General features: G+C 40.5%; 10 protein-coding genes and 1 non-coding gene across 18 annotated transcripts; 5 read left to right on the forward strand and 6 right to left on the reverse strand.

Annotated features, from left to right (window-relative positions):
- Positions 1-4,902: 4,902 nt before the first annotated feature.
- On the forward strand, positions 4,903-28,776 carry swt1 (SWT1 RNA endoribonuclease homolog). 2 transcript variants are annotated; one of them, XM_034530405.1, is made up of 19 exons: positions 4,903-5,042; positions 5,598-5,667; positions 5,914-5,987; positions 6,116-6,170; positions 9,521-9,588; positions 9,720-10,716; positions 10,934-11,063; positions 11,398-11,499; positions 12,134-12,325; positions 13,161-13,254; positions 13,704-13,939; positions 14,349-14,494; positions 14,754-14,892; positions 17,046-17,185; positions 17,545-17,675; positions 17,913-18,059; positions 21,523-21,589; positions 21,739-21,806; positions 27,353-28,776. In XM_034530405.1, the coding sequence occupies exons 1-19, from the start codon at positions 5,002-5,004 to the stop codon at positions 27,459-27,461; spliced, it is 3,006 nt and encodes a 1,001-aa protein (XP_034386296.1). In that variant the 5' UTR covers positions 4,903-5,001; the 3' UTR covers positions 27,462-28,776. The 2 variants fall into 2 exon arrangements, with proteins under 2 accessions (XP_034386296.1, XP_034386297.1); XM_034530406.1 differs by having other exon boundaries at positions 4,915-5,038; positions 27,353-28,774.
- A 1,194-nt stretch (positions 28,777-29,970) lies between these two features.
- On the reverse strand, positions 29,971-43,407 carry ivns1abpa (influenza virus NS1A binding protein a). The gene is made up of 15 exons (XM_034530641.1): positions 43,193-43,407; positions 38,760-39,050; positions 38,424-38,557; positions 37,350-37,519; positions 37,185-37,260; positions 36,899-37,072; positions 35,304-35,429; positions 33,687-33,797; positions 32,993-33,134; positions 32,587-32,811; positions 32,284-32,405; positions 31,895-32,021; positions 31,652-31,783; positions 31,291-31,464; positions 29,971-31,138 (listed from the first exon to the last, which is right to left on the reverse strand). Exons 3-15 carry the CDS (start codon positions 38,532-38,534, stop codon positions 30,876-30,878), a joined length of 1,953 nt encoding a protein of 650 aa, XP_034386532.1. The 5' UTR covers positions 38,535-38,557; positions 38,760-39,050; positions 43,193-43,407; the 3' UTR covers positions 29,971-30,875.
- A 17,808-nt stretch (positions 43,408-61,215) lies between these two features.
- Positions 61,216-135,493, forward strand: hmcn1 (hemicentin 1). The gene is given in 110 exon segments (XM_034530673.1): positions 61,216-61,471; positions 75,923-75,993; positions 77,863-78,021; positions 78,129-78,251; positions 79,278-79,449; positions 80,446-80,552; positions 84,588-84,708; positions 84,826-85,089; positions 85,575-85,719; positions 86,639-86,760; positions 89,354-89,436; positions 89,438-89,608; positions 89,610-89,625; positions 92,236-92,377; positions 92,475-92,602; positions 92,966-93,079; positions 93,263-93,421; positions 94,218-94,409; positions 94,486-94,581; positions 95,721-95,848; positions 95,944-96,088; positions 96,889-96,975; positions 96,978-96,998; positions 97,584-97,745; positions 98,472-98,628; positions 99,129-99,256; positions 99,615-99,866; positions 100,104-100,199; positions 100,385-100,579; positions 100,715-100,845; positions 101,685-101,832; positions 102,049-102,175; positions 102,270-102,424; positions 102,568-102,846; positions 103,321-103,602; positions 104,396-104,504; positions 104,594-104,763; positions 104,996-105,150; positions 105,692-105,815; positions 105,973-106,074; positions 106,752-106,928; positions 107,157-107,308; positions 107,478-107,601; positions 108,734-108,909; positions 109,148-109,244; positions 109,570-109,692; positions 109,838-109,993; positions 110,364-110,645; positions 110,771-110,938; positions 111,746-111,859; positions 112,075-112,161; positions 112,292-112,483; positions 112,591-112,764; positions 112,859-112,972; positions 113,225-113,370; positions 113,459-113,609; positions 113,914-114,111; positions 114,196-114,309; positions 114,417-114,604; positions 114,735-114,831; positions 115,016-115,177; positions 115,491-115,604; positions 115,691-115,893; positions 116,429-116,510; positions 116,619-116,750; positions 116,993-117,142; positions 117,353-117,512; positions 117,639-117,763; positions 117,878-118,061; positions 118,454-118,551; positions 118,652-118,930; positions 119,027-119,211; positions 119,555-119,636; positions 119,867-120,003; positions 120,088-120,229; positions 120,392-120,536; positions 120,750-120,877; positions 120,993-121,149; positions 121,389-121,510; positions 121,672-121,836; positions 122,138-122,245; positions 122,460-122,597; positions 122,674-122,808; positions 123,144-123,413; positions 123,892-124,082; positions 124,259-124,472; positions 124,626-124,760; positions 125,046-125,236; positions 125,386-125,467; positions 125,563-125,832; positions 125,968-126,138; positions 126,244-126,414; positions 127,047-127,217; positions 127,340-127,510; positions 127,707-127,877; positions 128,006-128,176; positions 128,266-128,412; positions 128,574-128,711; positions 128,857-128,978; positions 129,245-129,482; positions 129,699-129,761; positions 130,320-130,439; positions 130,529-130,663; positions 130,752-130,865; positions 130,996-131,121; positions 131,256-131,384; positions 132,529-132,897; positions 133,107-133,226; positions 133,327-133,453; positions 134,298-135,493. Coding segments are annotated over 110 exon segments (16,851 nt in total). The 3' UTR covers positions 134,665-135,493.
- On the reverse strand, positions 103,962-104,043 carry trnas-aga. The gene has a single exon. It is a non-coding gene; the product is annotated as a tRNA-Ser (tRNA).
- Positions 135,494-137,622: 2,129 nt separating the features above from the next.
- On the reverse strand, positions 137,623-142,046 carry arpc5b (actin related protein 2/3 complex, subunit 5B). Its single transcript, XM_034530885.1, has 4 exons — positions 141,745-142,046; positions 140,593-140,665; positions 140,265-140,441; positions 137,623-139,949 (listed from the first exon to the last, which is right to left on the reverse strand). Exons 1-4 carry the CDS (start codon positions 141,882-141,884, stop codon positions 139,887-139,889), a joined length of 453 nt encoding a protein of 150 aa, XP_034386776.1. The 5' UTR covers positions 141,885-142,046; the 3' UTR covers positions 137,623-139,886.
- A 5,922-nt stretch (positions 142,047-147,968) lies between these two features.
- pla2g4ab (phospholipase A2, group IVAb (cytosolic, calcium-dependent)) lies at positions 147,969-166,847 on the reverse strand. 3 transcript variants are annotated; one of them, XR_004609344.1, is made up of 20 exons: positions 166,714-166,847; positions 164,627-164,739; positions 162,580-162,661; positions 162,233-162,381; positions 161,986-162,099; positions 161,637-161,674; positions 160,921-161,065; positions 159,262-159,398; positions 158,636-158,858; positions 158,236-158,350; positions 156,385-156,522; positions 156,212-156,301; positions 155,076-155,141; positions 154,054-154,184; positions 153,684-153,795; positions 152,998-153,182; positions 152,705-152,894; positions 151,192-151,349; positions 149,361-150,596; positions 147,969-149,304 (listed from the first exon to the last, which is right to left on the reverse strand). XR_004609344.1 is itself a non-coding variant. In XM_034530080.1 (19 exons), exons 2-19 carry the CDS (start codon positions 164,642-164,644, stop codon positions 150,438-150,440), a joined length of 2,250 nt encoding a protein of 749 aa, XP_034385971.1. In that variant the 5' UTR covers positions 164,645-164,739; positions 166,714-166,847; the 3' UTR covers positions 147,969-150,437. The 3 variants fall into 3 exon arrangements, 1 of the variants encoding a protein (XP_034385971.1); XR_004609345.1 differs by having other exon boundaries at positions 147,969-149,192; positions 149,249-150,596; XM_034530080.1 differs by having other exon boundaries at positions 147,969-150,596.
- A 952-nt stretch (positions 166,848-167,799) lies between these two features.
- ptgs2b (prostaglandin-endoperoxide synthase 2b) lies at positions 167,800-172,618 on the forward strand. The gene is made up of 10 exons (XM_034530081.1): positions 167,800-168,004; positions 168,334-168,450; positions 168,541-168,684; positions 168,768-168,911; positions 169,186-169,367; positions 169,463-169,546; positions 169,635-169,881; positions 170,490-170,776; positions 170,867-171,014; positions 171,617-172,618. Exons 1-10 carry the CDS (start codon positions 167,806-167,808, stop codon positions 172,027-172,029), a joined length of 1,965 nt encoding a protein of 654 aa, XP_034385972.1. The 5' UTR covers positions 167,800-167,805; the 3' UTR covers positions 172,030-172,618.
- A 786-nt stretch (positions 172,619-173,404) lies between these two features.
- Positions 173,405-193,726, reverse strand: LOC117729219 (poly(U)-specific endoribonuclease-like). Its single transcript, XM_034530083.1, has 3 exons — positions 193,535-193,726; positions 176,359-176,448; positions 173,405-174,102 (listed from the first exon to the last, which is right to left on the reverse strand). The coding sequence occupies exons 1-3, from the start codon at positions 193,559-193,561 to the stop codon at positions 173,893-173,895; spliced, it is 327 nt and encodes a 108-aa protein (XP_034385974.1). The 5' UTR covers positions 193,562-193,726; the 3' UTR covers positions 173,405-173,892.
- pdcb (phosducin b) lies at positions 191,487-196,052 on the forward strand. Its single transcript, XM_034530082.1, has 4 exons — positions 191,487-191,591; positions 192,600-192,664; positions 193,546-193,694; positions 194,564-196,052. Exons 2-4 carry the CDS (start codon positions 192,619-192,621, stop codon positions 195,077-195,079), a joined length of 711 nt encoding a protein of 236 aa, XP_034385973.1. The 5' UTR covers positions 191,487-191,591; positions 192,600-192,618; the 3' UTR covers positions 195,080-196,052.
- A 5,763-nt stretch (positions 196,053-201,815) lies between these two features.
- Positions 201,816-222,970, forward strand: tprb (translocated promoter region b, nuclear basket protein). 2 transcript variants are annotated; one of them, XM_034530166.1, is made up of 51 exons: positions 201,816-201,972; positions 202,363-202,467; positions 202,552-202,625; positions 203,375-203,471; positions 203,579-203,682; positions 203,838-204,002; positions 204,223-204,315; positions 204,467-204,547; positions 204,870-204,957; positions 205,132-205,272; positions 205,369-205,472; positions 205,864-206,061; positions 206,291-206,398; positions 206,491-206,717; positions 206,968-207,131; positions 207,291-207,433; positions 208,145-208,293; positions 208,368-208,530; positions 208,694-208,828; positions 208,905-209,045; positions 209,269-209,437; positions 210,032-210,198; positions 210,414-210,566; positions 210,688-210,804; positions 211,851-212,054; positions 212,244-212,431; positions 212,571-212,718; positions 212,966-213,103; positions 213,349-213,480; positions 213,606-213,736; positions 213,863-214,073; positions 214,231-214,377; positions 214,630-214,828; positions 214,953-215,146; positions 215,623-215,696; positions 215,904-216,097; positions 216,306-216,590; positions 216,830-216,984; positions 217,074-217,154; positions 217,316-217,498; positions 217,619-217,765; positions 218,944-219,037; positions 219,664-219,815; positions 219,994-220,062; positions 220,158-220,249; positions 220,498-220,607; positions 220,750-220,848; positions 221,043-221,199; positions 221,553-221,674; positions 221,766-221,861; positions 222,725-222,970. In XM_034530166.1, exons 1-51 carry the CDS (start codon positions 201,822-201,824, stop codon positions 222,769-222,771), a joined length of 7,086 nt encoding a protein of 2,361 aa, XP_034386057.1. In that variant the 5' UTR covers positions 201,816-201,821; the 3' UTR covers positions 222,772-222,970. The 2 variants fall into 2 exon arrangements, with proteins under 2 accessions (XP_034386057.1, XP_034386058.1); XM_034530167.1 differs by having other exon boundaries at positions 201,818-201,972; positions 220,161-220,249.
- prg4b (proteoglycan 4b) lies at positions 222,603-229,839 on the reverse strand. Of its 4 annotated transcripts, none has more exons than XM_034530168.1 (13): positions 229,582-229,839; positions 229,395-229,465; positions 228,952-229,068; positions 228,594-228,716; positions 228,240-228,296; positions 227,266-227,574; positions 226,051-226,785; positions 225,477-225,563; positions 225,109-225,245; positions 224,759-224,915; positions 224,468-224,575; positions 223,980-224,105; positions 222,603-223,108 (listed from the first exon to the last, which is right to left on the reverse strand). In XM_034530168.1, the coding sequence occupies exons 2-13, from the start codon at positions 229,459-229,461 to the stop codon at positions 222,999-223,001; spliced, it is 2,133 nt and encodes a 710-aa protein (XP_034386059.1). In that variant the 5' UTR covers positions 229,462-229,465; positions 229,582-229,839; the 3' UTR covers positions 222,603-222,998. The 4 variants fall into 4 exon arrangements, with proteins under 4 accessions (XP_034386059.1, XP_034386062.1, XP_034386061.1 ...); XM_034530171.1 differs by having other exon boundaries at positions 228,952-229,065; positions 229,582-229,703; XM_034530172.1 differs by having other exon boundaries at positions 222,604-223,108; positions 227,392-227,574; positions 229,582-229,661.
- Positions 229,840-230,203: the final 364 nt, after the last annotated feature.

A 230,203-nucleotide genomic window follows, 5' to 3' on the forward strand; every position in this document is an offset into this window, starting at 1 on the left:
ATTCTTTTATTTTGCCATTGCAATCATTGGTGCTCATCAAGCAAGCCAGTAAACGTCACCACTCACTCACTCACTCTGTACCTGTGCACATTATACCAACATTATCCTCAGCCATCAAGCATCACTGTCCTCTTCATCATCATCATCATCATCATCATCATCCTCACAGGTGCATTATTCAACAGTGTAACAATGAATTTAAAGATGGCCAAGTTCTATTTAGCTGTTTCAGTTTAAAATCTTGGTATTGTTGGCTTACAGTCACACTTTGATGACTTGACCAATCACTTTTCATTTTTATGTTCCTCCTCTTTTTCATTGTCATCCTCACCTCCAACATAAAGTTGATTTTAATATTGTCATTATCATCATTATCAAGGTAATTGTCATTGCATCATTATTTTCATCCTCGCTACCTCACTTTTGCCTCCTCTTATTCAACATCATCCACACGATGATCAGTCCTACCATCTTTACTTCCGACATCAACATCATCATCATCACAAATAAACCAGATTCACATATATAAACTATCTACTCAATGAAATATAAGGAACACTTTGTTGAAAATCAAAAAGCTGCTATTAATAGATATAACATGAGGAGATGCAGTGCAGTAAAGCAGGAGAAGGCATGGCCTTCTCTATTCTGAACAACAGACTCCCCTTTAGTCTAGAATTCTCTCTGGGCTATGCTATATTAGAACAGACTAATTACAGAGCATTATGGCAGAGAGACCTGAAGCATGTGTTGAGGTAGGTGTCACAGAGCCAGTCAGTGTGTTAGTCACCACTTTTCAACAGCAACTGCAGAGCCAAGTGCAGGTTTATTAGATCCAGGGCCATTTATAAATATTTAGTGCGTACTGGCAGGACTGTACTTGGCCCCGCAGTTTTATTCAAAGCAAAACCCAAAGATCTGACAAAGAGCAACATCAAATCCTGACATCCAAGAATCCTGAACCAGACAATTGTTCTCTTTCTTGCTTGAAAAATAAAAGACAGTTAACTAGAGACCAACTTGCAACAAGTTCACACCAGCCACCACACACAATCTAGCCAGGGGCCTCAAGTGGGAGGCCCAATGGGCCCTTCCTCACTTCCTACCCTCCCACACCCTTCTTCAAACTCGGCCTTCATTTAATTAAGTGTTGACAAATTGCATATTTAAAGATATCACCAATATGTACTTATATACCAATGTACTGTATACACTTGTATATAATATGTATATCTCATCATAGGCTATGGCCTTATGTTCAACCAAATAGTGATATTTCCTCTGAGATTCTTTCATTTGAAGGACTTTTGCTTGAGATTGAGAAATCACGGGGAAAAAGCAACAATTTGGGAATTTTTTGGGGGTATTCTAACTTATTCCCATAATCATCCGGTGACCCCTTGTGACTGCTGACCTTAAAGGAACTATGCAGTCCTTAATTCAGGAAGCATGAAATCAATTATTGCACACACACCTATTCTTGCTCTCTCTCTCTCTTTCCCGCACTCACACTCACACACACATGCACACCATTATTTAAATGACCAAAATCATTATTTTATATTTTCATAAAACACCCTGTTCGGGTTTCTGAATAAACCAATAGCGGAGCAAAGACCCTCCCCAACACCCCAACACATACTCAAACATCACACCCTTTCATAGACACGCACGCACACACACACACACACACACACACACACACACACACACACACACACACACACACACACACTCCTTGTTGTCTCCGGGTTGTGATGTTATAGTTCTCTGCAGTGCTCAAACAGAACAGGCTCTGTAAACAGCTACTGTGGTGGTGGTGGTGGTGCAAATTGGAATAACTGATTTAATATATATATAATAATATAATATATATAATGTAGTGTGTGTTTGAGGTTCAACATGAATCAAGTAAATAGGAAAAAAAGGCACTCTATAGGAATGGATTACCTCAAACTGAAGAATATCCTGCTTAACCACCTGTAGCCAGTAAATAAAGCATATAATGAGAATTAGGTGGAGGCATAGTGGAACTGCTCAGACATCTCAATTTAACATTTTGTTTCTAATATGACCAGAAATTAGGTGCATATTGTCTTGAATTCTTAAAACTTGAAAATGACTTCCCAACGAAGTTGATTTAACTTTTTTAAGATAATTCCAGTTTTCTAGATGTGTTATTATGTTACAATGATATATTTTGCATGTTCACTACTTTAGATCTGGTTTTGACATATTCACCCTGAAATCTCTGACTGGTACGCTTGCCCTTTTCTGTTAAATCAGGGGAAAAAAGCAAACATTTTTGAATTTCTTTTTGTATTCTAACTTATTCCCATAATCATCCTGTGACCCCTTGTGACCCCTGACCTTAAAGGAACTATGCAGCCCTTAATTCAGGAAGCATGAAATCAATTATTGCACACACACCTATTCTTTCTCTGTATTTTCTTTCCCCCACTCACACTCTCACACACACATGCACACCATTATTTAAATGACCAAAATCATATTTTTGTATTTTCAAACCCTGCTCGGGTTTCTGAATAAACTAATAACGGAGCAAAGACCCTCCCCAACACCCCAACACATACTCAAACATCACACCCTTTCACACACAAACACACACATGCACGCACACACACACACACACACACACACACACACACACACACACACACACAAGCATTCTCCATCTGTCCAAATCTGTTCATTGATTAAAGCCAAATGATGTATTTCAATGTCATGGAAAGTGAGAGAGACACATAGGAATAAACAGCCAGAAAAACAGAAAGACAGAAGAACACAAATGTGCCAGAATCTCACCTCTTAATCAGTCTCAAAGATCTGTAAACTATTATTTTTCCACACTTGAGTTTCACCCTGATTTTATCAAATGTATACTGCTGGCCGTCAAGTTCTAGCTTGGCTTCACACCTCTTAATAAATGCCTGCTATCCTATTTTTTCAGCAATCTGTCTATATGTTGAAGTGAAGATGAGAATAAACAGAATTGGAAACTCAAGTTTATTTATCTTCATTAGTGAATATACTGACCTTGTTTTATTTATTCAACATATTTAATAATTTAATTTATATCATAGATACAAGCTGATAAAACCAGTTGGACGTTGTGCTTTCACACTGTATCTTACTCATGCCATTGTGTATAAAAACTGTTGTGGTAAAACATGTTTTAAACTTGTAACTATTACAATGCCGTACAGACTTTTTAAAAAAAGGATTTGGAGTAAAATCTCTCCAGACTGTGGTGTAGTTTTATTTCTCATATTTTAATGCTATAGCCTATTTGTGTGTATGAATAGTAAAACAATGTTTTCGCAAACTTGAATTTTTCTATAATAATATGTTACGGGATTTTTCACGACAGGTTCGTAAATCTATACAGGCGCCCGCATAATTTTTCCTGTGTTTTGGGAAGCTCAATGAGAACTCTGGAACTCAGGACTTATATAGTTTGTGTTGACAAAAGAATACCATGCATGTAGTTAAGGGATGTTTAAAAGTTGCAAAAGACAAGCAAAAAGAAAATGCATGAACATCTGCAAAAGATTTAACTGAATTTACCTGGACTTCAGATGGCGGGTTTTTAAAGGCCGATTATTGTGTTTTATGGAACAAAATCATCAAATGTGACTGTTAAGATCAACACCTTAATTAAAGTGAAGGCATTTGGTATTTGTCTACAAGAACATGATTGTGGAATCAAATAAACAGAACATACTTTTTGACAGTTAAATTCATAAAGAAATGTAGAATAAGGAGAGGGGGTTCTGTCTCCCCTTATTCACCAAGAATAACATAAGGACAGATTTCCATTTGTGAATTAGCTTTGCATCTTAACAAAGACGCTTAAATTTCATAACTTGGGTTAATAAGGGAAGCTCTACCAAATGTAACCCTGTGATGATGAAATCTTATGAACCGGTATGTTTGACATCAGACTTCTGGACCTTCATCACAACTCACCACATAAACACATCTTATCACAACTAAATCCAGAAGAATAAACAATCTGAACTACGAAACAGACAAGCTGTTTCCAATTTTCAAATATAATCGTTTATGTCACTGATCTAATCCAAACTGTGTCATCAACTGAATACCAATGCATTTAACTGTTTCTGCGCTATTCCTGTCCAAGATTATTGAAGTGGTCAGATATTCTTCCCTGCAGCTGGTAATACTCACTGTTCATCTGTTAGTCGTCTGACCTCCGTCTTCAACAGAACTGTTTCTCAAGCCATGGTCCAGGGACCCAAAGGTGGCTCATTGTGAATGCCAGTCACTGTGCATATCAAGAGCAAAGGAAGGCAGGGTTTCTGAATGGAGCTACAGTGTCACTATGTGGCATATGACAGCAATTGTTGTTTCAGTATTGGCTTCATAAAGGAACATACTGTATACATCCGAGGTTTCAGAGAGTTTTCTTAAACTTGGCATTGCATGATTGATAATGTTGAGGGTTAGCTTTTTGAAAACTCTATAGCATCAGAGGAATGTTGGTGATTGTTATCACACAGCACGCAGGTGCCTTTTAAACACTGGGAATTAGTTATTAGAGTTGATGTTTCAGGGACATTTTTAATTATGTAGTTTATATCAAACCAAATGCTCAGGAATTATCAGCCTCACGTGACTCAATGGGAACTGCAATAAATGAATGAATAATTAATTAATCTGTTGAATTCACGGGGCTGCAACAACCGTACATCTATCTGGTTGTAATGCTGTCAAAGATAACTAACAATAATACTAATACATCATTATGTATTATTATGTTATTAAGATAACCCGCTCAGCTGACGTACCGTATACTGCGGGTATCGTTAACTAGCAACGAGCCTGTATTTCTCACCAGATTTACACTCCAGTCCAGTCAGGGGAGGTAACGCAGCACCAGAAGAAGAAATAGTCGTAGAAGAAGAGGGATACGGAAGAGCAGCAGTTGTTAAAGGGAATTAGAGTCAGACGGGCTTTATGCCACTAAATCCGTGTACCAGAAGACAGTTTGCTTGTGGGTTCGTATTTATTTTTCATCAGTTCGTGTCATGTTAGACTCGCGTTAGTTAACGGTGACATTAGTTAGTTAGCTAGCTAGTTAGCTAACTATACGTTGACTTTAGCTGTCGGTTGTGTTTTGTGATTCGAACAGCCAGCTCTAAACTTCTACTATACTACTAGCTGTTCTGTAGTTTTACATTATATATGAGTCCAGTATACACTTCCCCACACTTAAGCTAGTACTGTTTCTGTCACTACACAGTGTTATTCATGTAACGCACTAGTTACGCAACTGGTTTGTGTTGATCTAACTGTAGTTGACTTCGCGAAGTCAAACGTCCGTATGACACGATATGCCGACAGACCATCTAGCTAACTAATTTCCCCTGTTATTAAGGGATATTTCCCTTTTATAATCGTAGTGCCTCATTAAAAGAAGTTTCATTCTTTATCTCTAGTTGTATTTACGTCGAGAGCCAATGAAGGTGCTTAGTTGAAAATCAACATGGAGTGTTGTGTATTGTGATGATGCATAGTCATTGAAGACCTGCTTTTCAAAATTACATTCATAGGAAAATGTCAAAAAACTCCAAAAAGAGAAAGCACATGGAGTCTTCATCCTCCAGTGAAGAAAATGAAAAGGTAAGAACGTATTCAGGAGTGTTTGGTTGCTCAGGGCTGTCTATCAACAGAGGATACACCATTACAGTTTCCCAAAGAAGAAATAGACATATATTGATTGTTTTGTCCAACCAAATAGTCCAAACTCCAAACAACCAACAAATATTGGGCATTTATGAATAAAACTAATTAAAAAAACTCAAAATTGTTTCAGAATAGTTTTGCGGTAAGCGAAAGAAATGTTATGTTTATTTCCTATGTTTTCAGTCATCCAAGGAACAAGATGTTCCTGAGAATAAAAAAAGGGGCAAGAGAAGGCAAGACATAAACAGTCCGAGGAGGTTAGATACAGTTTACTTGATGTTTAAAAACACATTATTGTTGATATTATGTCGTTGAATATCATTCACTTAATTAATATGTTTGTTTATTATCTCTGAATGTGATATTTATTCTGTTCTACATGTAGCTGTGCAGAAAAAACAGAAAAGTGTAAGAAGCCTTCAAGGGAAGAATATGAAAAGGTAAGAAGGTATTCAACAGTGTTGTGTTGCTTGTTGCCTGTCTATATGGATCAAATCCTCTGTCTTAATGCATGTTATTTTATGTCATGATATTGTCATGGCAAAAATATACCGTACCAGGTGTTAAGTCTTTTTAAGCTGAAATGACAAATATCAAAAAACAAAAATTATCTTTAAAGTATTTATTCTTGCAAGAAGAGGCTCAGTTGCTCAGAGCTACAACAATGATGTGTAAATTAGCGCTGAAGATTGAATATCACACAGCATTATAAAGACAGTTTACAAGGGTGGGGGCTGTTATTGGAATATTGTGCTTTGACATTTACAAACAAGGGAGTACTTATCAGTGTTGACACAAGACATATAGATACATACATGTATCCTGCAAAGAGGGCTTTGTCAGCGTCCATACAGCCTAACATGTAAGCATGAGTCCTTTATTGATCATAGGGAGAAGAGGATGTGCATTCTACTTAAAAACCTGCTGCATAGACCACGAGTCTCCCAATGCAGACCTTGATAGTTTTACTCAATAACAAACATTACCTACATAAGCATATAAGATGCTCATAAGAAAAAAACATTCCCATTACATTATCAATACATATTTTGATATAATATAACAATTGTTCATAGATAAAGTAACCAATCAGGAATGTCTCTTTTTGGCAAGTCTAGCTGATACCAGACAAATCAAAGTGTGTTGTAAAATTCATGCAAAAAAACCGAACTAAAGTAGACTAAAAGACTACAAACTGATATTACGGGGATAACTACTACAATGTAGATGTATGGCAACATCTCTAACTGTAGGCCATAGGTCACTAATCCGGACCCGGACCCGGACCGCCTGACATGGCGCTTTACCCGGCGACGCGACGCAATGCTTTTGCTGTCTTTACGGTAGTGGTTTAGTGAGCCAATTAAATCTATGCATTCTCGTGTGGTAAACATTACATCTCTCGACAGACAGCGCAGACAGATGAGAAAGTTAGAGACAAGTTACACATGAAAAGATGTTAGAAAGAAAAAGAAAGATAGCGATACATGTAGAAAAAAAATTGAGAGAAACAGACCACTGCGCCGGAGAAAGTTGAGAAAAAGTCGAGTGAGACAGCGAAAGGGAGCGAAACATAAGGAACAAATGGCGCTCTCCAAAAAAAGAAAAGTGGACACCGAAAATAGAGCATTTAATCCGGAATGGACAGGCTCATTTCTGTTCATACTTCCCACAGGGGTGTGTCTTATATGTTCAGAAACCGTGGCACTTAAAAGTGCCAATGTGAAACACCATTATGAGACAAAACATAAAAGTTTTGAACAAACATACCCACTCAAATCTGAAGTGAGATCACAGAAAATAAGTGGTCTCACAGCCCAACAAGAACAGTCCACCAGGATCCTGAGCCACACATTCACTGCCCAACAACATGGCCATGGGTGTCGTCGCTGAAACACTACTTGACGGAAAACTAAAACAAGAGCTTTGTGATAAGATAAAGCAAATACCCATGTCAGCATCATCTGCCACAAAGAGAAGTGAAATATTAAATCAGGATGTGCTAACCCAGCTAAATGAAGCCATGCAAAAGGCACCATGTGTATAGCTGTGGATGAGTCCACTGACATCTGTGACAATGCTCAGCTGTTAGTATTTTTCAACACAGACCAGAACGCATTCTGTGAAGATCTGTTAGGTGTCACTCCCCTTTAGACCAGTACAAGAGGAGAAGATATCTACCTGGCCTTTAAGGAGATGTTAACGAAGAGAGGAATAGAGCCAAAACAAGTGGTTTCAATAGCCACAGATGGAGCCCCTGCTATGATAGGGAGAGAGAAAGGAGCTGTAGCAAGACTGAAAGAGGACAATCCAGTGCTCATAGCTTACCATTGCATCATTTATCAATCTGCCAATGCTGATGATCTTTTGCTGCACAATAATGTGAGATGGCTCAGCAAAGGGAGGGTCTGAGCGCACCTTTGGTCCATCAGGAGGGAAGTAGCATCTTTTTTTGCAGAGCTAAGACATCAGAAGGCAACACCGTTTTCTCCCTTTTTAGAAGATGAGAAACATATGGATAATGTGGCCTTTTTGGTTGATATCACTTCACATCTGAATCAACTGAATTTGAGGCTACAGGGCAAGGACAATTCAATTTGTGAACTGATGACAGCTGTCCGCTCCTTTCAAAAGAAACTTGAGTTGTTCAATGAAGAACTGCAGGGAGACTATGCACACTTCCCAGCAGTGCAGGAACAGGTTCAGGGAGAGAGAGAGATGTGTCTTCTTTTGTTGACTTCATTGATAAGCTGATCGTAAACTTCAGGGGCTTCTCAAACGAAGTCACGCAGCACTTTAAATGGGTAAATCCTGGGCCTCTCCAGATGCAACTGGTTGATCTCCAAGCAGATGTGTCCCTGAAAGAGCAGTTTCTAAGAACTGACCCTTCCACTTTCTGGCTCCAAATGGTCCCTGAGACAATACATCTTAACCATGTTTGGCTCCACCTTCAACTGCGAGGCAGCTTTCTCCACAATGAACATCATCAAAAATAAATATCATTCGAGGCTCACCAATGAGCACCTCCACATGTGCATGAGAATGGCTTTGACTCCATTCAAGCCCAGGTTTAAAATCCTGACAGGACAAGCTAGAGCTCAATTCTCCCACTGAGCAAAAAAGTGGTGGAATGGGATATAAGAGTGATGCTCTAAAACTGTTAAATTGTTAAGATGTGTTGAGATTTATTATCTGTAAAATTGGTTGAGACTGTGAAACAGAAACGGGTAAAATTAAGCTTTTCCTCCCTTTAGTTTATTTTTCTGAAGTTAAGCACTTTATTTGAACATGCACAATTTTCACTTTGTATTTATTTTATTTTAAGATGCAGCATTCTGAAACTGCAAAGTTCACGAGAGAACATTATACTTATCTGCAGTCACACATATGTCCAGTTCTATATTACGTGATAATAAATATTGTTAAGTGTTTTAATCGTACTGAACTCATTTGATTTGACAGATATTGATTACATGCAGATGTTGATACAACTACAAGGCTATTTAAATATATATATATCACTAAATAGTTAGACATTATGATCTTTTGGACCTTTGCTTCAAGAAAATGTCTCTAACTCGACCTCTTTAAATTTGAGTTGAATACCCTTGCTGTAGGCAGTAAGACTGAAAGTAAAAAACAAGTTTCATTATCAATTAATCTGGAAATTATGTTTGCAATTAATCATTTTGTCTATGAATGCCAGAAGATACTTGTGAAAAATAGCCATCACAGTTTCCCAAAGAAGAAATAGAAATATATTGATTGTTTTGTCTGACCATGTTTTCAGTCATCCAAGGAACAAGATGTTACTGAGAATTACAAAAGTGGCAAGAGGAAGCAAGATGTAAAGAAGAGGTTAGATACAGTTTACTTGACGTTTAACAAAACATTAATGTTGACATTATGTCGTTGAATATCATTCACTTAATAAATATGTTTGTTTATTATTTCTGAAGGTAATATTTCTTCTGTTTGTCTACATGTAGCTGTTCAGCAAAACCAGAAAAGTGTGCTTTCTCTACCGTTAAAGATCCTTCCCAAAGCACCCGCCACATCAAAAATACTGTCTACAGACTATCAAGAACACAAGCAACAGACCTGAAACCTGTTTATAAGCAAGAAGAATGTACAAAAACAAAATTTGAAAGTTCAGATAAACATATTACTGTCAGGTGTAAGACTGTGAAAAAGGAAACTTCTAAACCCTCAAACAATGCAGGTACAGTTCCTCAGAGGACAGAGAAGACATTTAAAGGCAGCACAAAGAAAACAACTTCCCATAGGAGCACATCCAAATTTAAAAAACAGCGTATGAGTCCGAGTTTGGTTTCTGCTGAACAGAATGAACAGAGACAGAATGTACTGACGAGGAAGTGCAGAGCTGAAAATGAACGATGGACTTCCAAGAACAGAGAACCAAACAAGTCCTCCTCTGTCTCTCAAGATTCTTCATGGAAGAAGAAACGAGATCTGTTCAGCAAGATGTGCAAAAGGCATCGAGAAAATGAGGCCGAACGGAGCCTGTGTACAGAGGCAAAAACTCCCTCTGTCTCTACTACAGAGCATTCCTCCACTTCATCCAAGCAGACTACCTCAGTTAGTAGCTCAAATGTGGTGAAGAATGTCAGAACAATCCCAGGAAATGTCCCATTGATGTCATATATGACAGTCAAGTCATCATCTGTTCAGGAACAAATATGCCGCGGTGAATCACATATGCCTCTTCAGTTTCCACCAAGTCCAGTAGATAGCACCAGTGACAATAATAATGCTAGTTCTTCAAACGGAAATCTCAAACATGGGACTGAGCCTTCAGACTCGAGGCCCTCAAGAAGCAACGCCATGCAGCGACGTGTCCAACAAGCTCCCTGCTGTTTGGATGCTACACCTAGTTCTTCATCTGAAGGGCAAGATAAGAGGTCATTTTCGTCAAGCCAACTCCTAGTTCTGTCTCATACAGTCACTGAGCTGTGGCATGACCAGGTAATAAAAAAGTATTATTAATTTAATCTGAGTCAATGTTTGTTTTACATTTATTGCTTTCCATGACATTTTCTTCACACATAAATTGTTGTAATTAATTTTTTCAGCTAGTGTACTTGTAGTAAATGACTAGTGTAAATGACATCTGCATTATGTTGGTAAAATATTTAAAAATGGAAAGGGAGTGTTTCTTCTTCCAAAATGTATTTTTCTGTAGATGCAAGTGGTTGAAGAGCTTCATCTTGCTCGCTCTGAGAAGCGATTGGAGGTGAACATTCTGCAAATCTATGGGGAACTCACCTGTATGGACATAGACCCTCCAAAGGAGGGAGCTGCAGACGCACAATGTACGTTTTATTGTTAAATTGAGAGACGCTTGAAATTGAAACTCATCATAACTGTAAATATAAATTCTCTGTGGAATGTAGTCTCAAATGTTAATCCCATGTAAAACAGGAGGCCATCGAACAAAGTAATCACAAAATTCTGTCTAATGAAGAAAGAGAAATTCTGATCCGTAACCTACACAGGCACTAAACTTTGGCTGAAATTGTTACATCCATTTTAATTTAGTTTTATTTTGTTGTTAACTTTTGACAATCAAAACTATTCTTATATATATATATATATATATATATATATATATATATATATATATATATATGAACTTTCTTTTTACAGGTAAACAAGCTCCTCGGCAAGCGCTAATCCTTGTTTTGGACACCAACATTCTCATCAGTCACTTGGATTATGTGAAAAATATCAAATCTCATGGCCTTGGAGGTTAGAATGATTTTAATACTTGCATTTTCTTGTAGAATGATTTATGGTTATTAAATATGTTCAATAATGATGTAACATGCCATTATAGTTTTCACTCCCAAGTTTGTCCAGTTATGAGCCAAATGCTTGAAGTTCTTCTGCAGCAGTGGCTGAGTTATTATTGTACATCGATAGGAGATGTCCCCACCCTTCTAAACACATCCCCAGTTTAAAGGCGCAATACATGTTTAACTGTCCTTGGCCCTTTTTGTTTGATTTTGTATTTGCCCATATTCCTTGCACTTACATTTTCCAGATAATTGTAATTACTTTAATAGTACTTTAATAGTAAGCTAATTAATGTCAAGTCTTGATACAGTTATCTTAGCACACTTGAGGAGCAGGAAGGTAATCTAAGTATGCAAAGAAGAGACCAAGCATCTGCTCACAAAGAAATAATTTCATCACACAATCAATAGCTGAAAAGGACATTGTTTGTCCCCCGACAAACAATGTTCATTATCATACAAAAACATGCTCCAAGAAAGTATGATTTCCAATTTTTTATTTTTTTATTTGTAGTTATAATAATAAAATGCTCATGTTAATTTGGAAACATCAATAGTTGCTTTCTCCCCACTTCATGTTCTCTTAGCCGTGGGCTTCCCTATAGTCCTGATCCCCTGGGTGGTGCTTCAGGAGCTGGATTCCCTAAAGAGGGGGAGAGGCATGTCAGGTTCTGTGGGGCACCTGGCAGCTCCTGCCATATCGTATATTCACAACTCTTTGAAGAAGCCGGGAACTGACCTGTGGGGGCAGTCTATGCAGCAGGCTGTTGAGAGCAGCAGTGAGTACTTATTTAAGGAACATATGGGAATTCTCTGTGCATTGAAAGTAGTACAAATGTATTACAACCAAGTACGGAACCTAACAGTTAAGAGTGGTTATTGTCTCCATAAGCTGTCCATGAGCACATGTCACATTTCTAAAGGCAACTGTTGGGTGTTATCTTAGACAACAACATGATGGCTGAGCAGGTTAATATAAATGTCACCCTTGGTTACAAAAGAGCACACATATACAGGACAGAAATTGATGTCAAAGAAATTAGCACTTTTTACGAGTAAAAGCATCTTTTACATCAACAATCCTGTCCTCGTGGGTTTTTGGTCATTAACTTCTAAATTATTGTGAGCTTACATGATTTAATTTTGTGGAATTTTGGAAGTATGTTATTGAGCATGGTACAGTGTTTGAGGTGTGTATTGCAGCCTCTTAACCCATGAGTAACTTTTCTATTTTTTTCTAAATTACACACAGCTACAGAGCTGCCATGCGTTGCCTAACACTTACACAAATACTAGGTTAGATTAGATTAGATATACTTTATTCATCCCCGGGGGGAAATTTCTTAAGGTGGCACTATCACTAAGTTCAGCATTCACATATTGTGAGTCTCAAGGGCAGGTTTCACCCTGGCATGACCTAACCCACATCTTAGCTGTTTAGTATATTGATCAGACAATATATCAGTGGTGTAAGGTTCTCCTCAAAAAGAGGTGTGATAAAGGAAATTGTACTGAATTAAACATGTCTTTTTAACAAACTGTCATGTTTTTCTCTGTCACTCTTGTCTTTCCCCTCCACTTCCTTCCTCTCTTTTTGTATCTCCTTGTCACCAGATGGTCAGAATGCTGAGAATAATGATGACAGGGTGCTGCTGTGCTGCCTGCAATACCAGAGTCTGTACCCAGAGTGTGCTCTCATTCTATGCACGTGAGTTCCCCCTCCCCCTATGGCATATACTGCTGCTGCTGCAGAGTCTGTGTCCTCTGCAAATAATGCACATGAATGTGACTGACTGGGCCCAGCCAGATAGTTCCAGTTCATGAGAGAGAAGGCCAGACAGAATAATTGGGCAAGAATAGATGTGCTGAGCATGGAGAGTTTAGTCCAGGGATTCTTTTTAGCTTGCATAGTGGGCCATTGTATTGTTTTACCTTATTTTTCCTTTTGACCTACTTATCTGACTGCCACTATTTCCAAATGCTGTTACTGATCATTTTGCAGACATTCAATTATTTCAGATAAGTCAGATAATTCTGAATTGTATGCTAGCGACCAAACCTCGATTTACAAAAAGGTTCCTAATGTAGTTTGTGTTATCACTGCTATATAGACTTGCCAGATAAAAAAAAACATGTTGTCCTCTCTTTCCTCTCTAGTAATGATAAGAACCTATGCAGTAAGGCCCTCCTGAGTGGAGTGAATGCCCTCAGCAAGAATGATTTGGAAGAAGAGATTAGAAAGTCCAGACATGACTTTCATCCTCCACAAAACACGAGGAGTCTCGTGCTGCCCCACGTCAGCCCTCACCTGTCATCACCAATGCAGAGCAGGTGTTTTACACCAGCCCAGCCACACAGTCAAGAGAGAACCGGCCTTTCTGGAGAGGGGAAAGGTGAGCCAAGGATTAACGTGGACTTTTTTGCAAAACAAGGAAATGACTTGCCATTTTCCATCATGGTGTAATAGTTAACAGCACACACCATCCATGCCCTTGCCATTTCTTCACAGCCGTTCTAATTACCATGTTTTATTTTCCTCACATCTGTATTACGTGTTTGATTCAGGTGACATTTTAGCAGTTTTAACAAACAAAAAATACACGGACTGGACGGTGTATTTGTCGTGTAACAGCTGCCATATTTGTGCTGCCATACGCTCCTGCTTGCTCTCCTGCTGCAAATATATGCAGATCATCTTTTGTAGAACATAACCACTGCGTGTATTATGGGTATCTGTTTTGTATCCACGCATACACAGTATTTATGTATGTATGTATGTATGTATGTATGTTTGTAACACAGACAACAAGCTACTGAGCACAAGAGAGGATGAAGAAAAGACAAAAGTGAACCCCAGCCGTTCTGAACTATCGGACTGTCTGCGAGACGTGCTGTCCGATGTGTTAGAGGTGGAGATGAAGACCGTCTACGAAGAACTCTGGCTAGAGGTAAAATTGTGAATTGGAATTTCAATTTAGCTTTTAGACTATGTTCTAATTACTGTTTCTAAATTAACTAATATCCGGTATTCATGAAGGGATTAAAGGTGCATATTTGGTTTATTTTAGATCAGATTTATATGTTTTGGGTGGAAAATATAGGACAAATATTCTCTTGTGGGCTAGATAGGCCAGATTGACTGTCATTTTGAACATTGCAATATTTTTAATTTTGTCAATTGTCTTGTGATGTTTCTTCTGTTAACAGATCGTTTACCTAAAACCACCCTGGACTCTTCAAGATGTCTTGCATTGTTTGAAAAAGCACTGGATTGCTGTCTTTGGGCACGTTGTCCCACGGCGCCAGCTGCACACTGTTTTATTCCTCATCAAATTCTTCAACTCAGGTAAGTGTGTGGAAGAAGGGGGAAAGGCTGTTATGTATCTGAGTAGTTTTCAACAGTCTTCAAGTGAGCTTACATTTTTTAAATGTTTTTCTTTCTATCAACAACGAATATTTTTTTTTTTTTACCCCAGATAAAGATTTCCAGTATAATCTTGGGGTTTTGTCTTGAATCTTGTTGCAGCTATGACTGGCACCATCCTTAACTGAACAATTCACTATATATAATTAATAACCTCAAATGTTCAATAAAAACGAGTAAAGACATGATAAAACAAATAGATAATACATGCAACTAATTATAGAGGATCATCCGGTCAGGTAGATGTTTCTAAATGTTTGTTTCTGTAAACAATCTCGTCTGTTTTGGCTATAGTCCAAACACTTAAGCACATTACTAAGTAATGGGCCCAAACTTAATATGTAATTCAGTAAACAAATTAAAAATCTTCTCCACATTGTTCAGACAAATAAATCAAGCCTCTTTAGAAAGGAGTTTAGCTATGTTGCCATAAACTGGGATTACTAATATGGCTTACATTGTGTCAACTCACGTGTGTTGCTTTGTTGTATTTAGCCTCATCTCTGTTGCTGGTATTTGATTAGGCTTGATAATGCCATACACTGTCGATGAACACATTTCATGGCAGTTTTCTTAGAACATATTTTAATCTTCCTTTGAATGCAAACAATAGATTTAGGGGAAAAGACTAAATAAATGTGAGCTACTACATGAGATACAAGAGCATCAACTTTCACATCTGCTCCCAGAGGTATTGATATTCTTTGTGCCACTGTAATAGTTTGAATACTGCATTTGGGGTTGGGGTTAGTTTCCTTTTTATCTTTCTCCGGACAGGGGCAGTAAGATACTGAGTCATCCCTCAGATATAACACTTACTCCACTGAGGTGTGACGTGGTCTGTCCTGCATTGCGCTAGAACCCTACAGAACTACATACAGAATTAGGTAATCTGCTAAAACAGGACACTCAAATGTGTGTCAGAAAGATGCTCACTGGTTCACTGCAGCCCTGGACCTCATGACTCGATCTGATTACATTACGCTTACAGTTCTGTGTGCGTGTGTTGGTCACTCTGTCCACCTGTGTGGGGTTGGCTGCTATAACAATGGCACAGTTAATTGATAAGACAATGGCGTTTTAGAGGAGGAGGAGGAGGAGGAGGAGGTGAAAGTGAAAGTGAGGGTGAGGCTGCACAAGTGGAAAAGTACTGCATGCGATTTTCTAGTCTCCTTTAAGCAGACTATGAGTGTACATGTGGTCCGTTGTAGCTACATTTGTGAGGACAGACCTTTTACGGCCTCCCAAAAAGTGACAGGCTGAATTTCAAAGACATACAATGCAGGAATCGTTGCGTGCTATTTGTAAACACAACATTCAAAGATGGCCTTTCATCCCCCGGGCTCAACATCACCAGATTCACAGTCATTCGCCTCACTATTTTTTTTCAATGCTGTGTCCTCCATTTTCGTAGCGTCCTCTTGGATGCGTGCTTGCAAATGCGTGGGGGCTACACACTAAGTACACAAAGGCTGATGCCCAGAAACATCCCGAACGTAGCTGAATGCAAAGAAAAGAGAAAGTACAGACATAGGGCCGGAGCTCTGTAGAGACAGACACTGCCACACACTTCTAGTGGGTCATAAGTGATGATTAAGAGGGATTTCTGGTGTATGAGTCTATACATTGTTGCATAGTATACCTTAGATTTGCATCAGGTAAGATAGGTAAGGGCTAGAGAATGGTGGCACCTGTCATAGGGATGATGGATTTATGACAACACAGCTTGAAACTTGGGTTAGGATTATGGCTAGGTATGTGTATGTTATGTTTAAAGTCACAGTATGTCCCAAGGGTATGTACGTATATAAAACCATACAATGTAATTTCAAGTATTCAGTATCTCGAAAGTCTCAAAACAGACACATTAACACAAGTCTGTCACCATCTGGCTGTTTTGCTCTACATCTATATATTTATGACAGTTCTTCTCAAAAGGTTACAGACACAGGACATCCTCATCCCTTTTGCTTAGGTGGACCAAAACAGCTGTCAACTGAATGTATGTATACCTTCATATGCATCGATTGGCACGTGTCTGATGGCTCATATCTATTTATCATGTGTTTCCTCAGGGTTTACAGCAAACTATAGCACTACCTCAGCAGCCGTCCAACAAGCTAAGGAGCTTGTGAACGTTTTTAGGAAAAGTTCAAGACTCGTTCCCAGTGCCATCTCCATAATGGACAACATTTACAACAAGCTACAACTGCAGGTCAGCTCGGAGTAAATGTGATGTTGCATGCACTCGCAGCTCAAACTAATTTCACTTCTGTTCAAGAAGTGTAATCCTTTTCTAGAATACTGCACCCTCTGAATTGTGTTTTGCCGTGCGGTGGTTTGGAAGCACAGAAATACACAAAGATATTTTTGTTATACCCTGTTTCTGTTTATTGGGTTTATATCAAGATAGTTATTGGGAGAAATATATTCTCTATTAGATTTGAAAGGGTTGAGAATGATTACCAAAACAGTGATTACTCATACAGCAGAATGCATATTCATATTATACACCGTTTTTTATTTGACGCTGTTGGATTTTAAAGATGCAGCACTGTGTGTTTGTGTGTGTAGAGGGAAGCTCCTGCCTGTGATGTTGTCATGAATGATAATGATGAAGAGAAACAATCCACGTCTGCTCAGGTCTCTCACCAGGAAGTGTGGGCCCTGTTTGAGAACATGTGGTTGTATCTGTATCACAGAAGGTGGGTGTAACAGGGACTTGACTCCTGGGATGATTATCCTGTCGAGAACATTTGAGGATGATGTTTTTTTTTACAGATTGTCACAAAACAATTGCTTGATTTTTTTTTTTTTTTTTTTTTTAAAGGAAAATGAGGAGAACATTTCCAAGAGCAAAAACAACTCTTTGGAGGTTGTTTATTTTTATTTTTATTCCATTCCATGGGCCCCTAAGGTCATGTTTTCCTGTCATGTTTCAGCTCGGAAGTGTTCAAAGCTCTGGGCTTTGACCATCACACTATGCAGAGACCTCAGCTGGTGGGAGGTCCTCCGCCACCACAGGACGCCTTGGTCTGTTTGCACAAACTGTCCGCCATGGTCTCACAGCTGCTCCAAGCCTTCAGCAGGTATGTTAGCCCACTCATATCCCTGCTGTAAGTCTAAACATACCACCAGACAATCTGCTTCTTTACCTGTTCTATGTCAATTGTATATTCAGTCTAATGACTTTCGTTCAAAAGTCTATTCTGGGTTTTTCTATTAACAACGAATCACATGACAACTTGTATGTGTAAGGAGAGAATGAACCCACAAGTATCACCTGACTTTGCAGTTCCCCTCTACAGAGCTTTCTAGCACCTTTTAACTCATTGTTTTAGTTTCACAGTGTAAGCGTGGTTCAAAAGGGTAATACCATCTCACAGGACTGAGCCCTGCAAGGCCAAGCCACTTTTGATGAGACTAGTCAATAACATATGGGTTTGTTGTGATCCAAGGCGCTATCTATTACCGAGAAGCAGACATTCCCAGACACAAATTTCACCTTCTATGTGTTATTCTGAACTTGAGTAACCTGGCAAAAGCATAACATTATGACAATATATAAGCATTTATATTATCAACAGAAAAACTGCTGTTTTGTTTCACTCAGCATTCTCAGTGCTATTTTCAGCCAAAGAAGGCAGCTATTCTCGGCACGAAAGCTCTAAAAATTGATTACAAAGTTAGCAACTAGCTATTGATCAAATAGCAGCCAAACCACCACTTTGTTCCCTTGGCTTAGGAGATATTGGAGACCAAAAACAGAGCTAAAAAGATAGTTAATATTTAACTTAGATTTACTAGATGACCAGAAACATTATTCCAAATAAAAGAGTGTTGCTTGATGTGTAAATATAAACTATTTGCTCATAGGTTTTTCCTTTTTAACTTAAAAGGAAGTGTCTGTTATATCAGTGTTGTGTTCACAGTTAAATTTTTGCAAAATGGAAATAGTCTAATCTCCTCCTCCTACTTTCTGTACAGGTATGCCCTGTATACAAAGGTTTAACCTTTTCACCATAGCTATATACATTATGTAAAATCCTTGGTGTGTTTAAAGAGCCAGGGCTCTAAAGCATGAGAATAAATTGAAGTCTAGAAAGAAGATTCTGAGGAGGAATGTGTGTGGCACCTCTGAATACATCTCCTTTAACACCCTCCATAACGATTGTATCATGTTCGTTAAACCCTTAACCCTCCTCATTCACAGGGGGGTCTCACTTGTGTCTCAACAGCCAGTCCAACTTAGAAGCCCCTTTAAACTGTCCTTCACTTGTCCTTAACCAGCCTACTCTTTCCTGTGTCCTGGTTATATGTGTGTGTTGTATGCTCATAGCTCTCAGGCCCTATTCGGCATGTAATGTTAATCTGCTTGACCTTGTAGCTCTGCCTTATCACTTTTACCATGATGCAGTAGACAGCGCTACACTGTAGCACAGTTGGGTTTCTCACAGTGCCTTTGAAAAGAAAATTGCTAACTGTTATTCCTCAGACTGTTTCACTTCCTGTGGGCTTTCCTAGTGTAGACTTGGAGCTGCAGTGGCATCTAGAAAAATTGGCAACTGCTTGCATTTTACATCCTCCAGCTGTTAGACTGGTAATCACAAAGAGGCAAGAAGCTCAGTGAGTCTTTGCTTGAGTGCAATGAGACATTTCCACCATGAAGAATTGATGCCATTGCAAAATGACGTATCAGTTTTGTGCTCTTTGTGAGAGTTTGGTTGTGGCGGACCCAAGCGCAGACACAGGGAGGCAAGGTTGGGTGGAGGTAAATAGTTTATTGTAGAGAACCGGGAGAGCGTAGATGGGGTGGTGAGGTGGCGTGAGCGGAGGTGGCGTGAGCGGAAGTGCAGGTACGGGATTCCTGGGCACAGGGAACAGGGGTTAGCAGGAAATCACAAGTAACAAGCAAAGTACGTTTCTTAGTGAAGCCGAGAGTCGAGGTACCACTGTAAATGATGCAATAATCTGGCAACTGGAGAGAGGGAAGCCAGGGTGTTTTAACAGGGAGGACTTGATGATGTGATTGGAGACAGGTGCCGGAGATGACGTGCAGGTGTGGAGATGATTGCCAGTTGCCGGAAGCCACGCCAACGAGACACACACACACACACACACACACACACACACACACACACACACACACACACGCGTAACAGGGAACAAACAAGGAAAAGAGAGAAAGGGCAGAGCCGTGACACTCTTGTTCTGTCTTCTTTGATAATATCACCGTATTTCTCAAGCTGACATCAGTTGCTTGCAGTCACATCCTTGTTTTCCATTAAGTTGGTGATGATTCACATTACTGTCATGGCAGGTGCAAGAAGACATCCCATAATTCATAACTATGAGCTCCATTAATACAATATAACTGCTTTACAAAGATGGCTGAACTTTAATAAGTTTGTAACTCAAGTCTTAACAATAAACCTCTCCTATTTATTATTTGTACAGTTATACACACACACGCACATAAAACAACCCAACATCCCACAAGTATAAGGTCCAGTTTAGGAGTCAGTACATTATTTATTTCCCGGACAGGATTCACTTTGACATTTTGGTCTCTTTGAGGGCCGGGGGCGATAAACTCTTGTCAGCTAAAGGGTAAAGTTTCGATTGATTCCTGTTTTATCCAGATGTCACTCGGCACCTCCTACTCTCTACACTTTAGGTATCAGCTACTAGGGAGAAAACCTTTTCTTTGATTGGGAAATGCTCCAAAAATAAGCTTGAAAAAAAAGTAAAATTGACACATTTAACAAAGTTTTACTTTTGTCGTGTAAGTTGCCCATCAGCCAAAACGGATGATTTGAGATCATTGCGTCACTTCCCTTCTTACCTGCCAGACATTGCAGTTAAATGGCTGCGCCATTCTTACTTCTTACTTCTGCCATCCCAGTTTGTTCATGTTGACCATCAAACTCATGCTGCTATGTTTCCAGGCTCGCTTTATTTAGTGTGCACTCTGCTGTGGTTTGTTTACTTATCTCTCGGTTGTATGTGCTTCCCTCTGAATCTGTTTCACGTTGCTGCAAACAGGAAACATTGTATAGTGCAGAATCCGTACAACCAATTCAAAATGGTGATAACAATTTGGACAATAATGTTTTTAACTACAAGGGCGTTTAGATATTTGTCTCTGTAATGATGGGAGCAGTAAAGTAACATTATGCTGTGTAGCCAAATTAATTTGTTATATGTTTGAACAAAGCTATGACTCATTCCATACAGGCGCTTTCTCTTTTTTATCTCCCTCACACTCATTTTTCTGATTCTGTGGACACTAGATATGGATAATTTAGGTAAATGTTCTATTCCTCATTCTTCACTCCATTGCTGGCTGGCACTCTTCACTCTCTTTTTGTCTCCGTTTTGACTTGGTTTGTTTTTTCTCTATTTGTGCATTTCGGTTGGGTGCATGTTGATGGATTGATATAGGTAGAGAAAACAAGTGCTGTGTATTCATTTTGTTACATGTCACCTTTTCAAGCTTCAGCTGGAAAAAAGGTTGTCCCTATAATGTGTGTGTTTCTTTGTCCATCTCAGTGTCTTGTCATCAGCCCCTGGTTTAGAAGAAGGTCAGGCACTGCTCAGCATCATCCACTCTAATAAGGTTGGTACCATTTCACATGTTATTGGTATGAAATTAGATGGGTGCCATTTATTAAAGTAATTTGACCTTTTACCGCCGCAGTGGTCTGTCATGTTTAGCTCACCGTGGCCGGTTAATTTTTAACTCGGCTCATATGCATTGTGTTTCAGATTGTTGATATGGATTCCAGATTGACAGCCAAAGACCTTCTTGATTGTTTCTCACGACAAGACTACAGGTAGGGCGCGCACAAACGCACACACACACACGAAAATAAGAAGGATTACTGATTATATACTGTTGAAACAGCAGATGTCTGTCTGGTAAATCAGATGACTCAATACTTCTAACTCTAACTCTCACCCTCAGCCCTGCCCTTCTGTTTTTATGGGCCTCTAACTCAACCTACAAGTTTTAAAGTTGTTCTTCTAGAGAATGAATTATCTTTTCTTAGGAATCGATGTGCACACCTTAGTTGTGTTTGTCAGAGATGAAAGATTCCATCTTCTAGTCCAGTGATTTAACTTTAGTTTCAACTGATTATTTCAAAAGAACAGACATTATTTCTTTCTGTTCATTAGTGCCCTTTGTGTGTCATTGTTGTTCTTTGCTCTCTTTGTCTCTGGCCTTCAAGGACATGTTTGATTTTATTTTGATTTGTAAAGAAGATCCACACCCCTTTATTTGACATGTTTGACACAGTTTGATGATGTATGTTCTTGGCAATGACATTCTTCTGACCCGAATGAGACCGTTTGATTCAAAATCAAAATGTCTCAAGTTCCCCTGAACTCTTGAGCTCTTTGTTGAAGCATGCCCGGGCATGTATGTGTTGTTAATCCAGCATCAGAGGCATTACTTTGTCATAATAGCCCTCCTCAAAGATATCTCCAGCAGAGCTCTGACAATAACGGTGGACATGTCAACAACTCAAAACAATTGCACCACTTGTTCGGGCCCGAGCACCGACATCGGGCCAGCAAAGGCCCTATTGAAACTTTATTATTATTATGCAATTTTATTGGCTTTTTGGGGGCTTTATCTTGCTCCCCAAAATTGACATGCATATCAGGACTGGTGCCATTTTTTATATTTTAGGAGTCTAGCATTATAGAAATGTCTCTACAGCGCCCCCTATAGTGTGTTTTGGCCACACCCATTGGTCACAATGACCAATTGACTTGAACTTTGACACACGTGTCCGGTTGTGTCTACTCTACAGAGTATTAAGCTTCGGCTACTTAGTTACTTAATTACTAGTATCTGATTGACATGACATTTACATGATGTTGTCTACACTTGTAGAGCAATATAAAGCACCACACGTGGTGGACTGTTTGCAAAGCATAATTTCCAGCGTCACTTCATGCAGGAAAAAAAAACGTCTAACTGATGGCCGCTTTGGCCGACGGTCACAGACATTCTCGGCCACGTGAGCCGGCGTCCAGCCTGTACCCCCGACGTGGGCTATGGTGCGAAGGCCGGTACACCGCTGCAAGTGATATATTATAGCTCTTGATGTCTTGAAAGATGATTTCTTGAAAGATGATTAAATTAGTACTTTTACATTAGATGTCATTTAGCTGACGTTTTTATCCAAAGTGACTTACAATAAGTGCATTAAACCATGAGCACAAACTTAGAACAACAAGAATCGAGAAAGTACAATTTCTTCAATAAAGTTAAACTACAAAGTTCTATCAGTAAGAGACGTTTAAGTGCTACTAAAGTGCTACTACGGCGCTACCTTCCCTATTCAAGGTATGGTCGAAAAAGTGATGTCAATGGGGAGCTTGTTCCACCAATGAGGAGCCAGCACAGCAAACAGTCGTGATTTTGTTGAGTGTTTAGCTCGAAGTGAAGGAGCTACAAGCCGATTGGCAGAAGCCGAATGAAGTGAACGAGCTGGGGTGAACGGTTTGACCATGTCCTGGATGTAGACCGGACCCGACCTGTTCGCAGTACGATACACTAGTACCAATGTTTTGAAGCGGATGCGGGCGGCCACCGGTAACCAGTGAAGGTCGCGGAGGAGCGGAGTAGTGTGGGTAAATTTCGGGAGGTTAAAGACCAGTCGAGCTGCTGCATTCTGGATGAGCTGTAGAGGTCGAATGGCATTAGCAGGAAGACCTGCCAAGAGGGAGTTGCAATAGTCTAGCCGTGAGATGACCAGAGCCTGGACCAGAACCTGTGCCGCCTTCTGAGTGAGAAGAGGTCGGATTCTCCTGATGTTGTACAGCATGTACCTACAGGAGCGTGTTATTGCGGTAATGTTGGCAGTCAGGGAGAGTTGACAAGTGTCACACCGAGGTTCCTGGCAGTCGGAGTCAGAGCCAACACTGAGTTGTTGAAGGTAATAGTCAGGTCGTGGGTGAGAGAGCCTTTTCCTGGAAGGAGGAGAAGTTCAGGCTTGTCCGGGTTAATTTTCAGGTGGTGTGCAGACATCCACTGAGAGATGTCAGTCAAACAGGCAGAGATTCGTGCTGCTACCTGTGTTTCAGATTGGGGAAACGAGAGGTCAAGGTGTAGTCAAGGTGGTTGCCAGCTTTGTGAGTAGGAGGGGAAGGACTGAGCGAGAGAGCAAAGGAGGACAGTAAGAGTAACAGGTCACATGACTTCTCTGTCTTGATGTTAAAGTCTCCCAGAAGGATGAGCGGGGGGGCGTGTGGTGGTTGTTGATATTGATAATGATTATTGTATAATTGTAACTTAACCAAAGCAAGTATGATAGTGACATGAAACCAAAGGTTTATCAGTATAAAAGATGACATCTGCTACGTCACTCTGTGGAGGAGCTTTAAGGCACCAGCCACCAGCTTGTGTTACGGCGGGGCGCCACTGAGAGCTACAGTTAAGCTGAATGTGTGGTGATTGTAAATATTTTATTTGGTACACTCACTGTAAAGTGATGTTGGCCTTTACTTAGTGAACGCATTATCCGTAGTGTTAAATATTTGATTTCGGTGCTCAGTGCGGCGGTATGACGTCATCAGTTATATAAAGCCTGGGGGGCCTCAACAGCAGATAAGATTTTAGAAATCCATCCATCCATCCATCCATTTTCAATACCGCTTATCCTCATTAGGGTCGCGGGGGCGCTGGAGCCTATCCCAGCTGACATAGGGCGAAGGCAGGGGATTTTAGAAATGTCAGATTTTAAATAACAGTTTTGCTTTTCTTACCATTCTCGATAACAAACGCCTGTTGGCTTTAAGAAAAAAACACAAATCAAAAGGTAACCTCTATACATATTTATAGACCACACACACTAGTTATTTCGCAATCGGTAAAGAACAAGTACACTTAAAGATTCTTAATCAGAGTCTTTTCTAATTTATGTGCAGTTAGCATACATGAGCAACTTGCTACATGCATGCTGCATGCAGGAGAACCTTATTGTGCTTAGCCAGGAGTGTGTGGAACACTCCTAAATGATTTGCATTACGGTTGGGAAAGGCATGCATGAACATGTGTGTTTAGGAAGCCTTTTTCTGAAGGCCATGTCGATTTTAGTAGGAGAGTGGCTGGGAGTTGAACAAAACAAAACATATTTGCTGTTCACCGTTTGCTAGAATATCATTAAGTCCGAGACCATTTGATTATGTGCATCATTTCATGTCTTTCCACTGTGTTGTATATCACCAGCTCCTCATCCATGGCGACCAACCCTTTCAGCATTATCTTATATTAAATATGTTCCACATACGTTTTATGTAACTTAGTCAAACAGAATGACCAGGGGCAAACACCAACTGCTGTTTCATAAACTAACCAACCTATAGAGAAATACACATAGTTTATTTGAAGAAAGCCTAAAGCCTTACATAAATTACTTTTTTATTCAAAAGCTACACTGAAGAGAAACTGCGTCGTGTTTGATTAAACAGATTAGAAAAAAACATTATAGCCATGTTAGAAATGCTGGAGAAGACATATATAAGTAATAATTGCATATGATTCCATATTATTACTGAACTTTAACACTATTTCATCACTTCTAATTGGACTGGACCAAGTCTTTGCAAGTCTTTTTAGGTCAAACATGTTATAAGCAAGCGCAGTGCCACCTTGTTATCATTAACTGTCATTCCTTCATAAGCCTTTCTAAGGTCAATGTTTTGCTTTCAAATGGAAAGCCGTCTTTTAAAAAAGCCGTGGCTTCTCCATGTGATCAAAATGTGCAAAAAGATTTCAACACAAAAGCCACCACAGCATAATTTGGTTAATGTGAAAGACGGAAAACACTGTTAATAACATTATGAAGAGAGAATCTCAAAGCATGAGCAATGAGTCCAACCAAATAACCCGGAGCAGCATAACAGGATTGGCTTAAGGAGAACAGTAATCAGTCAAATCTCCACATATCATGTGGTTCTAAAATAATTTATTGTTATATATAAGTTATTGTCTCCTGGGGATATCCATTAATGACTCATCAAACACATACAGGTTGGTATGTAATGCACAGGAGCGACTGAGCTCAGAGATCCTTCCTGCGAGAGCTCGATGCTCTTCATTTGTAGTTCTGACAAAGTCAACACGTTGACTGGAAGCCTCTGTCCGTGGAGCATGCTGGTCTGTAAAAGCAGATCATTTGTGATGGACCAACACATTCTGGGTCCACAAAAAGTCTGTTACACAACCTGCGATTTCCACAGGTTATGAAAACACACAGCTGCACTATTGTATGAAGAAAGGGAGGGTGATTGATGGATGTAGGGGGAAAATAGGGGCCGGGCCGTCAGCAGGCGTTACACACTGTTTTTTCTTTCCTCCTCTCTGCTCTGGAGTTACATAACGTTCCAATGGAAACAAAGCAGAGGAGGAAACAAACAAGCAACAAGCTCCTTCAGTGTCTCCGCTGCTAGGCAGCTGTTGCCAAGACTCTCGCAGCCAATGTGTAGACGTGTTTGTGCTCACACGGACGACCATGTATGTGTTCTGTCTGTGCGTGTGTAACGGCTTGGATGTGCGTGGCGTTGGAACCAGGCATTTGTTTCACTCCGCTGGAGGAAAGTGTTCCTGAATGGCTGCCGTTGAGACCCAGAAGCTGCACACAGAAGCTCTTTTGTCTGTTCTGAGAAAGTTGACGCATCAAAATGTCTGTGTGGAGTCATCCAGCTTCATCCAGATCGTACGCAGTGAAGTTGTTCAATTATTCAATGGACAGTTCAATGTGATGTTAAAAAAAACGTTTAGTTGTGTACACAAATGTAAATAACAAAGAATTGACTTAACCAACAAGCTTTTGCTTTTACTAAAACCCACTTCACCCCTTTGACTAAAAACCTTTTAATACAAACGTACGAAAATACAAAAGCGTGCACCGCATTTCTTGATACCTGAACATTGGTGCTTAACAAAACCTTTCCCTGGCTTAGCTTGTGACTCTTGTGTTATACAGCCAGAAATGTACAGATCATTTGCCCCATAGATGACAACATCTAGTCAGGATTCAGCAGGAAGAAGAAACACTGTTTTCAGGACCACACAAACCCCAGACACAGAGCATGGAGCATTGTTTTAATATCTGTGAATTAATAAGCAACACTCAAGGTTAAAGTTGAGTTGAGTTCATCTGCTTTATCATGATTGTGTGTCACTCGATTAAGATTCAAATACTGGTGCTTCAAATCAACCACAGCAGAAGACAAACACAGAGTTCCATCTCTGGCTTTGTGTTCATGTTGGACACGAGATGGTCTTCAAGGCCCGCCATGGGTCAAGCACACCACACGTGTAGCTCCTGTCTTTTGTCTCATGAATCTCTGCTTGTGTTCCCAGGGAGAAGCTGATGAATGGAGGGAACCAGTTAACAGGGCTTAAAGAGCTACTGGACCGTTGTATTGGGACCGCCGGTCAACCCCTCACCTTTCCCACCTCACCGCCCTGATTGGATCAGAACCTGGGAGTCTGCAGCCAAACAAATGCGCAGAATAAACTGATATTTACTTGAATTATGGACTGTTATTTTCTACTTCTACTACTTGTACTGTGCCGCTGGTGACTGGAACTGTTTACCTTTTTTTTTTAATTATTGTATAAAAACACACATTGTTGTTCTGCTTGCCTGAATGAATGGATGTCTTTGGATGTCCTCCATCATTGTGAGGGGCAATTCATTTGTCAAACTGCATCAATTACTGCTTTTCAATGTCCTCCAATCATATCCTGCCAAATCACAGTTGAGCAGTGATTTCTCATGTTTCACCCTTCATCATATTTCAGTTCATTAAGTCTTTAAAAAAAAATATTGTTTTATCTTGTAAAAAGTTATTAGGTAAATTATTTGTGGCTTTTATTATTTAAAGAGTATTTGAAACATAGTGTGTTACATAGTGTGCAAATGTTGTGTACATGTTGTGTAATATGTGTGAGATTTACATTTTTGGACCATATGAATGTGTGATGATGCAACAATGACTGAAGTTCTAGGTTTACCCCTCGGCCCACTGTTCCCATTATTTATGATTGTTCAACTTCAGCATAAGCTTCGGTTCACTGGGCTCAAAGGAATAATATTTAGGTTGCTTTCACACTGAGAGGTAGAGGAGAAGAAGGATACCAGTCCATTAAATATTACGGTGGAGCTAGAAGATGATTAGCTCTTTTGTTTTTAAACCAAAGTGTAAGCATAACTTTGGTTTTACGGTGCCGGGCAAGTTATTGTTCTAAGCTCACTGTCTCATATTTAGCTCACAGACATTAAAGAAAAAGTAAAAGTAAATAAGCGTATTTTCTAAAACGTTGAACTATTCTTTCGCAGCCCAATGGGACATTATCCAAAAACATGGAAGTTCCTGGTGAATTTTCTGTTTAATCAAATACAATAGTCACAAACAATACTTTAGACGTTATACTACTAACTGCAAGTGTAGCAAAATTATTTAAAAAATCAAAAAAATCCCAAGAAAGACCATACTTGTAGCTTCTTCTTTTCAAACTCATAACTTTTGAAAGCCAACAGATTGTTTCGACTGTCCCAACATTCCTAGTGAAGCAGAAGCTGAAACCAAATGGTTATGTTTGAGGTTGTCACTCATAATCATAAATGATCAGGAACACGGCTTAACAGACTATAATGAAAACCAGGGAGTTTTCAGATTTTGCTAGTTTTGATGATATTGCAATGTAAATAATTACATAACACAAAATATATTTTGAATAAATGAGTTAAATGTTTATAACAAATTAAATGTTTATAACTATTTTAGCCTTGTGTGTGTGTGTGTGGTGGTGGGGGGGGATTAAAGCGTAGGTGACGCCAGCTGACGGGCTGCGATGACACACACAGGCTAAAGCATCAGACGTCACGCAGGTGGAGGGAGAACGGGGCCGAGCTTACCTTCATGTACAGCACTAAATGGGACGCTACGCAGACACAAACATGTTGTTTTAGTTGTGTGCATTGAATTTTCAACGTACTTCATTTTTAAATCGCTTGTTTATTCTCATTGAGTTAAAGGGACCCTTTATCTCATCAGATACTGTATTATCACATGCCTGGCTCATGCAATATAGTATTTCCTCTTGGAGTCTAAATTTGGTTTCCGGTGATGGTTGTAATGTTGAAAAAAGAGAGATCAAAAAGTTTGTTTATAATCTATTTTAATGCTTAGTTGCTTTTACATTTCTACAATAGTACTTGATTCAGTCTGGTTTATATAAATCCAAAACCAAGAGGAAGTCAGGAAAACTTGTTGCCAATTACAAGTGAAAGATAGAAGGGTGTCAGGACATTGGCCTCCATCGTGGTTCGCCTCGCCACCTCCAAGAGGACAGACTCATCACAGTCCAAGTGTTTAGTCCCCGCTTCCTGCAGCTCACGGCCGTCTGCTGCGACTGTCAGGCGTGTCAGCAGATTATCGGAGGTAAACTTGTGAATGAGTGCAGTGATTTCATAGACCGTCTGAGGTCATGCACACGCAGTTGGGCCCCTCAACTCTCCCACAGCCCAGAGTGGCTGTCGTCGGCCCTTCCTGCTGAGCTCCGTTAGCCAGCTTAGTATAATCGCTCCTAAAAGACACTAGAGGAGCAGGAAAAGCACTTGGCTTAGTGTGGTCGTCCCTGAGGAAAATGGTGGCACTGAAAGCTTAGACAGTAATTACTTGACAGATCATGGGGAGACGAGGTGGCAGTAAAAGCTAAATTTAGGGTCAGCAAGTCAGCTGTTGGAAACTTAGTCAAGGCCTGAAGCATCAGCTGTTGATCTAGGACTTTAAAAATGCTGACGCCCTATAATACAATCCCAACCAGACATATCTTCAATATCAACTTCCAGTGCCCTCCATCAGTCCTTGCAAATGATACAAACATAGATATTAACAGTGTAAAATAAAATGGCTAAGTTGCTGTTGCCACCATCACTTAATGACATTTAGAAAGTAGGCTGCAGACAAAAATCAGATTTAAATGATTTATTAATTAAGAAATGTTACAAATGTGATCATTTCTTGTTCTAGCATTCCTTCCAGATGAATCTGCCAATGCCTGACACTTGAAACATGAGAAAAAAAAAGAAAAAAGAATCTTCAGTAAACTGCATCTCTACTTACATCAATTAGTTAAATCACATTAACAAAAGGTTGGTTAGCAGAAGCATGGTTGTGCGTATGTGGTGTGTGCACAAAAACTATACTAAAACTGGCACTGGTTAGATTCATTGACTTTAAGCTGTCTGCTACTACTTGTATAGTATCAGTAAATCAGCAGTGTATAAAAAATATAAAAAAGGCCATTTAAGATTCAATAAGCAATCCAGCTTGTTTAAAATGACACAAACAGCCATGAGGTGTTTATCAACTTGCACTCTGAGTAAGGCTTCAAACCACTGACCTTTAAATATGTGACCAAAATTACATTTCAACAACAGAAATATTCTTAAATAAAACGTTTTTAACTTTCAAAAGTTAATTGTCACCACTCCACTTTCCAAGTAACAATAACTGCTAGCTCATCTGAAAAACCTCAGAGACAAACGGTTCAAGTCTAAGAGAAAGGAAAAGCACTAAATGTGTATTAAATGTTGGCATATGACAAAAATGAGGAAGAAACAAAATATATACAGCACAAAAAAAACATTGTATGCAATATGCAACGGCTTCATGTTGTTTTGGGTAACAACCCCCCTCCCACCAAATATAAGCCAGTCTTCACTGAAGACCAATCATCCCAACAAACCCCACCACCACATATCCGCACACACACACACAGAACGTCACGAAACACGATTACGTCACTAAGCCTGTTAGTTTGGAAATAGGTGAAGCACCGTGAAACTCCTTCTCCCCCCCGCCCCCCTCCCCCTTCAGTCGGAGAGTGGCGACAGGGCTTCGGTGCAGTCGTTCCACTCGTCCGTCTCGGGGCTGTACACCTCCACTGTGTTGAGGAACTCGTTTCCATCGAAGCCGCCCACGGCGTAGATGGCTTCTCCCAGCATGGCCACACCTGCATTGCTGCGGGAAGAGGTCATGCTACCCAGCATCCTCCACTCGTTGCGGGCGGGGTCGTACACTTCCACACAGCGGAGCGCGTGGGAGCCGTCGAAGCCGCCAACAACAAACAGTTTGCCTTGACAGAGGGAGAGACACAAGTATCAGCACAAAGCCAAAGACTGAATCATCCAAAATTGAATTGCTAACAGTTTGGTCTTGGACAATGTCGCACTAAAGAAGCTGCCAGCTGATTACGCCGTTCACCCCCATTTGCGGTGGTGAGCTTACCTTCATGTACAGCAACGGCGGCCCCCCTGCGAGCCACATTCATGGGGGCTATCAGGGTCCAGGTGTTGTTCTCAGGGTTGTAGCGTTCAACAGTGTTCAGGCAGTTCCACGACTCCGCCCCCCCAATCACGTACATGAAGCCATCCAATTCACACACTGCTGCCTGGTGCCTCCCTGAAAATAAATGTACTTGATGAATACAACTTTCAAATTTCCCCTCACGCTGCAAATATCACGAGTACGAGCTGTTCCGATTAATTTTCTTCTTTTTTTCTGCAATAATCTAACTTTCCAGAGAGAATAATATGTTTTACGCATCAGGCGGAAGGTTTCGAGTGTATGCAAGACTGTAGACACGTACTGATGTTAAGGGAGGCACAGTTGAACCAGGTTTTCATCACAGGGTCAAAAGCATCACAGTTCTTCAAGCCCTTCTGACCGCAGGGGTCCGACCCGCCCACAACGTAGAGTTTGTTGTTCAATGAGCAGACACCTTTAGACAGAGGATAGAAATGAGCTAACAAGGGAAAATAGCCTGAAGTCAATAAGAGAGGCTATTTTATTTAAGTGTTGTCCTTTAGACATCCTTGCAGGAGAGACTCGCCTGCATTGCAGCGGTTTGTCCTCAGTTCTGGCACTTGAGCCCATTCAGCAGCATGTGGATCGTACGTCTCCCCGCAGCTCAGCTCGTCAGAATGTCCATTTGACCCTCCAATCACGTACAGCTGACCCTGTGAGGTGTAAAGGAACTACTCATTAGATGACGATATATAAACATGGCACTTTGGTTGCCTTATATACTTGAAAGTACACAACATTAAGTTGACAGAAACTCAACTACTTGGAAAAGGTGGCGGAAAGTCTGCAAGTATTTGCACAAGACAATTGAAACTTGTTTAAACATTGGATAAGTGCACTCCTAGGATAATATTCAAAATGTCACTTCATTATCGAGTCAATAAATCTGAGTGTATTATGAATACTAAACTGTACCATGAGTACGGCCATCTGAAATCGAGCCCTTGGAGTCCGCATTGGAGCGATGAAGGTCCAGCGGTCCTCTTTGGGGTCATAACACTCCACCGTCCTCAGACACTCTTCTCTGTTGTAGCCTCCTGCGGGGAGATCAAGGTTACCGCTGAGCTCTGTGGTCGGACGTTTTACCCTACACTTTGTTTTTATATGCATAATCTCCAAATTATGCTAAAAGAGAAGCATGTATCTTCCCATGTACCCAAACCTCCACTTGTACACACACAATATAAAACTCCACTTTCAACCATGCTAAGTGCCAACCTGCTGCGATGAGTCTTCCGTTCAGGGCTGCGGTGCCCAGACCAGAGCGAGCATAATGCATGGGGGAGAGCAGCTGCTCCTCCAGTCTCTCGGGCTGGGCCTCGAAGCTGAGGCTCTTCATCAGGCAGGGGGTGGCAGAGGGAGAGGTCTGGGGGCTGCTGCGACCGTGCAAGAAGATCACACACAACACACCATCCAGCACAGCCAGACACAGGTAGTTGTTGTCTAGAAGTAAGATTAGATATTGTTTGAGCCACTGGGAAAAAAAATAGTCTTCAGTTGAAGCTCAGAATTCAGCAGACTTTAATCTCACATCGTGCAGCAGCTTATTTTAATATATTTTGAAGAAAGAAAGTGTTGCCGATTGTACTGTGAAAAATCACATGTAGTTCATGCGCACACTTACTTGTGGTCTTCTCAGAGGCGATGTACTTCCACTCTCTCCTGCCGGGCAGTTTTGGGGCATTTGCTGCTTGGTTGGAGGGCGACAGGCTTCCAGATGAGCTGCAGCTGATCTGCCGCTGGGTGCTCTCCCGTACGGGTTTCTTCTGCAAGAGCACAGTGCAGCTACAGAAGCCAAGCTTGCACCACAGGCCCACCAGTGGCCACAACACCAGGTAATCATACCCCAAACTACGCTTTGATCCAGCTCTTCTAATGTAGACGTTTGTACTGAACATGAATTGAAATCTTACGCCATCTGAAGCCAACAACTCCACACTGCAAACAGTCTCAGACCACAACTACAATCAGAGCTAACAGCACACAGTTCAGGCACAAATCAAAATAGAGGCCAAAAAGCTGAGACAGCCATTACTGCCCACCCCCAACTGGTTGAGATTAGTTAGAACATAAAAGTGTGGTTTTGATATATGCTCAACCACAGAGCCTGGCTAGACATCATAGCTCATTTCTTGCTCATCTGACATTAGTCTTTACATTGTTGCTTAACTGTGGTATCAAATGAGCCATATCTACTTCTTTCCAGACACAACTGTGTAGTATGTTGATGCATGGCCAGGTACAAGCTGTACAATAAAGCCAAGCAAAGTATAGTAGAGACTTCATTACAGTGAAGCCAGGCACAAGCTGTTGAGTACCTGCACAAACTGAAGGTGGTCCTCCTCGCCACCAAACACCTCACTGTGCCCATCAATCACCAGCCCTCCATCCACCAGCTTATGGTCAGGTGAGTAGTACAGCGTTTGCACCTGAAAGACAAACAGCAACAACACACCCATGTGGCTGTCTCCATGGCAACACACTGAGAACCTCAGCATAAGGGGGACAGGAGGGAAGGAGGGAGGCGGAGGAAGAGGAGGCAGTGCTGTGAAGAGGAAGAGGGGGAAGGGACGATGGTCTGGATCTTCAGTCGCTTGGATGGAAAGCTTCCTTTAAAAAGACACACTGCCACTGCATAGAGTGGGTTAAGTGTTGGAGCTCAAGAAGGAATCTGACTGCCTTTCCTTAATTTGCATCTAAAAAAAGAGGGAGCTGGTGAAGAATGAAAGGCTGCATCTGGAAAGATCTTCAGTGAAGAATGACGAACAGGAAGAGGGGCTGTATGTGGCCCTCTTTCCACCTCTGCTGCTTGGAAACCAGTCTTCTAGCTGAACAAGGTGGTCATTGTGATGGCAGCCACAAAGGGAAGTCAGATCCAGCAGTCTATTGACATTCTAGCATCCATTAAGCTAATCTTAATCATTGCCCATTAATAAGAGCAAACCACATATGTTCCGTTGACGCCACAACAAATTATAATGAGGATATGTGTTGAAGTCACTCAGTCACCCATCAGAAGGGCCCCAATTTAGAAATTAAGGGGGAGGGGGGGAAGCAAAAGGAACCAATAATTGAAGTGAAGGTGGAATACAATATTGGTGCTGGGCATATTACTATGCTTATGTGCAATGCCGTTTTCTGCCCAATGCCTAATTTGAGTGGTTATTGAATATGGTGGGTAAGTAGAAGAATATATCTTTATGTGCAGCAAAGGGGCCTTTAATTAGAGGTTATTAATGCTTAAGGTTCTTGAGCAATGTATTCTGGTAAATGCAGAAATGGGATGCATCTGTAGATATGTGGCATGGACAGATGGGAGCACAGTGTTGCTTGGCTGCAAAGAGAGGCTGCTGAGAGGCAGAAGTGCTCCTCTCCGCCCTCTCTTTTCTCTGACTCATTACCCTGGTGGCTCAGTCCTGGCTCTTCAGTCTGGTCTCCTGCTGCTGCTAATAAACCTACAGGAGAGATAAATCAACGGGGAGGAGTGTCTGTTAGTGCTGGAGCAACAAACACGAACCTGTTCAGATAGTAAAGTGGCAGTGAGACAGCTGAATCAAGGGTCACACCTTTGAGAACCTGTGTTTTGTGTTTCAGAGGAGAAGAGCACTGCAATACTCAAATGGGGTTGAATGTAAACCAACCACATACCCAAAAGAGAACAGTAGAAGCAAAAAACAAGAGCAGACAGCAGCTCTTTTCGGCTCACCTCTAACTTGTAGTATGGTTCAGGGGTACAGAGATTCTTACTGCAAAAACCTCAACAAATCAGAGGAAAAAAAGAACAATCCTGACATAGCAGCATGACAATGGCATGCCATTTCTACTTCAGCCCCCTTAATGACTTCTTAACGTCAAAAGCAGGAGTCAGGGGTGATTGGAAGGGGCAGGATAGGAAAGGAGAAAAGTCCGTTTCGACTGCACGCCGTAGTACTGACCTCCTCCATCAGTCTTTCCAGTTGGTCTCCATTCTCCCAAAGGCTACGCTGCACCCAGTTGAGCACCTTCGAGTAGAGCTTCCCATTGCTGGGCAGGGTCAGGTTGTCTTCTAGCATTACTTCTAACTGTGAACACACATAGGAGTCGAAACACGAGTTAGATGTACACACCGTAGGAATAACCGAGCTAAACACTAAACAAAGTCACGACTGTTTGCTGTGCTGGCTCCTCATTGGTGGAACGAGCTCCCCATTGACATCAGGACAGCAGAAAGTCTCTACATCTTCCGTCGCAAACTAAAAACACATCTTTTTCGACTATACCTTGAATAGGGAAGGTAGCGCCGTAGTAGCACTTTAGTAGCACTTAAACGTCTCTTACTGATAGCACTTTGTAGTTTAACGTTATTGAAGAAATTGTACTTGCTTGATTCTTGTTGTTCTGAGTTTGGACTCATGGTTTAATGCACTTATTGTAAGTCGCTTTGGATAAAAGCATCAGCTAAATGACATGTAATGTAATAAAGTGAACTGAAGAAATTGGTATCGTGACCCTTGTTGACTGAAAAACTTGATCTTACTGGCTGATTAATTTACCTTCGAATGAAGTTCTCAAATTCATTGTGACTCAAATAAGAGATCAGCTATTAGCTAATGGGTCAAATAGCTGCAAGTCATAATTTTTTTTCAAAAACACGTCAAGTTTGTTGTTCGCTTGAGAACTAAACTATACGGCTGTATTTACGCCAAACTACTGCACAGTGATTAACTTATTTTGCTCCCTCATGACCCAGTTGTACAGATCTGGATTGGCCATTTAAGCATGACGTCGGGTTGCGTTTCTCCAAAAGTTGATTGTTTAATCTATTACTGCTGGCTGCTGCTTTTTTCCCCCCTCCAGCACTCACTGCCGCAGACGCATTGTGTCAACAGTTAATGGGCTGTGTCGATAACAAGCTCTGATATCTTCAAAAAGCTCATCAAAAAGCCCCAAAGTATTACATTTACAATAACAGAACTAGAAGCTAATGCTCACATTTGAGAAGCTGCAAGTAGCCAAAGTTTGGTATTTAATAGATACAGTATTTATTTGTCAAATAAATAGTTGCTGACCAAGCAATTAACTAATAATTTCAGCAATACTCCCAGCGTATTTGTATTCAACATTTTACCAAAGAGCCACCTCATAAAGTACCTAGTGCTGTCCTCATGTTGAACATAAACCTATGCACTGCAAACCGCAGCCGCTTGGCCTTACGTAAACGTTGTAAACCCCGTGCTCTACTCTATTCTATTCTCAGCAGGCTTTAGCAGTAGGTAAATATATAAGGAGGCACACCTTCATAAAACATGTATTGATAATCTCATGTCAAACTCAGAAAGGTAAAAGCAAACCGTAATCCAGTGTGTGTTGTTCAACTCAAGACCACCAATGCTGGTTAGTTTTTATAAAGGAGCCTAGGGGGGCTAGAATAGACAACGTGCACCTTGTGATGGCATGTAGCTTCATGACCAGAGTTATGTCTATAACATACTTTAGTACCACCAGTAGTTAAAATACTTTTAAATCATGACATATGTGCAAGTTCAAATACCTTGAGACGGGGAAGTTTGAGGAAGTCCTCCTGTTCCGACACTTCCAGTAGATGGTCCTGGATGAAGGCGTCCACCTTGGCCAAAACTCTGGCATCTCCCATAGAGCTGGCAAAGTTACGAAAAGAGATGGCGCTCTCGGAATCCGTTTTAGACAGCAGGTAGTCGCCACAAATCTGAGTGCAACAGTAAAAAAAAAAAATCTTTGTAATCTGGGAAAAATCATATGTAGCCAAAATGGTAACATTGGAGGAATAAATATGAAAAAGACGACGAGTAAAAACACACCTGTTTGACTCGCTCCATCTTGAACCTTTTGGCTGCAGAGTAAACTTCCTTGACCAGTTCCTTATCTGCCTTTAACCTGTGTTACACACAGAAGACAAAATAACTAAAATTAAAATGTTTGTTTTTGTTGTTATAAGATAAGCAAAAAGCCAAAATGCTACTCACTGGGCAGTATAGGCATAATTGAGCAAGACCTCCACAGCCTCTGGGTTCAAGTCCTCAAAGGTGACATGTGAGACTCCGTGGGGCTCAATGTCACTATTAAAGATCTCAAACAGGTAGGGACTGCAGCAAGCCAGTACAGCACGGTGAGCCATCAGCTCATGACCACACACCTGGACAAATGGAGAGAAAAAACAAGTGTGTCCATGGGTTTGGTAAATATGCTAAACACAATATTCAGAGTTCAAGCTTTAATGGAAACTTGAGACATAAACCCAATATTGACAGAGAATGTTTGTAATAAAAAGCGACATGATCAATAGTTCCAAATCAATGCCATTTGATTCTCTTGTGACTCAATGGCTATATCTAAATGTTGATTTGTGATCGTCTCCTTTCTCAGAGGTCTGCATTATACCAATGATGGGAACAGGTTATCCCACTTGAGATATGAGCGCAACAGAAACATAACAGGAAACAATTAAGTCAATACTGACGCTTTTCCTTGTTCCAAGTGTGGCATGACCTGTGGTTGCGTAACACTTTCTAGTTGTCCATCATTTTGACCAACATGGATGTTAAAGTACGTCATGATCCATTATTACCTCTCATTTTTATTTTTTAAATTATAAGCTAAAAGGTGTATTTATAAAAAATAAAAAGGTAAAGTTTGTAATTCAATACTCTGTCAAATCCAATGTACATTAATATACAGAACAACCTTATAGATCATGTATTTATAAGTGAATGGAGAGAAAAGCCAGACCCAGTCAATTATACTATCTTTTCTAAACCATGTAGAATTCATATAGCCATACAGGTTATGCATATTTCAGAGTGACTCTGATAACATGTGCGAGTGCATTCTGACTGGGTCAGTGGTTAGCAGGTCTTTCAATCAGAGGATCGGCGGTTCGATCCCCGGCTCTGCTAGCCCATGTCGATGTGTCCTTGAGCATAACACTTAACCCCGAATTGCTCCCCGTAGCTGTGACTACGGTGTATGATTGTAAGTCGCTTTGGACAAAAGAGTCAGCTAAATGAAATGTAATGAGTGCGTGTTTGTTTTGACCATACCTGAAGTCTAACGTCGCAGAACTGACCACTCTTTCTCAGAGCGTTCATTTTGGCCACAGTGGAATCCAGGAAACTCTCATCCTCAAAGATCAAATAACCATTTGGAATCATCTTGGTAAATTTTGATGGTATGCCTGCAGAGAAAAAGGTAAAACAATTTTATTTTTAAGAATGTTTGGAAGTAAAGCAATAACACCCAGCATGCTGGTCTCCTGAACTCTGTCCAATATTCTAATAGCAGGCTTTATTAATTCATGACCAAAAGGGATGAGGATTAGGTGCCTGTAATGTCCATTGTGTATTATAATCAGTTTTATGCATTAGTCATGGCCTTACCTAATACAGAATAATGCAAATCCAGGGAAGCACCACTGCTGAAAGTGGAACCGAAGGTAGGCAAGAGGCAAAGTAGACTGAGATCACAGTGGAACTCAAGACTTCTTCACCAGAGGAGAGGGATGGTAAGTTGTTAGAAGAAATGCCAGTTGACTAAACGGGCGTGAGCAGAAGGGAGAGGGGGAGCAGCCGCACGGACAAACTATCAGGCTTGAAGCGACTGTAATCAAGTCCTTGGGATCCCGTTGGCTATAGAGTTGTACTTATTCTGTGTTGGTCATACATTATAACCTAGAAGAAAAGGAGAAAAGGGACATTATTATTATTATTATTATAATAAAGTGGAGAGAGGACCTATTCGGGCATTTATCAGTTCCATGTGATAAATCTAGGCAACCTTGAAAACTAGCTGGCCGTTAAACACAGCCCCCTCCCTTCTCCTCTTCACAAGTCATTTTTACAAACATGAGGTAGAGTAAACAATGTATACATATTCTCCACATGCATACACCATTCAAGAATACATTTTTTGAGTCAGGATACATTGGTCACCTTATCTGATCACACTATCCTCATCAAATTCAGTAAGAAACTGGAATTCAGCATCTTATCCCAATATGCTGTAAACCAAAAGGCATACAGAAATGTTAGCTAAGACCATTGCCTCCTCTTACAACACCCTCCATTTAGCACTTTAAAATCTCCACACCTGCTGATGCGTCCCACCAGGCAGAGCAAGAAAGTTTAATCCGTCTCACGCTTTGAGCTCCGTGTCCACTCTCTGAACACAAGGCCACCCCACCTCTATCTTATGCAACACACCCCTTTGACTGGCTCCTTCCTATAGGAATCCCGTCATTCAAGCAATGACCTGAGGAAAAAGCAGGAGGGGACCACTTGTGACAAGTTTCCACAGTCAGTCAATTGGTTAGATACAGTGATCTGCTGCTTTGAATTGTGGTTGGCCATCATAGTTCTCCTTATACCAAATAACCCAGGCCCCACCCACCTGCATGTCATCACGATACCAAATGGGGAGAGGTCTGGACAGACCACAGCAGCTGCCATAGTCTGAAATTGTATCCAGACTCCATGTGACAGTGTTGCATTTTCTAACTTGCATGCCATTCAAAAAAAAGTGATTGACTCAACTGCTGTAATAATAATGTACTTGTGACTCTAGCTGCCGTCAGTGGCACATTCAGTACCCTCCTGTTAATCATTGTGCAAGATTCATTTTCCAGTGTCCTCTTGTTAAGTGTGCAGAACTTTCAACATTGGTACTTATCAATGAAGCCTTAAAGCTCTGTAACAGATAAAAGTAGGCCTCTACTTCTCAAGGAAGCATGCAACCCTTGGATAATGCTCTCGTCAGGCCAATCACAAAAATATAAAAACATCAACTTAATTTTACAGTTATTTTTGAACTGTTTGGGATGTAGTTGCATTGTGCACAATCCCTGGGTAGAACGTAGCTTCTTCTAGAATGAAGCCGACAATGTAAAAGACAGCCAGTCTGACATTGGTGCAGACGAACAGTCTGCTGCTGTATAACCATCTTATACACAGTCAAGATGGTTTGAAGGAAAGGTATAACACATTCTGTATAAGCACTATACATTACATGCATGTACTATTGCTGAGCGACAAAATATAAAAATACTGAAATCCATCGACCTACTTATCTCAAGACCAGTGTTAATTTGAAAATCCTAACTCAAGTATCACAAGGAAATGAGGAGTTGCATTTAGATCAGATTAGTTAGCACCAGACTACATTTAACGTTGTTTCCCCCTTTATCCTTTTGACAACACTTACACAACGAGTCAAGGGGACCAAAAGGAGGACATGTACGAGGGATATATTTTAATTTTTCTTAAAAGAAAGGAACTGTGAAACTAGAGACCATTTGTGATGGGATCACACCAGCCGCAACACCAAAATTTGACACCATCATGTTAAAAAAAATCTGTCAGAAGACAGACAGACATGTAAACATCTGTCAAAGTATTCAATCAACTGCTACTGTCAAATCACTGAACATTTCTACCGGCTACTTCTGAAATCTATGCAACGGTGAACACATCAGCCATGCACTGTCACAGCTTGTAATTCATTGCTTTTCTCTGAAGTACCGTGCACTATTTTACAGTCGCTGTCAGATGACATGTATTTGAGAGTATTCCAACTAGAAATATGCTAATCGTAAGCAGTGTGAATGTTAAACACACATTGAACAAAAGTACAGCCTGTACTGCACTACTGTGTGAGAAAGGTGGATGTGTAAAACTACCACGCTAAGACTTCTGGAAAGTGTGACAGATTTTTATGGGTAAATGCTCAAGCACGATGGCAAATGCGAGAATACAGTCTTTTGTAATGTACTGAACAGCATGAAACGCTGTAACTCACCCTATGTGCGTGTGTGCAGGGTACACTGACCCAGTTTTGAGTAGTTATGCAATATCTGGCAGAAGGCTTCTTGCGAAGGCTCAAAAGCTCAACTCCTCCACATGTTTGGTTCCACCATGCTCGCTTGTTGCCCCTCGCATTTCTCCCCCCCCAACACTTAACTCAACACTCTGCCAGACAAGCCGCACCCTCAGGTCTCTGGATAATTCATTATTACACAGTTCACACCTTAAATGGAAAATCTTCTGTAGACTGATAACACAATCTTATGCCGTGGCCAGCCCTACTCTGGTAACCAGCAAATGGCACATTTTGGAACCGACTACATGAACACTGCTATGTTAATAAGCATGTACATGACGTCTATATGTTACATTGTTGCCTTCTAAAAAGGCACCAAAGAGAACAAGTGAATTTGTTCACAACTTAGTCACAGAAGGTATCCCTGAATGTAGTTTCTTTACATTTAACCATCTGATCAGTCAGTCACATAAGTGCAGGCCTGACACTGAACAATCAATCCTTGTTCGACCTCCCTCCAGTGGTGAGGAGAGGCATTGCTGGATATGTGACCTAGTCCAACTGTGTGGAAATGTACAGCTTAAATTTAACACATCTCGAAAGGGAATCTATTAAGGGTTTGACAATAAAAATTAAGGATGCAGTTAACACTGGATCGGTCCTGTGTCTGTAGAATGCCAACATTGATGAAGCACGAGCAGAACTGAGAAACTAACAATAATAACTTAAACGCAACATGATTGTAAAGACAGTAAAAATGAGGAAGATGTCAAATGTATTTTTCTAGAAATCAGAAAACAACCACATTCAAATATGTGAGAAGCTCATTTCGATACCAATAAAAAGGAAGTATAAAAGAAGAATATCCTTGTTTCATTAATTACCTATTGGATCAGCCTAAAGAGCATGCCAAACGTTGCTTCACCCTTTATATAAAAGCACTACGTCATTTGTAAATCACCCACGTGGTTGCCAGCTTCAGAACCAGATTAAAAGCACAGTAGGTCAAATACTAGCATGACATGAGGCATCCTGGTGCCGGGAGACGCTGAACACTAACGCACTTTAGGAAATGTAAAAACGTTACAGCCGATAGAGCTCAACGAAACGATGGCGCATCATGTCAAGCCTGGTCACAGCCCATATGTGTCACAACATGGTACTAAACGGGAGGGTGAGTAAAGGACAGCGTGTACCCTCGCTACGTTAGCCACCTCCAAATGGGAAAGTCTTACAATTGGCCACCCAGCAACTCGTGTGTGTGTGTCCATTCGCTGCAAAGCAATGTCATTCACAGGCCTCCTCCTCTGGTGGTGGACCAGGGCCACGTCTGGCGAGGAGCCACAACGCATACAGCTAGTCTGTGCATACATCCCGCCACCAGAAACTGGGTCAGGAACGAGACAACTCACGTCCCCCGACAATCTGATTAACTAGACTTGTACACGGATTACAAACGCAGATATGCTCCGGCTTTCAAGCGAGGAAACGCCAACATTAGCCCCCCCCCCGCCCCAGTTTAAGCCCAGCAGCATGCACCCCGACGATAGATGGAGAGGTCTGGCACGCACGGAAGCTAATGCATGTTAGCCTTCTACGTTAGCGAGACGACCTGCTACTGGGATGGGAAGCCATGCCCGTGGTTGGGTTTATTGAATTGGTGCTCGGCGAATTTATGTGGCCGTTTATCCGGAGTACGCGGTCCACGGTTAACTTCAAGCACGTAGCTCGTGTTAGCTGACAATATCAGTCAAATAAAACGGGGTTGCGATGTGTTCCGCGCCAGTACTATTACAATAGGTATTTTCACCAGTTTACACTCATTTTGAGAAAAAAAGAAAAAAAAAAAATATATATATATATATATATATATATATATATGTATATATATATACATATATATATACATATATATATATAAATTATAAATAATAGCGGGGTTTTTTTATATACAATTCACGTCGACTGTAAAAAATGTAACAACAGTAAAATGTCTTACCTGAGGCGTTTGACAGCAAACGATATTAGACATATTTAATGCGAATTCAGAGTTGGTTTGGTTCGAGTTAAAGCAAAGACGCAACGCGACTCCCGGCTCGGCTCGTGAGCTAGTGGTCGATGTCTGATCTCTGTAGGAGAAGCACGTCCACTTGCAGTCTAGTCTGGACTCGCTCTGACAGAATGGCGGGTTGGTGACAAGAAAGCGCGCTCCCGACAGAAAATGTGCGACCGCCGAGCCACCGATGACGTGCACAACGGTGGGCGGTCCTACGACGCCCACTTGTACTGTGAAAGTGATGAAATCCAGGGTGCAATGTATTAGTGGCTCATAGGCAATTTATGGTTTTTAAAAAATCACTTTTTAGCACTTTCCAAGTATAACAGTTAATCAGCCTTCTAATTATGAGGATATAGTTGGCCTCTCAGTAGCCTCCACTACTGTAAGAGATGTAATCCTTTACATACAAGTATTTATATGGATACAACATTGTACAAATATGTCATAATTTAGTTGAAGTATGTCCCCTGTGACTTTTAATCTAGTCTACAGTGTATTACTGGATTATTTTTACTGACGCATATAAAGTGTATGTTATCAGCATTGTATTGCTCTTGGTAAAGATGGATCTGATTTTACGTTGTAATACATTGTTGGGTCATGTAAACCACAACAATGCACCATATTGTATTATGCACATTTAGTGTGTAAACATGTGTAGCAATAGTTTGTAGCCATGCTTGTCATATAATTCAACATTTAAGTAGATGTACCAAACAAATGGATGTAATTTAGCTCAGTTCCCCAAAATTGTACTTGAGAACTAACTGTACTTCAGTAAATGTACTTTGTTACATTATAAAAAGAAGATTTAAATGAAATAAATTAGAAAATGATGATGCACAGGGCGGAAAGAAGAAGTAAATGAAGATGGATGATATGAGCAATATTTTATGACATGTGCCTTAAACTTGTATTTGAGAACAGTAGATTTCTTGACTAGTTGGATATTCAATAATGAATGTTCAGTAATGAATATCCAACTTTGATCTCAAGAGTGAGTCGTCTCTTTTACATTTGGTGTCTCCTGTCTTTTGAAAGCACGAGGCATTCAATTTACCCAGCCCCTTTTCCATATTTACTTACATTTTGTCATATTCTCCTCTACATACGTCTGCGGGTCATGACCGCACAGCTATACATAGGTCTAATGATGTCTATGAAGAAGGGACATCCATGCTCAACTACCCTCCACTACTGCACGTTCACAGCATCTAGAGAAGGAAGGACCCATTCACCTCATGACTGAGTGGAGCTTAGTAGTACCTCAGTACATCAGTAATTAGATTAGAGGATAAGGATCGCTTCAATACCAATGTGTCAGCCAGCTTTTGTATCTACGTGGGGAATGTGTGGGCACATGTCTCTAATTGTTTGCATGTGAAGTTGTTGGTGAAAGCCTGGCACCAAGCGTAACTGGGGACAGAAACACAGGAGCATTTAGCCGGAGCCTTAAAAGCACACTGACCATTGTGTTGAAAACCAGTGTTAACAACCAAAGCCAGAGGTCCATTCAGCGCAGATTAGTTTCATCAACACAACATAATCTCCTCAGAACAGCTCTTGTGCTGTAATTATTACCACGACACGTTGTGCTTCCATCCATGTCGGGGTGACATTCCTGAAATGGATGGAGGTGAAATAACTTATTGCTTGCTCATGGGAAACAAAATTGAATGGCTGGTTTCCAAGGATGAAGACCTGCATCATATTTAACCCCTATTTCTTTTTGGGATGCTGTGTCTCTGTGGGCCTGGATTTCAGAGGCAGAGCCAGGTCATACACAAAGGATGTTTTCAACAAAACAAATTGAAGTATGATACAGTGCATGCCATCATTGATGCATCCCTATGCAACTTCCACGTGATTGCCAAACATGAGCATGTAAAAAATGTAAAACTGAAGCTGGAATAATATTCATGGCTTGAAATTAATTACAGAGCGCAAACCTTAAAATAAAGACAGTTTCCTTCATCTCAAGGTGTCTTTCATTCACTAATCATTTTAAGTTTTGTCTTTGCAAAAGCTCCTTTGTCTGACGTCAGCATTCTGACTGCAAAGGTGAATGAAGACCTCTGGCAAGCAGTCAGTCCATCTCCTCAGCACAGCGGCTGAAGTCTCAGACAGGGAAGTGGTGATTACAGCTGATGGAGTGCAGCCAACCAACAGCAGCCCGACTTGTTTTTTTCAAGTAGGAATTGGATTGGGACCAAAAAGTGGGAAAAAAGTTTGCCTTTCCATTCTGAGATATCATCCTAAAACAATCTAGCCTCCAGGTTTTAAGTTGCATCTTCCTCTTCTGCCTGTCTCTACCAATGTGTTTCACTGTAAACATATTATTTGTAGCACAGCTGTTGCCTTATAGTTAACATTTGTACTCCCCATAATCTGTTCAGACATGTGTAAAATCAAGAGATATCATAAGAAAGGTAATCATCTTAGCTTTGCTGAAGGGTTTTATCGCTGAGTTATTATCAAGTATTGAATCACCAACAACAACAACAACTATGTGTGTGTGTGTGTGTGTGTGTGTGTGTGTGTGTGTGTGTGTGTGTGTGTGTGTGTGTGTGTGTGTGTGTGTGATTCCAACACAAAGGATCGAGCCCCCTGTAAACTCTGGCGTCCCCCTCATTCTTTCACTCTACACAGATTTGTACAGTGAGGCTGCACAAATGTGTTCTGACAAGGACACTATGAATATTTTAGGTATCCGTGCCAGCAGTAACACATGGCTCTGCCCTGTGGACGGTGTTGATGTAAGCAGGAAGTCTTGTGAAGAATTTAGAGTGAGACTGCAGTGTTGAAAACCCTGCTTACATATCATTTGAAAGGAAATACCATAACTGTTTTCTTTGCTTTTCTGAAACAAGGACCATCTTTGTCTAAACTCTCCACACAAAAAACAAAATATCTCACATCTCTTCCAGCAAACACATTGAAAACTATATTAACCCTTTTCAAATTGTATTTTCATTTGTAGCATCTCCAAAGAAGTCAACTCCATCTGACCTCAAGGACTTCCGACCAGTTGCCCTCACATCCCATGTGATGGAGGTGCTGGAGAGGCTGGTCTTGGCCCACCTTCGACTGCAGGTGATTTTGTGGAGCGGGCCGGTAGAAATCACCTGCTTCTGAACGTGGCCAAGACCAGAGAGATGGTGGTAGACTTCAGGAGGAAGACGACGGCTCCACAACCGCTGAGAGTTCTGGGAGAGGATGTGGACATGGTGGAGGAGTACAGGTTCCTGGGTGTCTCCATTGACAACAGACTGAACTGGAACATCAACGCTGTGTACAAGAAGGGGTGGAGTAGACTCTTTTTTTTGCGGAAACTTCGATCCTTCGATGTGTGCAGCAAGATGTTGGAGATGTTCTACCAGTCTGTTGGACCAGTGCTCTGAGATGTTGGAGATGTTCTGCCAGTCTGTTGGACCAGTGCTCTGAACTTCTCCGTAGTCTGCTGGGGGAGCAGCATTGGAGCCGGAGACACTAACAGACTCACTAAACTGGTGAGGAAGGCCATTGGCTGCAAACAGGACTATAAGGAACAGGTGGTGGAGAGGAGGACAATGAAGAAACTATTGTCCATATTGGATAACCCGGACCACCCTATCCACCTACTGCAGGGACAGCGGAGCACGTTCTCCAACAGACTGCTTCAGCTCCGCTGTCAAAAAAACAGATACAGGAGAAGATTCCTGATACAGGAGAACAGGAGAAGATTCCTGCCAACTGCAATAAGACTACAATAAATCACCTCTGGCCAGATCCTCCTCAAATTGAACAACATCAATAACCCTTGCACCGCTTCACTTTATATACACTTAGATACACTGTATACACTTTTAATTTTTTTCATTTTAATTTTCATTATTATTTAAATTTCTTACATTGTCCTGCTCTGCTATTTTATTGTATTGTATATATTGTAACCTTGCTTGCTGCTGCTACAAACAAATTTCCCCCTGGGGATGAATAATGTATGTATCTATGTATGTATGTATGTATGTATGTATGTATCTATCTATCTATCTATCTATCTATCTATCTATCTATCTATCTATCTATCTATCTATCTATCTATCTATCTATCTATCTATCTAATATTATTCTCATATTGTTATCATTATTATCATAATGTGTATAACTTGGTTTTGCATTCAAGTATTATCATATTTCATCCTGTGTCGTGATGGCCAAGATGGTGTCGGGTTGCTTTGGTGAATCAGCGGCCTGCAAAACTGTAGCTGTAGTTTTAGTGAAGTCTCCACCTCCCGACCCCTCACCCTGGAGCACAGAAAACTGGAACAGTGCCACGTGAGTGTGGAGTTACATAGTCCACTGATAAGGTACTGATAAACTGTGAAATTCATTAAGTTAACCTCATGACAGACCAATGACATTGACTAAACAGTTGTTTTTCAGTGGGGCCAGCTCATCTAGACAACGTCATGTCTTTTTAGTTTCGTGTCCTACAACCATTATCTGTGAGGTTTGATATAACACACTATTCATGCGACATCAGATCTGATCTGTGCTCCTCGTTCTGTCTCTGAAAGGAGAATGGCACCCAATGTAGATGTCAAATATGTTATTTGTGTGACTCGTGAAAGTTCAGTCAATACTTATAACTCTTTTTCAAATTCATTGTATCTTCAATAAAGTCAACATAAAGTCCCTAGACTCTTTGAGTTGTGTGTATGTGATGACCATGACTTTAATTGGATGGCCATGTGAGCGTGTAAATATGACTGATAGTGTGCTGAGACGTGGTGCATGCACAAGCAGCTCAATTTGACCACATTTAGATCCCCAAAACACATCATAACCTTTTCAGAGGTGCTTTGAACTAAATGTATCAAAATAAAGCTGGTAATTTGAACCAGCACTTGCAGCCCATCCAACTGTATCTGCATAAACAGGTGACGCTGTGAGCTGTCAGTTACAATTATATTATAAGTTATGGCTGACACCGTCTGTGTGACCCACAGTGGGACTCACACTGTAGTCAAACACCCTCTCTAGTGTTTTCCACAGATCTGTGACAGGCTCTCCTCTTGTCCCCACAGGAGGAAAAGTCACAAGAGTGTAACAAGAGTCTAGCTTGGTGTCCCATGTAAGTACACCTCTCCCAGACTCTTTTTTGAAATGCTCCACCCTCCACCCTCCACCCTCCTGCGGTCCGTCCCACTCTGCAGGAAGTAGGTCAGTCACTGAACACGTGTGTGCTCACACGTACACACAAAGCTAGATTTTGTGGGAATAAAAGACTTGTTAGCACTGAGCTGCTATCTTGCATTGATCTCCCTCAAGGACACACATGTAAATGTATAATGACAGTAAAATACTGAATTAGCCTCATTCTTATTTGTTTCTCTGGTCGGCCAGAACCTACTGTCAGATTCCATTTCTAATTATCTTTGCGAACATGAAACTACTTCCACTTTTACCCAATACACAAAAAGCATCTGCGTTGAAAAAATGTGAGGAAGACAAAGTCATTCATGCATGTCTCAAATTTGCACTGAATTTCAAACATACAAACACCCTTTAAGACACTCAAACGATACTGTGGTATGTTGGTCTTGGGTTGTGCAAAGAGGTCCTTGAACGCCACTTGCATCATGTCTTGCCCTCTGACCTCTGCATTTAAACAGTGGTGTAACAGCCCCAGCCTGTGCAGCCTGTTTGAGTTACCTTAATTAATGTAAAACTTTAATTTAACTTTTAAAATAACTAATAATGTCCACACAAAACAATAGCTTGCACAGTGTTAAACAAAAACACATTTATCTCTAGCGATTCTCACCAGTTAGGACAAGATCAACAATGCACAATGCATTTAAGGCATAATGGTGTCCACAACAAGAAATGTGGAATGTGCAGGCAAATCCGACAAGCATAGTCCCAAGTCCATTTAAATGATCAATGTCGTTAAAAAATAGCATACCCACATCTATTGATGGATTGTTGTTATTGTTGTGGTAGTAATCTATACCGATGTGATGTGTATACACATGATTGTTGTCGCGTTAACGATTAAGACAACACATGATCTCTCGTGAGATGACACCGGTTTAAAAACATGTAAATCTGTAGGCTTGCATGTGACAGTGTGTTTGGTCTCACATCATTCAGTCCCTGGCTGCTCCTGTCTGCTCCTCCACTCGGCTGTCTGTCTCATCGCTCTCTCTCTCTCTCTTTTCATCCTCCTGTTTTAGCCTATTCATTTCTCTCTTCTTGGGTTGATGTTTTGTGAAATGCTCAATCTTTTGAAACACAAAAATAACATCAGTCATCCTTTTTACTCTTTATATAACTAGGCGTTTTTTAAACAAGACGCTGTCTCTCAGTGAGCTGTCTTTTCTTTTCCTCGCGAATGTTAAGATAGGATTATCTCAACCGCACTCATAAAACCTCATACATATTGCACAGCGCCAGGAGCAAATGTTCCTGTGATCCAGGGAGTTTCACAAGAAATCTAACATGCTCAACATATCACATGGAAGCCTCAAGTCAAGAACGAACGCAGTGCATGATCAAACGAGCACATGTTGACAACCAGAAATTAATCTGTTGATGTAAATTATTCATAATAAAATCCACATCACAGGACTACAATTTCTTAATTCCCATATATACAGCAGATTCCCTTTTGGGCTTAGAGTTTTCTCCCGGGACAAGTAGCTGAATGGTGAGAGGACATTTAAAATATGAAAGAGGAAAACACGACAGTTCTCGTTTTCAACCTTGAAGCTCTCATCATCTCTTGTTGTTTCCCCTCTTTGTTTCAACTGCTTTTAAAGACATAGTCTGCTGTGTGAATCCTATTCTCTAAAAAAATCTATAGCATTGCTGTAAATGATCAGGATTCAGCACTTTGTTTGATGCTTTTTTATTAATGTTGAAAGCAGTAAACCTCACTCTGATATGTGGAATTTAACTCCTGCTCTCCACCCTTTCCTTTTATGTATAATTCCTCTGTGTCTTTCTTAACGAGATTTAATATCACACAGTTTTTCTGGGGGGCGGGGGCAGCAATACCTAATTAGTCGCATACCAACGGCCAGCTCATCACACACACTTGCCTTTCCATAATGAGCTAGTTAGCAGCAGATCCGCTTTGAGAAATAGTAAGACGATACACATTAGTGTCGTGATCGCCAGAAACTTGTTTTTCAGTCCATGTTGAATGGACAGCTTTATGATCTCCACTCTTATTTCAATTTCCCTAAAAAACTTGTAAATGTCAACTACCTCACTAAGACATATGGCCAACTAATAATTAAACATGCAGTCAGGAAATGTGTATTGTCACTGCATACACAGTTCATCATTATTCTGTTCACACTCAGTATTGTTGAAGGAGAACTTTACCCTTTTTAAGTAAGTCATTTGACTCGAGTGCCAACAACTGGGGCCTCAAGCTCCTCAAGCTCCTCAAGCTGATGTTGCAATGAGACAGCAGTGCGGGTAAATAAAGGTAGCGTTCTCTTTGTGACCCGAGGTCCATACTGGCATTAATTTTTTCCTGTTTAAATTCAGCAGCCCAAACATACCCATAGCCAGCAGCCTTGATTATATGATGCCCTACCACACAACTCAAACTCAAGTTGTGTACACATATGCACACACACAGTGGCGGTTGGCTATCAGTTACATTCTGTTTAACTTTTAACCAGTTTGCCTCCAGCGAGTAAACCTTGCATCACTTTAATCCCGGTCACATTTATCCAGTTTTAGCCGGAGTGACTAGCAAACTCACACCATCAGCGTCACAGTAGCAGTCGTACTTTTAAGGCAATTCCTTTGTACAGAAACCATCACCAGCAATATTGATTGCTTGTAGAAAGTGCATTTCACTATCTCATCACAAGAGTTGTATCAAACTGCTGAAGAGGAACATTGGTATAAATTTGACCTGAGACTCACCCATGCTCAGCTCAGCTGTCTGGTTTGAGGAGCTTAATTAAGAATGAATCAAGGGTACGGTAAGTAATAATTTGAGTTGCAGATGTCATTCTTACTGGGAATTCTGGAGACAAGTTTCTAACAACATTCATGCCTGTAATAATATTTGAACATGCTTCATGCCGACTCTTGTTTGAATGCTTCACAGATAGAACACTCACCTTTTCAACAGGTGGCCTCTTGTAATGACTGTTTCCCGTCAGGGCTTCTAATCTACTTCTTTCTCAACTTCAGTCTTTTGTGTTCATTAAAATGATGTTAAAGTCCCCAACGGAGCAGTGCTGTAACCGGAGACGTCATTTACATTTACACTCGGAGAGAGTGAATTCATTGTGGAGTTGTGGAGAGACTGCAGTGCTAAAGCATGTTGATAAATATGTGGTAGTCCCCTGTTTACCTTTTGCATACTGTATGCACTAGAGATAAACACAAACGCAGTATGCTTTTACAGCTCTTTACAGCGACAGCAGTGCGGGTAAATAAAGGTAGTGTTCTGTTTGTGACCCGAGGTCTAAACTGGCATTAATATTTCCTGTTTAAATTCAGCAAGCCCAAACAGACACATAGCCAGCAGCCTTGATTATATGATGCCCTCTCTGCTCATTCAAGTATATAATGAGAGAACATGTGCTTATCTTGTGGGAAATGTGCAGATCATCCTCTGTGCAGTTTTTCCAGCAGCTTCTGTTTTATCATTGTTGTCTGTGTTTTGTTATGGCAGCAACTGTAAATGTCAGCAGGCATATTCCACCGTGGCACATCATAATATTTACTTTAGAAATTGGATCATAACAAATCCATTGCTGTTTTGCTCTATATAGCATCATGAATATACATAATTGAACAAGGCAGAACAGTGTACCATAACATTGCATTTAGGAAAATTATATATTCATGAATAATTACATACATAGTTGCACAATATTATATATAACAGATCGTACATCTTTATACAATACATTATATTATGTAGTATTTTGGGATGTAATTATTGTGGGAAAGGTTAAGTTAGTAATACAGAAGTTTGATAAATAAAATTGTTTTATCTGCATTTTATGCTTTGTTGCTTTAAAGAAATGCTTTTCTTTCACTGATGCATGTTCTCATTGTCTTAAACTACTTTAACTACTACCGTCTCAACTATTTCTGTAGATATCTGTGATTTTTGATATGCGTGTGACCATTAAAAGAGCAAAAAAAGAATTGTGTTTGGAACAAGTAAATATAATAAGAGCTGAAGAGAGCAAAGTAAAGTTTTTGTTTTTACAAAACAATCAGAAAGAGGATAGCGGATAAAGTGCCAGACAGCAACATGAGGTGCTTTCAGCCTTTTTGTAGATGCATTAATAAAAATTTAAAAATAGTCACGTATTGTGACTCGTTTCCACGTGTATCTTGTATTTTTCTCAATGTCACATTCCAGCAGTGAGGGACAGTGTTGATATTTTGGCCTGGGTCTTTTGTTTTGGTAAAAAACAATAGCTCACATTTTCACAATCCTTTCTTTGGCCTTCGTAAAGGTCTCACCAAGCTGTTTTCATGTTAGATGCAGGACACACAAACAGTCCTCACTGGGCTGAGGACAGGTTGCAGTTCTTGAGTTGAGGTCAGCTGGAAGTATCATGTTTTGTCATGGTTGCTATAATTTCCATGTTAATGCAAAGGATTTAGACCATTTGTTTTTCCATAACACTCAGCCATTACAAATGTACACTTTTATTGAATGCCGTGGGGATATTGTTTTCTGTATTTAACCCATCCTTAGTAATTTAGGAGCAGTGTGCTGCAGTGAAGTGCCCGGGGAGCAACTGGGGATTCAGTGTCTTGCTCAAGGACACTTCTACATGCAACTATGGGGAGAGCGGAGATCGAACCGGAGACCTTGTGGTCGCAGGACAACCACTCATCCCCATGAGCTACAGCCGACCCCAAATTACACTAAAATTGAACTTTTTAGCCTCTGACATGCACAACCAATGTAGTATTGATGACTGCAGGCTACAGAGTAAATGGCTCTGTCAAGACCAATGTGCGTTAGGGCCAGTCAACTCAATGTTGTTTATACAAAAAGTATGGATTCATGGAAATTATATGGAATAGACACATTTCTGGTTGGTTTTGATCCAAAGCTCACAAAAGGTAAACTTAGTTTGAGAAGCCTCTGCTGTCAATTCACTGAACATCTTCTGCCTTTTGCCCTCACTATGCATGTATACGCATCTATGATGTGAGCTAAACACACTTCCAATATATGTTGGAGACATGTTGGAGACAACCCTTTACATTTTTACCAGAAGCATTTGTGAAACTGTGAAAACAAACAAAATTCAATAATAGTAATGCGAATCAATGAACGATGAGATGACATAAAACAGTTGGAAGAACTTGGAAGAAACAAAGTACGACTAGTGAAAGATTAACGAAGAATAGATCAAATTTATTAAACTGTCTTCCTCCTCACCAGGAACTTTAGCTTTAATACAGATATTTTTCATAATCCAGTGCATATAGACTTGTCTGTAACATGGAGGCTAAGCAAGGTATCACCATGGCTAGAAACAATATTAAACCAAATAAGCCCAATACTAGTTTACCATTATGGATTTCTCTGACAGTTGATACACCAGAGCAACAATCTGTAACTAGAACAAGTTAATGGTTTCCTTGAGGAAATTTACAAGCAAAGAAGTTCATTTTAAAACACATGTCAAATTTGACCTTAAACACAATTGTTTGTCATATTTTATTCATGTCCATACATTTGGCGGTACAATACTGCCACTACAATCATTAAGACACATAGTGTTAGCCCAGTTAATAGTTTGTATATCATTTGTTAACATTGTTAATGCTGATAGTTTTACTGAAATGTCACAGATTTACACACAAATTGGTCGCAAAAAGTATTTTTGGCATGAGCCCACCAGTAAAAAGATTAATAAAGCCCTACATAATGGCAGACAAGAAATTGGAGAACATATTAATTTTGCTTGCACATTGCAACAATTCTGTGGAAAGGCTGTAGGAAAATATGTGGTGGGACATGCTAACTAGAGGAAGTTAGCACAGATTATTGATCACTTTCTGAACTTGCTCAACACAAGTCAAGTACAAAATGCTTTTTGATAATATTGAATTAATGTCATGACTTTCTACAAGTAATATAAACTATATTATTTCAAATGTTCCATGCTGAGGCTTGTGTATTATGTGCCTGTTTAACTGTAAAACACCTAAACTGTTAAACATACAGCAGCATTTTAGTCCATTCTCTTATGTAAGATGAACATCCACGACTCAGCTTCCTCCAGGCCATGGGAAGTCAGACTATTTTCTGAAGGATGCTTCCTTGATGGGTTGCAGTTGGAGACATTGTGTTCCCTTACATACATACAAACACATACATGTATATGAATACATAGTCCGCCTGATGAACACACAAATGCCTTCTGTCAGTAGAAGACTGTGAAAAACTTTATTGTCCGAAATGTCCACTGTGATTATGGGAGAGGTTCCTTCGGTGGGATAAGGTCAGGGAGATGTTTTGAGAAAACGGTTGTATGTGAATAGATAAAGTCTGCTTTCCCATAATATTCTAGTGCAGATGTGTGTGTGTCGACTTGTTGTTTTGTATTGTGTGCTTGTATATGAGAAAGGGCTGCCTCCACACAGGTGCATGGGTTTACGTAAAAAGGGGAGAAAGAAACAAAGTGCTCATCAACCAGACTGAGAAAGACAGACACTGTATTTATTGATGTGTAGTGCATGTCCCCCCACCCTCTATCTTCCGTTTCTCTAAGCTATTACTTTACTCTCTTTAACGTAAATCCTCTCTCACTCCATCATCCATCCATCCTGCCATCATTTTACAATTGTATTATTTATGTCCCAGGCCATTATTGCTGTTGTTATTATCCAGTTATTGCCAGATATCCCACTGTTCTTTTGTCCGTTGATTTTCCCAGAGACTCTCTTTCACAGACATGCACGCTAGGATGGAAAACAGGAAAGACATGGAAAGAAGATGTTCGTGAAAGAAAGAAAAAAGTGGAGTGACAACAACAATAAGGCAAGGGAATATAATGGAGACAGAGAGATGAATGGAGTAGAGTAACAGAACATATCAGACAATTCAGCAGAAGTTTCTCCATTGTGTGCTGCGGACAGATTGACACATAGACAACATTGTCACATAATGAAAAGGGACAAATAGGTACTTTTTCAAATGTAAATGACCATTTAGAGTTAACTGTAGGTCACGAGTAACGTCCTTGCTAAACCTCTCTCTCTTTTACCCTTATTCTCTGTATCTCTCGCTCACTTTCTGATACGCTCATACACTCACCTTTCTGGCATAGTCTGTTTTTATGGTCTGTGAAAAACAAAACCTGAATGAACGCTACCAGATTAAAAAAGAGTGACAGAGAGAGGTGCTTTCCAGTTAGATCTGAGTCTGATGTAGAGAAACTTCTTCTTTCCTCGCCTGTCATTTCCATTATCACTGACTACATATAATGAAGAATGACCGCAGTCTGTCATAACTTTTATGGAAGTCAGATGTCGTAAATTCTCATTGTTTGCAGTCTGCAGTGTTTAATGCCGTACATTTATAGAAGGTAGAAGCCACATAGTCAGTTGATATAGTCCCTTTTATTATTTCCCTTGATGTGTACTGTATATCTGATGCTCTCTACTTCTCTGTTCTTTCATTCGGTTCTCATTATTTCCAAATAAACTCCTAATAAAGATAGCAAGGAACAAAGAAATATTGCCATCGCTGCTTGTGTGTGACTGACGTCTGAGTGGGCGAGAGAGAGGATGAGACAGTAAGAGAATGGGCACAATTGTTTGTGCACACAAATGCACATGTTTGTGTGGTTACCCATGTCCATATTGTTCAGTGTGTGTTAATGAAAGCGAGAGACCCAGAGTGGGAGACAGAGATAAATGAAAGAATGGAGAGGGATTACAAAGGATATGTTGGTGTGTATGTGCACAACCAGTGAGCCTCATTGGCCAGATGAGTTGTGTTCCCTACAAAAGAGTGACTTTGGTGAGATGACAGGCAGTAAACCCAGGGATTAGGTCTGTTGGGCAACACAGCAACAGGCCCCAGGGCCGGTTTCTGGTTGGTTTACTGGGGGGCTGGAGCGCATGTGTCATGTGGTGCATGTTTGGAAGACAGAGGGAATGATGTTTGTGTGCTGCAGTCATGCCTGTCCTATGAGTCTGCACTCATGAGCCAGTAATTAGGCAGCTATAGAAAACTACCAACATAGGCAGAAACACACACTCCCATGGGGGAAATAAACAGAATGTGGTTCACCTGGCAGAAACATTATTTCACAAAAGGATCACAAGCATATGAAAGGGAGCTCACACTGGGAACAAAACCTTTCCTGGCACTTTCTAGTCTGTTTCCCATTCCAGGGTCTTTCTTAGGACAATCAAGAGAGAGAGAGAGAGAGAGAGAGAGAGAGAGAGAGAGAGAGAGAAGTGAATGAAAGATGATGTGACTGACTAGAAACAGAGAGCAGTGCAGCAGGAGAAAGTTATTGATGCAACTGTATTTTTTCCTCCTCTCTTTCCTTGTTTCCTTCCTGTATTATCCCAAAAACTGCTGGTAGACAGGAGAAAGAAGGTCTCGTATGAGTTTGTAAAAGCCGGGTTGGGTTTTGTTGCGCAATGGAAAAGGAAGTCGTTGCTACAATGTCGAGTCCATAGGATTCTTTGGTATTGTCCAGTTTGGAGAAACTGCTTCAGGCCAGTGCATTCCTGTAAAGTCAGCAAACAGAACATAACAACTATAGTTATCTAGCATTTTAGCTTTTGCTATGAGAAGTGCAGAAAGAAACATACATAGTGTTTTCCACCTGTAATCAGGTTTAGCTATTTTCAGCAGCAATTAAGCAGAAATATGTTCAGTACCAATTCCAATTATAGTATCTACAGTATCTAATATATATATACAGAATCTAAATTATGTAAATATGTTACAGATTCCAAGAAAGTGAAACCTAATCTGTGATGTTATTGTGAGACAATTTGTAGAGCTGGTGCAATGATAATGTAAGATGAGACAACTAAGTATTCATTGACCCATTATTTTTGGATACATCTGTGGTAGCTTTGGCGGTTGCTTAGGGACAATGTTTGTGTCAGTGAACAAATGTCCTATTTTTTACAAACTCTTCAAGCTCAACAGTATTAATTAGAAAGTAAATATATTAGACACAGCAATTTCTCAGATTATTATATACTATTGTTATTAATATTCAGATTGTTAAGAATTTTCTATTCTAATTGTGTATGACCCTACTACTTAAACTGAATATCTTACTGTAATGAATGATTGATGTTTAATTAATGAGTTACCCTTTTGTGGTCAAAAGGTCATGAAGGTCACGACTGAACTGGGTGGTTGCGTAGAAGCACATGCACGACCTTCAACTGAACGCTAACAATGTTCACCTCCCACAACTGATACTAAATGTCTTCACTTTGACATTGACAGGATTTAATCTGGTGTTTTACCTTGAACACAAGCTCTAGCACTGTGTGTGTGTGTGTGTGTGTGTGTGTGTGTGTGTGTGTGTGTGTGTTGGAGAGAAATATCCAGCTTGTGTGTGACACTTGTACAGTTCCTTATACGCTTCCTGCTCTTTTTCTGAGATGACATCTCCACCCTCTCTCTTCCCTATTTCCAGGGTAGGGATGTATTTCCACCGTATTTCAACACATCTACTTCTGCATATTGCCTTTGGAGAAGTGAATCATATTGCTAGCTTGCACACATAGTAGAAAAGAATGACACTGTTGTATTTAAACATTGTGAGTGTGACTGATTGTTTGATCCATCCATCCATCCATCCATCCATCCATCCATCCATCCATCCATTTAATTTTTGTGTTCTTGTATGAACATGTTATAGGGACAGGACCTGCACCTTGTGGTTTATTTCTGTTGAGAAATATGTTGCGTAATAACTGCCTGCGTGCTGGATTTCATGGTCCATTTTCAAATAGCTTTAGCCTCCTCATTTGTTTGCCATGCAAAATTCTCTTTCCGCACCATTTGAGTGTGCCTTGGTTTGTGAGGTTTGGATTCTTATTTGAATGTTTCCATGTAACTTACAATCAACAACCTCCAGTCAAGAACTGGTGAAAATGCAAGACACTTCACTTTCCAATACCAATCCCTTTACAGAGCAATGTATTTTGAAATAGACTGATGACTCTTTTTACCTTTACTTTTTTGTATTTTCCCCCTGATCTCACACATTTATATATACACATATACAGTTTTAAACCCTGCATTAGCAGTCATATGAGATATCAATGGTGTACTAGCTCTCCCTAGTGCCCAACTAGGCTTATTGTTTGCACTGTACAATCATTGTCTGAGAGGAGTGAAGAAGAACAAATTGGATTACTTGAAACTAAAGCAACGCCTCACAAATAATTCATAACCAAGTAAAGCTGTCAGTTCAAAAAAAAGATCTATCTTACTGACCAGGATATTATTCACTTTCTACCTTATTCTCCTTTATTCTTGTTTCAGAACTAGTTAGGGGATATAACATATAATAAAAGATTGTGGAAAGAGGTATTGTATTTACAGATGTGCAGGAGTCTCTCAGACTTCATTTCTCATAAAAGAGCCCTGCAACTTGAATACAGTTGAACACTGAATCAACATCATAATTGTAACACAACCATCATACTTATGATATTCATCAGCAGTAGCTCTTCGGTGTTTAACATGTAAACAGAGATTGATTGAAGTAAGATGTTACTTACTCCTCAGGCTTTTTTTTATTTATTTTAACATTTCACAACATGAAACGCACAGGTCTAAAAAATAAATTTGGTTATGGCTTGATTCCATTAGGCTGCCTTGGTCTCAGGTTTCACAGCAAACATATTTACTTGAATTATGGCTCCATTCCATTTAGCATTTAATATGCATAATATAGATCTAGACTTCGAAACCCACATTTCAGTAGCAGCAACCACACCATCAATGGATGCTTTTTAAAGATTTATTAAAGAAAAACACAATTGATGTGCGATGTTTGAACTATTAGCTCATCTGCTTTGCCAAATGCGTTGTGTAGAAGCTTCATTGGACAAACCCCCTCAGGTACAGTTGAGGAGTAGTAATGCTACGAAATTCTGCTAGATAGAGAACAGTTATAGTATAGATGGATCATTTATGTAATTTAGGACTGAAATCATCAGTAAAAACTGTTGATCGAATTGAAGTTACATCATACAAAGAGTCTTTTAAACATATTGTTGTCTGCATGCAATATTACTGATACTTGATTTCTGTTTTATTTGTGCCTAATTAACGACATCCACTTTGTCTTTCAAACAGTGGAAGAAGTGCTCAGAGCGTCACTTGGGTTAAAGTAGACATACAACAAAAAATACTCAATTATAAGTAAAAGTCATGCTTTCCTAATCTTGTAAATTTACATAATTATTATCAGCTAAATAGACTACTAAAGTAAAAGTACTGGTCATATGATAAAATGTCCCATGTGACTCATACATATATAATTATAATAGTATCGGAATATAGCTACAAAATAAGGATTTTACTGTTGTAGTTGGTCGAGGTGGAGCTAATTTGAACTCTTTCATATACAGTCAGCTATGCTCTAAAGGGTGACAAGATCAACCAGAGGGGTTGTCAGTGTAAAATAATGTGTAGGCTGGGAAGCACTGTTTTCATTTTTTAATATGCTTTATTTTTAAACTTATAACATGTTCTTTTAAATGTCAAATCTCAATTTTAAAAGTAACCAGTAACTCCAGCTCTCAGATAAATGTAGTAAAACATACAATATTCCTATCATGGAGTGGAAAATGGAAATACTCAAGTGAAGTACAGATTCCTCAAAAATGTATTTAAGTACAATACTAGAGTGAATGTACTCAATTACTTTCCACCACTGCTTTTGAAGGACAACATATGGGCAAGAAGAAAAACAAAAGCCTTACATAAGTAAACCCATTTGATTTGGGTTAAATTAAGAAAACAGTTTACCCTATGTATCATTCAAATTCCTTGATTTTCTTCCATGTTTCACTTTTTGGTCCATGTTTTTCCTTGTTTTTATAAACCTGCAAAATATCTCCTATTAAGACTGTTTCGTGCAAGTATTGTCATACCGAATATCAATTCTTAAATGTCTAGTTGTAGGCACTTACTACTTACTACCACTAGGTGGCAATGCAGAGCTCAGCATCACCAAAGAGCTGCTTTTTGATTGTCCTGGTCCCAAACCAGCTTGTCTCATGCAAGTTCAGCATTGCAAACCATCGCATCCTTTCTGTCTGTGTTATTCACAATAGTTCAACATTAATTGGCCTTCTAATAATGTGTATCTAATTGCATCACATTTCTTATTGATTAAAAAAAAAGTATAACTCAACGAGACCTGCAACAAGTCATGCAAATCCAACAACGTTACGCGTGGATGACTGTAGCCTACTTGTGTTATTATGGGAAACATCACAGCGCTGGAGCTCTTTGCGTTACGCCTTGAAGTCATTTGCCTCGAAGTCACCCAAACATCTCGTCCAATCAGAGCGCAGTTATTCTGCACGGGTTAGTGTGTGCCTTGGAGACCTTCTGTCCAGCTGATAGGGGGTCTTTGTATGACAGAGCTGAACAAGGGCTCCGGACTCTGCAGACGACAGACGACAGGCACCGCTGCAGCTGCCGAGACAAGCGGACGCTCGTGTTCACAGAGAAGTGAGAGCTTGAGACGCTGCAGAGGAACAAGCCCACGACCTTTTTTTTCCCCCCTCCCCGTTTCGTTGGGCTGTTGTTGTACCCTTTGTAAGTTGTTCTCCATACGTTCCAGTGCATGTGTGAGAACCCGATGTCTCTACCTTTACTTCGAGACTTACCCTGAGGTCCCAACTGGCGAGAAGGAAAACATCCAAGAACTTTGCTAGAGAAGCATCTTGGATCTGAAATGGGCAGCACGTTGGTGTGGTTGTCCCTTCTGCTGTCGGTGTCGTTTTCCGCCGGACAGGACACGGGGACGGGGGCCACGAAGCAGGACATCCCGGAGGGGGCATCCACCCTGGCATTCGTCTTTGATGTTACCGGCTCCATGTACGACGACCTGGTCCAGGTCATCGAGGGCGCGTCCAAGATTTTGGAAACTTCCCTCAATAGACCGAAGCAAACTTTGTATAACTTTGCCCTGGTGCCCTTCCACGATCCAGGTAATGTGACGGTGTGAATACGGAGTGAAAGTCGTATCTGTTGTGCTAACCTTTTTTTTGCCGAATGACATTTTTGCTTTTTGCTTTTTGCAAACTGGCTGCACACCTTTGGGATTATTCGGAGTTCACTCTCTGCTGTGACAACAAAAGCACACAGAAAAGTGAGACATGTGATAGTTTGCTCACAATCCGCCCCAATGCTCCTCACACCTCCAGAGGAGGGACTCTGGGGGATTTTGTCTCCGCACACAGATGTTCAGCCTGGCGGTCACTATCATTAGCATTCCGCCAGGGTTAGTGTGTGGCTTTATGTTTGCAATGCAGCTCAATGATTATTATCACCCCTGGGTGCTCTCTCATTCTCAACAGATACTATTGGCCAGACAGTATATCATTGGGCTACTGAACAGTAACCCTGGCTCGTTGGTCAGAGGCGCAGGCGCACTGTCATGTAAAAATGACAAGTTCCGAATGGAGTTGTTAAATAATCATTATTAATAGTGTGACATAATCTCATGGGAAGTGCATTGAAGCTATTGAAGAGCATACATTCGATGTAGTGACTTACATTAGCTGTATCTCTTTCCAAGTAGAATTCATCTTTTCTATCATAACCACTTTACTTGAGGTTATGTTTCAAGTTTGAACGTTTTGGTGATGGAGAGACTTTGTGTTCGTATTTTAAGTCCCTGTAATTGCAATTTTCAGAGAGTGAGGAGAGGTCACTCTTGCAAAAGCACCATCAAAGGCTGCCGTGATGCCTTTTAATGGATGTCGTATGCTGATTCGGAGGTGAGATGTGTCCGACATCCACCTCCATCAACAGCAGGAACAAAGGGTCCATGTTCGAGTGTGTCTCTGTAGATAGGCCTTATAAAGGTCAACAGAGACAGCGAGCGGCAGATATCAAAGTGTGTGTCTAACACTCAATAGTGTCTTTTTAAGTATTTTACGTATAATACTCCGATTTTTTCTGACCACAGACTCTCAATATTGTAGTATTTGTATAATATCATGCCACCTAAAATACAACATATGATCACCCTCATTGTGTTTAAAATATACTCAGTTCAACTTGAGTACACCTAGCAACAGCTGAGAGAAAGTACACGATGAATCGACAGAAGTGATCTGTGTGCTGAAGAGACAGATTCCTTTTCCAGATGTTCTCGTCTCCTCTGTTACATTTCAGCATGTCACAAATTCTTATGATGCTCAATTCCTCATAGATTCTTTGCCTAGAATAATAATTATATTCAAGGAAGAAAAATGCCCAGTATACACAAGTGTAACAAATGATGAATTCATTCATGTGTGTGCTTGGGAGGGAGGCAAAGGGGAGGCATTTTAAATCATTAGCAGATGATAATGGAGCTGTGATGCATTGCATCTTGGACAAAGCAACATTTTTCAAAGAATCTTGTGATTGCAACCTGTATGCACTTTCGATGCATGATTCATAGCAAATGTAAGAATTACTGTCACTAGGAAGTAATTATACAAAAGCTGAAGCTGCGACAGCGGGATTCAGAAACTCGGTGTTGGCAACTCTTTGTCTTTGTGTTTGTGTTTGTCCCCCACCATCAAGTGACGTTCGTTTGTTCTTAAAATGTTTACAAGGATGTCAGAATGTGTTCTCCAAAATCCCGGGGGAAAAGAGGAATGATTAGCACAGCACACAGTGCAAGCAGGGGTAGCTGAGCGTTCCCCCAAATGTTGTTCTTCCCTCCTTCTCCGACAGTATCCCAGACCCACTGAGAGAATCCGTTTTGTTTTCATAAGAACTTTTATTTGGGGTTTGTTTCATTCTGACACAGATCCATTTTCTCTGCTTTCCATCCGACCCAGTGCGATAACGAAGTCCCTCCTGTTTGATTTGGCTCCTTTTAAATCAGAGGCCGGAGCTTCCCCTGTATTTACACTGCAATCTGACACGGTAAACATTAGAGAGAGTGTTTGTGTTTCTCTCGTCGGCCTGTGTGTGTGTGTGTGTGTGTGTGTGTGTGTGAAGCGAGAGTGTCAGGAGGATGCCTGGATATTGGGTTCAGGCTTGTGTGGGAAGATCAGTCAGGAAGCCTCCCCCCTTTCCTTCATCCTGCAGTGGGAGAAAGAAAGAAAGCCAGAAGATACTTCACAAGTCATTTTACAGCAGGGTTGTGTATTCTGCTCTACAGTTTGAAAACACTCAAGTGAAACAGTGGTACGTTGGAAAAATAACATTCACTTTATGAGAGAATCCACAGTAAAATGCCTTCCTGGACTGTTAACAGCTGTAAACATGAACATCACTCTTCTGTAAGCTTCAGTCCAGAGAACGATGACTGATCTGTCATTAAGGAATCCAGTCTTAGGCTGAGGAGTCGAAGGTGTGCGAGCAGACTCTCTGGACTCATGGAACATTTATTTGAAAGTTTACAGCCAAATAAACTTTATTTCACAACTCCTACGACTACCAACCCAGGAAATGTGGCATTTATCCCAGAATTAATGTTACTTTGTGCAGATTTACAATTAACCATATAAAAAGACTCTCCAAGGTCAGAATAATGTACTGTAAGGAGTTGACGTGAAGTAAAAAGAGTGTGTGTGCATGTGTCCACAGATTTGTTTCCAGAGTCTACGTTCTTCATGACGTCCATACACACATATGCTCTTCCTTGTAAACGCTACCTTGCTGTGAGAGGGTGTGTTTGTGTGTGTCTCGTATGTGTGTTTAATTAGCTGAGTTTGAGATGGGTCAGAACCCAGTGCCTCGGGCCAGTGACACTTCTTTGTAGTGTTAGCTGGGCTCTCCAGCATTACGGATGTAAAATGGAACAATGACTGTAAGTTTAACGCTCTGACTTGGTGCTTTAATTGGAGGTTGTTTGCGTCTACATCAGAAGTGGCACATTTGATCCCTTTTCCATAATGGTTAGTCCTCCAGTTTTAAATGTCAGAAAGCAAAGGACAAGTTAACATAAACTTAAATTAAGTCATTATATTTAATATTTGGTTGCAAACTCTTTGTAGTCCTAAGAGTTGTGGACCTTGTCCAGGATGCAACCTCTCCCAATCACAGATTGCGCCATCTTGAACTGTTTGCGTGATTTTCTGGTTTAGGACTTTTGTTCTGCATTTTCCTATACTGGTTAAAAGTGGCTACACGTCTCACATAATGCTCCCAATATGGATGTGAACGCCCTCAAACATCCCGAAAGCTAATAATAGAGGTATGCTAGTTCTTAGAACCAGTTGTCTGACATGTCGAAGTGAAAAAGGTGGAGCCGCTGTCACATAGACCACCTTTGGACCTGTCGTTTCTGGAAGGCATTCATAGTGTAACAGCCGTTTGTACATAAAATAAGTGATGAAAGTAGTTGTGTGGACTGTGAAGAGTTATTAAGAAAGCTTGCAAGAGAAGATTGACATCTGTTTCCTTTATCATCTTCACACACCTTGCCAATCACTGTATAAAGTCTGAGTGATTGATAATTTCAGAAAGTTGCAAAAATTGTCAGATGAAGACCCCCCTTTAACATCATTGGAAAGGTTTGTGGGGGTCAGACTAGCACTTTGTTTGAAGCATTCTGACCATTTAGAAATTGTTTAATTTGAAATCCAGGAGAACGTAGCTGAAGCAGAGTAACATATCTCTGTCCTTTCTGACTGCACTGTAGTTGTTCATGGAATGGCACAAACCAAATGGAGGAAGGTTGAGTCGTAGACTGACTGACGACTGAGTGATATCTGACTAACATCAGCTTGCTCACGTCAAGAAGTTTAGACTTTGACATCCCAGTCTCTTGCTTCATTGGTATCTAGTGTTTGTGTTTCAGCTGTGAGTTCTGTAGATCAGCTATGCTGAGTGGATGGCCTGCCAGTTAACCAGTTAACTTTAGTTAGAAGGAGATGGACCAAAGCTCTGGGCGTGGAATGATGGGAGGAAATGACGGCATGGCTTCAACCTCCTCAGCATGATCAAAGGCATCTCAGAGTTCCCTTTGTTGGTGGTCATTGTCATTTTCCACCATCTCCTTTTCTCTTTGTTTCCCTCTTTCCTGAGCAGCAGTTTTTGTCTGGACCGCCCCACCTGTGTGAGATTACAAGGAGCTTGCGTTTAGCTGGACAGAGTCAATAACGATGCTATTAGGCAGGAATGCCAAAAGAAAGAGGTGGAGGTTTTTGAAGAGTTAGAGGAAGAGAGAGGAGTGTGGCATACTACAATGTGTGTTTCATGTTTCTACTCTATTTAACTTTGTAATCGGTGCTCTGAGGTTATCTCTCTTTCATCTTGGAAGTCAGCACATACCTCAGGGCTGCATCGGACACTTTAGACGTTGTCCATTCTGTTCCCTGTTTAGAGATTACAAGGTATTTAGAACAGTTTGAGGTAGTTGACCTTTTAAAGCAGTGGTTGATATGAATGGCCCATGTGTTAAATGTCTCTGTTACTTTATACTCGTTACCATGTTGGTTTTGTTTCCCTCCAGGCTTTGGATTTGGTTTTCAAACAACCCTCCAAGCCTCATCCGGAGGTTCGGAGAGTTGCTGAGCCCTGGTTGTGACCTTCAGGGCTCTTTGACATCACTGTCTGGGCTCTCATCAATTTCCTCTTGACCTTGTATTACTTATTTTTGTTTGAGTTCCAGCATCTCTCGGGTAACTGTCCGAGTCCGGAGGCGTGAATGTTGGACAGGTTGTCGTGAGAAAGTGGAGAAACAGACTGAAAACGTTAGATGACACAAAGCTGTTGGGGTGAAGGCATTATGATTCATGGCTGGAAGGGAGTTGAGACTTAAAGGAAAAATATATTAAGAATAGGAAGTGTTTATGCAATAAAACTAAACATTTATTCATCTCCCAGACTGAGGACGTTGGTTTTGTGACATAATTTAATGATGGAGGCTTTGGGAATGCCTTGGGCATTCATTTTAGTGAGGCCACTCTGTTGGCACAACATCAGTGCCAACCATAGACTGAATATGAGAAGTGGATACGTTCCCCCATTCCTTCATTGGTTGGTGGACGATGGTTTTGAGGCCTCGAGTTCAGTATTTGGCCATTGCTATCTTGTATTTTGTATTTTTGCAACCAGTTAAAGGGAGTGAATATATGTAGACTGCGGATTAGTGACACTTCTGTAGAGACGCCTACGTATATGACTCTGGTAGCGACCTGTCAATCACACGGTAGCCATGCCCCAAAACATACACTGCTTTTAGCATCTATTTTACTCTGATTGGGACCATAATGTACTAAATAAATATGCTGTATTTAAAAAGACTGAAACCTATAAACCTATTGAGAACATAAACATTAAATCAAGTGAAAAGTAGGGGCCTTTTCTCTTAGACTTTTATACAATCAGACTTCATATCAGGACCAGAGGAGTCGCCCCCTGTTGGCCATTTGAAAATAATACTAATAAGGCACTTCCGCATTGGCTTAACTTTACAGAACTAGAGTCTGCCGCTTGGTGCCAACACCAAACACATTAAACCTGCCTCAACATTTGCTACCATGACATTATCAGGGTAGTGTTTGTTGGCCAGTGTTTGTTGCTGCTCTGACAGTTGTCTTTGTCCACGGCTGTGTAGTGGTTCAAGAAGGCTTGAGTCACATAACATGTCAAATATAAATATGAATAACATACTGACCCATCTTTATGCCCCTAGAAAGGAAATGTGGGTCTCTAACCAGCCTTTCAAAATCACTGCCTTGGAATCCAAGTGGATAGTTTCCAGCTGCTGATTGCCAGCTTCCCGGCTGCAGACATACGTACACTATGTTGTATATTAGTATTTGCCAGTCAGCATTTTCTGTGCTTTATTACTCATAATAACAAGCAACAACCTCAACACTTTTACTGTTGGTCCTTTGATGAGGGCTTTCCTCAAATCACTGTTTTTATAGTCAATTTAGATCGATGTCTAGACATTATTATTAAGGAAGTATTTTTCTAAAGAACTTTTTAAGGCAGATTCATTTGATTTTATTGTTTTACGTCATACTTTCAAGGTCTGGAGGACTCATTTGGAACACATAAGATTTACGTCCTCTGGTGCCAGAGTTTAACATTCCCATGGTTTGGTATTGCATGACCTCATTGTCTTTACTTTCTAAGCTGTTTATGTACAGTTGAAACCTATGTAAGGTTCCAGCAGCTTGGCTGGTGGGCTCAGAGTGAGATTAACTCTCAAACCATTAATATGCATGCAACGTGGTTCTTCCCATAGAAACAGATGACACTTTTGAGTTATTCTGTCATGCAGGCATTTATTAGAGCTGGATGATCCTCCAACACAATCTTCAGGACACAAGTACAGTCCCGCACTTCTTTTTGTGGCTATATTTATTTAAACGTTTTGGTACAGATTTGATTGTTTACTAATTCTAAGGAGCTTTTAATATACAGCTTTTTTAAGGTTTCTTTTTATTTTACTGTTTCTTTTTGTTTTACTGTTTCAATAAACAGATAAACTCACTATACGCTACCTTCCCAGCTTTACATGGCAGGCAAGCTACGGGCCAGCCGGTGAACATACTGAAGCATTTAGCTCTAAAGAGCTTGATATTTCCCCTCAGCATTTAGTCAAGACCATAAAAGCGGTCAAAGGAGTGTGACCATTGGATTTATATATGTCACTGTGAGAGACACAACTCCTAATGAATACTGCATCTGCTGTATATATGTAAATAGGAAACGGTTTGCTAACACGTTCACCAATTATTGTCACGTCATTGTCTACTGGGACTGTTCTATTGTACTGAAAAAGACCAAGCAGGCCATGACAACCTTGTAACATTTTAATGATCCTATTAATCCCAGGACAGGTTTACAGCTATACATGAGCAGGACATTGTCAGTGACAGTATGTACTAGATGAGCTCATGGGTCGCTGTGAAAGAAGACTTGCTCAAGGTGTTCTCAGTGAGTCTGTGCGATGTGATGCACATTGCTCTCTAGTTGTGCAAGAAAACATTGTACCCATGTGTCGTGTGTTGTGCTTGATGCATTTAGCCGTCTCACAGTTTTTGCAGGTGTATTCTTTTTCTTTTCTTCTTTTCTTCTTGTCCTCTTATTTTTGTCTTCCTGACAAACTTAAAGCATTTACTGAAAGGATGCATGTGTCAGCACCAGAGGAAAGGACATAAAGATAGAAGCAAGGGAAAGAAGTAGAGATGAAACAACTAGTCAATAGAAGGTTGACTGACATGCAGGCCTGTGTGCTTTTAATTGAGGCAAATGTGTCTGAACCAGACAAGTGTTTTGGGAATCTGAATGGTCAGGCTGTCAGTGCCCTCTGCCCCCTGCCTCTGAGGGCTTTGCATTGGGGGTGGTCATGTATCATGAAGACCACCTCAGAACAGTGTTTCCCAACGTTTTGTATGCCATGGCAAACTTTCTATGTCCCAAACGTTTCTGGGCACAACATACAGCCCTTAAACAACACAAAATAAGGTACACATAATTGTTCAGTCCCTACAAATATAGGATAATTCTGCCTGAAACCTGAGCTTGTTTTATTGAACCACGTATTCTGTATCAAACTGATGACAAGCATGTAATGAGCTCACAGAAAACTGGCAAACAAGACACCAAAATAATTTCCTTTTCCATATGACCATTCATAAACAAAACCACCCAGTCGCTTTTGAGTAATCTGGAATTACAACACCACTCATAAAATACTTTGTCATGAGCTTTACAGTTTTGTGGTTGTAATATTGAGTGTGTTGCCATTCATTTGAACGCCTTTTACTTAATTTTGGAGGCAAATTAATACAATTAAAAGGCCACATTTAATTATTGAGAGTGAATCATAGAGTCAGCATCAGCCAAGTCGCTGGGTTTTGGCCTGGATTTCTACGATGGAGACCATATGTATGCCTTTAGGTTCTGGTGTGTGTTGCAGCCCGTTCCAGTTTTTTGCCTTTTCAATGAGAGGCACTAAGCCACAGCATTGTCTTCTTCATCCTCTTCTCCATCCCTCCCACTCGTCCTTAATATGTTGACAAGTCAATAATATGAGCATCTGTCTGACCTATTTGCAGTGATGCATTATGGGTAAGGGAGATTGCACAACACAACCAGCCAATGGTGGGGTCAGTTTTGTAAGATGTTGTTTTAGTGATGCAAAGGTGTCACCCTGCCCAGAAACCAAGTTAGGGATTTGAGAGAAATTAGTGCCTATATGAAGGAAGCGGGGAGGAGCTGAGCCATGAAATATTAACACGCCTCTAACCACATTAATTACAAATCAGACCCAAACTATTCTACGCGGCAAGAGATCATGTTAGACAAGGACTGAGATCTCAAAATGTACCATGATTGCAATTCATAAAGTTGTATTTAAAGATGTCAAAGAGAACAAAAGCTGACCTAGCATGTTTTAAAACATTGTGAACCGACCGGTGTGTATGTATACAATAAAGCCAGTGGAGTAATAGAGAGGTTGTTGACTTGTTGTCTTTTATGCGAAACATCTGCTTTTGAAAAGTGCATACTTTACTGCAAACTGAAAAAAACCCTGAAGAACCTGTGTTTAAAAAATTTTTTTTTTAGAGTACAGTGAACTACAACTAAAACTAACCTTCAATAGTTCTCAAGAACAAACCCCCAAAAAATAAAACCCCAAAATGATCAATAGGTCAGAAAACTGTACATAACAAATATATGAATGTCATCTCTCAACATGAAAATAACTCTTTCTCTTGTTGCATGCCGACATAATATGAAAAAGATTGAACATCATCTTAATGAAGACAATACTGCAGACAGTGACACTCACACTAATAATACTCTATCCTGTTCTGAACAGTACATTATCCACCTACTTTTGCCCTCTTCTTTCTTCTACATTTGTCTGCGCTCTCCTCTTGCGGCTGGCATTCAGACTCAAAGTCGAGGCGGTCACCCAACAACAAAGACAAGACTACATTCAACTCTTTCTTTTATGTTTTTCTTTGTATAAATGTGCAATTCCACACTTCACATTAAGTTGTGGTGAGAATCAGACTTTGACTGCCAACATGTGATAATGTTTATATGGATCCTCAAGTAAAGACATCTTTGTTTGGTCATATATGATCATTGCCTCTGACCCCACCCTTTCTCAGACCAGATGTATATGGAGCAAATTAAATATGCAGTAACAAGTTGAAACCATTAGTAAATTCCTTAACTTTACTGCCTATGATGCATTTATGACGTCTAGATCTTTTTTATGAATGTCACTGAGCGATAATAGCACGCGGATGGCCCATGTTAACAATTATTATTATTATTATTATCTCATTACATTTAACACACTTACAGATTGATATGCAAGTATATACACATGTAAACATATACAAACCCAGGCAGGAGATGTCCTTTTGCTGCAGGGTCGCCGTGTTTCTTTTGTTGCATGAATGGCCACTCCACAGAACCCCACATCCCCATAAATCACAATCCTAGATTTACACACACAGTCACACACACACACACACACACACACACACACACACACACACACACACTCTCAAGACATCTCTCACTCCAGTTATTAAGTCGGATGGAGAACTGGTGGAGGTTGCAGAGCTGTCATCTTTCTCTGCAACACGCTCCTCATCAGGCGATGCATCTGGGAGGGATTACATGCTGTGTGGTTTGTGCATGGGTTTCCCACTGTGTGTTTATGTGTGAAAGGCTGTGTGTAATCATTTGAACTCATGAATGCCATTATTAGAGATCTGTGGTTTTGTGGCACAACAGAGCCAATTGGGTCGAATGAAGTGAAACAGGAGAGGTAGCGCCGCAACTAGAGTTTAGCTGCCTGGTGGTCCTGCATTCCCAGTTGGTTGTGGGAAGAAGTTTCCATCACCAGTTCAGTTTGTGGTGGTTTGAAATCAAGCCTGTCGTCAGCTCTGTCGCTCTGGGCTGAACCTCAGTAATTAGACGGCAGCTGGAGAAGTGAGGCAGGGTAAGAGATGCAGTTTAAAAGAGCAAGGGTGAGGAAGAAATAAGGGAGACACACAGTGAGGCATTGCGATAAAGGATTGAGCAGGAATTGTGCAGCTTGCTGACTGATGAACTTTAAATCCAATGAGGAGGAAATAGTAAAAGGAGAGATTTTGCCAAAATGTGACTATTGTATGTTGACAGTGATGAGAACATCGGCAGGCTATGATGCATTACAGAGAATATAACTGACAGCTGGTCGGATGTTGGAAGCAGTACTCTTCTCAAACCTTATACTGCAGAAGAGGAAAGGAATAGTAAAATGTGTATGAGTTGGGCTCAATGTGATGAGAGAACACATTTTTGATACCGCACCATGTGGTTATTGTTCTGGAGTGAGGACATGGTTGTGTCAGAAATAACCACTGCATTTGAAAGAAATGAAATGATCCCATAAGAGGGACAATAGCCACTTCCACTCTTTCACTGTGCCTTTCCTTTTTAAATAGGCAATACATATGAACTTGGTTAAAAAGCTTGATCTCATTTTTCACAAGGCTGCAATTTCCTGGTTGGGGAATTCTTTCTGGGTTATTTCACCGTTGTGTCTGAGTAAAGCTGGCCAATCTAACCAAATGCAATTAGGGATTTACATCCTCATCAAAAAGGCAAGCAAAAAGGAAGAGCAATTTAAAAGAAAATAATGGAATAGAAAGTTAACAATATTGATAGTAAAAGCTACAAGGAACTTTCGTTTTGTGTTGTGTCTGGCGGTCCCTGTGGACATGAAGCGTTAGTGTTTCTGACGCCTTTAGAGAAACATTTTACTGCAGCAGAGTCTGATAGTTAGCTACAGGCAGTCCTGGTTCTGGTTCTCCTGTACTTCCCGTCTAGCGGGTCCAGCAATACGACCTGTTCTGGTCGCTGCCTGCTGGAGTCAGAGCTGAAGACGGTTTTGGTGAACTTGTGGCGTGCTGTGAATTTGTTCATCTAATTTTGCAGGGAATTGGACCTGATGACAGACATTAAGAATAAATATATACTCTAGTAACTTAAACAAAGGTAATAGTTTAATGAATGGAATAAAAACAGTTACCAATTACAAAAGAAAGAATGTTAACAATTAAGTACTGCACATTGTACGCAGTGTACTCAGACCTATTTAGTTGTGTTGCCCCTTCCCAAGAGAGACATAACATCTGTGTGCCCTGTTAATAATGATGGCTTCTTATACAGAGGTAATTACAGAGCACTATGTTGTTGACCTTTTAGCCACAGCATATTTGTTTGTGTTTGTGTGTTCATTTATAGGTCAAGAGTCTAAGTGGACCTTCTGGTTCTCCCGTGCCTTATCTCACATATGTGTCCGCAAACAACTCCTATGTATGCAGTATGTATAGCATTGGGCATTTCCCTCACTGAGGCACACTATTAGCACGGTGTGCTGTTTCACATGTGTTTCCTCAGTGGGGCTGATTAAGTGAATTATGCCTAATAGCTGACAGTCAGGATGACAGCCACTCTCTTTCTGGCAGATCTGACCCTGAGTCAGCAGAATGGCAGAACGCAATGTGTGTTTACGGCCTCAGTTGCTGTTAAGTGCTGTAACAGCTACATGTTGGGGAACCTGTCTGATTTTGTTGGATGGGGAGGCATCGAATGTTCTTTACCTGACTATTAATTAATGTAGTAGGTAAATAACTACATGCATACATAGCTCATTAAATCAGTTTAAACAACTGGGCTTATTGGGCACATACTGTTTAATAATAATTTTAAACTGTGAATGGATTGATGCCTGTAAGTAGGAGAAGGAACACAGCCATGTGACTTTGTTAATGCTAGTGCTGATGGACAGACGGTTCAGTTTCAGGGATCCTCAGTTAGCCGTCGGTCTGTAGTTTTTGTGAGCATTGTGATTATGTGTTTATAAACCAGAGAAATTGTGAGTTAGGAACATCAACGGTCGCATCACGTTATGGTCACAACTTCGAAGAAATGTTAGTTCAATCTTGTCTTATGTGTCGCTGCCAGAATGTTGAATTGATTTGGTTGAAAGACTTTAAAGGCTGTGACCTTTCAATGCATTACCCTTGGAGATCCTCACTGCTGATGTTGTTAGAAAAGAGAAACTCCCTCCACAATGATTCCCGGCTAATTACTTTCAGACCGAATGTCAGTGGAGGTGAAACTAAGTTTGCCATTGGGAAGTTGCCCAGTTTGTTCCATCCCATTAGACTTTCTGTGCGTGTTTACGCTTGCATGTGATTTGCAGATGCATGCTTTTACAGTTGGCATTATGGATGAATGCTGGAAGACGATAAAGGTGGATTCATTTGTTTTGATCATTTTGGACTATTTGTATAATTTTATTTGTGTCAATCATTTACACAACAGATCAAGAAAAGCAGGATGAGATGCAGGTCATTTTCTCTATTTTGTTGTCAGACTTTAGAGCATTTTTTCACTCTGACTTCATTCTCTTGGCCATGTTCATGCCTTCTTATCTGATCCTTGTTGTCATCACAGAGAAAGCATTACAACTAGTTCCTCTGTGGAAGCAAGAACACAGCATTAAGCGTTTCCTTATATGGGTCGTCATGTATACTATCCTATGTCCTCAAACATGTTTTTATGTAATACTCAGGTGGTAAATGAGGAATAAAGCTTTTATTTGCCAGAAAAGGTTCTGATATGTTGTGCAAGGGAACCATTGGTTCGACTCTCCAGATCTGGAGGGAACTTTGTATGCAGAAATGAACCTGTAATGATTTCCTTTCTTTTACCCACAATTCATGAGGTGCTCCTGGGCAAGGCACTTAACCCCCAACAGTTCCACTGGACTGATGTAAGCTCCCAGGCAATAATGTTTTTTTTAACTGTTCATCTTTGGCACTGAAGGGGAGCAGGCATGCTCTAATTTATAAATGTAACTAAGAAAGAGAAAATATTGATGAAAAGCAGTGCGCGCGTTGTCTTGATATGTCGTCTCACTCTGTTTGTAGGAGTATTAGCTATGGTTTTCCACAGTTCTGGCGCAAAGACGGTGGCTGTGGTTAGAATCACCGCAACCAAAACAGTCTAAAGAATACTTACAACAGTCATGGCAGCTTCTCCCAGATGGAAAGAGATGTCAACTTTTCCATCTCTCAAAGTTTGGCTCAAGATCCATGTTCCGTTCAGAGCAGCCAGACACATTTCCAGGTTAGTTTTAAAAAAGCGTCTCTGATCGCCGCTAATGTTCCTTCATTCTCCACCTTGAGGATTTACAAGGATGCCAATATATGGGTCTTTTGGAAAAAGCCTTTTCGCTTCTTCGTGTATGTTATTATCGAAATGAAAAGGGCATGCGGAGTGCTTTCAAGAAGAAATGTAAGGTGATGCTGATTGCAAAGAAAATTAACTGCTTATAATTCCTCATTGCAAACTCAACAACCTCAAATGTTTTATTTTAAATAAATTACATTTGACAGAAGGAGAAAAGAAGGTTCTCAATTGTAATTATGTTTAAGGAGTCTCAGCACAAATTTGGGCCCCGGCTTCTGGACAAAATGTCAGACTGTTGTAAAACAGTTCAAACTGTATCCTTTTTCAAAAGTCAGGGATCCTTTGTAATTGCCCTCTCTTCAACAAGGGAAACCTTGTTTTCCAATCTGCTTGCATGTGCAAAACTGCAGCGTGTGTGCCTATATGTATGTGTGTGTGTGTGTGTGTGTGTGTGTGTGTGTGCTTTTTGCAGCCCCTCATCAGGCTCATTCCACAGCACAGCTGCAGTGGCTGAAGTCACACAGTTTGACTCAAGAGGAGGCTTAGCAGCTCATTAACGGATAGAACAAAGTAAGCTAGGAAACAGCAGCGACTACCAACACTGGCAGCGGTACAGAGCACAGGCCACGTCGTCCCTATCTCGAGGTGGTGCTCTACTTTCATGGGACAGTGATTCTGCCAAATCATAATCAGACATTACAATAATAACTGGATGAAAATGTATTTTGTCTGCAAAAGTGCCAATAACGACAATAACGGAAAGGCAGAGAGGATTGTTACAATTAGTCGATAAATCAATTAGTATCTATGTCTGCTCTGTTTTACTGTATATCTCTAATTCTGGTTCAGGACATGTAGGCTATACACGCTTTGGTGCATCAGTGACATAATGACTTGGAAGTCTTTTCATAATTCACATGTCTTTTCATCATCATTATATTTGTCTTGAGAAACATTTTTAGACTATAGTTCCAACCTTGCTTTGCATTGCTCTTTACCTTTATCATCTCATCTGTTAGTCTAGAAGTGTCTTCCTCACATTTCCCTCTTTCTTTCTCTGTTAGTTAAATATATCTCCTTTCCTTGCTGCACTTCATACTGTGACATTGTAATCTGGTCATCCGTATACCTCTGCCAAAAGCAATATTTGGTTAAGGACAAGAATCTGAAAAACAAAAATGCTTCAGTTATTCATCTGATGCAGAGTTCAGCCTGTGGCCCTATTAATCACAGAGCTCTTTCCTTCTGTCTCTTTGCAGAGATTGGACCCGTAACAATCACAACAGACCCCAAGAAGTTCCAGTATGAGCTGAGAGAGCTGTACGTTCAGGTGGGTTCAGAGCTCTCATTCCTCAAACCAAGGCACGGCTGCAGCAGCAACAAGTCATCTGGCCTAGATAAAAGCAGTAGGCTCATACCAGACGGCTGGGTAGGAACATCAGTTTACATCGAATGATGAAAGAAGTTCAAAACAATGCTATTCTTCTTTACTTTTAGAAGAGACTTGCAATTGCTGTAACCATTTTTAGTGTGTTTTCATCCTTCATATACATGTTAGCTAGGGGTTCTAACACTCATGGCGTTGGTCATATGTTGGCCTTACTGTTGCAAATTAATCTTTATCCTATGTTTATTTGCCTTCCTGCGCCATTACAAACAAATGTAGCAACAAAAACAAAGAATGGCTGGAAAGTTAAACAGAGTTCTGCCGAGTTTACATTTTTGTGTAATCACATGGAGAAAGAAAATAAGTTGTACAGAAGGAAGTTGAGCAGAAAGCCTGCTGTGTACTTCTTGAACAAATCAGAATAAATGCAAAGCTGGTACTCTTCATGTCTATGTATGCCAGAGAGCTGGACAGACACGGACAGAGATAAGTAGCATTCAGAGCTCTGTCCTTTGAAGAAAAAGATTTTGGCAAGTGTCTTTGCATCCTTGGCATCTGCCTTCGTTGATCTGGTGTTCGAGCGTGTTGTGTGTAGAATGGAAGAGATCCAGTTTCCTCTCACTTACTGCTTCATTCCTGAGTCTGTTTTTTCCTCCCCTCACCTTTTCACCTGCACAACCCCAGAAGAGGTTTTGGCCAGAGTGCATGGAAAAGATACTCTTTGGAATTGACATTTTTCTTGAAATTGAAAGGTTAAAGGTTATGTTAAGTTAAATGTTAGGCAACGCTACATATTTTTAAGGCACAAGAACAAAAGTGCACAGCGACGTTATCAGGCTCCGTGTAGGGGATAATTGGGCAATGGAGGGGGGGGGGGTTCTTAAAAAACCCTCTCGGCCAACAATCATGGGTCACTCCATTCCAGATGTTACTCTTGGGGTGATGCATATTCGCTAGCTATTGAACCCCTCAGACAGACAGGAATTTGGCGGAGGACAGAGAGACAGACAGAATAGTGGATGAGAAAGACGGATTGAACACTCACAGTCACACATACCGTCACACATTTTCTTTAACTGTGTTGGCTGCGGCTGTCAGTTATGGTTTGAGATATTTTTTACACCCCTTTGTTTATTTTTAATGGCATGTCTTTACACAGTTTATGGATGTGGTATTTCTACCAATTTGATCAAATGTATTTACTGTATACAGCATCAGATTTTAACATGAGACACTGTTCATATATAACAGGTCTAGACTGTACTATTATTTACAGAGACCCAACATTCTCCCATGAACAAGCACTTGGACGACAATGGCAATAAAAACTTGGGTACTGGTAGAACTGGTAGAAACCTTGGGCAGAACCAGGCTCTAGATGGGAGACCATCTACCTTTTGACAGAGGGAGACATAGAGATGTACAGCAACACCAATACTAGCACAACAGCTATAATGATAATATAAATAGGACTAATGGCTATAAATGTTATGGAATGAAGCCCTGAGTCAACACTGTATCAGTAGTTACATAAACACTGTGGGCACTTTAATAGGAATATTTGTACAATCCACTTACTGCCATAACCTCTACTTGTATTATGCCTATAATGTTCAGTTTTGTTGACATTAACATTGTACAGGTAAACCTAATAACATGGTATAACTTTGTATTACCTAGGACTGCATACTTTAATGAACATTAATAACTAAATGTACAGAATACATCAGATCACTATGTTAGTGGCTCTCAAAGTCACACATATATGTTTACATGTACACTATTTGATGATGATATATTTCTCTTTCTCAGGGAGGCGGGGATTGTCCAGAGATGAGCATAGGCGCCATTAAAATTGCCTTGGAGATCTCCTTGCCAGGATCCTTTATTTATGTTTTCACGGACGCCCGTTCCAAAGATTATAAGCTGACCCATGAAGTTCTGCAACTCATTCAGCAGAAACAGTCACAGGTTTGGATATTACTGCAGTATAAAGTACATCACATATAGGATTAAGTGATAAAGAGGTCACATTTGTATGTATGTGTGTGTGTGTGTGTGTGTGTGTGTATGTGTAGGTGGTGTTTGTGCTGACAGGAGACTGTGATGATAGGACTCACATCGGCTACAAGGTTTACGAGGAGATCGCCTCCACCAGCTCTGGACAGGTCTTCCATCTAGACAAGAAACAGGTCAATGAGGTAAGAGTATCACTGAATGGAAACTGCACTTCTGCTCAAGAAGAAATTGTTTTGGTCAAAGTATTCACATAATTTCAGCTTGGCCTGTGTTCTGTTCTGCGGTGTAAATTTAATAGCAGTAGAAGGTTTTACAGCTCTTTCTATGTATTTTGCTGTGTCCCTATTCAAGTCTGGACTCCAGATCAAATGTGCAGGAAACATTGAATTGATTGATGCATGGCGTAGCGCTTTTTAACCTGTCCAAGACATGGACTGGGCAGTGAGTCAAAGCCGGAAGTTTGAACACCTTTACTGTTTTATTACTGTAAGATAAAAGTCCTTGTTTGTGGAGGCATGAGAGTCGTTCTCTATTTGCCCGTAATTTTGGAAATTCTCCCATTTCTCTATTAATCTATTTTATTGATCTTTCTCTGTCTCTCTCGCTTTGTCTTTCTTTTATGTTTGCTCATCAGCAGTGTCATTTTCACTCCTTGTAGGATCAAATGCAACACTACTTTTATATCTTGACCGTGGTTTGGTTTGTTTGCGGTGTTTGTTCTGTGTAAAAATGGATACTAATTCATAACAAATCAAGATTTTTTAAGCATTTGGAATATTTGTGTCAAATCAATCATCTTTTGTGCAGCCAGCTTCACCCTGAGACTTTGACTGTGCTGTATCATTTTACACTCACGTCAGGGGGGGGGGGGGGGGGGGGGGGGGGGGGGGGGGGGGGGGGGGGGGGGGGGGGGGGGCAGCAGGACACGGGGGAATGTTCGAAACCTCCTGATTGCACATGTTGAGGGGATGACCTTACGTGCAGCCGACGGCGTAAATGTATGTGCGTCCGAGTTGGTAGATCATTCATATTTAAGAATGAATAAATGGACTTTGTTTAATAATGTAATTTTCATTTTTTAAACATCGTGATTTTAAAATAGAGTACTTTATTTAGTATGCATACCATGGTAGAGACAGAATACATTTGCCACTCTATAAAATATGTGTTATTCCTGCATTCATTACACTTCTTTCCCTTCACTGTAGGTTCTGAAATGGGTGGAGGAGGCGGTGCAGTCTTCCAAGGTCCACCTGCTGTCCACTGATCACGTCAGTGGGGCCAGCAACACCTGGCAGATGCCCTTTGACCCTAGCCTCAAGGAAGTCACTGTGGCCCTCAGCGGCCCAGCACCTAATATTGAGATAAAAGACCCACAGGGTAAGTGTTACCATACTTCACAGATTGATGTAGCTACCATCATATAATGAATATGTGTATAGATTGGTGACAATATGGATAAGATAGAAACATTAAAAATAAAATAAAAAATATAGATAAGATAGAAAATAGAAAAAATAAAAAATAAAAATAAAAATAAAAAACATGAGTGGAGAAACATAACAAAAGCAGATATTTCACTACAGGGTAAGGGGGCTCATTGACTGGTTTGATGAACATAATATCTCTATTTAACTGAAATATTGTGTATTTGTTGTACATTAATTGGTTATATGCTGATATTGTGTATATTAACTATTACTTATGTTATAAATATGAATATAGTTTTTTTTGCACATGGCAGTAGTGTTTTCATTTTAGTTTGTTGAGTCATTGAAGATCATTTTTCACATGTGAAAGCAAAGACCACAATTGCAGTAAAAAAATTAACAGTAAAATACGTAAATAAAATCCGTGTGGTGGTTTTCCCTTGGCCTGTTATGTTGATGGTATAATGATACAAACAGTGATAATGCTGCATCCACATACTTCCAGCTACAGTAGGTTTTGAACGCAGACAAAGTGTTAACTTCTGGTATTGTGTCAGTCTCTCTAAATCAAAGAGAAGCTTTTTAGACTATTTTAAATTATTGTTCGACAATCATACAGGAGGAATTTAAAGAAGAGGAGGACATGTTACTTTTAGGAAGTTACGCTAACTGTCGAAGTAGAAGTACAGTACACAGACCACATAGAGCTGAATAGTGTCCACACAAAAACAAAACAAAATCTTTGTAGGACGGGATTGATTTCATTCACCTACAGAATGCTGTGAATGCTAAAACCATATCTTGCATCTATATATGTTGACAACTAACGGTCAATATTTTGTATGTAACTTGAAGCCATGCATCAAGAATGTTGAGAATTCATTTATATCAGTCAAAGCTGCAGATCAGGTGAATAAACATGTCAGTGTTCGTGTTTGGCCTCCAGGGAAGCTCATGGGGAAGAGTGACGGCCTGACTGAGCTCCTGCACATTCCCAACTCTGCAAAAGTAGTCAACATCAAGGACCCACAGCCTGGGATGTGGTCTATCAAGGTAAACAATTCATTCTTTCAGGGACTGTGTGCACAATTACAGGCTTTTATTAACAATTCCCAGAGCTGAGCTGTCTTTAAAGAAGACTTACTGCAAATAGTTCAGTAGTGTAACCTTGAAATTAGATCACAACTGTGAGGAAGTTGTGCCCTTGAGGAAGGTTCTTAGGTTGAATTACAGCTGTGATATATCCGCATGTTGAGATACAGCGATATGTTTTCACGTCTGGTGAAAGCTTCTCTGACTAAACAAAAACTTAATCAGAAAGACACTTTTGAGCACTGAGATGATTTTTAAGACGGCCCTGGTAGAGGAAGATAAAGTGTGTTCAAGGACACTGCTGTCAAGACAACGTGCTGACAGCAGTACATCTTTGTTTGGGGTCCCTTTGCTGTTGTTTGCCCCTTGCAGAGTTGAAGGTGTTGGCACCCGGCTGACGTGGTAATGCTAAAAAGATCACACATTGGACCGCCCGCACTGTCAATGCCAGATGTTGAGAAATGACAAGCATTTTTACACGAGTGATTTGTTGACGGGGCCCCGGTGGCCCCTGTATTCTCTATGGACTCCTTCTAGGACACTTTTCCTCATCTCTGCATAACTGTGTTATGTGTTTGATTTACAGGGAAAGGGATTCGATGGAAAACTGTGTAATCTCTGAGTTTCATTTAAAGAAAAATGCAGTTTTGAGAATAACTGGATAAAGATTGGGTTTTCCATGATTTGTTCTGGCACTTCCACACTTCTAGGCACTTTTTTATTCATGTGCAACATGAAACTTCCACAAAAACAATTACAATGTCTCTTTCTTGTTGTGCCTCTTATTCTTGCAAAAGCATATTGATGCTTTTGGAATCCCCTCTCAGTAGGCACTGGCAGTAATGACAGTGTGGGGCAAACGTTCAAAGTTTCAATTGCATATATTTAAATTTTTGGGATGTAAAAAGTAACATGAATGGGGAATGCACATTTAATCAGTAAGGCATTTTTGTCTGCACTTAACCCACAGGTTAATCTCATGCTGTGGTCTCTCTATAAACACTGGTGTAAGTAGGCCTTTCTCGGTTCACACAGAAAAACTGGCAGGAGCTCAACATTTCTTGCTGTAGATGTCTTTTTCCTTTGGGGTCTTAGAGACTAAAAAACACTTGCAGTATGTTGCGTTACCGCTCGCTGGCAGACCTTTTTTCAGTTCCTGATTGATTGTTTAGATTGGACATTTGGCCTTCAAAACACCTTGGGGTTACTTGTTCAATGCTCAAAGATGAACAGTGCTGCGTCACTGTGTGCTGTCTTTAATATCAGCTTAAAGCTTTGATTGAGGTCCTTGATTTCTTTTCACATATGGTGAGCTGTACCATCCTCCTGTCTCATTTGTGCCTCTCATTTCACTCCCTGTCTCATCAAACATCCTGAGTCTCTCTCTGTCTTTTCCTCTTCCTCCCAACGCATTTACTCCTCCAATTATCTCCCTCGGAGAATAGGCGGATTCTCCCCCCCCCCCCCCCCCCCCCCCCCATTGCTCAACTTGGACATTGCCTTTTTTAACCTCAGTCCCCCACACCACTCTTTCTGGCTTGCAAGCTGAAAATATCTCCCTCTCATCCGCAGCCTTGTTTCCCAGGACATTGAAAGAAATGTGGATAAATACTTTTGGGGGATTTCACTGTTCTGCCATGCTGGGTTTCAGTAAGGCTAATAGACCATGACACCCCAGTGTAAGAACCAGGACATAGATTGTGTGTGAAAAGGAATTTGATTCATTTTAATCTGCCTTTAATTGGATGTTGTGGTGTAGAAGGTGGGCTCAGTTTTGCCCCTACTTTACATTCACTTTGTGCTGAATTCAGTATATTCTACAACTGTTACTCAGTGCAATCAATGTGCAACAAATTATGTAATTTTCTGTTTCTCACTAGGAGAAAATGATACTAGATGAGCACAGACAGATGCCAGTTACTCAGTGACCCTGTTGTCAGTTTCTAATGTGAACACACTGCCACATTTAAAGAAAGAAAGAAAGTTCTTCATTGGTAGTGAATAGCTCTTCTTTTTGTCCTTTGTAGTAGTAGTAGTAGTTAGTGTTAGTGTGTGCTAGTGTGTGTGTGACTGTGTGTGTGTGTTTGTGTATAAGCGTTTAAATATGAGTCACCGAGGTGAGACTTCTTCGTGCTGCATTTAAAAAAATAAAAAGTTCTTCATTGGTAGTGAATAGCTCTTCTTTTTGTCCTTTGTGTTAGTGTGTGTGCGTGTTAGTGTGTGCGCTAGTGTGTGTGCAACTGTGTGTGTGTGTGTGTGTTTGTGTGTAAGCGTTTAAATATGAGTCACCCAGGTGAGACTTCTTCGTGCTGCAGTGACCTCAGCATTGATGAGTACATTTAAGCTGAATTTAATTTAATTGTCCATGACGATAGTTTGTAAAGGCTATAATTTTAAAAGCATGCAAACAGCTCAAAGGGCGAGCGCCGGCAACCTTCCCTCCTCTTGTTCTTTGAGTCTGTGTTCTGCTCCTGTCTCTTCTCATATGATTTGTTCTAGTGTGTATACAGCAGCCAGGTATCCTGCTGAACACAAAACTAAACATAGCATCATTTGAATAATGGGCGAAAGGACCAAATGGTTAGACAATGTTTTTGAACTTCACACAACATTTTCAAGTGAACTCCATCATGCTCCCTCCTGCTGCTTGATGATTATGTTTTGAGATCATGTTTTACAAATTAGGTTTTAGATTGCTATGATATATTTTTCACACACAATAGACTTACTGTAAATCCCTAAAGCCCTAAAAACACGTGTGTCATTGAGAGTGAAATTTATACCATGCCGGCAGATCAAGTGAAATGTATTGGTATTATGGACATAGATAGAAAGGCAATTCAAAGCACTTCGGATCATAATAGTTTGTCTAGGCCAGTTAAGCAGTTTTCTCTTTGCATGTGTTCTAAAGAATCACATCAGAAGGTGTTCAGTGTAAATGATCTGATCCCGTCTATACACGTACTGATTGAACTGCGTGAGGGTGTGTTTGAGACTGGTCAATCTGTCCGGTTGGGTGTGAAATTGGGGAATGGGTAGCTCAAATGACAGGGACCCTTCTTGTCTTTGGTAAGAGCTTGACCTTTAAGGGACCTCTCCCCTAATTACGGCCTCATTTACAACCAACTAATGACCCGGGGTAATTCCATGGCAGCCATTAAAGCAGGTTTGATGACCACGACATGTATTGTTTTTCATGATGGCAGGCATTAGCATTTAACGCTGTGCCGGATCCCCTTTGTCCTGCTATCACCTCCAGTTTTGTATGTGTCTGCTTAAGTGCACCGCTTTACCCAGTTTCGTGGTTTTCTTTTCTCGGGGAATTTCAGTTTCTGCCAGGTAGAACTCAGTAATTGTAAAATACAGTAAATCCACACATTCTCTTTAATTTCAGGCAATTGCAAATGACAGTGTAGGTATGCATGCCTGCATTGTGAGCCAATCTCTGTGACAGCTCCAAGGTGTTTTACCTAAGATGAGGAGTTTCCACCACTCACCAACCTATATTTCATTGTAATTACTCTGTCTCTATTTCTTCAGGGCTTCAAAAGACCTCCACGCGATGATCACCACATGATGCGCTCTTTGATTATAGTGGTTGTGTTTGTTTAATTAAAGTATGAATGTCAGACTGAATGGGTCATCTCTGAATTCGACAGTCAGCCATGACTTGCTTAGAGTGGCTTGTCTATACATGCAAAGATGGTTGATGTACAGAAGGCTTTTACATAACAGTCCCAGTGCTGCGGCTGTTATTTAGACCACTCAGTTCTGCCTTTGATGAAAAAAACTCTTCTATATTTTGTTTTCTTGAGTTATATAAACTGTATCACCATCAAGTGTCAGTCGGGGTTTTTGACCAAATCAATTCGTACCAACGATCGTATACTACTTAGTTTTAAAATAATAAATATGTGAATAGAAACACAGATGTACGAACCAGTAGTCATGGAGATAATTATCAGTAAATATACATGTCCCCTTTCTTTAATACAGACCTCTAGTGAAGGAAGACACTCAGTCCGTATCTCAGGTCTCAGCAACATTGACTTCCGAGCTGGGTTTTCCAGAAAGCCCACCCTGGACTTCAAAAAGGCCTCCAGTAGGCCAGTTCAAGGTGAGTGAGGTCAAACAAAATGACACCAGCACAACCGTTTGCTTAAGTTCGCCTGTTCTGTTCACTTATACCTTTTAGCTTTTGGACAGTATACTGTATGTCATATGGTCTTTCCAGGTATTCCCACACACATCCTTCTGAACACCACTGGACTTTCACCTCCTGCTCGAGCTGACAGGATAGAGCTCCTGTCAATAAAGGGCGAAGTGATCAAAACTTTGCCAATCCGTTACTACCCTGACCGCAAGCCATTCGGCCTCTGGAACATCACAGAGTTCATTCCACCCAACGAGGCCTTCTTCCTGCGAATGACGGGATATGACCGGGACGGTTTCCCATTCCAGAGAGTCTCCAGTGTTTCCTTCTCAAGCATTATACCTGGTCAGTGATGTCACCCATATTTAGATGTGTGGAATTATTTAGTAATTTAAAAGATTCATTTTCTTTTTGCCTTCATCTCTTTTAGTGTATATATATTTTACATATTTTGCACATTTTGCACACTCCGTTTACATTTAATTTAATTAAATTTCCTTAATACACACTGCACAGTTATTTGTATTCTATTGTGTATATATATATATATATATATATATATATATATATCATCCCTGTTCTTATATTTTATTTTATTTTATTTTGTGTGTTTAGTTTATTTAGTCTATTCCATTTGGTGTCTGTAAAGTGTTAAGCGCTACTATGACAACAAATTTCCGCTTGAGGATTAATAAAGAAAATATATCTATCTTTCTATCTATCTATCTATCTATCTATCTATCTATCTATCTATCTATCTATCTATCTATCTATCTATCTATCTATCTATCTATCTATCTATCTATCTATCTATCTATCTATCTATCTAGTTGCCCCTAAGGTGCTGATGCCGGCCACAAGTCATGGTTATTACCTGCAGAGAGGGCTGTCCCACTGCCAGGTAGAGAGCCTGATCCCCTTCACTCTGCGCTTCAGTAGGGATGGAAGACGACTTGGGGTGGACCAGCTCTTCAGGTGAGCAGGGTGGAGGGGAGGGTGGGAGAGAGGCTACATTTATTTTATTAACATTAATTAATGTTAATTTTATTAATATAGCCTGACATCGAAAATGTGCTACAAGGGGGTTTACAGACTGTGCAGCATACAACACTTAAACCCTCTATCCTAACTCTTACAAGACAGATAGGGGACCCCTCCTCTGTTAAATATCAGGAGAGAAAAAACATGCTCTGTAAAGTAATTACCTCTGCCAAAACGAATTAACTGTCAATATATGCCAGTTACAAGTGATTGTACCTTTTATCATAAGGTTGTTTTATCCATGTCCTATTGCCAAACCTGTGTAAAGTCAGAAGTATAACCCATTTATTTGGCTGTGACGTGGAATACATCTGTTAAAGTCTTAGCCACCTTCTGCAACACATGTTTAGTCAGAACTGTATTTGTTCAGGAGGCTGGATGTGTTGCCCTTCTACTACCTTAGTAGTAGGTTTTGGAAAGCTATGCAGTCAAGTTCAAGCTGGAAATTAGCTCCACAGATGCACTGTGGTGTTGGATTGGGACAAGAATGAAGGGTTCACCCCTTGTTCTCTCAGCTGAGAGTTTGATGATGATATGATAGTCTGCTCCGTCATCACATGGTGAGAAACCATAACACTTTGGCCAACGGCAGATGGTTCCACATTTCATGCACATCTATTGAAACTTTCTGAGAGGTTACTCTCCCTGCAGGCCGAAAGACAAACAGAACGGATCCAAACTGTGCTTTGGACACAGACTCTGTTCTAACTTTACTTCATCACCTGCATGACTAAATCTGATTGGATTTTCCACCAGATCGAGGGATGAGTTAGTCGCACATAAAATGTATTCAACATCATTCTCAGGGAATAGTGAAGATAAAGGTATTAAGCTTTCTTCCTTTCGATTCTAGTGAGTCCGACAATGCATCATGGGTGATAGCCCAGGTAACTCTGAAGGATGAGGACTACTACGAGTGTATTGCTATCAGCAGTGCTGGGACAGGAAGAGCTCGCACCTTCCTAGATGTATCAGGTAAGCACACATACTAGGACTCAATCACCCTGTCACAGGATGACAACAGGCAACTTATTCAACATACTTGATTACAAGCAGACACAACACACAGTCCTAAGAACATCTAAACTCTGTTGTCAGCACAACTATAAACTAGTATCCATACTATTAAAATAAATGAACTGAAGCAAAATTAATAATTTACAGAATATGATGGAGTTTTGTGTAGGGTATTGAGCAATTTGAAATCCAACTCAAATCCTTTGTTCTCTTTTAAGAGAAAATAATTGAAAGCCAAAAAGGGGATATTTACTTCAATGTAATATCTGTATTAATATTGTTCCTTCCTCTTCAATACCATTAACAACACGTTATCTGCCCATGACATGTAAGTCAGTTTACTTTGACATCGGCACTCTGGCAGCCTGCCAGCTGCTGTCCGTCAAACACAGACACAGAGATGCCCCTCCAGACAAAAAAAGGAGTATTTCAAATTTTTCGCAACATTTTTTTTTTTCTCCTTTCAGGAATAAAAGAGAAAAATGAAATAATGGTTGGGAAAAACACATTTATATCATTTTTCACAAAAGTAATGACTTTTTTATACTGATTCATGTTTAGAACTTACATCTTACAGTCTAAAGACGCAAAATACTTTGAGCTAAATGATGCAGCAAGAAGTTTATGTCATGCTCGATAGGTTTCCACACACGCTCACACACACAAACTCACACTTGACTTTGGAATCCAAGCAGCAGTTGATGTGGGTTTGATTTCACTGGGTTCAAGGTCTCCTGCTGTGGATCACACGCAGAGAACCTGCATGTTGGCAGAATGAATGTTGTTTTAAGGAAAATGTGACCCTAACATGATATTATAATCTATGCCTCTCAGCGATCATGTCATAAGGTTTATGGTATGATTTGTGTGCCTGATTTGTAAGTAAAGGAATGTAAATATGATTTAAGCTGAGAATACATATAAAGCTGTAGGTAAGTTCCGGGTTGTGGATCAACAGTAATGGTATACTGTAGTTTAGGTGACTATACTCTTCTACACTTTCAATACAACAGCAGGACAATGATAAATGCATAACAATTGACGATCTCACAGAGAAATTCATAATCCATGTAATAAATTACTTGCATGGTTCATTTTGTTATCATCAGGATGTCAAAGATTTAAGCACAGACAAAACCAGTGGGATCATATAAGGATTTATACTTTTAATTATACCGCTGGGGAAAACACAAAGACATTTTTGCCTTTTCCAAAATCCTTCGTAGTGCGTTTTTTTTCTTCTCCAACTGAAGCTCTTTCCATTTTGAGACCCCAGAATCTGACACCACATGAGTTCCAATGCTGTAGGTAAACGTCTCTTTGTCCAAATGTTGCTTTCCAAAAAAACGTCCTGCTTTGTGAAATTCACTGGAGCTCCATCAACATGATGAATGCCAAGCAGAAAGGAAGAAGGTGAAATGCTGAGAAAGAGAGAGTGAGAGGTAGTTGAAAGACCGCTTTGGGAAACTGAAGAAGGAGAGAGGGAGCCAGGCAGGGATCTGTGTAATGTCCTAAACGTAAGTCATTATTTTAACTCACCCACCATGTCCAAAGGTGGAGAGTCTTAATTTCTCCATCTTTTGACCTCTTATGACTTCTCTACAGTTGGGTGATGTTAATCCTTCTTAGTCACCAACTCCAGCCTTTGTCAGTGATATTCTGAACAGTATTACAAACCTCCACACCTAACATTTGAACACACAGAAAACACATATAATACCCGCTCAGTTGCCAAGTTATGTCATCCTAATTCCAAGGACCTGTGCTTAAATTCTCCAGCAATCCTCCTTGTATCAGTTGCCAACGCCTTTGCTACCTCTTTGTGCCCCCATCTTCTCTTTCTCTCTCCTTTTATAAAAAGGCTGAAGATGAACATCATTCTAATAGGAGATGTTAAAGAAAATTACATTTCTGTTGCACACATCTAAGATAACCTACATGGATACCTTTTTACAAAGTACAAACAAATGCTTACATCTAAGCACCCACTGTAGTTTAGAAAATGCACATATGAGGATTAGAGAAGACATCAGTTTGCTGCATTTGATGATGAAATATGTATTTTTTAAACTGCTTGTGCAGATGATAAAGGTTTCTCCAAGACGAGGGCTACTTTTGTACAAACTGTGAAAACAGTTACACTTTTTTTTTTTATTTACGTTTTTGTTAAAGGGTACTTTAAGCAACTTTAATATTGTATTATCATAAGTTGGTAGACAGATTAAATAAAGAATAGTCAAGATCAAAGCAGGTATAGGTTCAGCTCCGTTAATGACTTATTCCTGTATTTCGCATAATGCAACTGGAAGGCTTCTTTCCTTAGAACCTTTTAGCCCGGTAACACCAACAATGTATGTTCCTTCTCAGATTTTTACTAAATGTTAGTTTACCAAAAATTAGTTTGGTCTGCAAAATTGTTCTCCATGACTGCAAAAATATCCATGTCTCTACAGATGTGACATCAAGAAAGTGACAACTTGCTCTGAATTCCTGTTTAGCCTTTTTTGATCATATAAAGTTCCTGCCATCAACATATTTCCTCATTGTGCAGAGCCGCCTCCAGCCATCACAGTTGAGGGCAATGTCACCGTGTCTCCTGGCTCCCGTGCTGTCCTCACCTGCCACGTCGTCAGCTACGGTCAGCTTCAACCTCACCTGGCTGAGAGGAGGTCACGATGCCCGCCTGAACCCACAGGTGCACGTCTTGACCAACCTCTCGCTACAGGTGTCCGCCGTGACCCCAGATCACTCGGGCTGGTATGAATGCATGGCGACAAACGAAGGAGGGGTGCGGGCAGAGCGAATTCTACCTCACTGTGCAAGGTGAGGAGTGTGTGTTTATGTCTTTAATGTGATTCTGTGGTGTACGATTGTGTGAGAAATAACAAATACACATCAGCCTACAACAACTGGGTCTAATAGAGCACAGTTGAACTGTAGTCTTGTTGCTGGTGTATGTGCGTGTGCTTGTGAGACTTTTCTTGTTCGTGATTTACACCCCGGGGGAACGAACTCTTGGCAAACACATCACCCTTCCCAAATGCACCATTGTGTCCCAAGTGCCCCCCTCCCTTCTTCCCTCCCTAGCTCCCTATAATTCACCCTAATGCTTTATGGGATGTGTGAATATTATTTATGCCTGACTCTCAGGCAGCGCTAAAGTAGAGTTTTCCATCTCCAGACAGCTCTCATAGTCCTTTTTCTAACACTTCACTGACACTGAATCAGGAACACTTTGTTGGACAGAGTATCCCTGGCTATCTGGCCAGCACCACAGCATCGGCCCGAGCTTGGACAGGAAATGCCGATGTAATAAAGCAACTAAAACCTGCCATTGGCAGATGATTTCAGCCAGAACCCATTGACAATAATCCAGAAGGTACAGAGGATTTAAAGAAAGTAAGTGAGAGCAGCGAAGAAGCTTTGTTTTACATAATCCAATCCAAATGGACATCCGGTATTTACTTTGAAGAAGTTAATAGAAAGAACATCTGCTGCTCACTGTCGCCTAAATCCCTCCTTCTATGTGTCCTTCCAGGTCTTGATGCGTTGAAACTTATAGATCAACAAAGAAATAACTTCACTTCACCTTAAGCTGTTTTGTTTTTTTATACACATTTTTCTTGAGTAATTGAAAAGTTCACTGTAATTTAAGAGAACAGTTCTCTATGGAAGGTAAAGTACAATAACAGATTGAAAAATGGCAGGTTTAATACCAGTGCTGCAGACAGGGTTGGAGAGGAGCTCTGTCATTTGGCTTTTCTCACTGAGAAGTGAGTTGGTATCACAATTGACCCAAAAACATCTTTCCTGGTTCAACTGGATTTCTTTCTCTTCATATCTCCTCACCTGTTCATTTTTCACACCATCCTGCCATTAAGTTTTTTGTTATTCTTTTCTTGAACCAATTTCTTACTGCTTCTTTAAGATGATTTTCTTGCCTCATCTCTTTTTCTCTCTCAAACATCTGTCAGCAAGCCCTTAGGGTTTCCTAATCACCCCCTGGTCAGACCCATCCTAGTTATTAGTCTCACTTTGAAGTGCGTAAAGTCTGCTGACGTCTTACAACACTTGGACAGAATACAGTGGAACTTGTTCTGTATGGCCACATGCCAACAGAAATAGGATAAAGAGGATTTATAGCTGATTCTTGTTGTTTTAGTGTGGATGTAAATCTTTATGAAAACAACCTGAAAACAATACTGTGGATACACATTGTCGATAGTCAAAAGAAAACATGGGTACGTTTGGATGCATTGTAAGAGGGAGTGAATGTACATGAGAGAGGCAGGAAGGAAGAAAAGGCAGCAGGTAATGAGCAGAGTGCTAAAGACAGGCTTCTTTTTGAAACATTGAGGGCTGCTGCTCAGTCAAAGTAGGACAATATGTCTTCCTTCTGAGGAACCTCCTTGTTCCTGAACTCAGAGGTATCCCTGCGCCCCTCAGGGCAGGGTGACCTCACGAGATGGGAAAGGCAATTGAGAGGAGAGGCCGGCTTGGCTGTAAGCTGTTGTACCTTTGATCTTGTCCGAGTCGTACATCCAGCACCGTACAGCCTGAGGCACTGAGGTTAAGAACAATACGGGGACAGGTTGAGGTATTTCATTTTCTGAAAATAACACAAGAAATCCCTCTCTGACATCTTAGATGGACACAAATCGTTATTTGCTTGTTTTGGAAGCATACTGTTTCTCCACTGAGAGGACTACACACTGTATTTTCTACAGATTGGAAAGGTCAGACTCTGGAGAGGTTTTTGGCAGTGGAAATAGAGCAGAGAAAACATGGCCTTGAAGGGATGAATTACAGTACACATCATGAATCCATTGAAAAATAGTTTACGATTCCCCAGCTTCTCTGGGTCTAGGTTCAATATTCCTGCCTGTTTTACCAATAGATACGAAGTGAGGGGGAAAGATATGCTGTGAAACATTATTAATTGTAGTAACAGCCATCACTCCTCCTGCTACAGGGTCAATAACAGTGTATGCTCTGTTACATCTTATGACTGTGCCTGATGTCAGGGTTATAGAAGAAGTTCCTGACTTGCATGTAAAGGTCCAGCACATCATAAACAACACCTTATGTACTAATATGTCATTTGTATGTGACATTTCTCCAAGCCAAAGTCACTCACATTCTTAATGATGGAAATGATCATCATCAAAGAAAAGAAGCCCCAAATCAACTGTAAAAACGATTGAAGACATTTATTTGGTTTTTACTTTTACATATTTGTATTGTGACTGTTTTAAAGATATATTATTGAGTAATTGATTCAATTTAGCCAGTGCAACTATCACAGTATACTAAGTCAACTGAGTGACTGAATTAGACGAATATTGATTCATATTTTGATCTGGAAAATGTGTATCTTTGTAGCTCTCTTTTCCTCTAATAAAATGATATCCTATCTTATATATTTTCCTTTAGAGGTGCCCAGAGCTTCAGTAGAGCCCCGGAATCAAACCTTTACAGCAGGAGAGGAAATGAGGATCAGATGCTCGGCCAGCGGCTACCCTCCACCCCGTCTGGTCTGGACCCACAATGACATGTTCATCACGGCGTCCAGCAGGTGAATTCATCTCATTTCACATGAATACATTTGAGGACATTCAATGTTCTTCTGTCTCAGATACTGAAGTACTGAATTGTGTATTTTGCGTTTTCAGACACAGGATGACTTCTGATGGCACACTAGTTATAAGAAACATGGAGAGAAAGGATGGAGGAGTGTATGCCTGTCTGGCCAGCAACAAGGCTGGAACAGACACGGTGACCTCCATCCTCACTTATATTGGTGAGTGCCTAAAGCATTATTATTAGGTCACAGGGACCTGGAGCCAATCCCAGCTGATATTTTTGAGAGGCGGGTTACACCCCGGTCAGGTTGCCAGTCAATCACACACACATACAAATATAGAGACAGGCGACCATTCACGCTTACATTCACACCTACAGCAATAACTAGTCTCAGATTAACCTAACCTGCATTTTTTTGGACTGTGGGAGAAAACTGGAGCACCCACAAACAAATTAAATAAACATGCAGTCAAATGGAAATCAACAAAACAGACATTTAATTAAATATGCACATCTGCATTTCGATTTGCTCTCTCTATCAAACTGATGTTCGATCTGTTTAACAATCCTCCTTCCCTAGAATCTCCTGTGGTGAAAGTGGCTTTGGGGGATATTCTCATCGGCATTGGAGAAACCACAGTGATGGCCTGTAGTGCGTCTGGAATCCCACAGCCTGAGATCTGGTGGTACAAAGGTAACACCTGAGCAGAAGAAGGATAAGGATCAACAACAATAACAGTATTTGGACATTTGTATATTCTGGACAAACTCAAAAACAAAAACTATGAATAAATATTAAAAGTTCAGCGTGTTGATCACACAATCCAAATAAGAGTCAAGCTGACCACACTCCACTGTTGCTTGCTCTATTAACTAGGTGATGTCCAGCTGCATTCATCATCCCTGTTGGACGTGGACGCGTTAGGAGGTTTACTGACAATCAAGGAGACCGAGGATGTCGATGCTGGAGATTACACCTGCGTAGCTGTCAATGCTGCTGGCAGCTCGTCAGGAAAGATCTCTCTGGATGTCGGAGGTGAGGGTGGCACCAAGTTCAGTTGTAAAAAGCATGCATATATAATATATAGGGAGATTACAACTTGTGCACCTGTACCATAGGTGTCAATGTGCAGACTGCAGAGTTTGGAAGTGATGACGTCCTTTCTTGTTTCTTGTGTTGCAATGTTGCTACAGTTGGCTGTTTCATGATATGCTTGCTAGACCCTTAAACCCTAAAAGGTCAATGAATTGGGTGTTATGGCTGATGTCTGTTTATAATCATACAAAGGCTGCTTTGGTGCAGGTAATGAACGATGCCTTTGCACAACATGTCTGGTTTAAAGCTAAACAGGGTTACACAGGAGTGTGTCAATATCCATGTGTACTTAACTGTGCCAGCTACACTTTTGCGCATGCTCAGAATATTAAAATAAATGTGTAAAATATATAAAGGAACCAACAATTTGTAAAATAATTGAAGACATTGTTATTGTTATTTCATCATTCAATTTTCATAATAACTGAATTCGTTATAGACATTTAATAGATTAATAGATGTCTATTATAAAATAACAATGAAGTCCTATGAAACTACACTATTAAATACAATATATTTGTTATTCAAGTGGTTATTTGTGTTATAATTACTTATTTAATGTTGAACAATTTGGCACTCCATATTCACATCGTTTAGTACGTCTGTTCCTAAAATCAGTAGCGAACTAGCCAAGCTTACATGATGGACAGGTTGATTGTCTGTAGAATGCAATACAGATGGATGGGTATCCCCAACACCTTTTGACCTTTTCCTTCTTCGACCTTCATGGTTCCAGCCGCACCCAAGTTCACCCGCGAGCCAACCGATGTGGCGTCTGACATCGGCTCCAAAGTGACCTTGCTGTGCCTCGCCCAAGGTCACCCCGAACCGCAGGTCACCTGGAAGAGAGAGGATGGACTTCCAATTTTCAACAGGCCCCGTGCATTTGGCACTATTACACGGAGCAGGGGAGGTCTACATATCACCAGTGAGTTTTCTAGTGGGGAAACACTTTACACATGAAATTCTCTACAAGTATGCCTCCATAAATATCCCTTTTTCAGACCTGTGGGTGGAAGATGAGGCGATATATGTCTGTGAGGCTCACAATCACTTTGGCAGGATTCAGGCCCAGGCAAGGATCACAGTGACTGGACTGGGTAAGTGCAAGTCTTGCCTCTCGGACTCTTTTTATTTATTTATTTATTATCTTCACTTAATTTTCATAACAAAGCTAGTATTCACAGAAATACAGCAAGCATTGTACTTTTGTATTTCCATCTGATCTCTCATTGATTTATTGATTCATTCATTATCTTGAAAATCCCCCAAGGCAATTTAATATGGGTTTGCTGAATGAAAACAAAAAGCTTAGATCGGCCTGTCTGTGCATATACATACTTACACATGCTCACATTACTTTTAACTGATTATGCATTGTTTTGTCTATTCAAAGATCATATCTACCCTCCATGTCCAATACACTGTCTAAAACCTCAAATAGTACCGTTGAGTACTTATGTGCTGTATGTCCTTGTGAGTGTGTGTGTGTGTGTGTGTGTGTCTCTGTTTCAGTCTTTACACGTGAGTGTGAGTTCATTAGCACATTTCAGTGGGTGTGTTTGAACACATGGGCCTTGTTAACCACTGTTTCTATTACATCGTTTTCTTTACAGTGGAAACACACTGAGCTCTTATATGTGGGCCAAAGGTTAGAAACCACAGACCCACCCAGATGACATACATTACTGCCCCACTGCCCCATTTCCCTACTGACAACGTTGCCTCATGACATACACACGTCCAATGCACACAACCAATGCAGAAGCACATGTAAAGTACCTTCTTTGGACAATGGTGGAAGTAGGGAGCAAGACAGTTGGCATGCATGTGTATGTGTGTGTGAGGTTGTGTTCACAGGTCATTCAGGGCGGTCGTCAAATTCCCCTTGACAACACCCTGTTGTCTATCACAGCCGACACAGATACCATCAGCATTGTCTGCGTGAACACAGCCAAACCATTTAGACAAAAGGGATACCATTACGCGTGTCTGTTTATGAGTTTAGGGATGGATATGCATGTGTGAGGGAAGGTACAGGTGTGTTGATACGTTTAGCAGCTGTTGAAAATGTATACTGTATATGCTATATTGTTAGTGTGTTTATAGCAACTATGCATTCCCTCTTGATCATACATCACACACGCAACACACACACACTTACTTAGTTAAAGGCCTATGATCATATCATTTTGTATTTTTTTTACATACGCCCTGTATAATTGTTTGTAATCTGCAGTCTCGCCTGTCATGGCGATGAGTCCGGCTGTACTCGGTGTAATCGAGGACCAGCAGGTGACTTTGCCCTGTGTGCTATTGGCTGGGAATCCGCTGCCTGAGAGGCAGTGGCTACACAACTACGGCTTGGTGAGGTTACAGAGAGTTTACCGTTTTTAATATATGTCTTCATTTTAAATAGCCATGATTTCATTTGGACCTATTTGAACCTACAAATCTTCCAGGTGACCTCAGACCAGTATGTGACAGTGAGGAGGGATGGCAGTCTGCATATTGAGAGGGTCCGGCTGGACGATGCGGGGGACTACACCTGTTTGGCTGAAAACGTTATTGGGGCCACCAACCATACCACCACTGTCAACGTCTATGGTATGAATACAAACTATATATTGATGTGCAAATTTTTAAACATTAGGGAAAACACAGTAGTTTTTGAGCACGAGCAGCACCCACATTGTGGTTGTATCAGTAATCACATGGACAAAAATGCATGTGCAATAAGAATTGGGGTGTTTTAGTATTTCTGCTGACTGTACATCAATTATACGCACAATTTCACAAACCAGCAGTTGGGGCCATTCATTTGATGAAAAATGTAGCAATGTGCCTAAAAAGGAAAAACAGAAGATCCAAAGACAATGCTCTTGTTGAAAAAGCGACATTTTACTTTACATCTCCCTATTTAGCATTTGTAAGCAGTATATCAACATTTAATACATTGTTTATAACATACTATAGTTCCAGGTTCCTTGTATTGTGTATACTGGGTTACTTAATAGAACGTAGCCATGGTTAATGTTATTATTATTATTATTAGGCTTTTCTTCTATTCTTTCTCACTTCCCTGGTAAAATGTGTCCCCTACACTGCAAAGGGCTCATAACCTCATAAATATGATTATCTTTGAGGTTGCATTAAGACCAGGAGATGCTGATGGTAATGTCAGAGTTTGGATCACAGTGAGAGGGGAACATGAGCTCTCCATTTATACTAAAGTCAGTGATTGCCAGATACTACCAACTTAAGTAGGAATGGTCCTCAGCATGTCCGTAAAAGCATTGACTCCCTACTTGAAATTAGGTAATTTCTTCTTATCTATAAATACACAACACACATTTTACAAATACTTGATGAATGTAAAAACAACTACTTTCTTCATATGTTTCCAGTGATTCCTACCATTCAGTATGGCCCTCAGGTGTTCAGCACAATCGAGGGCACACCCATCACTCTACCCTGCCGTGCCAGTGGAGTACCCCCCCTGACATTACCTGGACCAGGTATGGATACGCCATCACCTGTCTCAGTACCTGTTTTAGTATGAAACATGCCAAAGTAAGAGCCAGTTCTCCCAGCTTGCAGTTGTGTGCCATTGTCCTGCAACTGAAGACCTTCATTTTCTCTTAATCAATGGCTAAATAATAAAGTTAGTAAGTTAGTAATGTCACAATCCTGAGGCACTGACTTCACATTTGCCTCGTGTTTTGGAATATTATATATATATATATATATGTATATATATATATATATATATATATATATATATATATATATATACATATATATATATTATATATATATATACTATATATATATAATATATATGTATATATATATATATATATATATATATATATATATATATATACATATATATATATATATATATATATATATATATATATATATATATACATACGTATATAAATGTATTCACAGTCTTTTTCTTTAACAGTGCAAAAATAAAAATAAAACCATAAATGTGAGATCTACTACTTGTTGGACACCATGACAAGTGTTAATAAAGCTGAGTTAATGAAACAGACTCTGTCCCCCACCCCTTTCCTGTTGTGATTTGTTTTGTAGGGTGGGGAGCTGATGTACTTGGGTGGTCCAGCCTTCTCCCTGGGTTCTGACGGCAGCCTCCTCATCACCACCCCCTCTGGAAATGAGACTGGAGAGTTCATCTGCACAGCTACCAATGCTGCTGGCTCCGCCTCCAGGAAGGTCCAGCTAACTGTCTATGGTAAACCTCATCACCAGCTAAAGGCGGGATAGAGTCCGTACAAAGAGAAAGAAGCTACCGTCAACTGTTAATTACTAAATGTATGAAGTAACATGAAAGTCATGTTACTGTGTTGGATGTTGGATCATTACAAAACAGGATATATTATCCACTATTTGGGCTGAATGGTTTCAACTTAATTGTAGTTTAGTTTGTTTATGTGCAGATCCAGTGTCCCCAATGACTGTTATTGATTCGAAAAGCCAATCTTAAGGCCAAACTTTAATATTTCTAAATCCTACAATATGCTGTCACTCACAGTCATGGCCCACTTACAATAGCAAATGTGTCTCGGCGTGAAAACGCTCCAATCACGCCCATGTTATGTTGTGTGTGGTGAGAGAGGCGGTGTAGGTAGTTTTCAGAAAAGGGGGACAGATATGTGACAACCTGCTCTCCACTTTTTTAATTTAACTGACACAGTTGGTATAAATTGCAGTTACCAGCTATAAATGCATGATTGTATTATCTGTAGCCAATGTATCAACCACTTTGACCAACAATTACTTTCGCTTCATAACCCCCAACTCTCTCAATGTATATGATGACGACCTTTTATCAAAATGTATTTTTCAAAAAAATATTTTTCTCTTTTTTTACTCATCGTTTGTATCGTTATACTTTATGAAATGTTGTCTGAAATTGTCACATTAATCTCTAAGAGTCACTATTTCTGTGCATGTCCAGTCCGTCCTCGGTCCAATGTTAGTGGCTCAGCTGAGCCGATGAAAATGTCTGTGATCGAGGGCGTGGACGCTATTTTACCATGTGTGGTCCACGGTGTCCCGCCTCCCACCGTCAGCTGGGCCAAGGAGAGGCAGCTCATCTCCCCTTTCTCTCCGAGGTAAAAACACATAGACAACCCCTTGCTCACTGATAATACAGGTTTTTTGCCATTTTTTCACTAAATTCAACCTTCTTTTTTAGACATACACCTTACTGCCTTAAGCTAAACTCACATGAATAATATGGTATATTAACATTAACATAAACATTCGATTAAATCATATTTTACTGTCTTTTACTGCAAATATAATCCAGTTCTAAAAGAGACCCCATGCTGTGTACATTGCTGTGCTCTGTCTTAGGACCCTTCATAGCCTCAGGGTATAGTTTATAAGATGACTGAGTAATCACACTCTTCTCTGTGATCTGTTGTACCCACTGCCACAGCGCCTACAATTGTGGTTGATGGTGGATTCTAAAGAATTCTGCAGTCACAGTTGACGGTGTGTTGGCAGTGTTTGTTTTTGCTTGTTTTGGGAAGCTTGCGTAATACTTTCCACTCAGACTTTCACTTTACAGTGTATTGTATTGCTGCTTGTGTGTATGTGTTCCTCCCAGGCACACTCAGCTTCCCTCCGGCTCTATGAAAATCTTGGAGACCAGAAGGTCAGACAGTGGACTTTATGTGTGTGTTGCCTTGAATATTGCTGGCAACTTAACACAATCCATTGAGCTAAGAGTTTTGGGTAAGTTCAAAGATCACAAACTCACAAACACATATTGAATTATGACATATTCTTGAGCAGTGGTATCATTTGTTTCAGTCATGTATGTCAGGATTTATGTTTACCTCAGTGTACTGTGTCTAGGTACATTTAAAGGGACTATAAATTAGCTGAACAGGATTAAAAACTACCCATTCAATGCTCAAATGAGAGTTGAGAAAGTTGCAGTCTAGACATACTGTCATTTGGGATACTGAACGACAGAAGCACTATGGAATCTAAACTTCCAGGCCGATGTCCCTGGGACAAACATAACATTCAGGTGCAGAGGTGACACAAATAAAGCCTATTTGCTGGGCCTCTGTCATCTCTACTGTAGTGCCCCCCAGTATCCAGGCGGGACCCAAGGTAATGAAGGTTCAGGTGGGTAACCCTGTGGCGCTACCCTGTGTGGTGAGAGGGGTCCCAGAGCCCACCCTCACCTGGACAAAGGATGGTAAGAGGTACCCAGTGTCATCTGATGGCAGCCTGGCACTAAGCAATGTGGGGCTAGCTGAGGAAGGAACCTACACCTGCACAGCCACAAGCACTGCAGGGAGAGACGAGGCTCAAGTACGGCTTCTTGTGCAAGGTTGGTCTCCGTTAATGTCTTGATCCCAAAAACTTGCAATCTGTTCATTATACATACATATGTGTTGAAATATGTTCAGAGTTGTATATGTCTGTTAAAGTTGGATTGAACCAAATGGCAAAAATGTTCGGCACAAAACGTTGCACCCATGCTAAATAAGAAACAATGTACCTTATGTTCATGTATTTTGTAATGTAGTGTGTATTTCACAGTAATTATGTGCCCGTGGGTTTTCAGTGCCCCCTGTGGTTGAGGTATTGGAGCCGCCCTTCAATAGTCCCCTGCAGGAGAGAGTTGCAAACCAGCGTATTGCATTCCCCTGCCCTGCCAAAGGTAAGGCAAAATGTCCAACCACCTTCTGATATCATGAGGAATAAGATGGTTGGCCATAATTCACTTTTTGTAGTATAACTAAATTGAGTAATTATAAACATTCTCCTAAAAGTATACCCTATAATAATGACTATGTTAAATATAATGTATTTTTCATCCTTTCACTATCTTCTTCACTATTTCAGGTCTTCCCAAGCCAGTGATTCGGTGGATGCGTAATGGCCAAGAACTGAGGGGCAATGAGCCCGGTGTGTCCATCCTGGAGGATGGTACGCTGCTGATTCTGGCGTCTGTGTCACCACTAGACAATGGAGAGTACGTCTGTGCTGCAGTCAATGATGCTGGATCCACTGAGAGGAAGTACCAGCTCAAAGTCAATGGTGATCTATCTGTTCTCTCACCTGTGACTTTTATAATATCACTAAAACAGTATCTTCTATCTTATATTTTGCATACATTTGACTCTGTGGAAATGAATGCTGAAAGCTCGGTAATCACCGTTGACACCTTCACAGTGCCCCCAGTTTTCCGGGACGAGGAAACATCTGGCAACGTGTCATTGGTCCTGAGCCACTCCGCCAGCTTGGTGTGTGATGTCATAGGAAGTCCGACCCCCGTCATCACCTGGTACAAAGATGGGACTCTGGTAGGTGAAATCCCATAGAAAATACTGTTAGCATATACAGTAAAAAAAAAAAGATTTATTTACTTCTTTTAAAGGTAAATAAATACACAAACTATCACTATCTTCATCATCATCATCATTAACATCAAAGACACAATCTGAGAGATTAGGTCACATGCTGCCTTATAATTTTCATAACCTATACTTAAACTCTGGTCGAGTAAGTCATCTACAAGGATTTGATTACAAACTTTAAAAGGATAAATTACTGAGAAATTAAAATGACCAATTTCCTTTCATTTATTAAGTGCCCATGAAGACTTAATGCCCTCTGATCACAGGGTACACTGTCCAAGATAACAGACCTGAAACCACAGTGCCTCCTGTGTGTTTGTAACCAAGACCAGCCCGGCCAGCCATGGAGGCAGCGTGCTCAAAGCTGTAATGGCAGAGTAATTATGATAAATTGATGCGAGAACAGAGAGTTAGCACAGACTTTGCTGGAACATCCCAGTTAGCTGGCTGCTTTTTGTTCCCTTGGCTGCCTTACAAATTATTCATGCAAGGCACAGATGGAAAAATTAGTTATGAGCATTCTAACGGAGAATGCACTCTGAATGTTTTTCTTTTTGGCAACAATTTAAAACCTGCAACGTAAAAGTTTATAATCAAACTTCTCAGCTGAATTGATTGCTGGCTCTCTCTTTCATTCTGCAGGTTTTTTTTAAATGTATATCCTTTTATCTTCATGTTTTGCAAATTAGCCCTATAATTACTGTCAAGCCGTATTTCTTAAATTCTAAATTAGGCCGTTGTTTTTGCTTTTTAATTTAGTTCAGTGTATTTATGTTGATTGACAGGTGGTTGCTAGCAACAGCATCCAGATTATTGACATGGGAAAAACCCTGAGACTACTGAAGGCAGCCACAACAGACACAGGAAGATACAGCTGTAAAGCGATCAACATCGCCGGCAGCACAGAAAAGGACTTCTTCCTGGACGTACTGGGTGAGTAAGGGCAGTGAGCAGTGGCTATGGACAGTCCCAAGAATTACAGGGAAAGAATTGTGTGCAGACATACGGACATACAGAACTTTAAATTGATATCCCACATTAATGGAAATCCCTTTTGCATGCATAAAAGCAGCCTGTTGTGCTTTCTCAATGAATCAGTTTCTTGATGAGTCAGCTAATATACAATGATACTCTCACTCTCTGCCCCAGTCCCACCAACCATTGTAGGGTCAGGCTCTACTCAAGATGTTATAGCCATTGTTAAACAGGAGATCAGTCTGGAATGCAATGTGCAAGGATCGCCTTTTCCCACAATCCAGTGGTACAAGGACAGGAAGTAAGTGCCTTCTAATATGAGCGTACTTACTGTCTCTATTATTGTAAGACTTTTCAAACAAATTGAATAAACTGGGTTAAACTAATGTTTCTAGGCTGGTGTTTCTTGGTGATCCCAACCTAGAGGTCTCAAACAGGGGTCAGGTTTTGAAGATAACAAGTGCTCGACTTGGGGACAAGGCGCGCTACCAGTGTCGTGTCATGAATACAGCCGGCAAACAGTCCAAGGATTTCAACCTCAGTGTCTTTGGTGAGTGTGGATTTTGACAGATCCTATACAGTCAGGTACTACTTGCAAGGCCTCCTCTGTGTACCATTCACCTAATGTGACTAAATACAGCTGAATTAAAATGTTCAGATTCGTAATTCGTCATTTTGGTGCCATTATTCCAGTGCCCCCCTCCATCAAAGGTGGCAACATAACCTCACAGGTCACAGCCCTGCTGGACACTTTGGTAACACTGGAGTGTGAGGCTCGCGGAGTTCCGCCTCCCACCATCACCTGGTACCGAAAGGGTGAGGCCATCCTGTCCCACCGACAGCTTCAGTATGTGGAGCGAGGCCACTACCTGAAGATCCCTCGGGTGCAGGCACCAGATGCTGGCCAGTACACCTGCAAGGTGATCAGTGTGGCCGGCAGCGCTGAGAAGAGCTATGAACTGGAAGTCTACTGTAAGAACCTGATCATCATAACTTGTACTGTGCTGCTGTATTTCAGCTTGAAGCAGTAGCATTAAAAAACATCTCAGCGCATTTGGACAATGAAATCAGGTTTTCAACTGAGAAACTCTCTGAACATAAGTTCCCATTGTGTGTCTGCATTTGCAGTCATTCTCATATGCTCTGAGCTCTGAAGCTTTTTATTGTATTAATCAAAGCTTTAAGGCATTTGGTTTCACTCAAAGAGAATAAATACATTTGCAGCATTCAAAATTAATTTCAAACAGCTGTGGATAGTGCGCAAACAATTTAATGGGAAAACGTAATCCTTGATACTTCCATGAGAATTAAAATGGATACAGATTTGGAGGAATGCATGCATAAAGAAATTGCACATGTTATTAGCTGATGGGAGCCTTGAGTACGAGATGTAAAGACGATACCAGTCAAGCTTAACCCTCCTTCCCCCCCCCCCCCCCCCCCCAGTGCCTCCTACCATTGCAGGGGGTGATGACGGGCCAACTGAGAGGAAAGTGGTCCTCAGTAAGCCTCTTCTTCTGGAGTGTGAGGCTGGGGGACACCCTCCCCCCTCCCTCACATGGCTGAAGGATGGAGTTCCTGTGCGTGATGGGGAAAGTGTCCGTCTTCTCGAGCAGGGGAGTAAAATAGAAATCCTCTCAGCCACGGTGTCGGACTCGGGACGTTACGTCTGCGTAGCTACAAGCATCGCTGGAGAAAAGGAGGTCAAATACGACGTCAAAGTTTTAGGTATCGAAACGTCACAGCCAACTGACAACACAGCACATACACACACTCATGCAATGTGTGTATCATTGTCACCGTGGTACCCAAACTAGCGAGACTTGATGGGACCTCACTTATTTTCCCACAGTTGTTTTTAGTTAGTTGTTGATTCAAAAAAGGATTCAACTGTCTGCATAGTATTCCGTATTATCAGTATTTCAGCATTTTGTTAACTTCACAGACAGCAATTTATAAATACCAGTGTACACTGGAGTTCTCCACGACGGTATTTATTCCCGAAGAACAAATCTAATCACTTCAACGACAAGAGTCTGTCGTGATTCATTTATTTTTAAATACATGCCGATTGAAAAATATTAATGCGTTGTCGGCAGGATTCGAACCTGCGCGGGGAGACCCCAATGGATTTCTAGTCCATCGCCTTAACCACTCGGCCACAACAACTCATATTCAGTTATGCTGAGGGATTTCAACATGGGAAAACAGGCACCTGCCATTTTACTGTGACTTTGCATGTCTGACTAACAAGAACTGTTCACAAAAAACATACCATATTCTTTTCTGATATTATCACTAACAGCAGCAGAAACAGAAAAAGACTGGAATAAATTCCAGTTCCAAAGATATTATAATTGAATTTGTCAAATATAAGATTATATACATTACACAGAAATTACACAGGTATTTATTGTGGTGATCCAGAGTCAAATGTATTGAAATAATATACATTAATATTTAATATTGCATTGAAATATTACTTTAAAGCGTCACTGACATTTATTTTTTTCACTCTTAGTTCCTCCTTTCATTGACGGAGCTTACGACGTGACAGACAGCACAGTGATAGTCAACAGCCCTTTGGAGCTGGAGTGTCACGCCACTGGAACACCTGCTCCTGTCATCACGTAAGATCTCCATCTCATGCATATCGATGAACAGATTTAAATACAAATGCATACACACACATGTTCAACGTAAAACTATTCTTTTCCAGGTGGTATAAAGATGGAAAACCAGTCAGACAGGGTGTGGGGTTGAGGGTAGCAGCCAGCGGTCGACGGCTGGTCGTTTCCCGCGCTCAGGTTTCTGACATGGCTCGTTTTCAATGTGTGGCCACTAATGAAGCAGGAGACCACGAGAAGGACTTCAATGTGGTCGTCCATGGTAAAATGTTGAAATGTTTTGTCACATGATGTGCAGTAAAACAAATAAATATAGCGAAAATTAATGCTTGCGCTGTAATTGTAATACATGTAATTTGTGCTTTAAATGCAAGCCACAGAGACACTCCCACTTTGGGTAAATAATACTTTGCCTTTTTAGTGATTTCTTAAGTGAGTCCTTTTTTCTAAATTAGCTGTAAAGTGTAATAACTGTATCCTCTTCATCTCCCCAGTTCCTCCATCCATTCGTACCACTGGGCCTGCTGAACGTTCAGTGGTTCTCCACAAGCCCGTCAGTATGGAGTGTATCTCCAGCGGCATCCCTTCTCCCAGCATTACCTGGCTTAAAGATGGCCGACCAGTTGACACAACACAGGGGCACCTTGAGGTTGGTTCGCTGATAGACTGAATATGAATTCCACCCAGCCTCAGTCAAACTCGATACACTGTAGTCATTCAAAAATGTTCAACATTTGAAAAATGTCACATTAATTAATAAAACACATACCGAGTTTTATTTCAGGGGAAGCCTTGATTGGTTATTTAAATCAATGCAATGCTACACAGAAGGGAAAAAAGGCACTGTTCTATTCAGCAACATTAATTTAAGTTGCGTTGAAGGGCAACGGTTTCTGCCAAGTTTTTTTATTATTCTAATTGGAGTCAGTTGCAGTTGACTCTGTGACTTTTGGCCTGTGATGTGTTTTTGGCAAATGTCTGAATTTACGGTAATGCTTCAGGCACAGAAATTAAGCATATCATTAGTTCAAGCAAAGCACTGAAGTCTCGCTTTTAATGGCTGATTGGCACCAGCTGTTTGAATCTAAAACTGACAATTGTCGAAAATACTTTTATGCTCACATGTTAACATGAAAAGCAGCTAGCAGTCTGAATTGTCTGTGTCCTGTTTGCGTTTGTATTTGTCACAGTTGGAGTCAGCGGGCAGAATGCTAAAGGTCACAGAGGCAAGATTAGAGGATTCTGGGAAATACACCTGCCTGGCCACCAACGCAGCTGGTGAAGCCCAACAGCACATACGGCTCAGTGTCCATGGTAACCTCCAGACACACACAGCATTATCTCTGCATGTGCCTTGTCTCACTCATCTCCTGGTCACATATACTTCTCTCTCTGCGTTCTGTGTCAAGGGACAAGGCGGAGCCAGGAGAGTATCGTCTGATTAATTACTGTTCTTGTGTGCGTCCCTCAGAGCCGCCCAGTATCCCCCACTCTGGAGAGATCATGAACCAGACCATCCTGTCAGGCTATTCCACTGAGCTTGAGTGCAAGGCCGCAGGCAGCCCATTACCTGGTAAGACGGTTCACAAACGTTGTCCTCGAGTCCTGCTGTGCTCTCTCGCAGGCTCCAGGGCGTAGTTTCCTCTGACTGCCGAGTTGGAATTGGCTGTTCTGCTGCTTTCCTTATCTTTGACCGTTAATAGAACAGCAGAAAATTGATCTCAGATGGCTCCCTACAGGCAGCTTCACTCTCTTCCCACTGACTTTCTTTCCTGCACAAGTTCAGTACAGATAAGCGGTCACATTCCAGTGTGATTGAACACTCTTTTCTTTTGCATTTTACAGCAGGTGTTTAATTCCAACAATCTGATATCTGTGATAATGTTACATATGAAAATATTTTATTATAAATCAGTTTTAAGCTCCTTTGTCCAAAGCAAAAATATAGAGATCTGTTTTTTAAATGTACCACAAATAGTCAATTTAGTTTAGTGTTCTAAACTCTCAAAACATTTAAGGACACATGTGCTCCAGTTCAAAGCTAATCACGGCTAAAACTTTTTTTATCCTTTTTTTCTTTTTTCGCCACGGTAACTGAACCCCAACATTCATCCTTTTATCTGTTATCCTTATCTTTATTTTAATTGAATAAAATGTTGTTCCATTTTTATATTTTGGTTTCTGATGTCTTTTCATGTTCATGTTTATTTTGCTTCATCTAAAGCACTTTGAATTACTGTTGTGCTTCAGCTATCACCTGGTACAAAGATGGCCGACCTCTGACCAGTGCAGCTGGCGTGACCATGCTGAACCGTGGCCAGGTGCTGGAGATTGAACGAGCTCAACTGTCTGATGCTGGGATATACAGATGTCTAGCGGCCAACCTGGCTGGAATTGCTGAGCTATCCCACAGCCTACAGGTGTACGGTGAGTAAATATATTAAACTGAGATATGCTGATTCTTTATAAAATCTGATAAGTAGACATCATAACAACTATTCTCTATAATTAGGAGACAGCTAAATAACAAAGGGATAAGATACTCTCCAGTCAACCACCCTATCCTACTTCTTAAAACTACTTACAACTCCAGCAACTTTTCTATCTGACTATTGGTCATGCGCTTATGCAATCATTTCCCTTTCCTTCCTGCAGTGCCTCCGGTCATCTCCAGCCGAGGTGGTACAGTCACAGTCGTGGTGAATGAAGCTGCTAGGCTCCAGTGTGAGGCCAATGGTGTTCCTCTGCCCAGCCTCACATGGCTCAAAGATGGCAGCCCTGTGGCAAGTGTGTCACATGGCATACAGGTGTTTACACATTATTCGATTTATTTACCAAATGTTGCATAACGTCTCCACAAATTGTTATCTTGAATTAATTCAAACATATGCCCAAATCTTCATGAAACGTGTCATGGTATTATTCTGTAGGTTGTTTGATGGCTGTGTTTTTATGTATTTGTGTGTGTGTTGTCAGGTGTTGTCTGGTGGCAGAGTGCTGTCTCTAACCAGTGCACTGGTTAGTGATACAGGCAGGTACACATGCGTGGCTGCCAACGCCGGAGGAGAACAGCATCGAGAGTACGACCTGAGAGTTTACGGTGAGTAAATTAGCACTGCAACAATTCTGAATGTGTGTATATATATATGCTTTTTTACATACAACAAAAATAAATGAGTAACTGTTTTGACAATAGGTTTAGCCTCTAGCCTCTAAAGTGTGACGATTTTCAGTTGTTATACAAGTCTGATCAAAGCTAATGTCTAGGAGTATATAGGAGACAAGTACATATAAAGTATTTGCTTGTATGTGTCTGTCCCTATATGTATGTTTCAACAAACACAAAACATCCCCATGACGTGTGTTTCCTCAAAAAGATCAAAAAGAGCAGAGAAATAAAGGCATATTTGTTGTGGTAATTGCTACCATTCTTCTGCAACTTCCTGTGTCTGGTCTGAGCTGAGCTGAGGGTCTGTTTCTGTCTTTCTCCAATGACCAACATGCATGGAAATTGGCCAGCAGCCCTTTTCTAGATCTGGCCAGATTCACCCAAAAAGAGGGACTGTCCTGTCTCATGAAATACTGACAAACAGAAGCTTAGATGAATACAATTGCCACTTGACGCAGATATTATATTTAAGGAATCCAGTATGCTGTTACAATAAAGACATTGTCATACTGAGTTGTTGTATAAAGTTACCAATTGACTTATTTTTCCACTGTTTGCCTCGTTGTTCAAATGTGGGTCCCACACATGTTGTGGGTAATCTAGTTCACAGGTCTCAGCTTTAGTTGTGATGATAACTAGATAATCACACAGGAACAAAAACATTCTTGTGTGAATTTCTTTGCTCCTGAGTCTCAGTGCATGTTAGCAATTTCCTTGGAGATTAGGTTTCATGAACTTCTTGGAAGTGAAGCTCCTTTCATTGTCAAACAAATGTTCAACAGGTTTATTAATGCTGCCATAGCCCAAGATTATTGAGTCCATAAAGAGCACCAGATACCCAGCTTAAATGAGCCTGTGCATCTGAGGAAGTAATAAGTCAGTTTGCTTATGAGGTAATATGAAGAGAATACAGCATTTTGAATGCTGTATTTCACTGTCAATAAATGCAAAAGAGCATGTGAATAGTGTGTATGCGTACCTCATTTACAGTCACTAACATTTTGTATACTTTGTAACCTGTTAGAGACACGTTTTCAGTAGCTTGCTGTCATGTCTGCCACAGTGCCACCGAACATTAAAGGGGAGGAGGCGAACGCCACGGTGATGCTCGGCCGTCCAGTGGAGCTGCACTGCCAGAGCGATGCGATCCCTCCACCTACCCTCTCTTGGCGCAAAGATGGCCGCCCACTCTTTAGGAAGCCTGGTCTGACTGTCTCAGCGGATGGGAGTGTGCTCAAGGTACAGCCAGAGTTAGGAATTATAAAACAGTTATATTAATATTACAAAGAGAAAAAGAGTGTTTTGAATCAACTTGAAGTACACACTTTGGTGCTGTGGTTCCAACAGTTGTACTTTGACAATTCACCTGCCTTTAAAAAAATTTAAATAAAAAAATCTACTTTACTGTCTTAGAATTTTTTGTTTTTCAGTGTATTGTTACCATACCTCATGATTTGTCTGTATATCTCATTGTCAGATCGATAGTGCCGAGGTGCAGGATTCAGGCAGGTATTCCTGTGAAGCCACTAATGTTGCTGGCAAAACAGAGAAGAACTACAACCTCAATGTCTGGGGTGAGTTTAACTCCCACTCTTGATGAAAGACTGCATGAGTCTGTTATTGAACTGAGCTGAAGCCAGTGTTTGATGATTGTGGCAATGGTTTGGGATAATTTGTGCTTTAGTCATACATACACTGTTTTATGTTTTAAGTTTTAAGTTTTAATGGTTGGTATGCTATTATATTGATACATTTTTTTAAAATAAAAATGTATATAAACATTATTATTACCATTTTCTTTGGGTACCTTTTTTAATTTGTTACCCTCTTAACTTAAGTGAAGCATGTAGCTTGAATAAGATGGGAGCGCCTCCTTTAGGTGTCTTGTCATTATTACAGTTTCTCCCAGCATCCGCGGGTCAGAGGAGGTGTCTCCTCTGACTGTGATTGAAGGAAGTCTCATCACTCTGGTGTGTGAGTCCAGTGGCATACCACCCCCCAGCCTTATCTGGAGAAAGGACGGTAAGTGTGCCTTAGTTTGTAGATACACAAAATGACAACAAGAGAAAAAATAACTAGACTATGGACATTAGGTGATGATGTACTGATGTTATGTGGGTTACATGTTTGAACATCATACCTTACCTGTAGTTTGTGTTCATCCTAGGTGCTGAGCTCAAATCAGACCAACGGCTCAGGGTTTTGTCAGGCGGTCGCCAGCTGCAGATCTCCAGTGTTGAGAGGACAGATACAGCCTCTTACACCTGCTCGGCCTCTAGCACAGCCGGTACCTCTTCCAAGGAGTACAGCCTACAGGTTTATGGTACGTGTGTAGCACTAGATCTGTGACATCTAGTGATCAAAGTAATTCAAGTTATTGTTTGGTCTTTTATGGGGATTTCACTAAATATCAGTTACTGCGTGGTAAAATAACTAAGATCCTGCTTTGAGAGGGCAAATTATGTATTTCATATGTTGGGAGGCAAAATTAGTGTGCTGGAGAATTTAAAAGAGGAAGTTCACAAAAGTGTCCTTTATTTCTAGTATTGTGGACCAGGGCTTAAACTGAGAGGATGCCTACTTTTACCAAAGAAAAGTAAAGATTTACGAATACATGTTTGTATAATGCAGCAAATCAATATAGATCATATATAGAGTATGTGCACCAACTCACTTCGCTTTTCTCACTTCAGTCCGCCCTTCTATTAGACGCAGCGAGGGCAACACCGATGATGTTGCTGTTACAAAAGGAGGGGATGTGATCCTACAATGTGCTGCAGAGGGTGTGCCACGGCCAGCCGTCACATGGCTGAAAGATGGACGGCCTATCACAGGCCAGCACGGTGCCATGATCCAGAGCGAGGGGAGGCTGCTGCAGATTAAAGATGCTAAGGTGTCCGACACAGGACGCTACACCTGTATCGCTGTTAATGTGGCAGGACAGGCTGACAGCAAGCATGACATCAGTGTGCATGGTAGGAAGCTCTTTTTTTCTTCTTCTTCGCTTTCATCTTTTTTTCTTCTTCCGTTTGGAGAATTACAATCCATTTCTTAAATGTTCTTTCTGTCTTTTTGTCTCATTCTCTCTCCTCTTGTTCAGTCCCACCCAGTATAATTGGTCAGGTACAGTTGCCAGATAATGTGAGTGTTGTAGTGAAGAATCCAGTTGCTCTGAGCTGCGAGGCTTCTGGCATCCCCCTTCCTGCAATCACCTGGCTGAAGGACGGTCGGCCAATCAAAGCTACCAGTACAGTGCGTGTCCTCTCGGGTGAGTTGCAGTCTGACTTTCTGGGCTAATTTAAATAGTTTTTCAAGCTTGGTCAACTCTGTGTTGTATGTCATGTCAAATATATTCAAACGTACATACAATTCCTTCTTAGTTTCGTGTCCCATCCATGAAGGTACAGACTCGAGGAAAGCCAGCCACCCAGAATATGACTCATGGTCTGAACTTAGGAGGAGTAACTCAAACTCTGTTGCTACCTAGCTGGGGTTCAAAGGCGAGCAGTTGCAATACATCACCAGGCTTCCTGCAACTGGGGCCAAACTCAATTGTGTTTTTATACATTTAACCAGATGTATTGTTTTTTTCCAAATTAAACTGTGGCCCCTGAACTTAAGCAAACTACATACATGTGCAGAACTAGAAGTAGCATGCATCTGCCAAGTTGACCCCATTTTGCACATCCTCAGGATAATCCGAATGATTTAGAAACCATAAATGCCATTGTTTATATTGTAGAAAGTCTCCTTGTGTCAATGTTTGTCACTTGTTTTCCGAGGAGATTCTCATGAATCCTGTTCAGTTGTGTTTAAAGACAAATGCAATTTGTCTTGAATCTCATTAAACTTTGTTTGTAAATGTTTTAACAGCTGTGAGCCTCAGAGTCTAAATTATTTGTGGTAATTGATCCCAGTTTTCTAAGAGGGGTAATTTAACATTCTTTAAATGTTGTTTTTTTCACAGTATGTTTATCTTTTGTGGAAAGGTTGCAGGTTTATCTGGACATAGCCTTTGAAAATATTCCATGATGACAATAGATAAATGTTAGTAATTGGCCTGTTAAATCTCTAGGGGGCCGGAGCCTGCGTCTAATGCATGCTGCAGCAGAGGATGCTGGGAGGTACACCTGTATTGTGTCTAACAGCGCTGGAGCGGAAAGGAAGAACTTTGACCTCGACATCCTCGGTAATGATATTATAAACCTTAGTGTTTTGTTTCAACGGTATCATATTGAATACTAATTTCAACTTCAGTGTACAGATTTAAATACCATTTAAAAGTCTATAGGGGTGAAAATGATTTTGTCTAAAGATCCTTTATCTGAAGACACTGTGAAAGCCTTTTCAATGAATTGGAAGACAGTGAGAACCATGTGATTGATTTTCAGTCTAATTCGACAGTTCCACCCAGCATTGTGGACCAGGGAACTGTGGTGGATACTAAAGTCAAGGAGAAACACAACATAACTCTCACCTGTGAGGCGTCAGGTAATTAGCATACATCTCTGCACTGACTTCCAAATCTCGTGTTTTACTGGGGAAAATTCTCTTGATCGATCCTTAATGTAGATTATATTAAAGGTACATTAATCCCTAACCTCACCTCATAATCTCCCAGGTAACCCTTCACCTGAGATTAAATGGCTGAAGGATGGACAGCTGTTGGTGCCGGACAGACGCCACCAAGTCTTGTCTCTAGGCCGTTTCCTCCTAATCTCTGCGGCCCAAGTTGCAGACACTGGCAGGTACAGTTGCCTGGCATCGAACAGTGCAGGGCATCGCAACCGTCACTTCAACCTCAATGTCCTGGGTACAAACAACTCTTTTAAATCATTTATAGTGTGAATCCAACAATTTTAAATTAAATAATGTCCTAGATTTGATTGTTCTGCACCCCCCCACCCTTTTTTTTGCCAGTTTCTCCCACCATTGCTGGGTCAGGTTCTGGCGGTTCTGCAGAGGAGGTGACAGTAACTCTGAGCAACCCCACCTCACTGGTGTGTGAAGTCCAGTCCTACCCTCCTGCTCTCATCACCTGGCTCAAGGACGGCACTCCCTTTGAATCTAGTCGCCACGTCCGAGTCCTTCCAGGTTTGAGATCACATGTACATCACGCTAGAGTTGAACTAAATAGAAGACAGGAGTATGGTGCATCTTTTGTCATTCGTCACCCATACTTTCACAGGTGGGCGAACTCTGCAGATTCTCAATGCTAAAGAAGAGGATTCAGGGAGATATACCTGTGTGGCCACTAATGAGGCTGGAGAGACACTGAAGCACTATGAGGTCAAGGTGTATGGTGAGATTCCTGCATCTTTTTTACATGCTTTATTATTAAGAATACAGTTTCATATGGCAAATATCAGTTAATGCACTGCCTATTTAGTATGCTTACGTGAACAAGTAACAAGTAAACTGATAATTATCAGTGATCACATTTTTGACTGATTTGAACTGCAATCTGTAAATTCTTTGAAATGGATGAAGGATCATCATACACAGATACCTATATACATGTCAGTGTAATCTTAAACATGTTTCTTGACTCCAGTTCCCCCTCAGATCAATAAGAACGATATCCCAGGGGAAGGACTGGCCCCCAAAGAGGTCAAGGTCAAGGTCAATAGCACACTGACCCTGGAGTGTGCAGCTCAGGCTTTTCCTACCGCCGCACTGCAATGGTACAAGGACGGACAGGTAGACATGTAATTTGGTTCCAAGGGATATTATGGATGAAAATAAAGAAAATAACCTGTAAAAGTCACAGTTACTTTTTCTACCACAGATCCTGCGTGCAGATGACCATGTGTCCATAACAACCAACAGTCGTGTTGTTCAGATCAAGCATGCTCAGGTGTCAGACACTGGCCGCTACACCTGCGTTGCCACTAATATAGCTGGAGAGGATGAGAAGGACTTTGATGTAAATATACAAGGTGAACTGGGTTGACTGATGACGATGTATTAATTGAGACTATTTGTGCATTTCATGGACTCAGATTATTCTCATGCTGTTGTTTGTGTTTTTATGTTTATACTCAAATACTATATTGAAAAGGGGAAACGACTTCAAAAATGCTTATAGAATAAAAACATCCATTTTATTAAAGTCAACATCCTTTTAGATAAATGTGGAGCCATTGCCTTGACTAGTTTATGACCACAAACCAAAATTAAGTTTCCAAATTGCTCAAAGAAGGACTTAAACATTTGAACTCTTTCCTTTTCCTCCCTATTCAGTTCCACCTAATTTCAACAGGCCTGGTGGAGTCGGTGATACCACGTCTTCCCCAGGCTTTCGAGGGGATGTTCGCGATGTGATACTCAACAATCCCATGTCTCTGTATTGTGAGACCAACGCTGTCCCCCCTCCAACACTCACCTGGTATAAAGATGGACAACTACTCACCTCCAATAACAAAGTTCTGATATTGCCAGGTGGGACAGACAAAAAACAGAGACAAAAACAGTGGGAGAAAGACAGAATGAGTTCATACTAACCTTGGTCAGTTTTATTCCCAGGTGGGCGAGTCTTACAGATTCCCAGATCCCAGGCTGAAGACTCAGGCAGATACACATGTGTGGCTGTCAATGAAGCAGGAGAAGACTCCATTCAGTATGATGTGAGAGTCTTGTGTGAGTAAAACACTTTTCTTTGTGGTACAAAAATCAGTTTAACGGAGTTGGGAACAAGCATTTTTCCATAGATCAGTTTCTCATTATGTATTTCTGTCCTTCATCAGTGCCCCCGACCATACGGGGAACAGACAGGGATTTGCTTGACGAGGTCACAGTCCTGGTGAACAAAACTACCCAACTGGAGTGCCACGTGGATGGAAACCCCGCTCCCAAGATCACCTGGTTTCAGAACAGCCAGCCAGTCAGCTCTGATGGGCCACATAGGATCCTGTCCAATGGGCGAACACTTCAGGTAATAACCAGAAAGCACACGCTCTGTTCCATGCCATAGCTCGTTTTTCTACACACGCACACACACACGCACACTCTGTGATATGTGTTCTTACATGATTTTACATGTCTCCATCTTTCCCAACCATCAGGTGTTGACTGCTCAGGTATCTGACACAGGGCGCTATGTGTGTGTGGCTGACAATGTGGCTGGAAGTGCAGAAAAATCCTTTAACCTTAATGTTCATGGTGAGTCGCATGTGAAATGGTAAATCACTTATATTCTATATGCTAAATTTGATCAAATTGTGAAAAAGATGAGTTGAAGATGGATCTACATTTACTCTCATGTAGAAATAACTAATTTCACTTAAACCCTCTGAGATAAATATCTACTGTTTGTACTGAATGGTTCTTATATTTTTTCTTTCAGTGCCTCCCACCATTATCGGACGGAGTCCTGAGACTGTGACTGTGGTGGTGAACAACTTTGTATCTCTCTCTTGTGAAGCTACTGGTTTCCCCCCTCCCACCTTGAGCTGGCTAAATGATAGGGGTCCCATTCAGGCCAATACCAATGCACTCATCATGCCAGGTGCTGACAATATCACATGTAAAAGAATGAACAATGAGCAGTGGGTGACAACTGAAGTCATTTCAGTTGTCACAGAATAATTAGAATATTTCGATATAATAATAATAATAATAATAATAATAATAATGCATTGTATTTGTAAGGCACTCTTCATTCAAGAATCTCAGAGTGCCACAGAGCTAGTACATAGTTAAAATCAACTATAATAAAAAAGTCATAGCAAAAAAAAAAAAGTCATAAGCATGCAATGGAAATGGTTAAAACCAACAGCAGTAGGATCTGAATGTTTACTTGTGTCCACGTGTGCCTTCAGGTGGTCGTACACTACAGATTTTGAAAGTAAAAGTATCTGATGGAGGAAAGTACAGCTGTGTGGCCATCAACGCAGCGGGAGAGGCGTACAAGAACATCTACCTCACTGTTTTTGGTCAGTCCACCTCCACAATGTGTGTACTTGTACACTGAGCGTCACAAGCTGACGGTTAATGTGTTCCTCTCTTCTCGGACTTTCAGTTCCTCCAAGTATCCGGGACAGCGGTGGGGACTCTCCTGTGGTGGTGAATGTGCTCGTTGGGAAATCAGTAACTCTGGAGTGCGAGTCGAACGCTGTACCTCCTCCCACCATCACCTGGTACAAGAACGGCCGGATGGTGACCGAATCGGCAAACCTGCGCATCCTGGCGGAACGACAGATGCTCGAGATCAAGGGCTCGGAGGTCAGAGATGAATGGATGCAATGCTGCGTCTGTTCTTGTTTTCAACATCTTTCAGCGATTGCAAGTCAAGTCAAACAGTGTGGCCATAACTGTGAGGTCTTTTTGGTTTGTTTTTATTTTGATGAAAGCTTAAAATTTTGTAGCAGCCACACTTTGACCCCTCAGTAAGTAAAATAAGTAAATTAGGATTCAAGGACACTTGAATGAGTATAGTGTGAAAGGTTTTCTGATATAACTGCAACAGTCTGTAAGACTAGCGGCCTATGACATAAAGATGATACTGCCTGTCAATTCAGTGGGTAGCAGGTACAGTGTAGCTATCAGGGCAAGTGTTGGTTCTTTGCCTCGGGCAGAGTAGGACTTACAGTTAGCTTCAAGGTGCTTTTATGTCATGGGACCCGGCCTGATGATGGTTCAAAACATGAATGCTTCACTTCCATAAGCGTTCCCACTGAGCTTTTGGCACATTTTACTTTGAATTGATAACTGACTTGTTGTTTTTACATCTTCCTTTTATGTCTCCTCTGTTCTTCAGGTGTCTGATACTGGACAATATGTGTGCAAGGCCACCAATGTTGCTGGACAAGTCGACAAGCACTTCCACTTGAATATTTATGGTAGTTTATGATATATTTATTTATTTAGAAATCTGGAAAAAAAACACATCGCATTTTCAAACGATCCTTAACACTTACATTATTAAAAACGTCTCCCTCCCTCTTCAGTACCTCCCAGTATCGACGGGCCAGCAGAAGAGCGTGTTGTGGAAACCATTAGTAACCCAGTCACCTTTGCCTGTGATGCTACTGGAATCCCTCCTCCAGGCCTTTCTTGGTTGAAGAATGGGCGACCCATAGGTACATTTTTGTATAGGTTTATCTTTTTTGTGAATCACACAACCACAATATTGTATTTGTTAATGTGCTCCTGGGAAGGATATCCATTATTATGTTGTATCTTACATTTAAATGAAATGACCTGTTTCTCTACAAGTTTACACAGATAAAAAAACATAAGTCAGGGTCGGTGAGAGCAAGGTAACATTACATAACTGGATTCTCATTGTAATTTCGTTAATATGAACTTCATATTTCTTTAGAGTACTCGGAGTCTCTGGAAATGCACATCTTCTCAGGAGGAAGCAAGCTGCAGATTGCACGGTCACAGCTTTCTGACAGCGGCACTTACATGTGTTTGGCCTCCAATGTGGAGGGCAAGGCGCACAAGAGCTACCACCTCACCATACAAGGTACATGCACATGCTGAGCCGCAGGCACTATTAATAAGTTCTGACCCTTTTCTAGAGAGTTTCAAATTAATATTAATATTATGACATACTCTTATGTGTCGACTGTATGCCGTCAAGCTTATATATGATCATACAGATACATGTATTTACCATTTTAGTTTGTCTTGTGGTATTCATTGGATTGTGCTAAGGCCAGTAATTCTCTCTCAGTCCCTCCCAGTATCTCCCGATCCGAGCTGCCCAGTGAAATGGGAGTCCTGCTAAATGAAAGCATCCAGCTGGTCTGTCGAGCCCAGGGAACTCCAACGCCGACCATCCAGTGGTTGAAAGATGGGGAAGCCATCAACAATATGAGGGACGAGGGACGAGGGTAATGCTTGACGCAAGAAAATAGCTAAATAGAAGGAAATGTATGGGATTTCACAGCAGGCCAATCCAGTGGTAAATGATGTTATAATGATGATAGTAATGTTGATGCTGATGCCGTTGTGTCCAGAATCAGTCCAGATGGCAGCACACTTACTGTGACTGGAGCTCACACCAGTGATAGTGGCAAGTACACCTGTGTGGCGACAAACACTGCAGGACAGGAAGACAGGATATTCAACCTGAACGTGTACGGTAGGTGGAATTGATTTGACTACTTGTATTATCCAGTACAGACAGTCTGAGTCACTTGATGATTGCCTTGTTGATTTTAATGTCACTGACTTTGCTTCAAATGTATTTTATCAGTGCCTCCTGTGATAGACCGCAACAGTAAGACAGTTGAGCAGTTGACCACAGTTCTGGACAGTTCTGTCAACATGGAGTGTGTTGCTGCAGGCTCCCCTCCGCCCCAGCTCAATTGGCTGAGAAACGGCCTGCCTCTGCCAGTGTCCTCCCACATACGGCTTCTTTCTGCTGGACAGGTGCTCCGGTAGGTCAGTGGACAGGGCTCAAGAAGAGTGTGTAGCACATGGTGCTGCATTAAGAACTACATCCTGTGCATTGTATGTGTGGGGGAATGCTGGTCAATATTTTCCTTCACATGAATCGAAATTATTGCAAAGACTTTGATATTGTTGCAATGGGTATCGGTTAAATTTGCAAAGAAATCTTCACTTGTGCAATTGTGTTTTTCATGAATGAATTATATGTTTAAAAATCTGCTGTATCCTGCAGGTGTTCCTATTGTTAATTCAGTAAAGAAAAGTCAAACTTCATGAAACAATGTCATTGTAAAAGAAAAATAATAGTTTGTTGGCTATTGTACAACTTTAGTGAGAGTTAAAATGTAACAAGATACGTTGTACCTTTTGTACCTGTCAGGATTACACGAAGTCAGGTGTCCGACAGTGGCACCTATACTTGCATCGCATCAAACAGAGCAGGAGTGGACAACAGACACTATAACCTCCAGGTGCATGGTGAGTCTGACAACATTCCTTGCTTATGAGGGACACATTACAAAAGCAAAATGTTCAGCAATAAATGCTAATGAACTGTATCTTTTATTGTTTTCCTCAGTCCCTCCTGGCCTGGATGGAGCAGGGGGCACAGAGGATGTGACTGTAGTCAGAGGAAACTTGGCTTCTCTGCTGTGTGTTGCTGATGGGACCCCGACCCCTTCTTTGTCCTGGCTCAAAGACGGGGTAACTCTAATTCATAAACCCCACCTCAATGTTCTCAATCTGAATACCACCGTGCAAATCATCCAGGCCCAGGTCAATGACACAGGACGCTACACATGTGTGGCTGACAATACCGCTGGCCAAGCTAGTCGCCACTTCTACTTGAAAGTTCTGGGTGAGTAAAAGCACAGTCAAGATCTTATTCAACAGCTTCAACTGTGATCCATGGATGAGAAAATAAATATGGTTTGGTTTATGTTTTCATATTCAGACCCTCCCCACATCAAGGGCTCTGGTGTACCAGCAGAAGTATCTGTTGTGGTTAACAATGTGCTGGAGCTTCAGTGTGAGGCCTCAGGTATCCCAACACCCTCTTTGACCTGGCTGAAGGATGGACGCCCACTCCCACAGAGCTTTCTCCGGGGAGGAGAGGTGCTCCGTGTGGCCTCGGCTCAGGTATGTGCCATGGAACTGTTACGTGTTTTAAATTCAATCACTTTCTCTTATCTATAAAAAATGTAAACCATACTTTTATCACATACTGTATATAATAACATAAGTCCTGCAATTTTTGACTGTAGCCTACAATTTCAAAGTTATTTTCATAAGCATATTGTTACAGTCTTATGTCTCTTCATAACCATTGACATCCTCACTGGTGACCAACAAAGTTTTTCTTTCATCCATTTTAACTTACCTGTTTGTTAATTCATATAGAAATAGAACAACAGCGCTCTCATTTTAGTGTAGAGGGTTTCCAAACGCAACCTGTGCCACACTGTTTTTCTCTTGTACTCAGTTGGAGGACACGGGCAGATACAGCTGCTTAGCCAACAGTCCAGCAGGAGATGATGACAAGGAGTTCCTCGTTCGAGTGCATGGTGGGTAACACAGATGTGAAATACACATTGCTGTTAGCGCTGTACATAACATTGTGGAAACAATCTCTGACTTGAAGGAAATTAACGTATAGTACAAAAAAAGGATGATTCAGTCAGTCTGTACCTAGATAATGAATTATTTGTTCATGCCTGTAATAAATATAGTATACAGTGACCTGAGATTGGGCTATACATTCCATATCAGTCTCTTTCTGTTCTTTCTGTGACAGTTCCCCCTAACATTGCTGGGGAGAGCTCACCTCAGGATGTGTCAGTGCTGCAGAACAGACAGTTAACTCTGGAGTGCAAGTCAGATGCTGTTCCACCTCCAACCCTGACTTGGCTCAAAGATGGCCAACCATTGCAGGTCAGACATGAAAAAAAAAAAAACTATCCACACAATGCGATGAATTCTCATGAAATGTGTTCACAAATGACTATCTTTGTGTAGGCCTCTGCCCGTGTGCGTATTCTGTCTGGTGGCCGCTATTTACAGATCAACATGGCCGAGCTCAGCGACAGAGCTCAGTACACCTGTGTGGCCAGCAACGTTGCTGGCAAGACCACGCGACAATTTAACCTGGCTGTAAATGGTACAGTAACATCTTTTATCCACAACTAATGTACATATAGATATACTGTATATCCTTTCTCATAGAACTTCTCTTTACAATTCCTTCTGTAATTACAGAGCAAAAGTCAATGCCCAGCTACAAATGAGTAAATAAATATATATCTTTTACCTGTACCTTTAGTGGCCCCAACTATCAAGGAAGGCTTCCAGACGGTGTCAGTGCACATAAACAAGCCAGCAGTGCTTGAGTGTATCGTAAGTGGAGTTCCACCACCTCGTGTAACATGGAGAAAACATGGCGCCATATTGGGGGGAAACAACCCCAGGTAAAACCATAATTCATGGAACAATGAGGCCTTTTGGCTGATGCTGCTGATTTTGCTGATCTAATATACAGTTCTATTTGATGAATACTATGTATGAATGAATTGGTCCAAAATCTAAAAAGCAGATGTTTATTATTATAATATTCTGACACATCTCAGTTATTGGCATTTCTTCCGTGCTGTACCTTATCCAGTTTGTACAAATGTGCGCAGGTACATATTTGCAGAGGATGGGTCGTTACACATGCACTCTGCTCAGGTGACCGACACTGGACGCTACCTTTGTATGGCAACAAACCAGGCTGGGACACAACGCAAGAGAGTGGATCTGCAAGTATATGGTGGGTGGTACATATGTGCATACAAAAAACAAAACACATGCATACCTTCAATCACTCAATCACCCACAAAGACAGTCATCCAGTAATCTCGTGATCTTCGGTTCTTATCTCTCAGTTCCTCCTTCCATCGCTGACAGCCGCACCGATGTGACGGTTACGGTCAACGTTCAGACCACCCTGTCCTGCGAGGCCACCGGTATACCCAAACCCACCGTCAGCTGGATGAAAAACGGACGAGCCATCAATACTGACCAGAACCAGAATTTGTACAGGTTGATCCAGGTTTTCTCCCTCTCCAGCTTCTGATTCAATAGTTAAGACTGACGAATACAAAACTGGAACATTTTGTAATTCCTCGACTTTACATTAATAGCTTTATTGCTTAAACATTTGATAGTAAGATTCAATGTTTTAAAAAATATGTGTATATGTATATTTTACATTTTTCCATCTTGTTATAGCACCTACATCATAGTGAAACTACACTCAGATATTGTTGTATTATTTCCAGATTACTATCATCAGGCTCCCTGGTCGTCATAGCACCAACAGTGGAGGACACAGCCGTGTATGCATGTGGGGTCTCTAATGAGGCAGGGGAAGACTCCAGATCCATCAACCTCACCGTCCACGGTGAGTAACACAGCGTTTGTTGAGAAATTGATTCTTATTATTACAGCATGTTCATTGATATTGTATCAAGATTTGATTTAATTTATATTTCTGTTGTAAATATTTTTTAACATTTAAATTTAAGATATTTTTGTTTCATGTTTAAATGCATGTCCCTGTAGTTCCTCCGTCTATAGCAGATGAACCCACAGAGCTCATCGTAACCAGACTGTCCCCAGTGGTCATCGCCTGCTCTGCATCTGGCGTCCCAGTGCCCACAATCCACTGGACTAAAGATGGCATGAAGCTTACCAAAGAGGGACAGGGCTACAGCATCCTGCCCACAGGTCAGAATCAGGATTAATGTGAATAGCACGCAACTTTTATTTGGTATAACTTTACAAACTGACACCACAATACTTATTTGTCAGCAAAATATGTTAATCCTAGACTCTTTTATGAGAATTAGTAAGTAATTAGCTATTGTATTCAGTTAATTCTTCCACTGGTCTTGCTATATAAAAAAAAAAGCTACCACTGTGAGTCATCTAATACACCAATAGAGGTTATACCAAGTGAAAAAAATGTCAGGTTACTTTATTTGCTTCCTCAATTGTGTTGATTTGCTGTGTTATGATCTGTGCTCAGGTCCAGTAGAGATCCCCTCAGCTCAGCTCAGTCACGCAGGACGCTACTCCTGCACGGCCAAGAATGCAGCAGGCTTCACCCACCGCCACGTGCAGCTCACAGTGCAGGGTGAGAACATCCTGAGGATCAAGAGACACCCTGCTGTCAAAAATAGTCATGGTTCTGAACTCAATTTCAATTGATTCTTTGTAATACATGTTCAGTGATTTAAAAAAATATATAATATTTTATATAAGGCTTTAACTGCTATGTGACTATTTACCACTTTATTTATTTTTCTTGATCTTTCTGAGCATCACTCTTATCTCATTCCTTTCCTCAGAACTCCCAATGATCCAGTCTCATCCCTCCACTCTGGATGTGATCCTGAATAACCCCATCACGCTGCCCTGCAGGGCCACGGGCTCGCCCAGACCCACCATCACCTGGCAGAAGGAGGGCATCAATATACCGACCACAGGTAATTCATGTTTCTGTGTGTTTGTCAGTCATCACAAGTAATCAGTCATAACATAATTTCCCTTGCTTCATGTCAGGTGGAAGTTTCACAGTGCTGCCTAATGGAGGTCTACAGATACATAAGGCCTCTGTGTCCGACTCTGGGACATATATATGTGTAGCTCAAAACCCTGCAGGGACGGCGCTGGGCAAGACCAAACTCAGAGTACAAGGTAGGGCACTTACTCAAGTAAAAGTAACTTGATTAACAGACGTATTATGTAATATTCAGTGGTTGTGTACAGGGATCTAATAAGAACACCTTACAATCATGTGCACTTTTGAAGAAAAAAAAGTTTAATTTTGAGCTGCAATGTCAAATTTATTACACACATTTCTCACAGAGCTGAGCTGCCTTCATTATATTCCATCTATCCTGTAGCTGGGTAACAGTCATGATGAGTCTTCAATTCCACCCTGCACTTCTTTTAGTTGTCTAAATTCATATTCAACAGCCTAATAACGCCAATAAATAGAGGAATAATTTTTTTGTTCATGTGTCCTGTAGTCCCTCCAGTGATCAGCTCAGTGACTCAAACGTATCTGGCACCTGTGGACTCCTCTGGTACGCTACACTGCCACACTGACGGCTCCCCTCCCCCGTCGGTCACATGGCATAAAGACGGCCAGCCACTGAGAGAATCTGTGCGCCAGCGGGTGCTCAACTCAGGATCCCTGCAGATAGCCTTCATCCAGCCAAGTGATACTGGACGATACACTTGCACTGCTGCCAATGCAGCTGGCACAGTCAGCCATGAGATGAGCCTTACTGTACAGAGTAGGTTTAAGTTCATACAGTATGTTAAACTACATCACTGAACACAAACATAGAGTTTGTGTAAAACTGATGTTTCGGTTGCCTTCAAACTCCATTTATTGTGAAACTAATATCACTGAATGTGATACATTGGTATCCTCAAACATTTTAAAACCACATTTCAGATTATATCTTAAGTCCTACTTCCGATTGCAAAGCTGTAGCTGTAACTACCCATGCACTTGTGCTTTAAGTGCATTTGTTTTCAGTTTCACTTTACTGAATGAACACTAATCACACCTCCTGTGAGTCGAATGAAGAACAAAGCCTTTTTCAGTTTTTGGTGTTCTGCATTTTCCCTTGTGCCATAAAGCAATCCAGCTTATTTGCCTCAAAATATAGCATGTAATGGAGAGGGCATTAGTGGTTTCCCTTCTGGTCTTGCATATTTTAGAAAAACCTTAACTAGATACAATTAATGTGATTGACTTCTTTGCAGTCCCACCTTCCATTCAAGATGGAGAGCAGCAGGTAGCAGTGGTGGAAAACAGTCAGGCTCAGCTGGTGTGTGTGGCAGAGGGGGTCCCTCAGCCCGGCCTGTCCTGGGAGAAGGACGGTAATCCTCTCAGTGAAAGCACAGGGGAGTACACAATCCTACCCTCCGGAGAGCTGGTAATAGACATCACTCAGGTAAGAAAAACATGAGGAAAACAACAAATGATCTATACATGTTTTATGTTTCATGTTTTAGCTTGTGTTAAATATAGCTTTGGTGGCTTAAGTAGCTTGTCTTGCATCAAAAAGATGCATTTAAAGAATGTTGTCCCATGCTCCCATTCTCCTCATCTCCCCTCCCTTTGTACTAGCCTGACGATGGAGGCATTTATACCTGCGTTGCCACAAATGCAGTCGGACAGGACAGTCGTACAACAACCCTGTCTGTACATACTCAGCCTGTCTTCACTGAGCTGCTCGGAGATGTGGCCCTCAACAAGGGAGAGCGCCTCCTGCTGGCTTGTGGAGTCAGTGGCATCCCCCCACCCAGAATCACGTGGGCCTTCAACAACAACATCGTCCCAGGTGTATAGCAAGACCCCATTGATTATGAAAATGTTTTATATCAACTGAAAATCTATGCTATTTTATGTAGCTGTAATGCATGTAATACATTAGAATAAAGAAGTATAACTGTCTTTTTCTTATTGTCTTTACTGCCTTTTGTTAATGCTTTAGTTCACTACGACCACATGAACGGCCACAGTGAGCTGGTGATAGAGCGAGTGAACAAAGATGACTCTGGCACCTACAGCTGTGTGGCAGAAAACAGTGTCGGAACCATCAAGTCACTGGGCTTTGTCTATGTCAAAGGTAAAAACATATATAAATGTTAATGAATGTGTATAACCGTTCTTGTAGGCAACTATAAGTCACCCATAAGGCTGGTTTATGAGCAGATAATGCATGAGAATATAGTAAAACACAGCTGTAATAATGTAAAATGTCTTTTTATAGGAGACATTGTTCAGAATATTGTACATTACCACTTAAAATGTCTCTATAGTATCGAAAGTATGCTGCTTATAAATGCTAAGTAGAGGGATTTAAAGTGCTACCATGTACTTTACAACTCAATCCTTTTCATAATGTCTCCAGAGCCTCCGATCATTGATGGGGACCTTCACTCCAACCGCATTGAACCTCTGGGTGGTAATGCCATCCTGCACTGTGTGGTTCGGGGAGACCCCCTGCCGACCATCCGGTGGAGCAAAAGTGGAATAAACATCCAGATCAGCAACCGCATTCGTCAGCTGGACAACGGCTCTCTGGCCATCTACGGCACTGTGGTAGGAAAACACACAAGACTGAGATCTCTTATGTGTAATAGTCTGCAAATACAGTTGATAACAAGTGAAAGGGATCTGTTGGCTAAGTGGTCTTAACGTTTCATGTAAACCCAATTTCTTCATTGTCTTTATCATTAAATGTAATGCAGCGTGAAGATGCAGGCAACTATATGTGTGTGGCAACAAATGATGCTGGAGTGGTGGAAAGGAGTGTTACACTGACCTTGCAGAGTAAGTGTCTATCTTCTCTGTGTCTGTCCTTTGTAGTGTAAAGATGGAATTCACCTTTTTTAAAGGTTAGATCATGTAGATCTGCCCTCTTCCAGGTGCGCCGGCCATCATCGTGGAGCCAGCAGAGACAGTGGTGGACGCTGGCAGCACAGTTGTGCTCAACTGTCAGGCGGAGGGGGAGCCTACTCCCATGATAGAGTGGTCCCAGCAGGGGCGATACCTGCTGGGCAACGACCGCTTCTCCCCTTTGTCCAACGGGTCCCTCAGAATCAGCAGTGCCCAGAAAGAGGATACAGCTGAATATGAATGTGTGGCCAGAAACTTGCTGGGATCAGTGCTGGTCAGGGTCACTCTTACTGTGCGAGGTGAGCAAGACATTGTATGTACGCTACATCCACTTTTTGATCCAACTTCCATTTTAAAATTACAACAAACAATCATCCAGATTGACCAAATGGCTAAAGACATGTTGCGTTAACGTGCAGTCATTTGTTTTCTAGTTCATGGGGGCTACTCCGAGTGGTTAGAGTGGGGTCCTTGCAGTGTGTCCTGTGGTGTCGGGTCCCAAAAAAGGTGGAGACAGTGTAACAATCCTCTACCTGCCAATGGGGGGCGTCATTGCGCAGGATTGGACACAGAAACACATAGTTGTCAGGGGAAGCCCTGTCCGGGTGAGAGTGCTTTGATAAATCAGAGGATTCAACCTCTGTACTTGTATAGGAGACTGTCCAAATGGCACATGTGCTAACAAAGTCTTTACCTTTGTCCCTCTACAGTGGATGCTAACTGGTCTGAGTGGTCTCTCTGGGAGGAGTGTTCTCGTACCTGTGGTCAGGGCAACAGAACTAAGGTTCGGACCTGCAGTAACCCTCCAGCTCAGCATGGAGGCAAGCCTTGTGAGGGCAAGGCAGTGGAGGTCATCATGTGCAGCGTCCGACCTTGTCCTGGTGAGTGAAGGATATGTGTCCTGTAACTTCAGCAGATGGCTGTCAGCTGTATGAGTAGTTGGTATGAGGAGGCACAACTGGCAGGAATGCTTGTTTAGTCCTCACACGTGTGATCTAAAAATGTCATATTTGTTTAAAATCACACGTTGCTCAGCTTCTAAATACTAAAGTCAGTTATTGACTGAAATTACGTTTCACTGCTATGTATCTCAATCTTTTGACTGCCTATAATGCATTGCACATTTACAATGAACAGGCTTTATGCCAGATTTTATTATTTGCCTTGATTTTCACAAGGTCTCAATAAACAAGCTTCCTTTATGCCAGATTGTAGGCTTAACAGTGGTGGAAGGACTATTTACAAACTACTCAAGTAAAAGTAGCAATACCACAGTGTAAAAATAGTCCTTGTTTATGTAAAAGTACCTGATTATAATTCACTAAATGTACTTAACAAAAGTTAAAGTACTTAGTTTGCAGAACAATTGGTAAACAGTAGCCTACAATATTTCTATAAGAAATGTAATGGAGTATAAAGTGTCTTATTACTTAAAGGAAATGTACTTATTTTCCACAACTGGTTATAGATGACTCTAGGCCTGTATATCGACTTTCTGTTTATACTCTTGTAGTGGCGGGTAACTGGGGCTCCTGGTTGCCATGGAGCCCATGCAGTGAGACCTGTGGTAAGGGTATGCAGTCCAGGATCCGACTTTGCAACAGCCCTCCTCCAGCATTTGATGGGCCGCAGTGTGAGGGCACAGACACCCAAACACAAGTGTGCAAGGAGAGACCTTGTCCTGGTGAGGGCTCAGCAATAGTACTGAATGATAAAATCAATTTGAAAGAGAATTTAGTCCATAAGCGTACACAAGTGACTTATGCTCCTGCGTCTTCCTCCTCCTTCTTTTCTTGTGCTGTCCAGTGGATGGGAAGTGGTCATCCTGGGTTAGCTGGGGATCCTGCAGTGTTTCATGTGGAGGCGGGACAAAACAGAGGACACGTCTCTGCGCCAGCCCCAGCCCTCAGCATGGTGGCAGACAGTGTGAAGGCAACGATGTGCACATTGACTTCTGTAATAGTGACCCCTGCCCCAGTGAGTCATATTAACTTTTATTTGCTCTTCTTACTTTTTCACAGTAAAAAAAAAAGAAAAAGTATATTCTCTGCATCTAAATGTAAAAATGTCTGTCTTGTATCGTGGTTCGGGGTTTCTTTCCAGCAACGTACCTGCTCTTTTGACTTATCTCGGTTCCTTTTTTATCCTTGACATTGCAATTTCTTACCGTCAGTCAACGGTAACTGGAGTCCATGGAGTAGCTGGGGCGCCTGCAGCAAGACATGTAACGTGGGTCAGATGAGGCGCTACAGGACATGTGACAACCCCAACCCTGCCAATGGTGGAAGAGCATGTGCAGGAGCAGATACACAGATACAGAGATGCAGCACTGCCAACTGTCCTGGTGAGTCAGCATGTTGAAGACCGTGTTGGGGTGGTAATGGTACTAAACTGTGAGGCAATCAAGAACAGAAATGTTGTGATTTATGTGTTAATGTGTGTACTTATTGTATATTGGGTATATTATTGCAGTTGACGGTAGCTGGGGCTCATGGCAGCAGTGGGGAGAATGCTCCGCCTCCTGTGGCGGCGGAGAGAGGACACGTGTCCGTCTCTGTAATAGTCCGTCTCATAGCAACGGGGGTCGGCTGTGTCCAGGAGACTCCTCTCAGCTCTCCAGGTGTAACAGTCACGCCTGCCCAGGTGAGGCATTTTTGTTAATACAAATTGTAAATGTTTGTAATAGAGCGTTCCTCAAAAGAATTTCTTAAATACCTTCTTTTTTTTGTCAGGTGGACCCCAGAAGGCACGAGGAAGCATCATAGGAAACATCAACGATATTGAGTTTGGCATATCCATCCTCAATGCCACCATCACAGACAGCAAGTCTGGTGGCAGAACCATCAAGGCCACTATTACTAATGTCCCAAGGACATTAGGTCAGTTTTCCAACAATTATATATATTTAAATCTTGCACTTCAAATAAAGCAAATAATATCCGGCTCCGTGAAACTAGAGCACCTAAATTGTTCTTTTAAACAGTCAATAAATCTCATAATAGATTAAATATGCTGCTTGTTATGCCTTTTTAATGTCAAGGTCCTGCAATGAGAAAGCTCATCTCAATCCTGAACCCTGTCTACTGGACCACTGCACAGGAAGTAGGACAGGCTGTCAATGGCAACACGCTAACAGGAAGCATCTTCAGGCGAGAGACACAAGTGGAGTTTGCCACAGGTAAGAATTGACCGGCCAGGGTGTGTCTGTTATATCGCTATAGTATGACATAGTTAATGACATTGTTGACTGATGATTTTGGATGTGAATAATGCTAGTGGAGGAAAACAGAACCTGACAAACGTCTGTGGTGTAATCTTGGTAGGTGAGATCCTGAGGATGACTCACATTGCAAGAGGCCTGGACTCAGATGGAGCGTTGTTACTGGACATCGTCGTGAACGGACACATCCTGCAGCTGCCCTCACATGCTGAAATCAGCATCAAGGTAAATAAATAAACCATGCAGTGGATATTGATTTAAAGGTTACTATTACTTAGTAATACATTGCAATTTGTATAATATCTGGGCAAAAGTAGTAAAAACCAAACATTATGAGCCGAGTAAATGCTATATTTTGAACTCTATTTTGTCCAGTTTACTACAAATAGCATATACGTCATATCACTGCAGAAGCCATATTGTGTGGAGCTTGGCTATAACATGTCCCACTACTTTAAAGCTGCCTCACATGTTGACTTTGTTCGACTCAGGACTACACAGAGGATTACATCCAGACAGGCGCAGGCCAGCTGTACGCTGTGTCCACCCGCATGTTCAGCATCGACAGGGAGAGTGTGCCCTACTCCTGGAACCACACCATCTCCTACGACCCATCCAGGGGCAAGATGCCCTACCTCGTAGAGACGCTGCATGCCACAGCCATCAGCGCTCAGTACCGCCCCATGGAGGAGATGTTGGAGTATAGCATCCAGGCTAGTATCGCCAAGGGTGAGAATACTGTCCTGTGAAATTAGTCAATTTATTGGAAATTGGTTATGGGTGAGAGATGGATTCAACAAGGTTGTTAAGTTAATGTTAGGTTCTATATGTTTCCTTTATATGTTTAGTCCAGTCAAACATTGAAATCTGATCTTGCTTTTTTCCCTTCATGTTTTTGTTTGTTTCTGTAAACTAAATTGAATGAAGAAATGTTTATTATTCCAGGAGATCGCAGTAACCAGTGTCCTCAGGGATTCACTCTGGTGTCTGCTGGGCCCTACTGTGCAGGTAATGTTTATCAATGCATGTAATGCTGTTCCCAATCTCTGACGGTGGATAAGCCAGTGCAGCCGTTGTTCATTGTTTACTGTTGTTGAACAACTTGAGATGCAAGACTGGAGTTGGAGTTGAGAGACAACACGTGCAACCAGATTGTTTCACACGTAGCCAGTTTACAAGCTCATTTTAAACCAATCAAAATCATCGTCAGACGATAGCTGGTTCCGTCTCTTGCTCTCCACTGTTTACCTGCATTCAACCAAAGCCTCCTCAAACGTGATTGGTCAATACAACTCTGACTACAAACAGAAACCAGAACGCTTCCGAACCCCAAAATCTCAGAATCAGCTGAGAATACCAACATTGTAGTCAGTTGCTAGATAATAATAATGAATAATAATGATATGTCTATTAAGAATTTGCTTTTAAAGACACAGTGGATTTGAAAAGCGCCTTTTGAATCTTTTAACAGCTTCTCCAAACATACTCAGCAGATCTTTCTTATTGTATGCTTAAATCGTATGATTGTTGCCATATTGTTGTTAATGTGTCATTCATGTGCCACAGATGAGAATGAATGTGAGGTAAGGAACCCCTGTTCCCACGTCTGCCACAACGCCATGGGAACCTACTACTGCTCTTGTCCCCGAGGCCTCACCATCTCAGCTGACGGCAGGACCTGTCAGGGTAAACAACTCACTTCTTAATCAGTGCTCTCAGCATTATCACACACACAGGCCGTTGTTTAGATAATGCAATGCTCTTCATTCTCGTAGATATTGATGAGTGTTCACTGGGTGGGGACGTGTGCCATGATGGACAGGACTGTGAGAACACTATTGGCTCTTACCGATGTGTCATGCGCTGTGGGCGCGGCTTCAGGAGAACAGCTGATGGTCTCAGCTGCACGGGTACACAAACTACCTTTTTATTGATCAACTGAGGATTTGTTGTTGAGTGTTGCTGAACCTTTTTATAACTGTTCTCTTTGTTGCTTAGATGTGAACGAGTGCCAGGAGTCCAATCCGTGCAATCAACACTGTCTGAACACTATCGGCAGCTACCGATGCGCCTGCGAGCCGGGCTTTCAAATCAGGAACCGGCGCTGTATCGGTGAGTCACCTCTCCGTATAGAGCTTTATCGATGTTATTCATAATAAAGGGTTACTATTTCTATTCTTTTTTTAAATAATTGCATTCTTTGAAACAAACACTTCTACACTTCTCTCTGTGATCACCTCAGATATAAACGAGTGCAGACAGAGGGTTTGTCGATCCGATCAGCAGTGTAAAAACACACGGGGGGGTTACACCTGTATTGACCTGTGCCCCAATGGTATGACTAAAGGTGCCAACGGGACATGTGTAGGTGAGTATTCGCATAATTCACTACTCATTGTGAAGGCAGAGAGCATTCGCTGAAGTACAATATTTAATAAAGTATAGACTGGAACATTGTTTACTTCTGCAACAAGATTTACTTCTGTATCCTTCGTGCTGCAGACATTGACGAGTGCAGAGATGGCACTCATCAGTGCCGATACAATCAGATCTGTGAGAACACCAGAGGCAGCTACCACTGCACCTGTCCACGTGGCTACAGGTCTCAGGGAGTGGGACGGCCCTGTATCGGTATGTGCATCCTTTATATCTCTTGTCAAAAAAACAAACACAATTCCAATATTGTATTCCTTATTTTTAGCATTCAGGCAGGTGATCATTTTGACTTTCTTGTGTGTAATTCTGTTTAGCTGAGGATATTTGCCAAAGCATACAGCATGTTAAGCAATGAACGTGTAAAACATTGTTGCACTGCACTTCCTATCAGCTCGTCCGCTTCTACCAGCATACTTCTCTCTTTGTGTCAGTGACTCACTCTTGTTGAACATCTAAAATAACTCTGACGCTAAGAACTGCAACATAGCTCATTATAACCTGCCAGTGCTTGCTCACATCTCTAAAATACTGGAGTTCAAAGCGCTGACTAACTGATAACTTTAAAGACCCTGCGAAGCTTTAATGCATGTTATCAGGTCCTCTAAAGCTCTACATTACACTACGTCTACTAACCGACACGGTCAATAGGAGGAAGAGAAAGGGGAAGAAAGGACTGCGGTGGAAGGGAATAAATGTGTCCTTTTGCAACACATCAACCATAAAGAGACCAGCACCATGACTTCTCTGTCGGTCACTCTGTTCATTTCACTCTCTTCCAATCCTGACTTTTAAACTGTTACCTTTTTGTTTGGATCTGGCTATTTCCTGGAGTTGCTTTGTAATGGCATACATTCACTGTTCCCCTTGTGACATCATTAACATTGTACGCTGATGTCTGTCTTTGTGAAATATTCCTTTGGCATTGATAGGATTTTGTTTACCTGATATCAAATGTAAATTATATTTGATAATTCCTTAGATAAAAGGTTAACTAGATTTTAAATGGAATTTGAAGTTATTATCTTCAAAGCATTAGTTTTATTTGATATGAGAAGAGATAAGTCTCTCATTCATATTAGACAAATGTATTTATAGTCTCAATACATTTCTGTCTTAGGGACATGGAAATGTATTGTTGTACAATTGACATATCCCCTTTTTCCCCCTCATTTTCATCTCCCTCCTCTTTCTTCATGGCCCACACCACCTCGTTTGTTCTTTTCATCCATCTAAATATTCACATTTCCTGTTACTTCTGTATTCTTTTTGCACCTTTTACTCCTTCTTTTCTATCATTCTGTCTTTTCCTGCTGCTGGTCTTTCTTTATGCTGAGGGCAGACATAAATGAGTGTGAGCGGCTTCCACAGCCCTGTGCCTACCAGTGCATCAACACACCTGGCAGCTTCAAGTGCACCTGCCCGCCGGGACGCCACCTGCTGGGGGATGGCAAATCCTGTGCTGGTCTGGAGCGTCTGCCCAGCTATGAAAGTTATTCATTTGGCTACCAAGCATCACAACTCTCCCCTGAGCGCAACTCCTACCAGCGACTGTACCACAACTTGGCCTCTCAGAGCTACCACTCCTACGCAGCCACCGCAAGGGGGCGCAACAGGAGCCGGAGCCACAGAGAGACTCCCATACGTTTCTCACAGCAGGGCTTCCTCGCTTGTCAGCAGGGGTTTGAGTCCAGGGGTGGCTCCTGCTTAGGTAACAATGGAGACAGGCAGGGTTGAGATGAGGGAGAGGATGAAAGTTGTTCATAGAGGAACTGTCTCTTTGCTTTGCTGCTTGTGGGTTTCCTTTGACTATAGAACTGAAAGCTATAAAAAAAGTGTAATTTATATGTAATTTATGTTCTAAGATTTTCTCTCTCATCATTTTGTGGCTGTTTGTGTGTGCGTGTGTAACTCCAACAGACATCAATGAGTGTGAGGTGAGGGATGCCTGTCAGCATGAGTGTATAAACACACCAGGAAGCCACAGGTGTCTCTGTCCTGCTGGTTACCGCCTCATGACCAATGGCAAGACCTGTCAAGGTAAGAACCACCAGCTGCTCCCTGTTTCCGTCCATCACCAACATTTAATGTTATTATAGCGTGTACTGTAATGACAATAAGCTGTTTGCTGAATTTACAGATGTAGACGAGTGCCTGGAGCAGAACATCCAGTGTGGTGTGAACCAGATGTGCTTTAACATGAGAGGAAGTTACCAATGTATTGATACACCCTGTCCACCGAACTACCAGAGGGATCCAGCCACAGGGTAAGCCTTCAAAGAAATACACTCAATTAGGTTATACAACTAGGACTAATCCATTAAAGAGATGAAACATGGCCCCACATTGTTTGTTCAATTTAGGGGATTTGCAATTATGGAGCAGTTTGTATATTTGGATAATTTTCAACCTATAAAGGACCAGGGTGTAGGATTTAGTGGCATCTAGTGGTGAGGTTGCAGATTGCAACTGAATGTCTGTTCTGGGCTACTGTAGAAAAATGGCAGTTCAACATGGCGGACTCCGTGGAAAAGAACCCACTCAGTGGATGTTTCTCAAAGTCAAGGGAGGGTCCTTCAAAGGCTCATTTTTCCAGACGCTACGTCATCAAATCCCACCATATGTCTGTTCCAATGCCTTTGAATTCTAAAATTGTCGTATTGCAGACATACTCAAACAATATGTACGGCATACTGCCTACCAAATAAACAATTAGGATTTTACTAGCAGACTGTTTACATTGAAGTACACACAACCCCATATTGAGAATCTAAATGGTTACTAGACCTATGTCATAAAATAACCCTGAGACAAACAAAAACACACTTTCTCAGTTTCAGGTATTGAAACCTTAATGACAACATAGTTTTGAATATTACATTCCATTTCTGCCAGTAAATCCCCCTAAATCCTACACACTGTTCATCCAAAAAACAACCATTTCTTCACCTACCTTTTGTGGTGCGATATCATGCAGACAGTTTTGATTTCATCTGCAAAGGTTTTGAGACAGACTTTGTAAAGATTCTAGCTATCTATCCCAGACAATATTAGTAATTTCTCTAAGTTCCCTCACACTCAACTGAAGTCGGCTGTCTATGCTGTGTCTAGGTTTTGCCTAAAGAATTGCCCACCAAATGACCTGGAGTGTGCACTGAGCCCTTACGCCCTGGAGTACAAGCTGCTGTCTCTTCCCTTTGGCATTGCGGCCAACCAGGACCTCATCAGACTGGTGGCCTACACACAGGACGGAGTGATGCACCCCAGGACCAGGTTCCTAGTGGTGGATGAGGACGTCACGTTACCGTTTGCCCTGCGAGACGAGAACCTGAAGGGAGTGCTGTTCACCACACGGGCGCTCCGAGAGCCCCACACGTACCGGATGAAGGTCCGTGCCCTCTCATACAGCAAAGACGGGGGGATCGAGTACCAGACCACCTTCATCGTCTACATCGCTGTCTCTGCCTACCCCTACTGAGAGTACTTTACATGACACCAGACTACGGTTGCGGTGATTAATTGCGTCCTCAATGAGTGAGTGGGTGTGGTTTTTGGAAAAGCAGCCACGTCGGTAAACAAACTGAAAGGACTTTGAGTTCAGTGTGAGAGAGGCCAGTGAGTGCATACGGCCCTGAAGACGCAAGGAAGTAGCTTTAAAGTGGATATGATACAAGCCACTGGAGGTCAACAGGAGGCTTGGTTGAAACTGTCTATTTATTGGCTCTAATCCCTGGATTCCTCACGTCAATATGTCAGGACTATTTCAGTGAAAAGTTTGAATATTTCGTTAAATTTCCCCTGCCCCTTCAGATTTATTTATAAGATCAACAAGATTTTGCTCGTCAAAACCAAAGCGTCCACCGAAGGTTCAAAAAGTAGACTTCAAGAAATCTTAGCCAGCCTCTTATTTCCATCTACCTATTATTAACTTATTGGGAAGTGTCTTGAAGCTTGAACGAGAAAAATGGGCAGTTCCCACCTTTTGTTTATCCCTTGTGTCCTCAGTCACCAAAGTGGAGCTGTGACTGTTTAGATACGGGGCTCATTTTGGCTATCGAAAACATATTGTACATCCTCAGGTAGCGGCCTAATATACACAAACGTGCATCAAAAAGAAACCCTATCTAATTATTACACTGCTTACATCATCAATGTGCCATATACTGCTCCATCCAATAGTTGATACCGAGATGTATTTTATTTTTATGACTTGTACATATGTTTTTTCTCATAATGTATTGCCATGCTGTACGTATTGTATCAATTTTGTAATAAAAATGAAATAAATGAATATTCACTGAAATTAAGCATAATGTATGCTTGCAGCACTACTTAATAAAACAGCCCATATCTTTATTGGTATTATTATTATCATTTCATACCTGGGAGTATAAATATACTTTATCAAGCTACTTGCAGTGTAACTCTCCAGTGATCACATCATTTATGGCATGTATACTCTGGAATAGAGAATCACAGACAAGGATTTATCTTGTGTTTGCCATATTGTTCTTTTTATCCATAAATATTTTCTGCGAACGAAAATCTACTTGTAGCTTTTAAAAGTTAATTTAATTTGTTTGTGTTTCTAATATCTATTATCTCTAAAACGGTGGTGTAGTGGCTAGCACTGTCGCCTCACAGCAAGAGGGCCGTGGGTTCAATTCCCGGTCGGAGCGGTCCTTCTGTGTGGAGTTTGCATGTTCTCCCCGTGGCAGCGTGGGTTCTCTCCGGGCTCTCCGGCTTCCTCCCACAGTCCAAAGACATGCTGCAGGTTAATTGATCTCTAAATTGCCCATAGGTGTGAATGTGAGAGTGAATGGTTGTATGTCCCTACATGTGCCCTCGATGGACTGGCGGCCTGTCCAGGGTGTCCCCTGCCTTCGCCTATGTCAGCTGGGATAGGCTCCAGCGCCCCCGCGACCCTAATGAGGATAAGCGGTATTGAAAATGGATGGATGGATGGATGTATAAATACGGATGAAATAATGCTAATATTTGGTGAAATGGAAACAAAAAGCAGGTTAAATTAAATATATATTGAGAATGTAATACAATAATTGAATATATGAATGGAAGATAATTGCGAAAAAAAGACAATCTAAAGATGTTACTTCCTTCACTTTTGATAAATGAAAAAAAGAAAGGAAAATGCTGTAATATCCTGTCAAATCTTTCAATTAAATGCAAAAATGATCGGCTAAAACTACCCTGTTTTGAATTTTTATAATTTTTCTTCAGTTAACGAATCATTCATCATGAACAATGATATTTAGTACAGTCGACTCTGAAACGCATCTGAGAAGTTGGATGCTCACGTACAGCAACCATTTAGGAACAGATCATTCTTAAATTTAAAAGTAAAGGTGAATCATTTTTACTTCAACTTCCAGGGATTTCAGAAGGTATTCAGAAATCTTTACTTTTTTCAGATTTTGTTATATTCACCCCCTCATCAATATCACTCAATACTTTTATTACAAAGAAAAAAACAGAAAAATGACTGACTGAATAGAATATAAGGTCTTAGCTAACAACGTAAATCAGAGCAAGAACAAGCCATGCGGCTGAAGAAACTAGCTGCAGAGCTCTGAAAAAAGATTATGTCGAGACACAGATCTGGACTCTATCTAGAGCTGGCTGCCCGGACACATTGAGCTATTGGGGAGAAGGAGGAGGATCCCGGTGAGAGAGGGGATAAGACCCTGAGGGTCCAGAGACCCTGTGTGGAGATGGGAGAAACTTCCAGAAGGCCATCACTGCAACACTCCACCGATCAGGCTTTATGGCAGCGTGTCCAGCCAGAAGTCTCTCCTCCGTGAAAGACACACAAAAGCCTGTTTGGAGTTTGCAAAAAGAAAAGCGCATCTCCAGCGGTCTGAGAACCCAACTCACAAGTCCGTAGTGGATTTGCTCAGATCGGTCTTACAGAGCAAACGGTGTTTTGATACATGAAGGTGTGACCTGCTACAGGGATGGTCTTGGCTCTGTTCACACCACCAACATGTTGCACTCAGAGGGTTGTCAATTAGTTTCTGCTTGCATAAAGGTTGCTGTTAGACAGAACTCAAAGTAATACAGTCACTGTGAGCAGAATTTAAGGAAAAGATGATTTCTTCTTCTACAACTGTGACAAACGAGATTCTGTGGTCGAATGAAACCAAGATTGAACCGTCAATAACAGGTGTGATGTCTGGAGGAAACCCAGCACCACTCTTCCACTGAGCACTACCGTCTAAAACAGTGAAGCACAGTGGTGGAAGCATGATGCCGTTTTTTTATTTTTTCCATTACATTTAAATCATATTTAACATAAAGCTGCAACATTACTCAATGTGAAGGGGTTTAACACTTTCTAAGTGTCGCTTTATAAATATCACTATGACCCTGATTGTCTTTGTACTCACCATACTGGGTTTAAAATAAGCCATGGCAGTTGTGATCAGCAGTCACACCTTTATTAGTTTAGTCAAAAAAGCATAAACATAAAAAAGGAATATCGAGTAAGGCAGTTCGTACATCAGTGTGAGATGCTCCCTCGGCTAGAAGAGCCTCTCCAACTAGACATGAAGCAGAAGAAGACATGGGGCCGTTCTCCTTTTGATGTCATGTAAAACTAGACTTTACTGCATTAGAAAAGGAATCCAATGTCTGGATGAATCAACACCGATGACAGTATTCAAACATGAAGCCCCCATGTCTAAATGTCAACTTGTGAGTAAAACAGCAGTGATGCGTTTTAGAAAAAGCATCATCCCTTGAGACATTCCTGTTTGATTGGAAATGAGCAGGAACAAAACGTTATGCTGGAACTGAATATTCCTCCGATCACTGTGTTTACACAATTATTTTTAAAATAGCAACTTTTTGAACCTTAACACACTTTGCGTGCATGTTCATTTATACTGTTTATAGCTATAACTCCACCACGTTGCCTTAAACATTGTTCTCTATTACACAGGGGCAACAAAATCATCAACGTAAGCATGGAAGCAGAATAAATCATTTGGCAACAGACGTAATTTACCTGATAAAGCAGATTACATTTCCAGTTTTTCTCATATTATAAAATGTGTGGAAATATAATAGGACTTCCTACTGTCAACACCATGTGTGGAGGATCGGTTTGGGTGAACAAGCATTAATATAAACCCAGATCAATAAAAAAAAGAATCACTGAATGTTTCCAGAAGAGAAACATGTACAAAAAAGACAAGTATGAAATGCTTCACAGAATACTCAAAACTCTCAAAAATGGGATCATGCAATCACTATGGTGTTTTGTAATCGCATAAGAGAGACAAAATATTATGTTAGTCTCTCCTGCAAATAAAGCACACTGATATTGTCAAACCTTTCAAGCAATGTTTGTAATTTTCATCAGGTAGGGAGTTGACCTATAAAACAATAGAAAAACTAAAAGGAAAATATTTAATCCAGATTATTATTCTGTTAAATACCTAAATTAATCTGAAAAAGGATTCTCAGAGTGACATGTCATTCCTGAAAGCACAGAAGCAAAAGCCACACAATGCCCTGCACCGTGGCAGAGACTCACACATAGAAGGGATGTGAGGAATAGTAGAGTGGGATTAATAAGAGTTGTGGTGGAGATGCATCGTGGGTAATAATCTTTAACTGGGGCAGCGTTAGAGGATGGATGACACCAACCCCCACCCTTATCCCACTCTACAGGGTAAATGGTGACCCCCGTGAGTAAATCCACCACCCTCCATCTGTGACTGTGCTTTTCAAGAGCCTCCCTCTGCTCCAGTGTTACAGGAGAGGATTTACTGACTGAATCGGGCTTTTATTCCATCAGGAAGTCTGAGGAGACGACACAAGATGGGAAACATCTTTCCTGAGAGAAGCAAACCTGGAATCCTCGGTTTGTCCTGTGCCGATGTGAGCTCCTTGGACTGAGGATGTCGTATGTGTACAAATTGTAAATCCTTCCGAGGCAGATTTGTAATTTTGGGCGTTAAAAAATAAACTGAATTGTTTTGTTTGTTTGGAAGTCAATGGAGGAAACATTGCTGAGAGGCATGCCTGTGAGTGAGCACTAGGGCTGTGCGATATGGCCAGAATCCTCTATCATGATATAGGTTGTCTCATTACTCCCAAGTGAATTAAATACTTGACAAATAAAAAGTATTGTCTCATAACATTATGAATTTCCATGCAAAATGTTTAATTTTCTGAAAAAAGTCTGTGATTATTATTATTATTACAAATATTTGTGTATAACAATATTCTGATCTATGATTTCATCACAATTCCATTGAAAGTCAATTACCAACTTGAATCATCATCCAGCCCTCGTGAGCATAAATGTGTATTTTGTGTAGCAGTAATTTGTGTTTTCTGCGTTCAATTGTGTTTTCTAAGAAGTATTTCTATTTGGGGAACCCTGTTGTGTAAACTGAGCACACACTGTGTAGGACTGACATGGAGAGAAAGGGGGGGTCAGACATACAACGCTCTCTGTAGCACCCGGTGAGTAACATGATTTAGTCGGCTGTGATCATGAATGGGAAGAAAGAAGAAAAACTATTTATTTAAAGAAACCTAATGTGACCCAGATTTGATTTTGACCGGAACAGGATCACATTGGGTTAAATATCAGTTTTTCCTTTTCGTGCCTATGCCATCTGTTATGATTACATGAACGGTCTCCGTCAGAGATCCTCCGCTCCTCTTCTAGACCGTCTTCCTTGCCGTTAGCACCCTAACGATGCTGCCGACTCCTCCAGCTGCCAGAGCCTGAAGGCAAAGGACAAAAAATTAAGGTCAGGTCGGTTTTTTTTGGACTGAAACTGAGTTTCTGTTTAACGCATCTTGTGGTCACATTTAATCTCACACTGTCTTTACAGTCCCACCGTGGCCTCAAACTAAGGACCCCACACATGATGCCGTTAAAGAAGCATTCACACATTACATCAGTGAATCGGTCATCATTTCTAATCATTATCAAGTTTCTTTAACACATTAGAGTAAAATTACTGCTAAAGCTACATCCAAGAGAAACCAACCTCAGGGTACTGGAGGAGTTTGTCTTTTTGGAATGCAAATATTTACCTTTTCATGCCACTGCAGGAGGACGGCGCTGCTGTTTTCTGACGGCCTCTCGAAGCCTTTGTAGATGTATTTCATCAGCAGGTCCACGGCATCCTTGTCGAGGGACTGCACCCCTTTCTCGATGTCACTGCTCTTAAAGGCGCTGAGCACCTTCAGCACCAAACCCTCAGCGCGATCCTGAAAAGAAAAAAAAACGAGAGACGTGTGAAAATGAGAGTTGCTATGGAGTTAATTACGAGCCTGGTTTCAGACCTCTGAATCACAGACCACTTGTTGTTTATCAAGAATGTGGCAAAATGCTCAGCTAACCATTATTGACCAAACCCACCTTGACGTTCTGGTTCTTTGTGTTGATTGGCGGGTTCTTCAAGACCGCTTGTAAAGCCTGATTGAGATTTCCTGTGCGGGGAGGGCTAAGGATGCAACACAGCACAGCAGAGGGCGACCTCCTAATCATAATGTTGGCTACAAGCCCAAATATGATACACAAGCCAAGTGTCATTACTAGTGTTTCTCTAACTGTACTTAGAAAAAGATCCTGATCCTGCCCGATAACCTGAGACATGTCACAACAGAAACATGCAGATGTATGATTAGTGACTGTTTTTTTCTGTGTGATTTAAGGTTTCAAATAGCTGTGCTTTCCTTGGGGTCTTTGCACATTAATATAAAACGTAATGTTTTTACATTAAATTCAGTCTTAAATAGGTTTACATTTTTCCCAAGTCTCTCTTGAAACAATGCATGTGCATATGTATTAAAAGTTGAGTTATTGATATAACTTCCTATAATTTAACTGTTATAAATTACTTCTCTCCATACCAGCTGGTAAGAGATCCATTTTTTAGATCAACTCAAATGTAAATAAAAGGCATGTCAGGTTGTTTTTCATGTTTCTATATAGAGTCTTTAATTCTCCTGTACTGTAACACGTGATGGGAGGTCTCATTCAATGAGGAAGTGCTGCACTTTCCTGCCTTATAAGGCCTCCAGGACTGAAACTGATGGCTTCAGACTTTACAGAAACACCTCCACGCCTTTCCATAGACGAGTTTAGCCAAATGGAGTTGGTTGTACCAACAATAAATAGGAGATGTTTATCACATGAGCCAACTTCTGTTTCTTCCACCACTTCCTACCGAGCTAACATGAACAAACACAATGACGTTGCACGAGTACTCAAAGACACGGCGGTCAATTATAACTGTATACGATTAAACGGTGAACTTGCAAATGCACACCGGCTTTCCGTCGAGATGCATAACAAGCCTGTTCCGTCTTGGAGAAGAAATCCCTGGAATGTGACAGCCAGGCAAGTCTGGACAGTGACGACTGGCCTACTGACAAAACGCCCATTCAAACAACATTCAGACAAATAAAGACGAAATATGCAGATAAATCGAGACGGAAACAGACGTTGTTGTGCAGATCGTGCACGCTCACAGACTGCAGGCTAGCTAATCGTGTAACTAAAGGATATTGTCTGATGAGCGAGTCCACCTCTGCCTCGTCGGGACCCAGCTGGTTTTCTCCTGCGTCCTCCTCGTCCACAAACTTGTTCTCGTCGTACTCGTCCACGTCTACTCGTCGGAAGCGGGCGGCCGTGGTGTTCTTCGACATGTCGGGAGCGTTTTCTCGGAGTCTGGCTCTGGCCGAAAAGCACAAGGGTTCAAGCTCAAACCCGGCCTTTTTTTTTTTTTACTGTGCTTTTCTGTGATACGGCTGTCACAAGCGAGCAGCTTCCTGACTTCCTCCTTTTTCCACTGGGTGTTATTTTGCTTCCGCGTACATAACATCGCCCCTAGTGGGCAAAATGTGAAACTGCAAAATGTGAAACTGTAAATGTGAAACCTGTAGTTTTAATTTATGGTCGCCAGAGGGCGACAAGATACAATAAATATGACCACTGTCGTTGAAAGCAGCTCACTGGCACCATATATATTTACTGCAAGTCAATGTCATGAGTCAACCTTTTTTTTTTTTGACAAAGCACTAAAACATTGTGAACATGTTTCTATATATAAAAAAATATTTTTTTGTTAATTGTATCTCCGTACATTATGATCTAAATGTTGTTCCAGTCTTCTTTACACTGCCAGGTATGACAAATAGAATATTAAAACCCTTCATAGTGTGTCTACTGTTTAAATAATAAACAATAGTCTAAATGTAATGTGTTCAATCAAAAATATCAGTTAAAAAAATGTATGTGTGTGATTGTCGAAGGCATACACTTTTTCTTGTTTTTCTTTACTGACACGGACTGAACATGTAGGATGGTTTTATACATGATGTCTGTGTGCATCTAGCAGGTGTGACTGAATTCTGAATATATTTTACTATGTTATCAAAATGATGTAACTGCTCGCAAAAACACATTTATAAATCTAATACTTCTACTGCTACTACTTGGCAATCTTTCTTTAGCCAGTAACAAATACAATTACTTTATTTCACATTCTTATTTATTATTGTGGTCAATTGTGATGTTTATATCAAGAACCCCTCGTGATTGTTGTACCATGTTCTAACGTGTTTCTCTTGAAAAAAGAAAAATCAAACATACCCGAGTATAGACAAACAAATACCACACAAATTAAATAATTGAATAATAATAATAATAATAATAATAATAATATTTTCATTTTACTTGCATACAATGAACCATAGTCAATATCTTTTTTTAATAGTATACAATAAATTGCTGTAAAATATTTTAGGATGCAGGATCACACATAAAACTTTGAGCAGCAAATTGTTTTGCCCGCAGCAAAAATATTCTAACCACTAGACCATGAACCATTATAATAATCCAGAGTCTACATGAATGTCTCTTTCAAAGTTTCGAAACAATTTTAACGGTGTGTTTGAGCCTGTCGGTGGAACTATTTCTCCATTAACATGATATCAGCAGCCAATTATGTTACATGTTAATGTTACAGACAACTTATTTAACAATTAACATCACTGAGATAAAAATATCTCTATCAAGAAGAGAATTATGATTTATGAAATATTGGACACACTCAGGGGAGCTTAATGAGGATGTAGTTTTCTGTATCTGATGGAATCCAAACAGATGATATTCTGCACGTGTGTGTGTGTGTGTGTGTGTGTGTGTGTGTGTGTGTAAGTGTGCGTGTGTTGAGTCACTGCATCCACTGACCATGTCTGTGGTGCAAGTATTTATTTAACTCAGCCACTAATGGGTAGACCACCGTGTCAGCTCCGTGATGTCAGGGTTTTCCTGCGTCACATAAAAGTGTATTTTTCTTATTGCAGGAAGTAAGACACACTTTCCATGTTGCTAATGGACACACTCATCTTCATTTGAATCAGAGAGACAATTTGTAATAAACACAAACATACATATCTGCTTGTCAATCTGCCAGAAAAATGGGTGAAAGTTTTGCCACCTGCCAATCTTTTCATTCTCAAACTCATATGACCTCATGTTAAATCCTGGCTTGCAGTCTTGTGATGTTGCCAAGGGTAACAGGCACACAATATGTGTGTGGATCCTGACCAAGATAAACTAGTTTATGACACAACAAGCCTTTTCTGGGAAGTATGGAAAGTGTGATACGCCTACATTTCATTGAGGCTTATTTTTTGTTGGAAGTGGAATTTTTGATTTCCTTATCTGACTTGTCTAGACTGCAGGCGTTTGCCTAAGGAGGCAAAAGGATAACACAGGCGCCTGAGCAATGGAGCAATATATAATGAAAAGGGAAAAAAAGGAAACTTTCCTTTTTTTTTAAAGAAACTTACATTAAACAGTGTATTCTGGAAATCCTATTTAAGCTTATATCAATGATCATTTGACTGTTTTCAACAAATCACAAAAAGAAGAATTCCATGTCAACATTAGCTAACTTTTTTGTTGTCTCTTTTAAGTGTAATGTGGCTTTTAACCCTTTGCATTAGCCCTGTATTATTTTTTGGGGTATATCCATCCCATCCATCCATTATCACCCGCTTAATCCGGGGTCGGGTCGCGGTGGCAGCAGGTTCAGCAGGCCGACCCAGGCTTCCCTCTCACCCGCAACACTTTCCAGCTCATTCTGGGGGATCCCGAGGCGTTCCAAGGCCAGCCGGGAGATATAATCCCTCCAGCGTGTCCTCGGTCTTCCCCGGGGCCTCCTACCAGTTGGACGTGCCCGGAAAACCTCTAATGGGAGGCGTCCAGGAGGCATCCTGACTAGATGCCCGAACCACCTCAGCTGACTCCTTTCGACACGAAGGAGCAGCGACTCGACTCCGAGCTCCCCCCTGATGTCCGAGCTCCTTACCCTATCTCTAAGGCTGAGTCCGGCCACCCTACGGAGGAAGCTCATTTCGGCCGCTTGTATCCGAAATCTCGTTCTTTCGGTCACGACCCAGAGTTCGTGACCATAGGTGAGGGTTGGAACGTAGACCGACCAGTAAATGGAGAGCTTTGCCTTCCGGCTCAGCTCCCTCTTCACCAAGACGGACCGGTACAGCGCCTGTTTTACTGCTGCAGCTGCACCGATCCGCCTGTCGATCTCCCGCTCCACCTTACCCTCACTCGTGAACAAGACCCCGAGATACTTGAACTCCTTCGCTTGGGGTAGGCAGTTTGCCCCCACCTGGAGGGAGAAATCCGCCGGTTTCTGGCAGAGCACCGTGGCCTCAGATTTGGAGGTGCTAACTCTCATCCCTGCCGCTTCGCACTCGGCTGCAAAACGCCCCAGTGAATTCTGGAGGTCACGGTCCGAGGAGGCAAACAGGACCACATCATCCGCAAACAGTAGAGAGGCGATCCCGAGACTCCCGAACCGGATCCTCTCCGCCCCCTGGCTGCGCCTAGATATCCTGTCCATGAAGGTCACGAACAGGACCGGTGATAAAGGGCAGCCCTGGCGGAGGCCAACACCCACCGGGAACGTGTCTGACTTACTACCGAGGAGACGAACACAGCTCCTACTGCAGGCGTACAGAGACCGGATGGCCCGTGCCAACGGGTCCGGCACCCCATACTCCCGCAGCACCCCCCACAAAAACCCCCGAGGGACCCGGTCGAAAGCCTTCTCCAGGTCTACGAAGCACATGTAAACTGGTTGGGCAAACTCCCAGGACCCCTCCAGTAATCTTGCGAGGGTAAAGAGCTGGTCCACTGTTCCACGACCGGGACATGTTGGCCGGGTTTAGGAGTTCCTCAAAGTGCTCTTTCCACTGCCCGACGATGTCCCCAGTCCGGGTCAGCAGTTCCCCCCCCCTGCTGAGAACAGCCTGGGGTAGACCCTGCTTTCCCTTCCTGAGCCGTCGGATGGTTTGCCAGAACTTCCTTGAGGCCAACCAAAAGTCCTTCTCCATGGCCTCCCCGAACTCCTCCCATGCCCGAGTTTTAGCCTCCGCGACCATCGCCGCTGCAGCCCTTCTGGTCCGCCAGTACCCGTCAGCTGCTTCAGGAGACCCCTTTTGGGGTATAGTGGATGGTTAATAAAAAAGGTTAGGTGATTAAATTACTTTTTTTTCCTGAGGCCAGGAACCTCAGACCTCTGCCATTTATGTACGTTCCAAAGCTTTCTCCAACATTTTAGAACATAACCAGGGCCCCATGTGCATTACTTAATGTATTAACCATTGTGGACCTCCCATTCCCTCCAACACATGCACAGACACGTTTGTGCAAACACACACACACACACACACACACACACACACACGCACGCACACACACACAATATCTTACTTATCTGATCTTAATCTTACTCAGGAACTGGTCTGTTCCAAGACAGTAATACATGGTTGCTCACTGCACTGGATGGATGTGAAGCTCAATACCACAACCAGAAAATTAAACAGAAGGGAAACAGAGGAATTTCATTTAACCCCCCACCTCTGCTCTTCTGTAGACAGTTAATAGACACCCATACATAAAAAAATGCACATTTCTTTTTACTTCTCTCTCTCCATCTTCCTTCCACTCCCTCTCTCTTTCGCATGCACACACACACACACACACACACACACACACATACACACACACACACACACACGCACACACACACACACACACACACACACACTGCCTTGCGTGCATTGGGCATGAGTGTCTTCATTGCAGGCTTTGTGGGGTGCCCCAACCCAGCTGTGCTATGTGAATGACTCAGCACATCAAAGGGCGAGGATACAGGCACATACATGACCTTCACGTGAATGTGCAAATTAACAAGCCCTGAAAAATTTCAATATTGAGGCCATTTCCTGCAGAGGGGATGAACTTTGAAAAAAGCCTCTGAGAAACTGTCTGTGTTTCCCAGATTTAAATGTCAAATATGCAGGGCACCGGGCCAGGTACTTCCGTGCCAGCGAAAAGGACCAAGAGCGCTGCAAAGCATCCTAAGCACTTAATAAGTACTTTCAAATGAGGGAATGTCACTCTGGGATGATGATTAAATTGGGGAATGTAATGAGTTAGTGGCGCTGCGTTGGAGCAGGTCTTCAGGATGAGAGAGACTCTGGGTGGCTTCCGGGGTTCTATTGTGTAACATCACATTGAGCTATTTAAAAGTTTGAGTTTCATAATGATGATGCTTATGCTTAGTTACATTATCAGCTGCTCCTGACTAAATATGAGACAAGCTAGTAAGGACTTTGGAAACAATCACTGACAAAAAAATACAAAGAAAATGTTATTTCTAGTGTATAAAATACAAAATGCACCACAGTAATACCATATATCCATGCAGATAGTTTTGGTTTTGAGATGTCCAATTTTAAGATGTAATTATCTACAGCACATGAAATGTAACTAAAATAAAAATAACTGGGCGATATCAGTGTGCAGATATATATTTTTTTTGTGGCAAAGTTTTGCCTTCAGTGGTTTGCTTTTTGATTCAGCATCTGTGGAAGTTGTTTTTTGTATGTGTGCGTATACTCTGTTGTCTTTGAACACAATCATTGACAATAGAATATTATTAATAATAATAGTTTTTGTAGAGTATAAAACACACAATTTTCATTTTAAAGTTCAGTGAAGCCAAGTTAGAAACTTTCCATAATGCCAGTAATTGCATCTTTTTGTCAGAGCGTACCTGTCTGCTGATAAACCACCACATATTTCAAACTTCATGCACCACCTTTTTGCAAAAAAATAAATTGTCATCCTGAAGCCCAAACCACGGTAACCTTGAAGACCTTATCAGTGGGATTTATTATATATTGCCGTGTCTATGTTCGCCAACACTGTCATGTGGTTTTTTGTCTTGTGTGTGTCGTGTTTCATTCAATCCTGTCACCATAGTGAGCTAATGAGCTAATGAGCTAGCTAGTTTATGGACTATGAACATTGACCATGAAGTTTTTTCCAGGGACACATGAGTGGAGCTGAGAGAGTGAGAAGTTAAGAGGAGTTTACAACGTCTGGCTCTGCCCCTGCATCAGAATACATTAAACAACAGTTTTCAAATGCTGGGTAGTACTCAGTAAACAGATATTATGTGTGATATGATCATATGTAGTTTAATTAAAAATGTGTGTCAGAGTTAAAATAATCGCCACATGCTCTAAACAGCTGTTTAAGACAGGATGATCTTACAAAGTAACAAGTGAGAGAATATTTTTTTTCTCCAATAAATCAAACACTTTACTAGTTTTCGTTTAAGGTATTTATTTGAAGGTTTTTCTGAGATAACATCATTGAGAGTTTAAATATGTTAGTCGGACAGCCACGAAGACAAACGCTATACTACTTGGAGCTACAGTCCAACACACGCACTAAAACTTACATTTGTTACAAGATTTATCTACACAGACCAATCAAACATTTTCAAAAATATGATCCAAACAAAAGGAAACAAAACATGCTGGAACCGCAACTCTGCCCTTCTTTGTCATCTACTGTGTTATTTCAGGAGGGATCTCGCGGATGAAGGAAGGATATATTTTAGCAGACAACATTACACACAAGCTAAATTCTCTTTCATTATCCTCCTTTTTTACGATGCTCATAAACGTTACATGTTTTGCCAGTAAATTATCACAGGACTGACCGTACAGCATCTTGAACATTTGTAAACATTGTTAAATATAAAATGACTACAGATTGTGTGTGCTTTCAAAATGACCACACCTAAACGTTTACAGACTTTGGCAAAATGTCAAACAAAAAGATGGATGCTTCCTTTTTTGCTTTAAGTAAAACTAGAGTTTAGTTTAAAGTACTATTTAAAGAATTGTGCTTAATTAATGTTAAGATCAGTACTACTCTCATACTTGTCTTTAATATATAAGGCTACAGCCAGGAGGTGGTACATTAGGCTTGAAGATACAAAACAAGGGAACAACATGTACCATCAGATTACATGATCACACCTGAGGCAGGGAAGACAGCAAAGGAACCACACCTCTTCACCTGGATGAGAGGCTTAGGCCATATATGCTGCCTTCCTCCTTTGTTCTTCTTTTCTTTTTTTTAAATAAAAGTTTATCCTTCATACATCGGCCTCACCGCTAGCGATGAGGCTTCAGAAACGTAACAGTTACCGAAGCTTGTAGAACAGAGACCAGATCAGATGTGACTTTGATGTATGTAACAGACAAATGGTGTCAAATAAAGGAAAGTGGATAACTGTATTCCCCAAACTATTTCTTCAAAGAAAACACAAGACAATGCTGTACAGATTTTTGGGTCATGAACTCCGACAGCAAGACTGCACAGCAGTTTCTTCCAAACCAGCGGGGCTGAAACATGAGCATATAGGGGTTGGAAGTGCTTCAGTGTAAAATTCCATTAACTATGTGCGCAGCCTTTGTGGCCCTGCAGGTGTAGGTGTAGCGTGTCAGATTCCAGGCCTCCACTGCTGCAGGTGTGGGTGGAGTGTGTCGGATTCCACTCGGTGCCGGCGAGAGACACGATTTTCTGTTGCGAGTGTGATCACCACCTCAACCCAGCCTGACCTGAGCACCACTTCACCATGTCACTAGTCGCACTCACCACCTCCACCCAGCTTGACCTGAGCACCACTTCACCATGTCACTAGTCGCACTCACCACCTCCACCCAGCTTGACCTGAGCACCACTTCACCATGTCACTAGTCGCACTCACCACCTCCACCCAGCTTGACTTGAGCACCACTTCACCGCGTTGCGTGATCGCACTCACTTGTGTTTGATGGAGGAGAAAAAACTCCTGAAAAAACTGTGCCTGTGGCTAAAACGCAGCCTGAAACAACATGATCAGGAAAATAAACACACCTAGAGATGGAAAAAAAGAGAGGGGGAGAGAATGAGTGGGGCCGTTTCTATGGCATCAGGTTTTGTTTATACAAAATGGTGGCTTTAATATGAGACACTCCCTAGCAGGAAGCAGGGAGTGCTCCTTCCCTGTAGGTGGGGAAGCATCATTGAGATGTTTGAGGTATCCAGAGGGGGTGCACTTGGCGTGCTTAGGAGTTGCCATCAAACAAAACCAATGGTTACGAACTCCTCTTCCATGTTTTAAAAAAGTGTTACATGTTTGGACGAGCCACCCAGTGAACAAAAAAAGAAAACATGGGGATTTGCATTTTGTGTATTCAATATGGAAATAGTTCAACTGACAAACAGTTACAGGTTCAGGCTTCCTACTGTGCATTCACACAGCTACATTTAGACATGGCTGAGTCAGAGTACAGATGCAAATGCAGCTTTGCTCTCGGCAGCATGAAAACCAAGAGGCGTCGTCCATATGAACTGGGAATGTTGCAACTGGAGTAGAAAATTCACATGATGCTTTTCAGTGAAGTGAATGAACACATAGATCTGAAGTGGACATTTCTTTCACTTATGAAGAACTAAGGAGCCACTCTCCAGTTGTTTGTGATGGAGCCAGACGTCACTCTGCAGTGTTTAGTAAGTGTTGATTCTCAACATCCAGTCTTTTCTCACTGCCAGCAGGAAAATCCAGCTGTTTGTGGTCAACATACAGCAACAGTTTCCTCAGAAGTCACATTTTTGCAAATAAAGCCAGATGAAAATTCTCACTGTGTTGTTGTATATGAATGCAATCATAAGGCTTTAATCAGTAAACACTATGGTTCTTTACAAAATTAAGAGTTTGATTTAAAGTGTACAGAAAAGAGATCACCATGATAGCATTTTCCAAAAAGAAAACCCTTTTCTTTAAGAATGAAAGTTCGCTATATCCAAAGTCTTAGATCAGGCTACTTGTTGTCCTTTCCCAAAAGGTTCCTGGGTTTTGCCCGAGAGTCTCTATTGAGAAACCTCTTGTTCGGGATCGCGCTGAGGGAGAAGGGACGGGGGAGGCATGTGGGATTCTCCTTTCGGGACGCGATGCATTCCTTGATGGCTTCTTTAATCACCTGCAGGGGACAAATACAGGGATTAAATCCACAATGTCATACTGCATTAATGAATATTGAATATTGAATATTCAAAATCACATATGTATTTTTTTCATTGATTATCATCAATGAAAAAAATACATATGTGATTTTGAATTGATGATTGGTCATGATGATTGGTCAATCGAATTTAAAAGTATTTGTTGGAATTCTCATCACGTCCTGATAGCAATCAATTAGTTTGCTAATTGTCCATCCAGTGAAATAAAAAAATGCATTCCATCACATGGAAGTGACTCAGGTACAGTGAGTGAAAGTCAGTCTGACCTCTCACAGTACCACACCTACTGTCAACTAGCCCAAACTTGTCGTATCCGGTTTTGAAGGCCTTTGAGGTTTTGAAGTTTTGATGTTGCACAACAAACTGATATTTGTAAAGCGACAAAACAAATATGTAAAACTTCCCTGATGACTACACTGAATGATATGTCATTCAATGTACCAAAACCCTGAATCTCCCTATAACCCCTGATGACCTTGAGTTTTCCAACCTGCAGATATCACTAGTGTTTCATGTGAAAAAAAATATGCAAACTATTAGGACAAAACTGACCTCCAGGTTGTTGAGAGTGTTGAACTCCATGAGGTCGTGGAGTCGGGTGAAGGCCTCATTGGAGTACTGGAAGTTAAAAGTGGAGAACGGTGACTCAGGATCGTCAAAGATGTCAAAATCAGCAAATTCCTTCTCCAACTCTGTCACTCTGGGAACACCTGTAAGTACGAGTAAGAAAGTAAGGAAATCAAGCTACAAAATCTGGTCCACTTCCACTTCAAGGCCTTTCTGAAGCCAATTTCATATGATATTCATTAGCAGATGCGGTTTGCCTGTTTGTCGGAGAGTTGTAGATGTACAATTGTTCCTAGTACTTTGTGGATCTCTCCTGGATTGATGAGGCCAAGAATAAACATAGAAATGTTTAAGCCACCAAGAATTCAAAAGTCCTTTAGTGGTAAGAAAAATAGAAATCTGTGCACACCCCTTGTGATAAAGTAAAAAAAAAAAGTAATTGAAAGCAAAAATAAATGCTAATACTACGAGATGAGTTAGTTTAGTCAACTATATAACATAATATTCCTCTCAATTGTGCCTCAAGTGTTACAATATTTTCTGGTGAATACAATATCTATATTAATTTGTATATTCTCTTTGTAGCCAAAACCAATGAAAAGTAACATTTTTATAGTGCTTTTTCAAAGAAAAAAAAGGTTTGTTCATCCCACTATCCATGTAATCCTATCCATAGTGTGCAAAATTAAGATACATTTACTACTGAAGTGTTTTCTCAGTAGTAGTATCTGTACACCTATTAAGGTGAGGTCAAGAATGAACTTTGCCGCTCAATATTCAAAATAGCTTGTTCTAGTCACTACTTTTTGAAAGAAAATGTAAGATTGATTTGACTTTTATTGCATTGTTACTGGAGTAAAGATGAAAGAACACATCCAGGAAAAAGTAATGGTTTGGAATATGCATGCATACAGTAGTGAACCGACTTCGTTTCGACAACGGAAATTCCATTTAGGGAATATTTCCTTCTGATGACTTTTGGGTTTGTGTGCAAAAAGCTTATGTTACGTCCATAAACAGACAGCGGAAGTATGTGGGCTGATGACTTACTCAATGTAAAGATGAAGCAGTGGAGATAGTGTGTGTTTGAATGGCTCATGTTATAGGGGCTGTTTACATAGAGTTCTCCCACTAGAACGAGAGATTCCCTACCAGCACCTGGCTCCTTCAGGAACCATCAATCAAAGGAGCGGCTAATAAAACACTGAACGCACTTTAGTCTACATCTATGCATGCACGCACACACACACACACACACACAGGCACCATTTCCATCATGAAACCACACAGACCCTGAGCAAATGTGGGGGCCAACTTTTGGCTGAACATAAGAAACTGTCTGCTGCAGACTGAATATAGTAAAATTACAGTGTGCAATTTCGAGGAAGAGATGTCTCATGTGCCATGACGCTGAAACAGCAGCAGCAATATAACAATACAAAGGCATATTTTCCTCCTCACACATGCTGTGGAAACCTCCACATATGCACATACTTACCAGGTGCCTTGAACGTCCTGAAGTTGATGTTGACCAGGACAAAGTGGATGATAGTTGGGCAGTTCTTTTTGCCTTTTTCTGGTTTGAAGACGTAGCATTCCTTCAGGCCCTCGCGGTCAAAGACTTTGGGGTCGATTTTGGGGAACGGCAGCTTGTTCATTCGAGCCCACTTTTCTGCTAATAGGAGCTCCTGTGGTGTACATTTAGAAATAAGAAAAAAGGTGTTAATGATTTCCTGTCTGCACTTGTTTTTTTTGGAATTAGTGACTGTAAAAAAGAGTGAAGACTCTGACCTTAAATGGGGGGCTGGAGTCGCTCGGTCGTGCAGAAAAGTCAAAGGAGATGATGAGGTTGACTCCGCGCTGCGTCCGCAGAATGAGAGGGTAGGGAAGGTTGTAGGTCAGGCCACTGTCCACCACATGAATCTTCTTGCTCTTCACATCTAGAGGCTCGTAGATACGATTGAACTCATCTGGGTCTGAGAAAATCACACAAAATCAAATAACTGATGCAGAGATATTATTGGGAAATCAGCCAATTTAATTCCACATTGTGACCCAATCGAATTAACTGTGTAATGACTCAAATACTTCATTTTCACCGGAAGTAGGCGCGACTTTAATTGGTATCACATCTCGCCTATCACGCAGTGACTAGCATCGGGCGTCAGTTTGTAGCTTTATGTCAACGGCTGTCATTAAATATGACTGGAACAATGTTGCTGTAGTGTGAACACAGCGTTACTCACATCCATCTACTTGCTAATTAAGAAAAATGATACTGTTCAATTGTTCTTATCCATTTCCAAATATTTTAATGACTCCGTTTGCAACTGGATACAATTCATAAACATTGCTCGAGAGGATTAACAATGAACTGCAGAATCAAAGCCACACCATTATCATTATAACTATTATGTCCTATCCTGTTTTTCCTTGACATCAGTCTAAAAGTAGTGAATTGTGACCATCTTTCTTACCTGTGACGGCGTCCACCTCGTCTTCAGGTGTGGTGGCGTTGCACAGGATCTCATTGCCCGGAGAGAACGGGAAGCTGGTGTTCAGGTTCAGGCCCAGCATGAAATTATGCACCTGGCAAAAGGGTGAGATTAGATTCCTGATTCCTTCAGGCCCTCACGGTCAAAGACTTTGGGGTCGATTTTGGGGAATGGAAGCTTGTTCATTCAAGCCCACTTTTCTGCTAATAGGAGCTCCTGTGGCGTAGACATTCATTGGGAATTTTGAATACAGGAAAAACTGAAACGAGAGTACCGATAGAGCACGTGCAGTATTTTGTAAGAAGTGTGACATAACTTCATGGTTTCATGGCGAATGAACATATTGAGTTACCTTCCCGGCCCGGCCCTCCCTTGTGTTGAATAAGGATGAGTCACTGAAGAGGGATGTGAACATTCGTTGAACCCAGCTAGCCTGAGCAGAGCGATAGTATTCATCTTCTGCTTTCTGGTTCTCTGTCCCACCTGAGCACCAAAATAATGACAGAGAAAATAATGTCAAATCAAATGATGTGGCTCCGAATTACCTGCAATACAAGTAAATGACATATAGTTAACAAGAATCACATAACGAATTACCCGTCTTCCTTCTAAAATGTAATTTAATCTACTTCAATTGAATCGCAACCGACAGCTAACACCTAACATTTAACTGATGAAGAGCCAGATATTTCCATTAGCAGTTGGTGGAGACCAAAAACAGAACTAAAAGAGAATGAATATTGGACTTCATCAAACAGCCAGAAGCACACCTTTAAATGAATGATACAGTTGTTCTGTAAATGCTGGATGTGTAAATAGTGAAATATCAAAATCTCACCATATCAACTTAAAAGGTGACAGTATGTCAAGTGTTGCATATTGAGTAATGAGTATTGAGTATTTGCAAACAAGGTTTTAAGGGAGTATCAAATATTCTTGTATGCCCTCTTCAAAGAAAGATTATTTAGGACAAAAGTCAGTCATTCATCTTAACCCACCCCTTCGCTTCATTTATTTCTTCCTCTTTCTAAAACTAAACTAAAGCTCACACTTTAACAAAATGCTTCCTGAAAGTCAGCTTCATGACAATCAAAACACAAAAACAACCCTTCATCAGACAACATTTATGACAAGTATGGAGTTAAAAGTGAAAGCTTGCGTATCAGCATTTTTTCTTGGCCTGACTGAAACCACAGTAGCTTTTCAGATGTACCTAACTTTGGTAACATTATCAAAGAAATGTAGGAAAATGTTGACTTTCTCTCAAACCCATCAATGAGTCAAAATAGCACTTGACCCCATCCAAAGTCAGACATATCAATTTCATCGTAACAAATGTAATCATACTGCACACTCCTCGTATGAATCATGCACCTTTACGTGGCTCGTCTTCATTGTCCATGCTGTCTTCTCCGACAATGTGCTGTGGTTTGATCTGCTCTGTAAGACACAAGACAACTTCACTCATCAGGTTTAATGTTCATTTATTTATGTATACTATATCAACACTGTACCCGACAGAATGCTGTTGATTAGTTACGTGACATAAAATCCTCTGTCTATTGTTTATCTCTGTCAAATACGTCCTCAGAAGAATGCAATACACCCGACAAAGCATTCTTAAGCTGGGTGGTTGTACAACCGATGCATTTTCTTAATGTTTAAAGGTCACCCCAAACAAATGCAATCAAGCACAACAAACATCTGATTGGCTGTCAGAGGAAAGCTTCCTCCACACATGCTACACGTTTTTTTATCTGATGGAAATCCTTTTAGGTTGGATATTTTTAAAGGTGTGAGGATACCTACATGTGTGTGAAAACAACAAAGAAAGAAGATACAGACAACAATAGGATCTGAGGCACAGCTGAATGTTGCACCATAGAAGTTATTTTTATAATTATCTGGGAAAAGAACACGTCCTACATTCACTTACACACGTAACAAGTACCGATGACTAAACACACATGTTCAAGGCATCTTTCAAGATCCACAATTAAAAATTATATTGTCACGTAGAGAACAACGAGGAGCCCCATTTTAATTATATTTAGGACACTGGAAATACATTTTCTTTAATGCAATAATTACAAGTAGATCTGCCTGTAAATATGGATTTAATTAACATAAATATAGATACAATACGTATTACTTATTATGTATTATCTTACATTTTTTATTTATTGAAAAAAACTAGAAAAATTAATTAATCGTCTCACGTAGAAGTTGTTCTGGAACTATTGCTTGCTTCACATGCTCTATCAAATTAACAACACAGACATGTGCTTATGTACTTAAACTTTTTTTAATTTGAATATCTGCTGTTTCATGACGACTGAGGGAGCTCCATCTGCTGATGAAGATCATGTGATACGAAAGCCCCTGAACAACTACTGAATTGAACTGGTGGTGAAATTGTTCAATCAAAGAATGAATTAAGTGATTTGTACTTAAGCAGAATCGTGCAGATCAGAACAAAGCATACGTGGAAAGAGAAACATAAAGATTACCTAACTCCTCCTCCATGGTGCTGCCCCCAACGGTGTCTTTGACTCCCAGCACTCTGTTGAACAGAATGGAGAAGGCGCTGCCCCACACACCTGACACAGGGAAAACATACTGTCAGTAGGTTGATTATTGTTAACTGTTAGCTGACTGTTTTAGATGCAAACTTTTTTCTCACCCATCAGAAAATGAAGAGGGTTCTCCTCGTACTTCTTAACAACGGTTCCCATGAAGAACTTGCTTCCAAACAAGTCCGGGGTCATGAAGGTGCCGTACTTCGCCATCCCAATTTCATATGGGCTGAACTCCACCCAGTCTGCAGGTTGAAACCTCAGCGTTAATGTAACAGAAACATGACCTGACTAATACATCGCTCCATGTGCATTTGTACACATTTACAATGCATGTATAGTCGATAAAAATACACATTTAAAAATCTTATGCTCACACTGAAGCTCTGAATCTAAAAGAACTCTGGTATTTTGGCAACCTTGGAGACGGACACTTTCAATTCAAACTCTAATGCCCCAAAATGGATTTCTGGTAGGATAAATACATCTGAAAAAAGACAACTGAATTATAATTAGAGAAACATAATTTGAATTTGAATTAGTGAAAACTAATTTGGAATTATAGTTCGATACTAGTCAGAGTGTCTTCAGTTGTCATTCGTAGAAGTCATAGTCAATATGAGCTACGCTCTGTGTTGTCTGCAGTGTGCACTCTACCAGATGGGTATTTAAGCACAACAGGATTTATGCTCAATATAAACACAGAGAATAGGATGAGTCACAGTCAATAAGGTCAAAGTGGGGTTATTCAGTGAATAAACACTGCAGCTCAAATGACGCTCCAGTGTAAGTTCAGTCAGGAAGACTATAATTTTGCATAGACGTGTAGGTTATTTCTCATTCATCTGCCATTCCCTTCTCTCACGCAAGCTCACTCATAATGTCCTCCCTGTGATTGTTTCGGCTGTCAATCATGATATCAGCTGTTCTGATCAGCTGGTCTCTTCTATCCGATAGCACAACGACACAATTGTATCGTTAACCTGTCATCTTGCTGCTTTCTCTTTTTAAATATGTTTCTCTATTTTAGTACGTTCAGACTTATCAGCACATGAAATATGTTAATAATAAACAATTCACTTTTCTTCATCTGACTTCCCCATTGAACTAGTCATTAGCCTTGGATAAGCAGTGAGTGTGGCCTCATCATGATGCATATTAAAGAGATACTGCACAATATTTGCACTTTATCAGCCACAAATAACAAATAGCATCGTCACAATTTAGTGGCAGACATGTTTCATACTTCGCCCACACTGTAATGATCTCTAAGTGTTGTTCTCACAGTTTATTTTGCGTAAGGCTTGAAACAGAAACAGTTTTGAATACATTTCTTTGTCTTTCTTTGAACATGAAATTAAGAAAACTTGATAATGTGACAGCAGCATTTCAACATAAAAAACCCCGACAATGTCAGAGCATTGGATGGAGGGGTTAAACGTAGCACAGAGAAGCTCAGATTATAACACAGGGTTCATTCTCTGCTCAGGTAGACATTACTATATATTTACACAGAAAATAGTTGTTTTCTGCTATATTAATGTTCTCTCAGATCACTGGAGACACTTTTTGCTGCTCCTTTATTGTATTTTCTATTCAAATGTGTGTGTTCAATTGGAGCGTAGTGTACAGTTGCTGCGCAGCCTGCAATGAGGAAGTACGACAGGGGACTAACCCAGGGTCTATTATGGCCTACTCAGTTCCTTGATATAATACAGTTGCTATATAGCACTACAGAGTCGTCATGACACATTGTGGTGTCAAGACTCTTGTGTGGCGGCAGAGCAGCACTATAAGGAAATAACCAACGCTTGGGGTTTGGCATGTGGTCAAACACATCTGATCATCTAAAGGTACTCATTGCAGATGAAAAAAAGTTATCTGAGGGACATGGTGTGCATGAACACACCATATAACAGAAAGGCACAAGCAGATTTACAAAAAGGACAGACATGTACCTGCAAACATGAGCTCTGAAACATCTGGCTTGACATGCAGACATGTGAAGAGAGGAAGAGGACTCTGGGCCTGGTTTATTTTCTCCTGGATGCCGCTCAGTTTGATGTCCATCCTCTGGTGGGAGAGAACACAGTCTTTGAATAAACATGTGCACTCTCAGGTGGAGTTGTGTTTGTCATGGGTAAGTGAAAGAAATGGACGAGAGGAAACAGAGCACACAATGAAAATAAAAAGCTTAAATAAGGCATGGTTGGGATGTCACTTTAAAGAAAAGAGAGGAAATTAAACATGAAGTTATGGAAAGGGTGGGATTGATGTACTGCTGAGCTATAAGGAGATTGTTCTAATAAGTAATTCCAACGAAATTAAGACAAACAACAGCTGTAAGGCCGTTCTTACCGCAGGTACAAGGGTCTCTCCTATGAGCATACCAAAGATATCTGTAAAGGTAACAGGCTGCCCTGAAGCCTTTTTGGTCCAGAGGGCCTGGATGTAGTTGGTGATGTGTTGAGGCAGCAACAGCTTCAGTGGATTACTGCTAACTCTCTTCATCAGCTCTGCATTGATGTCCTTTAGTCCCATATTTGGAAACTCTGGATGGGAATAGAGAATGGACATGTACCTAAAGGGATGCAAAAAAAAGAGAAACATTGTAGAAATCTCAATGCAATGTAAAAGGTTAAAAGAAAATCAATAAATAGATGCTTACAAAATATCACAGCATTTTACAAAATGTACAAAGGAGGTGCTGCCCTTGTAAGGAAATAAAATAAAATAAGTCACTCCACAAACATAAAGGTGGAGATTGAAACAAGTCAGAGGTGCTCGCTTAATGTGACAGCTTTGTATCAGCAGAGGAAGACAAGTTTGCCAGTGAAAGGAGGAAGGAACACAGAGTAGTCAGACAGAAAGACAGGACAAGATAAACTGTGATGCCAAAGAGAAAGAGAAAATAAGTATTTTAGAAATAAAAGGGGTCAAGGAAAGAGAAGGTGTAAAAAGAGAGAGGAGAAATAAAAACTGACCATGTAGATCCGGAGAGTCCAGCAACATATGTTGCACAATCTAGGACCCCTGACTCATACAGGGCTTTCATCACACCTGAGAAGCCAACCATGGCACGGAAACCGCCTCCTGAGCCCGCTATGGCTATCACCGGCACCTGACACACACACACACATACACACACACACACACAAGGAGACAGTCATATTGTGAGGAAGAAGAAGACAAAAGCATGCTTAATCACATAATTACATCCTACACCGTTTAGAGCATGAGTCTCACGTTCATTCTCATTCTTTCACATTGAGTAACTTCCCTCTGGTGCCTCTCTATACAGTAAGGGTGCCCGTTGCAACATTTCTTTCACATTTTCAACTATTTCAGAATTCTCATTGTGCAACATTTCTTCCTTTCTGTAGTCTGTGTTTGTCTTGTGGTCAGTTCTGAATATTCTGACAGACATATGTACACATCCTGGATAGGGAGTTGAGAAGTGTTGTAGCAGTAGCTGGTTATCTCATTCCAATGGGGCTTCCGGCACATGTTGAGCACATGAGAAAACTACACCAACGAAAAAATGTAACTGAGCTTCGCTCTGAGCAGGAGAGCAGAACTTGCAGTTTTATGAGGCTTCCCAGTGGAAAGGAATGTCGGAGTGTTATTATAAGCTGAGAAAAGAGTGCATCACAGTTTTGACTTTAGCAAGTCTGATTACATTACTTAAGAACAACAGAACTTGATGATTTACCTGATTGTTTTTTTTTTCTTTCATTTTGTTAACTTAACTAGTAAGGGCTACACATCTTAACAGTGAATCTATTCAATGAGAGCACATCACACCCATCATTTCTTTATATAAAATGTATATTAAGAGACTACAGCAGTTTTAGCTCACTAACTCATGTGGAATGAATTATGACGTGGCTGTAAAATATGGACAGCGTAGGTATTTAGCATCTATAGGCTCTCTGACTCACGAGGCACACAGCAGGGAGGGATGATGTTAGCACTCCCTTTGGGGAAAGTAGATTCACAGCCTCAGGTGGTGGAGGTGGGGCTTTTAAATGCTCTATAAATAGCAGCAGTAGCAGTAACTCACAGTGCAGCGTTCAGGTGAGCAGAAACAACATAATGAAGAACTTATTTTTAGATACAATATGGTACAGAGAAGTTAAACAATGTGAGTGTAGCTGTGGACAGGAGCTCACATGCCTCACTTCATTATCACGACTGTGTTAAAGGAACAGTTTAAAACTTTAAAACACACTTTAGAAGAAATAGCCCTCTGTACGCTAAATATGAAACTATAGACAGGAAACTATTAGCATAGCTAGCATACAAATGCAAAGAAGCAAATAGCATTTGCTAAATTAAATGAGCATGCTTGCTGAAACTTAAAAATAATGTAATTATAAGGAACACATTAGGACACAGATGGCCTTCATGTCAGCATACACAGTGGCCTCTTGTTTTTCACGACACATGTAAAACATGAATTTTGATAATTAAGCATTATATATAGTGAAGTTCAAACGGATGGTGAAATTGCGTGAATCGCTTGAATAGCTTGAATAGATTAAGCTATGACCTCACAGATTTACACAAATGAAATGTAAGTTTCAAATACAAAGCGTTGCAATGTTGATCTGTGTTAAAACTTGACTTTGCTCTGTTCCCACCTCATCTGGAGAGCTGGGGAGGAAACAAGGCTTCTCCATGTCAAGCAGCTTCTTGATTGCCAGCATCACTCTCTCTCTGCGGGTCTGTCTGAACTGCTTCTCTTTGTCGCACAGGTCCAGACTGAACCGCAGGTCCAGTTTGTTACTGCACCAACAAATAACACAAAGGTTTAATACAATACAAATGTGGGAATTTAAACAATAATTTGTGTTTCATATTTTCTGCTGAGAGGTAGAAATAGGGTATGATCGCTCTGTGTGTGTGGTACTACTGATGATGTTGAAACTGATCTTTAGGTCAGATAAGATCTGCCTCTGGGATGGGCTGGTGTAAAACACACATCTACCGAGACACAACAAACACCCTTTCGGCTTGTCATACTTCCTTCTCATAAATAGAAACCCTTCAAACAAGTATGTCATTTCCAAATCCTCCCACTCAAGCCTGTGAATTGATTCCACCGAAATTATGATGTATTTTAACCCGGTATCAGCTTGCACAACTATCCTGTTGTTACGGAGTCACGCTGCTTTAAGTTATTATACATTTAGTTTCTACACATTCTGCATATTCTTAAATACCTGTGTATTCTTGCACCTGTGACAGATTTGTACACAAGCCTTCACTCATATGCAAACTGTGCAAAACAATTATAGCTGTAAAACGTAATCAAATATACTGAGACATCTTTTTTGATTTTGAAGAGAATACATACCAGATCTCCAGTGACATCTCTAAGTAAACTTTGGTAACCTGTCAAAACAATTAAATGAGTGATTATCGTCCAATAAAGAAGTAGCTAAATTGGTAATTCTGCAAACAAAATATATCATGTGAAAAAGAAAAGAAAAAGGAAAGAGACAGAAATCGTTAACTTTTTGTAAATATCTTTTCAAGCGTTTACCAAATTATTGCATTATTTAAATAGAAATGTCATGATTCGCTTTATAATTTAAAGAATTGTATCATTTAATTAATCTATTAAAATCAATCAACACCAAAAAAGTCAAGAGTTATTCTCCTGGCACATTCTAGTCTTTGTACACATGGAGTATATTTCTTACTTTGCCAATGAGGAAAGGCTCCATCTTTTTCTGGCCTACGCTGAGCTTGGTGATGTCATAGGTCGCAGTCCCAAGCGTCTCATCCATTACATAGTTGGCGTCCATTAATGTTAACTGATTGGGATAAACATCATCAGTTAAATGGTTAGTTATTATAAGTCTAATGACGACCAAGAAGAGGCATTCTCATACTAGTTTCTATGATGGAAACATGTGTGCTACGCAGACAATAAATGCAGGTCTTAACCTTCAGGACGTTCTGCTGGTTGGGGTCTAAAATGAAGGTAAAGGTCTCGTTCCATTTTGGGTTGATGTCATTGTCTATGTGCTTGGTCCTCTTTCTGCTCTCTGGGGCTGTTGGGATGAACAGCTCCACATATGGATCTGGGGTGTCCACTGCACACACACACACACACACACACACATTCAACAGTGTTACTGAATAGCACAATCCCAAGCATATGTACATTTGTATTGTTTTTTGTCCACATTGAAACAACCCAGTGAAAAAAGCTACGACATGCATGCAACATGTTCTGAATAATTTTCAAGTAAAGGGGGAAGGGATAGGGGCAGCAATGTATGAAAACTCACACAGGTCTCCCAGCGCTCCCTTCGTGACGTTCTCGGCTCGAGCCACCGTCACTGTGAATTTGTGAGAAAACTGCTGCTCCACCTGCAATGCAACATTCATTTAGTTCAGTTAATTGTCTCATGTGGGAGTCAAGTAGGCACATAAACCGTACAGCATTAAAGAGATCTACTTATGAAATGTGATTCAGGCAGGTTCCCTCCAGTGAGAACATCTCGGGTTTTGGTAGGTTGACTATCACAACTGCTGTTCGGGGTTAAGCTTGAGATTTATAGAGTTAATTTGTTCAGGTGACAATAAAGCACTTCCCAAAAAAAAGCCTTCTGGTACTTAAAATGTAGGTAGTGGAAGAAGAACATTGACAGGACCAAGGCATTAACACTTTATACTGGCAATTTGTGTCAGGTGAAAGCAACATGTCCTGTTGGTGAAACTTTAAACCTGCGGTAGGCAGTTTTCAAGAGAAGGCAAACCAAAAGCCGATAAAATCGCAATCTTCGCAGTTGTTCGCAGTGCGGAAATAGCATTTGTTCCAAAAGACTTACTGCCAATTAATCAGGTTTTCACCATCTGAAGGGACGTGCACGCACATCTGCATTTGTAGAACAACCAATAGGAACGCCCCATCTCTGAGAGGAACTGTAATTGGCCAATGTCTCCAGGCATGAGCTAGATTTCTTCAAGCCTAAAAACAGAACTAAGAGGAGCTGCAGAAGTATTTTTTCCCTCTCACTTTAATGACAATATATGCTGAAGGACTATTTTTTTTAAATCTTTCCCTGATAAAGCAAAACAATTAAAATACTTTAACTGGGCTTGAAGAAATGGCAAAAGTATGTTTTTATACTTCATCTATTACTATGAGAATTGCTGTACTTCATAAATGATTAGCATGTTACTCATTAGTCTAAGATTTTTACTTGTTTCCTAATACATTTCTGTACCCCAGCATTAGTTTTGTGAACATAATCAATTTACTTTATATATTTCTCAACAACCAAGATATTGTGACATAAATTAATAATTTAGAAAACATCAATATACGATCACTGTAACTGGAAGGCAACTAGTACCTTCCATAGTCTTGTGTTCCTCCAATGAACCTCCATTTAAGTACCAGTGGATACCTCAATAATTATTTTCTTGGTGCCTGATTCCGAAAATGAAATTACAGTGTAAATTGTGGGCTGTATTAAAAAGTGTTCCCAAACCAAGTATACGGGTCACTTCGAAATTTGAAATGTTGAAAAATATGAGCTACGTAAGTACAGAAATCTTTTGGAGTTCATTTATCTCTAAACAATGAAATCCTATAACTATCTTGATTTACAGTCGTCCTCTGGTGGAAATGTGGTCGGTATAATTAAGATGTTCAGAGGAAATGTATCTTTAATATTAAAAAACTGGCTGCATTCTGTAGCACTTAGGATACAATAATAATAATAATAATCCCAAACTCTACAAGTTGTCGTTTGTATTTCAAGAAAAAACAATTACGAATGAAAGCTGGCACTTTCAATAGTTGTTATAAAGTAATTTGAATATTTCTATTGAAATAGAAGAAAGCCAGAAAGTCTGTTTTGTGCCAAAAACACACAACACACCATTATTAGAAATCTAGAGAAATTGAGATTGTGAAAGAAAAAATATTCCTTAGGTATTATTCATATGCAGTCAGAAATGTTAACATCTGGTGTTCACTGTAAAGTTAAGGAGTGGCTATTCATGAGGGACACACGTGGATGATTGTGGCATACCCTTATGAAGGAGAGATCCTTTGGTTTCAACCCTCCATTTACAAGTCTTTAAAGACGAAAGTGTTGTGGGACTTTTAAAAGATGTGAAATTGAGATTCAGAGCTGAGAATGTAATTCTCACACAGATTGTCTTCTGCTAATCTCTGATGCTTAAAACAATCCATGTTAACCATTGTTGCTTGTTGCTGTGATCATGAAAAGACTTTTCTGTTGATTGAATGGATTGATTTGGACCGTGATTGAAACCACTGGAATCTCTTGGCTCGGTTTTGCTGTACATGTCAATACTCACGACTATATTGGAAGCCATTGTGGGTTGTCAGGTGAGTAATTCCCAGAAAAACCTTTGTCAAGATGTGAACTTTAACTCAGAACATCTCAGTCAAAAACTGGTGCATTTGGAACCTGGAAGATGAAACAAAAATGTTTAATATCAGTGCAAATGCAGGAGAACAGCTTTAGCAGACAGACATATTAACATTACAACTTTTTTCACCATCAACAATCAGGCATGTTACTGAAAATTCTTGAAGGAGCAACCCTCTTAAAACAGCCACAGCTGCTTCAGAAATATCGTGATAGGGGCAAGAGGAAGTGTGCTGAGCCGCAAACCCATGATAAGAGGACTGGGCCAATAGCGACCATTTGTGTATGTGTGAGTGTAAGTACACCACTTGCATATAGAGAGGGAGAAAGAAAAAGATGGAAGCAAATGCATTTTAAATGTTATTAAAATGCATCCCAGGTGACTGATTTGACTGAACAAAGATGGTATGTGTATAAAAAACAGCACAGTCTGAGTATGTATAGGCAGGTTTGCATCTACAGAAGAGGTGGTGAGATTATTATTTTTAGAAACATTAAGGCGTTCTCTTTACAATGGTTGGACATTTGTTGATGCGCAATTTGCATACAGGGTGTGTGTATGTGTGAGTGTCAGTGCTGATGATAGCATATGAAGGTCAGCTAGACTTTTCTCAGCTGTTCACCAAAGCGTATCATTACTGAGGGGACTGAGAGCACGTAGGGTGTTCAGCTCTGGTCACGTAGTTTGCATCATGGTCCAACTTTTGCAATTGCCAGTTCCCTCTGCCCTTGTTCTGCAGCGCACAATGAGTGCATGCAGTCTGCTGAGTGCTGTATGTGCCAACATAACCCAGAGGCTTCCACAGCACCAGTAGATTTTCATATGTGTAAAAAGTGAAAGAGATCAGCCAGCCATAATACAAAACTGCTCCAGTAAATGATCGCGCCAACATATTTAACTTAATTTTAAAGGACTTTCAACTCGGAACCCCAAAAATAAACTACTGTAAGAAATGACCATCATAGCAAAATACGAACTAGTTTCTTCTCACAACATTATAAGTTATATAAAAAATATAATTTGAAGAAAAAAAACAGATCATAATGTTTTAGGAATGCTAAACTCATTTGCATATTGTGTCAAATGAAAATAGACAGCACACATGAGGATATCTGTGTGTGCTTCATCTTTGTCTGTCTCCTTCAAAACGACTGACAGAGTGTCTCTCCTGCCCTGATAGTGTGTGATACTAAATTAGTACACAAGGGCACATTGCATCGGCAGAATAGGGTAGTTTTGACTAGGGGCTAACAGGACCCCAAAACATTGGTATTTTTTTTACACACAAATTCATTCATTCAAACGCCCAAAAGTCATAAGGAACAGATTGAATGACATGGTTGTGAAAAAGTGGAATAATAGAATATCGCTCATGAGAGACAAAAAGTATTCCTCTGGGTCGGATTAAGGTTAAAGACAAACAGAAAATATCCAACTGTACAAGTAGTTATGAGATGTAGAAAGTAAACGTCAGAGTAAATAAATAAATAAACATCACTATGAATTACAGGGCAAAGTCACGACAGGATATATCTCGCCAAAACTTATGAGGCCACATTAACATGTTTTTTCTAAAATGGGCATAATTAGATCACATCTGAAGACGCTGGATGACATGAATTTGCAACCTGCAATGAATGATAACGCATTGCCTCAGATAATGTAAAACAATAGGAGTGATAGTGTAAACTATCAATCTGCAATGTTGTAAACACAAAACTATGGAAACAAAAGAAATATGTATTAATTCGAAGTATAACTAATTAGATCTGTTCACTCTGGTCTGCCATATCAAGCGCTAGAAGCTGTTGCCAGTCTGATTAATAAAGTAGTATTGCTTCATAAGTGTTGGCAATAGCGCGTTTCCTTATCCTCTGAGTTGCGTAAAGTGAAATGCTCACGCAGACGCTGGATTAAACCCAACGGTATTGACATTGACCGTCTTCTCCAAACTTGGTGACCTATCTGCACAAAAGCATACACTGTAAATGAAAAAATAACTGGAAACGTACCTTAACCGGAGAGCAAATCCTGGAAATTGTGTCATGCTTGAGAATATCGTTCCACCACTGCAGGACAGAAGAAGGAGGAGGTGCCTATTGGTGCACGAACAGTGCACGGCAGGCAGCAGGATTGCCTCAACAGACTACAAGTTGAGCAGAAATCGACACAAAATATAACTACGCGGCTGACTAAAAATATGTGTTTAAAAAAACATGCAAATACGGAAAACTTTTTGACTCAGCCGACCTCTGCAAATACGCACCATGTGCGCAATGATGTCCACGTGAGGGCGCGTAAAGACTGACAGAATTGCTTTTTTGTAATTGTTTAGAATATGACAGAGGCTTAAAATATGCAATTTAGTAACATTTAGTCATTTTGTCATTTGTATCAGTGTGCTGGTCATTTCCAACTTTTTGAATTAAGCCAGACATTGATTAGAAGACCCTTTGGGTTTAACACAATTATAATTTAATACGTGTCTATATTTCTCCATGCAGTGTTGCCATCAAATGTTCTCAAGAAGACTGGTTACTTTAAGTAAGAATTAATTTAGACAATAAATAAGAGAGAAGGCTGTGATATTGATGGAAATAGGTACCCGTGGCTCTTTAGGTTTCAGAGTACTTTCAATAATGTTAATTACCTCATGAGAAGAAATACAGGTATAATGTATTATGAATAAATCAGTACACATGCATTGCATAGTCTAGCTCTATTTCCTTGGGTCAGAGATGTCCTTTGTTAAATGAAATCCTATGACTATTTACAGTCGTCCTCTTGTGGAAATGTGGTCGGTATAATTAAGATGTTCAGAGGAAATGTATCTTTAATATTTAAAAACTTGCTGCATTCCGTAGCACTTAGGATACAATAATTAAAATCCCAAACTCTACAAGTTGTCGTTTGTAATTTGAATATTTCTATTGAAATAGAAGAAAGCGTTGCCAGTCAGTTGTGTGCCAAAAACACACAACACGCCATTATTAGAAATCTAGAGAAATTGAGATTGTGAAAGAAAAAATATTCCTTAAGTATTACTGTGGTTGGTGTATTCATATCCGCGTCTGTATCATTCATTAAAACTGTGCGCGGATTGCATGACGTCACCCTTCTCCATGCTTATAAGGTGCTCCAATGAGCAGGTTGGCATTCAAACTGTGAGGCTCAAAGCAACACCACTGCGGAGGAAAGGAGAGAGAAGGAAAGAAAACGAGATCCGACAAAGTCTTTGGACTATGTACAGATTTACATTTGCGGTTTTCCTCTTGGCACTGGGTGCACTTGTCTGCGAAGGGGGTAAGTAGATGAAACAGAAAGTTAAACAGAAGGGATCCTTGTTAAAAGTTCGGTTTTAGGTGTCTAAAGTTTTGTATTTGTTTCTTGACTTAATTTTGTATATTTTTATTTAAGAATATATAGTTACAAACCACACTATGTGTTGATTTGGCTTTTAAATGGATATTATAGCCAATAACACCATTAAAGTATGTAATAGCTGAGATGTTTATTATATTATAGCGGAACGAATATTGTAGAGTTTTTCTATTCAATTACATGTTGAGGCTTTTCTAACAGTTGGTGCCTGAAGTGAACTGTCAGTAACCATCCGACATTGTCTGTCACAGGTAACCTGTGTTGTTCAGTGCCATGTCAGAACAGGGGCGTTTGCACAGCGCTTGGATCTGATAATTACGAGTGTGATTGCACACGCACAGGGTATCATGGACACAACTGCACAACGCGTAAGTATTAATGGACAGTGAAGTGAATGTAATATGTGGATGTATTTGTAATTTGGTCAATTGTGAACTTTTCCCTCTTGGTTTTTACAGCTGAATTCCTCACCTGGGTCAAAATATCCCTGAAGCCATCGCCCAACACTGTCCACTACCTTCTGACCCACTTCAAGGGCTTCTGGAACATCATCAGCAACATCTCCTTCCTCAGAGATGCCATCATGAGATATGTGCTGACATGTAAGTCTCTCTTGCTGAATGCAATATGAGAAGATGGATTAGAGGTAGTTGTAACTAATAATTAAATACTTTTTTCATTCTAGCTCGATCCCACTTGATTGATAGTCCTCCGACCTTCAATGCAGATTATGGTTACAAAAGCTGGGAAGCATATTCCAACCTCTCCTACTATACGCGCACGCTCCCCCCTGTGCCAGAGGATTGCCCAACCCCGATGGGAGCCGTAGGTGAGTTACACTCTCTGCCTTTGGATAACCAGTTTTCTCAGATTCTTGAATGCTGCGCAAGAGTAGCTTGGCCTCATTACATCACAAGCAGTGCTCGCATTTAAATGATCCCTTATGTTGGATTGACTGAATGGAAATGTCCTGAGGGAACAGAAAAACCTGTTATATATATATATATATAAATAAATCATCACGTTATTTTGTTTCCTCTAAGTGAAACCTGATTGGTTCTGTGTTATAGTGCTGTGTGCTTACTGTAATGTTGTTTCCCCAGGTAAAAAGGAGCTGCCTGATGCTAAGCTACTGGCTGAGAAGCTTCTAATGAGAAGACAGTTCATTCCGGATCCACAGGGCACCAGCCTGATGTTTGCATTCTTCGCACAGCATTTTACCCACCAGTTCTTCAAATCTGATATGAAGAAAGGACCTGCTTTTACTCTAGCTAAAGGCCACGGGGTAAGCACAGCAGATTTTAAGCCTGATTTTAGTCAGGAGAGACAACATATTTGTGAATGAATCATTTGTATTCATGGTGTTGTGTTTGATTTCAGGTGGACCTCAACCACGTCTATGGAGACAGCCTGGAGAGGCAACACAAGCTCAGACTCTTAAAGGATGGCAAGCTTAAATATCAGGTTTGTGAAGACGGACAGATAGCCAGTAGCCAAATGGTTAAAACTACAAGTGTCTTACAGTTGCTCCCTCTCTTGTATAACTCTGCAGATCCTGGATGGAGAGATGTACCCCCCAACAGTAAAAGAAGTAGGCGCTGACATGCACTACCCTCCTCACGTTCCTGACTCTCACCGCTTCGCTGTGGGCCACGAGGCGTTCGGCCTCGTCCCCGGTCTGATGATGTACGCCACCATCTGGCTACGAGAACACAACCGAGTGTGTGATGTGTTGAAGGAGGTCCACCCGGACTGGGACGATGAAAGGCTCTTCCAGACCACACGGCTAATTCTGATTGGTGAGTTTGTGTTTGAAGTTTTTTAAACTTCAGTCAAAAACAATTGCAAGAAAGGCTTCTGGCACACTTTTGATAGTAGTAATAGTTACAGTGGTAGTTATGAAATGAGGAAGTTGTACTTGTTTTGGTAATCATCAACCAGCAACCCTGTTATTCACAGTGGAGCAATTGAGCTCTACTGTGAGAAACATGGTTTACTAGAAGAGGATATGTTTGGATTTAATTGTATGACTTCACTGAACGTTCACCAACTATTACTCATCACCATAATGATTTAAAGATCCCCTCCTAACGTTTCAAGACATAAAAAAAGACACTGCTTGAATAATTATTTGTCTGATATCTATTAAAGTTAAAAAGTCTTACAGCTACATCTTCTCCCTCATGGAAATATTATTTTTTTAATAATAAATATTTGCATATTCATAGATCAACTGCTGGAAAATATGTCTCCTAATCCTAAAATGTATTTGCATTGCATGTGCACTGGAGCCTTCAAGTTTCCTCTTTAAGCTTACAAAAAGCTAAAACAAAATTATAATTGGAGATGGACTTTCAAAATGTATAATATCTGCTTAACGTGAACATTGTCATCTTTTGTCCTGTAGGAGAGACCATAAAGATTGTGATTGAGGACTACGTGCAGCACCTGAGCGGTTATCACTTCAAGCTCAAGTTTGATCCCGAGCTGCTGTTCAACCAGCGCTTCCAGTACCAGAATCGCATTGCATCTGAGTTCAACACCTTGTACCACTGGCACCCTCTGATGCCCGACAGCTTCCACATTGAGGAGAAAGATTACAGCTATAAAGAGTTTGTGTTCAACACCTCCATCGTCACCGAGCACGGCATCAGCAACCTTGTGGAATCGTTTACCAATCAGATTGCTGGACGGGTAAGAACTGTCTGAGCAACTTCAAGACTCAGATTGTAACACCACTGTTGCTTTAAGGCTGAGTTACTAACTCTCCATTCATTCTTTTAGGTTGCCGGCGGACAAAATGTGCCAGGACCTATCATGTACGTGGCCATTAAGTCCATTGAAAACAGCAGAAAAATGCGGTACCAGTCTCTGAACGCCTACAGGACACGCTTCTCCATGAAGCCCTACAGCTCTTTTGAAGACATTACAGGTGAGACAAAGTCACAAAACCTAGTATGTACTTGCAGGTGGAAACGATGAGGTGAGAGGATTAGCGAAGAGGTTGTTTTCATTTTGAAGTGAAAGGAAAAATGGCCTCTGGCCAAACTGATTGCAGGAGTTCTTTGTGAGCTTGAATGACACAGATCTTAAGATCAAAGTCAGAGATCACCTATATTAAGGAACATTATATGGACATAGTTTTAGTGTCCAGCTGCTGTGGAGGTTTGGAATTTATTTCTGTGACTCTAAGAACCAGATGTCCATTTTGTCTTGAGATAACGTAAGCAGATTGTCATCACAGGGAGCAATACATAAACAGACGAGAGAGGTCTTTTGGTTCAGAGGGGAAGTTTATTAGGAAAGAGGATTTAACGTTAATTAAAAAACTTTGTGCGATGTATGTGGAGAAAAAATGATCAGGTTGTGTGTGCTTGTAAGAAGGACAAGCACAAACACTCATCTACTATTTGGGCTGGATTTGAATACGTCAAAACAGTGAGCTCATATTTAGACTAGCAGCAAGCTTTGCAGCTGCCATGCGAGTGATAGGAGCCAGATAACTAAAGCTATGCCCTCCTATGTGTTACTCAGGAGAGAAAGAAATGGCCGCAGTACTTGAGGAGTTGTACGGACACGTCGACGCTGTGGAGCTCTACCCGGGTCTGTTGGTGGAGAAGCCCAGGTCTAACGCAATCTTTGGGGAGACCATGGTGGAGATGGGGGCCCCTTACTCCCTCAAGGGCTTAATGGGAAACCCCATCTGCTCCCCGGAGTACTGGAAGCCGAGCACATTCGGAGGCAGCGCGGGCTTCAACATCGTCAACACCGCCTCTCTGCAGAGGCTTGTGTGCAATAACGTTAAGGGCCCCTGTCCCGTGGCTTCCTTCTCTGTACCCAACGTCAAAGACTCGGGGTCGATAATCATCAACTCAAGCACATCCCACTCGCGCAACAGTGATATCAACCCCACAGTCATTTTGAAAGAAAGGGCTACTGAGCTCTAGTTCATTTTTATTTTGTACGAATATTTTTTTATATTTATCTATTTATTTGTTTATTTATTGTATTCTATTTATGACACAATCTTTTTCTATGTTATTTTGTATATTTTAGTTTGATTTCTTTTCAGGAACGAAGTCTGTGGTTGTGTTTATTTATTGAAAGATTAATTGTATTATAAATTATTATTACAGTAATGACCTCAGACACATGAACTCAGATACTTAATACTTGAAGGTTAGTCTATAACTACATAGTAGCGTACTTTACATTCCTAATGTCCCTTAGTTCAACTGCTACTTTTCCATTACGTTTATTAAATTGTACGGTTGTCCCACTGTTTTACAAAGGTACAGTTGTAATGTTGTTCAGAATTGTATTGTCATCGTATAGATCGGTTCATTCAGTTATTCCATTCCTTATCCTGTTGGCGCTGAAGCCGATCCCAGCTGACATTGGGCGAAGGAGGGGTTCACCCTGGACAGGTGCACTTAAAATACCTGTGTACTGTATATAACCAGTTTGTACGTTTTGTTCTCAACGCCTATTGCCTTGTAAAGTTCATACTAATAAATGCACATTTCTCAGAAATCAGCCAACGTTGTAATTTTCATTTTGTGACTCTCGTCGGGCTTTTATATAAAAGCTCTGAATGATGTTCCAAAAGCAAACACATTTCTACTGTAATCACAGGGATAAGTGTTAATGCGCATAAATCAGAACTAATGCCATTTTAAAATGTTATCTTTCATTGATTGGGGGTATAGCAATGGAAAAAAATTTATCAAAAATGTGTCTTGAAATGATAATAAAGACAGACTGTTATAGTCGAGCCATTTTACTAAATCTTCCACATATTCTAATGGTAAGTTGTGATTAAAGACAGATACCTAAATCAGATGTATCACGTGTACGTATTTGCAAATGTGTGTTCTGAATTTGTATTGCATTGCAAGAACATATTGTCTTGTATTGCAAGACAACAGAACAGAACAGGACAACAAGAGTAGTGAATACAGGCCAGATAACATCATGTAGTTGTGTTTGTGTGTGTGCTATGTGAAATGATAGGAAAGACAATAAGAAAGTAAATTAATACAAGTGGAAATAACATACAATACAAAATCAATAAGCATGTGCATTTAACACTAATAATAACAGAAATATGAATGCTGGCACCGTCAGGGAGCTCCAGAACGGGTTAGCGGGATCAGTCAGGTATCGTCAAGTGGGTTATTGTTTCTTTTTGTAGTTATTGATAATAAATCTGATTTATTTATTTATTATCATTTATTTTTAATACTAAATTGTGTATTGTTTTATTTTGTTTTTTGACTATATATATCATTTTAATATTAATAGGATGGGTGGTGTCACGTTTGTAAAAACTGATGGAGTGAATATGATGGAAGATTTTTAATTGAAAGGTAATCTATCATTCGGTTCTTCCAGTGTATGTGTGATATTCCTTGATTTCCAGTTTATGAAGATAGTTTTCTTGCCGATAGTTAGGTCTACAAGGAGTAATCGGCTGTTTGTTTTGTTCTGATTAACATAGCTATCCGGGCTATTTTGTGTGCAGATTTCTGACGTGAATACAATTTTACATTGTTTGCCCAGTGGAGTGAATTATGTGGAGTATCTTATCCTGTATGAGTTGTAGTTTGACAATTTTATTCCAAATTTAGTTCCAGAAGTCAGCATCAGGAGGGGTGAACAAGTCTAATTCCCATTTTCATGATATTATGACAGACAGTGATATTTTTCTATATATTTTTTTACATTTGTTTTTTGAGAAGGGGATGCTAACTAATTCTGAGATTGAAGGGGGGTGGGGTCTAGGTTAGTGGTGTTAATGTTTTGATTGATCAGATAAGTTGAGGATATTCCAAAAATGGTTCGCTCCCGATGCATTGCTTCTGGACCACTTTCACCAAAGGTGTCATCTTCTGAGTCGACATGAGGAAGATGACGAAGAGAGCCACCTCAAACTGTGGACTCAGAACTATGAAGCAGCCACCACCCGGCTTCACCAAGCCTTTCCTGCTGAACTGCAGGTCCAAGACATCTTTATCAGGCTGTAAAACAATGACAAACAAAGCTTGTTAACTTTCTGCTCAGTGTGTTATGATCAACATGATGACACTTTATTACTGTATCTTTGTTGTCTCTTGTAAGGATGAGTAGGGTTTTTAAGGATGAGCAATACACCTGCATAAAGACTGATCTTATGATCTGTGTTGAGTGTTTGGATTCCTTTTATATATATTAATGCAAATGGTGAATAGTGAGGGGATAGTGTGCATCCTTGCCTAGTCCCCCTGTACAGTGTCAAGCTTTATGAAGTTGTTCCATTGGTGATGACAGTGGCTGAAGGTAGAGTGTCCAGAATCTTAACCCAGTCAATAAATGAGTCCCCGAAGCCAAATCTTTGTAATGCACTGAAGATAAATGTCTAGTTTACTCTGTCAGAGGCTATTTTATCATCTAAGGTGGCAATAATGGTTCTGGCTTGTTGTATTGATGTGTAATTAAATTAATTAAACAGTCTACCTTTGATAAAGCCGGTGTGATCTGGGGGAATTATGGTTGGAGTGACTTTTTCTAATCTGTGAGCTAATGCCTTAGTGATGATTTTTGTACCTACTTTGAGGAAAAAACTGGGATGGTAATTTGATGATAAAGTTGGGTCTTTGTTTGGTATGAGATGTAAGGAAATCAGTTGTGTTCTATTTTGCTAGAAATTGTTGATATAGTTTTATTTTGTTGAAGAGTGGAGGTAGAAAGATTCAGAAGTGTTTATAGAACCCAGCCGGGAAGCCATCGGGTGCTTTGTTATTGGGCATAAGAGTGAGGGCAGTAGAAAGTTCCTCCTGTATTGGTGAATCCAGAATGTTGGTAAGTTCTTTCCTCAGCTGTGGAAGGTCAATGCTGAGAAATGAGTGGATGTGCTCTTGACTTGGTTCCTTTTCTGATTAATATGATTAATATGGCATAAAAACCTCTGAAGATTTATTTTATCTCATCGGGGGAATCTGTGGGCTTTATTTCATTTATTTTGATTTGCCAAGTATTTAACAGGAATTGAGCTTTCTTATAAATAATTTAATTTATGCTTTCTTAATATGTTCTGGGTTTCCTCTGTTGGGTTAGTGGCATTAATGATTTTGAGTAGATTGTTTTTTTAAAGACAATATTCTTTAGATAGATAGATAGATATAATAACATTTGGATGGATACATAGAAAAAGTGTCTTATGTCAAGAACTTTCATGTTTTAATTTATTGTATATAAAAATATATTTTCCTTCGTCGTTGTTTGAATCTTAACCTAGTTTTTCTGAGCTTTCACTTTTCGGCACATCAGTTAAAACATGTACACACTTGTCAGGTTCGAGGGAGTCAGCATGTTGTGAGATAAAATGATATGATCCAGTTTCTGTGTGCTGCTTCTGTTTTGACTTTACGTTGACGTGGATTACGTAGATTACTAACATAACACATGCAACATAGCATGTACCAAAGAGAAAGTGATGAGGCTGTGGTGTTATTCTTACCCCTAAAACTTTCCATACTTGATCTACGTGTTGCCGGGAAAAGAAGCAGAGGGATAAAAATACCTTTTTACTGTATATGAGGTGTGAAGATTAGCACCCAAAGCATACAGGAAACATTGCCTCGGCAGTATAGGCTGGCAGTGCAACTGAGGATTAAAGTTATTGTACGAGGGTACCCATTCCAAGTCAAACATGGTGGAAGGAATGTTGACGTGACTGGCAGCACAGAGTGGTGAGTCAGGCTGCCAGGCATCATCCCATCTAAACACAGACAATGACAAGCAACATTTTCCCATCCATTCACACATTTCTCATAACCGATACGAGGGCACATTTACTCTCTCCCCTCACACTGGACAAATTGAGCTTTAAACACAAACCCACACACACAGAAGCAAGTAGAATGACATTAATTAAGTCATGTGCATCAGTTGTCATTCCTCCTCCATCTCATAATCTTTGTCCTGTACTTCAAAGGACCAGGCGTAGGATTCCGCATCAGAGGGGCTTGGCCCATCACGGCATGAAAATGACCTAATTGTGTGTGCAAATTATTTGTTTTCCCCACTGTTAGCTGCCCGAGGGTGAGTTTTATTATTCCATTGAGCATCAATGGCATGCTCAGGTCCCGGTCTATGAGATTGAGCAGGGGAGCACATATTGCTTTGTGTGGATGTAATAAGCGTGAGCAGGACGTGGGCTTTGGTGTGGGAGTAGATCAGGAGACTTCATTGTGTGTTTTCCCCCTGACCGCTTCTGGACCTCTCTGCAACCGTACCTGGTGCACAGGCCGTGATCCAAGACCGGAGTTACGTGACGCCTTGCAGGTGGCAGGAGCAGGGGTCAACTGGGAGCTGGTGCCGGCCACCTACAAATGTAAAGCACTAGCACTGACCCACGAGTAGCCAATTGTCACTTACATCGATTTAAAAGACACAATCACAAATGTATCTGAGAGTATACCGTTTTCTAAAGTTCCTTTACACACGACTGTAGCCTTGATGCTTTGTTTTGCTGTCACACAGAATTCAATCTTAAGTTGACCCAACGATGAATCGAGTTCTCCAACTACATGGCACCACATTCCTATAACAATACACATCTAAAACTAATCTAATACCGATTCAATCGCCTTCACTGATTTTAGTACCCTACAACACTGGCTCACAGCTTATAAATTACTTCCTGATAAAACTAAATCTCACACTATGATTAACTTTGACCTCATACTCGCCAAAGCATTACATCCAAATCTAAAGCTCATTCATGTGTTATTGCCTGTCTTGATCACGCCATTGGAAAGAGTTGAATACTCCAAATAAAATTAAGAGTCAAGCCCTTTTCTTGACTCTGAACTGTCCTTTAAATGCCATACATCATATTATGAAGAAGATGAACTACAGTAATGTTTTTTTTACTGATCCATAAACTGCTTTTCATTTATTGTTGGAAAGAAACTTGCTTTAACGCCTTTTACCAATTATGCTGATGATGTATATCAGATATAAAACTGATCATCTTCCTCTCAATGTAGTTTATAATAGACTGCTGATAACGCTACAGTCTAATAAGTAATAAGTAATAAGCTTTCAAACAACTTTTATGTTAAATATTCCCTCTGATTATAATAATCTACCTGTAAATATTTACATATACAACTTATCACTTAAAAAAATCCCCAGACGATCAATTCTAAATATCCATAATAACAACACATACATTATGTATTTATAACTTCATATTATTACTGACACTAATACGTTTCTATAATGTATGCATGAATGATCAATTGTTATGCTCAGCTTGAAGTAAGATCTCCTGATTTTCTTTGTTTGTTTATTTTTTGTCCAATTCTGTATTGATCAATTATTTAGTTTTTTTGTTAAATGTTTTGTCTTATTGTGCGTATATTGTACTATTGTTGTTGAAGACCCCCTTGATTATTAGTTATTCCTAATAAATACTTACTAAGCAGCTATTGTAGCCTTAAACCTTAAGCAGAGATGAAGAGCCAGCTTCAGAGGTATGGCCCCTATATTCTGACTCCACACCCGAAGAACTATTTCATTTTCAAACCTTTAGTCTTCAGACCCAACTTAAGTTGAGATCACTCAAGGACATTGATCTGACTTCATGCAGTCCCCTTATGTAGCCACAACAAGCTTTATACAGCTGTTTTCAAATATGTAGTATTCCCAAAGATTTGGGAACAGACTTTGACGTGAAAAAGCAGTTTCCCTTTAAGAGCTTTACACATCAAAAACATCTGTGGACCTGGGCAATTTTTTCTATTATTCAAATCATTTTCTTTATAAAATATCAGAACATTGTGAGAAATACCCATTTTCAGCTTCCAAGAGCCTGAGGCAGAATCTCCCTGCTTGTTTTGTCTCACCAAATGCTGTCCACTTTACAAACATAGAACTGCATCCTTACATTGGAGAAACTCAAGCCAGAGATGATATCCTGTCATGTAATGTCTCTCCCATGATGATGTGAGGTGTTTTGCTGTTGTTAGGGCAACTCAACTGGCACAGCAATGCTCTCCACTTCTCATTGGCAATGATGTCACTTTCAAAATGATGATAGTTTCACTTGACTCTTGACACTATCATACTAATCACGTTTTTGTCATACTGTCATGAGCACGCAATAGTTTAAGCCATAGTGAGTGTTATAAGGAAAAGCCTGGGTGTGTGAGACAGCATGCCTGGGTGTATTTCTGTGAATTGGTAGGTTGTTCTACAGCCATTCACTGCTTTGACTGTTAACCTGGTCATTAGAAAATTCCTGTTATGGGCAGGAAGATAAATCAGAAAGCTTTGACTAAACAGTAAATGTGCAATTGAGGTGAATCTATAGGAGATGAAAGAAGCCGCTGCAGGGAAAGAAGGGAAGGGCAAGAGATTTTTAAAAAGAAATCTGCACACACAAAGAAACATTGTGCAAGTAAGAGGAAGAGAAGACCTGATGACTCATCTTTATCTACCTGTGTGTTTACACCCATTTGTTTCTAGTTGATTTTGGCTTGCTAATGGCATTCCTAGTAACAGGTTAAAATGACACCATGCTGAATTCTGATCTACCAACGATAAATCATGGAAATGTACCTCTAGTTCTTGAAGTAATTTATCAACAAGTATTGATTAATCCACACATAAGAAGACAGGGTATCTGTGCTAAGAAACCAAAACAGAAGAAATTAAAAGAAAAAACGAAGGAATGACAGAAACAAAAATGAATAGGAAACAAAGATTCCAGATTATATGTATTGTAGTCCAAAGAAAGAAGGTAGGACAGACAGATGGAAATAAAGGAAGAAACGTTGAATAAATCTGTCCATATTGTCTTCATTCTTGCCTAGGTCTGACCCTCATGCTCTGGATGTCTCTGTGACTTTCAGCGAGGAGGAATGTCTGGAACTCGACTTTCCATTTCCGATCGGCCCGCATGTGTCGTCTGATGTGGACATCACAGGAGTGTCCCCGTAGACAGAAACTACCTACAGCATCTCTACAATAGAGCCTTCTAAGGTCTCATCTGCAACACTGTGTCACAGGATGACTAAATAATAAAATAATGACATCTATCAGGGATCACACGAACCTGCTGTCATGTCATATCATCGACAGACACTCACACGTAGCACACACTTACTCATCTATTAGACATACAGGACAGTTATACATTGTACAGACCATTTGAGGGCCTGAAGAGGCCGACTCAGCGGATGACGTCACATACCAAAGATGTTAGAGATGATCTTTGTTGTATATCTAACTCCACTCTCAGAGCTTTACTTAAGCTGATAAGAATCACTCAATCTCTGAAACCTAAAACACTGGAACACTCTGACATTCTTCCAAGCCTATTTTGATACAATACTCGCATGCCACTATGTACATTTAAAAGGCTTATGGTTGCTGTAATCCGGGTAATCAAGTATGGCGAGGGATAGTAACATAAAGGGGAGGACTTTGGATACCACTTGAATTTAGGAAGTAATCATTGCAATATCATAAGCAGTGTGGATTGTGTCCCCCATCGCTGACAATGACAATGTTTCAATCTTTTTTGGGGGAAAACATTTTTCAGAAAATGTTGGACTATTCCTTATTCACAAACGTGAGACAGCGTTTTTGCACTTCCGGTTCCCTCGTCTCTGAGTCGATGGGTATTTTGTTTGGGTTTTTGGATAGATGCCTGAAATAAGGTCTGCGGTTTTGGTCCACAATATACATTTAGTCTCCTACAAAACAACATCACGCTGACTAGTCCGTGCTGTGTTGTGTATACTCGCGAACATGCAATTGTGGTGTAGTTTGTTTATAGACGTTAGTTTTTTATTCTGCATTCACGTTTCAAAAATCATAAAAGTGGTGTTTATTTGTGATGATTTCTTGCAAATTAATTGCTGGTGTGTGGACACTTAAAGGGACAATTAGTTTTTTTGTATCTAGAAAATTCATATGCTTCAAAACTCTAACATATACAGAAAAACAGACATTATGATATTGTAACACGTTTTTAAGGAATCCGTTTTTTTTTCATCAGAGATTCACTATCAATAAATTTGGTCTGAAAACATAATTACCTCTTGTCACACACAGACAGTGTTGCTCAGTCCCTTTCTCACACATAACTCTAATGACTAACAGCATTTTACAATTGACTTGTAAAATATCAGTTATTTTAACTGGTGTCTTGAACGCGTTCCCATGTTAGTAATAGGGTGTCTCAAACTCTCATACCTTGACACGCCTTGCATATCTGTCACATCTAGTTGCAAAGCACTCTGTCACTAATTATTCTCCACGTTCCACATACTTTGTAAACATTTGAAATCAATTGAAATGAATCATAAAAAACGATTGTAGATTATATCAAAACACAAGAAATGATACAGATTAATAACATTGCTCTTATAACGACAGCTATGTGATTCAGTAGTTGTACTCCTGGCTTGAAACTCCTTCAGTACTTTTCCTTTTCAAAGAATAAAACATGTGGCTCATTTAATCTTTTCCCAGGCCATCAAAACAAAATGATGTGTTTGCGTTCGTTGGAAAGCTCGGTGAGTCAGACTCAACAGGGATCAAGGACTTGGCAGGACAACTACTGGACACCAAGAGACTGACTGGAAGCACATTCAGCAAAGCCACGCTTAATTGGTGTCCAGAATCAGCACGTAACTTGACGATAAATGTACGTGTATGTTTTTGTTAGAACTTAGGACTTCTAGCAGCTCTTTTCTTCACAATCGGACTCACTCTTCAAGATCTCTTGACAAGTTCTTAAGTGGAAGTCGAACAGAGATTAAGTTAAGTGTAAAATCTAAGTTTTCAGATACTTAGGTAAAAATAGAAATACTATACTTGAAAAAAAACTCAAGTAAAAGTTCTGCATTCAAAACCTTATTCAAGTAAATGTATGTTAGTATCATCAATAAAATGGACTTCTAGTATCAAAAGTAAAAGTACTCATTCTGCATAAAAATGCTCTCTGACAGTCACTATTATATATAACGTGTTTGGATTAATATTACTGCTGTGTCAATGTGTGTAGGTGTTTAGGTTGTGCTAATTTTAAATACTTGATACACTGTTGGCTTGTTTAATCTACAGTAATGCATCATATTCTATGAGATCATCATATGTGTGTGGCATGCACGTAAGCCTCTGAGATGTAGTTTATTATAAAGTTGTATGGAATGTACAAATGTATAAACATTTGTACCTCAAATTTGTACTTAAAGTTCTTGTCCTTGAGTGAGGTAGCAGATTGCAAACAACTGAAACTCCTCCAGTCACAAGCGTGTATAGACTATACGTTGGCCCACATGAAAACCGGAATGCAAATGGCCATATCTTGAGCCAGTGTTTGGCCCCAGCAGGCTCTCCTCCTTCATCCAGGAGCACAGCTTTGCCTCACTAGGAACCAACACAACGCTGCTAGAGACCATGGCCTTTTTTCTGGGCCCACTGGAGGGCAACCAGAACCAGGACTGAGTGGAGCAGACTGGTAGATCCCTGCTACAGTAAACTGGGAGGTGTTTAACAGGGAACACTACCACTTTTGTCCAAAGGGACCGCCAAAATCAACACAAAAATAACTTTTCTTGAAGCTTTAAAGATACGTTAATTAAATGTACTTATTGACTTATTGGTTACTTTCCACCACTGGAATGGATTTTCAGACAAATATTTGTAAAAGCTCCTGACACAGAATTCCCCTTCACAGCATCTGTCATTACAACAACAATCCCATATAACTTTCTTTTAACTGGTAACAATAGATGTGTTTTCTCTTGAAAACAATAAGTTGGAACAGTGACAGTAACATATGCTCAATGTTTGGCACTCTACAGGTAACAACTAATTAATAGAGGAACCAACAGAAGATACTGCTAAGGTTCCCATGACATAAGTAATCATTGTTCTGTGTTGTCACAACATATCTGGTGACATCATGGGACTCAAAGCATGCCATCAATGCAGAAGCACACCTTCTCGTGTTTCCTTGGAGATTAGAAGAAGGATGTGACTATGGGGCCATTCAAGCGTTGAATGTAACTCACACTGCACGTACTTACGCGTTAACTAATAGAAGCTCATCGTTTTCTAAAAGTAGATTTCAGAATAGCACAACAATGACGCACCTGTAACAGAGCACAATGTTATAAACAAACACAAACCAAAGTTGAGGATATTTGGGGACAATATAGTTTGAATTAAATCAGACATCTAAAATTATATCTACTGAATAATTTGTATTATGTATATATATTATAATGACACCTTTTATACTGTACAATGTACAAACGCTGTACTGTATGGGCCACATAATGCAAGAATAATGGAATAAGGCTTGCTAAAATACAGAATATTGACAGCCAATGGGTAATCTTTATTTTTCATGCTCTTACTAATGTAGCATCATATAACAGACAGAAACTCTTTAAATGATCTCTAATAGTTAATGTGTGCATATTTAGACAACAATTATCGTGATTTATAAAGGTGTACCTTATGATCAATGACATAATGCTTAGAGTGAGTCATGTTGGCTGGAGACTGCATGAAAACAGATGTGATCTTAAGTGGGAGTGACGGGGCGAGTGAGACAAGCAGAAGGGGAGTGGGAGGCGATGAAGCGTACTGAGAAGAAAACCTGAGGAAGAAACTGGCTTCTTTCCAGAATATAGCACAGTTCAATCAGCACTGAAAGCATGACCAATATTGATGTTTCATTTGGTATCAGGGCTCCCAGACATGTCAAAATCGTAGGCAGTGACGTGTGGACCATCGTCACAGCTAACTAAAAGAGAAGCTGCCAGTTAACTCGCGGCTGGTTTGATCTGGTCTGTAAGCCACTCTAAGGCGCTCACTCTATTTCAGAAGCACAAGTACTCATGTCTAATGATGCAATGACTCAGATTTTGTATTTATTATATTTTAGTCAGACAAATCAGCAATTTCAAGATGAGCTTTGTATTTTTTGACATTGACGGCAATAACAGGGGTGCAACTGATCGTTACTTTTTTACTCAGAAAACGTTATTTTAGCATCACCTGCTCCTTTTCAACAACATCTTTGTCATGTTCATAGTCATAGTATTCTGATATAGCATTATCGGATGGCAAAAGCAGAACGAATGTTGAATAGCGTGTGTACTAAAATGTATACAGAATATTTTTTTTTCTTTAACCCTCCTATTACCTTTGGGGTCAATTTGACCACATTCAATGTTTAACGTCTCTAAATAAATAATTGACATCATTTCTTTTGCTTCATATTTCATTACTTTTCTTAATTTATTGGCGACAACTGGGTAAACATAAAATTCACATGATGATATGTGTTCAATGTCCTGTACACATCTTGTACACATCGGTGTTCTTTGGGGTCAATTTGACTCTAGGCTTTTTTTCACTGTGTAAAACATATAAGAAATATCAACATTTTACACAGATTGGTTTTGGATGATATTGAGGTCACTATAACATACAATTGTATAATCTTCAGAAAGTTTTAGGGCCCTAACCTTACTTAATAACTGATTAATTTACATATTTAAAACATTCTCTCGAAAGCTCTGTAGTATGACAGAGGTCATTTTCTCACTTTTGTTTTACCGCTTATCACTTTTTATCTTGTTTTATTTGTTCCATTGTTTTACCTTGAGCTCCATGTGAACTGCTCTGTTCTAGTTAAGCTTTTTATCTCTAAATATTTGTACCATCTTTATTTCTGTAACCTTGATTTGTAAGTTGACTAGATTTAAATATTGGTGTTCTTTTACTTGCGCCCATGGGAAGTGCCTAATAATTTGTGGCCCAATGATTTGATTCGTGACTAAGGAAAATAGAAATGGAATTTAATGAATGACTATCGTCCTCCCATCATCCCTTCTCTCTCTCTCTCTCTCTCTCTCTCTCTTACAGACCTGCTGCATTCACTGACGACTGTGATTGCAGCTTTTTCTTGTGGTTTTATTGTTCCTGCAGCTCCTCCCAGTGGCATCTTCGATAACTATATCGCAGTACAATGTTTTTAATGTATGCGTCACTTTTTCCCTGTGAACTTGAAAAGTCAAGAGGGACCGCCAGCATTGAAAACAGAAACACCAACATTACTGTGGCGTGACTCATATTTATGAATGGATTGCAATAGTAGCAACAGAGGCTGGACAGAGAAGGAGGGTGACTGCCGCCTCGTCACTCCCCCCCGACCCCCCCCCCCCCCCCCCCCCGACCCTCCCTCTCTTACGCACTCACTGAACCTGCTGTTGCACAATAGGCACAAACAAATACACACATGCACGCCCACGCACACACACACACGCACACACACACGTGAATCAGGGGTATTTATGGAGATGTTTATCCACAAAACCACATTTCAATAATGAAACACATTTCTTCTTGTGCACGATGACTTTCTCTTATTTCTCAGTGTCATGATAGTGATGACGGTGATGATGATAAGGGAAAATTACTGACCAACTGTGTTATGTGTTTCCATAAAAAATCATATATATATATATATATATATATATATATATATATATATATATATATATAGAGAGAGAGAGAGAGAGAGAGAGAGAGAGAGAGCATAAGATAAGTAAGAGAATAGACTATATGGAGTTATAGAGTAGTGTGGTTGAAATTTCAAAGAGACCTTTGAATCAATTAATTTCACTTTTGCATGAAAAGTATTAGACACACATTAGTCTGTTGTCAATATGAATGTATATAATAGATTAAACAGGCAAAGTAAGACTGCTCAGGCTAAACATGAATTACTTTCAATAACGATTTATAGTTTGGTAATAAAATGGTGAATAATGCCCATCACAATTGTTTAGAGCTCAAGATGATGTCGCCTAAATTGTCCAAAGCTCACAGATTTCAAGTTTTATCATCATATAAGAAAATCAGTAAAAGCTCACATATAAAAAGCTGGAACCAGTGAAGTGTTGGTCATTTTTGTTTGAAAACTTTCCCTAAGCAACTGTATGATTATCGAAATTGTTGCTAATTAATTATCTCTCAAGAGCCACCAAAAATAAACATAACATTAACATCTCTTCTAGACCAAATAAAAGCTACTTCTAATACCTGCACCTAAAGAATTCAATACTTCAGGAATGTTTATTTAGACCACGTTCTAAGTGTGCTGATACATTTTGTCTTTACCTCATGCTCAAGCTGTTTTTGATTGTGTTGCTAAAACAATGGGGAAAGACATTTTAAAGACATAGGTATACATATATTGTTATTTATATTCTATCAAGTCAGACCCAAACGCCATTAAACCTTGTTATAGAAACCTAGATGACATGGATTTAAGACTCCAAGTATCAACACAGTAAGAATGGATTGAGAAAAAAATCTGTGCATATGACTTGTACTCTCTTATTGTTTGAGAATAACGTTAATCCAACTTGAGTGATAAATTGACAGCACGATTGAAGGTTTTGCCTTTGAGCACAGAAAAGGCTTCACAGAAGAAATGCAGTATGGATTGATTTCTGATGTCAGGACATCTCTGTTGTTTTGATCTTTTGTCAATTTTGCCATGACTTCATTTGCAAGACATTCGTGACATTTCACACGCAGGGAGAGTTTTTAGGAAAGAAAAACTTGCACCCACAATGAATCACTGAAGAAACAAAGCTTATTTTCCAATTTTCTCCGTAAGATCAAACGACAATGTCCGTGCATTTCCAGTGCTCATACCAGACACTGAGGCAGACACACACACGCATAGAGACATAACATTCATATCGAAAACGTTATTTTCTGTGTGAAACCATATGGGTCATGCCATTGACTCATCCTCTTCTCCATTGTTTATCCATTTTAAACCTGTCCTCGATCCATACGCACTTTATCATGATTTCCATCTGTTTGCTTCAGAGTTAACATGCACTCAATGCTTTTGGCATTCACTGTACTCCCAAAGTAGGCAGTGGAAAGTAAGTGTTGGATTCATCCACTTCATCACAGATTTAAAGCTTTAGTTCGCTGTGTTTTCACATATCTGTACGAGTAACTAGCCATGCAGGTTGTTTTGGATCAACTTTTTAAAAAGAATACCTGTGTTTGATGGGGATGAATGGAAGTATGTTTATATTTATATTTATTTAGATTATTATTATTATTATTATGTTTGAAATATGATATTAGATTTGAATGTTTTCAGTTTCATCCTTTATTTCTATTTTTTGTATCCATTCTCTTGTCCAAAGCCATCTGGTCATAGGTAGGTCTGGGTACTGGCATTGGGTCTGTAGTTGTGTTGTTAATAAAGTGTTTATTTATGTATTTCTATATTGTAAATACCTAAAACAGATATCTAGCCTCCATTGTGATGAGATTGCATGCACGTATTTAACTATAAAGTGTACATTCAAGTGTGCATGCAGCCTCCTTTTTGCTGAAACTACGCCAAACTAGTTACATTTTAATAAAGTAAAATTGAGATTGAAAAATGGATAACAAAACAAACTTTTCTAAATACATTTACTTACATATTACAGTTTTTTAGGATTGAATATACACTAAAATCAAAAGTATTACACAATTATCCAAACCGTACAGTCAAGGATCAAAACTCGGCCCAGATATGCACCACCATAAGCACAATGTCTGCCTCACACTGTTTGCAAAACAATACACACAGTGATTTGCAAAACACTAAACCAACTGCTATCCATTACACACAGAAGTATATCAAGATGTCACTTCCTTGCAATTCCAAAGCTCTGAAAGACAAATTACCACACCTATGTGCCAATTGATTAAACACAGCAGTCAGGTGCGCAAACACAAGATTGCTTAATTGCGGACACACCAATCAGGTTTATTAAGCGCAATGAAATGCAGCAGGTGAGTTCAATCTTCAACCAAGGAGGGTGATGCATGAAAACTGGGACATGGTTTTGTTGTGAATCTCCATGTTGACTAATTTGAGTATATAGAGAAAATAAATGTACATTTTCATCAGTCTGCATCATTGGTCTTGTGCGGTGTCTAATGTATACTGTTCAAGTGTGTTTAGTGTTTTGCAAATCACTCTGTGTATTGTTTTGCAAAAAGTGTGATCAGACATTGTACTTATAGTGGTGCAAATGTGGGCGATGTTTTGCACTTTCTCTGTGTACTTCACAAGTAGAATTGCTAAAAGTGTTTTAGGTATTCAACAGCAGTGTGTAACTGGTCCAAACCAAATTAAGTCATATGCAACGTGTGTGTTTCATATGGTATCAAAATATGTTTTTTATAAATTAGTGTATAGTTTTTACAAGAGTGTTTAATTTTGCAAAGGATCTGAGGTGTTTTGCTAATTGGGTTTGTGGGTGTGTGAATTGTGTGTACTGTTTTGAAAAACAAAACAAAACCATCAAAATCGTGCTTAAGCAATCGAGAAAAACTGTAACGTACGACGAATCAGCTGATGGTTATTTCAAACCCCAGGGGCTGCACTGAGAGACCTTGTGAGTCTCCCCTAATGCTGCAATGTCTGCATCATTGAGCGGAAAGTGAAGACTCCTTAGTCAGAGCAGCAGAGTTGTGTTGGCTGTGGGCCTCAAATCGCGCAAGGCCGGACTTTCAGACTGCCTGCAATAGCCTACTGCTCTCATAACATTGATTATTACAGTGAATAAAATGTCATAGGGGAAACCACTTCTGAGTCTGAGGGAAATTACAGAACTGTAAAAGTTTTCCTTTTTACAGATGAAAAGACCAGGCACAAACTCACCAGGCATGCCTGTCGCTGAATATGGAAAGGTGGAGTGTGTGTGCGTGAGTCTGCGTGAGTCTGCGTGTGTGTGTGAGTCTGTGTGTGCGTGAGTCTGTATGTGTGTCTGTGTGTGCGTGAGTCTGTCTGTATGTATGTGTGAGTGTGTGTGTGAGTCTGTACGTGTGTATTTGTTTGTGCGTGAGTCTGTGTGTGTGTGGGTGTGTGTGTGAGTCTGTGTGTGCGTGAGTGTGTGTGTGTGTGTGTGCGTGAGTCTGTGTGTGTGTGTGCGTGTGCGTGAGTCTGTATGTGTGTGTGTGTGTGTGTGTGTGTGTGTGTGTGTGTGTGTGTCTAAGAGGGGGCAACACAAGGGCAACTATTAGATTAGATTAGATATTATTTGTCAGAAGTAAATGCCAAAATAAAAAGGATACAGAGGTTTGTTATTTATAGAATTAAGGTGGTTTCCTCTTTTGGTTTAAACGTTCTTTCCTCTTACAGTTGTAATCAATCCATGACAGGTGTAATGGGCCGTTCACACCAAACACGTGAACGCACCATAAGAAGAAATAACCTGTTAGACATACATCTCTAATAGTGAGTATGAGCAGTCAACCTAGGATTTCTACCAAGTTAATGATTAATAGTCTCTGGGGAGGCCATTGCCTAATTTAGCTGCTCCCAACACAGCAGCTATTCTATGGTATGCACACATGACTGAGTCACCTGAGAATCTGAGGGACTCACCTATTCTCCCTGAGAGAGATCTATTAAAACGCATCCTGTCTCATGTATGCCGCACAGCAGTTCTGGAGATGTACAGTGTTTGACTTACTAAAGAGAATCAGAACATTCCCAAACCGCAGTATGAATGTATGGGAAGCCGTGACTGCTTGTAATTACAGACCTTGAGAAAAGAAGCTGAGGGCATCATATATTGTTTTAAGCATTCAACTGGCAAACAAAGTCAAATATTTGTGTGTACATTTTTTTTAAGGTAACAAACAAAAACAAGGTGCAATATGTTTGATTTAATCTATTGCAGAAATAACAAAAACAATAGGTTTTATATTTAGGGTCACAACACTACATACCTAGAAAGATTAGTTGATGTGGTATATGTATGTACTGATGAACTGATGTGGAGATCAACAAAAGAAAGACTGCTTTGCTTTGCAAGCTTCGGTGTATTCTAATGGGAAAATGTGATTATTGTTTTGTGTATTTTGCAAGATTAAATCTATTGGAGTCAATATATTTAACTGGATATATAAGGTGTTTATGCAAAGTTGTATTTTCAATGACTGAAGTGTGAAGTCTGAAGTGGATGTGTTGGTATCGCAGCCAGTCAGTGTGCATTATTTTTTTAATATCAACCCTGGATCTTGTGTGAAAGATCATGATCTTAAAAAGTTTTAGGGAGCTCTAGAACAGCAGCATTCGTGTAGGTTAATCACAAAGGCACAAGGCTGACCTCTAGCTTTTAAAAGAAAGGGTGTTAGAGAGCTGATCTAGTTTCACCCTGTAAGTCCAGCCTAGAGCGTGTGATCCAATGATCCATGATCATGTAACAGAGCGACTCTGCATTTAGCACCGATACACAATCCTCCATAGAGACACTGAAGTGCATCTCCCATGCAGGACTTTCTTTCAGAAACGTTTCTTCTTAGAGATGATATTCTGGGCACTACACCCTGTTGTTGTTATTGTTGTGGTTGTTATGGGCATGCACTTACTGTGGTGTGTGACTTGTGTCTAACAACGAGTTATTTGCTCATCAGTTATTTGCTGTTCGACCATCTTATCATGTGAGTTCAGTTATACGTAGCAAGTCTAATATTGGAGTCTAAGCAATTGCTGAGATAATATTTTGGAACAGAAGGCACTGCACTGGTAATAATGAAACCCCACCTAACATGGATGCCTTGTGTGCCAGTCTAGTAATCCTTTAAGCCAATAAATACAGGACACAGCCACAGAGATGAAGGACTGAAGTCAACCCGGTTGCATGAGCTGTCCCAGAAAATACCTTGAGGGTGTGGGAAGCATTCTCTGCTCCTATTTGCACTGCAGTGATTCAGACCGCAGGTAAAGGAAAGCCAACAATGGGTCATGGAGGGGAAAAGACAAAGAATTAGGAGTGACCGAGGTATTTCTTTTCACGCTGTAGCTTGTGGAAACACATTGTACAGCCGGAAATGTATTGGATGAATGTACGTATGTTGTTCTAAGGTGATACCTAAGATTATACTCTATGTATAACTTCACACAGGGAAATATAAAGCTATGCGGGTTGTCTATCTTACAGCCAGTCATCACTGACCACAATAAAACATTAACTTGCAGAAAGATATCAAATAGACCCAATTAAAACCTCTGTAGATGTTTGTGGTGATGAGAATAATGGGTACTTCCACTCTAAAAGCAGCCGTATTTGAATGTCACTAAGTACCTTCACTTAAGTACTAATCACAATTTGGATGTACTTAACTTTGCTGGATGTAGGAAACATTGTACTTTACATTATTTTGACAGTTTTTTTGCAGATCAAGATTTAACACATAAAACAGATGATTCATTTACAAAATAAGATTTAATTTAGAGTAACTTGATACTAACTAACATTATAATGCTGCTTACATTCAAGTAATCATACTGCAATATAGTCATGAATGTATCAATGTAACACTCTGAAGTGGGGGATTTTGTGTTATTAATAATTGTACCTACTGTGAGCACATTTTGCAGATAACTATAACTACTGTTTTTTGACATAAGTGGTATTTTGAATGCAGAACCTTTACATGAATTAGAGTATTTTTACATTGTCTTATTGGTCCATTACCCAATCGAAACCAAATCAACTAATCTTTACCCTTATTTCTTGTATGCACTGTAACTACCTAACCATAACTCATTTAATATGCTGTTTGCTCTTAATATTTATAGTTTACCAAAATCTACTAATACTGCTGTTTTAATTGTTATCAATCTTAGTGGAAATTAATCATGTTATCATCACAAAAACATATTTGTCTATTAAAACACTTCTCCTAACTTTAGAGCTTCGTTTGATGAAGTATAAAAGAAACACTACAGAGTTATTTCTGTTTTGAATTTAATCAAGAGGCACATGATAAAGCATCACAAGATATCTCCCACCCATAGCTAGCAGTGTTTGTCCTTTCAATGATTTTGATCATGTGTTCATTTTCATGTGTAACTCAATTCATGGAAGAACTTTGAATTCCAGACAACAAAGCTTTATTTGAGAGTTTATCTCAGGGAAATGCACATTGTTTTAATTAACTCTTAATGTGCTGTTTATAAAGGTAAGATGTAATAAAATATATATGTGTGTGCTGCTCTTGATTATGGTTGTACACAAGATTATCAGCTGCCTAATCAGGTGGTTGATTAGATTGTCCTCGTATAATAAACATTCACATTTTTGGAAAGAATTAAGCATTATTCTCTCTCTCTTTATCTCTCTCTCTCTCTTTCTCTCTTTCTTCATTGTGTATAGTCAGGCCTTTAGAGGCTTCTAATTCCTAAAGTGAAATCCTCTTAGGATCTATGCTCTATTTCTGGTCCATAGGGTGTTTTTAAAATCTTCATTAGACAAAGCTCATTGGTTGGAAAAGGCACACGCGTGCACACAAAGTCACACACCATCCAGCAACAGATAGCTCATTGAAGTGCTCGAGTGTAGACCAGTGCAAAGTTAACTACTGACACAAAGGGAGGACTTGACTGTGACTGGTAAGAAAAACTCTATTGACATCTTTTGTTTTTGGAATACTTGTGTTTGAAATATGTAGAAATAGGAAGTTTAGTTTTGAATGGATGAATTTACATACATTTGAGACAGATTTTAAGGGCCGTCTTGAATTTTCATGTATATCATTTGACATTTACACTTTCTTACAACATTTTGGTATCGTATATAGAGTTCTTTTTAAATGTATTTCTTGTTTAAAAGTAAAGACTTCTGCATTGAATGAGGACAAAAGATTATTTCTTTTAGTACTGAATTTAGTCATGGGTCTGTGTCTAATTGAAAGTCAGATGTTTACAAGAGTTTATTGTCTATCTCTCGCTCACGCACACACAGTTGACACAGTTATATGTGACTTAATTTGCTCATGCTAGAAATATTCACAGCAAATCTCCAATTGACTACTTTGGATTTGGGGGTTATGAAGGTGGCCACAAAGATCATCAGCCCAGATCAGCACTGTGACTGCACGTAGGAAGGAAGACTGTATTGAAACACAGGGGAAGGCTTTTTAATCCAATCAAGTAGTGGCTATGTATGCGTCCCATCTGTTCCAGATACTGTCGCCACTGACATTTCACAACAGTGAGAGAGAAAGAGATCTGTCGAAGATCAGTAATCCTCTTAGACTGCTTTAATGTAATTAGATAGTGGGACTCACTTGGTATTCGGTAGTTCTGTCAAAGTGCAAAGATTTAAAATCTTTAGAGATATATATATTTTCCTTTTCCGATGTAATGGGTCCAAGGATGACGTTTGTTGTATTGTTGTTGACATTTTGGATTTGTAATATTGAGCTATACAAATTAAATTAAATTGAACATTGTAATTGAATTGAAACAGTTATCTTGTTGAAAACATTGACAACAAGGAAGTGTTACGGGCCATAGACAAAAAGTGGAATAATTATTCATTCAAACATATCCTGAGAACATCATATGAATTACCTCCTTTGAATATTTCAATCTGATCCTCAAGTTGTTATCTTACAGGTATAGCTAACCAGAAAAAATGTCTGACAAAATGATTGATTTGGAAGAGACCGCAACCCAGACAGGTGAGTAGAAGCAGTACAAAGTAACCTAATATTTTGGCAACTTGGTGACCGTTCTTTGTTCTTTTGTGTTTGCCAGTGGGTCTGGTCAATCTTTATAAACATAAACGTTGGTTGTAAGTTATTAAGAAGTTCTCATAGAAATTACAAACAGAAAAGCAAAAACATTGATTACAGAGCAATTAGGTCTAAATGCATAAGAGGAAGTCCAAAGCACAGTACAGATTTGGAGAGCTTTGGCAGTTTAACTGGCGCTCTAATCTTCTTTTTGTTATGCAACAGTGGAGCAATTAGCGCACTTCCAAAAGGTTAAGACGAAGCTTTCAGACCCAAATTAAAACAGGAATACCCACCAATGACTCATAGACTCTTATTGTCATTTTACACACAGCCAGTTTTGTCCAGAAATGTTTTGATTATTTGGACCTTGATAAAACGATTGAATTGTGTCTGTAACCAAAAATGTTTTAATTTTTCTTGCCTCTATCAGCCATTAGTTGTAATAATAATAATTTATAATAATAATAAATGTTTATGCCTATACATTTTCTGAATAGAGTTACAAAAGGTCAAAGTTATTCAGTAAAACTGAAGTGTCGAAGTGTCCTTGAGCAAGACACTGAACCCCCAGTTGCTCCCTGGTCGCTTCACTAAATTATAACATATATTGAAATTATAACACAATAAAACTGTTGAACAACGAGGAGCATACAAGAGTAAAAACCAACAAGAATTCAAACATAGTCACAATTTAAGAAAAAGTTTTCTGGGGAAAAAAAGGGGTTTTCAAGTAAAATATTTAAAGATGCTACAGACTTGGCTAGCCTGAAAAACACTCATCGCTACTCTTTAATAACTGAATGCTATATTTACCTTTTCTGTAGGTCCAAAAGGAGTCATCAATGACTGGAGGAGGTTCAAGTTGGAAAGTATGGACCAGGACAACTTGCCAGCTGCAAAAAAGGAACTGCTGAGACAAATGTCATCCCCGAGCAGACCAAAGGATGATTCCAAATCAAATATTAACCGCAAGGTACAACCAAACACACACACAGGACTTCTACTTTGTTGTTTGTTGCAGTATTCTCCAAAACACCAGAGGGCGTACAGACAAACTCCACTGTGGAGATGTAAAAAGACATTGAGTGTTACCAGCTAATTGTGATAAACCAACCTCCTCAATGCCAAGGAGGAATAGTTATTAACTATAAACACATATCACGTATACACGGACCACTTTATTGTCTTTTTACAAGCGCTAATAGAAGTCTAGTATTAAATTTATTATAATGAAACAAAGGTTGAATATCCTGAAACAATTTGATTTGGCTGGCAAAATATATACTCAAATGTAGATTTTTAAGATCTCCAGTTTTCTTGCCTGAACCTAAAAAGAAATTTGCAATACACATCTTCCAGAAAACAAATCTTTCTGACCGACACAAACAAATGTGTGTCCCTAACCAATACATTGCATTTTGTGTCTATTTCACGAATTGGCATTAGTGTTGAAATAAAACATCACAACAACATCCATGTGCACAAAGCGCAAGCCGTGATGACGTCATTTTGTTGTGCACCTACCATTGATGTTTAAAGAGAACTGGATAATGTGTTGGGGGGCGGCACTCCATAAATGCCTATAAAAGCTGCTCAGTGGCGCACAATGAAAGAAAAGTTTGACTCCCGAGTGTTAAATTATACAGAACGTCCAGCGCCGTGATACCTTCCATATCACGGCGCCCACAGAGCCCATGGAGGCTTGGCAGGTAAAAACCAAAGCTTTATCATGCTAGTGTTACAATGGTTAAAGAAAACGAGTGGAACAGCGGGCAAATTGCAAATAATGTACTCCCATGGCCAATATAAATTCAAACTTTTGTTTTAATGTAATTTTTTCAGATGAGTGTCCAAGAATATGAGCTGCTTAAGGAGGAGGATGAGGGATGTTTAAAGAAATACAGAAAACAATGCATGCAGAACATGCATGATAAACTCAGCTTTGGGCCCAGGTTTGAAGGTGTGCATGACCTGGACAGTGGTGAGGCCTTCCTTGAAGTCATTGAGAAGGAGCATTACAGCACAGTGGTGGTTGTCCACATCTACAAGATTGGGGTCAAAGGTTGTGAGGAGCTCAACAACTGCCTGGATTGCCTGGCAACTGAGTACCCCACTGTAAAGTTCTGCAGGATTGATGCTGTCGCATCTGGTGCTGCCGAGCGGTTCTCGGATGAGGTTTTGCCCACGCTGCTGGTGTACAAGGCTGGAGAACTACTAGGGAACTTCCTGGCCTGCACACAGCACCTACATGAGGAGTTCTTTGCCACTGATGTGGAGACCTTCCTTAACAGCTATGGCCTGCTGCCAGAAAAAGAGTTGGCTGGTGTGGAAGATGAAGAGGAAAATGATGTAGAATAAAAAAAGAGTTTGGCTGCTGAGGAAGAAAGGACGCTGTTTTAGAGGGCTTGATAGAGAGCGATGAAAGACAATAGGACATAAGATAAATAGAAAAACCATAACATCTCCACTAGCTTACTATTGCGTGAGAATTGTTCTCGAAAGGAGAAAAGTTACATCCAGTTGGTGAAGGAACCTTGTTGTCCTGGGTGTGAGTGCTCTCAAATATGAGTGTGGGTTACAGTAAGGTGAGGACATTTAATTGTGAAGATATCTTACAAATCCCCTCACCACCACCCAAACAAAAGCCAAAACCCGTTAACTGTAATTTAAAATAATTGCAATGTCTTATTTTGTAATAATAGAAAATATTATATGATGTATGTACTTGTAAAAATGTATTAAATCAAAGACTTTTTTGTAGCATTTGTTTGGGTTGATCTGTACACATGTTATTTATAAATCCAGAGTTTTACAAAGTGACACCCTCAAATATAATACAATATTTAAACACATGTGTACTTCAGTTTTCTGTGGTGTTTTTGCTAAGATTTATAGAAAAAAAAACTTTAAAGAACAAATAGGACAGATGCTCTTAATGGCCAAAGCACTCTGGATGTGTAAACGTGTGTGCATATATTCCATCTGTCCAGTACACTATGACCTACCTGCTTCTTAAGCCAATGTGGTGGGATGAGCATATTGTGTCTGGAAAACACATTCATGAGTCTCTGGTATTTTACCATCATCAGTGAAACATCATCAGTGAGGAGTTTGTCCATGTCTGAGTATTTTATGTTGTAAAAATGGGGAAAAGTCATCAGAGTATACAAAAAAAAGGAAACCATGAGTCTTGGGTTTTCTTAGTGTGCTATGACTCAGAATACAGGTCAATATCACTATTGTCATATTTGATTTTGCCATGGGTTTGGATACTATTTTAAACTGTGTACTGTAATATGTTGAAACAAAGCCTACTATACATGTTGTAAAGAATAAAAATGAGAATTAAACGATAACAAATGGTTACGTTTTGCATTTTATTTAATTGAGATACTAGAAGCAACCTCACAGTGACAACAATATGCTTGTAAATCAAGAAAGTAGCCTCACCATAAGCTTTGCGTTTTTACACTGTGTGCTGAATAAACAAACATGATACAATGCGTTGTATGGAGAGCTTCAAAGGTGTCGGTAGATGATTTAATTTTACTAACCAGCTGGGTGTTCCTTCATTTTCAGTGCACAAATAATTAGAGTGAGGTATCAATCTTCTCATCTAACTCTTGGCAAGAAAGTGAAACTCACCTCCTATTGAATCACCGCTATTCCATGACCAACATTATCTTACGATTGTCCAAAGAGATTCAGCCAAGAATGAGGCTCCGCCACCATAATGTCTATACTCCAGAGGGGGGTCCTTACATAACCCCTCTGTCTTCAAGGGCCTGCCGCGTTCTTCAAGAATATTACACAATATAACATACAACTGAAACAACAACTTAAATGTAATTTATATTTATTTAAGACAATTTGGAAACATTTTCAAAAGAATATTATCTTACTTGAGTGTATTCAAAGCAGAGGTGCCAAGGGAGGAAACCTACAAAATGCACGGATGCAGGATTACATAGCAATGCCTCTATCTCTCCTGTTGAAGCAAGCTGCCACGTGTTAAATAACCTCATCTCTTAGTTGTAAGAGTTCAGAGAATCTCGAGCTACCTGGTGCTTGGAAGAAGAAGCTCTGAAGCCAGAGATATATAATAATCATTATTTAATCATAACAAACAAGAGTCATCTGTATACATACATGGTCCCGGCCCGGACGCGCTCACATGGCTTCGCTTCCACAGTCTCCTGACGTAGCCAACAGTTTCTGTCTGGCGTCACCCCGTAAGAGACCAAATTCACGTCTTACAATTAGTTTTATTCGCAGTCCATTCGCTGAGCTAAGCTCCCATTGGTTAGTGGAGGTATTCATGCCTTTCAGAGACACAGCATGCTGCGCTGACCAGTGAATAAGACATGAGGTTCACACCTGAAGGTTAGTTCCATTGGCCACTTCAAAGAATGCCTCAAATCGATAAACTAGCGGGGTCAAAGCTCACACTTCCGGTCAAGGACAGGAAGTTCCTCTTCAGAATAAAACCCTATTATCCTGCCTTCAGAATAAAAGCAACATCTCAGGTTTCAATCGGCATCCCTTTAACTATTGTCTAAACAATAAAACATCCATTCATTCTAATGCATCATACAATTAGTCATTACATTTGTCATTAAAACAGAATAATAAAACAGTGATCCTCTCTTATGTTTCATAATACATTCCTCCAGAATATTCCTCAAATTAATGATCATAACTTTCCTTATGTATTAATTTAAAACATAACCTCTCTTATCTACATGTGCACGTGTATATAAAATCCACTACAACTCAACATAGTCTTGAAGCATAGACTTGACTCCTCTGTGACCCCAATGAGCTGCAGGCATGCCAAAACCACAACATAAAAGCCAATTAAGATTTTTAAGTAAAGACTTGCAATACCAACACTATGATATGTCGTGAAATAAATTAAGTTGCCTCGTATCTGTACTGTAACTTCCAAACTCATAACCACACAAACACATGCACTGCTAACGTGGGACAGAGAGGTTTATAATAAAGTTAGACCTTTATGACAATTATATTCATAAAAATCATGATCAATTCTTTACTTTTCTATATTATAATTGTTGTCTTTTAAAGACATTGATGACAAAGATAATCTCTTCCCTTGCAAGGCATCAGACCAATCTTATTACAGGATTAAAGACAAAAAAGGGGTTCAATCCCACTGTTGAATTGATTGATATGAGGCCATAGACCGTGGCACGCTTCTTTCCAACACCGCTCAAAGCACTTTCCAAGGTGTCTACTTTTATGTTGTTTCATAAGTGTACTTCCATTAATCTTGGATATATTGCCTGCAAAGGAGCACTTGATTTATAATTACTCAAAATGCAACACTTAGAATTGAAACACACGCTAACACATATTTCTCTCAGGATGTACATGTATCTGTGTTTCCACAGTACTACATCTGGCTGGTAGCATTCTTTCAACAGGGTTTAGGGTTCAGTGAGTGCAGCAGAAGCCATTGAGAGTCCAACCAACGGTTGAGAGGAGCACCACTTCAAAACAAGACGTGTTATGGATAAACACAAAATAAACAATAAACCATTGAGAAGTGAGATGGTGTATTTTGCCTCAATAATCTGCAGAACATTAACATAACCAAAGCATAGGCCTTTTCTAAGTTTACTGAGTTATCTGCATGACAATTACAGCAACATTCAAAACATGGATGTTGCAGATTTAAAGGTGTTTCTGGTTTTAACCAGCTACCTCAGTGAACTTGCTTCTTGGAAACAGGCCACAGTGCACGATTTGACTCATCCCTTCCCTCAAACAAATGTTTACTTTAATGTTTACCCCAGCAATGACCACCTGATCCCACCCCCACAACTGACATTTTGATTCCCCCATTGTTTATACTGCTTCGCTAATTGGAGAACTTGTGTGATTGTTGTGTTTGGACTTGGAAAAGCCAGCTGCTCTACTTCACCCACATAAAAACAATTTCACTGAGGTGATGTCACTGCAGAGACCTGGTGTGAGGTGCGCATGGCCCCGGTGACCAAACATGGAAAGCGGATGTGGGTGATATGACATAACCCCGCACTGTGCTTACTAGCTGTCGTCAGAAATGTAAACCTATTTTAAGTTGCTTTGTTTAGATATATGTAAGTTCCTCGTAACTCATTATCTTCAATTAAGTACAAAGCGGGGATGCAAATGTTATCCGTTGACTCATTTCCTCTTGATGCGATTAAACTTGTACGTATTGTGAAAAAACAAGCAGCTACTATTCTTAAACGGAGAGACAGAATTCCACACCGTATGCGAGCATGCTATGACTAAAACAAAGGTGGAGTGAGCCAACAGTTAAAGATAACATGAGGGAGGTTAGAAGAGATAAGAATCAGAGGTATGAGGATGAGAAACACAGATGAAACCGCTGCCGAAAATAAATTACAGTGCAAATACCACCCCCATCACAGTCCATCTTTGGGTTCGTCTTCCTGGTGTTTCTCACGCTACACACAGAACAATGAAGGTGCCAACTAGAACTGAAAATGGTTCTTCAGAGTGATGCCATAGAAGAACTATTTTTGGTTTTCAAACCAGGGTTCTTTAAAGAACCATTTCCTTAAATAATTAGTCAAAGAACCTATAAAGGTGCCTCAAAGAACCTTCAAAAAATGGTTCTTTAAGGCACCTTTTCTGGTTCCACAAAGAACATTTCAAACCAGAGTTCTTTAAAGAACCAGATCGGCGGTTCTGATGCACAGGTAGAACCTTAGCTCCTCCCATCATGTACGAATGATATCATGTAGTGTTAAAGTGCTTTGAGTAGTCAAAAGACTAGAAAAGCGCTAACAAGTACAGGACATTAACATATAAAGGTCAACCGGAAATGGTGCCTTAAAGAACCTTAAAAAATGGTTCTTTAAGGCACCATTCCTGGTTCTTTGAAGAACCTAAAGGTTCAAATGGTTCTTCAGCTAAAAACATGATTTTTGTTTTACACTTAAAAAGCATAACAATTGAATCAGGGTTCCCGCTATTTTCTCGAGATCATTTTCCAGGATATTTTCCGTGATGATCTAGAAAATCATCTTTTACATGCACAGAAATTCTGGCAAATTAATCATAGAATAATACAAACACAGTTGTAACACAGTTGTGCATTCATTGAAACTATTAGTAAAGTCAAGGTTGACTTTACTAATAGTTTCAATGAATGGACAGATAGATAGGTGGACAAATGCAGGAATGGATGGTGGATGGATAAAACTGACTAAATCAATACACTTCGAAAGTTCTTTTGAATTTCTGTCACACTGTACTGTAGATGACAAATCACTGCTGCATTTGTTTGCCAATGTTGTAAGAAACGTGTCAGCATGAATCCCACCGTAACTCCTTCAAACACTATAGATTGCAGGGTGTCTGTGTGCGTCCGAGCTTCTGGGTTCCACTCTTACAAGTGCAGACAACAACCAACATGGATGAGTGAGATCAAGAGGTTTTGCCCAGCAATGTTGCTAAAGGGTTACTGTACATCTTGGTAACCAGGCGTGACAGTTGAGTGTAATAAAATAGTTCTGCTGCCTGGAGCAAACGTCTGCTCTAACACTTCATGTGTTCGTGCCATCAGTCTTTTTCTTATAGAAGTATCACTTTGGTTATGAACCACTGAGGTATTTGTTAAAACAGGTCCAGGCAGGGTCCAAATACCTATCGGGTATATGTCACTAGGGACACAGTTAATACATGACTGAAACTGAAACTGTGGGAGCAATTATAGCCGATATGTAGTAATTGAAGCTGAACATACATCAATCTAACTAAAACTTTTAAAGTTGCTATACACATGAAAACATGTTTGATGAATTCACTCGAGAACCTCTGAGAATTTCCCAAAAGAGACTCATTTTAATATGGTCTGTTGTTAATTGTCGTGAATTTTAAATTTGTTATCATCTATTATGTGGCATGTAATGTACTGTATTAACGTTGTGTATGCAAATTTGATAGGGATGAATACAAGATACATTACTTTAAAGCCCTTTAATGACCAAATCAGCACTAGGGTTGTCAGGATATATTGCATGTTTTTCGAAATGTAAAAAATACTGAGGTGATTAGTCCAAATCCTTTTTTTTGACAAAAAAATATCAGAACTGTTTTAGTTTGTAATGTAGAACATAAACTCTTCTTAATATTAATAAACCCCACAAACATTCTCAAGGACATGACCTCTCTGTTTTCAAAGGCGTATGACATGTAAGCATGGTTTCTAATAGCATCAACATTATCAACAGCCTGCTACATTGTGCTGTGCTGTTTTGTATTATATTATTTTGCACCTTATTTTAATATAATTGGAATATGTCAGAGGTCAATCTGCTTGGTCATCTCTTGACTTTTCAATATCCCATCATGCTTTGCTGGATTACATCCTGCTTTTAAGTGACACACACAGAACATTGTGAGCTGGCACACACTCAGCTGTCTTTTGGTATGTTGGCTCCATCTGCTGACAATCGTTCACTGAGTATTACACCAGTCAACACTCGTGGCCAACATAGAGGACAAATCCCCATTGCTTTTTAACTTTTAAGTTATTAAGTGATTACAAGTGATTCATCCTGTAGAATAAATGCATTGATTGAAAGTTCATTCCTCCCCTTGAAAACAGTACTATAACAAAAAATACGAAAATCCACTTTTACTTACGAGTTTTCTTTCAATTAACAAAAGCTTAAAGTTAAGTGGACCAGTCATTTCAGACTTCGGGTAGGGGTTGACAACAGAGGTGTCTCCCTGACAAACTGAGACGTTTAAAGTTAAAAAAAAGAGGAAAAAAAGCTTGTAAATGGACCATGAGTTAATCTGTATTCTTGAAATGAGCTTCAATTGATATACTGTAAATAAACATATACATATTTTATGCAACATGCATTGGAGTCTTATACGAACTTATACGTCCCTCGGGAATATGTTTCAGTTGTGAAGGAGGTCTGTAGGAATAATATGTTGCTGGTATTTGCAGGTTACAATCATTTATAAGAAAAACAATTCACATAAGGCTCCAGAAGCAATGGCGGACTTAAAATATCAAACTGCGCATGCTCGTACCGTAGTCGGAAAAATGGCGGCACTGCTGCTGCAGGAGTTGGAAGGTTCCGAGCTATCAAAGCTATCAAAAACCGTTCAAAACAAACTCGAGAGGCTTTTTTCGGATCAGCAGTATGAAATCGATTATTTAAAAGCGCAACAGGAACAATTTCGCGTTGACAGCGGTAAGATATCGCCTAGTATTGTGTCAGCCATCGGTGCTAAGTGCTAAATGTTTTGCTTTGCTCGACATCATGCACTCACGCTGGTGAACTGGAAGTAGCTAAAAGTGAATAACTTTGCTAAGCGCTTACTAGGAGATTAACCTTACATTGTTCATTGTTGTGCATGTCTAACAACGGCTGTGGGAGTTATGGGCTAGAGCTAGCTAACACTGCAGGTTATCTGTGGACACAACTTGCCGCTAAGGCTAGCGTTAGCTTACCTCTTGAGCTAACGGCACCGTCAACAAGATGGCACACAAAAATGCACACATACCGTTATAACTTATGATCACCAGTCGATTCATCATGGTAACGTTTCGTGTTGTGTATTTGCCGACTTTCTTCTTACAGAACAACAATTCTTTGAAAAGGTGAAACAACTTGCTCAGTGTCAAGAAGATTTTTTGTCCCAGAATCAAGAACATCTTAAACTCAAAGATGAGTTTAAAATGCAAGGTACGACTGAACTTATTGCTGTATTGCATACGGGTTTAACTTGACTTTGGATTACTTTATGATTTGCTTTATTTCCCTTTTTAGAGGAGGACCATAAACGTTTGCGTGAGAAGAACGAAGAATATGAATCCGCACAAGCAAGGCTGTCATCTGAGAAGGTACGAAACGTAATCCGTCATATTACTGTTTGGTTATATTCTTTGTCGTCTACGTTTTATGGACTTTGTAACGGTTAACACCTGTCAGATGTTTGTCAGTAGTGGTTGATGTCTGCATTTGACTCAATCAATGCATCTGCTAAGTTTAGTGCAGCTTTTCAGTTCATTCCAGATGTTAGACGTGCCTACATTTGTTAGGGTTAACTCTGTTTTTTTACATTTTAACAATCCTCTGAACACATTGATTTAAGAAAGATTTGGTCAACTCAATGTTAAACTCTAAAGGGTTGAGAAACCAAGGATTTGTATAGCACTTTTCTCGTCTTTTCATTCACCCATTCATACACTAATGGCAAGAAATACCATGAAAGCTGCCACCTGCCCATCAATACGATCTAACATGCACACACCGCAAGCAAACCCTATGGAAGCAATTTGGGGTTAAGTGTCTTGCCCAGGGACACATGGACATAATAGCCGATCTTCTGATTGAAGGACGACCCGCTCTTCTACCGAGCTACAGTTGCTGTGTTTGAATTGCCTATGGACGTACATGAGGATGACAATATTTTGGAAAACACCAAATATGTACACAAGTTGAGAATGGACACATTTTTTGTATTGACAATATAGTTTAACTAGGGGTTATATTGATGTCGCAAAAAGTCCAGATATGATTTGCAAATTGCAGTTAATCTGTAAGCAATCACTATGGTTAAATAATGCTGTTTTTGTGTTTTTTTTGTAAGAGTTTGCTGGCAAAGACCAAAGAAGAACTGGAGATAGAAAAGCGAGAACTTGTGCGAACACTGGAGAGGAGATCCTTGGAAGTGGAGCATTTAAATGGTATGGGAAAATTAATTAGTCTGGAGACATTTGTCAAAACTTTTTATTTATGTTAGTACATGATCATCATTTGGAAATTACACATGTTATTTCTGTTGCATCCCCAGATGACTTCAGGCAACTCAATGACAAGTTGGTGGAGGTTAACACCTCTAAGATGGCCCTACAGATGAAGTTAGATGAACTTGAATCGGCTGAAGTCAACATTAAAGTAAGCTATATTATTGCATTGATTAATATCTGTATCAGATTCATAGTGTGAGTGACTTTGTACAAAAATGTTACCTAATACTAAACTGCAAACGTGTGTTCTGTTTAACCCTTAAACAAGTACCTAAATAAAGTGTTGGTGGTTTGCTGTTACAGTACAAGGAGAAGCGTATGAAACAAGAGAAGGAGCTGCTGAATAGCCAAACATCTTGGCTGAATGAGGAATTGAAAGCTAAGAGCGAAGAACTGCTGTCCCTTTCCCGACAGAAGGGAAACGAGATACTAGAACTGAAATGCAAGCTGGAGAACAAGGAAGATGAGGTATGCCTCTTTTTATTTACATAAAAGTTTTTTATAAATCTAAATGACATGGAGGAAAACGTTATGATGGCAGTAGCAACAAATACAATGATATGGATAGCATGTCACGATCTGGCTGAAGGCAGTTTCCCTTTTTGAATTGAGTTCATTGGAGCACTTCATTTATGAATGATTTCCATCATCTCCATTAGTAATTACTTTTTTTTCTTTGTGATTTAAGTTGAACAGACTCCAAGACCAAGTGGCCAGTTTCAAGACTTCAAATGAGCACCTTCAGAAACGGAATGAGGACACGATCAGCAAATTGAAAGAAGTATGTTTGTGGTATTTCTTACAGGCTATCGCAAGTATTTTTGTATTCTTATTATACTGTATTTATATTCTCCAGCAAAGTGATCAGTATTGTAGCACTCAGTGTGATGTTTAATCATTGAAGTGTGTGACTTCATCTTTGCTCATTCTAGGCCAAGGAACAACAAGCCACCATGGAGGAAAAGTTCAGAAACGAGCTGAATGCTAACATTAAGCTTTCCAATCTATACAAGGTATGTATTTGTATAACAGGCGACAAGCTGATGGGGTGTTCTACTGTGTACCTCAAAGCATTTATTCCCAGTAATTAATTAATTAATTAATTAATTCCAGTTTTACCTCCATGGTGTCACTGTTTCAAATCTTCAGAATATGCCAGCGCGACTCAAATGTTTTGGCTTATTTATTTAGTTGAAATCTTGAAAGACAAAATAAATGCCACATGTTTCTTTCATCTGTTTTTAATAGTGCACTTTATATGTACAGTGACTGAAATGATTTACTGTATTTCAAAGTTAAGTTTTGCTAACTTTAACCCTATTGTTGTGGTGGCAGGGAGCATCAGCGGATTCTGAGGCAAAAAGTGAAGAGCTGAATCGGGCAGTGGAGGAGCTGCATAAGCTGCTGAAAGATGCTGGAGAAGGTGCAAGTCTATGACAGTGACCGCAACTACCATTTTCATTATTCTGTACTTGATTTCTTCCTAGAAAGAAAGTCTGAATATGCTTGTTTGTTTAGCTTAGTGACTTAGTTTATATTTGAGTCTCCTGTTGTTGGTATCTCCTGACGTTTGATCTGTTTAATCTTTACGCCACAGCCAACAAGGCCCTTGAAGAGACATTGCAGGAGATGAATGGTGCCACAGACAAGAGTGTGGCTGAGCTAAAGGAGAGGATCCAGAGTCTCGAGAAAGAGTTGGACAATGCCAATGAGCTGCTATCAAGTTCTAAACTTAGAGGTTTGTTTGGTTGATTCTTGTACAATATCAAGCCTGGTAGGGATTTTTTTAAAATAAAAAATGACCTGTGATCAATTCTTCTTTTTGAATATCCAGGCCCTATTGGTACAACATCTATGATCGCAGAAGAGCAAATGACAACAATGTCTCCAACGGCAGCAACTGTATCCAAGATAAAGCCCGGCATGAAGCTGACAGAGGTATCTGCAACTGAATTTTAACACCAAAATTACTCCTATTATAACCCGTATGAGTATTTGGTAATTTGTCTGAGGGAATACCTTGTGGAAATTACTTTTAGTTGATGAAATACGTTTGATGATGGGGTACAATAGACTGCCACTTGATGTGATGCAGTATATTGAACATATTACACGTAATCTTGTGTTTCATGTTCATTTGGATACACCTCAGTGTTGGCCAACTGCATTTCGAGTGCACCATTATGGGACGGTTTTCCATATTTTCTTACTGGTTGTTGACTTCCTCGTGCCAAAAGTTTTGAACCACAAGTGAGCACAGATGTCTTCTCTGCTTACTTCCCCTCTTTAACTATCTTATTTTGATATGAGATGTAATTTGCATTCTCAGTTGTACACTGCATATGTGGAGAGCCAGGAGCAGCTGCAGTTGGAGCGATTGGAGAATAAGCGAGTCAACAAGTACCTGGATGACATTGTGCAGGAAGTAGAGGCAAAAGCCCCAATCCTCAAACGGCAGAGGGACGAACATGAGCGCATGCAGAAGTCAGTGGCCAGTCTTTCTGCCAAGCTGGAGCAGGCTGTTATGGTGGGTAAAGCAGACAAGTTGCATAGGATTTTCCATTAGATTATATTTAATTTGTTTGTGTTTTCCATGGGTTTTATGGTTTGCACAATAAATAAATAAATGCACTTATCGGTGATGGAAAATGGGTGCAATTAGACTGATTTAATTAGCTTATTTGGAAACTGGTTCATAATACCTTCCGCACTTCCATTTGACAAATGACGGTGTTCTTCTTGTACTTTTGATTCAGGAGGTACATCGTCTGCAGAAGGAAGCTGATGAAGCTAACAAGCTTTCCTCTGTCCTGGAAAGGGACAACCAGAGGTGTGAACTGCAGCTGGGAGACCTGGCTCAACAGGTGGGTGCTCACTCTACATCCAGTTTGAAGGCTAATCCTGGTTATTTCTCCAAATTCTTATTTTCTATGCCACCCGTGGTCTTTCCTGACAGGTGCGTGTGCTGCTGATCGAGCTGGAAGAGGCTCGTGGAAACTATGTGATTCATGAGGAGGATGTGAGCACAGCTGACGTCAGCAGCACATCAGAGGTGATCAGCCAACACTTGGTGACCTTTCGCAGTGTAGAGGAGCTACAGAAGCAGAACCAGCGTCTTCTGGTGGCCCTCAGGGAGCTCAGTGATGCCCAGGAGAAAGAGGAGTTTGAGGCCACTGGCAATAAGTACGTCAAGATGTGTAGTGATTTTATGTTGTTTCTTGCCATAAACAAACTGAACTGTACATCAAGTAACTGTTTAAGGACCATCCAAAATCAGTGATTGGTCTTAAAATTGGGGAAACATATTTCTTTCTAAAGAACAAGAATGCCAAGCATAAAAACACCCAAATATATGTTTCAGATTCATAAATCTATTATCACAAGAAACTAAAGATGTCAAACTGCTACGGCTAAGAAAAATGGTCTTTTACAGACGTGGTGAACTGGAGCAGTTTTTGGACAAAGCCAAGCTTGAGCTGGAGACCCTGAAGGAGCAACGCAGCGAGCAGGTCAAGGTGACTGAGTCCATCGTGAGGCAGAGGGACTTGTACCGTGTGCTGCTGGCTCAGGCAACCGGAGTCAGCTTCCCTCAGCAGGGTAACCGACAAGAGATAAACCAAGTTATAATATGTACATGCACATTTGGCTGCTTCAATCATGGCATCAAGCAATTTAATGTCTTGATGGTAACAGCTTGATATGGTGTTGGGGGGATTCTTTTAAATTAGGCTTAACTTTTGAGTGTTTTTCCTTCAGGTACACAACCCGAGGAGTTCTCCCTAACCTCCACCCCCCGACGCTCACCTGCAGCCATTCCCACCACAGGAACGCCCACTTCACTCGTCTCCATGGCAAAAGACTCTTCTGAAGCCTTGGCGGCCAAGGCAGCTTTGCAACAGGTGAGAAAACATTGAAATAAGACATTTGCAAGTGTATTAATCTCGCACATGTAACAGTCTGTACACCCTGTAGTTTGTCAAGCAGTGCCCAACACAAGTTCCATGAGAATGGCACTTTTAGTTCAGGCAGCTTTTTGCTTGATTATTTTACTTTTAAAGCACTAATGTTTTCAGTTGTCCAGACTTCTGTTTATTACTGAGCATAGCGAGGCTATCTGTAGATCTGTATTTATGGATATTGTTATCCACTACAACCTACCATTTCACTGATGAGCTTGGCTCATTTGTTTCCCATGTCTGCCACTAGATGGCAATGTGGCTATATTGACAGATCAAAAGGATGTGCCCCAAATAGTTTAACCTATTTTGCTGAAAAAGAACTAAACTGACAACAAATTAGGTTTATTTGGTTCTTTTATTGAAAGGTCATCTGAAAATGTGTGTGTGTGTTCTCCTGACTAACTTGTTTTCCACTAGGAGCACTAAAGCACAATTGTGTGTGTGTGTGTGTGTGTGTGTGTGTGTGTGTGTGTGTGTGTGTGTGTGTGGTTGCAGATCTAGTTTTCACAGAAGACCAGTAATTAACTTTGACCGCAGTCTTGTATAAATCGGTCAAAGGCTGGTGTAACCTGTTTGTTGTCCCTCACAAAGGGTATTTCTCAGACAATAATATCTAAACTCTGTTGACACTAAATGAATGTCTGCTTGCAGTTGCAAGAGGTGTTTTCTGCCTATAAGAAGGAGCGTATGGAGTGTAACAAGGCCATGACGGAGCAGAACGAGAAGCTCCAGGAGCAACTCTCTGACCTCCACTCGCAGAATTCTAAGATATCGACCCAGCTAGAGTTTGCCTCGAAGAGGTAAGTTAGTTTGAGGAACCTTCTTCAGTATGAGCGAACACGGGCCACTAAATTGAATGTCTCAACAATATCAGGTACGAGATGCTTCAGGACAATGTTGAGCGCTACAGGAAGGAGATTGCTTCCCTCAGAGAGAAAGGGCAGAAGATGGCCGCAGCCACACAGAGGCATGAGCAGACCATCCACACTTTGAATGAGGATCTGAAAGCTGCCAAAGAGAAACTTACCATGGCTGAGGTTTGTCATTTTATGATATTTTAATTTGTCCTAGTAATGTTTGTGGGCAAGTTTGCTGCTTTGCATCTCATCATCATCATCGTGATGGAGGAATTGCATTGGGGCCTGATTTGGATTTGTGACTGTTTGAGGACTTGAGGAGACATGTCTTATTTCTGCGTAGGGCCATGCTGAGAGCCTTCGTAAGGAGAGAGACATGCTGAAGCTTGTGGAGTCTCAACTGAATCAGGAGAGAGAATCGATCCTGAGCCATCAACAGAGCCAGAACCTGTTGATGACCAACCTCCAGGCTATTCAGGTAATCTAGAAGTATGACATCACTTATTAAATCTCACACACAGACAGTTCACATGATAACGGCTGTGTTCTTCTAGGCCACTCTTGAGCGTTCAGAGGCTGATACGCATCAACGTCTAAATGGGCAGATAGAGAAGCAGGAACGAGAGATCTCCCAGCTGCAGAAGAGGCTGGAGCACGAGGTGGAACAGCGCCACATTCTCAGCAGAAACCAGGAAGTAAGCATACATTGAACACTGTTTTATAGTGTACAAAATTGTTCCACCTCAATCATGTCTGACTTGGTTATGTTCAACGGTGTTGTGGTGTACTGAAGAATCAGTACCGTTTAAACTTAACATCAGGTTTAGTCTTGAACACACCCCAATTGAGGCAAATGCATTTAAACCCAGACACAGAAATAACAGGATTGAACCATTTGCTTACATCTCAATGTCACAGATTCAGTTGATGGAGGCAAAGAGGCAGCTGGAGCTACAGGTACCAATACACCAGAGGACCAAAGAGCTGCTGAATGCTGCCGAGCTGGAGCTCAACACCCTCAGGCTGCAGTTAGGCAGCAGCGAACTACGTCACAGCCTGGGCTCCCCCACCACACCCATTATCAGAGGTTGGCATGAACACACTTACGGACAGACCTACGTAATACAACAGAACAATATAAAGAGGAATCCATACGTATACTCATTTAAATGTATAGCATTTCCACTTGTCATCAAATTCAATCACCACAAAAGTCTAAGCAAACAATTCCTTGGTTGACATCATTGGAAGTCAAATTGTTTATGGCTTCTCATAAAGTCTCAGTCTGTGTAATTATTGTACACTACAATCCCCATTAAAATGCCTGTTAGCATTTTTTTGGGAAGTTAATAAGAGACGTAAAAAGAGAAATGTATTTCACAAACATGACACATTCGGTTGATTTTTGTATTCCACTGAACCAGTTTAACAAAAATATGCCAGGATGCTGTAGTCTCACCAGCTCATGTTGTTCTAACAGTTTATTTGAGACGTGAGGCAATAAAAGAGACAGTTTTTTAGACATTATGAAATGTCTTTGCTTAAAACCCCAAAAACATTTGAAAGACTGACTCAGACTCCTCACTATGTAATTAGTCCCAAACCACCTAACCGCCCTAAAAGCGCATAGTAATTGTACTGTTTTCATATTTCATCTGCCACTGATTCTACCTGCTTTCAGGCCTGCCGGGGTCGGATCACGACAGAGAGGACTTACAGGGCCGTCTGCGGCTGGCTGAATCCCGGGCCGAGGAGCTGGCAGAGAGCCTCAGGGTAGCCACCTCCAGCTTGGAGCTGTACAGAGCCATGGCCCAGAGCCTGGAGGAGTCCCTGGACAAAGAGAAACAGGTGCAAAACCAAACTGCCTGTCAGTGTTTCCCCTCTCATAAAGCCATTGACTACAACCACAGAATTGTTAAAGATAAAAAAAATACAAACTTTTTATTGCGTGGTTTAATTTTCCTATGTACCTTTACCATTAAACCATGCTGAGTTTGACAAACGTTGTGAGCGTGCCTCTTGCCAATTAAACAAATTACATTAATTAAATGTCTAATGACCAGGTAACAGAGCAAGCTCGCTCATCCATCGAAGCTCGTATGAAGGAGGCTGAGAAGCAGCACCGACAGCTTGAGGAAAAGCTTCTGGAAGCAGAGAAAGATAAACACAACACAGAGGAGCAGAAGAGGAGAGCCCTGGCCTCATTAGAGGAACAGGTATATTACAGTTTCTTCAACATTTAGTAGTCGCTTCTCCACATTTGATCTTCTGAGCACTATATTGCTGGTCAGTTTAATACAAGTAAAGAAAACTTTCTTTTTGTTTTGTGACTGTTAGATGAACAGTCTGAGAAGGAGTCTCAGCAGCGCTCAGGCTGATCACCAGGCAGTGCTACAGCAAGTGGCAGTCGCTGAAGCCCAACAGCAGCAAGCTCTACAAGACAGTCATGAGCAGGTAAGAAGCTATCAGCATTTAATGTAGAGGAATTAGGGATGTACATTTTTTTTCTCTTACTGATAGCTGACTCTTCTTAACGTATCATTAACTAACTAGATTAGTGCCTTGGGTGCTCAAACGCCAGCTGCTGTGTAAAGTGCAAAACAGGCGTTCTCCATTCACCAGTGCCGTAGAGCAGAGTTCACATATTTTGCTGGCCACCTGCTAATTGGAGTGAAGGGGGTTTCGCCCTGGTGTGAGAAAAAACTTAGTTGGCGGGTCACTAAAGATTGGCTTACCTTTAGGGTGGACCAGCTATCACTTTTTTGTTTTTGCTCAGCTTTTTACATTTTAATATATATTTCAACGGTTTAACTAATAGCATTAATCTGTCAACATGTGTATTGTTGGTTAACCTTTAATTGTTAACATCCCTCAGAGGAATATGACTATGATCAGTTTGAATTTATCGTGAAAATGTCCCTGATACAGTCACATGTTAAAGTAATTAAAATATCCTGTTCTAATGATCACCATTTGGTTCCTTTTATGAAATGGAGAAAGCTCCCTTGGAGTAAACTTGCAAAAGCCTCCATTTCTTCATGTTCACATTTTACCCATAGTATTTGACATAGTATGGATTTTATTTTATTTTTAAATATTGCTTATGTATTTAAAATAATAAGCTGATTTATTGAGAGCAGAGGTTCATTACCTTACATCTTGTTATATCATGTCAAACAAATATAGGTCTCCCTTTTCTGATTACCTCTGAGTGATCCCAAAGCATGTTGAAACATGTACAACCTCCCATTTATATATCTCAGACATCTAGAATAACTTTCAACCAGACGTCATGTTGGATCAGATGGTGAAAATACTGAAATGTATTTTGTCAGGTTTTCCAACTAGCATGTTCCAAGACCACCCTTTTTAAAAAAAGTAGAATAAGCTTATTCCAATTAGTTAGTGCAGCTCCAGTAATTAATTGCATCAAAATTGCCTCTGTACTTCGATGATATTACTTGCAATGATTCTGTCAAATCGTCTTTCCCATTTCTTAGGCTAAGCTGGCACTTGAAGCGCAAGACAAGTATGAGCGGGAGATGATTCTGCATGCAGCCGATGTAAAGGCCCTGCAAGCTGCTAAGGCTCAGGCCGTGCAGGCCGTCGAGCTCAGACACCAGCTGGATGAGAGAGCCCAGAGAGTCAGCGCAGAGCTGCTGGAGGCCAGGGTCTCCTGGGAGGAGCAGGAAAAGATCCTTAAGGTGATTTGATAGAAGTACAGGTGATGGCAAGACGGGATTGGATATAATAAATTGGAGTTGGAAACAAAAATATTTATTTCAGGGGCATTTGATTTTAATTTATTGGTTTTGTCCAACGACTCATGATATTTAAAATGAACTTTTCTTGAAGCAATTCTTTCAATTGTAATATCTTTGCTCGCATTATAGGAGGAGATGTCAAAGATGGAGATCCGCTATGAGGAGTTGCAGAGGCAGAACACCCTTCTGCATGAGCAGATCCAAACAATGAGCAGCAAGATGGCTGACAAGTTGCAGCGGGCTGCCAATGAGAGTCCTTTGAACATCTCCCTTACTGAGGAGGGCAAATCTCAAGATCAGGTCCTTGAGATTCTCAGGTAATGCTTGTTTATGCCAAATTACATAATCCTTTCGTGTAGTCGAGAAGCCTTGCAATTATGCTGCTCCCTGTGGTCTTGTTCGTGTCCTTCCACGTTCTCCGCTATCTTTGATACCCTCGTTTGTTTTTCATCAAAGGTTTGTGCGTCGAGAGAAAGAGATTTCAGAGTCTCGTTTTGAGGTTGCCCAAGGGGAGAGTTTGCGTTACCGTCTGAGGGTGGAGCATCTGGAACGAGAGTTGAAGGAGGTGCAAGACAGTTTGAGTGCTGCAAAGGAGAGAATGCAGGTGTGTTTTTGTCCACACGTAAAAGATTGTCATGCCCACTGACGAATCGTATCTGTGAATTCTTATAATTCAATTGAGTTGGAAGATTTTTCCTGGATATTTTACCGATTTGCTCACTTTGACCGCACATTGAGATGTGCGGTCAAGAACCGTTTACTTAATGAAATACATGAGTCTAACCTGACCTCTAAGAATCATACTTGGAGGTACCACATGTGACTTAAGGCCCAATGCTAATCCTACTTAGGTGACAGCGAAGACCCTGGCTCAGCATGATGAACTGATGAAGAAGACTGAAACAATGAGCATCCTGATGGAGACCAACAAGATGCTGCGAGAGGAGAGGGACAAGATGGAGCAAGAACTGCACCAAACCCAAGCTAAGGTTTCTGTTGTGTTTCATCAAATAATGTAGTCTGTGCTCTCCTTTGATATGCTATGCTCCAATAATATCCTTTTTTGTCTGCAGAATTTGTAAAATGATACACTCTGGGTTTTTGAACACTTTTAGTCACTTTACTTCTAAATCCACTACATTATTCTGGTATTACAAGCCGTTACATTTTCAAAAGATTTTCCTGAGTGACCTCCAAATCCAGAAGTTTTCAGCACATCGTCTTTGTATTTCAGGTACAAAAGATGGAGTCGGACATCATGCCACTGCAGCAGGCCAACTCTGAGCTGAGTGAGAAGAGCGGCATGCTGCAGGCGGAGAAGAAGATACTTGAAGAGGAGATCAAGCGATGGAAAGCTCGAACCCAGGTCAGTGAATAATGCTGCTCGTAAGAAGTAGAAATGCATCTGCCATCAGAAAAGCAGAGATGACTATTTATTCCTAATGTTTTATCATTTTACACCACTGGACAAACCTTTTCTCATTATTTTAGAATTTGGTGAGCCAGCAAAAAGATTCAGACCCTGAAGAGTACAAGCGTCTGCACTCTGAGAAGGAGGCCAATCTCAAACGCATTCTGCAGTTCACTGAGGAGAGCACCAGACTTAAAGCAGAGGTGGCCAGGTGAGGCATTAGAAATGTAAAACATTTTTACCAGGATATTAATGTTTTCTCCCGTATTGAACCCTACCAGTTCTTTTTCTGTCACTTTAGCATTAATTTTCACATGCTCTTAATTTCTGTTTTAAGGACTAATAATCTAACAACATCTCTGCAAAGTCAGATGCAGAACTTGCGTGACAATATGAGTAAGATAACTGATGAGAGGAATAAGCTGAAGAAGGAAATGGACACCAAGAACCAGGAACTCCAAGAGAAAGTACGAACTATCACTCAGGTCAAGAAGATTGGACGCCGCTACAAGACTCAGTATGATGAACTCAAGTTGGAACATGACAAGGTGAGAGCTCGGTAGTTTATCCCACTGCTTTACTCTTAATATCAAATTATCAAATTGTATGGCTGTATTGTTCGATTCAATCCCTTTTGAACAGTTGCCCAAAGCCACCTCTGTTGTGTTGGTTTGAGCATCATTTTTCATACTGTGTTTCCTCTAGTTGGTAGCCGAGGCTGCAGCAGGCCCATCCCAAGAAGAGGAGGCTCGTCAAGCCTCAGTTCAGGAGCTGCAGAGCCTCCGAGATTCTCTGAACCAGGCAGAAGCCAAGACCAGAGAGCTGGAAGGACAGCTAGAGAACAGCAACAAGGTCAAGCTACAAGTCACAATAGTTTCAGCCAAGACCTTTGACTAAACTGTCCATTTTAGACTCGGGACTAGTGTACATAGACTTATATTTGGGAGGGAGTCCATGTACACTAATCAGTTAACACAATCACATAGCTTGTGTAGTTGTATCATTAATTGTATAAATATTCTTGAAAAGAGGCAGTGCTTTCCCAAATATGCTTGCCTTTTATACAAACATTCATTAGTATGATGTCTTCCTTACCTATGACAGGTGGTTACAGAGCGTGAGACTGAAGGGCGTAATGCCCAGGAACAGTCATCCAGGCTGCAGACAGAGCTGACCAGGCTAAGGCAGGAGCTGCATGATAAGGCTGCTCATGAGGACACACTGAGACAGCAGATGACTGACAAAGAGGACAAAACCAGGAAGGCCATCGTCTATGCCAAGCAGAAGATCAACCAGCTCACAAGTGAGAGGGTGTCCCTCATATTGCAACCAATAGACCTATGATAATGCACATCTTCTATTTGCCCTCATTGTACTGTTGCTTATTTGTTTTATTTGAATCTCAGACTGAAATGATTTATGTCCAGGCACCAAAGACCAGCTGCATAAAGACAACGAGGAGCTAAAGCAACAGCGCGAGGAGCTGGAGGTGCGAGTGAGCGCTCTCAAGTCTCAATACGAGGGCCGTCTCAGTCGACAGGAGAGAGAACTGAGAGACCTGCGAGGTCAACAGGAGAGGCAAGAGCAGAGGGATGAGCCACCTGAGGCAGGTCCCTGTAAGGTGAGTCTGCTTTAAAGTTTTCACAAGCCAGGCATTAGTGTATATTTTTTATTTTGTACCGTCAGCCAAAGTTTAAAATATGGCAATTGGTAATATGCAGTGCAATAAGTAGCAAAGTAGATATTGTTAAGCTTCACACGACGCAGGTTTTCTAAAACATGACCGTTAACGTCTGTTTTTCATGTGTAAATGTTTGTTTGAAATCAACTTTTCATCAATGTAAACATCTGGCTGTTACTAGAGCCAGAGATCCTTTGCGCAGAGTTTCTTGCTTCTATGGAACAACTGCTCATCTGTGGGCAATGTCTTGACAAAGATATTTGCCAAGTTAATTAGATGGGATCAGACGGTCAACTTCCTGATGTCTAAAAGGATATCAAGTGACATTGTTGCAAGTTTGATGAAACTACAGTGTCATGACTAGGCATCTTGTTTTGTTTCCATCATGATTTTTGTCTTTCTGTCCTGATGTTCAGACCCAAGAGCAGCAGAGGAGTACAGAACAGAGGCAGATCAGTCTGAAGACGACCCCAGCTGCAGACAGGGGAAGGTACGATACGCAACCACTAAAACTGCATATTAGTTTATAAGTCCACTGCAGTGCAACGCGCATATATAGTATAAGTGAACACATACTTTTTTCCAGCAGTTCTGGGATCCTCTTTAGTACACTTGCTGGGGACTTGTTCAAGACTTTCTTATATGAAATGTTCATAAATAGGGTCATTAGTCATGTCCTGATTTTTGTCTCAATCAGTGCCAGCACATCTGAGCCTCCAACTGCCAACATTAAGCCAACACCTGTGGCTACATCAAGCAAGCAGCCTGTCAATCCGGGGAACAAACCCACCCCGAGAGCAAGCATCAGGCCCATGATTACCCCAGCGACTGTACCCACCCCAACTCCCACAGCTACTGTGATGCCCACCACACAGGTGGAGACCCAAGAAAGTAAGTTTACTTATAGACTTAAAGTTTCAATGTGGGAAACCAGCCAAAGGACTATTGTCCCTCAAGATGAATTTAAAATAAATATTCTAGTAAAGGTATTGCTTCACAAATGACCTTTCCTGTGTATGTGTGTTTTAAGTGTCATTAATGCAGTTACAGTCTTGATGAAATGCTGAATCTATTTTCCGCTAACTTATTTCCCCTACAGCCATGCAGTCTACTGAAGGCCCACCAGTGGAGCATGTGACTGTGTACGGCAGTGCCAGCGGCTCGGTGCGCTCTGCTAGCCCCAACGTCCAGACCACTTTAACTAGCCCCATGCTGACCGTGCAGCAGACCCAGACGCAGGCCACGGCATTTGTCCAACCGACTCAACAACAAAGTATGACCCATACAGAGCCAGCCAATCAGGAGCCACTAACCATGGTCATTGAGGCAACACCTAGCTCGCAGGTGGAATGGCCTTCAACTTCCTCCTCGGTCTTTGGAACTGGTAAGACACTTTTTTTTTAGGTGTGTGTGTGCTTTTTATATATGGAATAGCAATACCTGTTCATTATAATGCTGTATTTTGGTAAGATATTAGGATCGGAGATGTGCATTTTGACGAGATACTGCAGAGGTGTATTTATGTACATGCATATGCTACATACATCTAGTATGAGCCATGTTGAGTTTCCCTTTTAGACATGGTGTGGTTTTAAAAGTATTTTCATAATGCCGTATCTCTAGTTTCAGCAACGCCAGGAATCTCCTCCATGTCAAAGAGGCCTCGTGAGGAGGAGGAGAGTGCCACCGTGGTCACTGACACAGAGTCCACCCAGGAGGATACCTCCAGGCTTCCTAACCCTAAAAAGCTGCGTATCATTCAGAGAGTGGGTCCAGAGGTGAGGAGAGGGAGCACATGGAAATCTTAATGGGTGTTTTTAATTATCTGAAAACTGGTAGTTATGGCATGACCATGTGTTGTCCTCAGGAGGAGGTGCTGGTGGAAGACAGTGCTGAGGCTGAGGCGGTGGTGCTAACAGACAGTCAAGATGGTGCAGAAGCAAGCCAGGTAGGCCATCACCTAATATCTATCTCTATCTCTGTGACTGAGCCCGGCAGTACTTCTTTGTACTACATATCTTGCACATTTTCATGGAAGTCATTACTTTTCAAAGAGTGTAGATGAGTAATATGCATGTTGTTCATAGTGTCCATTGTTCTGCCCTGCAGACGGAGGACTTTCCAGTTCTGGAGGAGGAAGATGAGGGTGCATCCTCCCAGTGCATCATGATAGAGCAAGAGATTACCCTGACCCAAAGTGACTCTCCTCACCAGCTTCGGCAGGAAGTCATCGTCATAGTAACGGACACAGAGAGTGATGATGACCAGGAAGAGGATGAAGAAGAAGAGCAGGTAGGAATTTTAGGTCAAGTATTTTAAAAGGCAGTGTAAAGTGGAATTGGCCACTCGGCCCATAACCTTGTCTTTTTAAAAGTTGTGTTCAACTAATGATTTGATCACTGTTCAATGTAGGACTATGAAGAGGAAGAGGAAGAAGAGGAGGATGAGGAGGAAGAAGAGGATCAGGAGGAAGATGACGGAGAGATGGGGGAGGAAGGAGAAGACAGTAACGAGGGGAGCGGAGACGGCAACGAGGCTTACGAAGAAGACGAAGCAGAGGTTCGAGTGACACATCATGTATTCAGTTACAACATTGACCTGATCTACACACACACACACCTTTTGCATCTTGTACACCACGTTAACCCTTCCCACTCTTTCAGCGAGAGATTTATGTGCATTTTCCAGCTCTCAGACTCAGTTTTTCCACACAGTCTCGCTTCAATTGCATTTTGTCCCTGTGTCGTAACTTTCTGTCTTTCATAAAAGCGGCGTGTGTTGACTTTAGATGTTTACCGTTGAACATGTTCAGAAGGATGAGTCAGTGTCTGCATAAACTGTAGATGTCATAATGAGACATTTTAGACAGAGGGTCGTCCTCAGCAGATCACCAGGTTTTATAACATTTCCATATCGTAATATTTCTAATATGTTTCTAGTTGTTTTTAGACTGAATCCTGTAAACCTGGATGGAAAGTAAAAAACATTAATACAAATGATCACTGAATATTATTATATTTTTTAATTTTATTTTTTAAACCAACTAACACATGAAATAATACTCAACTTATTGGGCAACTCTTATTGTTGAATTTAAATCTTAACATGCCCACTCTGTATCAAGAAAAGAGTCCAGAGTATAATAAAATGTAATTTCAGGCTTCCAGCTGATCCTTAAAAAGGATCTTAGAGCTGGGAAGTACGATTTTTCATTGGCAAAGAAAAAATAGTCCCAGGTTTTTCCATTGTAAAATCTCCAAATTTTGGAAATTTTTTATAATTTCCCCAACTGCCTCTCGCAATTAAGTCACGCAGATCCTGAATTAAACGGTAAAAGCGTTAAAATAGATTTGTCTGATCTGAAGTTGTTTTTGCTTGCTGACTGTGGGTTCTGTACTCAACATTTTAAAATAATGCATATTGAAGTACAGTAATGTTTTTACTCATTATTTCTGGCCTTTTCTAAAGGGCATCTTTGTCCATATAGGGAACATTTGAATCATAATCTCTATGTGGTGCTCTGCCATTACATCCTGGCATCTATAGTGTGTGGGAACCATCCCATAACATGCTTCCTCCAATTCGACCAGTCTTTTCATCTTCCCATTCCCTCGTTTTTTTTTTTTACTTAACTTTTTTTTATTTGCCCCTGTAGAACTTGTATAAAATCTCCTTGCGGCCCCCTTTTCTCTTACCACCAATATATTTAATATTTTCTTTGTACTTTCTTTTCTCAGGGAGCTGATGTAACAGACCCGGGCACAGAGACAGAAGAGAGTTTGGGGGCGTCTGACTCCACCCAGAGGCCAGCAGATTCCCAGACACCCAGCTGTAAGATCCAGGAAACCTTGTCAAATTCACATGCGTAGATCCACCTCAGACTCTCCACATGCGCTCATAAACTGTCCAGCCACTTAATTAGATTATCAGACACTTGACGGTGACTGAAAAAGATGTAATATGTTGTTGTCTGTTTTGAAGGGATGAGTGGTGCGTGTGTGTGCCAAAATAAAGGTCCTTTCCAACAAGGGTTGCTTTTCTTTGAAAATTAAAGAAGGTAATATCACTGGGGGAACAATTTAAACTCAACTTTAGTACATTAGACCGACGAGGATCTCATGATAAAAACATACAATAGTGGTTTCATTATGGAACCAGACAGATTCTCAATTTGTTCCCAATATGAACCTTTTTGAAAGGTACACATTTAAAAAAAAATTGAAGATTAGCAATATCTTGAATATTCATTATCTGCTACAAATTTGTTGACGTTAACTGTTATTTCTGCTTTTCTTATTTCTTCTTAATCATCCAAGTCTACAACTTTTAGATTCCAGAAATGATTGAATAACAAGCAAATTGGTTGGGTTTTCATAAGTATTTTATAAACAATTTGTTCTGATCTAATATATCAAATAAAACAGCCCTGTTTATTTGAGTATAATCTACTGTTTCAGTTGACGGTACGATGGAGGCATACTCTACAGAACAACCCATCACAAGCTCTGGTACACGGTTGCCCCAGTCGCCACGAAGACCAACACATCTGCTGCCCTCTCGCCTGAACATTGCCCCGACATCAGAACTGGGACCACCTGCTCAGGTTCAGGTATGAAGGAAGAGTATTTTGACCCTCAGTAAGAAACGGATATGCATAAATACCAGCATTACTTTTTTGAAAATGTGTTTTGTTTTTCTGATCTTCAAATTTTGTATCTTTTTTAATGTTATCTCGATGTGTAGATCGCCAGCGCTGCTAATCAGTTCTGTAAAATCTAACTTCGCAGCGTATCCCTGTTCGTCGCCAGTCAGTTGGCAGAGTCCCAACGCTCACTCCCGGGGTGCCAGTCAGTTCCGTAAGTCCGTTCATTATGTCATTTGCACAAATGTCAGTACGAAACTTTACTCCTGTGTTTGTATTCAAGACTTCCTGTCATCTCTTCCTCTGCAGCAGCACTTCTTTGATGATGATGACAGGATGGTTCCCAGCACTCCCACTCTGGTGTTGCCACAGCGCTCCGATGGTTTTGACCAGACAATCCAGTAAGTCTCAGACCAGGAAGTCAGAATGCCTGTGAAATATGTATAAGTGACTCTTAAAACGTTCATACAGGCCTCTCTACGTTATGGTCTTGGACATGTACCTTTTTGAATTTCATTGTCGGGGGCTTGAGTGAATATTAAGATGTTATTTATATTAAAAGAAAAAGTGGGGGGGAAAGCACCTAAAGTACCTTGAATTGCCATCACTGCTGTCTTAAGGCACTGAATGACTGTTTTCTGTTTGTCAGTTCTCCCCAAGTAGCCGGTGTGCCTCGCTTCAGGTTTGGTCTCTCGGACGACGTGCCACAGACCAGCTCCTCCTCACACTCGGACCTGGGACAGCTCGCCTCACAAGGAGGTACTCCACTCCAACATGTTGTGCAGAGTTACAGTTTATGTAAAACAGCTTTAAACACCCCGCCAGCTAACTGCAACAGAAAGAGGCTCTTAAATTCCCCCAGAACATTAATGTTTTTATTCTCTTATTTTCTTGTCTTCAGGTCTTGGGATGTATGAGAGCCCCTTGTTCCTAGCGACTCATGAAGAGGAGTCTGGTGGACGCACCGTTCCCACCACACCGTCACAGGTTTCAGCACCAGGTAGCTGTTTCTTTTGGTCTCAGTCCGTCTGATATGAAGGGATCTGTTCAGTTTATCTATAGACCCGCTCTTTTCATCGACGTATTCTGTTTACAGTTTCTGAAAATTGGCAGCTGGATGGAAATTGTCTGATTTTGGAGTGCTACCCTATGCTACAACCAAATCAGTGAGTGTATCTTGTGCTTCTCGTCCAGTAACTATCTTCTCAGAGGTGGCTCAGTCTGACACCACCAGTGAGCACGCCTCCCAGTCGGTTCCCATGGTGAGCACTTCCACACCAGGCCTGGTACCAGGAGCAGCCGGCACAGGGGAGGACAGAGACGACGTCTTCCTGGAGCCAGACACTGATAGGTGAGGCTCTGCTTTTTGTCAATCTTTTCATGTTTTCTTTTTCTGCTGTTGGAATTCAGATGTCGAGCAATCTGCACATTTTCTCCCGCCTGTCAACTGCAACATTAATTATTTTTTCCCATGTAGGCTCTAAACCTGATGTGAAATGTGACCATTTCTTTATTTACTGAAAGTCTGTTCTCGCCTACGTTAGTATTTAATCAAAAAAGTTAGCAGGTTTATTATAAGTGCATCTTGTGCTATTTCTTTTCTTTTCTTGCATTCATGGTTTATACAAGGGATTTTAAGACTACATGACCTGATCAATTGTATCAGATCCAATGCATGTTGTTTTGTTGGTCTGTTTATTCCAGACCCAGTGCAGAAGTATTGTTAGATCCAGTGGTCTTGCAGGGAGATTTAGAGGAGCCAGGCCAGCAATCTGACAAGGCCTGCCTCCCCTCCACCAGCCAGGAGCCCTCTTCCAGCTCTGCAGGTACAGTGTAGCCACGTGGCTATGAATGACAATTTATCTGTCTTTTAATTAGTGTTGAGTTCTGATTGCTGTGTTTTGTTTGTGTTCCCAGATACAAGCAGTGCACCACCTAAATCATCTAGACCTGGATCCAGCAGACAGCTGCAGCGCTGGCCAGAACACCGCGGTGGCCGCATGAAGAGGGGAGGTATGTTTGCAAACCCACACAATGGGTGGCGATGGCGCTAATACTCAGTTTTCATATCCTGTTTTGTGGTTGAAGATGCTCTTCATTTTTGTTCTCTTCATATAGAGAATGTTGATCAGCTTGTCGTATCAAACCAGTCTTGTTTGACAATGCCAATAAGTTTGCTTCCAAATTGCCAGCATGCACAACGTGCTGCTGTTTTACAGATTTTGTGTTTTCACATCAAAATCAGCAGCCTGTAAGGTGTCCAGGTGGCCTAGGGGCTCAAGTCCGGTCAGGGACTATTCTTGCATGTCATTCCACATGTCGTATAAAGACCTAAAATACAGAAATAAATACTTAAGTAAAAATCTGCAGCATAAACCTGCTGGAATCACACTTAGTATCCATCACACACTGATTCCAATAAACAGAAGGCTTCCCACACTTCTTAAAGCATACTGCCGTATATTATGAATCAGATCTAAATGTACAGATTTCAGATTTTTAATAAGATATTAATCCTATAAATATAATTTTTTGGAAGTTGTATGCCTGACAAATAGTACTACGTCAACCTAAACTGATCTTTGTCTCTTTATTCGCTAATTCGTCATGCACATTAATTGCTGTCCACCGCTTACAAATCACATTTTCTAAGATAATCCTTTATGCTGACCAACCAACCGTCATAAAGTGCACACAAATCCTGGTAAAGCATTTGTTTCATTTGAATTACCAGTCACAGCATTTAAAACATTTTGGTGGGTTATAATTCAATTTAATGTAGAATAACAGAGGAAACACTAATTGTTTTACATTTGATACACATGTTATCAGTATAGAAGGCTGTGATTAAACAACAATACTTTATCTCCCAACAGGTGGATTTCCTTCTCGGGGTGTGCATGGGAGACGATTCGCGAGATGAAGCACCAGTCAGAAAACTTGGGAATCGTGACCGAAGTTTTCCATCCAGTTTTCCAGTCTGTTCAAATTCTATATTCATCTATGGTAATGTTCACTTGTTTCAGACACCTGATTTTAGATTAGCTTATTTTGTACCTTCAGTCCATGCTGAAGCGGTTTGTTTTATGAATAATGTAATAAACTTTAAAGCTGTAAGACAACCTGTATGTGATACAACTTTCCTTCATCTCACACTCTCTCTGAGCATTTCAAGAAGTCTTTGCTCTGAGGTGACGCGTTGGCTTTAGGAACAGGAATGATGGGATGTCCACTATCCATCCTCACATTGTAGGATGTGGCTGCAGAAGAAATGGAATGGTTCAATTAGCATTTTGATTTATGGATTGTGTGTGTATGTATGTGTGTGTATATGTATATATATATATATATATATACATATATATACACACACACTAATATCACTGCAGGGAACAATTTAAACTCAACTTTAGTACATTAGACCGACGAGGATCCCATGATAAAAACATACAATAGTGGTTTCATAAGGGATTTTTTATATATATATATATATATATATATATATATATATATATATATATATATATATATATATATATATATATATGAGGGTGCTCAAATAGTCCTGACCTCAGAGTTTTAAGAACATTAAATTTGACAGCTTTTGGTTTACGAGACACTAACACCCTCCTCTTGCTTAAATAGTGAAATGTTTTTCTCAGACAGGAATTAGTTTTCTTTAGAGTATCATTCGAATGCAATATTTGACTGGTTCCTCCATTTGAGCTGTAGGTAAAAGGACACCGCCCTAAATGACCTTTACATCTGCCTAATACCCCGACCCACCCTGACACACATGGTCTTAGTTAGGCGTCTCAGACATGATGGGAATAAGGCTAAACGTCTTAAGTGCAGACAGACAAGTTTAGAACATTGTGTTCTTTTGAAGAGGAGCAATTACATTTTGTGAAGGAAGAGAAAATACAAAACAAACTTTTATATCCGTACCCAGCTTGTTAGGAGCTAATAAAAAATAAGGCAAGAAGTTTCTTTCATAATTGACTAAATACATTTGAACAAAAACCCTAACCCACAGAGCTTGAAACTATATTTTGTTCTCCAACACATTTCCTTAATACTAGACTTATTTTAGAGGAAATCTCTTAAAACCAAACTGAATCAATGACTTACATCTTGAGAAGACGTAGTATTTGTATCTCTCTGGAGTTCTGATGCTCGGCACGGACACAGCAGCTGTGATGGTGGAGGGGAAACCTCTCCAAGTTCGGATGTTGACTACTGGCTCTAGAAAAGACACTGGAACCAAAATAGTTACTTTATATACTCTTATCAATATGTCATTTAAAATGTATTTTTTCACATTTCTCCTAAACATCACAAACCAAAAAAACAGCTGTCCCATAAATGGTACACGGGCAACCTTTTTCCACTTCAAATATTTACAAGATGGACTTCGCTGCCCTTCTCCCCGACACAAAAGGATGACTCACTTTTTCAAAGACCTCATTTGTTGGAACGCTAAATTACACGTGAGTTTATGTAAATCTGTTCAAATGCTCACTGTTGTATTTATACAGGAATCTGTCATTATTAAAATTAATGTATGTTAAAATGGTTCTTGTCCTGTTTGCATTTTTCATTTTTCATTCTTTGAGTACCTGCTTGTCGAACCATTCGGTTGCGGACGGTGTAAACAGCGTGCTGGACTTTCCTGCCACATGTTTGACTGGTGCCAAACTGGTATGAATATTTCTGCACCGATCCCCCTGGAAGAACCAATCGAGAGTCCATTTCAGAATGTATTTGCACGTCTAAATTATTTACATGATATAAACAGTATTTAATTATTACAAATAAAAATGTTTTACACAGGAAAAAAATACAATAATAAAAAAATCAATAAAGAAACTGAAAATGATTAGTAAGCTTGAGTAACAGCAGTGCATCACCTCTCTTAAAGAAGTAAACTGACTCTCTCCTCCTCTGGAACTGAGGCACAGACAGAGCAGCTGTGATTTGACCTCGAAGCCCATCAAAACCTGCTTCAATGGCCTTTGGATAGTTGCCATCCAACGCATCATTTTCAAATCTCCAGTACTGGGATCCCTGCAAAGGTCACAATCGAAACATTAAAAGTCAAGCACCAAAAATAAGACGGCTCAAGAGGAATTGTGAGTTTAATGAACAGCCAGGATAATATATTTCTGGCATCCTGATACAGTGCAAAGGGTCTCGCCCATGAAATCCTTTAAATTCAGATTTGTCAAATTCACTCTGGTTTTAGATCGAATGAATATACCTTGAAAATATAGGTTTTGCCTTGGCAGTTGCAGCGGGTGAACGCAGTGTCGATTGGGGAAGGGACGCCCCACACTTGTGTGATGCCACGAGCCGGACCAGGCACCATGTATTTGTCCAGAAGCCAGAAGTAGTGACCTTAAAAAAAAAAAAATCAATGCAGGAATATAAAGATGTAATAGCACTCATACGCGGAGATATGATTTGAGTTGATTTCTGGGGCCGATGTTTCTTTTATAAGGAACTGCTAACAACTCAAACTGAAAATATTGTATTAAAAGAAAAAATCGAAAAAGATTTCACTTTTCACTTCTCTTTTGTATATTAATAGAATAACGTAACTTGTAAAGCTGCCTGACTGGCACTAACCTCTAAAAACCACCATTGTGCCGTTCCTTAGCGTGGTGACTGCACCGACCGGCCGCCCACTACACAGATTGGTATCGTTTCTGTCATCTAAGAAAAAGGACACAATTTATTAGTAAAAACATCTGTTTGGATAAACAATCACAATCACAGACAGGTTACTGGGTGTTAATTGTAATGTGCCCCAGAAGCTGTAATAATTCCTTTCCATTCTTTAAAGTATCTAAGTTTTATTTAAAAGTGCTTGATTATTTACGGAGAGGGAAAACAGCCGCCTCTGTCACTTAATATAGTGTAGCTACACTTTAAAGGAAGCTCTGTGGACCCAGAGGCATAATGGCAAAACCACAAGCTCATAAAGCAGGCTGAGAACAGTAATAAATATGTACCAGAAAATAGAGCCCTCCCCTTTTGCAATAGTGTTAGACTACAAACTTGATATCTTCAAAAACCTACAAGGACGACATTTCAGTCCTCAAACTGACATTTCTCCTCTCAGAGTCGCATCATTCACCTTTGAGTGTATTTGGTTTCTATGAGTGCTGTGTTGAGAATCTGGACCAAGAACCTTTCTTACCTGCTTGGTAGTCTCTAGGGTCACCTGTGTTGAGAGTTTGTGCAGTGTCCAGAGGCTTAGTCTCAGGTTTGGAGCTGGGTTTAACTAGAGTCGGTTTAGTTGGCGATGGCTTGTATGGGTCTGGTTGGTCCTGGGGTTTTGAGGTGACTTGGGATGGTGCGGGTTTGGTCGGGTCTGGAGTGACATTGAGTGGATGAGCAGTGGTTATTCCTGGTGTCACTTCCTCTGTAGTGTCAGGCTGCACTGCATCTGTGGATGAGGGAATGTGGGTCGTCAGGGCATCAAGCTCTGGCAAGTCCCCGTTCCCCTCTGGAGAAGCACTGGGTGGAGGATCTTCAAGGTCTGCCGGAGAAGATGAAGGGCCTGTAGTGACATCCGGTTCGTTTGAAGTGGTTGCCTCAGGGATGGTTGTCGGGTCCAGTGTTGAGGCCGGGATGGTAGTGACCTGAGAGCTTTCTGGGACTGTGGAGGAGGCCTGTGTGGGTCCTGTGGAGGCTGTTTCTGATTGGGTTGTTACCTCTGGTTCAGCAGAGGGGCCTGCAGTCGGATCCACAGAAAGAATGTCATCCTCAAGCTGTTCTTCTGCTGTCTCAAGCTCTGGGGTGTTGGCTGTGGGAGAATACTCTGTTTGTGGTACTGAGGTTGGAGTAGGCTGGTTGGAGACATGGTCAGCTGCTGTTGTGGGCTGAGGGAGAGTTGTTCCCGGGTCGGATGAGCTGGTCGGATCTATGGCAACTGGAGGAGGACCGACATGATTATGAACTCAACACCAGTAAGAAGCATGTTTTTAAAAAAATCATCAAATTAAGGACAGCTTGTCCAGATTGGTGGCAAAGTAAAAGACACCTGAATATATATGTAGAGAAACATACATGAACGTAAAGCATGTAATTGATCATCCTCCACACATCACCCTTCAGTGAAAATGTAACTAGCACAAACCAATGACGAGAATAAGACATATCCAAGATGTGAAAATGTCTGCATTGTAGTTGTCTAAAATGTTTTATAAACAAAAATGTTGATTTAGAATGAATGTGTTTTGCTGTAAAAAAGTAAGAAAATCAATATGGTGAATATGGTTTTGTCTTTCTAGTCACAAGAATTACACATATATTGTCGAGTCTTGGATCAACATGTTAAACACAGCTCTCTTCATGTTGTTTATTATTCTATGTATGAGCGCCTGCCAGGTAGTCCCTGGATATCACGTACTTGTGCTCTCAGTGGGGGCCTCCTCAATGGTGGGGTAACGTGTGGAGGGGTTGTCATCAGTCTGTGTTGGTTTGTTGTCTGAGATAGTTGTTTGTGTCTGAGGGAAGACTGTAAATGTCTCTGTACCGAACTCCAGAGTATCTGGATCCTGGATGGGTTCAGTAGGAATGGGTTCAGTAGGAATGGGATCCAGAGGGTCAGCTGTATCCCATCCGTAGTCACTGGTGCTCTCTGGTATTGGACTGTCCTCCGGGTCCTCCACTTCATACTTGGTAAACTCGTCATTGGGAAACATCTGGTTGTTCATATCTAGAGGAATTGGGAAAAAGATGCACGCCTGGATGTCACACTCGTGGAACTTTACCGGATTTGGACTGACCAGTGGAATCACATGGTCATCTGTGGCAAAATTTAAATATTAAAATATAAGATAAATTGGCATTCTTCTCAGTTTTTTTCCAGCATTTGTTTTCTTGAGCATGTACGTCAATGACAATCCAGACGGAAATGTCACAACATGTCTTCCTCCTGAGAGAGAAGTAACACAGATGCAAGAGTATCACCACCCACAAAACTATTCAAAGCCAACTACTGAAAAAAATCCTCCAAGAAAATGTTCTGTCATCCTTTCTTGGCTTTATGTGGTGCTTTCCTCTCCTGTGACTGAGCCTGTGCCCGTAACCCTCCTACTCACTCATGGCCACATTGCTTCCTTGTGTTTCTGTTGGCCGGTGGGGCTTGTGCTCTTGGCTTGTTCTGGTGAGACTTGGCCCCGAAAGCAAACCACAGCAACAGAGCCCCAGTGTGGTTGTCAAGCGTACACATCTTTCTGCCATCTTCCTAACGTATGCCTTATTAAAAATACTTATCATTGAAGTAATCTCAAACAAATGATCATTGTTTTTTTGTCTTTGGAATCCAGCAGCAACTATTTGAGATGTGAAATAAAGTCCTTGAGTAAATGTCATAGTCACCTTCGTCGTTTCCCTCGCTGAATAGAGAAGGCTCTGTTGCTTCATTCAGAGTCGGCTCTGTACGAATGTTCATGAATAAAGGTTAAAGAGTTAAACCTGTGAAAAACAATTTGCCTTCAATCATCTGAAATGATAATTGATACATGGCAGTGCAACTGAGAAGGGTGAAGCCACGACTTCAGCAAATATCACGGTGATGCTAGTGCGAACAAGACTGGCAGGGAATTCTGTTGAGTTTACCTGCAGAAAACACACACACACCTACACACACACACACACACACACACATTCTCACACACACACACACACACACACATATATCGAACCATGCTGACTTTGTTAGACAAGGCTTACCCTCTGCGTCACAGTGGAGTTTGTGATCTGAACAACACTGCTTGAATTTAGAGCAGTCAGAGTCGCAGCTACACAGCCGGCCTCTTTTGAAGCTTTCTCCACATCGTCCTTTACATGAGTTTTCTGTTGCACACAAACACAACATGACGACACAGTGCTGATTAATTTAAATGGATATGATTATTTTGTTATTCATTTGAAACATTAAGGCAGTATATGAATTGTGGCTCTCTTCAGGACTGAGGATTGATAGAAAAGATATTGTACAAACTGTATATATTGTACAAAACATGAAAACCACATTGGATGAGTTACAATTTCAGGTACTGCTGGTATGTCAGAAGGGGGAAATTCTCACTTGTGGTGCATTGAGATTCGAAGTCTTTGCAGCACTCTCCATAAGACAGGCAGTTGTAATCACACTGACACATGGAGCCCCTGTAGTACTCACCACCACATCGACTTTTACAGCCTGCTATTTATGAGATAGTGCACATGGAAACAGAAAATGTCAGAGAGGGATATAACAACACCTGTGCGTAATCTTCTGTCCAATAGGACATATTGTGTAAATGACATGCAACTGTGCCAGAAATTGATTTCTAAAGTCGTGACAAACACACAGTCATATGTTCCTCCCTGGTAAAAGATTATTAACAGAATAAACAGTACAAGAACAGAACCCATCCTGGATACTCACCAGAAAAGTCCTTCATTAAAAAACACATTCAGAATACTGAATAATACATTTCAGTTAAATGTTTCTCTCTGCTGTACAAAGGCCACACAAGTTATACTCACCCTGAGCAGCACTACATGTCAAGGCACACACAAGCAAAATAACAGCACAAAGTACAGTGGAAGACATCCTTCTGTAAATAAGAAACAAGGCACGAGACACTCAAAGAATCAATACATTACAGCAAAAATAGCATTCATTCATTCTGAACATCCTGAAAGATAAAAGAGGAAATAAAAGGTAACCCACCTTCTTTGAGCCTGTTAGAACACTGCTGGATGTTTGACTCGGCTGCTTTTAAAAGGCTGAGAGAGACCAGCTGACTTCCCGTTAATTGGTGGATCCAGTCTAATTAAAAGTGTTATGACCTCACAGGCTGGAGGGAGGATCCTCCAGACCAGACCAGACCAGACCAGACCAGACCATTGGTCCAGAAAATGATGAATCTCAAACAACAGCTGGAAGTACACCAACACACATCTGTGCCAGGCAGACGGCTGACTTCACAGACGCACTTCTGAGCAACAGGAAGAAAAACAGTGGTTGTGACTATTCAGTCACACTGTGGGTGAACTGGACACTTTCACATGTACCAAGACGTGGTTTGTCAAATCAAAACCATACGGACAGTCAGGTCAATTCTTTAACTTTGAATTACATGAGCGCTACCACTGGTTGACAAAGTATTCAGATGATTTACTTAAGTACAATTAGCAATACCACACTATAAAGATATTAAATTAAAAGTAAAAGTCTTGCATTCAAAATTGTACCCAAGTAAAAGTACATCTTATCATCTAAATCTATGAAAAGTATGATATATTAATTAAGCAGAATGAACCCTTTTTTATATTGTTTCATTATTGAATTA

Source organism: Cyclopterus lumpus, chromosome 4, assembly GCF_009769545.1.
Source record: "Cyclopterus lumpus isolate fCycLum1 chromosome 4, fCycLum1.pri, whole genome shotgun sequence".
Taxonomy (NCBI): domain Eukaryota; kingdom Metazoa; phylum Chordata; class Actinopteri; order Perciformes; family Cyclopteridae; genus Cyclopterus; species Cyclopterus lumpus.

Bases quoted from the DNA above. Each gene is read 5' to 3' on its own strand.
- swt1 (XM_034530405.1), top strand. From the start codon at position 5,002: ATGCCACTAAATCCGTGTACCAGAAGACAGTTTGCTTGTGG. The intron at 5,668-5,913 runs GTAAGAACGTAT...CTATGTTTTCAG, and splicing joins CCAGTGAAGAAAATGAAAAG to TCATCCAAGGAACAAGATGT. The intron at 18,060-21,522 runs GTATGTTAGCCC...TGTCCATCTCAG, and splicing joins CTGCTCCAAGCCTTCAGCAG to TGTCTTGTCATCAGCCCCTG.
- ivns1abpa (XM_034530641.1), bottom strand. From the start codon at position 38,534: ATGATTCCAAATGGTTATTTGATCTTTGAGGATGAGAGTTTCCTGGAT. The intron at 37,261-37,349 runs GTGAGTAGCATT...TGTGTAACACAG, and splicing joins AATTATGCCTATACTGCCCA to GTTAAAGGCAGATAAGGAAC. The intron at 33,135-33,686 runs GTACTCAACAGC...GTGCTCTTGCAG, and splicing joins ACCACCTTCAGTTTGTGCAG to AAGAAACCCGTACGGGAGAG.
- arpc5b (XM_034530885.1), bottom strand. From the start codon at position 141,884: ATGTCGAAGAACACCACGGCCGCCCGCTTCCGACGAGTAGACGTGGAC. The intron at 140,666-141,744 runs ATATCCTTTAGT...CCCTCCCCGCAC, and splicing joins GTGGACTCGCTCATCAGACA to AGGAAATCTCAATCAGGCTT. The intron at 139,950-140,264 runs GTAAATATTTGC...CTTTGCCTTCAG, and splicing joins TCCTGCAGTGGCATGAAAAG to GCTCTGGCAGCTGGAGGAGT.
- pla2g4ab (XM_034530080.1), bottom strand. The intron at 162,100-162,232 runs GTTAAGACCTGC...TATCCCAATCAG, and splicing joins ACCAGCAGAACGTCCTGAAG to TTAACATTAATGGACGCCAA. The intron at 152,895-152,997 runs GTCAGAGTCTTC...TGTACACCACAG, and splicing joins ACTCCAGCCCCCCATTTAAG to GAGCTCCTATTAGCAGAAAA.
- ptgs2b (XM_034530081.1), top strand. From the start codon at position 167,806: ATGACGTCACCCTTCTCCATGCTTATAAGGTGCTCCAATGAGCAGGTT. The intron at 168,685-168,767 runs GTAAGTCTCTCT...TTTTCATTCTAG, and splicing joins CATGAGATATGTGCTGACAT to CTCGATCCCACTTGATTGAT. The intron at 169,547-169,634 runs GTTTGTGAAGAC...ATAACTCTGCAG, and splicing joins ATGGCAAGCTTAAATATCAG to ATCCTGGATGGAGAGATGTA.
- pdcb (XM_034530082.1), top strand. From the start codon at position 192,619: ATGTCTGACAAAATGATTGATTTGGAAGAGACCGCAACCCAGACAG. The intron at 192,665-193,545 runs GTGAGTAGAAGC...CCTTTTCTGTAG, and splicing joins AGAGACCGCAACCCAGACAG to GTCCAAAAGGAGTCATCAAT. The intron at 193,695-194,563 runs GTACAACCAAAC...TAATTTTTTCAG, and splicing joins AATCAAATATTAACCGCAAG to ATGAGTGTCCAAGAATATGA.
- LOC117729219 (XM_034530083.1), bottom strand. From the start codon at position 193,561: ATGACTCCTTTTGGACCTACAGAAAAG. The intron at 176,449-193,534 runs GTAAATATAGCA...TTACATTTGTAG, and splicing joins CTTTTGGACCTACAGAAAAG to GTGGCCGGCACCAGCTCCCA. The intron at 174,103-176,358 runs GTACGGTTGCAG...ATTGTTTTACAG, and splicing joins GATCACGGCCTGTGCACCAG to CCTGATAAAGATGTCTTGGA.
- tprb (XM_034530166.1), top strand. From the start codon at position 201,822: ATGGCGGCACTGCTGCTGCAGGAGTTGGAAGGTTCCGAGCTATCAAAG. The intron at 219,038-219,663 runs GTAAGATCCAGG...CTACTGTTTCAG, and splicing joins AGATTCCCAGACACCCAGCT to TTGACGGTACGATGGAGGCA. The intron at 219,816-219,993 runs GTATGAAGGAAG...CTAACTTCGCAG, and splicing joins GACCACCTGCTCAGGTTCAG to CGTATCCCTGTTCGTCGCCA.
- prg4b (XM_034530168.1), bottom strand. From the start codon at position 229,461: ATGTCTTCCACTGTACTTTGTGCTGTTATTTTGCTTGTGTGTGCCTTG. The intron at 228,297-228,593 runs GTAAGCCTTGTC...ACATTCGTACAG, and splicing joins ACTCCACTGTGACGCAGAGG to AGCCGACTCTGAATGAAGCA. The intron at 225,564-226,050 runs GTAAGAAAGGTT...CCTTTTTCTTAG, and splicing joins CCCTAGAGACTACCAAGCAG to ATGACAGAAACGATACCAAT.